Raw genomic sequence first — 230,663 nt, 5'->3', positions numbered from 1 at the left:
TCTCAGTTCTCGCGCATGCGCCCATAAGGAAGTAATAGAATAGTTGAATAAAGTCGTTATTTATGTTTTTTTCGCACAAAAAGTAGTCTCGCCGCTTGATAAACTTATAATTGAGCCGCTGTAGGCACATGGAATATTTAAACCTTTTCTTTAATGACTTTATGGGCCGTCAAGAGCCAGTCCCTTAGGCAGTCTATGTAGGACTGATCCAGCTCTCAGATTCAATCAAAAATATCTTTATTTGTGTTCCGAAGATGAACGAAGGTCTTACGGGGTTGGTACAGCATGGGGTGAGTAATAAATGACTTAATTTTCATTTTTGGGTGAACTAACCCTTTAAGATTAAGCCACTGTAGTCACTGGGACTATTTTAACGATGTCTTTAATGACTTTTCGATGCCAACAAAAGTCATTCCCTCAAGAAGCCTATGGACTAGTATGCAGGAGCGATCTTAATATCTTAAATATCTTAATTTGTGTTGCGAAGATGAACGAATGTCTTACAGGGTTGGAACAACATGAGGGTGAGTAAATACTGACAGAATTTTCATTTTTGGGTGAACCCTTTAAGCGGGTTTGTGGAAGTGTGAGCGAATTAGACCCTCAGGAGTCTGTGATTTGGGTTGTAATGGGTTAACAATGCAGATAAACAATGAGGAGCCAAGCCATGTAATGCCAGCATCATCATTTTAAAAGCGACACTGGACCTGAGCGAGAGCCACAACAGGAGTAATATGTTTGCATGTACTGGTCCAGATCCTGGCGGAGGAGAATTGAACTGCTTATTTAAAGTGGATTTAACACTTTGGCTAAAAGGGTGTTACAGTAATCTATCCGAGAGACAACAAATGAGTTCATCCGCTTTTCAGCTACAGAGAAATGTAGGCGCAATCTGGCTATATTTCTGAGATTAAAAATATGTACAAAAGAATCGAATGTAAAACTGTCATCAAAAATAGAGAAAATGGCATCACTAGAGAGAACATGTTTTACATTTCCTTATATAATAATTTTACACAGGCTTATTTTAATAGCTAATGCTTGTTTTTAATTCCTCTTTCTAACATATTCTGTTTTTATTACTGTTTTTCTTATGTCTATTTTTAACACGGTTTTACTGTAGCACTTTGAGATTTGGTGTCAAATGTAAAGTGCCTTACAAATAAAATGTATTATTATTATTATTATTAATATGAGTGCAGATAATGGAGTGCCGTTCTCTTTCAGTCAAGCATGAGCATAAGCATCACTCAGACTCATTTCTTCTGCGCTTTCTCTTCTGTCGTCTGTTTTCTTCGCTGCTCTCAGGGACCTTTGAACAGAAAACACAGTTTGAGGAATTATTCTTGGAAAATAAAAACCTTAATTTGAGCTCATGCTGTTGATGATTTACAGTTTTAAGATCACAATGAACCTGATCCTCACAAATAACTGAACTGAATCACTTAAAGCAGATCTATTTTTTACATGAAAGTGAAAATAGTCAGTTACTACACTGTACAAAATAAAACCGTAATTTTTACGGTAAAAAAAATGCCAGCTGTGGTTGCCAGAACATTACCGTTAAAAATACGGTAGGAACATAAATGGTTTTACAGACTTAACTTAAAATTTACAGTAATAAACTGTACTTCATTTTCTGAAATCTGTTGATTTACCAACCTTTTGAAAAATTGATATCTGTTTTGTGCCATTGTAATACACTGACAACCAACAATCATCACAGCAGTGATGAGAGATACATGAGCAATCAAAGCTCATCATTCTTCCATTAGAAGGTTTATACTTATTTGAAGAAGCTGAACAGTGTCATTCACACAAACATTAACACACATGAAATTAAAAAAAATGCAATAATCATTAATTTGACAACATTAAATGTACCATAAAACCCTAATGTACATAACTAATTAGAAAAAAAACCCCAAAACAATAAAACTATGAGGAACCATAGTTATTTCAACAAAATACATCAAATGTGAAGTGTGACGCAGGGAATTGTGGGAATACCAATTTACGGTTAAATTATACAATGAGTTTTTCTTTTTTAACTTTCAAAAACTGTAAATTTAATGGAATTTTACAGTAAAATGATATCACACACTGTAAAAAAAATATTGATGGTTTAACTTAAAAAAGTAAGTAACCTGGTTGCCTTAATATTTTAAGTTCATTGAACTGGAAAAAGTGAGTTAATACAATGAAGGAGATTAATTTAATCATCAGAAACTCAAAATTATATGTTATCTGAACTAAATAAATAAATTATTTAAGTTGATTTGACAAAAGAAAAATGTTGTGATTACTACACTGTAAAAAAAATATTGTGGGTTTAACTTAAAAAAGTAAGTAACCTGGTTGCCTTAATATTTTAAGTTGATTGAACTGGAAAAAGTGAGTTAATACAATGAAGGAGATTAATTTAATCATCAGAAACTCAAAATTATATGTTATCTGAACTAACTAAATAAATAAATTATTTAATTTGATTTGACAAAAGAAAAATGTTGTGATTACTACACTGTAAAAAAAATATTGTTGGTTTAACTTAAAAAAGTAAGTAACCTGGTTGCCTTAAAATTTTAAGTTGATTGAACTGGAAAAAGTGAGTTAATACAATGAAGTAGATTAATTTAACCATCAGAAACTCAAAATAATAAGTTATCTCAACTAAATAAATTGTTATAAAGTTGATTTGACAAAAGAAAATATGTTGTGATAACAAATCTTGAAAATATTTATCTACCGTATATAGTACGGAAACTTTCTGTTAACCAATTAACAGTTTTGCACTGTAGAATTTTTACCATTTTTACTGTTAAAATTACGATTATTTTTTACAGTGTATAAAATCCTTGTAACAAAATAAACTTACGTGTTTCATTGTTTTTGTGATCTTTCTTCCTTAAAACTTGAGCATAAGTTGCATCAGCGACTCCAGCATCCGCACCTGAAGAACACAAATGTTATCCGATTCCCACACTTCCTCAATAATCCTCATGACTTTATGAATCATTCTGATCTGTTGATGTTTAACTTTAACAGTGATGAAGCTTGACTGTTTGTCTCACCTCTATCCGCGTTGATCTTCACTTCAGAGTATAAAGTGTCTTCAGGCTTGCTGCTCTTCCCTGATATGAACAAGAGAAACAGAGAATAAACACACACTTTACATCTGTAACAATAATAACTGATGATCCATATATCAAGAGAGAACAGAACTTCTCAAACCACAATCAATGTTTATATACTTTATTTTCACATGATCTGTAACCTGTAGAAGAGAGCATCTCTTTATTACCTCTGTGTTTCTCCTTAGATTTCATTTCAATCAGAACATCAGCGAGTCCAGCGCCTGTCACATAAAACACCAGCTCGATTATCTGACTTATTCATTACAGGAAATATCTGATTGATGAAACTATTCTTATATTTCTAAAATAAAGGTGACTTTATCATTTCTGCTAATAATGGTTATCTTTTATGAATATACAAGCATTATATATTATATAATGTGATGATTCATTCAGACAGTGTTTAGATGCAGTTTGTTGAGTGTTTACCTTTACTCTTTTTGTCCTGTATATTGATCTGTGCGTAAGTCAAATCACTGGGTCCTGCAGTATTAATATCTAATACAGAACAGAAAACAAATCTGATTATTCAGAATATGCTGGACTAATAATATTGTTCTTCAGGAAAAACAGGATCTCACCTTTGCTTTTGCATTTCTTTCCTTTTGTTTTCACTTCGGAGTACATCACATTATCTGACTCTGCCACTGGTTCATCTGGGAAAATAGTGCATTCATGAAAATCTCTTTATTCATATTTTGTGCAATATAAATCAGACACCATCAATGTTATTGGTTAATGACTCTATTGATGAGGGTTTTTAACCTTTATCCACTGATATGTTTTTCTTAACAGTGACCTCTGAATATGTGACGTCTTCCAGCGGCTCTAAAACATACAAGTCAAGCCGACATGAATGATATTTGTTGATTTTAAATTATAAGTGTTTATATAAAGTTTAATACTCAACCTTTGTCTCTCTTATTCACTGAAACCACGTCATCATAAATGTGATCAGAATCTGCTGGATAGGAAACATTGAGGAGAAAAGGTAAAATCAGTATAGAACAACAACAAAAATAAAATAAAAAATACACATAAAGCTTAATGGGATATATAGTTAAAAAAAAAATAAAAAAAAAAAATATATATATATATATATATATGTATATTTATTTATTTTGAAGAATATTGTGTTCCAAGCAACATCAGACCACTTTAAATGCATGGAAAATATTTTTTAAAACATCATCTTTTGTGTTCAACAGCAGAAAGAAAGTCATACAGATTTATAATGACATGAGTGTAAATAAATGAGACTGAATTTATTTTTGTGTGAACTATCCCTTTAAATCATGTGTTAGTGCATCTGACCAGATTTTAGGCGAGAGTTTAACGGTAGAGATTCTCCGGATGGATTCGGGTCTGATGTCTGTTGAATGTTACACTGCTGATCTATAATAGAGACAAAGATCATTATGGTCACTGTAAGAGTTTGTCACTCATATTTTCTGATTATGCATAAACTGCTCATTTATTAATAAACACAGTCAGTGACTGTCTAGGCTTCAGAAACTTTATCTTCCATTTGTTGCTGTTCATGTGGTTTAATAATTCATAACCTGTGATGAACTGATCCAAACCTTTCTTGTGTTTGTGTCTGCACAGCAGAACCAGTGAGACGAAGAACAACAAGCAAACACTCAATCCTACACACACACCAACGGCCAGATAAAAAGATGAAGCTGTTGAGACTGAAGAACATGACAAACACACAGATCTGTCCGTGAGTGACGCGAGTGTGATAATATTACAATAATATCATCAGTGATTATTCAGAGACCTGTGACTGAGATCCAGCTGTGGAGAGACTGTCCTCTCTCTGTTTTACAGGAGTAGAAACCCTCATGTGACTTTGAGACAGTAGTGATGCTCATCTCTCCTGTCGTCTGATTCTGGATCAGTGATCCGTCTTTATAGAAATCAGCGCTGGAGATCGGGGAGTTTGTAGATCGATGTAAACAGTGTAGAGTCAGAGTCTCTCCCTCAATCACAGGATCAACAGAACTCTCCAGAATCACCTCACCGCCTACAAACACAAGATATGTGTGTTTAATAGAAGAATATAGCAAAACAATACATAAGAAAAATATTTAAATGATAATTTGTACCCTGGAGCTTTTGAAAGTGAGACAATGACTGGCCCTCTGATGCCATCAGCTGGTTATAATAGTCATTTTGTCATACTACTCACTAAAATTGGTCTACAATTCATATTAAGACATTATAAAATCACTATTATAACATTTATATACGTAACATTATATAATATGATGGCAACATTTCAGAAAGCCAATGACGATCAGTTACAGCAAAGCCAGTCTACGGAAAGCCTGTTCACTCCCTATTAACTCCTATTGTAACGAATTTTTTGCTTGTAGTTCCACCAAAATTCCACTGGGGGCAATAGTTGGAGTGCAAAATGAATGGGAGTCTATGTGGCTAAACGGCTAAATTTGTCTCTTTCACCCGATTGTCATTGAGAAATCTCAAATTTGAATGTAGGTTTTGCAAGTCCAACATGGGTTATAGGTCAAAAGTTGAATGAACGAGTACTTCTGTCATTTTGATTTCTTACAGGTTGAGTTGTTGTTGCCCATAACACGCTAGCATTCTGCTAATGGACGCTGATTGGTCAGTGAAGGACTGATTACGACCAGAGACACCACTTGATGGCATCGTGGCATAGCGGGACCAATGTTAAGGCGGACTGAACTCACACATGTATTTACCTTACAGTCTATAGAATTTACCTGTCAGTGGTGTTGTCGATGCCTTGAGAGAAAAGAAAGTGCAGAATGCAAAAGCATAGACATAATAAATACATACTATGGCCGCTTTGGAGCGTTGCTGCGATAGTTTTCTTGTTGTGGAAAAAGCATTTTCTGTGATAGACCCGATTGATTTCAGCAATAACAATGATAACTGATGGATCTTTTATCTATGGTAATACGATATGGTACAACTACAGTGCAGAGCAAACAGTAAATATATGATAAATTGAGAAGTAATAGTAAATAGTTTAGTCAATATATTAAACAAAACAGTATACAGCAACTATATTAAAAACAAAGGGTTTGACCATGGGCGCCGGACAAACTGAATCAAATATCCACGTCTGACACAAAATGAAACAAATTATTCTCCACTGGGCCCTCCTCCTGGGGAGGAAGAGGTGCGGTCACCATCTCCCGAAGAGAAGCTCTCTTCATGTCTGGGTCGCCCGTCATCCTGCGAAGGCTCCATGACACAGCAGAGCTGGCTGTGGCGGAGTTGTTGGTTTTTCGTAGGGGACTGACACCCTTGGCGACGAACAGACTGAGGGGCAGCCCACGAGTGACTCTGGTAGCATGTAAGGGCAAACTCTTAAATCCCTCAGCCTGCTTCTGAACTGCGGAGAACCGCTGGGAACAATCTCCAACAGTGTGGCGAAAGGCCACCTCGTGACATAGGAGCATTGAGAAAGCAAACTTTGACGATATCTCGCAGCCCTGCTGCAAGGTTTAGCTAGGGGGCGTTTCTGGGTGGACATCGTCTGGCACAGGGCTTGCGTTGGGACTTAAATCGCGAAGATAGTGAGAGAGAGAAAAAAAAATTCCTGCAGCTTTTGGCCTTCCATATTGGCGCCAACATGCTTCCATACTGCCAATTATTCATGTGCATCCGGGGAAAAAGGCATGGGGCGGGGCAAGGTGAGGGAACGCATGACTGTCAACTCTGAATCTGATTCAGCATGAGCACACACACCATTACAATGGGAAGCTCAGCATCACCTTACTTTTTCAAAGCATAACACAAAATCTGATCCTCTGCTGGAGCCCAGTATTATGGGGCCCCCATGAGAAAGACCAGCAATCCCATCCGGAGGCTGCCAGACAGTGTTGCAGTCGAGACCAGCTCACTCAAGTCCGAGTCGAGACCGAGACCAAAGAGAGTCTAGTCTGAGTCGAGACCGAGACCAAAGACAGTCGAGTCCAAGTCGAGAACGAAACCATAGAGGGTCAAGTCCGAGTCGAGACCGAAACCATAGAGGGTCGAGTCCGAGTCGAGACCGAGACCAAAGAGAGTCAAGTCCAAGTCGAGACCGAGACCATAGAGGGTCGAGTCCGAGTCGAGACCGAGACCAAAGACAGTCGAGTCCGAGTCGAGACCGAGACCAAAGAGAGTAGAGTCTAAGTCGAGACCGAGACCATAGAGGGTCGAGTCCGAGTGGAGGCCGAGACCAAAGAGAGTCGAGTCCGAGTGGAGACCAGAGACAGTCGAGTCCGAGTCGAGACCGAGACCAAAGAGAGTCGAGTCCGAGTCGAGACCGAGACCAGAGAGAGTCGAGTCCGAGTCAAGACCGAGACCAAAGAGAGTCGAGTCCGAGTCAAGACCGAGACCAAAGAGAGTCGAGTCCGAGTCAAGACCGAGACCAGAGAGAGTCGAGTCCGAGTCAAGACCGAGACCAAAGAGAGTCGAGTCCGAGTCGAGACCGAGACCAAAGAGAGTCAAGTCCAAGTTGAGACCGAGACCATAGAGGGTCGAGTCCGATTCGAGACCGAGACCAAAGAGAGTCGAGTCCGAGTCGAGACCAAAGACAGTCGAGTCCAAGTCGAGGCCGAGACCAAAGAGAGTCGAGTCCGAGTCGAGACCAAAGAGAGTCGAGTCCGAGTCGAGGTCGAGACCAAAGAGAGTCGAGTCCGAGTCGAGACCAAAGAGAGTCGAGTCCGAGTCGAGACCGAGACCAAAGAGAGTCGAGTCTGAGTCGAGACCGAGACCATAGAGGGTCGAGTCCGAGTCGAGACCGAGACCAAAGAGAGTCGAGTCCGAGTCGAGACCGAGACCATAGAGGGTCAAGTCCAAGTCGAGACCGATACCAAAGAGAGTCCAGTCCGAGTCGTGACTGAGACCAAAGACAGTCGAGTCCAAGTTGAGACCGAGACCATAGAGGGTCGAGTCCGATTCGAGACCGAGACCAAAGAGAGTCGAGTCCGAGTCGAGACCAAAGACAGTCGAGTCCAAGTCGAGACCGAGACCAAAGAGAGTCGAGTCCGAGTCGAGACCAAAGACAGTCGAGTCCAAGTCGAGGCCGAGACCAAAGAGAGTCGAGTCCGAGTCGAGACCAAAGAGAGTCGAGTCCGAGTCGAGGTCGAGACCAAAGAGAGTCGAGTCCGAGTCGAGACCGAGACCAAAGAGAGTCGAGTCTGAGTCGAGACCGAGACCATAGAGGGTCGAGTCCGAGTCGAGACCGAGACCAAAGAGAGTCGAGTCCGAGTCGAGACCGAGACCATAGAGGGTCAAGTCCAAGTCGAGACCGATACCAAAGAGAGTCCAGTCCGAGTCGTGACTGAGACCAAAGACAGTCGAGTCCGAGTCGAGACCGAGACCAGAGAGGTTGGATAACCTAAGGTTGAGTCTCAAACCAGACTTAAAGATATCTTCAAAATTATGTAAAATATTTGGTGGTAACAATAAAATTGGCACCATACTCCAACTGTAAACCAAATATACCATGGAATCATGTACACTGTACTGGTAAAAAGGCCACGTAGTGGTGTAGGGAATTTTATTATGATTATTACTTACAATTGTTACAATCAGTAAGTGCTCTTTCACAGAACATTACTGCACACGAATTCTGTGTGGCTCTTATATGCACACTGAATAATGGATGATAAGGCAGACATTTTCGATATATAGTTGAGCTAGAGGCTCCACATCACATCTGACCTGGGTCCTGCTGCATTTGCGTGCCGCGAACATTATAGTCTCAAGTCATGCGCAGTTGCGCACAAGAAAGTCAGCAATCATTGGACGTTTCAATCAAACAACAATTTAAAGAAATATTAACATACAGTAATAATCATGACATATTTTGAATAGGACTCGAGTGGACTCAGGAATAAGTCCGAGTCCCGGCTCCCAATATGTTCGAGTACGAGTCAATTCCGAGTCAAAATGCACACGAGTCCATGACAAGACCGAGTCCATTAAAATATGGACTCGAGACCGAGTCCGAGACCGAGTCTCGAGTGCACAACACTGCTGCCAGGCATATGAGACTGTAGCCTGGCAAGCCAGACCTATCAAGATGTTAGGTCTGGGAACTCACAATTGGCATACCTCAATCGGGGGGGCGAGATAGAAGGTTGTCTTTCAATATCCCTCTGCCACCATAGGATAGCGCTAACCAACCAGAGCAATGAATGGCTGTGGCTGAGTGAGTCCCATGCGTTTTCCCCATGGTTTTCCCTCCAGCGGAGCAAGTTGATATATTAAACTTTTGTCATATCCGGTCGTCAAAACTCTGAACACATCATCCTTTTTAAAGAATGACTTAAGTGACATTCTCTTGACTACAAGTCATCCGAGTCGCGGCCGAAGCCGAATCGAAAGACCGCTGTTCGCCAGCTGCATCTTGTTTGTTTTCAAGTATCAGGGAAATCACCTATGAAATTCACGGCGCAGAACCGTCACAACTCTGCCGCCCACTGCATAGTACGGTACGGTTCGGTTCGGTACGGCTCACTTGTGGTGCTTTTCCACTGCATGGTACGGTACAGTACGGTTCGCTTCGGGTCGCTTTAAATGGTACCTGGTCTGTTGAGGTTCCAAGCGTACCGTACCGGTACTAAAATGTGACGTGAAACACTGCAGATCACTGATTGGTCAGACAGAATCGTCACTACCAGCGTCACTACTAGCGTCATTGGATTTGCGACACGAGACACGAGACACTTTTTTAGCAGTATTTTTGTTTTGCTGCCATCAGCCTCATTTTAAACACATTTTTCCATCTAGCAGTTAAAAACAACCACATACCGAGAATCAGGAACACCATCCCCTCGATAGTCTCCATTGTTCCTGTGTTGTGGGTTTGAAAATGTGGCGCTTTTAAGATGATGTCATGGCAGTAGAGGCGCGCGCAAATAACGATCAGTCCCACACACTTTGAAGGGATACTACTGCAGTGGAAACGCAAAGCGAGCCGAACTGTTCCGCGCCGAGTCGAAGCGTACTGAGCTGAACCGTACCGTACTATGCAGTGGAAAAGCGCCTATAGTGTTAAGCCTGCCCACCAACTCTATACACGATTTGATTGGACGGACCAGAGTTTGGTTTTTCCACTTCGAAAGCCAACGGAGAGTTGCTAGACCACACTTTGCTGCAAAATAATTTTTGCTGCCGCTAGGGTGCGTCTAGATTTCTAGGCTAATGAGACTGTGATCCAGGCTGTCAAACTCGACGGTACATGACAAGCTGAACCCTCAAACTTTTATGAGAAAGGCAAGAAGAAAAACATGCCGACGTGGTCATGCTCTCATGAGAGAACATAAATCACCCAAAACGCAGTCTCAGCATGCTTGCGCTAGAGGAGTGAGCGAGCGACCCCAGGAGGTGGACTTGTCAGAGAAGCCCTCACTGTGATCCTCAGGTCACCAAGCCTTATTAGCCGAAGTGGCACCAGCAGAGGAACTGTAGATCGGGGAATAGGCGACGGGACTCCACCTCATTAGAGGTTCCCGAGTTTGTACCGCGCAACTAGACTAGAGCGCCGATTGACGTGCTGGGTTGCCATGACATTAATTCCTTGTTATTTCTTAGTGGTTATTCACTGTCACATGGAAAAAGCTGATCACTTCCACTCTCTTTAATATTTCCTATGGTGGATTGTTTAAGAGAGTGGAAAGAGGTGAATAGTGGGAGCAAACTTTCTGTTGACAGTATTTCATTGGTTTGAATGCCTTATGTCATCATATGCCTTACCGAAAGCAACCAATTAGCCACCAATTTACAACAAAGGTAAAATTGTCATGAGGGTTTGTTGGTTGTGTATCAGATGTTTAACCACTGGAATAAAATCAGGTCCATTTTGCAGCTTAATCTGTCTGATGAACGAGAATTACTTGATTGCTTTGTTTTTATGTGCTATTTAAGGGCAGGTTCATCTAACATCATAATAATAGATATGTCTGGGAAAACCCATTCAAATTGTACATATGTTTGGCAGCTGTACAGAAAATAAGAAAATGTATATAGACTTTTTGTTTTGAATTTAGATTATAAACCGGACTCACCGTGTACAGTGATGTTTCGAGGACGGCGTTTCTCTCCAGATTCAGACTCACACCAGTACACTCCAGAGTCAGATGTGCTGAGAGAGTCGATTACACATCGAGATCCTGTTTGTTTGGCACAGGTTCGTGTGTGTGTGTCTGTGTATCTTCTCACTGTCCATCCAGTAGAGTTACTCTGATCCACACAGCTCAGAGAGAGAGACTGAGATGAGAAGTGTTGACTTCTGCTGGGATCGATGACCAGAGACACTGAAGCAGAAACTCCTGAAAAGAGGAAAATCTCCATCAGAACTGACAGCACAGAGACTGCAGTGAAACACAGATGCGGATGAGCACAAGCAGAAACCCTCACCAGTGAGCCACAGTGTGTGTGAGCTGCTGTTGTGTGTGTAATAGGCTGGTCGTCCTCTCTCTGCTCTGCACGTATAAACTCCTGTGTGCTGTAGAGCAGCAGGACTGAGAGTGTAAGATCCTCCAGCTCCTCTGCTGCTGTCTGACAGATGATCATGATCTCTGAACCAGCTGAACGTCCAGCCTGTAGAGGAGCCTGAAACCTCACAGATCAGAGTCACTGATTCTCCTTCAGTCAGCCACGGCTGTGGAGACACTCGCAGTGATGCCTGAGCTTCAGCTGAACAAAACATCACGAGTTACAGAGCCGTAGAGGAACTGATGGAGAAGCTGATCACACACACACTCACACACACACTCACACACACACTTACCTGAGACATTCAGTGTAACTCCATCACTGATGCGTGATCTCTGTGAGTCTGATCTCTCTCCTCTACAACTGTAATTACCGCTGTGAAAGAGATCGACACTGCTGATGATCAACTCTTGTGTTGAGCACCGACTGACAGCATTTCTGTGTGTCTGTTTATCAGCTCCAGTGCAGCAGTGTTGTTCTGTACATCGACTGGCAGAGTTTCTATCCCAGTTGTTGGTTCCCTCTATTTCCCATCTGTATGTCCACTCAGTGTCTCCTGCCCACTTTATATCACATCTGAGAGTGACTGTTTCTCCTCTAAACACTCGTTCATCAGGTCGTACCGTCACCACAGCTTTAGGACTCACTGTACAAACACAGATTATTGCATTTATAGTTTCAGAAGTTGTGTAGATATTGTCTCTGATCTGTATTTGTTGCATCACACACTACAGTCTCTCTCACCTGTAACATTTACCCACAGTGCATCACTGTATTGTGTGTAATAGACTGGTTTCCCTCTTCCAGCTCTACACCAGTACTGGCCTCCATCAGACACTGAATCAATCTTCAGGCTGTAGGAGTGTGTTTGTGTCTTCTTTGTCTCAGGTTTCAGTGTGTGGTTGTACCAGTAAGAGTCCCAGTCTCCAGTGGACGGATCCATGCGACAGGTCAAAGTCACTGTGTTTCCAGTCAGTGCAGCTCCTGCAGGATCTGATGTGAGTTCAGGCTTCGGCTGTAGATCTGCAGGAGAACAACAACAGATTCAGATCCTCCAGAGTCAGAGTTCACCTGTGTTACACAAATCATTCAGTGTTTGTAGTTCATACAGAAGAGAATAAGTCCTGAAATATGGATTTTATAGTAGCATTAAACAGATATGAATATAACTACTTTAAACAAATGTTCAGTTTTGTTCTAATGAAGAAAAACACAGATTTTGAAAAAAAGAGGGTGTGTGAGATCAAATTATGACAATTTTCATTTTAAATCAAATGTTTAAGGAACTGTAAATTATAATCAGGTACAAAACGATGACAATAACTTCTGAAAAGCAAATTAAAGCAATGTATTTTACATATAATAGAATGTTTTATGATTATTAATGTATTTATCAGCCATTAACAGAACTATTTTTAGCTGTTTTTCAGATCTGTGTTCACATGCGTCAGACGGACGACTTTATCTGTTGTGTTTCTCTGTTTATCAGGACTCTTGTCATGAATGTTGTGTTTTACACTTCAAAAATACTTTAAAAAAAACATCTTCAGACCTCTGCATTCATTTTCATTCAGTTTTGCTCCTTCAAATAGTTTGTAACACAAGAACAGACAATAAAATAAAATCAAGCCTTTCTAAAGAGGAGTGACAACTATTTATCAGCAGTGTGAAGGAGAGTAAAAGTCTCTCGATTGGTTGTGTGATCATGTAGCCTGGATGCCAGCCCGAACCCCGCCCACAACATTTTTGGTCGGAAAGTTCGGTCTGGACTCGATCCATTGAGGAGTAATTATGATCAGTTCAGAAATCTTCGGGACAATCAGATTGCCAGGGCGGGCTTTATACGATGATGGACAGATGATCTGCAGTTACGTAATCATCACGTTATCAAAGAGCGCTTGGGTTGAACTGGTTTCCCTCAAAGATGGCCGCCGCTGGAGAATTGAGATGTTTATCCACAAGTCTCCTACGTCCCATGAGGCCTTGCGCCAAAAGTTGGCGTGTGGGTCCGGTTCGAAGTAAACAAGCGAGACGTCACACTCATTCATTCATTCGACTATCGATTAATCATTATTTATGTAAGGCAGTATATTGCGTTGTCCATAAGATGTCCCCATAACGCTATTCTATTAAAACAGATTCAAGCAAGATGGTCTTTAGCGAGATGGTCCTCACTACAGAACAGGAAATCCACGGGGAGGAGTCGGATCCAGATCCAGATCCAACTACTCCCACCTTAACCTACCCAACTCCACCCCTCAGATCTGGATCTGACTCCGCCCCCTGGATCTCGTGTACTGCAATGAGGTGCTACTGCCTTTAGCGCTGTTTGGGCCTCTTGATGTACCGTAGCGTTGGCTACATGAGAAGTGCGTCATCTTTTCCTCAGTTCATGTTGTCAACGTTATAGGTAAGCCATGTTAATGATAGTGGGGAAAAGCCACCTAAAATATATTTGTCGTTATCACACTTAAGTTCCGTGTGTTGGGATTTTTTGTGTTTTAAACTGATAAAGACCCAAATTCAGACAGAATCACGAGACTCACAGATATCCTTCCCGTCCAGATCCAAAATAGCTACCATAACTTTACTATATTTGAAATTAGCATTATAAAATACGTAGACCTATACCACAAAACTAATTGAGATTTATATAAATGATATAAAATTGGGCAATTCCAGCGTTACGGACGTGACAACAGTCAAAACCTGAAATATGAATTCTCAGAAAATGCATTTAATATAGGCTATTGAAACTTCTGTTTATATATCATACTCCATTAATAAAGGAGTCCAGACATTAGAAAAATATTACACATGCATTTTATATCTAATATGAGGGAAATACACATGCGGGACATAAATCTTTAACTTTTAGGTGCAAAACATTTTTTAGTAATTCTGTGAAATGTGTGAATTACACTGCGCAAACCTAAAGTAATACTAGCCACCGGATGAAGAAGGGTTGGCTCTCCACAGAACATAAAATATTAATTTTATTTTATTTTTCATGTTCGTATTTAGGAAAAATGTTACGTGACAGTTCCCTGAAAGCGGCACTAAAAGACTGCTTTAAAACTTTCACAGAGACCTTCAACAGAAAGCACTGAGCCTTTATTTAAAGTATTAATTATATCTAAATTTGAATCAAGGTTTCATCATCAAACGTGGATTTAATAAATAATAAGTAAATATAGCAGACAATAATCAAGACACAGAGCCTGAACTGCAGCTCATCTCATAATTGAACTTTAACTCAGCGTCTACTTGCCTCATAGACCTGATAAATTTAGGCTATATATATTAAAGCCTATATTATATCATATGTACTATGAAATGTTTACTGTGTGTCATTCATGTTCTGAATATGTTACTTCACAGTAGCTTTCACTTAAAATCTTTAGTCTAAGATTGTTGGAGACTAAAATTTGCCACTGAATTAGTCTAGTCGGGTTATATGTACAACCGCGAACAGCACATGAGCTTGTAACGACATCTCTCACAAAGGTTTGTGACTTAGTTTAATTAGTAAAACATTATCCGAAAAACACCTAGCCTCTTTGCTAAATCATGCAAAATACCATTGGTGTGCTACTTCTGCCGCCTGACCGGAAGATGCTCCCACTTTATTTTGTACAGGAAACAGGTGGATAGATATCACTATCAAGTCTCTTGTAAAAGCAATCGACAGCGCAATAATTTAAAAAGACAAACAGAGAAAATCAAGGCATTTGTCGATCGGAAAGATGTGTTTGCCATCCTTTCTACGGGATTCAGCAAAAGTTTAATTTGTCAGCTGGCTCCGATTGTCGCTAAGAAGATCAGGTTGAAGCTGATTCAGGCAGACTAACATGATGAGTCATGATGATTTTGTCTCATATTTCATAGTATTAATTGTGTTGTATTGCTGTTCTGTCATTAGTTTTATCATGTCAGTTGTTTTGAGGCTCTGACTCGCCACAGAAAGCAGAATGAAGCTCCTGAAGGAGAGATGAAGATCTCCAACTAAAGCTCATATGAGGAGATACTGAGTCTGAATCAACTTCATCAGAATATCTGAAGACTTCATCAACTCATTTCACATCAGTGTCTGTAAGTCACGTCATTCTCTCGGACAAATCTCATCTTTTCTATTATTAAATATCTCCTGTAACCAAACTAACAGTGACTAAAGTAAATCTCAAAGATGGAGACGTCTTTAACACTGGGAAATCACAATTTACATGATGTTTGAAAAAATATCCGGATAAAAATGTGCAACACACACACACACACACACACATACACACACAAGACACTTCATCTGAAGATAATCATGACTAAAAGTGAATTGCTTATAAGAACAGACGTGGCGGATACAGAAGATCATAAGTGTTGAAATATGGATATTAAATGATGATTAAACAGATGTGAATATGAAGACTCACCTGATACAGTCAGTGTAACTCCATCACTGAAGTCTGTGTGTGAGTCTGATCTCTCTCCTCTACAACTGTATTTACCCCTGCGAGACGCATCAGCTGTGAAACTGTAATCTGCTGTTGTTGTTGTATATGGATAGCCAGTGTTTCCATCTTTAATCCAGCTGTATCTCCACTGAATGTTTTCTCCTCCCTGTATGACACATGTGAGAGTGACTCTCTCTCCACTGAACACAGGCTGATCTGGCGTCACCTTCACTACAGGTTTTCCTGTATTAATACACAGATGAGTAAATATTGATTAAAACAGAATCACAGTATCATGATCAATGTTAGAGTTTATGAACTCAAAACCTCCTTATGAGAAAAACACTGTATTAAAATGAAATATCTAGTTTGTTGGAAGTTTGTATTGATTACATACATTTTTTTATTTGAAGAGTTCAGATGCAAAAGCCTCTAAATGCCATTTGAAATTTTCTTCTTTAATGATGATTTTTATCAATCTTGTATATTTAAGTTCAGTAATTTCACTTAAATAACAATTAATAGGTAATTATCATTGCCATTTAAGTGAAATCACTGAACTTAAATTTACAAGTTTGATAAAAATCATCATTAAAGAAGAAAATTTCAAATGGCATTTAGAGGCTTTTGCATCTGAACTCTTCATTTATTGATAGACTATATACAGATAAACTTTGTATAAACTAAAAGACTGGGTATAGAATGCCACACATGTAAACTGAGCCTATAATACGTATTACTTATACTTTTATTTTCTATGTACATGTCACAGAATTACAGCTTGTGCAATATTTATAAATCTTACATAATTTAAAGGTGCCATATGGAATAATTGAGGTACAAATATCCAAAAAATGAGCTACACACATCAAAAGAATGAGAAGAAATAAGTGCAATGATGTTATTAAAAAACTGGCAAGTTATAGTGCTGCCGAGATATAACCTAAATTAGCATGCTAAATTATTAGCCCCGGCCCGGCAGGTGCCGTAATACCAGTTTCGGCCATGGGAGGCGGTATGCGGGCGGGCAACGTTACCACCAGCCAAACTGCAGTAACACGAGTGAGTCGCGCCGGCTTGTGTGTACTTGAACCTGATGTCATGTCGTGTGGAAATACAGCCCGCTACTAAATTTCAGTTCAGGGATGAGTTAAATAAATGATTGGTCGATATTATGCATGAGGAATACATTTTGGTAAGTTGTAACATATCTTTCAACAGTGTTCGTGTTCGTTTACCATTATCTAGTAGAGATGATCGGTTCACGTGCGCTAGGGATCTGTCGTCTAACATTTACAAGCGCCAAAACTGCATTTATTGTTTGAATTGCGTAATCAAATGAACAGAATCTGAGAGCTGAGATCGGTCTCTGTGTCCTTTTCTGTGCATGACAAAATGGATGTGGCGTGAGTGTGTGAAAAGTTTTGTGTCTCACAGTGAATTTGTGAGAGTGGGCAGCTCTGAAAGGCGCTAGCTTGGTCCACATCAGAGAATGCTGTCTGTCAAATTAATTCAAACTAATGATAAAAATGTAACATGAACAAAACGAATACCATAAACTAAAAATGCCTGGGCTTTAATTTTCCCATATCGTCGAAATGCACCGGCTTGTCAATGAGACGGCCTTTATAATTTAGTATTGAGATGTTGTTCATTTTTAATCTCTGAAAATCTCCAAATGATCCACGTGAAACTGCGGTCCTCCAACCTTTTACTATTAGTTTTACTGATTAATATGCGCGAGGGAGACCCGCTCGCCCGTGTTGTTTGAAGACATGAGTGCGCGCGGCCGCGGAGGTATTTTTCTGGAGGTATACTGCCCCCATCTGGTATGGAATATGGTGTATGAATTGATTTTTTTTTCCCAGATGGCACCTTTAAGAGTGTAAAAATATTACTGACTTAAACATGCAATGTGATGAGGTCATGAGCCAAAGTAGCATAATACAGTTCAATAATATACTGTGGTAAAAACTGCTGGGTTAGAAACAACCCAGTTTAGCAGCAGATTGGGCTAAATGTTTTTTAATCTAATTATTGGAGTAAAATTCCTACATTTCTGGATTAAGATTAACTCAAAATAATTTGAAAATAAAACCAGAAATCTTGGACATTATTAAATCACTTTACACACACAGAATGACTATCAGAAGGTACAATTTGATTAAAAATGAGAATAAGGACAAACATAGTCAAAAGTAACAGTGTGCATGCGGGAAGAAAAGCAGAAAAAAAATGACAAATCAGATACACAGTTTAGTTATTAATCTGTCTGTCTGTACGAAAAACTTGAATGAAAACATTTATGCACAAATGTATGTAACAAAGGAAGCCCATTTGTGTGTTTTACGAGAAGGACATTCTGAATATGATCCCACTGTGAGATTAGCTGGACTGATGATTGTTGATGATCTCCCGGTGCTATTCATATTGGAATTGTGTAATCACAGATTATGAACAGATGTTTTACACAACAAGGATATATTCCCACTGGGTTGTTGGGTTTTCATGTTTTACGCGGGAACTTTAGACATAATGATTTTAACATAGTATTATATATACTTATAATTATATAATTATTTTTATTTCCACTTCCCTTTTATCCAAAACACTGAACTATTTGCACAGTATTTATCAATGCGAAATACATCATGCTAAAATAATCTGTCATATGTAGGCGTATGTGGCTCACATTAATGGAGTTACGTGACCAGCAACATATTTCTGCTTCAAATATTGTGCGTAGTTAACAGTGAGTGGTGGTTTCAGACATTATTTTATTAAAGTGCATTTGTCAATGCCGCACTCGTGACTCTTATTCTGCCGGACAGAAAGAAAAGCTCGTACTGAAGGCGGAGCGGTTTGACCAATCAGATGAAAGGGGCGTTTCAGCGTAAATGAAATATCGAACCCATAAACCGATTTGTAAACCACAAACGAAAAATGAAAAATCAACCCAAAATCAATTTTTTCTTTTTTTTAAACTCAAAGAAACAAATAAACAAACTGGTTTTCATTTCTCGTTATTCCATTCCAAACAGGAAATCAAATGACCAAAAGATACACGGACGGACCACACACACAAGTTACGAATTCCCTTTCGCTGTTTCACTTCCAGCTCTTGAATATTTACATTGGAAAGGCTGAAACGTTCGTGATGATGAAGCGCTGACACGTCAACTGTACAGAGTGTCATTCACTGTTGTTCACTTTGTGTAGAAACTGGCCGACTGACACCGTTCACACACTCGCTGATTTTTACTCACATTTGGCTTATGATGAGTGTTAATTATTGGCCCTGTTTACTGAATTTAATAAGACTGTAGTTCAGTCTGAACAGTGTCTCGATTTACTGTATCAGAGAGAGTTTATGATGTTGAACTCACCCTTCACAGAGAGAGAAACAGCAGAGCTTGATGTTGATGAGTTTGGTCTTCCATCTCTCTGTCCTTTACACCAGTACTGACCCTGATCAGACTCAGTAGCTCTTCTGATAGTGAGAGTGTCTCTGTTTACAGTGTAACGATCAGACGTCTGTAACTTTACACTGTCTTTATACCACTCATATCTCCAGTTACTGTGATCAGAGTTTATCACACACTTCAGTTTGACTGTTTCTCCAGTGAATACAGGACCGGCTGGTGTCACAGTCACTGTAGATGTGGGTAAATCTGAGAAGAAACACAGAAACACAAACTGACTCAAACATCTCTTTCAGTGCATTGTAACAGAATCATAGTTTAGTCCTCAAAGTAAATTGAGGATAACAATGAAACTGAAAGCCTTCCGTTCCCACATCATTGATATTGTTTGAGACGGGACTCCATGTGTCCTTCATGTATCTTCTGAACACAGGATTATTCTTGACATTCCTGCCGTTTCACACTAGAAGTGATCGAGTTTCACTCCGCTGATATTTACATACAGTATTAATGAGATCAGGAGGAATCGTCTCGATGATAATTAAGATCTTTTAGAGAAGAAACATGTTCTAATATATTCTAATATTGATGTTGAAGCTGATTCAGGCAGACTAACATGATGAGTCATGATGATTTTGTCTCATATTTCATAGTATTAGTTGTGTTTTGTTGCTGTTCTGTCATTAGTTTTATCATGTCAGTTGTTTTGAGGCTCTGACTCGCCACAGAAAGCAGAATGAAGTTCCTGAAGGAGAGATGAAGATCTCCAACTAAAGCTCATATGAGGAGATACTGAGACTGAATCAACTTCATCAGAATATCTGAAGACTTCATCAACTCATTTCACATCAGTGTCTGTAAGTCACGTCATTCTCTCGGACAAATCTCATCTTTTCTATTATTAAATATCTCCTGTAACCAAACTAACAGTGACTAAAGTAAATCTCAAAGATGGAGACGTCTTTAACACTGGAAAATCACAATTTACATGATTTTATAAAACTATCCTGATAAAAATGTGCAACACACACTCACACACACACACACACACACGACAAACATGTCATGCACTTCATCTGGAGACAATCATGACTAAAAGTGAATTTCTTATAAGAACAGACGTGGCTGATACAGAAGATCATAAGTGTTGAAATATGGATATTATATGATGATTAAACAGGTGTGAATGAAGAAGTTTCACTTCATCTGTACAGACGTCTTTAACACTGGAAAGTCACAATTTACATGATTTTATAAAAGTATCCTGATAAAAATGTGCAACACACACACACACACGCACGCACGCACGCACGCACGCACACACACACACACACACACACACACAAGACACTTCATCTGAAGACAATCATGACTAAAAGTGAATTTCTTATAAGAACAGACGTGGCGGATACAGAAGATCATAAGTGTTGAAATATGGATATTAAATGATGATTAAACAGATGTGAATATGAAGACTCACCTGATACAGTCAGTGTAACAGCAGCACTTTCTGTGTGTGAGTCTGATCTCTGTCCTCTACATCTGTATTCACCACTGAGAGACACATCAGCTGTGAAACTGTAATCTGCTGTTGTTGTTGTTGTTGTATATGAATTGACAGTGTGTCCATCTTTAATCCAGCTGTATCTCCACTGAATGTTTTCTCCTCCCTGTATGACACATATGAGAGTGACTGTCTCTCCTCTGAACACACGCTGATCTGGCTTCACCTTCAGTACAGGTTTTCCTGTATTAATACACATATGAGTAAATATTGATTAAAACAGAATCACAGTATCATGATCAATGTTAGTGTTTATGAACTCAAAACCTCCTTGAGACAAACACTGTATTAAAAAGGACATATCTAGTTTGTTGGAAGTTTGTATTGATTACATAAAAAATTGTATTTATTCATAGATTATATACAGATAAACCTTGTATAAACTAAAAGACTGGGTATAGAATGCCACACATGTAAACTGAGCCTATAATACGTATTACTTATACTTTTATTTTCTATGTACATGTCACAGAATTACAGCTTGTGCAATATTTATAAATCTTACATAATTTAAGAGTGTAAAAATATTACTGACTTAAACATGCAATGTGATGAGGTCATGAGCCAAAGTAGCATAATACAGTTCAATAATATACTGTGGTAAAAACTGCTGAGTTAGAAACAACCCAGTTTAGCAGCAGATTGGGCTAAATGTTTTTTAATCTAATTATTGGAGTAAAATTCCTACATTTCTGGATTAAGATTAACTCAAAATAATTTGAAAATAAAACCAGAAATCTTGGACATTATTAAATCACTTTACACACACAGAATGACTATCAGAAGGTACAATTTGATTAAAAATGAGAATAAGGACAAACATAGTCAAAAGTAACAGTGTGCATGCGGGAAGAAAAGCAGAAAAAAATGACAAATCAGATACACAGTTTAGTTATTAATCTGTCTGTCTGTACGAAAAACTTGAATGCAAACATTTATGCACAAATGTATGTTACAAAGGAAGCCCATTTGTGTGTTTTACGAGAAGGACATTCTGAATATGATCCCACTGTGAGATTAGCTGGACTGATGATTGTTGATGATCTCCCGGTGCTATTCGTATTGGAATTGTGTAATCACAGATTATGAACAGATGTTTTACACAACAAGGATATATTCCCACTGGGTTGTTGGGTTTTCATGTTTTATGCGGGAACTTTAGACATAATGATTTTAATACAGTATTTTTATACAGTGTTATCCCCTATTTCTAATGTAACCGAAGGTCGTCTATAGACATCTCATGTTACGGACATGGTACTGTTACCTCTAGTAGCCTATTGATTTTTTATTTCCATTTCCCTTTTATCCAAAAACACTGAACTATTTGCACAGTATTTATCAATGCGAAATACATCATGCTAAAATAATCTGTCATATGTAGGCGTATGTGGCTCACACTAATTGAGTTACGTGACCAGCAACATATTTCTGCTTCAAATATTGTGCGTAGTTAACAGTGAGTGGTGGTTTCAGACATTATTTTATTAAAGTGCATTTGTCAATGCCGCACTCGTGACTCTTATTCTGCCGGACAGAAAGAAAAGCTCGTACTGAAGGCGGAGCGGTTTGACCAATCAGATGAAAGGGGCGTTTGAGCGTAAATGAAAAAAATCGAACCAACCGATTTGTAAACCACAAACGAAGTGATCGAGTTTCACTCCGCTGATATTTTATATTCTACATTATATACATTATGTAGCTGCAATCAAAGGCAACTTATGCATTTCTGTTAAATATTGTTCACAATTAAAATATAAATATATGAGGTTAAAAATCATATGATTGAAATGTTTCATGGTCAATAAATAATAATTTCATGATTATTTCTTTTGTTAAAAACTGTGAGGAAAAGGGTGGAACTTATTTTTTGTTCCGTGCGAAAATCATAATTTGTTGCTATAGGGACGCTTTATGGGTACACTCGCAAAGATCTAGATAAGAGAAATGTGCTGCGGTTTTCTAAAAAGCCATGGAAGACTGTAAAGATTATTCATAAGTTTTGTTGTTGAGGATTGAAGACGAATACCCTTCTAAGTTTACCCTCTCGAGTGCATGTGGCCAATGAGGTATATTTTCTCTTTCTTTGTCATGTGTTACGTGACTGTGTTTGTAACAAAGCCAATTTACTTTACATTGCATAAATGTATACTTTATTTTTTAGTTTGTGATTTCTGTTTAGTATTGTCTGCAAATATGTCAAGAATTTAAGGTTAATTTACGTTTTCTGTGTTTTATATACCAGTTCTGACGGCAATTTGGAAATGCAACAAGTGAACATGTAAAGACATGTCCGTCATGAATAAATATGCCCGTGAAAATCCAGGAATGACTTGAGCCTTTATTAAACCTCGAGGGGAGTAACAGTCAGAACTCAGCCTGTTTCGGGTTGGAGGAGAAGAGAGCGGTGCCGGTTGCGACGGAGCCATAAACGAACAGCTCGTTACATCGTTAACTACGCTCACGAGCATCAAAGACAACTCGGACTGCATGAACGGAAACCCGACAAGTGGCAACCGGAGTCAGAAGTGTCGTGGATTCAAGCAACAAATAAGTAACACATTTAAACAAGTTAAATGTTAAGAAGTAGTTTGATTCTGCTAACTTTAAAGGGACTCTAAAGTGCTAAAAGGGGCTGAAGTGTATGTGTCTGAAATTAAGATTAAGTTTGCACATTGCAAATTGCACATTCTAACACTATATTGCAAAGTTAAAGGTGCACTAAGGCATAGTTAAGTCATATTGTTTTTCTTTGACATTGAAGGTCAATTTTCTTTATTTTCATACAAGGTGAAAACAGTTTATTATTTGCATTAAGGTGTTTACACATTTTTTTAGTTAATTCTAACAGAGTTCATATTTACAGTTTAAGAGTATTATATCCATAGTGCCTTAAACTAATCTAGGTAATTTTACAAACACAAGTAATCTGAATTTAAGTCAACACACATACATTAGCTCAAGTAGTGAAATGGCTGAGCCTGAAGTCCAAGGAAGTGAAGCTGTGAAGTTGCAGGATCAAGCAAGCCCCGTTGAAGAAACTGTAGACTCAAACCCACCAAAAGAGGCAAATTCAAGTCAAGTAGCTGAAGATGCTTTGAGAAAAAGCCAAAGAAACAGAAAGCTTACTGAAAAGGGCCAGGCTCTACACGAAGAAAGAGTGAATAAGCTTCAGTGTCGTTTTAAGACTAATTATGACAAATGGAAAGCTATTGTCAAACAAGCTAAGAGAGCACTCGATGCACCTAACACTGCAAGCTTACGGGATCACATTGTAAGCGTCCAAAATGCTGCTGGAGAAGTAAAGCAAACCTATCACGAGTTGCGCAGTCACAACACTCCTGACAGTGACACTCGTCGTCGAATAGACACATGTCATGCTGTTTCTGCAAAGATAATAGAACATGCATCAGAGATCCTTAAAGAAGAGGAGTGTGGTAAATACCCAGCTAAAAGGTCAACTCACTGGAGTGAGGCTGGCTCAGTGTTCCAATCTTCAGCATCTTACAGGTCCAAACATACAGGTAGTGCAACCACGCGTTCAAGCCATTCGAGTAATTCATCTGCAAAGAAACAAGAAGCAGCAGCAGAACTGGCTGCAATTGAAGCTACCTTGAAAGTGATGCAAGAAATGGAGCATGAGCAAAGGGAACTTGAAAATCTTGAAGCTGAAAACAGAAAAAGACTTGCAGAACAAGAAGCAGAAAATGCTGAAAAACAGAAGACATTAGAAGAAAAGCGAAGGCAGATAGAACGCTTAGAAACTGTCAAGAAAATGAAAGCCGCCGAAGCACGTCTGAAAGTCTACGAGCAAGAATCAACTTCAGATGAAGAAATATCAGAGCTTCTACACAGTAAGTCCAGGCCGAAAGAAGCCACACCTTACCTGGTTAGTTTGCCAGAATTTCACCCGCAACAACGCACTGTGCCACAAGAGGCCACAAGCTGGCAACGTGCAACCAATGCTACACAAGAAGACAGCACTACTGCATTAGCCAGGGCGTTAGCAGAGTCAATTAACATAAGCCGTTTACCAGTGCCAGAACCTTCAGTCTTCATTGGAGACCCACTCAAGTATAAGGATTGGAAAATGTCCTTTCAAACCCTGATAGACAGGAAGAACATCCCAGTAAATGAAAAGCTCTACTACCTCCGGAAATATGTTGGTGGGCCAGCAAGAAAAGCAATTGAGAGTTATTTCCTGTTAGGAACGGACACAGCATATCTTGCAGCATGGAACATTCTGGAGGAAAGGTATGGAAGCTCATTTGTAATCGCCAAAGCCTTCAGGGATAAGCTCACATCATGGCCAAGGATAGGACCAAAGGACAGTGCTGAACTACAAGAATTCTCAGACTTTCTCAGAGGCTGTGAAGCAGCAATGTTCCAGATTAAGAATCTTGAAGTTCTCAATGACTGCAGCGAAAATCAGAAAATACTCAGCAAGCTTCCTGATTGGTTAACGGCGAGCTGGAATAGAAAAGTCATTGACATACAAGAACAAAGTGGGTCATTTCCGACATTCAGCAACTTTGTCGACTTTGTTACAAGAGAGGCGAAGATAGCGTGCAATCCAATAACATCGCTTCATGCACTAAAGGCAAGTGACTTTGAAAAAACAAAGACCTCAAAGATCCGAAGTGTGGGTGCAAAAGTGTTAGCAAGCAGTTCTGAAGAGAAATCAGACACTAAGATGTGTATCTTTTGTGAAAGACCAAACCATGGAATTCATGTCTGCCGAAAGTTCATGGACAAGTCAATTGCTGATCGAGTCAAGTTTGTACAAACAAAGGGCTTGTGCTTTGGATGTCTCAACCCTGGTCACCATTCAAAAAAATGTGAAAGGAGAAGTGTTTGTAATACATGCAAAGGGAAACATCCAACATGCTTACATCAGGAACGTGACAGGGAAGTCAAAAGGACAAATGATCCTGACAAGGAACAAAAGGACACAAGGGAAACCAAACAACCAAGTTCAGAAACATCAAACAAGGCAATATCCAACCGTGTTGTCCAAAACACTAACAGTGATCTCACATCCACAATCGTTCCAGTTTGGTTGTCCACAACAAGCGATCCAGAACACGAGATTCTTGTCTATGCCCTTCTGGACAGTCAGAGCGACACCACTTTCGTTCTTCAAGAAAAGGCAGACGCTTTAATCACAGAAAGGAAACAAGTGCAGTTGAAACTTTCCACACTGTCATCCAGGGACACAGTCATTACAAGTCAAAAGCTATTTGGGCTACAAATCAGAGGCTTCTACACATCCAAGAGAATCCCTCTCCCAACTACATACACCAGAGACTTTATCCCTGCCAATCTAAGTCATCTTCCCACACCTAAGACGGCAAGAGCATGGCCTCACCTAGAGAACCTTGCTGAAGAGATCCCTCCCATGATAGAGTGCGATGTCGGCCTGCTTATAGGGTATAACTGTTCGCAAGCTCTGCTACCCAGAGAAGTGGTGTCAGGAAAGGACAATGAACCATTCGCTCAAAGAACAGATCTTGGCTGGACTATAGTCGGCGGTACTGATCCCTGTGTGGACTATGGTGACGCTATAGGAAGCAGCCACAGAGTCATAGTGAAAGAAGTGACACCTTCTGTTCAGTCATCAAACTCCTTACCAAATGAAGTCATGTACGTCCAGGGGCGTAGCACCAAATTCTGGGCCCTGTACACTCTCAATGTCAATGGGCCCCCTACACATGGCATTGTACGATGCGGGTTAGCAAAGTGAAAATTCAATTTTGAATGAAATGTATTTTTTTAATTATTTGAATATAAACAAATATAAACAGTGTTTAAATAATAAAATCAGATTATAGTAATGACTGGTTCTTTCATTCACCACCTGAATTGATGCATTTGGCCTACTTGTGCTCAAATACCTTTAAACCTTAGGCTACAACGGTTTTGTGTACTAACATTTTGATCCATGATACTGATGCAAGTTTTAAATGAAAAACATTTATTTTTAAATAGTAGAACACAAGAACACGAGAGACAACTGTATACCCTCAGAAACCAGGTTAAACTGATGCTACCAACTTTCTCAGCTGGTCGCATCAGCATTTGATTTCGTCGCGGTTATTTTTTATTTTTTTTTTTGCTACATGCCATGGGATTAATCAATGCATGCCGATGAATAGTGGTTTTAATGGACCAAAGCCAGCAAAGGCTTACCATAAATACCTGTAATATATTAATTATCATTGCCAAATTTCAGGATTTTCATGGATTTTGGACAGTAATTTTAATCTGTAATTTTAAGAATTTTACATTTGAATTACATTCAATCTATCTATTTACATTTGAATCATAATCTTCTGTGTCTGTAATTTTTCTATTAGCATCATATTTCTATCTTTTAAAAATCATTAAACATTCAAATGTACATTGCATTTGAGTATTACAACAAGCTAAAACAGATTTTTCGTTATCAAATTTTATAAGTTAGTTCAAAAATCAGAAATCTCACACTCCTTACCTCCTGCATTTTGTAATAATTTGTTTCCTGAGACATTTTCATTTTTATATTTTTATTCATGAATTCGTAATTGCCGTGTTCCACCATCAGTGTGCAATGCGCGCGTGACGTCTATGTGTCTTGCGGAAGAACACTGTTGCCGGAGCTACTTCTATCCATTAATGTCTATGGCGAGTCACGCAGTCACTGGGAAACTTCGCATCCGAGTCAACCCCGGGAATCCGGGATAAAAAAATAGTCCGAATATAAACACTTATAACAGGCGTAGTGATTCAGGATAAGTCAAAAACACAGTTTGGAAAATGGATTCATGATGTAGCCTACTCGTTCGTTTTGAACATAAGTTACGGACTGCAGTCTGCAGCAGCTGATACAACGGTCGGTGTTCTTTTGCGCGAGCGTCCACTCGTATATATGCGACGCGACCACATCACATACAATTTTAACTCGCACAATCAAATTCTCAAAAAAATGGTCGCATATGAGACCAATTTTGGTCGCAGTCTGGAACCCTGCATTAGCAGCAGCTGTCTGGAGTTGACTAAGTTACGTTAACTTTAATTGGATGTAACGTTAGGTGCATATAGCAAACTCAGTTCACCTTTTGGGAAGAAAGCAGTCATCAGCTGCTTCCCCGCATTTTTTTCTTTCCTCTCTTTCTTTTTTTTAAAGCCCGATTTGGGCTTTTTGCACAGCATGATCAGATCAGGCTCCCGTTACAGGCTCTAGACTCACTGCGTTATTACTTGTTTGCCGCCCGCTGCGTCTATGGGCGGTCGACGCGTTGCGGACTAAACCATTTGGAAGGGGGTCCAGAGTGTCTGGCACTGAGTTCATTTTGGTCAATTTTTTTTTAAAATTATTATTAATGACATCAATTGGAGGGCCCAATTAATTCTAATTAGGTTTAAAAAAAATTTTTTTAAAAAATTGGTGGGATTTCAAAGGGCCCTCTCCCTAGACGGGGCCCTGGGTAGTCAGGTCCACTTTTCCCCCCACTACCACGCCCCTGTGTACGTCTGTCGTACACAAGTCAAAGAGCTAGTCACACCTCTAGATGTGATAAAAGTACTGGAGTCTGATTTCAATGAACGCCGCGTGGAGGACGCTCACTTCTCCCAAGAGGATTTGCGTTTCATTTCCATAATGGAAGAAGGAGTGAAAATGAAAGCGAATGGTCACTGTGAGTTGCCCTTACCCTTTAAGAAGGACAGACCAAATCTGCCAGCTAACAAAATCTGTGCCGAACACAGACTCAAATGTCTAAAGAAAAGATTTGAGAAAGACACGCAATACCACAAAGACTACACAACATTCATGAATGAAACAATAACACGTGGAGATGCGGAAAAGGTTCCACCTGACGAACTGGACAAAAGCCCCTCCTGGTACATCCCTCATCATGGGGTCTATAACCCTTAGAAACCTGGAAAAATTAGAGTCGTGTTCGATTGCTCTGCGAGGTACGAAGGTGTGTCTTTAAATGACTTTCTACTCACTGGGCCTGAGTTGACCAACACCCTGGTTGGTGTTCTATGCCGGTTTCGTAAGGGTCAAGTAGCGGTGATGTGCGACATAGAACGCATGTTTCACCAATTCCACGTCAAGCCAGAAGATCAAGACTACTTCCGCTTTCTGTGGTGGGACAATGGAGACTTATACTCTAACCCCTCCGTCTACCGTATGTGTGTCCATCTGTTTGGAGCCGCTTCCTCACCCGGCAGCGCAAACTACGGCCTCAAGTACATCGCAGCTCAAGGGCAAGCTTCTTTCAGTGAAGCCACAATTCGTTTCATTGAGAGAAACTTCTATGTGGATGATGGCCTAATAAGTGTCCACACAGAAGAAGAGGCTATCCAGTTGGTAAACGAAGCAAAACAACTCTGCAATACAGGCAAGTTGCGACTTCATAAGTTCATTTCAAACAGCCAACAAGTATTAGCATCCCTCCCGAAGGAAGACTGTGCAGAGACGGTAATGAAACAAGACCTAGCTCTTGGCGAACAACAGATTGAAAGAGCTCTAGGCGTCAAATGGTGTGTCGCTTCAGACCATTTCCAGTTTCGAGTAGTTGTGAATGAGCACCCTCTCTCTCGAAGAGGAGTTTTGTCCACAGTAGCCTCAATCTTCGATCCACTTGGCTTTGTGGCACCTTTTGTCCTACTTGGGAAACAAATACTTCAACAAATGTGTCGTGAGAAGATCGACTGGGATGAGCCACTGTCAAATGAGCTGAGGTCACGGTGGGAGTCCTGGCTACTGGATCTACAGAACTTAGCCAATGTCAAGATTGAGCGATGCTATTTACCAGTAGATTTCAAGACCGTTCACAAGTATGAAGTCCATCATTTTTCAGACGCAAGTGTCACAGGGTATGGAGTCTGTACTTATCTAAGAGCAATCAGCATAACGGGACAGATACACTGCGTTCTAGTCATGGCCAAGGCCAGAGTTTCCCCCACAAAGGTAACCACGGTGCCAAGACTTGAGCTGTCCGCAGCAGTTGTAGCAGTACGCACAAGTGACATGCTCAGAGGAGAATTGGAGTTTGAAGACGCCCAAGAATTCTTCTGGACAGATTCAAACGTCGTCTTGGGATACATTAATAATGACGCAAAACGGTTTCACGTCTTCGTAGCTAACCGCATACAGCGCATCAAGGAAAGCACAAAACCAACCCAGTGGAAATACGTGACATCAGAAGACAATCCCGCTGATCATGCGTCGCGAGGGCTTAAGGCAAAAGAGTTCATTGCTTCCAATTGGTTTTGTGGTCCAGAGTTTCTCTGGCGGGAAGAGCTTCCAAGCGGTGATGTTGAGGTGAGAGAACTTGATGCCAAGGATCCAGAAGTTCGCAGAGTCATTGTGCACCAGACCTCAACAACAACAGATTTGCTCTCTAATAGCTTTCTTAAGTTTTCAAGTTGGACAAGACTAGTGAAAGCAATCGCCAGACTTCAAAGATTTCTCAAGGAGTTTAAGGGTACAATACAGAGAACCAATGAAGCCACAAGTCTTGAGGAAAGACAGGATGCGGAGCTTACCATCATGCTCATTGTACAAAGGGAAGTCTTCTCCAAAGAGATCAATGATCTTAAGTCACAAAAGGAGATGACCAAAGACAAAACCAGTAGGTTGTACCGTCTCAATCCCTTCTTAGGCCACAGGGGCATCCTTAGAGTGGGAGGTAGATTAGAACATGCTGCCATGCATCCGCACATCAAACATCCAGTCATATTACCAAAGAACAACCACATATCAAGGTTACTGATTGATCACTATCAGAGGCAAGTGCAACATCAGGGGCGTGGCATGACCATAAACGAGTTGAGATCAAATGGCATATGGATCCTCGGATGTAGTCAAGCTGTGTCAGTCATCTATCACTGCGTGAAGTGCAGAAGGTTTAGACGTCACACTGAAGTACAGAGAATGGCAGACCTGCCACGTGAGAGAATGGAGACAACTCCTCCCTTCACGTATTGCGGGATGGATTGTTTCGGTCCATTTTACATCAAAGAAGGTCGAAAAGAGCTGAAACGTTATGGACTATTGTTCACGTGCATGTGCTCTCGTGCAGTGCACATAGAGTTACTTGATGATCTATCAACCGATGCGTTCATCAACTCACTTCGTGCCTTCATTGCCATACGTGGAAATGTTCGCCAACTCCAATCAGATCAGGGTACCAATTTTGTTGGAGCGAGGCGTGAATTCCTGGAAGCAGTAAAGGAAATGGATCAAGAATGCCTTAAAAAACTAGGATGTGAGTTTGTCATGAATCCTCCCTCTGCTAGCCATATGGGCGGAGTTTGGGAAAGGCAGATCCGGACAATCAGAAGTGTGTTAACATCCATCCTGGATCAGTCATCTCGAACACTCGACAGTTAATCCTTACGGACCTATCTTTATGAAGTGATGGCAATCATAAACAGCCGACCTTTGACCGCACACTTACTCAGTGACCCAACAGGTCCTCAGCCTCTTGCGCCCAACTTACTTCTGACAATGAAGTCCTCAATAATCTTGCCTCCACCTGGAAACTTCGTAAAAGAAGACCTCTATCTCCGCAAGAGATGGCGTAGAGTCCAATACCTTGCCAATGAATTTTGGCACAGATGGAAAAAGGAGTACCTTTTGAGTTTACAGCAAAGACAGAAATGGCACAAGACAAAGAGAAATGCGAAAGTCAATGATATAGTAATTGTACAAGACGATACAGCATCCAGAAATGAATGGAAGCTGGCTAAAGTCACCACTGTGTATCCAGCTGAAGATGGATGTGTGAGAAAGGTCCAGTTACTCATCAGCAACTCATCATTAGATGACCAAGGAAAAAGACTCAGCAAACCAGTCTATCTGGAGAGACCTATCCACAAGACAGTCACATTACTTGAAGCTGACTAACATAACTTTAACTTACAGTAATCACTCACACATAGTTCATTGGTTGAAATCACAAGTGATTTGGTGGGAGTGTAGCTGCAATCAAAGGCAACTTATGCATTTCTGTTAAATATGGTTCACAATTAAAATATGGAGGTGGACACAGGCCAAGGATGTGGCTGGGAGTGTCTAACCAAACCATGCACACAGGCGGCAATGGAGTGATGGTCGTTAGGACTGCAGGATGGAGCAGTGCGTCTTTTCGGCAGCTTCCACTGTGACTGAGCAGCTCCACACTGCTCACCCCTGGAATGGGGAAGGACCTGGAAAAGGTGGTCCAAAAATTGTCTGCTCCTCATACTCCGGACGGTAAGCCGCAACCGTCGGAGCATCCCCCTTTGCGGTCGAAAACTCAAAGTGAAAAAAAAGTTAAGCATTGCTTCGTGGAACGTTCGCTCACTGCTGGACCTGACCGAAACTCCTGATAGGCCCCATCGCAGGACAGCACTGGTGGCCCTGGAGCTCGCAAGATATAACATCAACATAGCAGCGCTCAGTGAGACCAGACTACATGGGGAGGACTCCCTGACAGAGGTTGGTGCTGGGTATACCTTCTTCTGGAAGGGGGTCCCCGAAGGCACTCGCCGTAACCATGGAGTTGGCTTTGCTGTAAAGTCTAAACTGCTGCAGTGCATTCCGGAATCCCCCATCGGCATCAATGAAAGACTGATGACATGGCGCATTCCCCTGGCAAAGGAACGCTTCGCCACTCTCATCAGTGCATATGCTCCAACACTTGATGCTGAGCACAACCTCAAAGAGGATTTCTAAAGAGCTCTTGATGCCATCTTACAGAAAATACCGGCTACAGACAAGCTCATACTCATGGGAGATTTCAATGCTAGAGTGGGCACGGAGCACCTGGTATGGAGCAAAGTCATTGCCCAGCATGGTGTGGGAAAAATGAACCACAACGGGTTCAGACTCCTCTCCCTCTGTGCGGAGCACCAGCTAGTCATTACTAACACCATCTTCCAGATGAAGAACAGGCTTAAGACCACCTGGCAGCATCCCCGCTCAAAACACTGGCATCTTCTTGACTATGTGATTGTCCGTCAAAAGGACAGACAGAATGTCCTCATCACCCGTGTTATGCGCGGAGCTGAGTGCTGGACTGACCACCGCATGGTCAGATCCAAACTACTCATGAGCATTCACCCCCGTGGCCCAAGGACAGCTCCTAACAAGAAACTCAACTGCACAGCGCTGAATAGCCTCACCACCAAAGACAACCTCCGACGGCTCCTTGCTGAAAACCTCAACAAGATCCCTGAGGAATCAACCGACTGGCCAGCTATGTGCCAGGCTATTCACAGCGCAGCCTCAGAGGCACTAGGCCAATCAAGGAAACACCATCAGGACTGGTTTGACTGTAACTCAGCTGAGATACAATCACTCCTAAAAACCAAGCATGAGGCCCACAAAGCTCTCCTGTCCTGCCCCGGATCTCCCACCCTTAAAGCCACCTTCATTGCTGCAAGAACAGCAACCCAGCGAGCCCTCAGATCTATGGAGGACACCTGGTGGGTACAAAAGGCACAAGAAATCCAGAACCTGGCAGATTGCAATAATATTCAAGGCTTTTATGATGCCATCAAAGCACTGTACGGCCCCAGGAAGCGGGCAGTTGCCCCAGTCCGATCAGCTGATGGCGCCAAGCTCTTCAAGGACCGCCACGAGATCATTGCCCGTTGGGCAAATCATTTTGAAAATCTCCTCAACCACATCAACCCTGTTGACCTACATATTCTGGATAATCTTCCAGACCTGCCACCCACCATACACCTGGACACCCCACCACTCTACTCAGAACTCCGACAAGCCATTGCAGGGCTGAAGAACAACAAAAGCCCTGGACCCGATGGAATCCCTGCAGAGGTTTTCAAACACGGAGGATACATCCTCACGCGTCGCTTGTACCTCCTGATCCAAAACATCTGGGAACATGGGACCCTCCCACAAGACTGGAAGGATGCCAACATTGTGGTCATTTTCAAACAGAAAGGAGATCGAGCAGTCTGCGGCAACAGCCGCGGGATATCTCTTCTATCCATCGCAGGGAAAGTCCTGGCCAAGATCATGCTCAGCAGATTGGTTGAGCACATCTCGGAAACGGTGCTTCCGGAAACCCAGTGTGGCTTCCGGAAAACCAGATCCACAACAGACATGGTTTTTGTCTTGAGGCAGCTGATGGAAAAGAGCCGAGAACAGCACAAAGACCTTTACGTCGCCTTCATCGACCTCAGCAAAGCTTTTGATACCATCAACCGTGAACTGCTCTGGAAACACCTCTCCAAACTTGGGGTTCCACCCAAGTTTCTCACCATCCTAAAGCAGCTACATGATGGGATGCAAGCCAGAGTCCTTATGGGAGAACTCCAATCAGATTCTTTCGAGGTAAATGTTGGGGTGAAGCAAGGCTGTGTCTTGGCTCCAGTGCTCTTTAATATCCTCCTCTCTGCCATCACCTGCCTCTTCCACCGTGTAATGGGACATGAAGACGGTGTCCATATGGAATACAGACTTGACGGAAGCCTTTTCAACATCCGTCGGCTCCAGGCCCGTACAAAGACAACAACACGCAAAATCTGTGAGCTTCAGTATGCTGATGACTGTGCTGTCTTAGCTCACAGCCCGGACTCTATGCAGAATGCCCTTAACACAATATCTAGTCTGTACCAATCCTTTGGCCTACAGGTCAACACCCAAAAAACCGAGGTCATGTTCCATCTCACCACCCCCGCTTCCACATCCCCCAGTTTTCACATAAATGGTGTTCCACTTAAAACAGTGGACCACTTCACCTACCTTGGTTCCACTCTGTCCTCATGCTGCTCCCTTGATGTAGAAATACACACCCGGATAAATAAAGCCTCATCATCTTTTGGACGCCTACGCAGCAGGGTTTTTGAAAACCGTAACCTGAAGATTAGTACCAAGGTTGCAGTTTACAATGCGGTGTGTCTTACCACTCTGCTTTACGGGGCAGAGTCATGGGCCCCATACCGCTAGCACATCACCACCTTAGAGGCATTCCATATCCGTTGCCTGCAGAAGATTCTCAGCTTGTCCTGGGAAGATCGAATCCCCCATACAGTCATCCTAAGTAACACTGGCTCGATCTGTATGGAAGCAGCTGTGGCCAAAAACATCTGCGCTGGATCGGGCACACCATACGTATGCCTGAACATCGCTTGCCCCGCCAGGTCCTCTATGGTCAACTAATGGGTGCAAAGCGGACTGCTGGAGGGCAAAAGCGGCGCTATAAGGACTACACCAGGGACATCCTAAAGCGAGCGAACATCCCCCTTATGCAGCTTGAATCTTTGGCACTCGACAGATCTGCTTGGCAGGTCACCTGTGCCTCTGCAGTCTCACAAATACACCAAACCAACCAAGACCGACGATCCGAGAGGCGCATCAAGAGACATCAGTGGGTGGCTGGCACCCCCCTGGCATCTGGTTTCCCTTGCTCCATCTGCGGACGAGTGTGCGGCTCAAGGATCGGACTCAATGCCCACGAGAAGTGGCACCAGCGGCAAGGTCGCTGAACCCAACCCCCCCTCCTACCCCCACCCCTGGAGCAAGTGTCATCATCGAATGCGATGGACAGCTAAGAGTGTGTGTGTGTGAGTGGTTTTCTTTGTTTCTTTTTTAGGAGAATAGAGAGGACCCTTTGGGTTGAGTGACGTCGTCTCCAGGGCTGCCTAAGTTGAAGATCCTTGTTGGATGTGGTGTTGTCTTTTGAGATAGTTTGAGTCATTTTATAAAATAAAAGTGATTTCATTATTTGTACCTCACCATGTCTCCTGCCTGACTTCAACCGAAACGAATTAAACACTTTTAATTCCTTGTCACAATTATTCCATAGGTTTAGTCCTTTAACAGATATGCATCTATTTTTTTTTTTGTATTAGTTCTTGCTCTCACTTTTTTAAACACATTCCTCTTAGTTGATACTGACTTTCTCTTATTTCGAACAGCCTCTGAACACAGTTTGGAAGTAAATTCTTAAGCTTTAAATATGGTCTGTGCAGTATAAAGGTCAACTAAATCAACAAATTTTAAAGCTTGTAAATTAATAAATAATCTATTTGTTGGTTCATAATAGTCTGTCCGTTTAACAATTCTTATTGCTTTATATAATGAATAGAGGAATGAGAAGCAAGGATACATGATATACATGAAAGTCCAGGATGCAGCAATGCGGCCGGTTTGTAGCATTACAAGTGTTAGCTTTCAGCTTTATACTCGTCTTACTTCTTCTGTGCCTTTGTGGTGTGTATCGCATTACAATATAACCTGTGAATCGAGCAGTTCTGATCTGCTGTACACTAAATATGTGGACAAATACGAAGAGCGCTGGGTCACTGTGTGTGACTGTCATCTTGTATTTCTATCCTGATCTCAGTCTGACTGAGGACAGATGATCAAGTCTCAAGGCTTGTTTGCTACACAGACGGTTTCATTCATCTCAGATAATCTGAAGAGCAGAAGCTCATGGATGAACTGAACATGTCTGGAGGATAAAGATCATGAAGAAAAATAAATCTGAGCTAACTTTCTATATACAATGTCTTCAGGTTAAAGTGATGAACTGATGAACACACTCACCTGATACTGTCAGTGTAACTCCATCACTGATCTCTGAGTACTGTGGGGTTTCAGTCTGAGTTCCTCTACATCTGTACAGACCAGCATGAGACGAATCCACAGATGTGATTATATAGATCTGGTCTGTTCTTCTGCGGTTATCTTGATCTTTATACCAGCTGTACGTCCAGACTCCTGTCTCCTGTATGTCACATGTGAGAGTGACTCTCTCTCCTCTGAACACACGGACATCAGGCTCCACCTTCACTACAGGTTTGGGTCTCTCTGTGAAATGAGCAAACACACACTTCATGTTTCTTTCACTGAAAAATAAATAATAAATCTACAAAGTAAAAGAGCTCTTACCTCTCACTGTTATCTGTATTGCTTTACTGGGGTCTGTATATGAGTTTCCTCGCTCTGCTCTACACTCGTATGTTCCTCCATCAGAGACTCTCACAGAACTGATAGTTTTAGTTCCTGCATCATCACCGGATTCCCAGTTTGAGTCTTTCCTCCACTGAAACGTCCATCCAGTTGATCTTCCCACGTCACAGCTGAGAGTAACTGTGTCTCCAGTGAACACTGAACTCTGGGGCTTTACAGTCAGAGTCGGTTTATCTGGAAGTGAACAGTGATGCAGTGTTGAGCTCTTTTATATTTATCACTCAGTGCCCTCTCACACACCCGGTGCAATGCAGTTTTTTTGTGCCAGATTCAGCAATGATGCAGTAGATTATTCATTTTCACGTCCTGTGCCACATTGTTTAAATCGCAAATGCATGTTTGTCCATGTGTGTGCTGGTCTGAAAACGAGGTGTGTTCAGGCGCATTATTGGATCTGGCGCGATTTTGAGAAAACGTAGAACGTTGAGGATTTGCGCACCAATCGGTCGTTGTCAGACACGTGGGTTTGTTGTGTGTGACGTCAACGCGGCGCCATTTTTGAGGTATCTCTACTGCCTGTGAGCATTGAAGAGATTACGAGAGTAGAGATAACAAGTAAATAACTCGCAAAACTGCAGAAGCACAAGAAAACAATACACTGATGTGAATAAGTTTGGACACCCATGCTAAAGTTGCCTAAAAAGAGGAATTAAAAAAATCATCTTTTGGATATTGATTTTAATGCCTTAATTAGAAAAATGAGGAAAACTCCAACCTTTAAGGACACCAATTTTCTTTGTGAATGAATAATGTATCATAAATAAATAAATATTTTTCCTTAAAATACAGGGTGCATAAGTCAGGGCACCCCTATGTTAAATTCCCACAGATTTTTATTTTTAAAAGCCAGTTATTTCATGGATCCAGGATAATATGCATCCTGATAAAGTTCCCTTGGCCTTTGGGATTAAAATATCCCCACATCATCACACACCTAGAGATCGGCATGGTTTTACTTCAGTTAGCCTAATAGCTGGTTAGATTTGCACTGAAAGATGATCTTATGGAAAGTACCCCATGCCAATCTCTAGGTGTGGTGGAAGGTGTGTGATGATGTTTTTTTCTAGGACCTACCATTTTCGTACAGTTAGATTGAAAGTGACAGAAGTGCAAATGTTACAGCTTACCCCATATGCGGCAGGATCAATATCATGGATAGAGACATAGAAAAGGGCTGCACAGTTTTGCGATAAATAATAATAAATAAAATGATAAAATATTGTAATTGCAATTAAATTAGATTTGTGTGTGGCAGCTGCATGTACAATTATTATTATTAATAATGATAACAGTCATGATAATACAAATGAGCTTAAAATAAACATTTAAAGGGTTTATTGCATTAAAAACAGTCTGTCGCTAGAGCGCCTATTGAGATCGGGGAGTGAGTTTACTCGCACAGCAACTACCAGCTGGCCTCCGTTACACTCACCCCCCTAAACCTCTTAAAGCCCACGGACATTTCACCAAGTTACTGTATCCTTCACTAGGAATGTAAATAAATCCTGTAAAGTAAGTAACAGCAAATATAGGTTTGCTGTATTGATGATGATGATGATGATGATGATGATGATGATGATGATGATAGTGTCATGTTAAGGATGGTTTATTTTGAAAAAAAGAATGAAAAAAAACAACAGAATACCTTATGTCGATACCTTACAAATGGCGGCTACGCCCATAACGCACTTCGTGAATCGCGAGTGTGACGTCACCTGACAAAGACCGATTTCAGTTCCTCAAAATAACGAGCCAATAATGTGAATTGCTTATAAGAACAGATGTGGCTAATACAGAAGATCATAAGTGTTGAAATATGGATATTAAATGATGATTAAACAGATGTGAATATGAAGACTCACCTGATACAGTCAGTGTAACTCCATCACTGAAGTCTGTGTGTGAGTCTGATCTCTCTCCTCTACAACTGTATTTACCCCTGCGAGACGCATCAGCTGTGAAACTGTAATCTGCTGTTGTTGTTGTTGTATATTGATAGACAGTGTGTCCATCTTTAATCCAGCTGTATCTCCACTGAATGTTTCCTCCTCCCTGTATGTCACATGTGAGAGTGACTTTCTCTCCACTGAACACAGGCTGATCTGGCTTCACCTTCACTACAGGTTTTGGTCTCTCTGTATTAACACACACACATGAGTAAATATTGATTAAAACAGCATCACAGTTTCATGATCAATGTTACACTCAAAAAATGAAATGTTGACTTTAATTAACCTTTTTATGTAAACAGGTTCCACATAACTAGGTAACGTTTAACAAACTAGAATTTTAGGTCACCATTATGGAGATCAGTATCTGTTTTAGTTGGGCTCTTGACCCTCACAACATAAACTTTAAATTTTGTTTAGCAGCTGTATTTAAGTTATAACAGCCAGATGAACAGATAAATAAGGTGATTCAATGGTGCTGATTGTGTTTTAACATAATCATTATATCACAATCATTAACCCAGTTATGTGCAGCCTGTTGATATAACAAAGTTACTCAAAGCCAACTTATCATTTATTTGTCATGTTAAGGATGGTTTATTTTGAAAAAAAGAATGAAAAAACAATTCTCCAACAACAGAGCACCTCAGCATCGATACAGTACAAATGGTGGCTACGCCCATAATGCACTTTGTTAATCGCGAGTGTGACGTCACCTGACAAAGACCGATTTCAGTTCCTCAAAATAGTAACGAGCCAATAATGTGTCTGAACACACCTCGCTCTCAGTTTAGATAACGGTGCAGTATGTTTGCCCCTATAGCTGGGTTTAGACCATAGACCCTGACCTGTAACTCGGCGTAAATTCACATTACATGTTAACGCAGCCGTAGAGTTACTCATACTGAACTTGTGGCCGAATCCGACGAGCGTTGAGCGTTGAACTTGTTGGGTTGATGATGTTAGACAGTGGCCTCCAGTCACAGATGAAGGTACAAACAATTTTACAGATTATTTATGAAAATAGCTTGGCAAGCTAGGCTAACGTTAGCTAACGAGGAAACTATAAAAAGATCTGTACATTTGGCAACAATAAATAAATGAAGGACATCAAATAAACTCATTCATGTTTTTCATTTGTGTCCATTCTTTATATCATTTTCACATTGCAAAAGGCAAGGGTAAGGTACAGCTAGAAAGTATACATAATATTGACCAATTACTGTTTTTAAAACATGGAAAGAGGTCAATATAACAGCAGGAGAATTATTTCACATAACACATTTAGCTCAGGAAAGTCATTTAATGGCCATGTTAATTGAATAGAAAACAAATAGCTAGAGAGGAGATTTTGCTGAGCGCTAAGTGAATCCTCTTGAAACTCTTCACAAAGTGAATCCACCTCTTCTTGATATGATCATTTTTTGGAAATTTAAATAAAGACACCAATCTGTTTTGTAAGTGATGTCATCCAGGTAGTAGCCGACACATTTCCATGACAAAGGCATAGCTAGCTAGCAAACTGTAGGCTGTAGTTAGTTAGTTACTAATAGTCGCGATTATGCTCTAGTTCAGGGGAGGGCCAGCCTCAGGGGCTCCAGTAGGGGCATAAAGTGTTTTTAATAGGACAGATACTGTGTTATCAGCGATTTGGAAACTGAAAAAATGCATTTCATAACTTCAGTGACTTTATAGAGTTTATAACTCAAGACTCACATCTATATTTTAAAGTCCCCGTGAAATCAAAATTGAACCTATTTACTTTGTTAGCCCATATTACTAGTCTTGTGGTGAACAATTAATCCGTGCAAGTGAATATATATTAAAAAAATGTTTTACCTTAGTAATCTTTAATCAAAATCTGAAAAGTTACTTCCGGTCTGGAACGGTTTCTTTTTCTGATGACGTAGGTTTCACAGTTTGGGTGGGGAAACGCTTAACCACTCCCCTCAAACCGTTAGTTTGCTATGAGCGAGAGATGGAGAGGAGGAGCGCTAGAGTAAAACCCTGCCCTCTGTTCAATATTCCGTTTCACTTGGAAATACGTCACAGCACTGGAGAAAAATCGTTTGCAACTTCCGGTTCACGGGGACTTTAAAGTCACAATGAATGATGTATTCTGAAATGTGAATGTTGCACTCACGAACAGAGGACAATCTGAATGTGAGCTTGCAATCGATTGTAAGAAACATGCAGAGTTTAATTGCACTAAATAAATGATGATTAAACAGATGTGAATATGAAGACTCACCCAAAACAGTCAGTGTAACTCCATCACTGATGTCTGATCTCGTTGCTTCACAGCTGTATTGACCGCCATCAGACACAGATGTGATATTGTAGTCTCTCTCAGTGTGTGGGATGACTAAACCATCTTTAATCCAGCTGTATCTCCACTGAATGTTTCCTCCTCTCTGTATGTCACATGTGAGAGTGACTCTCTCTCCTCTGAACACAGGCTGATCTGGCGTCACCTTCACTACAGGTTTTCCTGAAAAACATAGAAGTGAATATTGAAAAAGTGTTGCAGAATAATGATCTGTCAGTAGCTCAAAATGTCCTTAGCTGAAAATCAGCATGTCTAATGTCTAAGGTAATCATTACAAATACACGGACGCCGCTGCGGGCGTTTCGGATCTGCCGCAAATGCTGTACAGTGAATGATCAGTCTGTCTCTATCTGCAGATCTGTAATAAACAACAATTTTTCATATTACGTATTATTGTTTCTTAATTACCTTGACTAATTATGGTCTTCAAAGTATGCGTTTTCACATTTTTATTTATGACAATTTTTTTTTTTTTTAAAGACAACCAATTTGTATGATTTACATGTAAAACTGACACAGCAACCTCCTGCACGAGTACACAAAGTGGCTCAAAGTGAGATATTCATCACAAGAATCACTAAATTCACTGTTGGGAATCTGAGCTACTGACATGATGACTCCTGAGTGCATCTTCAACAACAGTTTAGCGGCCAGGACTCGGGGCTTACGAACACCAGGCTAAAGCGTCCGTCCAAAATGTCACGGTTATCGTGCACACCGAGCTGCCCAGCACAAACTCCCAACCTTCCTGTATCCTTCACTTGCCTCTGTTAGTGCAACAAGAGGAGAGACGACAACAACTATCAGATTTGCATCCCTATCGTTCGCCTTAGCTAACTCATTCACCACTAGCGGAGTGAGCTGGAAAATCAAACTTTTCCCGAACCCCGCCACTCCCTCTATTCGCTGATTGGTCCTACAAAAAATTGATTTCTGGAAACCTAAGAATATACAGCAGTCCCAGACGTAGTACTGTAGCTAGAAAAGTTCGTCACCAGCACTAAATGAGACGTGTGTTAAATCCAATGTAGCCACTGCCATCTATCGGCACCTGTATATAACGATGAACTTGAACGCACATTATATGAAAGGCACGTAGGAGATTACGGTCCCTATCCACATTATTTTCCCCCGGCCTTAATTTGAGACCGGCCTTTATTTGTCCGTGTTGACCACGCCCCCAGCCACTATCAGAGCCCCGGCGTTTATTTGAATAGCGGTTTTATTTGAGGAAATACGGTATTCAGATTTCCACAGCTAGGGTCCTTACAAACATAAAGAAATCTTCCCACATTACTCCGATTTTACGCAGACTTCATTGGCTACCAGTGCGTTTTCTCATTAACTACAAGATTATCCTAATCACAATTAAAAGCACTTCATTTCAGTCCCACAATCCAGTCCAAAAATTCAATCCTTTCAGTCAGCAGAAGTGTCCAAAGTCATTAATATAGAAATATTAGAAGCAATAAGCTGTGAAAGAGAACTGAATCTGCTACTGACAGGATGATTTCTGTGTAAGCGCTTCGAGTGAAACACGGACGAGCAAAGTATCCTAAAATAGTCAATAGCTCTTTAGTCAAAAAGGATCCTGACCCCTGAACTAAAGTGTCAAATCAGACTATTTCTTTAGGAGACAATACCTTTATTTATGCACTTTGATCTTTAAAACTTTGCAGACCTTTACATTAAAAAAACATCCCTGCATGAAAGCTATTCGAAAAAGCTAAACGAGGCTTTAAAGAAATAAGCAGAAAACAGTTTATACTGAGTATATTCAATTATCAGTTCTCCATCTGAGGGAATGAAGACTAAAGGTGAATTGCTGTCGTAAGAACAGATGTGGCTGATAGAGGAGAGCATAAGAAAAGTGTTGAACCACAAATATGGATTTTAAATTATCATTAAAAACAGTTGAATATGAAGACTCACCTGATACAGTTACTTTAAAACCACCACTGTCCCATGATCTCGTTGCATTACAGCTGTATGGACCACCATCAGACACAGATTCGATATCGTAGTCTCTCTCAGTTCTGTGTGAGATGACTGAACCATCTTTAATCCAGCTGTATGTCCACTGAATGTCTTTTCCTCCCTGTATGTCACATGTGAGAGTGACTGTCTGAGACGGCTCTGGATACTCTGTCTCTGCTGGTGTTAAAATTGAAAAAAGTATTTCAGAATCAAGATCACTGTCATGAACTCAAAACTGTGAGAAATAGACTATTAAATTAAAGATTTAGTTTGCTTGTGTTGATTACATTGAAAATGTTTTCATTTATTGTTAAAATTAAATAGAACATTGACATATACTGTAGGTTAGCCCACATGTATGTTCCAATTGCTGCTTTATATACAGTATATATATATATATATACTGTAAAAAATATTGATGAACTTAAAAAGTAAGTAACCTGGTTGCCTTAAAATTTTAAGTTGATTGAACTGGAAAAGTGAGTTAATACAATGAAGGAGATTAATTTAATCATCAGAAACTCAAAATAATACGTTATCTCAACTAAATAAATTATTATAAAGTTGATTTGACAAAAGAAAATATGTTGTGTTATATATATATATATATATATTCACATGTATATATATATATATATATATATATATATATATATATATTCACATGTATATATATACATACGGTGGGTACGGAAAGTATTCAGAGTGTTCAAGTATTCAATAAAGTATTCAATATTTATTTATTTAAGTTTTATTCATTCGTTTTTTTTATCTTTCATTTTTTGGCGATAAAATAAAAACCGATGTCTTTACATAAATTTGTCAAATGTTAACATATTGTTTATGGCTTTTGATATGTTTTTTTTATTATTTTTTTATACAATGTTTGTAACCAAGGACAGCACTTGTGTAACTATTATGTTTAGATTGTTGTGATAACCTTTCTGATACATTTACTGTGTTAAACTCATTAACAGTAAAGGAGTTATAATGAACACGTGGTCCAAAACGGACCCAAGTAAGAAGTTAACACGGCTTGTGTCATTTTTAACACATCTTTTCTAGGAGTGTGTAAATAACATTAATAGGAAATTTCATATCATAAGATTGAAATGAATTTAACTTATAGAGTAAATATATATGATTACAACAGGTTAGCAACTATGGTTTTGGGAAACGCACCCTTGGCCGGTAGATGAGGCTGTTTACAGTCAGCAAGATTCAACTTCACACTAAATGAATAAAAGCTTAGCATTGGTGCACACGATCTTAATGACAGAGAGTCAATAATTTTGATCTTTGGAAATCATTGTCTGACTGAACTATACAACGGCAAGATTGTGTTTGCACTAAACTATACAACTGCAAGACAGCAGTTTCAGCAGCACGAGGAACTACACAAGAATGATGCCGTGTGGAAATGTGTGACTGCAATATTTGGAATAAACATCAGCAAAGAGACAAAATGTGGGTCCTGATCTGATCCATGTAGACAATAAACATAAAAAAATAATAAAAATAAAAACTAGGGCTGTGCAAAAGTTAATTGCGATTAATCGCATCCAAAATAAAAGTCTGTGTTTACATAGTATATTTGTGTGTGCTGTATATAATTATTTTGTATATATAAATACACACACATGCATGTATATGTTTAAGAAAATGTGTTATTCCTATATAAAATATTTATATTTATATAATATAGATTATGTATTTATATATATATACAGAATTTAAGCGCAAATAATTCTTAAATATATACATGCATTCATAGGTATTTATATATACAAAATAATTATATACAGCACACTCAAATATATTATGTAAACACAGACTTTTATTTTGGATGCGATTAATCGCAATTAACTTTTGCACAGCCCTAATAAAAACACAATCCACATTGGTTAAACACTGTAAATACAATTTAATCCGGGTACACACTTAAATGTAAGGCCAATTATGAATGTAATTTGATACTTATGACTGATCATGCCCAAACGGGCTGCGTCCGAGACTGAAGTTACTTTCAGTCGGTGTTTAAAATCTGCTGCAGTCTGTAAGTGTGTTTAGTTCAGTCTTAGATTATTTCAGCTAGTCGTTAAGTGTGTCCCCAGAGTTATTGTAATAATGCATATACAGTACCTTCAGCATCATCACCCATCTCATCTTCAGTGCGTCCAGAGAGAAGGAGGGACACCAGCACTAAAAGCAGAAGAAACACAGATGAAGCTTTTCCATTCATTCAACACAATGTAAATCACACACTGAAACATGTCTAGAGTTTATTCTACATGAACTGAAAGTGTTTTTCTGTTCTGATATTCATTCATTTGAGAACTGATGGATTATTCTCCAGCATTTAAAGGGTTAGTTCCCTCAAATCATCTTCATCTTCAGAAGACATATTACGATATTTTTGCTGAAATTTGAGAGCTTCTGACCCCACATAGCCAGAAACGTCATTTAAACTTTCAAGACCTAGAAAGGTAATAAAGACATCAATAAAATAGTCCACGTGGCCGATGCTGGTCACATGATCACCTCGACACATGCGTGTGATGCTGACGGAGGAGTTAGCCAATAATGAGCTGGCGTTCTGACGTCGAACCCGGAAGCGCTGCACTGTTTACACTACACCAACAGCAGAGGAGACTTACGTGGAAGACAAGAAATTGTTGAATAAAGTTCAAAACTGTTAATGGGGTAACAGCTTAAGACCCAGGACCAGATATGATGAAAGAAGACCTGGGGCCTGTACCATGATGGTAGTTGAACAAACTCAGGGTTGCAGGACTAGTTTCGAATTGACAAAACCAAACCAGTCCAACCAGGCTTTGTTGGTGCCATAATGCTGATCATCCACTTTCTCTGTCAACTCTGGCTTTGATCCTTAGTTTAGGAGTTTAGGTGTGACATCAGTAGCGAACAGCCAATCACATGCTGAGAAAGAGTGAAACTCATTCAAAACTCATTTAAATTAATTTCTCACGAGAGAAGCAGCGCAATTCACGTATTAAATAAAAGTATTAAAATATTAAGAATTTAAACAAATTTACACAGCAAGAAAAAAAATAGCTGTTTGTGAAAGAGGACAACTAAAAGAAAGTCTCGCTACTGTATATCAGTGCAAGAAAAAGTTGTGAAGTTAGTTTATGTTGATTAATTGAACATTTAAGCTCACATGTTGTCATTTTATAGCTTCATTTATTGATTCTAAAGCGTATTTATATTGCCTTTATATATATATATATATATATGAAGAGTTCAGATGCAAAAGCCTCTAAATGCCATTTGAAATTTTCTTCTAAAATGACCATTTTTATGAAGCTTGTATATATATGTTCAGTAATTTCACTTAAATGACAATTAATAGGTAATCTTCATTGCCATTTAAGTGAAATTACTGAACTTAAATATACAAGCTTGATAAAAATGATCATTTTAGAAGAAAATTTCAAATGGCATTTAGAGGCTTTTGCATCTGAACTCTTCATATATATATATATATATATATATATATATATATATATATATTCATTTAAAATCTGCGTAATAATAATTTATGAACTTAAATTAGATTGTTTTTGGATATAATAATTACAGAAATAATTTCTAAATCATACAAATTTATTGACTAAAAGCCATGATTTTGTCTTTTAAAATTATTTGCTGTGGAGTGACTTTATCGTGTCATACATGTGTCACTTTGCTCACAGCTGATTGGTCCAAGTTTGGTTTGCAACCTCTTACCTGGAACATTACCTGCCCTGAACCAGGTTAGCCGTGGAGTGTAAGTTACTATGGCGATGAACACTGTTAAAAGCCGAACCACTTTCATGGCACCTAAAACACAGGGTTGCCACAAACTAAACTGAAACATAGCTGGCTAGCCACCTAAACCGGCTTCATGGTACAGGCCCCAGGAGTCATGAGGATCTATCAAATAGATAAACATTTACTGAAGAATAGTTTCCAGTTTCATCGGTAAAGCCAGGCTTCAAAGTCTCACGAGGAGGTCGTAGGCCAGAGACTCCACATTACACAAAATCTCACACCAGTTACACCATTTCCAAGGGCAAGCATGACATCAGTACAGACATGTTGGACACTTCTGATTGGCTAAGAGAACATAAAGTCTAAGCAAGTCTGCACATATGGATAGATAGGAAGTCGACATTAATCAGGATAGTTGTCGTCCGAAAGCAAATGGTCAGATCATTGTTATTTTTGCCCGCATCGTGACCGAATCCCAAACGACGCCTAGAAAAGTGGTCTTCTGAGAAGGAGATAGTGCACTTTTCTTTGCGTTCAGCCTCAACCCCAACTTTCTGATATGCGCGAGGACGACATCTCGATGCCGAATCGCCATCTGCTCCGTCTGAGCTAAAATCAACCAATCGTCAATATAATTGAGAATGCGAATGCCCTGAAGCCTCAGAGGCACTAGTGCTGCATTCATGCATTTCGTGAAAGTGCGGGGAGATAAACTAGACCGAACGGATGAACCCTGTAATGGTGCGCCTCGGCCCCGAAGGCAAACCTCACGAACTTCCTGTGTTGTGGAAGGATGGAAATGTGATTCTAGACAGAATGATTGAGAATATCTTGTGTTTTTGCCGGGGACTCGAGGCTCCACAGGATCGACTCCTATGATCTGAATTCTTTTAGATTGTTGATAAACATGAAATATATATATATTTAAAGGAAGAACAGTTTTCACTCCAAACATTTCACAAAATATAGCATTCAAAATATTAAACTAAATGCTGTTCAAATGTTCAGACACTCCTGTGGTTATTCTGCCAGTTTGAACTGACTTCATACAACCAATAAAAAAATGACAGCGAGGCCAGCATGTTAGCAATAACTGTAAAGTGTCCCAGAAAAGAGAAGTTAGTTCTGAGAAAAGCGTCATTTGATGGAAGATCCCACTTGGTTTGATCAACTGTGTCAAATGCAGTGAAACTCAGACACATCTATGAGTGATTAAAGTGTCTAAATAGGTTTTGCAATTATTTCTTAAGACGGACAGAGAGAAAGAGAAATGATAGAGAAGCTGATTGTGTGTCAGGTCACTGTTCTCAAGCTCTCTGAGTCTCTGATGGAGAGTTTATTTAAAGGGCTGGTTGATTATGATTTCACTTTTCTAACTTTAGTTAGTGTGTAATGTTACTGTTTGAGCATTAAAAACATCTGCAAAGTTACAACTCTCAAAGTTCAGAGCAAAGGGAGATATCTGCTTTTAAAGAAATCATTTTTTAAGGACTACAACAATCGGCTGGTAGGAACTACACAACATTCCTCTAATTACTGCCCTACAATTTATATAAACCCCGCCCCCTGAACGCACAGTCCATTTTGAGAAGCGGACGAGCCGTTGTAGTCACTCTGTTTGCATCTCATTACAGTTCCTTCCTATACGAGCGATAGATCCTGACAGAATATGCTAAATGAAGATAGTTAACTCCACATCAGCAACATAAATTCATCAACTAACCATTCAGAGACGTCCTGTTGCTTCCTACATGTTGTAATGTATTAATATTACCCAGATTATATTCGTCTGAAGGAAGAAAGTAATATACACCTAGGTTGGCTTGAGAGTGAGTAAATCATGGGATAATTTTCACTTTAATGTGAACTACTCCTTTAATCATATGATTACCACTCTGACCAAAGTGCGCTTGTGTTCGGTTCTACACGGATACTGTGTGTTGCTCCCATAGACAGTATAAGAAGTGGACAAAGCATCTCATTGGAACTCCATTGATACAAGTGAAGCCCGTTTTTGACGATTTTTTAGCACTTCCGTTCTTGACGCGCAGACTCAAACAGCAGACTGATCTCATGAAGTAGCGTGTGTATGCCACGCCAATTCGTATTTCCATTTTTGGCGTGCTATCAAGACGCATAATCGCCTTTCAGCGTGTTTATGAACGCCGTTGACTTAACGTTATATAAATATATGACTTACCTCAACCCCGTCCCTAAACCTAACCGTCACTGGGGTTAATGGCATTTATGACTGGAGATTTGACTGCGTGTACAGACACGCGGAACTACGCGGACGTTAATGGCGTAGACATACACGCATACACGCGGATAGCTCAAAATGCACCACCTGACTCGAAAGTGGCGTGTATGTTTACGCAAAAGTCATGATGTCATGTTGCAAACAGAGCTTAACGACGTAGATGTGACGTGAGCAACCCGTTACCCGTCTGTCTTCTAGTGTTGTGGCATGAGAAATCTGAATCATTCTCTTCCGAAACACGCAGAGACGGAGAGTGTGAATAGGAGCTGTCCATGAGCGAGGAGAAGGAGACAATTCTGCTACGTATTCTGATTAATTATTTTGTCATTTTGCCTCCACGTTTCCCCGATTGCGCGTGAGCTTCTCCTCCTGTCCATACGGTAATCTCTCTACTGTGCGACAGAGAGTCGCTTGGTTTTGACGCAATCGTCGCAATAGCCTACTTTTACAAAAAACTGCTTCTACGGGGCCGTAACATAAGCTACAAGGTAATGGAGCATTTTATACATTGTCGTGTTTCTTATAGAAATAAATAATCGACAAATGGGGTCTTCAAACGCCTCAAATGTAAAGTTATTCGCTGTCAAAGTGACGCAAAAATGAATGGGAGTCAATGGAAATGCTAACGCAAGTGAAGTTCTGCTACAAGATGGTGGCTCCCGCGAGGCTTCAACTTCCGGTCGATGGATTACCCCAGCCCGTTCTCATCCTTTAACGTCATATAGAACGCTATATGCAAAAACGGCGCTATACTACGCACATGGCACCCTTTATCGTTAAAATAACACGTGAACCCAAGACGTTATAAATCCTTTAGCGTGAATATGACATGCACACCCTACCCCACACCTAAACTTAGCCCTCACAGCGCGTGTTATATTAACGATAACGGGTGCCATGTGCGTAGTATAGCGCCGTTTTGTCATATAGCGTTCTATATGACGTTAAAGGATGAGAATGCGTTGATTACCCCCTTGGTTGTTCCAGCCTGTTCTCATCCCAAGGCGTCATATACTGACGCTTTCACCAATGCGGATTCATCCAACGCACATGGCACCCTTTAGCGTCAACTTGAGATCCAAATATATATGCGCCAGAAGGCGCCTCCTAGTGGTCTAACCCTAACACCACCCCAGACCTAAACCTACCCATAACTGAAACGTGTTATATTGACAATAAAGGGTGCCATGTCCGTCTAATTATTATTAATCTAATCTAACCATTACTGGTGCACAAGCAAAACATAGTCATTGCCCCGTCGTCTGCATCAATAGCCTTGTGGGAAGCTCGGTTTATCGAAGTTTGAGTTCCAGCTTGTGAACCTTTCCCCATCACCCCCCACCCCAGAACTGTAAGAGTCTCACAATTATCTGAGTATATTAACAGTGAACCCCTAGCCTTTATTTTAAGATCTTTATTTGAACATGGGAACATGATACTTTGTTGGCTCGTTCTTACAATATGTATGTGGTTATATCACTGAGAGAGACCCCTCCCCCATTAGCCAATCACTGTGGTCATAGTTTCTAGCCAAGCGTGATGACATCATCCATAGCAACGAGGTCAATCCCGCCCTTTCTCTTCTCCTCTCTCTCTCTTCCTTTGTAAAAGTTGATCTCAGCAGGTTTGTGAATAGGTTTTAAGAGAAAACTATTAACTAAGAACTTTTACTGTTATTTAGGAGAACTCGTAGTCGTAAGAAAACATGTTTGGTGAATATGGCCCCTGATTTAGCTGAACTACTTTGAATAGGAAGAAACATCACAACTAAATAAGCAAAAATGCACGCACACATTGCCTCCATCTTTCACAAGCATTATCACAGAGATAAATGCATCATCAAACTGTTTGTCTGATCAACACACAACATATCATCACAATGAATTTGAACAATGAAGAATACAGTGAGGCTGATAGACTCTCCTACACAACAGTCATTATATTATCACATCTTCAGCTGAATACATTGCATAAGAAACAGAAAAAAAAGAAGATAGTAAAGAATATGATCAAATACTCACAGATGAGAGGCAGTGCACTGGAGCCCATACTGACACATTAATAGACTGATTTAACAGCGCTGTGTGATAAAACACACACACTTCCTGTGTTTAAACAGTACTTTCACACTTCAAGAAGAAAGGAGGAGGAGGAGTCAAAACTCTACACACATGAAAAAGAGAAAAAAGACAGATCCATTCTGAGATATTAGCTTGTGTTTTGGTGTATGCGAGTTGTTTCAGATCTGATCATCAAGCACTTGAAAAAGGTTTTCCAGTTATTGTTCTCGCACTTCACAATTCATACTTCACACAGCCACACATTACAGACAGTGAATACAGAGTGAAATCACCACGTGACAACTATAGGACTACGGGCTGTCAAGGCCCTCACACACAGAGCGAGTGTGACGCACACACACCGATAAACCGCATCGTCGTTTGGTGCTACAGTATTTACATGAATCTTTCAGCACAACATTGTTAACATTTGTTATCTCAGTTATTTACACGTTAATGAAGCTAAGTGACATGATGCACAATGCAGCTAGAAGCTAACGTTAACATTTTCTAATGTTAGGCTAATGTTTGCTTAAAGGGTTAGTTCACCCAAAAATGAAAATTAAGTCATTAATTACTCACCCCCATGCTGTACAAACCCCGTAAGACCTTCGTTCATCTTCGGAACACAAATGAAGATATTTTTGATTAAATTTGAGAGCTGTATAACTACCACATTGGCTCCTAAGGGACTGCCTCTTGACGGCCCAGAAAGTCAATGAAGAAAATGTTTAAATATCCCAAGTGACTACCGTGGCTCAACTATATGTTTATCAAGTGACACGAATACTTTTTGTGCGAAAAAACAAACAAAAATAACGAGTTTATTCGACTATTTCTTTTCTTCCTTGTAGGCCAGAAACGAGACTTCCTTAGATTTCCACGACGCATGCGCGAGATTTGCGATCTCCTTCAACTACTTCAGTTCAGTTCTCGCGCATGCGTCGTGGAAATCTAAGGAAGTCTCGTTTCTGGCCTACAAGGAAGAAAAGAAATAGTCGAATAAACTCGTTATTTTTGTTTGTTTTTTCGCACAAAAAGTATTCGCGTCGCTTGATAAACTTATAGTTGAGCCACGGTAGTCACTTGGGATATTTAAACATTTTCTTCATTGACTTTCTGGGCCGTCAAGAGGCAGTCCCTTAGGAGCCAATGTGGTAGTGAGACAGCTCTCAAATTTAATCAAAAATATCTTCATTTGTGTTCCGAAGACGAACGAAGGTCTTACGGGGTTGGTACAGCATGGGGGTGAGTAATTAATGACTTAATTTTCATTTTTGGGTGAACTAACCCTGTAATGTTACATTAGAGATTTTAAAAATAACGTTCAAATGCGTTGTTGACTTATATCTTAGAACAGATGTAGACATCTTTGTTTAATTTATCCACGTTTAGTTGGTGGTGTGGTCTACCACATAACTTAATCCAGAGCAGACACTTAGTTATCTCGGTTGAGATGTGGCTTCTGAAAGGGTAAAAAAATACACACCATCGCCCAGCCTTGGGTGTCGGAGTTGCATGTACCCCATGCACACAGTTTGACCATTTTAAACTTTAAATGACAAGAAAAAAACGAATGAAAACTGACTAACTGCAATGCATTTCAATGGACGTGGAAGCAGAGAATGTCCAAGTGTATTGGGTTAGCTGCGCACTGTGATTGGCTCATCGTGTTTGAGGGCATGGCTTAGGTCAATTAGCATCAAGCTAATCACATCGCAAGCAGATCGCAATGTTTGAGAATTTATAGAAATGCTATTCTGTATAAAGCTGTATTTAGTGAACGTGTTAGATTAAACCTGTGTCTGACCCCAATGATAACAAGCCATTGTAATTACAGTCATTTCAGAGACCAAAAGCCTCATCTTGAAAGCAGAAGAAAGAGTGTCTGAAATCAGGGAGAAAGGAGCTGTCGAGTCGAACACCTTTCACCTCTGTGTGACCAGCACTGATCTGCAAAGGCAAATAACGCTACCGATAGCTTGTTGCTAAAAAGTGGATGCATATGAAATATTGCTGCAATAACAGGTAGATTTATATAATTAACAAGTTATCCAATTTGTTTGCCGTTATTTCTGTAACATTATCATATAATAATCTTCTACCCCTTTGCTGTCATTATACGCATCATCATATTTCACACAGAAGACTTGCAGTGATTTGTCTACATTTCAAGTCCAGTGTGATTGTTGTGGCCGATCATCAGTCCATCTGACCTGAATCAAAATCTCTTTATCTGTGTCACTTTGTGTGACAGGATTCACTTTCATTTGTAGGCGGTGTTCATTGTGTTCTCTGATGTTTTGAAAGTAGCAAAATAATTGAAATATCTTAAATGTGTCTCTTTGTTTGCTTTAAACATGTTATTTTCTTCTCTAAAAGGAGACTATCACAATGAAAGTGAATACTTTTAGAAACGAGAAGTGCTTCATTCTGGCCTTCCTGAACACAGATGGATTTGATGGGGAAGTCAATGAAGAGGACAGGCACGTTATTTCACTGTGAATCTGTGCTCTTTTGATGATATTTTAAGGTTTATGAAACTAAAGATGCAAAAAAGGCATAAATATTTCCTCTACTGTGTTTAAACTCACAGGACAGAAACAGAGCAGAAGTCAAACCACGACTATGAGCTCAACTCTATTATTAGGCCTCTTAAACTTTAGCAGCCGATTGTAGAGAGAATATGAGAGAGTGTCTTTAGGTAACCATATCTACAGATGTTTAATAACTGTAAAAAATAATGATAAAAACATTGACAGCCCTTTGTATTATATAAATGGCCTTAATGTTCGCAAAGCGAGGTCTGCAGTCGTTTCTCTCTGATGGTGTGGTTTAGAGGTGTACCTTGTAGCGGAAGTCAAAGCATTTGTTTCTAAAATAGACGCTCTTGTAAAGTGGGACAACATTTTCGGAGGCCATTGGTGGTTTGAAAATGAAAATACAGAGTCACAGCAAATCACCTCATTGACAGAGGCTTCATTCAGCTCATCATTGAAGATGTAGTAGAGGACATGGCGAGTCCGGGATTTAGAGGGTTTTAAGCAGGAGCTCGAAAGGAGACGTCGAGCTTTGGGAAATTAGATCATGAATATATCACTTAGTAAATATGAACCAAAAGGAATTTTGGCTCATAAAGTTCACTCTTCCGGCGCCGCACGTAGTGGCAGCCTTTTACAGCAGCTTGAGCCTTTTTAGGGCCCGAGCACTAACAGTGCGAGGACCCTCTTGAAACTGTTAGGGTTTTTTTTTTAATTTTTTCTGCAAAGTAAGCGCCATTTTTGGGGCCGCAACATGCTCAAAAACTCACCAAATTTGGCACGCATGTCAGGACTGGTGAAAAATTTCGTATTTTGTGGGTTTCGCGGATGGGCGTGGCAAAATGGCACGCTAGCGCCACCTAGAAAATTGGAAAAAATTAGCCCCTCGTCCACGCTCAACCTACATGCACGAAATTTGGTGGGGACGTGTATCATATCAAGACGCACAAAAAAGCCTCAAGAACCCATACCCTAAACTCGACAGGAAGTCCGCCATTTTGAATTTGGCGGCCATTTTTGGACGATTTACACACTCCGTACTTTAACGAACTCCTCCTAGGGATTTAGTTGGATCTACTTTAAATTTGTGCTGTACCTTCTAAAGGCATTGACGATGTAAAGTTGTGCTATCTGCGCGTTTTCGTCGATGCCCGTGTCAGTGGCGTCGTTTATTCGCCATGAAACAGGAAGTTGTAGTAATTTGGCTGTAAATGCCCAGATCTGCACGAAATTTTACACATTTGACAAGAGTCCCGCCCTGAACAAATCTACATGCCGACATTCACCCACAGTCATAGCGCCACCTCGTGGCAACAGGAAGTGACCTTTAACGAAGCAGCCCCCGCCGCACGTTTGACCGACATGTACGAAATTTCTGTGGTACATCTACCATGTCCACACGCAAAGAAAAGTCTCCTGGACCGATGCCCTAAACTCAACAGGAAGTCAGCCATTTCTAATTTTACCACCATTTTTGGATGATTTACTCATTACGTATTTTAACTAACTCCTCCTAGTGATTTAGTCGGATCCACTTCACATTTCTGCTGTGCCTTCTAAAGGCATTGACGATGTAAAGTTGTGCTATCTGCGCATTTTCGTCGATGGGCGTGTCCGTGGCGTCAATGATTCGCCATGAAACAGGAAGTTGTTGTAACTTCAGTGTACATCCTCAGACCTGCACGAAAATTTATACGTTATACAATAGTCCCGCCCTGAACACATGTACATGCCGAAATTATCCCACAGTCATAGCGCCACCTGCTGGCAACAGGAAGTGACCTTTAAAGAAGCAGCCCCGGCCGCATGCACACAGCTGAGCTGCAGAATATGCAACGCGGCTGCCTCCAACCCCGATGCGCTACAGGTGCAAGGGCCCGCCCATCGCTGCTTGCAACTTTAATACCCCTTTTTTTCCTTTTTTTTTGAATTTTATAAACAAGTTGATTTTATTGAATCAAATCGATTTTTAATTTACTAATTATTCCCACTAGGTCATTAATACGGAGGTGGCAGCTAGCTACGGTCCCATTTTTTACACCAGGGATCAGCTGTTAGCATTCCGCAGCCCGGCGCTGCTACTGAGAGAAAGAGCTGGAATTCCCCGAGAGCTGAAGCGGAAAAGGAGAGGGTGCCGTGCTGGAGCAAGGAGACGAAACAGAAGAAGACGATACCATCCAGTTCTTCCTTCTATTGTTATGGGAAATGTAAGATCGACCTCTAACAAGATGGATGAGCTATGCGCTAGCGCGGCACCAGCGGGAGTACAGAGAGTGCAGCGTCATGGTGTTTACAGAAACATGGCTAATGGAGCAAACACCGGACACAAACATCGCGCTGGGTTGCTTCCAGATGAGACGGACGGACAGGACGAGGGAGAGCGGTAAGAGGAAGGGAGGAGGACTGATAGTGTTTGTGAACAGTAGATGGTGTAATCAAGGTCACATCACTGTTAAAGAACAATACAGCGACAAAAATATAGAGCTGTTATCAGTTAGCATGAGACCTGGTTATCTGCCGAGGGAGTTTACACATGTTATTGTATTAGCTGTGTATGTGCCTCCATCTGCAGATGCAAATGTTGCATGTGAATATATCCACAATGTTATCAGCAGATTGCAGACACAGCACCCAAATGCTTTCCTCCTCATCTCTGGTGACTTCAATCATGCCTCCCTGTCCTCTTTTCTGCCCACTTTTGAACAGTATATTACCTGCCACAAAAGGGACAATAAGACATTGGACTTATTGTATGCAAACACTAAGGATGCATACACTTCTGCTCCTCTCACACCCCTGGGAAGATCTGATCATAACCTGGTGCACCTCATGCCTGTGTACAAACCCTTATACACAGGCAGCCAGTAGTGACCCACCAGCCCGATCTCATGAAAGTTCGTATCTATGGCACGAATGTCATTTCTCGTGGCATTTATACGCCAAAAGCAGTTTTTGCGTGTATTTGGCACGCGATTTTCGCGTACATATTATACGCACTTTTTTGCGTATAATACACACGAACTCCCCACCCCCCTCCCCCCTAAACCTAACCCAGGGTTTTTTAGTGTGTACCATATACACGAAAAAAACACTTTTGGCATATAAATGCCACGAGAAATGACACTCGTGGTATAGATACGCATCTTCATGAGACTGTGTTGGACCCACACAGTGAGAAAATGGTCGGAGGAGGCTGAAGAAGCATTGAGGGACTGTTTTGAAAAGACCATGTGGGATGTTTTGATAAATGATCATGGGGAGGATATCAATAGTTTGACACACTGCATTACGGATTATTTTAACTTTTGTGTGCAAAACGCTGTACCCAGCCAAACCATACGGTGCTTTTCCAATAACAAGCCGTGGATTACTCCTGATATAAAGGTACTATTGAAGGAGAAGAAGAGGATCTTTCGGTCAGGTAATACGGAGGAACTGAAAATTGTGCAGAGGGAGCTAAAGAAGAGGATCAGGGAGGGTAAATGCAGCTGTAAGACTGGAAAACTAGAACTAGAGTCTCACCAATGTCCTCTGAACACAAATGGCATTGCTTGCAGATTAACATTTGACACCCTACCCCCTTTTCTCTGAGCATCTTATCTACATCTTCTCTCTCTCTCTCTCTCTCTCTCTGAGTCAGTAAATTGAAAACTCTCAAAAGAATATATATGTTTTTAATGTGAATGTGATCATCTTTAAGGAGTGTTCAGAATCATCTTGAAGGTCTCAGAGTGACTGGTAATAATGTCTCATTTCCAAAGAAGTAGAAGAAAAGGTATTAAGGTTTTTAAGAATATAGAAATATCTTGCACACAAAGAAGGATGTGCCTTTGACTTCACACGTCTGGCCCTTATGTCTGAATGCAATTTTCAACCAAGCAAATGGTCTGCGCCCAATAAGCATGTTGGGGGAGATTCAGTAATTTTCCATTGTAACCTGGTGATTTACATATCAGGTGAGGTCTGATTATAAATGGAGATGTAACAAGAGTTCGGGGCTGCCTTTCTGTATTCAGATCAGCCCATGATGTTGTGTCTTCTCAGCTCATGTAGCCTAATTTGTTGGGTAAAGTTTTTTTGTTCTAGAAACATTGATGGTTTGCATTGATTATCTTGTGGAATTGTAATAATACATTTACCTGACATAATAAATTGTTATATTTGGCTATTCTAACAGACTTTGACTTTATTTTCATTAGAGTTAAAACGAATAGTCAAGCATTAACGTATTAAATGATGCACAAATATCATTGATAAACCTTTTCACTTTATGGAGTCAGATGAAACGAGTTAATACATAAGATTAAATGTATTGCATTTGATTAAAATTCACTTAGCCATGGAAGAGACGGAACACGCTTGAAACCTTCACCACGAATCGAATTCCACCATTGGATTGATTTCGTGGCCCATTTTACACAGCTATAAGAGGAAGATGGAGGATCAGCAGCAAAATGATGATGTTAGAGGGGTCTGGAGGACCCTGAATACTATCTCTGGGTATAAAGTCACCACTCCTCAAATTGAGGTGGACCATCAGTGGCTGAATGATCTGAATATCTTCTTTAATAGATTTGACCATGCATCTGCCTCTCCCTCTGTCCAGACACTCATAACAAGCAAATTACCATCACTGACACAAGGTTCAGAGCCTTCTTACATCTCCAGCACATCTACTCCTTCAAATTCCATTCCTCCGACTATTGCTAATAAAGCTCTGAGCATCCAACTACTGAATTGTCTTTTACTGCTAACCAGGTGAGAAGAGAGCTGGGGAGGATGAGGATGAGGAAGGCAGCAGGACCAGATGGAATCAGCCCAAGGCTCCTTCGGTCCTGTGCCGACCAGCTGTGTGAGACTATACAGTACGTCTTCAATCTCAGTTTGAGGCTGGGGCAAGTACCCCAGCTATTCAAAACATCATGTCTGGTTCCAGTGCCTAAGACGCCACACCCCAAAGACATGAATGGCTACAGACCGGTGGCTCTGACATCTCATCTAATGAAAACATTTGAAAGACTTGTTCTAGGATATCTTCGTCCCCTGGTGGATCCGTCTATGGATCCGCTTCAGTTTGCCTACCGGCCTGGCGTGGATGACGCCCTCATCTACCTTCTCCACAGATCACTCTCTCATCTGGAAAAAGCTGGAAGCTCTGTGAGGATTTTTTTATGATTTCTCCAGTGCTTTTAACACCATCCAGCCTGCACTGTTGAGAGACAAGCTGGGGGATGCTGGGGTAGACCTTCACCTCTCAGCCTGGATCCTGGACTACCTCACCAACAGACCACAGTTCGTGAGGATTAAGGACTGTCAGTCTGACACAGTGGTCTGTAGCACGGGGGTACCACAAGGAACAGTATTGGCACCTTTCCTTTTTACCCTTTACACTGCTGACTTTACCTGTAACACCTCAGACTGCTACCTCCAGAAGTTCTCTGATGACTCTGCCATTGTTGGTCTAATTTTTGATGGGGATGACAGAGTGTACAGAGAACTGAATCAGGACACTGTGGACTGGTGCAATCTGAATCATGTTGTAATTAATGCAGCAAAGACTAAGTGTAACGGAGGCCAGCTAGTAGTTGCTGTGCGAGTAAACCTCACTCCCCGATCTCAATAGGCGCTCTAGCGACAGATGCTAGAGGCTGCAGTCTTTAGCCTCCTTGCTAGAGCGTCTGACTCTCATGCCGGAGACACGGGTTCGAGGCCCGCTCGGAGCGGGTCGAGTTGGACCCGGGTATGAGGGGTTACATTGGTGCCGTGACCCGGATGAGAGTGAGGTTTAGGGGGGTGAGTGTAACGGAGGCCAGCTAGTAGTTGCTGTGCGAGTAAACCTCACTCCCCGATCTCAATAGGCGCTCTAGCGACAGATGCTAGAGGCTGCAGTCTTTAGCCTCCTTGCTAGAGCGTCTGACTCTCATGCCGGAGACACGGGTTCGAGGCCCACTCGGAGCGGGTCGAGTTGGACCCGGGTGTGAGGGGTTACATAAGGAACTGGTGGTGGATTTCCACAGGATTAAGCATGTTTCCGCGGTTCCTGTAAATATTCAGGGGGTGGATATTGAGATTGTGGACTCCAACAGGTATCTTGGTTTCCAGGTTAATAATAAACTGGATTGTACTGACACTGTTAACACTCTGTATAAGAAGGGTCAGAAGAGGCTATTTCTGCTCAGGAGGCTAAGGTCTTTTGGAGTGCAGGGTTCACTCCTGAGGACCTTTTATGATTCTGTAGTGACGTCAACCATCTTCTTTGGTGTGGTATGTTGGAGTAGCTGCATCACAACGGTAGATAGGAAGAGGCTGAACAAACTGATTAAAAAGGCCGGTTCTGTCCTGGGTTGCTCACTTGAGCCAGTAGAGGTAGTGGGAGAGAGGAGGGTGAGAGCTAAGTTCCCATCCATGTTGGAGACCCCATCCCACCCCCTTTATGGAATACTCACATCACTGAGAAGCTCTTTTTCTGGCAGACTGATACATCCACGCTGTTCCGGCGGCTGTGAGATTTTATAATCAGTATTGTTAAGCATTATACAGAAACTATTATGCCATAAATCAATGCACAATGTCACTTTACATCGTTAATGGGATTTTGTTTTTATTGTTTCTATCTTGTTTTAAGCTTAAAGAGAAGCATGTTTTATACGTATATTTATCTTAACTTATTATTCTACTCTATACTATCCACTTTCTGCTGTAATGATGAAATTTCTCACTTGTGAGACAAATAAAGGCTGATCAAAGAATTGGATAAAAAAAATGGATACAGGAAACACAACAGGCAACTTCAACTTTATGAAATGCAATAAGTAGGAGTAGTGAGGATAGCTAAAAGAAGCACCAAAGAGGAAAATATTTTAACAAGATTAAGGGTTGGGCATACCAAGCTTAATAAAACTTTCAAACTACTAAATAAACATCCAAAAGGATGTTTAGTAGAGATGTTATGTGTCTCTCAAAAGTAGTCTAATGAACGAGAAACAGAGGGAACTTTGAAAGGTGGGAGTGGAAGAACAAAGAATATAATTACTTGTGGATTAAAGAGTGTATTTTGCAGCAAAAGCTGGATCCTTCTAAGGCCGATTGCATCACAGCATCTGATGAAGCCGGCAGCCGTATCACCCTTTAGCTCACGACTGGTTCCCACTGATGCTCAGCAGGGTTAAGTCTGGCCAGTCTCTGGATGGGAGACTCCTGGGTAATCTAGTGCTGGAAGAGATGTTAGTGAGGCCAGTAGGGGGCACTGCTCACCCTGTGGTCTGTGTGGGTCCCTAATGGCGCTTTTCCACTGCATAGTACGGTTCGGTTCGGTTCGTTACGGCTCACTTTAAATGGTACCTGGTCTGTTGAGGTTCCAAGCGTACCGTACCGGTACTAAAATGTGACGTGAAACACTGCAGATCACTGATTGGTCAGACAGAATCGTCACTACCAGCGTCACTACTAGCGTCATTGGATTTGCGACACGAGACACTTTTTTAGCAGTATTTTGTTTTGCTGCCATCAGCCTCATTTTAAACACATTTTTTCGTCTAGCAGTTAAAAACAACCACATACCGAGAATCAGGAACACCATCCCCTCGATAGTCTCCATTGTTCCTGTGTTGTGGGTTTGAAAATGTGGCGCTTTTAAGATGATGTCATGGCAGTAGAGGCGCGCACAAATAACGATCAGTCCCACACACTTTGAAGGGATACTACTGCAGTGGAAAAGCAACCGAGCTAAGCGAACCGAACCGATCCGTACCGAGTCGAGTCGTACCACGCAGTGGAAACGCGAAGCGAGCCGAACTGTTCCGCGCCGAGTCGAACCGTACTGAGCCGAACCGTACCGTACTATGCAGTGGAAAAGCGCCATAACAGTGAAGTGATCGGGCCACTACTGTCAAAAGAGCACCGTCCTTCACATGAGACGTTAAATCAAGATCCTGACTCTCTGTGGTCATGGCACTTCTCGTTAAGAGTAGAGGTTTAACCCTGGCCTCATTCCACCCATTGGCCCTTATCAGTCATGGCCTTCTAATAACCAAAAGTGGTTCAAACCCTCGAGTTATCAGTGCAGAAAACACAAAGATAAAGTTGGTTAAATTGGTAAAACTCATATACCACAGCGGAAGAAGAGTTGAAATCATATCGACTCGTTGGCAGTGACTGAAAAAAGAGGCGTCATTTTGAACTGAGTCATAAATACAGAATCTCTATACATCTAAAGCTGCTCAAAACTGGTGCCATTCCAGATGAATGCATCATGCATGAGTACATACATAAATATATATTAAATAACATATTCAAATATATTTAAATATATTTAAAAATATTTGGATAAATTATGGTTTACATGTAAAGTGTAAATGTTTATTTCCAGGCTTGTACTGGAGAAAGTGTTGAAATATCCATATAGGAGGTGGATGTACAGGAGATGATGAAGATACTGACCCCAAAGCGCAGAACCCTGTTACTGTACGTTAAACATGTGGTCACAATGTCCTGGAAACAAAACAAACAGCAAAGTGACAACACAACAGGCCTCGGACGTGTAAAACCACTTGTGATGAGGAACCAACAGCTTCAGCAGAGCTAAAACCTGCAGAAAACAGTTAAACAAGCGACTCAAACTCACTATTTAGTCTCTGTTTAGGGACAGAAAACATTCTAATTTACTTTAAAAAAGTTATTTTAACCATTTATTGTGTATGTATTAATAATTTAAAACATGAAGTATTCTGCCTGCGGATTATTGTGTGTTGGATCCATTAGTGAACTCTTGGTTTGTGAGCGGCCCCAGACCGATGGGGTCTGACTATAACTGATCGTCATTGGCTTTCGGAAATGTTGCCATGACAGCAGAATAATGTGTTGTTTATGTTACTGAGCAAATACATTTCTATGTTAATACTGATATTAAAATAAAAATAGTTTATTGATGAAATCCGAAATATCTGTCTGCATAGATGTTAACATGTTTATGCCAGAAACTAAGCTTGATTTTTTTAGATTTGTCACATATAATTATTTTTTAAAATATCCTAATGCAGAATAAATTAATGAAAATTAATTTAAAAATGAACATAAATATAAAACATTAAGACATAAAATAAATTAAAGTAAATTAAAATGTAATGCAACTCTACATTAAAATGACAGTAGTGTGAGGTGTCATTGGCAGAAAGTGGGTTTGGAGTTTGGAGGGAAGATCAGTGATTGGCTTGATGATGTGTTCAGACTTCAGCCAATAGGGGACTGGCACGCTTTCTTTTAAAAGTCATGATGCCAGCCCTCTGACATGTGTGAATGTGCATTTCCTTCAGCCTGAGGCGTATTATTTCACTTTTGGGGTGAAAGGATATTTACATTTTCCCAAAAAATATAACTTTTTTAGTTGTTGTTTTGACCCATCAGATTGGGTTAAATGTTTTTGTTTTTTTGTTGTTGTTTTTTTTTTACCTAACTTTTGGAGATTTCTGTACATTCTATAACTTTTATAAAATGTCTTGCTGGATTAATATGAACCTAAAATGGGTTTGAAATTAAACCCAGAAATTTTGAACATTATAAAAATCACTTTACACGCATAATAACTATTAAAAGTAACATTTTATTAAAAATGAGAATAAGGGCAACATCGTCAAAAGTAACAATATGCATGAGAGAAGGCAGAAAAAAAATAAATCAACAGCTACATGTTACTCAAAAAAGTGTTTTAACTGTAAATTTTCAATGAACATTGTTGAATATAAGATTATTTTAATTTTTTTTAAATTATTTATTTATTTATTTTTTTTGTATATTATCCGCCACCAACGAAAACACTACACTAAAAAAAAAAAAAATATTATGTAATTGTATCAAATATTGCACCAAACTAATCAAGCAAACAAAGATAACAAGTAAACTTCAAAATCATTGAACTTATTCACCTTTTTCCTCACTTCTTCGTGGGGGGCGCCATAGCGGCGAGTGACTTCCGGTAAGATGCTCTCAACTTCCGTTAAGTAATTGTCGTCAGCTAAACGCAGTTACGAGTGATGGCAAATAGTGGCGGCTCTGGTAGAATTTGTGCCGTTAAAGGCTGTCACAACAGCTACAGAAAACTAAAAAAACTTTTCTGTTCATGATTTCTTTTGGTCCCTGCATTCCATCTACGCTGTTCATCAGTGCAAGATATCCCTGTCACACCACTGGCCACTGCATTCTGCACCTTTCAAAAATCAGAATATAATATAAATAATATATTTATATTTTTAAATGTATTATTTTTTATAATTTACATTTATTATAGTTTAAATATTGCTTTGTAAAAATGTACTCATGTTGAATCATGCTGCACAGACTATTTAAATGTAACTTAGTTGCTGTTTGTTAAGCCAGGCTAGCAGTGTACGGTATTTATAAATACCCACCTTCCACAACACAGCAGCAGCATGGCTACAAGACCTACCAGGGCCAGCTACACAGGAGCATCCAGCTGTTTCCACTACTCCGTTAGTTTGTACCATAACCCACGCGATGTGATTGGGTTTATTTATTGTCTGACTGGGCTCTACCTCCGCTTTTAAGAAAGTGAACTGCTGATGATTATGGGACAGAATTCGACCAATTTTATTACTGTGTAAGTAATTGTATGCCTTCGTGCTTTTATAATTTCTAAGCTCCTCGCCGTCGACACCCTCAGACAAAACAAGATAATTAATTATGTCAACATATGTGACTGCTGGCCATTGACTCATATCATCAATCCAGGAGGTGGCGCTTGTTAGCTTCGTAGGATGAGGGACAGACAAAGTTATGTTGTTTACGGTCTTCGTTAAATAGTCTTGCCCGTGCTGCCACCGCGAACTAATGTTACCATTGCTTGTTGCCATTATGGATATTGCATATATATAAAACAGATTACAACCTTCGTTTCAGAGCTGTCCAATAACGCCTAAACTAAACGCGTCAACATGCGAACCGGAAGTTTCGAGCATCCTGCCAACGCGCACGCGCAAAGCAGGACGGGTAGTTTCGCGTCCCGTGAAAAAGGTGAATAATAACTATGAATCCATAATCTTAAATTGTTTAAGAAACTATATAGTTTATAACAATTATCTAAATCTATAAAGTTGCCTAAAACACAGTATAATAATTTGTATAACTTAACATGACTAAAGATGTTTGGTCAAACTAACACGACTAATCAATAACATAATGAATACTTCTTCACCCTGAACAACGGCCAGACGGAGCCTGAGGGTCCTGAGACTCATCTCTCCACAGTGGGAGCAGTCCGAACCAGCGCCGCCTCTGTGTGGGCACGACCCAGGAACAACACACACGACTCGTGGCCATCAGAAGGTTCGATTGGATCTGTTCAGGAGAGGCAATCGCGAGAGAACACACTTGTCTGAAGCTCACCGGCAGAGAAGGCTTTGTCCACTGCTGCGTGAGTCTTGATGATCGGCTTCTAGCTTCTTTCAGAAGATTGGCTGAAGGAAAAGATCTTGAATGGATGACGTCCAAACGCTGCGTTATAAATATAGGGAAGCCCCTCTCTTATTGTGCGTGCTGGAATGGCATGGGTTAAATGGCAATGGCAGTTTTACAGTCAGCGAGGGCAGTAGATTGACATAATGAAGTATGGTTATTGTATATGATGTTTTATTTACAACAATATACAATTAAAAACAAAATGGCAAGTCACTTTCATTTAGGGAACATTCTTGTTGGAAATAGGCTCATTTTACCAACAGTTAAACATTGAGTTTTACGGTTTTCAAATCCATTTAGCCAATCTCCAGGTCTGGCGTTAGCACTTTTAGCTTGTAGCTTAGCATAGATCATTGAATCTGATTAGACCTTTAGCATCTCTCTCTAAAAAATTACCAAAGAGTTTCAAAACATGAGGGCACCAATTGAGACGGTCAAAATACATCAAGTTACCTTTTCGTCCGAGTCCGAGGATGTGGTTTGGATTTCCATCGTGCTCATGGCATGCCACAGAGTTTGGGAGCGGACGACGGCACACACATCGAAATCAAGCTGCCATACCAACTCAATGGACTACATCAACAGGAAAGGCAAACATGCTCTTTATGTACAGGCGGTCTGTGATGCACAGATTTATTGATGTTGTGATGAAGTGGCCTGGGAGCATATACAATGCGAGCCCGTTCTCATCCCAAAGCGCCATATAGGACGCTTTTGCAAAAGCGTAAATATCCAACGCACATGGCACCCTTTAACGTGAAATGGGACGCAGATATATTTGGGCAGAAGGCGCCCCCTAGTGGTCTAACCCTTACCCTACACCTTACCTAAACTTAACCCTAACCGAAGCGTCTCATTAGACGTTAAAGGGTGCCATGTGCGTTGGATATTTACGCTTTTGCAAAAGCGTCCTATATGGCGCTTTGGGATGAGAACGCGTTGACAATGCTCAGGTTTTTGCTAATTCAAAGCTCTACTTGTACTTTAAAGGTGCCATCTGTAAAAATTGAAGTTAAAATATCCAAAATGAACCACACGCATCAAAAGAATGAGAAGAAATAAGGTCGATGATGTCATTAAAAAAATGACAAGTTAATCATACCAATTCCATTGCCCTTGGTCCACTGCTGTGAGGGAAACAACTAGAGCCAGACCAATATTATCGGCCGATATTAGGCATTTTCCAAACTATCGGTATCGGCAGTTATAATGGCAGATAAATGAATATTTCAAAAATAAAATAAAAACGGACGAAACACGCTTGAACCATTTCATGAGTGTTGGAGTTGTATAGTTTGTCCACCAGAGGGCACTCTACACCGTTCCTGTCGGCAACACTCGTTGAGTTGGTCACGATACATACATTGCTTGAAAAACAATTAAAAGATCATCCCCATCAGTTCTCTTAACTCAAAATTTGTAAGCATGACAAAATTTGTGATCATGTCCAGTTTAAAAAAAAATAAATAAAATAAAATATCGGCCGATATATCGGAATATCGGATTTTAAAACCCTAAAATATTTGTATCGGTACCGGCCTTCAAAATCCTTTATCGGTCGGGCTCTAGAAACAACAATTCCCTCATGAAGGAAAAACCGTCCTGGTGTTTGTGATGTTAGCAATGTGTGTATTGATCTGGAGCATGTTGTCAGACTTGCGTCTAGTGGAGTCCTCCATCAACTCCAACATCCTCCTCTTTATCTTTAGGTCCTCTCTGCCGGATCGGTTCTTCTTCAGCCTTACAACCGCAGGTGGAAGACAGTCGAGGGATTCAGTGGAGTTTGGAAAATCGGAAGGTAGCTTTACTGTCGATGTAGATAATCGGCGTCGATGGAGACTGTAGCAGGCGACCCACCCCAGATCTCCAAGCAAAGCTCAAAAAATATGAGCACTACCCGTCCTTGGCCACTTCCACACCCTGTGTCCACTGCATGCCTGTATTTGCTACATTTATTTTTGAACTACTTGGGCTTTTGAGACCATGCTAGGATAGTGAGGGAAATCCTTCTCGGTTAGCTTCCTCGGATACTGAGCCTGAAGCCCGTCCATTAAATCAGAATATATGTGACATGACTCCCAATCAACATTTTCTTTGAGGTTAGTGTACTTGTAGGCGAGTGCAACTCTGAGTAGAAGTTCGACTTCATCATCGGTACATGTGAACGACTCCACTTTTGCTCTTGATGTTGTTGCATTTGCATTCTTCATCTTTTTGCTTTTGTGTTCGTATACAGTGCGGGGACGCAGGGACAGTTCTAGTACAAAATCTTCCTCTGAAATCGTCTAGTGTCCTAAAAGTGGGCAGCATTACAAAAGGACACAAAAAAGGAATAAAGGCGAAAGAAAAAGACCCAACCTTACAAAAGACAAGGATAGAAATGCAATAAGACATCCCTTTCCAAAATATGCATCACTACAACAGTTAATCTGCAAATAGAGCAACTTTCAACATAGTTCACCACCTTTATGCAACATTAACTCATTGATATTTCATAAATGTGCAAATGACATTTCAAATAACGCAGGTAAGCCTCACCTGCCGGTATCACATGTGCGTCAGCATTAACTAGAAGCTCAATGTAAACAATTAAAACAGCACTTATAAACTCCTCAAAGTAGACGTAAACTCTAAAACATTAGTTATTTACCACATTCACATAATATTCTTCTCTATTTGGAACAGAAGATTCACTTTATGTTTCTAGCCTACAGCTGTATCCCCCAGCCAGACAATGGTGAAGCGTACTGATGTTTCCAGAAGCCTTTATTTATGTTCAGCCGTCAGCCTTGGTTACACAAATCTACTTTCCTTTCAACCTTTCTTCTTGAAACAACGTAAGAGCTACAGGACAGATAACATAAAATGAGCTCGTACAAACATAAACAATACCCGAAGGCCAAATTAACCGTACAAACAGTCATTTATAAAAGACATTTTCCGTGACATTACTTGTGTATTAACAATGCTAAAAAACTTGCGTTAGCTTGAGTTTACATGTCACGAGAGAAAATAATACATTTAAACACTTCTTCACAGATTAAATGGATTAACCTTCATATTACTGCACATAACCATTAAACAAGTTAAACACACAATACCTTGTTCCCGTTCCAGCTAGGTGCTTAAATTATCCTTTTAGAGCTTTATACAATTTCAGACCAAAATGTCCTTTTCCTTCTTACTTCCGTGGGTGCGTCTGACTAACTAGTCTCACCTTTTTTAGACGCGAAATTAACGTTCCACTAGGAAGCGCCAAAATAAAAGTCTCTTAATATTAACAGAGAAACTAATAAAATAAAGCTCTGAAATTATTATTTACACTTTCCTTAGAGTTCGTTACAGTATCAGCATTTAATATTTGAACACCATTTACCAACATTTACACACACAAAAAACTTCATTAACTGAGAACTTATTTACTTCACTTACCGAGAGTATTCGATTTTCAATTATAAAGTTTCCAGAAAGGCAAAACTCCAAACTATAAGAAATATTTTTCTCCTCTGTAGCATTTGCACTAACATTCACACGTGATCACCTTCAATCCACAATTTTACCTCAAAATATTGGTTTTGTCTAATAAAACTGTTAGTTTTGTTCATTCTAATTCTATTTTTTTCTTTTCTTTTTCAGGATCGTCTGGTCTAAAAAAACATTTATCCCCATCCCTCCTGACTCCACCCATTAGGCCGGGGCTAAACTTCTACTCATCTAATTGGGCCAATATTCTACTTATTTAATTAAATAACTAACCTGAATGAGTTTTATTTTTTTTTAATGTATGCATTTTCTTATTTTCTCTTCACAGGTAAAATAAAATAACTTTTACATATGGATGTTATAGTTCTCTTTTTTTCTTAATTTTTTTCTTTTCTTTTTTTTTTCTTCTTTCTCCCTTTTCAGCTTCAATAAGATTTTTAGTAACCTGGGTCCCATATAACACTTTAAAGAGAATTGATGTAACATAATAAACCAGTGAGCATCTCTGGCCCTCGAGATCCACTTTCCTACAGAGTTTAGCTCAAACCACAGAATGAAAAACACATGAACAAACTAATCAAAATCTTCAGGATTACTAGAAATATACAGGCATTTGAGTTTGATCATGGTTCTAACAATTGTTCAAAAAAGCAAATTCAAATAACTAAAAATCCACACTTATTTATTTAGTTATTCGTTTATACAGAACATTTGATACAGAATAAAGTTATGTACTGTCGTGGAAATTATTTGCCTAAATCTTAAATAATAATTGAAGAACAAATGAAGATCTGGAAATCCATAAGTGTATTTATTTCTTGCTAGAAAGGCAGTTCACACACAGACAAGACAAACGTCTTCTCATCTTACACAGTTTATATACTAAAAAGATCATCCTCCGAAATGTACACCTCCCCTCCTTATCTTCGGACTAAGGCCCCTTGCACATACACAGTTCTCAGTTCCCTATATTCTAACACTTCTCATGTATACCCACACATAAACACACACGTCATCTCAAATACAACTAAATACATGTTTTTCTCTTGGTGCAAGCAAACGTATCTATTTCTGAGAAGAACAGAACTTTCTGTCCTTTTACACACGTCCCATTTGCATAGGAGATAATGCATCTTGCAGTTTCTTTAACACATCTATATTTTAAAGAAGACACACAAACAAATATATGTTTCAAGAGATACATTTCAAATAAAAAAAATTCAATTACATTATGCATGTTTACTAATTACTCAGACGAGTGATCTAGAACAAGCAATGCCACACAATATCATTAAGCTATTGAAAGAACAAACACAACAACACACATACACAACATTTTTTTCTTTTACAGTTTAAGGTTATGACAAATATATAGTTTTCACAGGTTTATATGTGTGGAAGGGTTAACTACAATATTATTGATTTAGCTTAATATTCACAAAAATAAGGAAATGTGAAAATGCAATTGGCAAAACAGGATTTTTAAATAACGTATTTTATCAGTAAAATCCCGTTTACATTCATTGTGATCTGAGGGGGCGGAAGAGTCCCGTTGACTCGCGCCCCCCCCCCGTGGCGCCGGCCCTGCAAACAGGTTCATTTCAGAAACCGTCGTCCTCTGTTACGGCGTACTGACTTTGGTCTTCAGCAGTTGAAACTGTGAAATACACACACAAACATTTTCAACATTTAACCCTCAGGTGGTCTTCGGTCATTTCTGACAGAAAAAAATTCTGTTTTGAAATTTTAAAAATCACCGCTTCATCGTAACGTTACGAAACTTGGTGACTTTTATGGCATTATGTATGTGAACACACAAAAAATTGAGGTCATGATCTGAGCATGCTAAGTGGTCGTAAAAAAAAAAAATAGTCACACTTGTGGTCTTCGGTCAAAATGACCCCTATAGGAAATGAATGCGAAATTGACAAAAACACAAAAATTCACAAATTTTTATTTATTTTTATTTTTTACATTTTTTAAATAAAAATCGTTTTTTGAGATTGTTTCAACCATATATTAAAATCCACCAAAAAAATTCATCTGGGGAATTCACATGCTTCTCCATAGAGAGCTGTGCATGCCATCTAGTGGTTACACCAGGATTCTACGCTTTTTTTCTATACTGTAACCAGATGGTGCTAATTTTCATCAAAAATTATTTTATTTTTTTCTGAAGGTCTAGACTCTAAATTAAACTAAAATACTGCATTAATAATTTTTGAAAAAAATACAATATATATAGAAAAATATATATATATTTTCCATGGCAAAAATAGACCATAAATATTGCATAAATATTAATAAATTCAATCAAATTGTCTCAAAATACTAAATTAGAAAGATTAAATATTATAGAACAAAAATTAATTGCATTGGTTTTACTGGGATGGAGGACATTTAATTTTTAGGTGTCCGGTCACTTTTGACCGGGAAGATAACAAGTGTGACTCCGAAACGAAGAGCACCTGAGGGTTAAACGGACATGTCTTAAAGTAAAAAAATCACTTCTGTTATTGCTTTTGAGAGACAGAGAGTGTGTGTGTGTGTGTGTGTGTGAGTGTGTGTGTGTGACAGAAGTTTTACCTCTCGCTCTGTAACATTTGAAAAGCAGCACGACTGTCGCTAACAGATACGGAGAAGCTGCCAGAAGAAAACTGAGGATTTTGAGGACAGAAATCTGACCTGGAAAACAGAAACACAAGAACATTATTGACCAACATTACAGAGCTTTCATGTTGTTCAAACCTGTACGGACTTCTTTCTTGTGTGAAACATAAAATATATTTTGTTTTTTAAAATATATGTTGTTTTTTTCTTTTCTCTTTTAATTCTTCCAAATAACTGCTTATGTTCCACAGAAGAAAAAAAGGAATACATGTTTGGACTGCCATTAGGGTGAGTAAATGATGACATAATAGTGTATTAATAAATGAAGTTATTCATTTTAAAACATTCTCTTCTTCAGAACAAAACTGTATGTTTGACACTGAACACATATGATCAGATCACATCAGTTCCCTTTCGTAGTCACTCCGAGTTACGTCAGAAGTGACGGAGATTGGGGGTTTCGCATAGAAAGCCAATCCTCTTCGAGTATTTAAACACGAGCCAATGGCATGCAATGCCTTGGGGCTGCGGAAATTTGCATAGCGTACTCCGCCCTACTCCGTGAGTATAAAAGGAGGAAGTGAACGCAACCGCAGTATGTTTTCGCTTCGGAGCCAAGAGAACCTCTTCACTCCTGAAAGCACTGTTCAAGACTCTTCGAGACGAGCGTCCTCTTCAGTGTTGGTGTGACGGCGGTACCCAGCGAGATTCTGCATCGCCTGCGATCTGAGCAGTGGTCTGCCAGACTTTGCGCTTCTCCCTGGTCGCTTCAGCGCTGAAAGAGTGAATTTCCTCCTCTCATTGAAAGAGCTGCACGCGCACGTCTTTTTAAAGACGGTTCGCCCGTGTTCTTCTGGGTGTGGTTGATCTCTGTCGTCATCTGATGGTCACGATCGCTGCTTTGTATGCCTGGGCATTTCAGCATGCAGCAGCAGCGTTCGTGGATGACTCATGTTCCTTCTGTGGGAACATGACCATCTCTACACTGAGGTCGAGACTCAATGATCTCACTTGAGTGAGAGTCCCGGTCCCCCCCGCTCGATCGGTTTCCTCCATAGGGGGCCCGTCGACCCGGGGACCTGGTGATTTTACGGTGATGGTGTGGGATAAAGCCCCGACGATTCCTCGGGCCACACCTCCCGCCTCAGTGCGAGAGCCAGCGAGCGTTAGTTCGATTCAGTCGGTTGCTTCTTCGGTGGCACCGGCTGCTTCGGGCAGCGCTCCAGATGATGATGCGATGTCGATCACAGCATCACTAGGCGGGCTTGACTCCTCGGGAAGTGAGGATGCGGCCGCGTTGCCTCCCTCGGGAGCGTCAGCGCCTCCGTGTCTGATCCCGCGATGATGGCAGTGCTATCTCGGGCGTCCGTGAGCATCGGGTGGGGGTGGAACTCCGCCCCATCCCGATCTCTCGCGGCTGAATAATTGTTTTTTGGGTAACGCTGCCGCCTTACGGCCACGGCCAACCCCAATTTCCTTTTTTTCCCCGAGTTGCATGCGGAACTGACACGCACTAAAAAATAAATAAATAAATAATAATAAAAAAAAAAAAAAAAAGGCGTGCTTAGTTCCCCGCCCTTCCTCCCCTCGGCGATGCGGCTGTCTGTGGGTACGCTGGGGCTCCCCCGGTCAACCGGCGGTTGCTCTCAGATGCCCCTCCAAAGCCTATGGGTTCTCGTCGTCTATGGCGGCGCGATTCTGTAGAGCGGCGGGACAGGCAGCCTCCGCCCTGCATATGATGAGCACCTACAAAGCTAGCTGCTCAGGAATGTGCACGAGGAGGTGACGGACCAAGCGAGCTGCGAGCCTGCCGCCTACCTTGTCCTTAAACGGGTCACGGAGGCGGTCGCTCGCTCCCTTGGTCAGGTGATGCCCACCGCTGTGGTCCAGGAGCATCATAATGTTCGGCGGTGCGGTCCAGGACTTTGCCCAGCACTTCTCGACCGCCTAGGAGCAGACGAAGGCGGTTTCTCTGCCCCGACGGCCAGCTGCTGCCTCCAACCAGCCGTCGGCTCGGACGCCTCCGCCAGCTCGCCGCCGAGGACGCCCCCCTGCGGCTCCCTTCCCTCCCACGCGGCCCCAGCAGCAGCCTTCAGCCGGTTCGCGTCGCGGAGGAGGCCACAGGTAAGCGTCCCAAGAAAAGAGCCCCCCCCCCTCAGGCCGCGTGCCCCGCTAGACGCCAGGCGAAGCGATGTTCCTGAGGCGGGCCGCTCAGTGATAGTGTCATGGTTTTTCTCAGGAGGCGGTGGCAGGGCCCCTCCTTCCCCGGTGGAGGGCCGGTGGAGAATCTTTTGTTCTAGCTAGCTCCCTGAGCTGGTTGGGGAAGCTGACACTGTCATTGAGCACACAGACTGGAATGAGCGCGCACGACGTCCAGTGCGTCGCCCCGTTCATTCCTCTCTGTCTCGGAGGGCGCGGAAGGGTGCGTGTGTCAGCCCCGGGCTACGCCAATCCCTTCCCCCTCTGTCGCCAGACCCCCGGCAGAACAGACCCCCGTGGAACGCTCTGCCTTCCCTGGTCTCTTCTGTCGGGGAGCGGGTTTCGACGGTGCATCCGGAACGGGGTAACTCCTGCACGCATGCCGGTCGACCCGCCTCGCTGCCCCTCCGGGGGGACGTCTGTGGTTCGCATGACCCCGTTGGCTCACTTCCTGGAAGCCTGGCTAGCGCTTCCCGGGGTTCCCGCTGGGTCATCAGAACGATCAGATTCGGCTACGCGATTCAGTTCGCACGGTCTCTTCCCCGCTTCAGGGGAGTTCGCTCCACGATGGTTGGTGGCAATGCCCCAGTCTTAAGAGCGGAGATTGCGACCCTGCTGGCGAAGGGTGCAATCGAGACGGTCCCTCCAGCCGAGGTGAGGTCCGGGCTTTACAGCCCCTACTTCATTGTCCCCAAGAAAGACCGGTGGGTTACGACCGATCCTGGACCTGCGCATTTTGAACCGTTCTCTCCATCGACTACCGTTCAAAATGCTCACGGCCAAACGCATTTTCGAATGTGTTCGGTATCAGGATTGGTTTGCAGCGATCGACCTGAAGGACGCGTACTTCCATGTCTCCATTCTCCCTCGACACAGACCGTTTCTTCGGTTTGCCTTCGAGGGCCAGGCATACCAGTACGCCGTTCTCCCATTCGGGTTAGCTCTGTCCCCTCACGTCTTCACGAAGATCGTCGAGGCAGCCCTTGTTCCCCTTCGCGAACACGGGGTTCGCATCCTGAACTATCTCGACGACTGGCTGATACTAGCACACTCTCGAGCTCAGGTTTGCGAACACAGAGACCTGGTGCTACGGCACCTAGCCCGTCTGGGCCTTCGGGTCAACCGGGAAAAGAGCAAACTTTGCCCCGTGCAGAGGATCTCTTTTCTCGGCATGGAGATAGACTCGGTCGCCATGTCCGCGCAGCTCACGAACGAGCGCGCGCACTCACTGCTGGCTTGTCTTCGACAGTTCGAGGGCAAGAGTGCGGTTCCACTGAAACTATTTCAGAGGCTCCTGGGGCATATGGCATCCGCGGTACGCCGCTCGGTTTGCTTCATATGAGACCGCTTTAGCTGTGGCTTCGCGATCGAGTCCCGAGGTGGGCATGGCATCGCGGCTCGCTCCGAGTTCCAGTGACTCCGACGTGCCGCCGAACCTTCTTCCCGTGGTCGAACCTCAGCTTTTTACGGACAGGGTCCCTATTCAGCGAGTTTCCAGGCATCTCGTTGTCTCCACGGATGCGTCTACCACGGGTTAGGGCAGTGGTTCTCAAAGTGGGGTCCGCGGACCCCTGGTGGTCCGCGAGCTAAAGCCAGGGGGTCCGCGAAATAATTTACAACCTAACGTTTTTTTCCATGAGTCATGTTTTCTTTATCATCTGAAAACATGCTGTTTATTCCTAAGTAACTTATATAAAGCATTTAACATAAAACAATACAAAGTAGACACTTAAAGTTTTCTATAGATAGATAATCTATGTCTTTGTGTCAAGTAGACTATTCGCTGCTGTTGATTTTGCGGGACGTGCGCCAGAAAGGAGACAGAGAGACGGCATGAACCCGCATCCGGTTCTTTTCTGTATTTTTAAAAGGCATGACATTTTGTAGTCATTTATAATGTAGCCTATACACAAATAAAAAAAATGGACACTTTACCGTTTCGGATGATGCACTCTTGTCTTAACTATGACCATAAATAAGAGTATTCCTGTTTCCACTGCTGAGGAAAAATTCCCATGTAATTGCGCGCCGGCGTCTCGCGTGCGCGCACAATAGTCAGTTCTAGCACTGCTACTGTAGATTTGACATTAGAAGTCTGATCATTATCAAAATAAAAGTGCATAGTGACAGGGCCGTACCCACAACTGAGGTTGCAAGGATGCACATCGCGATGATACTGACCTTCTCGTCTGAGGTGCTTCAGCAGACTAACAACGATAGCTCGTCAATGTCAAAATGTTTGAGTCGGAGTGAACTCAAAGTTCCCCGCACGACGTTTCAGTCAACGGTCATAAAGTGCGAGATAAGATGTAGGCCTTAATTAACATAAACTAAACAGCTGTTTTAGATAAAAGTTTTAAAAAACGACTGAAACAATCAGTTTGCAAAGTATTAATCAAGCTCAACTTTAACAAAGGAAAAAGCAGGTCAATAGAAACATACTGTGCCCATGAGATTAACATTATGGATTCATATATTTAACATATACTGTATGTTTTTTTTAGCTAATTACAGTAGCTCAAATTAACAACGCACGCACCTATTAAACATAATGCCATTATCATTGTATTTATAGGCTTATGGGCTTTATTTGTGTGCAAAATAGGCCTAATTATTGAAACATTTCTCTTTTAAGGCCATTCCTGATTGGAATATGTGATTGTGTTTCGTGACATCTTGACAAAAAAAAAAAAAAATGTATGCCACTGACTGACATGCTTCTACTAAATCTATAGTTATCCAATTGTGGGGCCTTAAAACACCTTAAAATGCACATGTGTAGATCAAGAACATCAAAAATTCCTAAGTGAGGGATCCTAAGTGATTCCTAGCAAGATCACTTTCGTTACCTCAGTAGGCTATTTAGGAATTCCTGCATAATACCCTGGGTGGAGACCATTCATTTTGTGCAAAAATATTTCATTTGCCGCTCACACATTAACTTTGTGCTCAATAACTGTTATAAATATGAGGGGGGTCCTTGGAATTTTTTTTCCCCTGAAAGGGGTCCCTGGCACCAAAATGTTTGAGAACCCCTGGGTTAGGGTGCCATGTGCAATGGGCATGCAGCCGCCGGTTCCTGGACAGGAGCCCAGCGCCTCATGCACGTCAATTGCCTCGAGCTGTTGGCAGTACGGCTCGCCCGGCACCGCTTCCGAGCGTGCTCTAGGGCCAGCATGTGCTTGTCCGCTCAGACAACACTACGGCAGTAGCGTACATCAACCACCAGGGGGGGTCTACGCTCGCGCCGGTTGTCGCAGCTCGCCCGCCACCTCTTGATATGGAGTCAGAAGCACCTGAGGTCCCTTCGTGCAGTTACATTCCTGGAGACCGGAACCGGGCAGCCGACGAGCTGTCCCGGGCCCGTCCCATCTCCGGCGAATGGCGACTCCATCCCCAGTCGGTCCAGCTGATTTGGGACCAGTTCGGGGAGGCACAGATAGACCTGTTCGCCTCTCGGGACTCGTCCCACTGCGCCCAGTTTATTCTCTGACCCGCGGCTCTCTCGGCTCGGATGCGCTGGCGCACAGCTGGCCACGGGGCCCACGCAAGTGTGCGTTCCCCCAGTGAGCCTCCTTGCACGGGTGTTGTGCAAGATCAAGGAGGACGAGGAGCAGGTCTTGCTGGTAGCCCCCTACTGGCCCACCAAGACGTGGTTCTCCGAACTCATGCTCCTCGCGACAGCACCTCTTTGGCCTATTCCTCTGAGACCGGACCTACTCTCTCAGAGACGGGGCACTCTGTGGCACCCTCGTCCCGATCTTGGAGGCTGCACGTGTGGCTCCAGGACGGGACGAGGCAGGTTTGAGTTCGCTGCCACCTGCGGTGGCGGCAACCATCACTTCCGCAAGAGCGTCGTCCACGAGACACCTTTATGCGTTGAAGTGGAACCTATTCGTCAATTGGTGTTCTTCTCGCTGAAAAGACCCCCGGAGATGTTCGATCGGAGTCGTGCTTCCTTCCTGCAAGAGGGGTTGGAGCGTAGGCTGTCGCCCTCCACCCTTTGGATTTATGTCGCGGCCATTGCCGCGTCTCATGATGCAGTGAAAGGTAAGTCTATGGGAAGCATGACCTGGTCATCAGGTTCCTGAGGGGAGTGAGGGGGCTAAATCCACCTCCCTCCCCTCCTGCCCTCTGGGGACCTCTCAGTAGACCTGGGTGCTCTGCAGAGGCCTCCCCTGGAGCCTTTGCAGTCGGTAGAGTTTTTGCCCTGTCCTATGTGACAGCACTCCTGATTGCATTGGTCTCCATCAGGAGAGTAAGGGACCTGCACGCACTCTCTGTTGACGAAGTGTGCCTGGAGTTCGGGCCGGCTTACTCTCACGTATTCCTGAGACCCCGGCCTGGATATATGCCCAAGGTTCCTACCACTCCCCTCCGGGACCTGGTGGTGAACCTGCAAGCGCTGCCCCTGGAGGAGGCAGACCCAGCCTTGGCACTGCTCTGTCCGGTACGTGCTCTCCGCACCTATGTCGACAGAACGCAGTGTTTCAGGACCTCAGACCAGCTCTTTGTCTGTCATGGGGGAAGCCAGTAGGGTAGGGCTCTCTCAAAGCAACGGCTGTCCCACTGGATAGTGGATGCCATTGCTTTGTCTTACCAGCAGCAAGGCCTTCCGTGCCCCCTTGGTGTGACGGCCCATTCCACTCGGAGTGTAGCCTCCTCTTGGGCTTTAGCGCACGGCGCCTCGCTAACAGACATCTGCAGAGCTGCAAGCTGGGCGACACCCAACACCTTCGCCAGATTCTATAATCTGCGAATTGAGCCGGTATCCTCTCACGTACTCGTTTCGGCCAGTTCTGGATCCGCTCAGGTGTCTTCGCTTGCTCGCCACTCCACTCCCCGGACTGGATAAGTGCGATATTTCCTCAGTTCTTCCATTGAAGTCTTGAGTCCTCCAGCACCGACGATGCGGGCACCACTGCTGTTGCTCTGGATGCTGGCTAGGTGCCTCCATGCGCACGGTTCCCCTTGGTAACCGTCTCGTGTGTATTATCCACTGTAAGCCTCTCTGAGCATGTGTCTTCCCTTGGCAAGCCATCTGCCACCCCTGGAGTTGAAATTAGTAGCCACCTGCGGTTGGTACTCCAGTGTTCCATATGTGTTCCTATGTGGCCATATGTGTATTCGTAAGTCCTCCCTTCGGTAGGCAGCTGGTAGCATGTCCCTTCCGGGATATGTTTCCCAGTGTACCTTGGTAATCCTGTGTCAAAGTCGGATCCCCAAAAAAAAAATAAAAAAAGAGGTAAGGCTCGGGGGTCCAGACTTTCGCAGGGCACTGGAAGACAGCTTGAAGATGGCGTGATGGCACAGACCCCCAATCTCCGTCACTTCTGACGTAACTCGAAGTGACTACGAAAGGGAACGTCTCGGTTACGTATGTAACCCTCGTTCCCTGAGTAGGGAACGGAGACGTTACGTCTCCCTGCCACTTCTGCTGTATCGCTGGGTAGACGCCGAGTTCAGTCTTGGCTCCTCAGCGAAGACATACTGCGGTTGCGTTCACTTCCTCCTTTTATACTCACGGAGTAGGGCGGAGTACGCTATGCAAATTTCCGCAGCCCCAAGGCATTGCATGCCATTGGCTCGTGTTTAAATACTCGAAGAGGATTGGCTTTCTATGCGAAACCCCCAATCTCCGTCACTTCTGACGTAACGTCTCCGTTCCCTACTCAGGGAACGAGGGTTACATACGTAACCGAGACGATTTATTCCTTGCTGCTTTCAAATGAATAATGAATAAATAATTTATTCAAAGTCAGATGTTGATAGTAAAGAGGCGAACAAGTTTGATTTGATTTTATTATAATGCCGAAATACTCTAGACTTCATTGAATATTATTTATAAAGTGTTGTTTTCACAAAATGTCAGTATTGTCACGATCACCAGCTGGAGTGCCCTTGATAGCCACCAGAGGGCCTTCATTACCCATAATCCTTTGCCCGGACTCATCAGCGCTCATTGTTTTCAGCTGTGTCTCATTAACCCTGTTAGCTCACCTTTATAAGCCTGGACAATTCAGAATTTCATCACTAAATATTAAGTGTGTTTTATCTGCATTTCTGAGCCTCAGACCTGAACTCGGTTATTGTTTGTGTGTGTATGACCTTTTCCTATCTTTGGACTGCAATTGTGGATTGACCTTTCAATAAATACTGCATTTAAATCCTCAGCTTTTGTATCTCAAGCAAACATGACAAGTATATTTTGCCAGGGATGTGATGGTTATGCTTTCGTTCGTGTGAGTTATGTGAAACAATAAACACGGACGTCAATAACGGATTTTGTTCCAGCAGAAATAAGAGACAGACACTGAGTAATATATAATAGTATATAATAATGGTGTGGCGTTTCTCATTAAATCATCTCACCATTAAAGGCTTCAGTGACTGAGATCCAGCTGTGGAGAGACTGTCCTCTCTCTGTTTTACAGGAGTAGAAACCCTCATGTGACTTTGAGACAGTAGTGATGCTCATCTCTCCTGTCGTCTGATTCTGGATCAGTGATCCGTCTTTATAGAAATCAGCGCTGGAGATCGGGGAGTTTGTAGGTCGATGTAAACAGTGTAGAGTCAGAGTCTCTCCCTCAATCACAGGATCAACAGAACTCTCCAGAATCACCTCACCGTCTACAAACACGAGATATGTGCGTTTAATAGAAGAATATAGCAAAACAATACATAAGAAAATTCACGAGTTCACATTTACATCAATTAAACAGAGTAAAGATTATGCGTATTTGGCGTGCTGTCCAGGGGGAGGGCTCCGAGCTCGGAATTTTTACCCGAACCCAGAGTGCTCCCCCCCTCGTTGTTGTAAGAGTATTTAGGAGAAGAAGTGAGGAGATGGGGTGGTGGTGGGATGCTGTTAGACTGTCAATGAACTGAGTTAAGTTTGCTGTATATATACCTCTTACTTCATTGATTGGGAATGCGCTCCACTCGTGTCTAATTAGGCTTGATTACCTGAATGTGCTCCACCTGTGCTTAATTCTGAACATGCTCCTCCCGAACTTTGTTCGTAAAACATCATTTCACGAGTTCACATTTACATCAATTAAACAGAGTAAAGATTATGCGTATTTGGCGTGCTGTCCAGGGGGAGGGCTCCGAGCTCGGAATTTTTGCCCGAACCCAGAGTGCTCCCCCAAAAGCAAAAGGCAAAGGACAGCCGCCAGACTAAAGACCCCCCAAAACGCAGAATTTTGGCGGGCTGGGTCCGTTTGAATTGCACCGTTCTTAGCGAGCACATCTTACTGCGTCGAACGGGCAAGCCCTTACTGGCCTATGGATGAGGAACAGCTTGATTTATGCCGCCTGACCAGGAGGGCCCGTGTTGCCTCTGGCGGAAGCAGCTTACTGCGCTGGGCGGACGGGCCCTACTGGTTGACGAATGAGGGGTGACAAGATTTGGGGATGCCCAACCAGGAGGGCCCATGTAGCTTCCGACGGGAGCAGATCACGGCGTCGGGCTGATGGGCCCTACCGGCTGACGGTGGAGTGTTTTGGAAGCCCAGACTGGAGATTTCTTGCGGACCGCTGGGAAATTGATACCTGTTAGATGTAAAAGAGAAACATAGATGAATGCCATATCCGCTTGGAGACCAATGCTCGCTTGGCAGAAAAAGAGGAAACATAGATGCATGCAATGTCCGCTGGGAGACCAATGCTCACTGGACAGAAAAAGGAAACTTAGATGCTTGCAATGTCCGCTGGGAAACCAATGCTCGCTGGACAGAATCATGCAATGTCCGCTGGAGACCAATGCTCACTGGACAGAAAAGAGGAAACAGCTGCCTGCAATGTCCGCTGGGAGACCAATGCTCGCTGGACAGGATTATGCAATGTCCGCTGGGAGACCAATGCTCGCTGGACAGAAAAGAGGAAACATAGATGCATGCAATGTCCGCTGGGAGACCAATGCTCGCTGGACAGAAAAGAGGAAACATAGATGCATGCAATGTCCGCTGGAGACCAATGCTCACTGGACAGAAAGAGAGGAAACATAGATGCCTGCAATGTCCGCTGGAAGACCAATGCTCGCTGGACAGAATTAAGCAATGTCCGCTGGGAGACCAATGCTCGCTGGACAGAAAAGAGGAAACAGCTGCCTGCAATGTCCGCTGGGAGACCAATGCTCGCTGGACAGGATTATGCAATGTCCGCTGGGAGACCAATGCTCGCTGGACAGAAAAGAGGAAACATAGATGCATGCAATGTCCGCTGGGAGACCAATGCTCGCTGAACAGAAAAGAGGAAACATATGCATGCAATGTCCGCTGGGAGACCAATGCTCGCTGAACAGAAAAGAGGAAACATATGCATGCAATGTCCGCTGGGAGACCAATGCTCGCTGAACAGAAAAGAGGAAACATAGATGCATGCAATGTCCGCTGGAAGACCAATGCTCGCTGGACAGCAAATGCTTGCTGGACGGAGAAAAAGATAATATAAGTCTTCTACAGGGAGAGTTTTTGCTTCGTCTGCTGGGAACTAGATCACTGGATGAAGGAAGAGCACCCAGGTGGACGACCCGGAGGGTTTTATTCGATGAGGGTTTGGTGGGCTTTTTTAATGTGGAATCGGTTGGTCCTGATGTAGCTTTGGAAAGCGTCTGAGGATCATCTTCCGAGAGCTTGGATCTGCTGCTGGGAGAGGCCTTTTTGGGCTGCTGAGGTTGCTGCTCCGATGCGGAAAGAGTGACTGGAGAAATGTTTTGCTTGGATGCCTGACTGTTAAAGAACGAGTTTGAGATGTTTCTGGAACCAAAAGCGTGTCACAGGTTTGTTGAAGTCATCTAAAAATAGGGGATCAAGAGGGGATTTAGCCTGGGAGCTTCTCCACTGAAGATATGCCTGAATGGATTGGTATGGTTGGATTGGCGATGAGAGTTTGAAGATGTAGATGAAATGGCCTTTTTTGGATTGGTCTGTCTTGCTTTGCTTAATTAAGTATGAGATGGTTTCACTATCCAGTACTGCTAAGTCTGAGATGGTGGGGTGGACTCTTGGGTCGAATTTGGAAGTGATGGCGAGTTCCGAGCATCTAAGAAAGCCAAAAAAGGCATGAATAAACATAGCATCGAGTGTGCGGGCTGTCTCGAGAGGCTGGTAGACTGTGCGGAGGGCATGAATACATTTTGTGAGAATATCTAGTGTTATGGGTTGTCTGGTGTCAGGATGGGTGGGATGGGATCGTTGAATTCCTTTGACCAGAAGGGAGGTCTGTGAATTATTTATCTCTGGAGAGGGAGCGCCGTACATCAATTTATGGAAAAACTGGATGCCGCTCAGGTAACCTTTGATGGATCCAACTTGAAGGCCCTTAATGCTGTTAAGGTAGGAGATGAATGAGGTGATTGAAAGGAGAGAAAAATCAGGGAATGGCAAGTTGTATGAGAAGTGGAATTCTTTAAAACACCTCCAAGCTGTCACATAAGATTGGAGGGTCCTGGGAGAAACTGCTTGGAGGATGGTGTCCAGTGATGCGTCGAGGAGTTGTTTTAGAGGGTGGGTTACGGGAATATTAGTTCTGAATGGTGAGGTACTGGAGTTGGGAATTGGTCTGCCTCTGGAGACAGCGTCCTGAATTTCTGACAGGATCTGTGCTCGGATGTTGTGGGACACTGGGGGTGGCTCCGCAGCAACGGCGTTCGATGGGACGGGCATCTGGGTTGCTGTGAAGAGAGAGTGCTGAGATTTTGCCTGGAGAAGAGAGCTGAAAGGAACCAAAGCCGGGGCTGCAATTGTCAGCGGAGGCAGCCTCACGCTTGAATCGGCCTCTGGGGCTTGGGGAAGAGGGTTAAAAGTATGAGAAGGAAAGGAAGGTTGAAACTGGGAAGAGTGGGCTCGTGCTGCAAGCGGAGGCAGCCTCACGCTTGCTTGAGCTACTGGAGCTGCTGGCCACTGAAAAGAAGAGGGATTAGTAGCTGTTGCGAAAGCAGGTTGAAATGATTGGGCCTCCAATGCTAGCGGAGGCAGCCTCACGCTAGCATCTGGGACAGGTGCTGGAGGCCACTGAAAAGAAGAGGGATTAGTAGCTGTTGCAAAACTATGTTGAAATGATTGGGCTTCCATTTCTAGCGGAGGCAGCCTCACGCTAGCATCTGGGACCGGTGCTGGAGGCCACTGAAAAGAAAAAGGATTATTAGGAACAGCAGGAGCCATGTTCTGATATGCTGAGGGGAGGTCGGCGGGCCTGGTTTCAGCCAAAGCTGCAGCCTGCTGGCAAGTCTGACGGCAGAAGGAACTGGGGCGCGGCCCAAGCTTGCTGAAGGCCTTTCGCTGCGGTTTGATGCTGGAAGAGAACTAGATTTAGTACGCTGGGATGGTGGTGTTGTCCAGCGAGGTGAATCCTGAGCTTTACTTTGCCTGCTGGTCCTTTTCGGGGCCGGCATGGACTTCGGAGAGAGGTTAGTTGATTGCAAGGATACATAGAGGGCATATAGTTCCACTTTGTTCATCCTTCGCGAGAACTGAACATCCGAATATATCAGCGCTTGCCTCAATCCTAGAACTGTCCACTTTGCAATTGGTGGAATTGTTGGGACTGCCGAGCGATAGGAAGAAGCAGGGGAGGGATTGTGATGTCTCGCTGGTGGAGGCGAGGGCTGGCCTCTGCGTCTAGGCGAGCGTGTAGCTGTTCGGGTAGGCAGGCGGCCGCGTGGAGAAGCCTTGGGATCAGTTGAAATGTTGGGCGGAGAAGGAGTGGTCCTTGGGTCAGCTGATTCTGGCTGAGGATCCGGTGAGAAGTTGGATTCATCATCGGATGGGAAAAGCTGGAGTTGAGACATGGTAGCAAAAAGGTCGAACCAATATGCTGTTAGACTGTCAATGAACTGAGTTAAGTTTGCTGTATATATACTCTTACTTCATTGATTGGGAATGCGCTCCACTCGTGTCTAATTAGGCTTGATTACCTGAATGTGCTCCACCTGTGTTTAATTCTGAACATGCTCCTCCCGAACTTTGTTAGTAAAACATCATATATTGATGATGAATTGATTATACTTCGTACTTCCTTCCTGAGCTTTTTATATTAATGAAGAATAAAAATGTATTGTTTTTTTCTAGTTTTATATATCTTTATTAATCTCATAATGTATTTTGTGAAGTCAGAGATTGTTTGCTGTAAGCTAAGAAGAGATTTGGGATGAGATATATTTTGGTAAACAACATACAGTATGTTCAGTGAGCAAAGGTTTTCCACTGATGATGTACTTCAACTGTGTTCAGTTGGCCTTTTCTTTATAAGGAAATGAATGATTTTCAACTGATGCAAATGTACCACACATGTACACACCGATGGACCGTTTCTTAATATGGAAATTGGATCGTACCGTGTGTAAGCATGAGGTATACGTTACATTTTAAACATAAGCAACATGTTTTGCTGCCTTACGAGGAAGTTGTGAGTCCCTCAGTTGTGAATATAAGCTCAATCATTATTGTGTAACCCCAGAGAAACACATAAAGGCATAATGGGTTGAGAGATGGGGAGAAAGAACAGAGAAATGGAGAACTGAGAAATCTGGAATGAAGACGACCTCGCCTGTAACCTTCCTCTCAAAATAATAAAATAAAAAATTTTAAATTTTGTGTATAAATAATAAATAAGAGATCTCTTGGTAAAGTAACTGGTGTAGCTTCTGTGATTCAACCATAACGGGGAAAAGCATGATGTTCAAATCTAGGGTTGGGTATCGTTTGAATTTGAACGATTCTGATTCCGATTCCTTGTTTCGATTCCGGTTCCTAAAGATTCTCGATTCCGATTCTTTTAAGAGGCAGGGTCAAAAAAGTTTAGCTAACCTTGCTAACCAACGGCCTTTCTGAAGGAAATACTCCTTCTGTAAAAATACTCCTTTTGTCACAAATTTTGCATTTTGCCGAGATTTCATTATTTTTAGAAAAGTGAAGCCACACTTTGGATCGCCGACGTAAGGTACTCATGTTCGACTCGCGTGGTTATGCCAACACTTCCGGCAGACGCTTCTTCGTTGGTGTTGTTCAGCGGTTTCTTCTTCCGCTCGGCGGACTGTGAATATCGAAACTAGGAATCGAAATTTTTACTTTTGAACGATTCCGGGAAAAACGAAAAGTTAGCCTCGGTTCCAATCGATACTCGATTCTCGATACCCAACCCTATTCAAATCTACAAACCCGATCTCATGAGTAAAAGGATGTTGATTAAACCGGACTCACCGTGTACAGTGATGTTTCGAGGACGGCGTTTCTCTCCAGATTCAGACTCACACCAGTACACTCCAGAGTCAGATGTGCTGAGAGAGTCGATTACACATCCAGATCCTGTTTGTTTGGCACAGGTTTGTGTGTGTGTGTCTGTGTATCTTCTCACTGTCCATCCAGCAGAGTTACTCTGATCCACACAGCTCAGAGAGAGAGACTGAGATGAGAAGTGTTGACTTCTGCTGGGATCGATGACCAGAGACACTGAAGCAGAAACTCCTGAAAAGAGGAAAATCTCCATCAGAACTGACAGCACAGAGACTGCAGTGAAACACAGATGCGGATGAGCACAAGCAGAAACCCTCACCAGTGAGCCACAGTGTGTGTGAGCTGCTGTTGTGTGTGTAATAGGCTGGTCGTCCTCTCTCTGCTCTGCACGTATAAACTCCTGTGTGCTGTAGAGCAGCAGGACTGAGAGTGTAAGATCCTCCAGCTCCTCTGCTGCTGTCTGACAGATGATCATGATCTCTGAACCAGCTGAACGTCCAGCCTGTAGAGGAGCCTGAAACCTCACAGATCAGAGTCACTGATTCTCCTTCAGTCAGCCACGGCTGTGGAGACACTCGCAGTGATGCCTGAGCTTCAGCTGAACAAAACATCACGAGTTACAGAGCCGTAGAGGAACTGATCACAACACACACACACACACACACACACACACACTCACCTGAGACAGTCAGTGTAACAGCATCACTGATTTGTGATCTCTGTGAGTCTGATGATCTCTCTCCTCTACAACTGTATTTACCGCTGTGAAAGAGATCGACACTGCTGATGATCAACTCTTGTGTTGAGCACCGACTGACAGCATTTCTGTGTGTCTGTTTATCAGCTCCAGTGCAGCAGTGTTGTTCTGTACATCGACTGGCAGAGTTTATATCCCAGTTGTTGGTTCCCTCTATTTCCCATCTGTATGTCCACTCAGTGTCTCCTGCCCACTTTATATCACATCTGAGAGTGACTGTTTCTCCTCTAAACACTCGTTCATCAGGTCGTACCGTCACCACAGCTTTAGGACTCACTGTACAAACACAGATTATTGCATTTATAGTTTCAGAAGTTGTGTAGATATTGTCTCTGATCTGTATTTGTTGCATCACACACTACAGTCTCTCTCACCTGTAACATTTACCCACAGTGCATCACTGTATTGTGTGTAATAGACTGGTTTCCCTCTTCCAGCTCTACACCAGTACTGGCCTCCATCAGACACTGAATCAATCTTCAGGCTGTAGGAGTGTGTTTTCTTCTTCTCTGTCTCGGGGTTCAGTGTGTGTTTGTACCAGTAAGAGTCCCAGTCTCTGGTTAGATTCATGCGACAGGTCAAAGTCACTGTGTTTCCAGTCAGTGCAGCTCCTGCAGGATCTGATGTGAGTTCAGGCTTCGGCTGTAGATCTGCAGGAGAACAACAACAGATTCAGATCCTCCAGAGTCAGAGTTCACATGTGTTACACAAATCATTCAGTGTTTGTCTCCAACTACATAAATAAAATGGTTCAGTTTTGTTCTAATGAGAGGGTGTGTGAGATTAAATGATGACAATTTTCATTCTCAGGTGAGCTAATGTTGAAACTTTGGAGTGAGTGTCAGATAAAATACTTCTTAAATCTAAAGTTTCATGAACTGTAAATCATAATCAGATACAAAACGATGAAACTTCTGAAAACCAAAGCTGCATTTGTATAAAGAGTCACAAATTCTCAGAAAGTGCAAGCAGCAATAAATAAATAAATAAAAATACATATAGAAATGTTTTATGTTTATTAAAAAACTTGGAGGACAATGATGTTGAACTCACCCTTCACAGAGAGAGAAACAGCAGAGCTTGATGTTGATGAGTCTGGTTCTCCATATATCTGTCCTTTACACCAGTACTGACCCTGATCAGACCCAGTAGCTCCACTGATAGTAAGAGTGTCTCTGTTTACAGTGTAACGATCAGACTTCTGTAATATTACACTGTCTTTATACCACTCATATGTCCAGTTACTGTGATAAGGTTTTATCACACACTTCAGATTGACTGTTTCTCCAGTGAATACAGGACCGGCTGGTGTCACAGTCACTGTAGATGTGGGTAAACCTGAGAAGAAACACAGAAACACAAACTGACTCAAACATCTCTTTCAGTGCATTGTAACAGAATTATATTTTATAAATGTTTTGAGGAAGTTGAAGATCTCAATGATGAAGTGTTTTTGCAACAACAGTGACTGTAGCTGAAGCGCACAACTACTATAATTATATGCTGATTGAGGCGGCCAAATATGGACGGGAATCCCGGTCAGAGAATCAGGGAGCGGAGAGAAGATTCTTCACAGAGATGTTTTATTGTATAGTCATCTGGATTAGTTATTCATTGGCAATGAAGTCTGTATTAATGGTATCAAGTCATAAACGCATTAAACAAACATGAATAAGCGTGCTGAGGTGAACATTCCCAATGCAGTCTTCCTGTGTGTACCACTATAACCAGTCCGTGTAGCAACGACTTCTATTTCCAAGACAGGCTTTCGTACAAGTGACAAAAGTGCATTAAAGCTCCTGCGTTCATCAGAGTCAGAATAAACCCAGAATAATCTCTGCTCAAACATTATATACTGTATTACATTCTTCCTCCAGCTCTACATGTAAATGAAGTTTAGTCTTAAAAGTAAATTGAAGATAACAATGAAAGTAAAGCCTTCCGTTCCCACATCATTGATATTGTTTGAGACGGGACTCCATGTGTCCTTCATGTATCTTCTGAACACAGGATTATTCTTCACGTCCCGCTGCCGTTTCACACTAGAAGTGATCGAGTTTCACTCCGCTGATATTTACATTATATTCTAATATTGAGGTGGAAGCTGATTCGGGCAGACTAACATGATGAGTCATGATGATTTTGTCTCATATTTCATAGTATTAGTTGTGTTTTGTTGCTGTTCTGTCATTAGTTTGGTCATGTCAGTTGTTTTGAGGCTCTGACTCGCCACAGAAAGCAGAATGAAGCTCCTGAAGGAGAGATGAAGATCTCCAACTAAAGCTCATATGAGGAGATACTGAGACTGAATCAACTTCATCAGAATATCTGAAGACTTCATCAACTCATTTCACATCAGTGTCTGTAAGTCACGTCATTCTCTCGGACAAATCTCATCTTTTCTATTATTAAATATCTCCTGTAACCAAACTAACAGTGACTAAAGTAAATCTCAAAGATGGAGACGTCTTTAACACTGGAAAATCACAATTTACATGATTTTATAAAAGTATCCTGATAAAAATGTGCAACACACACTCACACACACACACACACACACGACAAACATGTCATGCACTTCATCTGAAGACAATCATGACTAAAAGTGAATTGCTTATAAGAACAGACGTGGCTGATACAGAAGATCATAAGTGTTGAAATATGGATATTAAATGATGATTAAACAGATGTGAATATGAAGACTCACCTGATACAGTCAGTGTAACAGCAGCACTCTCTGTGTATGAGTCTGATCTCTCTCCTCTACATCTGTATTCACCACTGAGAGACGCATCAGCTGTGAAACTGTAATCTGCTGTTGTTGTTGTATTTGGATAGCCAGTGTTTCCATCTTTAATCCAGCTGTATCTCCACTGAATGTTTCCTCCTCCCTGTATGACACATGTGAGAGTGACTCTCTCTCCTCTGAACACACGCTGATCTGGCTTCACCGTCACTACAGGTTTTCCTGTATTAATACAGATATGAGTAAATATTGATTAAAACTGAATCACAGTATCATGATCAATGTTAGTGTTTATAAACTCAAAACCTCCTTATGAGACAAAGACTGTGTTAAAAATGAAATATCTAGTTTGTTGGAAGTTTGTATTGATTACATACATTTTTTTATTTATTGATAGACTATATACAGATAAACTTTGTATAAACTAAAAGACTGGGTATAGAATACCACACATGTAAACCGAGTCTATAATACATATTACTTATACTTCTATTTGCATGTCACAGAATTACAGCTTGTGCAATATTTATAAATCTTACATAATTTAAGAGTATAAAAATTTTACTGACTTAAACATGCAATGTGATGAGGTCATGAGCCAATGTAGCATAATACAGTTCAATAATATACTGTGGTAAAAACTGCTGATTCAGAAACAACCCAGTTTAGCAGTTGATTGGGCTAAATGTTTTTTTAACCTAATTATTGGAGTAAAATTCCTACATTTCTGGATTAAGATTAACCCAAAATAATTTGAAAATAAAACCAGGAATCTTGGACATTATTAAATCACTTTACACACACAGAATGACTATCAGAAGGTACAATTTGATTAAAAATGAGAATAAGGACAAACATAGTCAAAAGTAACCAGTGTTGTTAACTGTGTGCTCTCAATATGCATTATTTATTTATTTATTTATTTTTCTTTTCTTTACTATTGATTGTTTACGTATAATGAATGAAATTGCACGTGATGAGTAATGGAGGTGTGAACATTTGTGATTGGTTGTTTAATGAATAAAATCACCTTGAGTGAGCACAGCTGTAGCTGTGTGTGTTGCAAACCAGATACGTTGTTGCGTTTTACTCTGTGAACAGGTTATGGGCCCAGTCTGTCAGGAAGTCAAGCGATTGTTTTAGTAGAGCCATGAGTAGGCCTAACGCCAGAAAAACGGAACATAGCGGTCGCTGGTCGCGGCTACTGTTCGACGGAGATGAAAAGAATTATGAACTTTGGGAAGTTAAGTTTTTGGGCCACCTCCGGTTGCAAGGCCTGAAAGAGATAATTACTACAGAATCAGCAGGTGTGGAGACACTGGAAGAAGCTGCTTCAAATGCCGAGGCATATGCAGAATTAATCCAGTTCTTGGACGATAAAAGTTTGTCGCTTGTAATGCGAGAAGCAGCCGACGATGGGCGCGCAGCGCTAAAGATTTTGAGAGACTACTACGCAGGTAAAGGAAAGCCACGAGTAATAAGCCTGTATACTGAGATAACCTCGCTTCAAAAATCAAGCAGCGAGAGTGTGACTGAATATGTTATCCGTGCTGAAACTGCTATCACGGCTTTACAAAATGCTGGAGAGACTTTGAGTGACGGGCTGCTGGTGGCTATGGTTCTAAAGGGGCTTCCTGAGACTTTCAAACAGTTTGCCATCCACATAACGCAATCGGATGACAAGATTACGTTTGCTGAATTTAAAACAAAGCTTCGGAGCTACGAGGACATCGAAAAGATGCGTGCTCCAGTTGGAGGATAATGTGATGACTGTGCAGACAAAACAGTGGCCTGCGAGACCCACCAGTGCTGGCTCAACTGAACGGGCTGCAGCGGATGTGATGTGCTACAGATGCGGTCTGAAGGGACACATTGCCCGCGCTTGCCGGCGCAAACTGTGGTGCAGCCACTGTAAGAGTAATACTCATCGCGACGTAAACTGCAGGAGGAGACGGCGCCATGACGCGACATGGAGGGCTACCGAGGAAGCCACTGATGAGTATGTTTTCAGGGTGACCGATGGAGAGGCAGGATTCCAGCCAAACAACAAGGGTGTCGACGTGAGGGGCTTGATGGTCGACTGCGGGGCAACCTCGCATATCGTCACCGACATCTCCAAGTTCAAAAAGTTTGATGATGAGTTCCAGGCAGCGACTCATTACATGGAGCTAGCTGATGGCACAAGGTGTAAGGGAGTAGCAGAGCGCAGAGGTGACGCTGAGGTATTCTTGGTGGACAATCGTGGACGCCACCTAAAGACAACGCTGAGACGTGCGCTGTACATTCCCTCATACCCACAGGACATATTTTCAGTGCAAGCAGCGGCTTCCAGTGGAGCAAGCGTGACGTTCAGGAAAGGTGAAGATATTCTGGTGCACAATGACGGTACAAAATTTCCCATTCATTTACATGAGAGATTATATTATTTGCAGACTGTATCTGATGGATGTGATGACCAAATGAATGGATGTTATGATTTAAAAACATGGCATGAGATACTGGGACACTGTAATTTTGATGATGTGCAAAGATTAGAAGGTGTTGTTGATGGTATGAAAATTGAAGGTTCATCAAACAAACCTATAACTTGTGAAGTGTGTACCCGAGGCAAGTTTACACAGTCCAGAAACAGAAAGCCTGATGTAAGAGCTAATAAGCCTCTAGAGCTAGTGCACGCAGATTTGGCCGGTCCAATTAACCCAGAGTCCAGAGAGGGATATAAATATGTTTTGTCATTTACTGATGATTATACTAGTGCCGTGTTTGTATATAGTCTTAAAAGTAAAAGTGACACACTACAAGCAACGGAAAGGTTTCTTGCTGATATGGCACCATATGGTAAAATTCAACGTCTTCGATCTGATAACGGCACTGAGTTTATTGCAAAGCAATTCAAAACTCTGCTGGTTAAGAATGGTGTAAGACACGAGACTTCTGCACCATATTCTCCCCACCAAAATGGTACAGCAGAGCGAAATTGGCGTACACTTTTTGACATGGCACGATGTATGCTGATAGAGAGTGAGTTACCTAAAAATGTATGGCCTTTTGCAGTGCAGACCGCAGCCATAATCAGGAACAGGTGCTTTAACAACCGCACCAAACTTACACCAGTTCAGATGCTAACAGGGAGACGACCCAATCTTGCTAAGATGCAAAAGTTTGGTTCAGAGTGTTTCGCTTATGAGCAAGACAAAAGAAAGCTAGATCCAAGAAGTCAAAAGGGTGTGTTTATTGGTTATGATAAAAGCAGTCCAGCATACATTGTCTATTTCCCTGAGAGCAGGAAAGTACAAAAGCACAGGTTAGTTAAGTTTCTTTCTAAGACCTGTGTTGAACAACAGACTCAGACTACCATTGATGATGATGATGATGATGATGATGTTTTGAAGCAGAGAACTAGGCAGGATGTAAATTCAAGTCTAGCAAATGACCAGGTTTCAGTCAAAGAGGAGGAGCGGAGTAGTCCTCAGACCCAATCAGTTGAAGCTATTCCTGAGCCTTCAAGATACCCTTCTAGAGTGAGGAAGAAGCCAAGCTATTTACGTGACTATGTTTCTCAACAGGCATCTGATGAGGAAACTGATCAGGTGCAGATCAACGTAGATTACTGTTATAGAGTGACATGTAATATACCTGTAACTTTTACAGAAGCTCTAAACTCAGACAGATCAAATGAGTGGGTCACTGCAATGGATGAGGAGATTCAATCACTTAGAGAAAATCACACATTTACCCTAAGTAGTTTGCCCGAGGGAAAGAAAGTAGTGGGGGGCAGATGGGTTTATGCGATTAAGAATAACATAGATGGATCTGAAAAGTGCAAAGCACGTTATGTAGCCAAGGGATACAGTCAGAAGAGAGGTGTTGATTATGAAGAGACTTTTTCCCCTACAGCTAACTTGACTAGTATCCGAGTGATAATACAAAAAGCAGTACAGGAAAACTTGATTCTGCACCATATGGATGTAAAAACTGCCTATCTGAACGCACCAATAGATCATGAAATTTACATAGAACAACCAGAAGGTTATGAAGTAAAATCTGACACAAATGAAAAATTGGTTTGTAGATTGGAGAGGTCATTGTATGGGTTAAAGCAGTCGGGCAGAAACTGGAACAAGGTACTACATGACTACTTGACCAGTAACCACTTTGTGCAAAATCAAGCTGACAATTGTGTGTATACATGGGAAACTGCTAAAGAAAAAGTGATCATTGTAATATGGGTTGACGATTTGTTGATTGTGGCAAGTGATGAAAATGTTCTGAGACGTGTGAAGGACATGCTTACCGAAAGATTCCAAATGAAAGACTTGGGCAAATTGAGGCATTTTTTAGGTGTTGATTTTGACCAGAGTGACAGCTGTGTGAGAATGTCACAAGCAAAATATGTGACAAAAATATTGCAAAGGTTTAACATGCAGGATTGCAAACCTAGACCTTGTGAACAAAAACTTGACTATAACAATGATGCTGAAAAGATTGATGTGAAAAAATATAGAGAGGCAGTGGGAAGCCTCATCTATTTGACCATCTGTACTAGAGTTGATCTAAGTTTTGTTGTAAGCAAACTGTCACAATATTTCACAGAACCAACTGTTGAACAATGGTCCACAGTTAAACAGGTACTAAGGTATCTTAAAGGCACAATTGACAAAGAACTGTGTTACAGAAAATGTAATGAGACACTGGGAATAAGAGCATACAGTGATGCAGACTGGGCAGCTAGTAATGACAGACGTAGTACAACTGGCTATTGTGTAAGTTTGACTAAAGGTGGTGCTTTGATTTCATGGAAAACAAAGAAACAGCCAACTGTCGCACTGTCCACCTGTGAGGCAGAGTATATAGCCCTAGCCACAACCATACAGGAATGTCTCTATCTTAAACAACTGTTGAAAGATCTTGATAAATGTCAGTACTCGCAACCTGAAATCTATGAGGATAACCAAGGTACAATCGCCTTAGCAAAAAATCCTGTGAGCAGGCAAAGATGCAAACATGTAGACGTCAAGTACCATTTTATTAGGTCTTCTGTAAATAATGGTGACATTGCATTAGTGTATTGTCTCACTAATGAGATGGTAGCAGATGTGTTGACAAAGCCTGTAACCAGGTGCAAGATGATGAAGTTTGATGAATTCATTTTTGGAAAATGATGCATTCAATGTTAACAATGTGAGAGCAAGTGGGGGTGTTAACTGTGTGCTCTCAATATGCATTATTTATTTATTTATTTTTCTTTTCTTTACTATTGATTGTTTATGTATAATGAATGAAATTGCACGTGATGAGTAATGGAGGTGTGAACATTTGTGATTGGTTGTTTAATGAATAAAATCACCTTGAGTGAGCACAGCTGTAGCTGTGTGTGTGTGTGTTGCAAACCAGATACGTTGTTGCGTTTTACTCTGTGAACAAGTGTGCATGCGGGAAGAAAAGCAGAAAAAAATGACAAATCAGATACACAGTTTAGTTATTAATCTGTCTGTCTGTATGAAAAACTTGAATGCAAACATTTATGCACAAATGTATGTAACAAAGGAAGCCCATTTGTGTGTTTTACGAGAAGGACATTCTGAATATGATCCCACTGTGAGATTAGCTGGACTGATGATTGTTGATGATCTCCCGGTGCTATTCGTATTGGAATTGTGTAACAGATTATGAACAGATGTTTTACACAACAAGGATATATTCCCACTGGGTTGTTGGGTTTTCATGTTTTATGTGGGAACTTTAGACATAATGATTTTTATACAGTATTTTTATACAGTGTTATCCCCTATTTCTAATGTAACCGAAGGTCGTCTACAGACATCTCATGATACGGACATATTTTATAATTGTACTGTTACGTTTAGTATTGTATTTTTATTTCCACTTCCCTTTTATCCAAAACACTGAACTAACACAGTATTTATCAATGCGAAATACATCATGCTAAAATAATCTGTCATATGTAGGCGTATGTGGCTCACATTAATGGAGTTACGTGACCAGCAACATATTTCTGCTTCAAATATTGTGCGTAGTTAACAGTGAGTGGTGGTTTCAGACATTATTTTATTAAAGTGCATTTGTCAATGTCGCACTCGTGACTCTTATTCTGCCGGACAGAAAGAAAAGCTCGTACTGAAGGCGGAGCGGTTTGACCAATCAGATGAAAGGGGCGTTTCAGCGTAAATGAAATATCGAACCCATAAACCGATTTGTAAACCACAAACGAAAAATGAAAAATCAACCCAAAATCAATTTTTTCTTTTTTTTAAACTCAAAGAAACAAATAAACAAGCTGGTTTTCATTTCTCGTTATTCCATTCCAAACAGGAAATCAAATGGCCAAAAGATACACGGACGGACCACACACACAAGTTACGAATTCCCTTTCGCTGTTTCACTTCCAGCTCTTGAATATTTACATTGGAAAGGCTGAAACGTTCGTGATGATGAAGCGCTGACACGTCAACTGTACAGAGTGTCATTCACTGTTGATCACTTTGTGTAGAAACTGGCCGACTGACACCGATTATAACAGTCATTGATTTTTACTCACATTTGGCTTATGATGAGTGTTAATTATTGGCCCTGTTTACTGAATTTAATAAGACAGTAGTTCAGTCTGAACAGTGTCTCGATTATATACTGTATCAGAGAGAGTTTATGATGTTGAACTCACCCTTCACAGAGAGAGAAACAGCAGATCTTGATGTTGATGAGTTTGGTCTTCCATATCTCTGTCCTTTACACCAGTACTGACCCTGATCAGACTCAGTAGCTCCTCTGATAGTGACAGTGTCTCTGTTTACAGTGTAACGATCAGACGTCTGTAACTTTACACTGTCTTTATACCACTCATATCTCCAGTTACTGTAATAAGAGTTTATCCCACACTTCAGATTGACTGTTTCTCCAGTGAATACAGGACCGGCTGGTGTCACAGTCACTGTAGATGTGGGTAAACCTGAGAAGAAACACAGAAACACAAACTGACTCAAACATCTCTTTCAGTGCATTGTAACAGAATTATATTTTATAAATGTTTCGAGGATGTTGAAGATCTCAATGATGAAGTGTTATTGCAGCAACAGTGACAAAGTGCATTAAAGCTCCTGTGTTCATCAGAGTCAGAATAAACCCAGAATAATCTCTGCTCAAACATTATATACTGTATTACATTCTTCCTCCAGCTCTACATGTAAATGAAGTTTAGTCTTAAAAGTAAATTGAGGAAAACAATGAAAGTAAAGCCTTCTGTCCCCACATCTTTAATATTGTTTGAGACGGGACTCCATGTGTCCTTCATGTATCTTCTGAACACAGGATTATTCTTGACGTCCCGCCGCCGTTTCACACTAGAAGTGATCAAGTTTCACTCCGCTGATATTTACATATTACTGACATCAGGAGGAATCATCTCTAATATTATATTCTAATATTGATGTTGAAGCTGATTCAGGCAGACTAAAATGATTAGTCATGATGATTTTGTCTCATATTTCATAGTATTAGTTGTGTTTTGTTGCTGTTCTGTCATTAGTTTTATCATGTCAGTTGTTTTGAGGCTCTGACTCGCCACAGAAAGCAGAATGAAGCTCCTGAAGGAGAGATGAAGATCTCCAACTAAAGCTCATATGAGGAGATACTGAGACTGAATCAACTTCATCAGAATATCTGAAGACTTTATCAACTCATTTCACATCAGTGTCTGTAAGTCACGTCATTCTCTCGGACAAATCTCATCTTTTCTATTATTAAATATCTCCTGTAACCAAACTAACAGTGACTAAAGTAAATCTCAAAGATGGAGACGTCTTTAACACTGGGAAATCACAATTTACATGATTTTATAAAAGTATCCTGATAAAAATGTGCAACACACACACACACACACACACACACACACACACACACACACACACACACACACACACACACACACACACGACAAACATGACATGCACTTCATCTGAAGACAATCATGACTAAAAGTGAATTGCTTATAAGAACAGACGTGGCTGATACAGAAGATCATAAGTGTTGAAATATGGATATTAAATGATGATTAAACAGATGTGAATATGAAGACTCACCTGATACGGTCAGTGTAACAGCAGCACTCTCTGTGTGTGAGTCTGATCTCACTCCTCTACAACTGTATTCACCCCTGCGAGACGCATCAGCTGTGAAACGGTAATCTGCTGTTGTTGTATATTGATAGTCAGTGTTTCCATCTCTAATCCATCTGTATGTCCACTGAATGTTTCCTCCTCCCTGTATGTCACATATGAGAGTGACTCTCTCTCCTATGAACACAGGCTGATCTGGCTTCACCTTCACTACAGGTTTTCCTGTATTAATACACAAATGAGTAAATATTGATTAAAACAGAATCACAGTATCATGATCAATGTTAGTGTTTATAAACTCAAAACCTCCTTATGAGAAAAACACTGTATTAAAAAGGAAATATCTAGTTTGTTGGAAGTTTGTATTGATTACATACATTTTTTTATTTATTGATAGATATATACAGATAAACTTTGTATAAACTAAAAGACTGGGTATAAAATGCCACACATGTAAACTGAGTCTATAATACGTAATACTTTTATTTTCTATTTACATGTCACAGAATTACAGCTTGTGCAATATTTATAAATCTTACATAATTTAAGAGTGTAAAAATATTACTGACTTAAACATGCAATGTGATGAGGTCATGAGCCAAAGTAACATAATACAGTTCAATAATATACTGTGGTAAAAACTGCTGAGTTAGAAACAACCCAGTTTAGCAGTTGATTGGGCTAAATGTTTTTTTAACCTAATTATTGGAGAAATATTCCTACATTTCTGGATTAAGATTAACCCAAAATAATTTGAAAATAAAACCAGGAATCTTGGACATTATTAAATCACTTTACACACACAGAATGACTATCAGAAGGTACAATTTGATTAAAAATGAGAATAAGGACAAACATAGTCAAAAGTAACATGTGCATGCGGGAAGAAAAGCAGAAAAAAATGACAAATCAGATACACAGTTTAGTTATTAATCTGTCTGTCTGTATGAAAAACTTGAATGCAAACATTTATGCACAAATGTATGTAACAAAGGAAGCCCATTTGTGTGTTTTACGAGAAGGACATTCTGAATATGATCCCACTGTGAGATTAGCTGGACTGATGATTGTTGATGATCTCCCGGTGCTATTCATATTGGAATTGTGTAACAGATTATGAACAGATGTTTTACACAACAAGGATATATTCCCATTGGGTTGTTGGGTTTTCATGTTTTATGCGGGAACTTTAGACATGATGATTTTTATACAGTATTTTTATACAGTGTTATCCCCTATTTCTAATGTAACTGAAGGTCGTCTACAGACATCTCATGTTACGGATATATTTTATAATGGTACTGTTACGTTAGTATTGTACTTTTATTTTTATTTTTATTTCCATTTCCCTTTTATCCAAAACACTGAACTATTTGCACAGTATTTATCAATGTGAAATACATCATGCTAAAATAATCTGTCATATGTAGGCGTATGTGGCTCACATTAATGGAGTTACGTGACCAGCAACATATTTCTGCTTCAAATATTGTGCGTAGTTAACAGTGAGTGGTGGTTTCAGACATTATTTTATTAAAGTGCATTTGTCAATGTCGCACTCGTGACTCTTATTCTGCCGGACAGAAAGAAAAGCTCGTACTGAAGGCGGAGCGGTTTGACCAATCAGATGAAAGGGGCGTTTCAGCGTAAATGAAATATCGAACCCATAAACCGATTTGTAAACCACAAACGAAAAATGAAAAATCAACCCAAAATCAATTTTTTCTTTTTTTTAAACTCAAAGAAACAAATAAACAAGCTGGTTTTCATTTCTCGTTATTCCATTCCAAACAGGAAATCAAATGGCCAAAAGATACACGGACGGACCACACACACAAGTTACGAACTCCCTTTCGCTGTTTCACTTCCAGCTCTTGAATATTTACATTGGAAAGGCTGAAACGTTCGTGATGATGAAGCGCTGACACGTCAACTGTACAGAGTGTCATTCACTGTTGCTCACTTTGTGTAGAAACTGGCCAACTGACACCGTTCACACACTCGCTGATTTTTACTCACATTTGGCTTATGATGAGTGTTAATTATTGGCCCTGTTTACTGAATTTAATAAGACAGTAGTTCAGTCTGAACAGTGTCTCGATTATATACTGTATCAGAGAGAGTTTATGATGTGTAACTCACCCTTCACAGAGAGAGAAACAGCAGATCTTGATGTTGATGAGTTTGGTCTTCCATCTCTCTGTCCTTTACACCAGTACTGACCCTGATCAGACTCAGTAGCTCCTCTGATAGTGACAGTGTCTCTGTTTACAGTGTAACGATCATACGTCTGTAACTTTACACTGTCTTTATACCACTCATATCTCCAGTTACTGTAATAAGAGTTTATCCCACACTTCAGATTGACTGTTTCTCCAGTGAATACAGGACCGGCTGGTGTCACAGTCACTGTAGATGTGGGTAAACCTGAGAACAAACACAGAAACACAAACTGACTCAAACATCTCTTTCAGTGCATTGTAACAGAATTATATTTTATAAATGTTTCGAGGATGTTGAAGATCTCAATGATGAAGTGTTATTGCAGCAACAGTGACAAAGTGCATTAAAGCTCCTGCGTTCATCAGAGTCAGAATAAACCCAGAATAATCTCTGCTCAAACATTATATACTGTATTACATTCTTCCTCCAGCTCTACATGTAAATGAAGTTTAGTCTTAAAAGTAAATTGAGGATAACAATGAAAGTAAAGCCTTCCGTCCATCTTTGATATTGTTTGAGACGGGACTCCATGTGTCCTTCATGTATCTTCTGAACACAGGATTATTCTTGACGTCCCGCTGCCGTTTCACACTAGAAGTGATCGAGTTTCACTCCGCTGATATTTACATATTACTGACATCAGGAGGAATCGTCTTTATGATAATTAAGATCTTTTAGAGAAGAAACATATTCTAATATATTCTAATATTGATGTTGAAGCTGATTCGGGCAGACTAACATGATGAGTCATGATGATTTTGTCTCATATTTCATAGTATTAGTTGTGTTTTGTTGCTGTTCTGTCATTAGTTTTATCATGTCAGTTGTTTTGAGGCTCTGACTCGCCACAGAAAGCAGAATGAAGCTCCTGAAGGAGAGATGAAGATCTCCAACTAAAGCTCATATGAGGAGATACTGAGTCTGAATCAACTTCATCAGAATATCTGAAGACTTCATCAACTCATTTCACATCAGTGTCTGTAAGTCACGTCATTCTCTCGGACAAATCTCATCTTTTCTATTATTAAATATCTCCTGTAACCAAACTAACAGTGACTAAAGTAAATCTCAAAGATGGAGACGTCTTTAACACTGGAAAAATCACAATTTACATGAAGTTTTAAAAAAAAAAATATCCAGATAAAAATGTGCAACACTTCAACACAATCATGACTAAAAGTGAATTTCTTATAAGATTAGACGTGGCTGATACAGAAGATCATAAGTGTTGAAATATGGATATTATATGATGATTAAACAGATGTGAATATGAAGACTCACCTGATACAGTCAGTGTAACTCCATCACTCTCTGTGTGTGAGTCTGATCTCTCTCCTCTACAACTGTATTCACCACTGTGAGACACATCAGCTGTGAAACTGTAATCTGCTGTTGTTGTTGTTGTATATGGATAGACAGTGTTTCCATCTTTAATCCAGCTGTATGTCCACTGAATGTTTCCTCCTCCCTGTATGACACATGTGAGAGTGACTCTCTCTCCTATGAACACACGCTGAGCTGGCTTCACCTTCACTACAGGTTTTCCTGTATTAATACACATATGAGTAAATATTGATTAAAACAGAATCACAGTATCATGATCCATGTTATGATAATAATAAACTTTACATTCTATAGTGCCTTTAAAAGCTACATCTCAAAGCGATTCACAAAATTAAGAAAATATAAAAGAGTAATACAACAATATAAAGAAAATCATTCATAAAAGAGAAATGCATTCAAATATACAATACAAATATAACATGTTATGAAAAGAGTTCCATGAGAAAATGGTACAGAAAAAAATAAATAAAGAAATGAAATAAATCAACTAAAATCTACCCTAAAAAAAGTCTGTTTTGAGGAAAGCTTTAAAACACTCAGAGAGTCCCATAGTTTTGGAGCAAATGAAGAGGAAGCCCCATCGCCCATCGATCCTAAATGAGTTGGCGGGACAGTTAAAAGACCAGCTTCAGTGGAGCAGAGATCACGAGTTTGTGATGTATGGGATTAAATGTTCTGACAAATATTGAGGAGTCAGGCCATGGAAACCCATATCAGTATAAGCATGATCATTTTAAAATCCACATGAAACCTGACACACTGAAAAAAATAATATGCTTTATCTAATCAATAAAATTGTGGCAACATATTACAAGCAATATTATTAATTAAATTGTACAAATTAGAATTAATTCGAATGTCAATTTGATTAACTATTACTCAATTCTAATTTGTTCAATTTAATGAATAATATTGCTTGTAATCTGTTGCCACAATTTTATTGATTAGATAAAGCATATTAATTTTTACAGTGCAGGGAGTCAGTGCGAAGACTACAATGCCTCCCAGGATGTGTGTTTATCATAGCAGAAGCAGAACAAAATAATGATTCACAAAAATAAAAGTGCAGATGATGAACGAATGACAAGGCTGAATAAAATGAATGTAATGTTTACACTATACACTTACCCCACCTATAAATAATTTATTGGTTTCAACTTTATAATTCTATTATATAGTGCATCAACTTAATCAAGCAAAAGGTTTAAACTCCAAAATTTAAACTTACAATCTTAAATTGTTTGAGAACTACATGACAATTATATAACTTGCAAAAAATATACATGCAAAAATATAGAGATTAATAACTCTTTATCACAAGTTAACAAACTAAAATGTATCAACACAATTAAACCACAACAATAACTATAACACTGCATAAGTTATTGAAAATTATGTCCAAGCCTGTATCTACTAGTTCGATCTTAGCGCTGCGTTCGACCACTGAAGGTAAATGAGTAGCTAAACTCGAGAGCACGTAGATGTGAATTTGAGAACTATTGGCGTAGTAGGAGCCATTATACGTGATCTAAGTTGATGGTCGATCGACCATGATCGCGGCATCGCGCACCGCTCGCGTATGCGCATCTAGGTGACACGGATAAATGTACGCATCAATATGTTCCTGGGAGATCTGTAGTTGCACGGGATGTGGAAGCGCGCAAAAGTTCTAAAAATGTACAAAAAGTGCCCTGGCCTTGAATGACAATGTAAGTAAAATAAGACTAAACCAAAATTAAGACTTGGACTTGGACAGACTTGGTTGGTATTTTTCTCAGGAGATGTTTTAAGCATTTTACTTCAGACACCGGATTATCAGCAAACTGCCAAGAGAGCTGCTAGCTGGCTAACGTTACTCAAAATAAACTAGCAATCTATTCAGTCAGCATTTGTGTTTGATCTGTGTGAAAAACTTGAAATATAATTGCTAGACCTACTTTTAGCTACCAAGCAACCTTTCCACAAGGGATAGATTGATTATATTTTTTTGTATTTTATAGTTGTACAAACTGGTTTGCGTGTGTTGCCCCTTTAAGACGTTGCCCCTTTAAGACATTGCCGCTTTAAGACTCGTTGCCCGTTTAATTGATGACGCAAAGTGTTCCTGTGAGGAAGAAATGCGAGCTGATCCAAGTTGGAGTGTTGTATGTGTGCGTGCATCCTATAAAGTGAGTTAATTCTTGTCATTATACACTTAGGAGAAAGTTCATATTGTAATCTTATAAGTGTTGTTTGTTGAAGCTATTGAAACTAAATTCGAGTGTTCTATGGTGCCTCTCTAACGATCGTTACATGCATGATCATATTCATATCTGCCGTCGAATTATGCGATCGTTGATCATCATACTGCTGTCATATTTTATGTTGAAATAGATTGTTTTCTTTATTTAATATGTTGGTAGTAAATTGCAAGTATAGGGTTGAGTTGATGGCGATTATAGTTAAATGGCCTATTCTGATGCTAATATTGCTAATCGTGGCACTATTGTATTTAACTCTTATTGCAAGTTATATTCCGCACAGATTGTATCATTGTTTATTGTATTGGATTGTTAGATAATTGGATCTGAAGTCTGTATTTACTTATTGTTATTTCTCTTTGTACAGACCACACACAAACATACTCCAGTAAAGATATGGAAAGAAATAACAGTGGTTGACTGAGTTCCTGGGTTCTGATAGGCCCATCCAGGGCGAGTGTTGCTTATCCTTCAGTCCTTAAGAGATAAAGTCAAATTACCAATTCCAAATCCAACAAATGGTCCTTCGAGCCGGATACACTTCCCTGGATTGAGATGTCAGCCAGTTCTACACCAGTAAACCCATCGGTTCGTCCAAAGCGCCGTCCAGCCTATTTACAAGATTATGAGGTGGATTTCCCACGTTTTCATAGATCAGCTTTACCAGTGAGTATAAGAGAAGCAGCAGTGGAGTCGTCTGATGATGATGATTACTCTCCATCACGTATTAGAGTATCTACAGCGAAACCTCAAAGAGCCCAGTTTACCGGCTTTTCTGGCCCTCCGAGGCTGACTGAGCATCATGACCTCCCAAACCCTCTACAGCAGCGAATTTCTACCTCTTCTCGCCAGTCATTACCACAATATCTGAATCGACAGCTACAGTTTGAATCCAATGCAGAGTCCCTTCCACATGGTGATGGATACCAGAGTGATCAGTCAACTGCTAGCTCTATAAAGTTGCAAAGGATCTCAGAGGAGAATGCTAGACTCCATGAAACACAGCAGGCCATTAAAGCTGACCTTGAACGATTTGAGACGGCCAAAGATGAGTTGATTGAGCTTTTAAACAGAGCTTGTAGTCTCCAAAGGCCCTTATCTACTCCTAAGACCCAGTCTAATTGTCCATCAGTTAAATTTCACCATGCCGAGCATTTGAGTGATGAAGACTGGCCAGAGCCTCCTCCACCAATCACGTATGAAGAGCCCGAAGCTATGAATAAGCACAACAAGCAAAGGCTTTACAGCAGTACAAGGGCAATACCAACTTTCAGTTCCCGACTCACTTCAATGGAGAAGTCTATGGATTTTCACCATCCAAGTCAGTATGATGAGCATCTGAGGTATGGTCAATACCCTCCCCAAACGACAAGTCCTCAGTATGTTTATGACCACCCATGGGAATCATTCACACGTCCAAATTCTGAACATCACAGAATGGCATCCTATAATATGGCACCTTCCATGGCATCTATGGAGCTGACTGAGAAATATTACAAAGGACCATGCCCCACCATTCCATTCTTCCGCAACAAAGATCCAAGTGAGTTTGCTCGATTAAAAATGGCCTTAGACAACCTCTTGCCACCTGACAGTACTGAAATGTTCAAATATCAAGTCCTGGTTGACCATCTGAAATTGGACGATGCATGTCTAATAGCAGACTCCTTCTTGCACTCCCCTACACCTTACAGAGACACCATGATGGCCCTCAATGAACGGTTTGGTCAGCCCCACCAGGTAGCATTAAAAAGGATTGCTACTATTCTTGATTCTCCTGATATAAGCCGCAATGACCCCTCAGCCTTTGAAAAGTTCTCCCTTCAAGTGCAGTCTTTAGTTGGTCTTCTAAAGACATTGGGCCAGGCGGGTAGCATTGAGTTGCAGTGTGGGTCGCATGTTGCACGCCTCCTCAGTAAGCTGCCACCTGAAAGACGGGCTGATTTTCGCCGCCACATGTTACACCGGCCTGGGGTGACATACTCATTGATGGATCTGGCCGACTGGCTAAAATATGAATCTTGGTGCCAAAGCTATGATGATCAGTCAGCAAGAGGAGAAAGCCGACCCAAACGAGAGTCTCGGGTAGCTCCATGGTCACGCCGAACCACTGCCACTGTTCTGACTGGGTCTGGGAACAGTGCTGAGGTAGCAAATGCTACATATTCTTCGGATAAGGCTGATGAGAAAGCTAAGAGTAGGCCCTCAGTATATTGTTCTTACTGTCAGAGCTCTGATCATGCATTCAGTCAATGCCCCAAATTTCCAAACCTCACCAGAGATCAGCTCTCAGAGTGGATACGTGCCAATAGGAGATGCTGGCGTTGTGGCCTTGCTCATCAGGCTATCCACTGTGGTCTAAAGAAACCATGTCCGCTTTGTCAGAGAAAGCATCTGCGAATCCTCCATGAGGTAAACGAGAGGCCTGTCATAAAGGTATCCAAAACAGAGGCTTGCCTAGTCAGCTCAGCGACACAAACGTTGTACCTGAACAAACCAGTCAGCAGTAATAAGGTTTTACTCAAAATTGTCAGAGTGTTCTTACACCATGGCAACTGCACACTGGACACATTCGCAATCCTTGATGATGGTTCTGAGCGTACGATGCTCCTGCCAGAGGCAGCACAGAAGCTTGGCTTAAGAGGGACACAAGAAAGCTTAGCTCTGAGAACCATCCGTCATGATGTGCAAACCCTTGATGGAGCTTCAGTCTCATTCTCCATTTCTCCATACTCCAATCCGAAGAAGCGATATCTCATATCCAGAGCCTTTACTGCCCCACAGCTTGACCTCGTTGATCATTCTTACCCCATTCCAAAGCTGCAGAAGCAATACAAACACTTGGTTGGACTACCACTGCAGTGTTTTGAAAAGGCGAAACCTCTTGTCCTTGTTGGTGCAGATCAAACACACATAATCTCACCAATTGAGCCAGTAAGACTTGGTCCACCTGGGGGTCCAGCTGCAATAAGAACCAAATTAGGATGGACACTCCAGGGCCCTACCAGCCTGTTGGAGCAGAAACTTGAGCCAAAACAGTGTCTCCACATATCCATTCCTCTCAGCACTACAGAACTGTTCAAGAATGTTGAAAAGCTGTGGCAAGTTGATGTTTTGCCATTTCAGAAGGAAAGAGAGTACACAAGATCCAAGCAGGACCAAAGGGCCATTGAGTTACTGGGAAGCAAGACAGTTCGTGTAGAGGTGGATGGAATACGTCGCTATGCAACACCCTTGTTGCGTAAGTGTGACATGCCATATCTTCATGCTACTATGGAAGCTGTCATGCCACGTCTACGAAGTACTGAGAGGAAACTTGCCAAAAACCCGCCACAAGCTGAAGCTTATTCCTTAGAGATCCAGAAATTGGTTCAGTCCGGAGCCATCAGAAAGCTCCTTCCAGAAGAAATGGAAAGTGATGGTGAATCCTGGTTCATCCCACACCATATGGTGTGCCACAATGGGAAAAATCGTGTGGTGTTTGATTGCTCCTTTCAGTTCAGTGGCCTCAGTTTAATTGATTCACTCCTCGCTGGCCCCACCTTGGGTTCATCACTTCTTGGGGTCTTGCTCAGATTCCGTGAACATGCAGTGGCCATCAGTGCAGACATCCGGGGCATGTTTCATCAGGTCCGCCTTCTTCCAGAAGATAGACCACTTCTTCGGTTTGTCTGGCGTGACTCAAAGGAAAAAGGTCCACCTGATGTCTTTGAATGGCAGGTTCTGCCATTTGGCACAACATGCAGCCCCTGTTGTGCTACGTTCGCTTTACAACAGCACGTGAGAGAACATAGCCAACCTAACGAAGATGTGAGGTTCTCAATCGAACGGTGCTTTTACGTTGACAATTGCTTGCAGAGTTTGTCATCACCAGAGGAGGCTAAGCAATTAGTTGACAAGTTGAGGGATCTGTTAGCTGAAGGAGGCTTCGAGTTGAGGCAATGGGCCAGCAATGTGCCATCTGTCATTCATCATCTTCCACGTGAAGCCAGATCGGATGGTCTGGAACTCTGGCTAGCTCATGAAAGGACAGATGTCCAGGAGTCCACGTTGGGTCTTAGCTGGAATTGCCCTGTAGATGTACTGACTTACCGTCACCGTCCCATAAACCATGGCGCTCCCACAATGAGGATTATTTATAAAGTTTTAGCAAGTCAGTACGACCCCTTGGGATATATCCTTCCATTTACTACCAGGGCTAAAGTTCTGGTCCAACAACTTTGGAGCAAGCAGCACAGCTGGGACGACACCCAACTTCCCCAGACTTTAGTCCAGAGCTGGAACGAATGGGAAGGTGAACTTCAGTTTCTTCACAAGATCAGTTTCCCAAGGGCATATGTACCAACTTCAGTAGATCAGACCAGATCTGTTACAGACCTTCATGTGTTTAGTGATGCCTCAGAGAGTTCATATGGAGCAGTCACTTACCTGCGCACCGAAGATCAGCTTGGTAAGATCCATTTGTCATTCATACTGGCACGTTCTAGGGTAGCGCCAAAAAGAGTCCTGTCAATGCCTCGTTTGGAGCTCTGTGCTGCTGTAATCGGTGCTCAATTGGCAAACCTGTTGGAGAAAGAGTTAACTTTGCCACTTCGCCACACAGTCCTTTGGACAGACTCCACCACTGTGCTGTCCTGGATTCAATCAGAGTCCTGCCATTTTAAAGTCTTCGTTGGGACAAGAGTGGCAGAAATCCACGAGCTCACCAACTTCACTGCCTGGCGATATGTGAATTCAAGTCAGAATCCTGCAGATGACCTCACAAGGGGAAAGACTCTGAAAGAACTTGCCAAGCCTAACAGATGGAGCCAAGGGCCCCCATTCCTGCTCCTTCCACCTGAAAGCTGGCCCACAAACCCTACAGAGCGCCCTGAGATTGACAAATCTGAGCTTAAGAAATCTGCATTCTGTGGAGTCGTAGCTGTAGAGGAACCAACTGGAAATAAGTACAGGACATGGGCAGAATTAGTAAAGGCTACTGCACAGGAGCTACATGGGGCGGCTGGACAGTCAGGAGAACCTACAGCAAGCATGTATCAAGCAGCAGAGACATGCATCCTCCAGAAGGTGCAAAATGAGAGTTTTCCGGAGGAATTACAACGACTGAAAGCAGGCAAGGCTCTTCAACATAATAGCCGCTTACTCACCCTAGCTGCAGAGTATGACCCGTCTACCAATCTAATACGGGTTGGTGGTAGGCTAAGACGTGCTGAAACATTAGATCCTGCCCTTAAACATCCCATTGTCTTAGAATCTAGACATCCAGCTGTGAAGTTACTCCTCCAGGATTATGATGAAAGACTCTGTCATCCAGGCCCTGATCGGGTATTTGCAGAACTAAGACGACAATTCTGGGTCCTAAGAGGAAGAGCAGCTATCCGCAGCTTACAACATGCCTGTATAAAATGCCAACGTCTGAGAGCCAAGCCTACAATTCCCAAAATGGCAGACCTTCCTTTAGCACGCTTGCGTCTCCACAAGCCAGCCTTTCATTCAACTGGGATGGATTGCTTTGGTCCCTTTCTTGTAAAGATTGGTCGACGAGTAGAAAAGAGGTGGGGAATCCTCTACAAATGTCTTACCACCCGGGCTGTACACATAGACCTTATGTACAGTTTGGACACTGATTCCTTTCTGATGTCACTTCGGAGGTTTATTGCACGTAGAGGCTCCCCAGTAGAATTACTGTCAGACCAAGGAACAAATTTCCGAGGTGGGGAAAGGGAACTCTGGGAAGCATTTCAGAGTATGTCACCTGAGCTTCAGCAAAGACTTGCACCATTGAAGATTGCATTCCATTTCAATCCTCCTGCAGCACCACACTTTGGGGGAGTTTGGGAGAGGGAGATAAAATCCATTAAATTGGCACTATCTGCGACCATTGGAGCACAAACTGTCTCAGAAGAAGTACTCAGGACTGTGTTAGTTGAAGTGGAGAACATCCTTAATTCAAAACCCCTTGGGTATGTATCTTCTAATGTGGCTGATCCTGATCCGGTAACGCCCAACCTTCTTCTCATGGGGCGGCTAGATAACTCCCTGCCTGCGGTCATATACCCTAAAGAAGAAGGCTTAAGTAGTCGTCGGTGGAGGCACTCCCAGGTGCTTGCTGACCACTTCTGGTCCTCCTTTATCCGCCATTACCTTCCGAACCTGCAGGTCAGACAGAAATGGCACCGCACCTACCCTAATATAACCACGGGCACGATAGTCATGATAGTGGATCCTCAACAGTCCAGAGCACATTGGCCTATTGGAAGAGTTGTTCAAGTGCACCCCAGCCAAGACTCGCAAGTGAGATCAGTGGACATACAAGTTCAAGGGAAGGTTTATACTAGACCCGTGGCTCGACTGGTGGCATTACCCTCCATCCCAGAAGATATGGAAGAGCCCGACACACCCCCTGCAGCATTTGGTAACTAACACGCAAGCATCTTGAATGTCAAATTGAACACAATTTGGGGGCGGCTGTACAAACTGGTTTGCGTGTGTTGCCCCTTTAAGACGTTGCCCCTTTAAGACATTGCCGCTTTAAGACTCGTTGCCCGTTTAATTGATGACGCAAAGTGTTCCTGTGAGGAAGAAATGCGAGCTGATCCAAGTTGGAGTGTTGTATGTGTGCGTGCATCCTATAAAGTGAGTTAATTCTTGTCATTATACACTTAGGAGAAAGTTCATATTGTAATCTTATAAGTGTTGTTTGTTGAAGCTATTGAAACTAAATTCGAGTGTTCTATGGTGCCTCTCTAACGATCGTTACATGCATGATCATATTCATATCTGCCGTCGAATTATGCGATCGTTGATCATCATACTGCTGTCATATTTTATGTTGAAATAGATTGTTTTCTTTATTTAATATGTTGGTAGTAAATTGCAAGTATAGGGTTGAGTTGATGGCGATTATAGTTAAATGGCCTATTCTGATGCTAATATTGCTAATCGTGGCACTATTGTATTTAACTCTTATTGCAAGTTATATTCCGCACAGATTGTATCATTGTTTATTGTATTGGATTGTTAGATAATTGGATCTGAAGTCTGTATTTACTTATTGTTATTTCTCTTTGTACAGACCACACACAAACATACTCCAGTAAAGATATGGAAAGAAATAACAGTGGTTGACTGAGTTCCTGGGTTCTGATAGGCCCATCCAGGGCGAGTGTTGCTTATCCTTCAGTCCTTAAGAGATAAAGTCAAATTACCAATTCCAAATCCAACAATAGTAAATGGAAATCAAATCAACCATTTATTTGAGTTAATCAGTACATGACTGATTAACAGTAATGTAAATGCTAAATGCCCTAATACATGTTGATACAAAAATGCAAAGTATATGTTCTTAACCTTGCAGTTTTTCACATATCATGTAAGACTCAATTTCTCCATTTTTTTTTTCGCACAAAACTCTCTAGAAAGTGTAATTTAATGGTTTATTTTCCAAAAAATTTTCCCGGGGCACCCCCTTGCGCAGGTTTCAAGTGTCATGCGCTTCGGTAGTGAATGGGCCAAGGGGGTAATCCATCGACCGGAAGTTGAAGCCTCGCGGGAGCTGCCATCTTGTAGCAGAACTTCACTTGCGTTAGCATTCCCATTGACTCCCATTCATTTTGGCGTCACTTATTTGCAACCCAGCATTCTTACCCAACAGTCTCAACCCAGCGAATGGGTTGAAAAAATTGCCCTGCATCTTTTAGAGTATAAAGTATTTTGTTGCAAATATATTAATAATGATAGTATAGAATACAGTATAGAAAATTTCACAAGATGTAAACACTGGTCCAGAAGCACTTCCTGTTTCAGTTTGTAACTGTTTTCTTTATTTCACATGTAAAGAAAACATCTTAAAGATGTTTGTTTAACTTTTTGATTCAGTTTTAAATGTTCTGTTGGTTGTATTTTATCGCAGCTTTTATGTAGTGTTAAAAAACTGAAACAGGAAGTGCTTCTGGACCAGTGTTGTTTACATCTTGTGAAATGGTCTATATAGAGAGTTCGGTCTGAACATTGTCTCGATTATATATACTGTATCAGAGAGAGTTTATGAGGACAATGATGTGTAACTCACCCTTCACAGAGAGAGAAACAGAGCTTGATGTTGATGAGTTTGGTCTTCCATCTCTCTGTCCTTTACACCAGTACTGACCCTGATCAGACCCAGTAGCTCCTCTGATAGTGACAGTGTCTCTGTTTACAGTGTAATGATCAGACGTCTGTAACTTAACACGGTCTTTGCCTTTTACTTTATACCACCACTCATATGTCCAGTCACTGTAATAAGAGTTTATCCCACACTTCAGATTGACTGTTTCTCCAGTGAATACAGGACCGGCTGGTGTCACAGTCACTGTAGATGTGGGTAAATCTGAGAACAAACACAGAAACACAAACTGACTCAAACATCTCTTTCAGGTGCAATTTGAAAGAATTACATTTTGTAAATGTTTTGAGGACATTGAAGATCTCAATTAAGTTTTATATATTATAACATCATTGCATTAAACATGACATGTCATGAGGTCATGTGATAAGGTTAAATAATATATCAGTGTATAATGTGTTCTGATGCACATGGGTGATAGTAGATCTAATACATATATAATGCAAAGCTGACAGGAGATCTGAGGACCCAGTGCAGAAAAAGCAAGGGGTGTCATTTATTGACAACAAGTACAAGATATGTGAGGTAGAAATGCAGTCTACACGATAGGGCAGGGAACGCAACTGGAGAACAGGTCGAAGCTGAGACAGAAAGACATGACAGCCAAAGATGGAGACACGGCAGCGGCTCAGGGAATCAGAGCATGACAGATGGAGATGAGACTGGACGTAACAACAGACCAGGAGAATCATCAACCAACAGACAAGACTGAACCGGCCAACACAACAAATAAAAGCAAAATAAAACTGATGATGAGACTGGAGAAAAATAAAGACAGCCCTATACTATAATAACAGGATCCAGCAAAATAAATAAAAGATCTAGACATAAATAACAGCAACTTGGATAAATAAAGAAAACCTTGGGAAATAGAGAGATATTAAATAAAACATTAGTTAATAATAAAAATAAAAATAAAAAATAAAACTTGTAAGAACTATCAAGATAGAGACTTGACTAGACTTTAGTGATGCTACATATGACACTGAAGCTTTAAAGCGTGTATCGAGTTCGCAGTGAAATTACTCATTTTGCTTTGTGTCGGAGTGCATATTGTTTTCAGAGAAACATGTGATCAATGAAACACGAAGCCTCACTTTCTGTCCAGTTACGTGAATGCTTCACATAGTTTGTGTGTCGGAACATTTGAACCCAGACCAGAGAATGTCTAATTGAAGAGAATTGGCACTGGCTGGTTACTTCCGGTTTCTGGACTGGCTGCAGTAACGCGTCTCTGTCCATGCGGGGGCGCTCGCGGTCGAGTGCAGAATGAATGGGAGTCAATGGGGTTTCACCCCCAGAAATCCAATTTTTTGTCAAGTAATTTGAAAGTTGCATTCAAAAGGGAGGGCTAAGAAAATACACTCAGCTGAAAATTGCATTTTTAAGTTCACTTATCTGTTCTAAAAATCCGTTCAAAAATGTGATGACGTCTCACAATAGCAGAATGCTAGCATGTTCTGGCCAACAACGGCCTAACCTGTAAGAAATCGAAAGGACATAAGTACTCATTCATTCGACTTTTGGCCTATAATTTATATTGAACTTGCGGAATCAACAATAAAATCTATTTTGATTTAACGACAAGCAGGTGAAAGAGACACATTTAGCCCCATTGACTCCCATTCATTCTGCACTCGCCCGCGATCACCTCCAGTGGAATTCTAATGGAACTGCAACCAAGATGATACACAACGGGGCTAATAGGAAGTGCCAAGGCTCTCCGTTAGACGGGCTCTGCCCAGACCACGACAGGGTTTCGGAAGTTTAAGTCAATTTTCAATTTTTTTTTTTATTATTTCATTTTATTTTATTTTATTTTATTTTTTTATCTAAATATGCCTATAGCCCATGTTACATGATCATATATCCTTTCATATTATAAACAGCATAGAGACCATAAAATAATAAGAGCACCATTTACTTGCATCAAGCAACTGTTGGTATTTTTACAGTTAGTATTAATTGTTACATTTAATTTATTGCCACACTTTAATATGTGAATTATATTATCAGAAAACTGAACATTTAGTTAAAACAACAGCGACGCGCACTCAGGTTTGTGGCTGCTATACATTTGTCCTGCCACAAGACGGCGCTGTTTCAACACTATTGATGCTTCACATCTTTTCCTGGAACAAGCAGGGGAAAGCCTCTGTGCTTCATAAGGCTTCATTTGCCCTTTCTTACTAGACTTAAAATCAGTAACAGAAAAAAAACTGGATAAAAATCTAATCAAAACAAAACAAACACAAAGCTAGAACTGACAGATAATCTAAATCTAGCACTGACTGTCAGAAGCGAGAATGCACACGATGAAGGAAAACAACACATCAATGAACCAGCAAACACATGAGGGACAATATAAAGGGACCAGAGCACATGAGGATCAGGTGAGCACGATTAGTAAAAACTACTGAGGCTGGTACCATGATGGCAACAAACTCAGGGTTGCAGGTTTACGTTCGTGTTGACAAAACCAAACCAGTCCAACCGGGCTTTGTTGGTACCATGATGCAGATCAGAAACTCATTCAAAACTCATTGAAATACATTTCTCGCAAGAGAAACAGTGCGATTCACTTCTCAAATAAAAGTATTACAATAATAATAATTTAAACAAATTTACACATCAAGAAGAAAATAGCTGTCAATGAAAGAGGACAACTAAAAAAAGTCTTGCTATCCTGTATATCAGTGCACGTTAAAGTTGTGAAGTTATATTATAGCTTTTATCTATTGATTCTAAGGTGTATTTATATTACCAACTTTATATATTTATTAATTTAAAATCTGCGTAATAGTAATTGATTAACAAAAAATGTACATATGTGATCGATTAAGGGTATAATATTTACATGAATAATTTATACATCATACAAATGTATTATTCTAAATAAGCATTACTAAAAGCCAGACGATTTTGTCTTTAATAATCATTTGCTGCAGTGACCTTTAATTTGGAGCAGAAACAGGTGGAGTGACTTTTATCACGTCAGACGTGTCACTTTGCTCACAGCTGATTGGTCAAAGTTCCGTTTGCAACCTTTCACCTGGAGCCTCACCTGCCCCGGACCAGGTTGGGATTCATAAATTGTGGGGCATCTCGCCCGGGGGGCGGGGTTACGTCCTACGTCACATCTCTCATGCGGGTTCTCGTCGACCAGGGTGAGCGGCGCGCGCACCATAGCGGCCAGGCAGTCACAGAACTAGCTACCGAATCTAGGTCTTAAATCTAATAAGTTATGTTTTTTACAACACGTTTATTGATGGGAAAGTGATGTTTAATTTCCATAGTCTTTGTTTAGTGAACGAAAGCGAAACCAGGAATTGCAGTCTTTCAGTTTGTTTATCGTTAAGTTACCTAGCTAACGTTACCATGGGTTTAAGTTGTACAGTAACAAGATGTGTAGCCTTAATGGCCAAGTCGCATTTCATATTACCAGATGAATAGGCTTCGCTCAGTTTATTAAATACATCCAACCTGAAAAGTCTCTGACTCTTACAAACTATGAAGGGACAATGAATCAATCAATACACTGACATGGCAATAGCCTACTTTGTTTTTGCACAGCCTTACCGTAATTTTGTCACTCTTCTCTTCACTCCTAGACCTACGTCTGGTGACAGCGGGGAAGCTTTTACCTCGATAAAGTTAGACCTACTTATTGTATTGTAGAAAAGTAAACTTCCAGTAAACTCCAGTTAACCAGTTCATGTTTCTTCTTTAGGTGATTCAAGCACTAGTAACGACTAATTTGACTCAATACTGCGATTGCAGGTTAAATTATGAAATAGAAACAGGCCTTAATGCAAGATTTTAATCATGTCAATACACAATACATCAAGGATGGTAGAGGACGACTCATAAATGGTAGTTAACGTTAACGTTATTAACCCCAGTGACGGGTAGGTTTAGGGGCTGGTTGGGGTAAGTCATATATTTATATAACTTAAACAGTTAAGTCAACGGCATTCATTAACACTATGCGTGGCACGCCAAAAATCGAAATATCATGAGATCTAACAGTCGAAATCTTAACTAAACAGGAAAACAATCTAACATGATTAAAAACGTACCCTCCATCGTGCAAAAAGATGTACAAATGCCGTTAAATTTAACTTCCCACTCAACAGACGAGTACAGAGTGTTGGAAAAACTTTTGGAAAACTTTTGGTTGGAAAAACTTTGACTGGAGCGAGCGCACCACTGCTGACCCTGGTCGACGAGAACCCGCATGAGAGATGTGACGTAGGACGTAACCCCGCCCCCCGGGCGAGATGCCCCAAAATGTATGAATCCCGGACCAGGTTAGCCGTGGAGTGTAAGTTACTATGGCGATGAACACTGTTAAAAGCAAAACCACTTCCATGGTGCCTAAAACCCAGGATTGCCGCAAAACATAGCTGACTAGCCACCTAAACCGGATTCATGGTACAGGCCCCTGGACCAGGACTAAACAAGGGGGCGGGACATGAAGAGCACATGACAAACACAAACATAAACAGAGCCATGTGCTCAAACACAAGACACACAGAAACATGACACAAAGACAACACAGACAAGGCTGCCAGGGCAGAACACTGACACAAAGCTGTGATAAGTAAGACAGTAGTTCAATCTGAACAGTTTCTTGATTGTGTGTGTGATCATAGAATGAGTTTATGAGGACAATGATGTTGAACTCACCCTTCACAGAGAGAGAAACAGCAGAGCTTGATGTTGAGGAGTTTGGTCTTCCATCTCTCTGTCCTTTACACCCGTACTGACCCTGATCAGACCCAGTAGCTCCTCTGATAGTGACAGTGTCTCTGTTTACAGTGTAACGATCAGACGTCTGTAACTTTACACTGTCTTTATACCACTCATATCTCCAGTCACTGTGATCAGAGTTTATCACACACTTCAGATTGACTGTTTCTCCAGTGAATACAGGACCGTCTGGTGTCACAGTCACTGTAGATGTGGGTAAACCTGAGAAGAAACACAGAAACACAAACTGACTCAAACATCTCTTTCAGTGCATTGTAACAGAATTATATTTTATAAATGTTTCGAGGAAGTTGAAGATCTCAATGATGAAGTGTTATTGCAGCAACAGTGACAAAGTGCATTAAAGCTCCTGCGTTCATCAGAGTCAGAATAAACCCAGAATAATCTCTGCTCAAACATTATATACTGTATTACATTCTTCCTCCAGCTCTACATGTAAATGAAGTTTAGTCTTAAAAGTAAATTGAGGATAACAATGAAAGTAAAGCCTTCCGTTCCCACATCTTTGATATTGTTTGAGACGGGACTCCATGTGTCCTTCATGTATCTTCTGAACATTATTCTTGACGACTCCCCGCAACTCCCAATCTACAGTAGAAGTGATAGAGTTTCACTCTATGAATATGCAAAGACCATATTCTAATCCATATCTTGAAGTGGAAGCTGAGTCAGGACAGACTATAATTTCTTACACTATTACATACTTTTGGCATGAATCTATGAACGGTGCAGACTGATAGGTCTTTAAAGTCCCGGTAAAGTCAAAATTAAGTATGTGTTCTGAGTTTGCCACACCACAGAAAATGTGTTATTAGCCACCCAGCCAAATCTGAATGATAAAAATCTGGCAAGTAAGCTATCAAAATCTTGAAAAAATTAGCAGTATTCTCTGATCAAGCGCTGGGGGCGTGTCCGCTGTGGGGGCGTGTCTGCTGGTTGCACTGAAACCACGCCCACTCGTGGGAAAGCTGTAGAGGGTAAAACTGCTTCGGGACGGGAGGATGAACGTTGAGGCGGGAGATGGTCGGCTCCATTCACGAGTAACAGCGGATTATCAGTGAATCACAGTTGTTTTCGACGAAGGTTTATAAAACTATCCTGTGTAAAATCATCACTACAGAGGCGGGTGTTGGTGATGACCTTCAGCTCTCCGTCAAGGTTGGCTCTTCACAAAGTGAATCTACCTCTTCTTGGTCATTTTTTTTGGAAATTTAAATAAAGACACCGATCTGTTTTGGAAGTGATGTAGTAGCCTACCCATTAGTAAAGATTCAAACTGCACACTCACTCTAATATTTTGTTTTACAAACATAATACATACAAACATAATGCATTATAAAGCCCACATTAAAAACTTTGGCCCATATGGTTTATATATATATATAAATGAGACGATCTAATTTTCTAATGTATATCATACAGTTTTCTTAAAATAGCTTACTGATCTGGACTAAAATGTATGTGCACTTAATGTGTGTTTTATCATACTCTGTCTTTAGTTCTTTTTAACTAGTATCTCATTAAGGTGTGTATCTGATTTAGTTACTTAAGAAAATTAAAATCTCTGTCTCTAAACTTTAAGCACCCATCTTTTGAACCCCCAAAAAATGTTCAACCATGACATTGTGCCATTATTTTATAATAACCATTGTTTCTACCACTATTCAACTTTAGCTTAGCTGTCATATTATAAACAGTATAGAGACCATAAAATAATAAGACCACCATTTACTTGCATCAAGCAACTGTTGGTATTTTTACAGTTAGTATTAATTGTTACATTTAATTTATTGCCACACTTTAATATGTAAATTATATTAGGCCTAAAAAAAAAAATTTTGGTTCCGGTTGGTTGTCAGTTGAGGTCATGGGTCGGTAGGGATTTTTTTTTTTTTTTTTTTTTTTTTTTTTCAGTGGCAGCAAGGGATGGGTAGGAAATTATTCAGGGCTCGACATTAAAGGGACAGTCAAACCTAAAAATATCAAAATTGAAACTACTGTGGAAACAAAGACACCTACATCTTGAGTTAAGCTAAAACATATCAAAAATTAATTTCAAAGTGAACTATCCCCCTAAGCATTTTCACGTGCTTGTCCTCCGGACAAGTAAGTAAATCTGTCAATCACTTGTCCGAGTAAAAAAGTTGCTTGTCCGGATTTTTAAAATTTATTTATTTTTTATTCTGAAGCAATATTCTCATCAGTGTTCAATCAGCTTTGATATTTTAAAAGGCAAATTGTAATATCTGCACCTGTAAGGGCATCCCCTCCACCAATATTATTAAATGCCCTATAGTGTCTTATTATTCTCTAAATAATTGAATTTATTGATCAAATTTAGGAATTTAAAATGAAAGATGAAGCATACTGTTACCCTAGGTAGGGCTGATGAAATTAAATCATTTACACTGAAAAATTACAATTTCATTAAATAATGTTATGAAATTGATTTAAATGTGCAAATAAGAAATATTGGAAAGAATTATACTAGGCTACTTATAAACATAACACTAAACTGCCAATAGGTGGCGGCAGGCGGCCGTATAAATGAGTGAGTTATTGATTCATTAATTCAAACGATTCGTTCAAACGGTTGATTCATTCAAGATTGAGACGGATGTTGATGTTTATGAATGGGTCATTGAATCCTTGACTCAACCGATTCGTTCAAAATGCTGAATCATTCAGTAATGAAAACAGGATGAGTTCCTGTGAGATGCGTCGTGGTTCTGCTGTGACTTTTCTTTGGAACTATTTTCGCTGCTGAAATGGAACAAAAACACCCAATATTGCTTATAAACAGTAAGTGACTTATAATCTTAACTGTTTATTGAACTGTTGTAGGAAATCAATGTCACTTTTTCAATCGTGATGGTATTCAGGAAAAATAATTGAGGCTGCTTAGTGCTTAACATATGTTAAAATATAAAAACTCCACATTTAGATTTTTTATAGGCAGAATATGTTGTTAACTGTGTGTGTGTGCTCCGCTCATGTGTGTAGATTTCTCTGCGCGAGCGTCAACAGCGCAACCTTACCATCAGTAATACAGTAGGCCTGCTACATTTATTATCCACAATCGATCGCAACTTGCAATAAATGTAATAAAATAAGAATCATTCTCTCGGTTTAGTGATTCCCTAGTTATTTTTTTTTGTTTGTTATTGATGTTCTAATCAGGCTACTTGTCCGTTGGGGCGAGTAAAATTCTCTTTTTACTTTCCATTTGTCCCGGAAAAGCGGACAAGTTAGACGGGCTCTAGAGATACGAACCGCGGCAGGTTAGAGTGTTTTGGATTGCATAAAATAATGAAAGAAACGAACAAATACATGGCGAAAGAAGTGCTAGACAGCAGAAGATGGGATTGGGATCATGATTGGATCATGATAGGATGATTTTTTAATAAAACTAGGCGGATGGAGGTATTAGTATGCGGTGTGTGCATGCCTATGAATGCATGTATTTGTATGTGTGCGAATATGAATAAAAATATCCTAAATTACAAAAAAAGACTTGTATAATATGTATTATAGTTCAGTTTGACGAACGATATCTGCCTCGTTTGTTAATAGATTGCTGGAGGACAAGATGCATCTTACGTCGCGTGCTATAAAAAGACGGAGCTGTACAAAAACGTAAATTAATAGTTCGCCTCAGAGTTTTTTATTTGTGTATTTATTTAATTTTTATTATTTCTTCCCCAAGCTCATAAAATAATTTTGGGTCGCACATAAATTGACAGGGTCGGTCGGAAACCGGAAACAAACAATTTTTTTTTTTACGCCTTATCAGAAAACTGAACATTTAGCGTTGTCAGGCTTTTATTTGTGCTTAATAGCTAAAACAACAGCGCTCGGGTTTGTGGCTGCTATACATTTGTCCTGCCACAAGACGGCGCTGTTTCAACACTATTGATGCTTCACATCTTTTCCTGGAACAAGCAGGGGAAAGCCTCTGTGCTTCATAAGGCTTCATTTGCCCTTTCTTACTAGACTTAAAATCAGTAACACAGAAAAAAAACTGGATAAAAATCTAATCAAAACAAAACAAACACAAAGCTAGAACTGACAGATAATCTAAATCTAGCACTGACTGTCAGAAGCGAGAATGCATGCATACAATGAAGGAAAACAACACATAAATGAACCAGCAAACACATGAGGGACAATATAAAGGGACCAGAGCACATGAGGATCAGGTGAGCACGATTAGTAAAAACTACTGAGGCTGGTACCATGATGGCAACAAACTCAGGGTTGCAGGTTTACGTTCGAGTTGACAAAACCAAACCAGTCCAACCAGGCTTAGTTGGTACCATGATGCAAATCATCAACTTTCTCTGTCAACTCAGGATAGTTTAGGAGTTTAGGTGTGACATCAGTAGCGAACAACCAATCACATGCTGAGAAAGACTGAAACTCATTCAAAACTCATTGAAAGACATTTCTCGCAAGAGAAACAGTGTGATTCACTTCTCAAATAAAAGTATTAAAATATTAATAATTTAAACAAATTTACACATCAAGAAGAAAATAGCTGTCAATGAAAGAGGACAACTAAAAAACAAAAAAAAAGTCTTGATATCCTGTATATCAGTGCACGTTAAAGTTGTGAAGTTATATTATAGCTTTTATCTATTGATTCTAAAGTGTATTTATATTACCAACTTTATATATTTATTCATTTGTAAAAAAATGTAGATGTGTGATCGATTAAGGGTATAAAAATTACATAAATAATTTATACATCATACAAATGTATTATTCTAAATAAGCATTACTAAAAGCCAGACGATTTTGTCTTTAATAATCATTTGCTGCAGTGACCTTTAATTTGGAGCAGAAACAGGTGGAGTGACTTTTATCACGTCAGACGTGTCACTTTGCTCACAGCTGATTGGTCAAAGTTCCGTTTGCAACCTTTCACCTGGAGCCTCACCTGCCCCGGACCAGGTTAGCCGTAGAGTGTAAGTTACTATGGAGATGAACACTGTTAAAAGCCAAACCACTTCCATGGTGCCTAAAACCCAGGGTTGCCGCAAACTAAACTGAAACACAGCTGGCTAGCCACCTAAACCGGATTCATGATACAGGCCCCTGGACCAGGACTAAACAAGGGGGCGGGACATGAGGAGCACATGACAAACACAAACATAAACAGAGCCATGTGCTCAAACACAAGACACACAGAAACATGACACAAAGACAACACAGACAAGGCTGCCAGGGCAGAACACTGACACAAAGCTGTGATAAGTAAGACAGTAGTTCAATCTGAACAGTCTCTTGATTGTGTGTGTGATCATAGAATGAGTTTATGAGGACAATGATGTTGAACTCACCCTTCACAGAGAGATAAACAGAGCTTGATGTTGATGAGTTTGGTCTTCCATATATCTGTCCTTTACACCCGTACTGACCCTGATCAGACCCAGTAGCTCCTCTGATAGTGACAGTGTCTCTGTTTACAGTGTAACGACCAGCCGTCTGTAACTTTTTACTGCCTTTATACCACTCATATGTAAAGTTACTGTAATAAGGTTGTATCCCACACTTCAGATTGACTGTTTCTCCAGTGAATACAGGACCGGCTGGTGTCACAGTCACTGTAGATGTGGGTAAACCTGAGAAGAAACACAGAAACACAAACTGACTCAAACATCTCTTTCAGTGCATTGTAACAGAATTATATTTTATAAATGTTTCGAGGATGTTGAAGATCTCAATGATGAAGTGTTATTGCAGCAACAGTGACAAAGTGTATTAAGGCTCCTGCGTTCATCAGAGTCAGAATAAACCCAGAATAATCTCTGCTCAAACATTATATACTGTATTACATTCTTCCTCCAGCTCTACATGTAAATGAAGTTTAGTCTTAAAAGTACATTGAGGATAACAATGAAACTGAAAGCCTTCCGTTCCCACATCTTTGATATTGTTTGAGACGGGACTCCATGTGTCCTTCATGTATCTTCTGAACACAGGATTATTCTTGACGTCCCGCTGCCGTTTCACACTAGAAGTGATCGAGTTTCACTCCGCTGACATTTACATATTACTGACATCAGGAGGAATCATCTTTATGATAATTTATTCTAATATTGAGGTGGAAGCTGATTCGGGCAGACTAACATGATGAGTCATGATGATTTTGTCTCATATTTCATAGTATTAGTTGTGTTTTGTTGCTGTTCTGTCATTAGTTTTATCATGTCAGTTGTTTTGAGGCTCTGACTCGCCACAGAAAGCAGAATGAAGCTCCTGAAGGAGAGATGAAGATCTCCAACTAAAGCTCATATGAGGAGATACTGAGTCTGAATCAACTTCATCAGAATATCTGAAGACTTCATCAACTCATTTCACATCAGTGTCTGTAAGTCACGTCATTCTCTCGGACAAATCTCATCTTTTCTATTATTAAAGGACAACTCCGGCGCAAAATTAACCTTTGTTCTAATTACACATTGTTACCTAGTCAACCGTTATCTGAGATTTGTTTTCATGATTGCTGAATGTAAATAGTTTTATCTCTAAAAACAGTTTAGCCTATAACGCTAGTATAATGCAAGTATATAGGGCATAGAGTTATGACAAATAAAAATCGCTTGTTATTACCACTAACAAGGCTCAAAATAGCCCCACACCAACACGACAGCATAACAAGGGTCCCTACATTCAAACCGAAGCATTGAGAACTTTGTCAGTGTCCAAACAGTTTAATAAGAAGATATTTTATACATACAGTCAACTTCACGAATACAGGAAGAAGCCATCTTTGAAAAATAGTCTCTACCAGTCGATCTACGAACGCCGATCCAAGTGCGCTGAACCGTGCAGAATCTCATATGGTCCGTTGTTTCCAGAAGAAACACAAACCGTTTACTTCTCTTCAACATGTACACGTAGCCTACTGTTCGCGCTCACTTTATCACCTTATTCACATCTCACCAGCGCATTTGGATCGGCGTTCGTAGATCGACTGGTAGAGACTATTTTTCAAAGATGGCTTCTTCCTGTATTCGTGAAGTTGACTGTGTGTATAAAGTATCTTCTTATTAAACTGTTTGGACACTGACAAAGTTCTCAATGCTTCGGTTTGAATGTAGGGACCCTTGTTATGCTGTCGTGTTGGTGTGGGGCTATTTTGAGCCTTTTTAGTGGTAATAACAAGCGATTTTTATTTGTCATAACTCTATGCTCTATATACTTGCATTATACTAGCGTTATAGGCTAAACTGTTTTTAGAGATAAAACTATTTACATTCGGCAATCATGAAAACAAATCTCAGATAACGGTTGACTAGGTAACAATGTGTAATTTGACTAAAGGTTCATTTTGCGCCGGAGTTCTCCTTTAAATATCTCCTGTAACCAAACTAACAGTGACTAAAGTAAATCTCAAAGATGGAGACGTCTTTAACACTGGGAAATCACAATTTACATGATGTTATAATCCTGATTAAAATGTGTCCTTCTACATGTGAAGAGAATATGTTTGTTATTGAACTGTTCTGAGATGAACACTGTGCATTTGGACCTAACAATTGTGTTTGTGTAGTTTTCTCTTTCTTATTTTTTTAAGGTGTCCTCTGTGTATATATTAATGTTCAAGTTGTGTTTATTGTGGTGAAAAAGTCTTGTGTGTGTGTGTTCTTTATTTGTAGGCCTGGGCAGCGAGGAAAATAAGAGCGGCAGCCCTCCTCATCTTGGTTTTGGAGTGTTTTCTGTGGCACACGGAGATGTTCAACCGAGTGCAGTGTGTACACGTGTGTGTGTGTGTGTGTGTGTGTGTGTGTGTGTGTGGTTTTCTTTGTTTCTTTTTTAGGAGAATAGAGAGGACCCTTTGGGTTGAGTGACGTCGTCTCCAGGGCTGCCTAAGTTGAAGATCCTTGTTGGATGTGGTGTTGTCTTTTGAGATAGTTTGAGTCATTTTATAAAATAAAAGTGATTTAATTATTTGTACCTCACCATGTCTCCTGCCTGACTTCAACCGAAACGAATTACACACTTTTAATTCCTCATCACAATTATTCCAGGTTTACTCCTTTAACAGATATGCATCTATTTTTTTTATTAGTTCTTGCTCTTACTTTTTTAAACACATTCCTCTTAGTTGATACTGACTTTCTCTGATTTCGAACAGCCTCTGAACACAGTTTGGAAGTAAATTCTTAAGCTTTATACATGGTCTGTGCAGTATAAAGGTCAACTAAATCAACACATTTTAAAGCTTATAAATTAATAAATAATCTATTTGTTGGTTTATAAGTCTGCCCGTTTAACAATCCTTATTGCTTTATATAATGAATGGAGGAATGAGAAGCACGGATACATGATATACATGAAAGTCCAGGATGCAGGAATGCGGCCGGTTTGTAGCATTACAAGTGTTATCTTTCAGCTTTATACTCGTCTTACTTCTTCTGTGCCTTTGTGGTATGTATCGCATTACAATATAGCCTGTGAATCGAGCAGTTCTGATCTGCTGTACACTAAATATGTGGACAAATACGAAGAGCGCTGGGTCACTGTGTGTGACTGTCATCTTGTATTTCTATCCTGATCTCGGTCTGACTGAGGACAGATGATCAAGTCTCAAGGCTTGTTTGCTACACTGACGGTTTCATTCATCTCAGATAATCTGAAGAGCAGAAGCTCATGGATGAACTGAACATGTCTGGAGGATAAAGATCATGAAGAAAAATAAACCTGAGCTAACTTTCAATATACAATGTCTTCAGGTTAAAGTGATGAAATGATGAACACACTCACCTGATACTGTCAGTGTAACTCCATCACTGATCTCTGAGTACTGTGGGGTTTCAGTCTGAGTTCCTCTACAACTGTACAGACCAGCATGAGACGAATCCACAGATGTGATTATATAGATCTGGTCTTGTCCTGTGCTGTGATAGATCTGGTCTGTTCTTCTGCTGTTATCTTGATCTTTATACCAGCTGTACGTCCAGACTCCTGTCTCCTGTATGTCACATGTGAGAGTGACTTTCTCTCCTCTGAACACACGCTGATCTGGCGTCACCTTCACTACAGGTTTTGGTCTCTCTGTATTAATACACACACATGAGTAAATATTGATTAAAACAGCATCACAGTTTCATGATCAATGTTACACTCAAAAAATGAAATGTTGACTTTAATTAACCTTTTATATGTAAACAGGTTCCATATAACTAGGTAACGTTTAACAAACTAGAATTTTAGGTCACCATTATGGAGATCAGTATCTGTTTTAGTTGGGCTCTTGACCCTCACAACATAAACTTTAAATTTTGTTTAGCAGCTGTATCTGAGTTATAACAGCCAGATGAACAGATAAATAAGGTGATTCAATGGTGCTGATTGTGTTTTAACATAATCATTATATCACAATCATTAACCCAGTTATGTGCAGCCTGTTGATATAACAAAGTTACTCAAAGCCAACTTATCATTTCTTTGTCATGTTAAGGATGGTTTATTTTGAAAAAATGAATGAAAAAAAAATTCTCCAAAAACAGAATACCTCAGCATCGATACAGTACAAATGGTGGCTACGCCCATAATGCACTTTGTTAATCGCGAGTGTGACGTCACCTGACAAAGACCGATTTCAGTTCCTCAAAATAGTAACGAGCCAATAATGTGTCTGAACACACCTCGCTCTCAGTTTAGATAACGGTGCAGTATGTTTGCCCCTATAGCTGGGTTTAGACCATAGACCCTGACCGTAACCTGTAACTCGGCGTAAATTCACATTACATGTTAACGCAGCCGTAGAGTTACTCATACTGAACTTGTGGCCGAATCCGACGAGCGTTGAGCGTTGAACTTGTTGGGTTGATGATGTTAGACAGTGGCCTCCAGTCACAGATGAAGGTACAAACAATTTTACAGATTATTTATGAAAATAGCTTGGCAAGCTAGGCTAACGTTAGCTAACGAGGAAACTATAAAAAGATCTGTACATTTGGCAACAATAAATAAATGAAGAACATCAAATAAACTAATTCATGTTTTTCATTTGTGTCCATTCTTTATATCATTTTCACATTGCAAAAGGCAAGGGTAAGGTACAGCTAGAAAGTATACATAATATTGACCAAAATAGTGTTTTTAAACCATGGAAAGAGGTCAATATAACAGCAGGAGAACAATTATTTCACATAACACATTTAGCTCAGGAAAGTCATTTAATGGCCATAGCATGTTAATTGAATAGAAAAAAAATAGCTAGAGAGGAGATTTTGCTGAGCGCTAAGTGAATCCTCTTGAAACTCTTCACAAAGTGAATCCACCTCTTCTTGATATGATCATTTTTTGGAAATTTAAATAAAGACACCAATCTGTTTTGTAAGTGATGTCATCCAGGTAGTAGCCGACACATTTCCGTGACAAAGGCATAGCTAGCTAGCAAACTGTAGGCTGTAGTAATAGTTAGTAACTAATAGTCGCGATTGTGCTCTAGTTCAGGGGAGGGCCAGCCTCAGGGGCTCCAGTAGGGGCATAAAGTGTTTTTAATAGGACAGATACTGTGTTATCAGCGATTTGGAAACTGAAAAAATGCATTTCATAACTTCAGTGACTTTATAGAGTTTATAACTCAAGACTCACATCTATATTTTAAAGTCACAATGAATGATGTATTCTGAAATGTGAATGTTGCACTCACGAACAGAGGACAATCTGAATGTGAGCTTGCAATCGATTGTAAGAAACATGCAGAGTTTAATTGCACTAAATAAATGATGATTAAACAGATGTGAATATGAAGACTCACCCGATACAGTCAGTGTAACTCCATCACTGATGTCTGATCTTGTTGCTTCACAGCTGTATTGACCGCCATCAGACACAGATGTGATATTGTAGTCTCTCTCAGTGTGTGGGATGACTGAACCATCTTTAATCCAGCTGTATCTCCACTGAATGTTTCCTCCTCCATGTATGTCACATGTGAGAGTGACTCTCTCTCCTCTGAACACAGGCTGATCTGGCTTCACCTTCACTACAGGTTTTCCTGAAAAACATAGAAGTGAATATTGAAAAAGTGTTGCAGAATAATGATCTGTCAGTAGCTCAAAATGTCCTTAGCTGAAAATCAGCATGTCTAAGGTAATCATTACAAATACACGGACGCCGCTGCGGGCGTTTCGGATCTGCTGCAAATGCTGTACACTGAATGATCTGTCTATCTGCAGATCTGTAATAAACAACAATTTTTCATATTACGTATTATTGTTTCTTAATTACCTTGATTAATTATGGTCTTCAAAGTATGCGTTTTCACATTTTTATTTATGACAATTTTTTTTTTTTATAATGACAACCAATTTGTATGATTTACATGTAAAACTGACACAGCAACCATGCTCCTGCACGAGTACACAAAGGGGCTCAAAGTGAGATATTCATCAAAAGAATCACTAAATTCACTGTTGGGAATCTGAGCTACTGACATGATGACTCCTGAGTGCATCTTCAACAACAGTTTAGCGGCCAGGACTCGGGGCTTACGAACACCATGAAGCGTCCGTCCAAAATGTCACGGTTATCGTGCACACCGAGCTGCCCAGCACAAACTCCCAACCTTCCTGTATCCTTCACTTGGTCCTCCATTAATGCAACAAGAGGGGAGACGACAACAACCATCAGCTATGCATCCCTATCGTTCGCCTTATCTAACTCATTCACCACTAGCGGAGTGAGCTGGAAAATTAAACTTTTCCCGAACCCCGCCACTCCCTCTATTCGCTGATTGGTCCAACAAAAAATTGATTTCTGGAAACCTAAGAATATACAGCAGTCCCAGACGTAGTACTGTAGCTAGAAAAGTTCGTCACCAGCAATGAGACCCGTGTTAAATCCAATGTAGCCACTGCCATCTATCGGCACCTGTATAACGATGAACTTGAACACACGTTGACCACGCCCCCAGCCGCTATCAGAGGCCCGGCGTTTATTTGAATAGCGGTTTTATTTGAGGAAATACGGTATTCAGATTTCCACATCTAGGGTCCTTACAAACATAAAGAAATCTTCCCACATTACTCCGATTTTACACAGACTTCATTGGCTACCAGTGCGTTTTCTTATTAACTACAAGATTATCCTCATCACAATTAAAAGCACTCCATTTCAGTCCCACAATCCAGTCCAAAAATTCAATCCTTTCAGTCAGCAGAAGTGTCCAAAGTCATTAATATAGAAATATTAGAAGCAATAAGCTGTGAAAGAGAACTGAATCTGCTACTGACAGGATGATTTCTGTGTTGCGCTTCGAGTGAAACACGGACGAGCAAAGTATCCTAAAATAGTCAATAGCTCTTTAGTCAAAAAGGATCCTGACCCATGAACTAAAGTGTTTGAGTGTCAAATCAGACTATTTCTTTAGGAGACAATACCTTTATTTATGCACTTTGATCTTTAAAACTTCGCAGACCTTTTACATTAAAAAACAGCTCCATCCGTGCATGAAAGGTAATATTCGAAAAAGCAAAATGGGGCTTTAAAAGAAATAAGCAGAAAACAGTTTATACTGAGCATATTCAGTTATCAGTTCTCCATCTGAGGGAATGAAGACTAAAGCTGAATTTCTGTCGTAAGAACAGATGTGGCTGATACAGAAGAGCATAAGAAAAGTGTTGAACCACAAATATGGATTTTAAATGATCATTAAAAACAGTTGAATATGAAGACTCACCTGATTCAGTTACTTTAACACCACCACTGTCCCATGATCTCGTTGCATTACAGCTGTATGGACCACCATCAGACACAGATTCGATATCGTAGTCTCTCTCAGTGCTGTGTGGGATGACTGAACCATCTTTAATCCAGCTGTATCTCCACTGAATGTCTCCTCCTCTCTGTATGTCACATGTGAGAGTGACTGTCTGAGACGGCTCTGAATACTCTGTCTCTGCTGGTGTTAAAACTGAAAAAGTATGCAGAATCAAGATCACTGTCATGAACTCAAAACTGTGAGAAATAGACTATTAAATTAAAGATTTAGTTTGCTTGTGTTGATTACATTGAAAATGTTTGCATTTATTGTTAAAATTAAATAGAACATTGACATTTATGTTAGCCCACATGTTTGTTCCAATTGCTGCTTTATATACAGTATATATACATACAGTGGGTACGGAAAGTATTCAGAGTAAATCAATAAAGTATTCAATATTTATTTATTTAAGTTTTATTAACTCGTTTTTTTTTTATCTTTCATTTTGACGATAAAATAAAAACCAATGTCTTTACATAAATTTGTCAAATGTTAACATATTGTTTAGGGCTTTTGATATGTTTTTTTATATATACAATGTTTGTAACCAAGGACAGCACTTGTGTAACTATTATGTTTACATTGTTGTGATAACCTTTCTGACACATTTACTGTGTTAAACTCATTAACAGTAAAGGAGTTAAAATGAACACGTGGTGCAAAACGGACCCAAGTAAGAAGTTAACACGGCTTGTGTCATTTTTAACACATCTTTTGTGTGTAAATAACATTAATAGGAAATTTCATATCATAAGATTGAAATGAATTTAACTTGTCTTATAGAGTAAATATATATGGTTACAACAGGTTAGCAACTATGGTTTTGGGAAACGCACCCTTGGCCGGTAGATGAGGCTGTTTACAGTCAGCAAGATTCAACCACACTAAATGAATAAAAGCTTAGCATTGGTGCACACGATCTTAATGACAGAGAGTCAATAATTTTGATCTTTGGAAATCATTGTCTGACTGAACTATACAACGGCAAGATTGTGTTTGCACTAAACTATACAACTGCAAGACAGCAGTTTCAGCAGCACGAGGAACTACAAGAATGATGCCGTGTGGAAATGTGTGACTGCAATATTAGGAATAAACATCAGCAAAGAGACAAAATGTGGGTCCTGATCTGATCCATGTAGACAATTAACATAAAAAAACACAATCCACATTGGTTAAATACTGTAAATTCAATGTAATCCGGGGACACACTTAAATGTAAGGCCAATGATGAATGTAATTTTATACTCATGACTGATCATGCCCAAACGGGCTGCGTCCAAGACTGAAGTTACTTTCAGTCTGTGTTTAAAATCTGCTGCAGTCTGTAAGTGTGTTCAGTTCAGTCTTAGATTATTTCAGCTATAGTTGTTAAGTGTGTCCCCAGAGATACTGTAATAATGCAAATATAGTACCTTCAGAATCAGCATCCGTCTCATTTTCAGTGTGTCCAGAGAGAACGAGGGACATCAGCACTAAAAGCAGAAGAAACACAGATGAAGCTTTTCCATTCATTCAACACAATGTAAATCACACACTGAAACATGTCTAGAGTTTATTCTACATAAACTGAAAGTATTTTTCTGTTCTGATATTCATTCAGATGAGAACTGATGGATTATTCTCCAGCATTTAAAGGGTTAGTTCCCTCAAAAATCAACTTCATCTTCGGAAGACATATTAAGATATTTTTGCTGAAATTTGAGAGCTTCTGACCCCACATAGCCAGAAACGTCATTTAAACTTTCAAGGCCTAGAAAGGTAATAAAGACATCAATAAAATAGTCCACGTGGCCGACGCTGGTCACGTGATCACCTCGACACATGCGTGTGATGCTGACGCAGGAGTTAGCCAATAATGAGCCGTCGTTCTGACGTCGAACCCGGAAGCGCTGCACTGTTTACACTACACCAACAGCTGAGGAGACTTACGTGGAAGAGAAGAAATTGTTGAATAAAGTTCAAAACTGTTAATGGGGTAACAGCTTAAGACCCAGGACCAGATATGATGAAAGAAGACCAGGAGTCATGAGGATCTATCAAATAGATAAACATTTACTGAAGAATAGTTTCCAGTTTCATCGGTAAAGCCAGGCTTCAAAGTCTCACGAGGAGGTCGTAGGCCAGAGACTCCACATTACACAAAATCTCACACCAGTTACACCATTTCCAAGGGCAAGCATGACATCAGTACAGACATGTTGGACACTTCTGATTGGCTAAGAGAACATAAAGTCTAAGAAAGTCTGCACATATGGATAGATAGGAAGGTCAAGTCGACATTAATCAGGATAGTTGTCGTCCGAAAGCAAATGGTCAGATCGTTGTTATTTTTGCCCGCATCGTGACCGAATCCCAAACGACGCCTAGAAAAGTGGTCTTCTGAGAAGGAGATAGTACACTTTTCTTTGCGTTCAGCCTCAACCCCAACTTTCTGATATGCGCGAGGAAGACATCTCGATGCCGAATCGCCATCTGCTCTTTCATGCATTTCGTGAAAGTGCGGGGAGATAAACTAGACCGAACGGATGAACCCTGTAATGGTGCGCCTCGGCCCCGAAGGCAAACCTCAGGAACTTCCTGTGTTGTGGAAGGATGGAAATGTGATTCTAGACAGAATGAATGGAGAATATCTTGTGTTTTTTCCGGGGACTCGAGGCTCCACAGGATCGGCTCCTATGATCTGAGATCATTTAGGTTGTTCATGCGCTTCCTGGGTTGACTTGCACCCCATTTCCCATCATGCACCTCCCTGGACTGAATACACCAAACACACCTGCACTGCGCTGATTACACACACCTTCATCTCATTCACACACACACACACAAACCACTTCTACGCACCACGCCAGTGCATAGTCTTTACTTTCCTAGATATAATTTCTGAGCGTTTTTTTTTTCTCTCTCGAGTTTGATTCCTGTGTTTGAACTTTGGACTGTTTATTGTTGCATGTTTTGGTGAATATGGCCTATGACTTAGCTGAACTACTTGAAATCGGAAAAAAACATTACAAATAAAAATAAGAAAAAATGCATGCGCACATTGCCTCCATCTTTCACAAGCATTATCAGAGAGATAAATGCATCATCACACTGTTTGTCTGATCATCACACAACATATCATCACAATGAAGAATACAGTGAGGCTGTGAACTCATAGACTCTACTCAACAATCATTATATTATCACATCTTCAGCTGAATACATTGAATAATAAATAGTAAAGATAGTAAAGAATATGATCAAATACTCACAGATGAGCGGCAGTGCACTGGAGCCCATACTGACACATTAATAGACTGATTTAACAGCGCTGTGTGATAAAACACACACACTTCCTGTGTTTAAACAGTACTTTCACACTTCAAGTAGAAAGGAGGAGTCAAAACTCTACACACATGAAAAAGAGAAAAAAGACAGATCCATTCGGAGATATTAGCTTGTGTTTTGGTGTATGCGAGTTGTTTCAGATCTGATCATCAAGCACTTGAAAAAGTTTTTCCAGTTATTGTTCTCACTTCACAATTCATACTTCACACAGCCACACACTACAGGCAGTGAATACAGAGTGAAATCACCACGTGACAACTATAGGACTACGGCTGTCAAGGCCCTTTCACACACAGAGCGAGTGTGACGCACACACACCGATAAACCGCATCAGCGTTTGGTGCTACAGAATTTACATGAATCTTTCAGCACAACATTGTTAACATTTGTTATCTCAGTTATTTAAACGTTAATGAAGCTAAGTGACATGATGCACAATGCAGCTAAAAGCTAACGTTAACATTTTCTAATGTTAGGCTAATGTTAGCTTAATGTTACATTAGAGATTTTAAAAATAACATTCAAATGCGTTGTTGACTTATCTTAGAACAGATGTAGACATCTTTGTTTAATTTATCCACATTTAGTTGTTGTTGTGGTCTGCCACATAACTTAATCCAGAGCAGACACTTAGTTATCTCGGTTGAGATGTGGCTTGGGAAAGAGTAAAAAATACACACCATCGGCCAGCCTTGGGTGTCGGAGTTGCATGTACCCCATGCACACAGTTTGACCATTTTAAACTTTAAATGACAAGAAAAAAACGAATGAAAACTGACTAACTGCAATGTATTTCAATGGACGTGGAAGCAGAGAATCTCCAAGTGTATTGAGTTAGCTGCGCACTGTGATTGGCTCATCGTGTTTGAGGGCGTGGCTTATCCATAGGTCAATTAGCATCAAGCTAATCACATCACAATGTTTGAGAATTTATAGAAATGCTATTCTGTATAAAGCTGTATTTAGTGAACGTGTTAGATTAAACCTGTGTCTGACCCCAATGATAACAAGCCATTGTAATTACAGTCATTTCAGAGACCAAAAGCCTCATCTTGAAAGCAGAAGAAAGAGTGTCTGAAATCAGGGAGAAAGGAGCTGTCGAGTCGAACACTTTCACCTCTGTGTGACCAGCACTGATCTGCAAAGGCAAATAACGCTACCGATAGCTTGTTGCTAAAAAGTGGATGCATTTGAAATATTGCTGCAATAACAGGTAGATTTATATAATTAACAAGTTATCCAATTTGTTTGCCGTTATGTCTGTAACATTATCATATAATAATCTTCTACCCCTTTGCTGTCATTATACGCGTCATCATATTTCACACAGAAGACTTGCAGTGATTTATCTACATTTCAAGTCCAGTGTGATTGTTGTGGCCGATCATCAGTCCATCTGACCTGAATCAAAATCTCTTTATCTGTGTCACTTTGTGTGACAGGATTCACTTTCATTTGTAGGCGGTGTTCATCGTGTTCTCTGATGTTTTAAAGTAGCAAAATAATTGAAATATCTTAAATGTGTCTCTTTGTTTGCTTTAAACATGTTATTTTCTTCTCTAAAAGGAGACTATCAGAATGAAAGTGAATACTTTTAGAAACGAGAAGTGCTTCATTCTGGCCTTCCTGAACACAGATGGATTTGATGGGGAAGTCAATGAAGAGGACAGGCACGTTATTTCACTGTGAATCTGTGCTCTTTTGATGATATTTTAAGGTTTATGAAACTAAAGATGCAAAAAAGGCATAAATATTTCCTCTACTGTGTTTAAACTCACAGGACAGAAACAGAGCAGAAGTCAAACCACGACTATGAGCTCAACTCTATTATTAGGCCTCTTAAACTATAGCAGCCGATTGTAGAGGGAATATGAGAGAGTGTCTTTAGGTAACCATATCTACAGATGTTTAATGACTGTAAAAAATAATGATAAAAACATTGACAGCCCTTTGTATTATATAAATGGCCTTAATGTTCGCAAAGCGAGGTCTGCAGTCGTTTCTCTCTGATGGTGTGGTTTAGAGGTGTACCTTGTAGCGGAAGTCAAAGCATTTATTTCTAAAATAGACGCTCTTGTAAAGTAGGACTACATTTTCGGAGGCCATTGGTGGTTGAAAATGAAAATACAGAGTCACAGCAAATCACCTGATTGACAGAGGCTTCATTCAGCTCATCATTGAAGATGTATTGCTAACAGTAGAGGACATGGCCAGTCCGGGATTTAAAGGGTTTTAAGCAGGAGCTCGAAAGGAGACGTCGAGATAGGCTTTGGGAAATTAGATCATGAATATATCACTTAGTAAATATAAAGCAAAAGGAATTAAAACTTAAACCACCAAAAAGTTACAAAAAAATGGATACAGGAAACACAATTAACAGGCAACTTCAACTTTATGAAATGCAATAAGAACGAAGTCGGAGTAGTCAGGACAGCTAAAAGAAGCACCAAAGAGGAAAATATTTTAACAAGATTAAGGGGTTGGGCAAACCAAGCTTAATAAAACTTTAAAACTACTAAATAAACATCTAAAAGGATTATGTGAGCACTGCAGAATGGAAGAGTCAGTAGAGCTGTTATTTGTCTCTTAAAAGTAGTCTAATGAACGAGAAACAGAGGGAACTTTGAAAGGTGGGAGTGGAAGAACAAAGAATATAATTACTTGTGGATTAGAGAGTGTATTTTGCAGTAAAAGCTGGATCCTTCTAAGGCCGATTGCATCACAGCATCTGATGAAGCCGGCAGCCGTATCACCCTTTAGCTCAAGACTGGTTCCCACTGAAGCTCAGCAGGGTTGAGTCTGGCCAGTCTCTGGATGGGAGACTTCTGGGTAGGGTTGGGTATCGAGAATCGAGTATCGATTGGAACCGAGACTAACTTTTCGTTTTTCCCGGAATCGTTCAAAAGTTAAAATTTCGATTCCTAGTTTCGATATTCACAGTCCGCCGAGCGGAAGAAGAAACCGCTGAACAACACCAACGAAGAAGCGTCTACCGGAAGTGTTGGCATAACCACCGCGAGTCGAACATGAGTACCTTACGTCGGCGATCCAAAGTGTGGCTTCACTTTTCTAAAAATAACGAAATCTCAGCAAAATGCAAAATTTGTGACAAAAGGAGTATTTTTACAGAAGGATTATTTCCTTCAGAAAGGCCGTTGGTTAGCAAGGTTAGCTAAACTTTTTTGACCCTGCCTCTTAAAAGAATCAGAATCGAGAATCGTTAGGAACCGGAATCGAAACAAGGAATCGGAATCAGAATCAGAATCGTTCAAATTCAAACGATACCCAACCCTACTCCTGGGTAAACTAGTCTTCTGCTGGAAGAGGTGTTAGTGAGGCCGGTAGGGGGCGCTGCTCACCCTGTGGTCTGTGTGGGTCCATAACAGTAAAGTGATCGGGACACTACTGTCAAAAGAGCACCGTCCTTCACATGAGACGTTAAATCAAGATCCTGACTCTCTGTGGTCATGGCACTTCTCGTAAAGAGTAGAGGTTTAACCCTGGCCTCATTCCACCCATTGGCCCTTATCAGTCATGGCCTTCTAATAACCAAAAGTGGTAAAAACCCTCGAGTTGTCAGTGCAGAAAACACAAAGATAAAGTTGGTTAAATTGGTAACTCATATACCACAGCAGAAGAGTTGAAATCATATCGACTCGTTGGCAGTGACTGAAAAAGAGGCGTCATTTTGAACTGAGTCATAAATATCTCTATACATCTAAAGCTGCTCAAAACTGGTGCCATTCCAGATGAATGCATCATGCATGAGTACATACATAAATATATATTAAATAACATATTCAAATATATTTAAAAATATTTAAATAAATTATGGTTTACATGTAAAGTGTAAATGTTTATTTCCAGGCTTGTACTGGAGAAAGTGTTGAAATGTCCATATAGGAGGTGGATGTACAGGAGATGATGAAGATACTGACCCCAAACTGTAGTTACTGTACGTTAAACATGTGGTCACAATGTCCTGGAAACAAAACAAACAGCAAAGTGACAACACAACAGGCCTCGGACGTGTAAAACCACTTGTGATGAGGAACCAACAGCTTCAGCAGAGCTAAAACCTGCAGAAAACAGTTAAACAAGCGACTCAAACTCACTATTTAGTCTCTGTTTAGGGACAGAAAACATTCTAATTTACTTTAAAAAGTTATTTAACTATTTATTGTGTATGTATTAATAATTTAATACATGACGTATTCTGCCTGCAGATTATTGTGTGTTGGACCCATTAGTGAACTCTTGGTTTGTGAGCGGCCCCAGACCGATGGGGTCTGACTATAACTGATCGTCATTGGCTTTCGGAAATGTTGCCATGACAGCAGAATAATGTGTTGTTTATGTTACTGAGCAAATACATTTCTATGTTAATACTGATATTAAAATAAAAATAGTTTATTGATGAAATCCGAAGTATCTGTCTGCAGATGTTAACATGTTTATGCCAGTAATCTATGAAACTAAGCTTGATTTGTTTATATTTGTCACATATAATTATTTTTAAAATGAGTATCCTAATGCAGAATAAATTAATGAAAATTAATTTAAAAATGAACATAAATATAAAACATTAAGACATAAAATAAAGTAAATTAAAACGTAATGTAACTCTACATTAAAATGACAGTAGTGTGAGGTGTCATTGGCAGAAAGTGGGTTTGGAGTTTGGAGGGAAGATCAGTGATTGGCTTGATGATGTGTTCAGACTTCAGCCAATAGGGGACTGGCACGCTTTCTTTTAGAAGTCATGATGCCAGCCCTCTGACACGTGTGAATGTGCATTTCCTTCAGCCTGAGGCGTATTATTTCACTTTTGGTGCGAAAGGATATTTACATTTTCCCAAAAATATAACTTTTTTTGTTGTTGTTTTGACCCATCAGATTGGGTTGGAAAAAAAAAAAATTTGGAGATTTCTGAACATTCTATAAATTTTTATAAAATGTCTTGCTGGATTAATATGAACCCAAAATGGGTTTGAAATTAAACCCAGAAATTTTGAACATTATAAAATCACTTTACACACGTAATAACTATTAAAAGTAACATTTTATAAAAAATGAGAATAAGGGCAACATCGTCAAAAGTAACAATATGCATGTGAGAAGAAAGGCAGAAAAAAATAATCAACAGCTACATGTTACTCAAAAAAGTGATTTAACTGTAAACTTTCAATGAACATTGTTGAATATAAGATCTTTATTATTATTATTATTATTTATTTATTTTTTGTATATTATCCGCCACCAACGAAAACACTACACTAAAAAAATTATTATGTAATTGTAACAAATATTGCACCAAACCAATCAAGCAAACAAAGATAACAAGTAAACTTCAAATTCATTGAACTTATAATAACTATGAATCCATTATCTTAAATTGTTTAAGAAACTATATAGTTTATAACAATTATGTAAATCTATAATGTTGCCTAAAACACAGTATAATAATTTTATAACTTAACATGACTAAAGATGTTTGGTCAAACTAACACGACTAATCAATAACATAATGAATACTTCTTCACCCTGAACAATGGCCAGACGGAGCCCGAGGGTCCTGAGACTCATCTCTCCACAGTGGGAGCAGTCCGAACCAGCGCCGCCTCTGTGTGGGCACGACCCAGGAACAACACACACGACTCGTGGCCATCAGAAGTTTCGATTGGATCTGTTCAGGAGAGGCAATCGCGAGAGAACACACTTGTCTGAAGCTCACCGGAAGAGAAGGCTTTGTCCACTGCTGCGCGAGTCTTGATGATCGGCTTCTAGCTTCTTTCAGAAGATTGGCTGAAGGAAAAGATCTTGAATGGATGACGTCCAAACGCTGCGTTATAAATATAGGGAAGCCCCTCTCTTATTGTGCGTGCTGGAATGGCATGGGATAAATGGCAATGGCAGTTTTACAGTCAGCGAGGGCAGTTGATTGACATAATGAAGTATGGTTATTGTATATGATGTTTTATTTACAACAATATACAATTAAAAACAAAATGGCAAGTCACTTTCATTAAAGGAACACTCTCGTTGGAAATAGGCTCATTTTACCAACAGTTAAACATTGAGTTTTACGGTTTTCAAATCCATTTAGCCAATCTCCAGGTCTGGCGTTAGCACTTTTAGCTTGTAGCTTAGCATAGATCATTGAATCTGATTAGACCTTTAGCATCTCTCTCTAAAAAATGACCAAAGTGTTTCAAAACATGAGGGCACCAATTGAGACGGTCAAAATACATCAAGTCACCTTTTAGTCCGAGTCCGAGGATGTGGTTTGGTTTTCCATCGTGCTCATGGCATGCCACAGAGTTCGGGAGTGGACGACGGCACACACATCGAAATCAAGCTGCCATACCAACTCAATGGACTACATCAACAGGAAAGGCAAACATGCTCTTTATGTACAGGCGGTCTGTGATGCACAGATTTATTGATGTTGTGATGAAGTGGCCTGGGAGCATATACAATGCTCAGGTTTTTGCTAATTCAAAGCTCTACTTGTACTTTAAAGGTGCCATCTGTAAAAATTGAAGCTAAAATATCCAAAATGAACCACACGCATCAAAAGAATGAGAAGAAATAAGGTTGATGATGTCATTAAAAAAATGACAAGTTAATCATACCAATTCCATTGCCCTTGGTCCACTGCTGTGAGGGAAACAACTGGAGCCAGACCGATATATCGGTAGACCGATATTAGGCATTTTCCAAACTATCGGTATCAGCAGTTATAATGGCCGATAAATTAATATTTCAAAAATAAAATAAAAACGGACGAAACACGCTTGAACCATTTCATGAGTGTTGGAGTTGTATAGTTTGTCCACCAGAGGGCACTCTACACCGTTCCTGTCGGCAACACTCGTTGAGTTGGTCACGATACATACATTGCTTGAAAAACAATTAAAAGATCATCCCCATCAGTTCTCTTAACTCAAAATTTGTAAGCATGACAAAACTTGTGATTATCATGTCCAGTTTAAAAAAAAAATAATAAAATAAAATAAAATATCGGCCGATATATCGGAATATCGGATTTTAAAACCCCAAAATATTTGTATCGGTATCGGCCTTCAGAATCCTTTATCGGTCGGGCTCTAGAAACAACAATTCCCTCATGAAGGAAAAACCGTCCTGGTGTTTGTGACGTTAGCAATGCGTGTATTGATCTGGAGAATGTTGTCAGACTTGCGTCTAGCGGAGAACTCCATCAACTCCAACATCCTCCTCTTTATCTTTAGGTCCTCCTCTGCCGGATCGGTTCTTCTTCAGCCTTACAACCGCAGGTGGAAGACAGTCGAGGGATTCAGTGGAGTTTGGAAAATCGGAAGGCAGCTCCACTGTCGATGTAGATAATCGGCGTCGATGGAGACTGTAGCAGGCGACCCACCCCCGATCTCCAAGCAAAGCTCAAAAAATATGAGCACTACCCGTCCTTGGCCACTTCCACACCCTGTGTCCACTGCATGCCTGTATTTGCTGCATTTATTTTTGAACTACTTGGGCTTTTGAGACCATGCTAGGATAGTGAGGGAAATCCTTCTCGGTTAGCTCCCTCGGATACTGCGCATGAAGCCCGTCCATTAAATCAGAATATATGTGACACGACTCCCAATCAACATTTTCTTGGAGTTTAGTGTACTTGTAGGCGAGTCCAACTCTGAGTAGAAGTTCGACTTAATCATCGGTCCATGTGAACGACTCCACTCTTGCTCTTGATGTTGTTGCATTTGCATTCTTCATCTTTTTGCTTTTGTGTTCGTATACAGCACGGGGGCGCAAGGACATTTCAAGTTCAAAATCTTTCTCTGAAATCGTCTAGTGTCCTAAAAGTGGGCAGCATTACAAAAGGACACAAAAAAGGAATAAAGGCGAAAGTAAAAGACCCAACCTTACAAAAGACAAGGATAGAAATGCAATTAGACATCCCTTTCCAAAATATGCATCACTACAACAGTTAATCTGCAAATAAAGCAACTTTCAACATATTTCACCACCTTTATCCAACATTAACTCATTGATATTTCATAAATGTGCAAATGACATTTCAAATAACGCAGGTAAGCCTCACCTGCCGGTATCACATGTGCGTCAGCATTAACTAGAAGCTCAATGTAAACAATTAAAACAGCACTTATAAACTCCTCAAAGTAGACGTAAACTCTAAAACATTAGTTATTTACCACATTCACATAATATTCTTCTCTATTTGGAACAGAAGATTCACTTTATGTTTCTAGCCTACAGCTGTATCCCCCAGCCAGACAATGGTGAAGCGTACTGATGTTTCCAGAAGCCTTTATTTATGTTCAGCCGTCAGCCTTGGTTACACAAATCTACTTTCCTTTCAACCTTTCTTCTTGAAACAACGTAAGAGCTACAGGACAGATAACATAAAATGAGCTCGTACAAACATAAACAATACCCGAAGGCCAAATTAACCGTACAAACAGTCATTTATAAAAGACATTTTCCGTGACATTACTTGTGTATTAACAATGCTAAAAAACTCGCGTTAGCTTGAGTTTACATGTCACGAGAGAAAATAATACATTTAAACACTTCTTCACAGATTAAATGGATTAACCTTCATATTACTGCACATAACCATTAAACAAGTTAAACACACAATACCTTGTTCCCGTTCCAGCTAGGTGCTTAAATTATCCTTTTAGAGCTTTATACAATTTCAGACCGAAATGTGCTTTTCCTTCTTACTTCCGTGGGTGCGTCTGACTAACTAGTCTCACCTTTTTAGACGCGAAATTAACGTTCCACTAGGAAGCGCCAAAATAAAAGTCTCTTAATATTAACAGAGAAACTAATAAAATAAAGCTCTGAAATTATTATGTACACTTTCCTTAGAGTTCGTTACAGTATCAGCATTTAATATTTGAACACCATTTACCAACATTTACACACACAAAAAACTTCATTAACTGAGAACTTATTTACTTCACTTACCGAGAGTATTCGATTTTCAATTATAAAGTTTCCAGAAAGGCAAAACTCCAAACTATAAGAAATATTTTTCTCCTCTGTAGCATTTGCACTAACATTCACACGTGATCACCTTCAATCCACAATTTTACCTCAAAATATTGGTTTTGTCTAATAAAACTGTTAGTTTTGTTCATTCTAATTCTATTTTTTTCTTTTCTTTTTCAGGATCGTCTGGTCTAAAAAAACATTTATTCCCATCCCTCCTGACTCCACCCATTAGGCCGGGGCTAAACTTCTACTCATCTAATTGGGCCAATATTCTACTTATTTAATTAAATAACTAACCTGAATGAGTTTTATTTTTTTTTTTAATGTATGCATTTTCTTATTTTCTCTTCACAGGTAAAATAAAATAACTTTTACATATGGATGTTATAGTTCTCTTTTTTTCTTAATTTTTTTCTTTTCTTTTTTTTTTCTTCTTTCTCCCTTTTCAGCTTCAATAAGATTTTTAGTAACCTGGGTCCCATATAACACTTTAAAGAGAATTGATGTAACATAATAAACCGGTGAGCATCTCTGGCCCTCGAGATCCACTTTCCTACAGAGTTTAGCTCAAACCACAGAATGAAAAACACATGAACAAACTAATCAAAATCTTCAGGATTATTAGAAATATACAGGCATTTGAGTTTGATCATGGTTCTAACAATTGTTCAAAAAAGCAAATTCAAATAACTAAAAATCCACACTTATTTATTTAGTTATTCGTTTATACAGAACATTTGATACAGAATAAAGCTATGTACTGTTGTGGAAATTATTTGCCTAAATCTTAAATAATAATTGAAGAACAAATGAAGATCTGGAAATCCATAAGTGTATTTATTTCTTGCTAGAAAGGCAGTTCACACACAGACAAGACAAACGTCTTCTCATCTTACACAGTTTATATACTAAAAAGATCATCCTCCGAAATGTACACCTCCCCTCCTTATCTTCGGACTAAGGCCCCTTGCACATACACAGTTCTCAGTTCCCTATATTCTAACACTTCTCATGTATACCCACACATAAACACACACGTCATCTCAAATACAACTAAATACATGTTTTGCTCTTGGTGCAAGCAAACGTATCTATTTCTGAGAAGAACAGAACTTTCTGTCCTTTTACACACGTCCCATTTGCATAGGAGATAATGCATCTTGCAGTTTCTTTAACACATCTATATTTTAAAGAAGACACACAAACAAATATATGTTTCAAGAGATACATTTCAAATAAAAAAAATTCAATTACATTATGCATGTTTACTAATTACTCAGACGAGTGATCTAGAACAAGCAATGCCACACAATATTATTAAGCTATTGAAAGAACAAACACAACAACACACATACACAACATTTTTTTCTTTTACAGTTTAAGGTTATGACAAATATATAGTTCCCTTTCGAGGGAACTCTACACTGCGTCGAGAATCGACACTTTGGGGACGCTCCCTAAGCGTGCGCCTCTGAAGTATGAATGAAACTAATCCAATCCTGATTGGTGTTGCGTCGTGACGTAACATGTGACGGCATACCCGGAAGTATAAAAGTGACGTTGTCACAACACACACTAGCTTTCGCTCTTCAGCAAGCGCTTTATGTTGAAACTGTCTGTCTTATTTGGTGTTGTTTGTCACTCAGTTTGAACTGGAAATGGCCAGCGAGCAATTTAAAAAGATGTGTGCATCTCTGCCCTCGTTATGTCACAGGTGGGGACGCACATGCTTTGTGTGTAAATTGTTTGGGAGCGCAGCATGACTTGTGCAGACTGTAAAGCACTTCCTATTAGAGTGCTGCGCTCCCGGCTGGCGTGCTTTGATGAGCACGGTCAGGCTTGCGTTCCCTACGTTTCTGGTCCCGCGTCCGTTGAGGCGGCGCGGCGATTGAGATCGTGGGGTTCACAGCGGGATCTTGCAGACGAGAATGAGACTGCTGAGGCACTTTCTCATTCATCGTCTGATGATCCCGTAGCCCCTGTGAGTGGCGCAGAAGTCCGCGCCGCGGCTTCTTCTGACCACGATCAGGTTCCGATACTCAGGCTCTCTGCTTCCAAGGAAGTAGACGTGCTCAGTATCGATACGGATGACCGTGAGTTAGGCGTGCCAGTTCACGGCCAAGCATATGAGGAACTGGTGAGGTTGTGACTCGTGCTGTGGCCAGACTGAACTTCAGCTGGCCACAAAATGAGGAGGGAACGCAAGTTTAAATAAATTGCGTTTCATGCGGCGCGGGTCACAGCCTCAGCGCCGGAGTTTGCCGTTTTTCCCCGATCTCCACTAAAAGATCATGAGATCGGGGGATGAACCGCATTCGTCCCGTGTTTCCAAACCCAGTGTCCTAAATTCTTGCGTTTGCCGAGGCAGCGTGTAGATTACGAGTCTACTCTGCAATAAAGATTCTGTGACTGCAGCGCGTAGATTTAAGGTCTGCATTGCAATACGGAAACTTTGACTCGGATCTCTCGTTTGTCCAGGCAAATTTTCTCTCGTGAAAATTACGAGTCTACTTTCCAATAAGGGAAACTGGCCTGTTCTCCGGCGCTGTAACTTCAATCGTCGACAGGTTTAGGAATAAATAAATTATATATATATATATATATATATATATAGTAAATAAATAAATATATATAAGATATATATATAAAATATATATGTTGTCCCGCCGTTTTGAACGTTTCGGGCTACATCGATTTCCAGCGAACGCACACTGTGGCGTTCACCCCGACTGTGGTCACAAAAAATTTTCTCGACTTTTTCCTGCCGGTCATCCGCTTCAGGGACTCGAAAGACACCCGAAGTCGGTCTCAAGGGGCTGGTTCCCTTAGTAGATTTTGCAGAATGGCTACACCTTCCAATATATCTATATGGGGCCTGAATATTTTTAAACAGGAAACGATGTATGTTGCCCGCCGTCAGCGACGCTTCGGGCCACATCGGTTTCCAGCGAAAATATTATAACGAAGCATCGTTTATGGTCAAAACATCCATATCGACTACAGCCTGCCGGTATTCCGCTTCAGGAAGTCGAGAAAGATGCTCTCGAAAGACAAAAAAAAAAAAAAAAAAAAAAAAAACCAGAGGCCAGTCTCCAGAGGCTGGTACCCCTAGTATATTTTGTAGAGGCATGGTATCATCTTCCCAACATATCTGCATGGGTCCTACATATAATAGAATCAGGGTACAGACTGCAGTTTGCACACCGCCCCCCAAGTTCTCTGGGGTGGTACAGACTACAGTGGTCCCAGAGCAGGCTCAGGTGATGGAACAAGAAGTTCAAACTCTGCTGCTAAAGGAAGCCATAGAACGTGTTCTTCCTTCAGACAGGGGGTCCGCGTTTTACACCCGGTACTTTATAGTTCCAAAGAAGGATTGGGGGTTAAGGCCAATTCTAGATCTCGGGGTTTTGTACCGATCTCTGAATAGGGAGGTGCAGGTTCGAACGGTTAACTCCAGTAATCGTGAGTCAGATCAGAGGACTGATTTGTCACGATAGATCTAAAAGACGCCTATTTTCACTCCATCCTTCCATGTCACAGGAGATACCTGAGGTTCGCTTTCGAAGCTTACCAATATCGGGTTCTTCCGTTCGGCCTAGCACGCTCTCCCTGCACATTCACCAAATTTATGGATGTAGCCCTTGCTCCACTGAGACTTCAAGACATCCATATATTGATTTATCTCGACGACTGGCTCATTCTGGCTCAGTCTCGGGAAATGGCAGTTCGGCATCGAAATGTCGTCCTTGGCCACATTCTGAAATTGGGGTTGAGACTCAATGCAAAGAGGAGTGTGCTAGAACCATCCCAGTGTACGACATTTTTGGGAGTCATATGGAACTCGATTACGATGTAGGCACGCATGTCTCCCGCACGTATCGAGTCAATTTTGACGATGGTATCCAGGGTAAAGCTAGGCCAGGCCATCACTGTGAAGTAATTTCAAAGAATGCTGGGCCTCATGGCAGTGACATCCAACATCATTCCTTTGGGGCCTGCTACACATGAGGCCCCTTCAGTGGTGGTTAAAAACCAAGGGGTTTTCTCCCGAGGGGAATCCGCTTCGTATGATCAGAGTAACGCGCAGATGCCTTTGTTCTCTGAGAATATGGAAGAGACCTTGGGCCAGTGTTGGGAGTGTCATGTCGCCGGGAAACCGTTTCGACAGACGCCTCCCTCACTGGCTGGGGCGCGGTCATGGACGACCGTTTGCCAGGGGTCTATGGCAGGACCATCATCTTTCTTGGCATATAAACTGCCTAGAGATGATGGCTGTGTTCAGGGCTTTGAGGAGCTTCCTCCCAGACATCAAAGGTCACCACGTCCTAGTACGGTCAGTGGTAGCCTATCTGAACCGACAAGGGGGAATCAGATCGCGCCCTCTGTGCAGACTGACGCATCAGATTATCCTTTGGTCCCAAGGGAAAATACTCTCTATCAGAGCAATGTATATTCCGGGGGTTCAGAATCAGGGGGCAGACATCCTGTTGAGAAAACCATACTTAGCTCTTGGGCTCCATCCACCAGGAGATTATATGACCTCAAGTGGAATGTGTTTGTCACTTGGTGTAGAGAACTTGGGTTAAATCCAGTAAACTGCCCGGTGGCTTCAGTTCTGGGATTTCTCCAAGATCGTTTCTCTAAGGGTCTCTCCCCGTCCACGCTTAGGGTGTACGTGGCTGCCATTGCGGTTTTCCACGCACCGTTAAGTGATGGGCCTCTGGGGAGGCACCAGTTGGTCATTCGGTTTCTCCTTGGTACTTGGAGGATGAGGCCGGCAGCCAGGTCCAGGGTTCCTGCCTAGGACCTGGCAATAGTTCTGGAGGGGTTATCCCTGCCCCCTTCGAACCTTTAGAGTCGGCTTCGCCTAAGGACTTAACACTGAAAATGGCTTTTCGCTTAGCAATTACCTCACTTAAGAGGGTGGGAGATTTCCAAGCCCTGGCAGTAATGCCAGCTTGCTTGGAGTTTGCCCCTGGCAGAGTGAAGGCCTTTTTACACCCGAGTCCGGGCTACGTGCCTAAAGTTCCATCGAATACGGCTCATTCTATAGTCCCTCAGGCATTCCATCCTCCACCTCATGTGTCGGCGGAAGTGGAGAGGCTTCACTTGCTCTGCCCAGTCAGAGCTTGAGCTTGTACCTTGAGGGGTCCTCTTCTTGGAGAAGGTTGGAACAATTGGACTAGTATGTTCTGGGTCACCTAAGAGGGGGCTCCCGGCAACCAAACAAACTATTAGCAACTGGATCGTCCAGGCTATTACTGAGGCTTACAAGGTGCGCGGTTTGCCTTCACCTTTTACCTTGTGGGCACAGTCAACTAGAGGCATGGCTTCCTCTAGGGCCCTTCTTTCGGGAGTACCTCTTCAGGAGATCTGCGAGGCAGCCGGCTGGGCTACCCCACATATTTTCATAAAATTTTACAGTCTCCACCTTCCCAGTACACCCGGTGCACAGGTGCTCAGTCCTTGCTGAGTGCCTAAACAGTTTCACTCCAGGACAGGCCTATTCGGTGCGTGGCCTAGTGGGCACTCGTTCCCCAAAGTGTCGATTCTCGACGCAGTGTAGAGTTCCCTCGAAAGGGAACGTCTCGGGTTATGACTATAACCCTTGTTCCCTGAGAAGGGAACGAGACACTGCGTCGTTCTGCCACGCCCCGTTTAGGCCTTAGAGCGTCTTGCTTCATCGCGAGGCTAGTGTGTGTTGTGACAACGTCACTTTTATACTTCCGGGTATGCCGTCACATGTTACGTCACGACGCAACACCAATCAGGATTGGATTAGTTTCATTCATACTTCAGAGGCGCACGCTTAGGGAGCGTCCCCAAAGTGTCGATTCTCGACGCAGTGTCTCGTTCCCTTCTCAGGGAACAAGGGTTATAGTCATAACCCGAGACGTTTTCACAGGTTTATATGTGTGGAAGGGTTAACTGCAATATTAATGATTTAGCTTAATATTCACAAAAATAAGGAAATGTGAAAATGTAATTGGCAAAACAGGATTTTTAAATAACGTATTTTATCAGTAAAATCCCGTTAACATTCATTGTGATCTGAGGGGGCGGGAGAGTCCCGTTGACTCACGCCCCCCAGTGGCGCTGGCCCTGCAAACAGGTTCATTTCAGAAACCGTCGTCCTCTGTTACGGCGTACTGACTTTGGTCTTCAGCAGTTGAAACTGTGAAATACACACACAAACATTTTCAACATTTAACCATCAGGTGGTCTTCGGTCATTTCTGACAGAAAAAAATTCTGTTTTGAAATTTTAAAAATCACCGCTTCATCGTAACGTTACGAAACTTGGTGACTTTTATGGCATTATGTATGTGAACACACAAAAAATTGAGGTCATGATCTGAGCATGCTAAGTGGTCGTAAAAAAAAAAATAGTCACACTTGTGGTCTTCGGTCAAAATGACCCCTATAGGAAATGAATGCGAAATTGACATAAACACAAAAATTCACAAATTTTTATTTATTTTTATTTTTTACATTTTTTAAATAAAAATCGTTTTTGAGATTGTTTCAACCATATATTAAAATCCACCAAAAAAATTAATCTGGGGAATTCACATGCTTCTCCATAGAGAGCTGTGCATGCCATCTAGTGGTTACACCATGATTCTACGCTTTTTTTCTATACTGTAACCAGATGGTGCTAATTTTCATCAAAAATTATTTTTTTTTTCTGAAGGTCTAGACTCTAAATTAAACTAAAATACTGCATTAATAATTTTTGAAAAAAATACAATATATATAGAAAAATATATATATATTTTCCATGGCAAAAATAGACCATAAATATTGCATAAATATTAATAAATTCAATCAAATTGTCTCAAAATACTAAATTAGAAAGATTAAATATTATAGAACAAAAATTAATTGCATTGGTTTTACTGGGATGGAGGACATTTAATTTTTAGGTGTCCGGTCACTTTTGACCGGGAAGATAACAAGTGTGACTCCGAAACGAAGAGCACCTGAGGGTTAAACGGACATGTCTTAAAGTAAAAAAATCACTTCTGTTATTGCTTTTGAGAGACAGAGAGTGTGTGTGTGTGTGTGTGTGTGTGTGTGTGTGTGTGTGTGTGTGTGTGTGTGTGTGTGAGTGTGTGACAGAAGTTTTACCTCTCGCTCTGTAACATTTGAAAAGCAGCACGACTGTCGCTAGCAGATACGGAGAAGCTGCCAGAAGAAAACTGAGGATTTTGAAGACAGAAATCTGACCTGGAAAACAGAAACACAAGAACATTATTGACCATCATTACAGAGCTTTCATGTTGTTCAAACCTGTACAGACTTCTTTCTTGTGTGAAACATAAAATATATTTTGTTTTTTAAAATATATGTTGTATTTTTCTTTTCTCTTTTAATTCTTCCAAATAACTGCTTATGTTCCACGGAAGAAAAAAAGGAATACATGTTTGGACTGCCATTAGGGTGTGTAAATGATGACATAATAGTGTATTAATAAATGAAGTTATTCATTTTAAAACATTCTCTTCTTCAGAACAAAACTGTATGTTTGACACTGAACATGATCAGATCACATCAGATTTATTCCTTGCTGCTTTCAAATGAATAATGAATAAATCATTTATTCAAAGTCAGATGTTGATAGTAAAGAGGCGAACAAGTTTGATTTGATTTTATTATAATGCCGAAATACTCTAGACTTCATTGAATATTATTTATAAAGTGTTGTTTTCACAAAATGTCAGTATTGTCACGATCACCAGCTGGAGTGCCCTTGATAGCCACCAGAGGGCCTTCATTACCCATAATCCTTTGCCCGGACTCATCAGCGCTCATTGTTTTCAGCTGTGTCTCATTAACCCTGTTAGCTCACCCTTTATAAGCCTGGACAATTCAGAATTTCATCACTAAATATTAAGTGTGTTTTATCTGCATTTCTGAGCCTCAGACCTGAACTCGGTTATTGTTTGTGTGTATGACCTTTTCCTATCTTTGGACTGCAATTGTGGATTGACATTTCAATAAATACTGCATTTAAATCCTCAGCCTTTGTATCTCAAGCAAACATGACAAGTATATTTTGCCAGCATGTGATGGTTATGCTTTCGTTCGTGTGAGTTATGTGAAACAATAAACACGGACGTCAATAACGGATTTTGTTCCAGCAGAAATAAGAGACAGACACTGAGTAATATATAATAGTGTATAATAATGGTGTGGCGTTTCTCATTAAATCATCTCACCATTAAAGGCTTCAGTAACTGAGATCCAGCTGTGGAGAGACTGTCCTCTCTCTGTTTTACAGGAGTAGAAACCCTCATGTGACTTTGAGACAGTAGTGATGCTCATCTCTCCTGTCGTCTGATTCTGGATCAGTGATCCGTCTTTATAGAAATCAGCGCTGGAGATCGAGGAGTTTGTAGATCGATGTAAACAGTGTAGAGTCAGAGTCTCTCCCTCAATCACAGGATCAACAGAACTCTCCAGAATCACCTCACCGTCTACAAACACGAGATATGTGAGTTTAATAGAAGAATATAGCAAAACAATACATAAGAAAATTCACGAGTTCACATTTACATCAATTAAACAGAGTAAAGATTATGCGTATTTGGCGTGCTGTCCAGGGGGAGGGCTCCGAGCTCGGAATTTTTGCCCGAACCCAGAGTGCTCCCCCCCCTCGTTGTTGTAAGAGTATTTAGGAGAAGAAGTGAGGAGATGGGGTGGTGGTGGGATGCTGTTAGACTGTCAATGAACTGAGTTAAGTTTGCTGTATATATACACCTCTTACTTCATTGATTGGGAATGCGCTCCACTCGTGTCTAATTAGGCTTGATTACCTGAATGTGCTCCACCTGTGTTTAATTCTGAACATGCTCCTCCCGAACTTTGTTAGTAAAACATCATTTCACGAGTTCACATTTACATCAATTAAACAGAGTAAAGATTATGAGTATTTGGCGTGCTGTCCAGGGGGAGGGCTCCGAGCTCGGAATTTTTGCCCGAACCCAGAGTGCTCCCCCAAAAGCAAAAGGCAAAGGACAGCCGCCAGACTAAAGACCCCCCAAAACGCAGAATTTTGGCGGGCTGGGTCCGTTTGAATTGCACCGTTCTTAGCGAGCGCATCTTACTGCGTCGAACGGGCAAGCCCTTACTGGCCTATGGATGAGGAACAGCTTGATTTATGCCGCCTGACCAGGAGGGCCCGTGTTGCCTCTGGCGGAAGCAGCTTACTGCGCTGGGCGGACGGGCCCTACTGGTTGACGAATGAGGGGTGACAAGATTTGGGGATGCCCAACCAGGAGGGCCCATGTAGCTTCCGACGGGAGCAGCTCACGGCGTCGGGCTGATGGGCCCTACCGGCTGACGGTGGAGTGTTTTGGAAGCCCAGACTGGAGATTTCTTGCGGACCGCTGGGAAATTGATACCTGTTAGATGTAAAAGAGAAACATAGATGAATGCCATATCCGCTTGGAGACCAATGCTCGCTTGGCAGAAAAAGAGGAAACATAGATGCATGCAATGTCCGCTGGGAGACCAATGCTCGCTGGACAGGATTATGCAATGTCCGCTGGGAGACCAATGCTCGCTGGACAGAAAAGAGGAAACAGCTGCCTGCAATGTCCGCTGGGAGACCAATGCTCGCTGGACAGGATTATGCAATGTCCGCTGGGAGACCAATGCTCGCTGGACAGAAAAAGAGGAAACATAGATGCATGCAATGTCCGCTGGAAGACCAATGCTCGCTGGACAGCAAATGCTTGCTGGACGGAGAAAAAGATAATATAAGTCTTCTACAGGGAGAGTTTTTGCTTCGTCTGCTGGGAACTAGATCACTGGATGAAGGAAGAGCACCCAGGTGGACGACCCGGAGGGTTTTATTCGATGAGGGTTTGGTGGGCTTTTTTATGTGGAACCGGTTGGTCCTGATGTAGCTTTGGAAAGCGTCTGAGGATCATCTTCCGAGAGCTTGGATCTGCTGCTGGGAGAGGCCTTTTTGGGCTGCTGAGGTTGCTGCTCCGATGCGGAAAGAGTGACTGGAGAAATGTTTTGCTTGGATGCCTGACTGTTGAAGAACGAGTTTGAGATGTTTCTGGAACCAAAAGCGTGTCACAGGTTTGTTGAAGTCATCTAAAAATAGGGGATCAAGAGGGGATTTAGCCTGGGAGCTTCTCCACTGAAGATATGCCTGAATGGATTGGTATGGTTGGATTGGCGATGAGAGTTTGAAGATGTAGATGAAATGGCCTTTTTTGGATTGGTCTGTCTTGCTTTGCTTAATTAAGTATGAGATGGTTTCACTATCCAGTACTGCTAAGTCTGAGATGGTGGGGTGGACTCTTGGGTCGAATTTGGAAGTGATGGCGAGTTCCGAGCATCTAAGAAAGCCAAAAAAGGCTAGAATAAACATAGCATCGAGTGTGCGGGCTGTCTCGAGAGGCTGGTAGACTGTGCGGAGGGCATGAATACATTTTGTGAGAATATCTAGTGTTATGGGTTGTCTGGTGTCAGGATGGGTGGGATGGGATCGTTGAATTCCTTTGACCAGAAGGGAGGTCTGTGAATTATTTATCTCTGGAGAGGGAGCGCCGTACATCAATTTATGGAAAAACTGGATGCCGCTCAGGTAACCTTTGATGGATCCAACTTGAAGGCCCTTAATGCTGTTAAGGTAGGAGATGAATGAGGTGATTGAAAGGAGAGAAAAATCAGGGAATGGCAAGTTGTATGAGAAGTGGAATGCTTTAAAACACCTCCAAGCTGTCACATAAGATTGGAGGGTCCTGGGAGAAACTGCTTGGAGGATGGTGTCCAGTGATGCGTCGAGGAGTTGTTTTAGAGGGTGGGTTACGGGAATATGAGTTCTGAATAGTGAGGTACTGGAGTTGGGAATTGGTCTGCCTCTGGAGACAGCGTCCTGAATTTCTGACAGGATCTGTGCTCGGATGTTGTGGGACACTGGGGGTGGCTCCGCAGCAACGGCGTTCGATGGGACGGGCATCTGGGTTGCTGTGAAGAGAGAGTGCTGAGATTTTGCCTGGAGAAGAGAGCTGAAAGGAACCAAAGCCGGGGCTGCAATTGTCAGCGGAGGCAGCCTCACGCTTGAATCGGCCTCTGGGGCTTGGGGAAGAGGGTTAAAAGTATGAGAAGGAAAGGAAGGTTGAAACTGGGAAGAGTGGGCTCGTGCTGCAAGCGGAGGCAGCCTCACGCTTGCTTGAGCTACTGGAGCTGCTGGCCACTGAAAAGAAGAGGGATTAGTAGCTGTTGCGAAAGCAGGTTGAAATGATTGGGCCTCCAATGCTAGCGGAGGCAGCCTCACGCTAGCATCTGGGACAGGTGCTGGAGGCCACTGAAAAGAAGAGGGATTAGTAGCTGTTGCAAAACTATGTTGAAATGATTGGGCTTCCATTTCTAGCGGAGGCAGCCTCACGCTAGCATCTGGGACCGGTGCTGGAGGCCACTGAAAAGAAAAAGGATTATTAGGAACAGCAGGAGCCATGTTCTGATATGCTGAGGGGAGGTCGGCGGGCCTGGTTTCAGCCAAAGCTGCAGCCTGCTGGCGAGGTCTGACGGCAGAAGGAACTGGGGCGCGGCCCAAGCTTGCTGAAGGCCTTTCGCTGCGGTTTGATGCTGGAAGAGAACTAGATTTAGTACGCTGGGATGGTGGTGTTGTCCAGCGAGGTGAATCCTGAGCTTTACTTTGCCTGCTGGTCCTTTTCGGGGCCGGCATGGACTTCGGAGAGAGGTTAGTTGATTGCAAGGATACATAGAGGGCATATAGTTCCGCTTTGTTAATCCTTCGCGAGAACTGAACATCCGAATTTATCAGCGCTTGCCTCAATCTAAGAACTGTCCACTTTGCAATTGGTGGAATTGTTGGGACTGCCGAGCGATAGGAAGAAGCAGGGGAGGGATTGTGATGTCTCGCTGGTGGAGGCGAGGGCTGGCCTCTGCGTCTAGGCGAGCGTGTAGCTGTTCGGGTAGGCAGGCGGCCGCGTGGAGAAGCCTTGGGATCAGTTGAAATGTTGGGCGGAGAAGGAGTGGTCCTTGGGTCAGCTAATTCTGGCTGAGGATCCGGTGAGAAGTTGGATTCATCATCGGTTGGGAAAAGCTGGAGTTGAGACATGGTAGCAAAAAGGTCGAACCAATATGCTGTTAGACTGTCAATGAACTGAGTTAAGTTTGCTGTATATATACCTCTTACTTCATTGATTGGGAATGCGCTCCACTCGTGTCTAATTAGGCTTGATTACCTGAATGTGCTCCACCTGTGTTTAATTCTGAACATGCTCCTCCCGAACTTTGTTAGTAAAACATCATATATTGATGATGAATTGATTATACTTCGTACTTCCTTCCTGAGCTTTTTATATTAATGAAGAATAAAAATGTATTGTTTTTTTCTAGTTTTATATATCTTTATTAATCTCATAATGTATTTTGTGAAGTCAGAGATTGTTTGCTGTAAGCTAAGAAGAGATTTGGGATGAGATATATTTTGGTAAACAACATACAGTATTCACTGAGCAAAGGTTTTCCACTGATGATGTACTTTACTGTGTTCAGTTGGCCTTTTCTTTATAAGGAAATGAATGATTTTTAACTGATGCAAATGTACCACACATGTACACACCGATAGACCGTTTCTTAATATGGAAATTGGATCATACCGTGTGTAAGCATGAGGCATACGTTACATTTTAAACATAAGCAACATGTTTTGCTACCTTACGAGGAAGTTGTAAGTCCCTCAGTTGTGAATATAAGCTCAATCATTATTGTGTAACCCCAGAGAAACACATAAAGGCATAATGGGTTGAGAGATGGGGAGAAAGAACAGAGAAATGGAGAACTGAGAAATCTGGGATGAAGACGACCTCGCCTGTAACCTTCCTCTCAAAATAATAAAATAATTTTTTTTTTTTTTTTTTTGTGTAAAAATAATAAATAAGAGATCTCTTGGTAAAGTAACTGGTGTAGCTTCTGTGATTCAACCATAACGGGGAAAAGCATGATGTTCAAATCTACAAACCCGATCTCATGATTAAACCGGACTCACCGTGTACAGTGATGTTTCGAGGACGGCGTTTCTCTCCAGATTCAGACTCACACCAGTACACTCCAGAGTCAGATGTGCTGAGAGAGTCGATTACACATCCAGATCCTGTTTGTTTGGCACAGGTTTGTGTGTGTGTGTCTGTGTATCTTCTCACTGTCCATCCAGCAGAGTTACTCTGATCCACACAGCTCAGCGAGAGAGACTGAGATGAGAAGTGTTGACTTCTGCTGGGATCGATGACCAGAGACACTGAAGCAGAAACTCCTGAAAAGAGGAAAATCTCCATCAGAACTGACAGCACAGAGACTGCAGTGAAACACAGATGCGGATGAGCACAAGCCGTAGAGAAACTGATGGAGAAGCTGATCACACACACACACACACACTCACCTGATACTGTCAGTGTAACTCCATCACTGATGCGTGATCGTGAGTCTGATCTCTCTCCTCTACAACTGTATTGACCGCTGTGAAAGAGATCGACACTGCTGATGATCAACTCTTGTGTTGAGCACCGACTGACAGCATTTCTGTGTGTCTGTTTATCAGCTCCAGTGCAGCAGTGTTGTTCTGTACATCGACTGGTAGAGTTTCTATCCCAGTTGTTGGTTCCCTCTATTTCCCATCTGTATGTCCACTCAGTGTCTCCTGCCCACTTTATATCACATCTGAGAGTGACTGTTTTTCCTCTAAACACTCGTTCATCAGGTCGTACCGTCACCACAGCTTTAGGACTCACTGTACAAACACAGATTATTGCATTTATAGTTTCAGAAGTTGTGTAGATATTGTCTCTGATCTGTATTTGTTGCATCACACACTACAGTCTCTCTCACCTGTAACATTTACCCACAGTGCATCACTGTATTGTGTGTAATAGACTGGTTTCCCTCTTCCAGCTCTACACCAGTACTGGCCTCCATCAGACACTGAATCAATCTTCAGGCTGTAGGAGTGTGTTTGTGTCTTCTCTGTCTCGGGGTTCAGTGTGTGTTTGTACCAGTAAGAGTCCCAGTGTCCAGTGGAAGGATTCATGCGACAGGTCAAAGTCACTGTGTTTCCAGTCAGTGCAGCTCCTGCAGGATCTGATGTGAGTTCAGGCTTCGGCTGTAGATCTGCAGGAGAACAACAACAGATTCAGATCCTCCAGAGTCAGAGTTCACATGTGTTACACAAATCATTGTTTGTCTCCAACTACATTAAAAAAATGGTTCAGTTTTGTTCTAATGAGAGGGTGTGTGAGATTAAATGATGACAGTTTTCATTCTCAGGTGAGCTAATGTTGAAACTTTGGAGTGAGTGTCAGATAAAATACTTCTTAAATCTAATGTTTCATGAACTGTAAATCATAATCAGATTCAAAACGATGAAACTTCTGAAAACCAAAGCTGCATTTGTATAAAAACTCAGAAATTCTCAGAAAGTGCAAGCAGCAATAAATACATAAAAATACATATAAAAATGTTTTATGTTTATTAAAAAACTTGGAGGACAATGATGTTGAACTCACCCTTCACAGAGAGATAAACAGCAGATCTTGATGTTGATGAGTTTGGTCTTCCATATATCTGTGCTTTACACTCGTACCAACCCTGATCAGACTCAGTAGCTCCTCTGATAGTGACAGTGTCTCTGTTTACAGTGTAACGATCAGACGTCTGTAACTTTACACTGTCTTTATACCACTCATATCTCCAGTTACTGTAATAATTTATCACACACTTCAGTTTGACTGTTTCTCCAGTGAATACAGGACCGGCTGGTGTCACAGTCACTGTAGATGTGGGTAAACCTGAGAAGAAACACAGAAACACAAACTGACTCAAACATCTCTTTCAGTGCAATGTAACAGAATTATATTTTATAAATGTTTCGAGGATGTTGAAGATCTCAATGATGAAGTGTTATTGCAGCAACAGTGACAAAGTGCATTAAAGCTCCTGAGTTCATCAGAGTCAGAATAAACCCAGAATAATCTCTGCTCAAACATTATATACTGTATTACATTCTTCCTCCAGCTCTACATGGAAATGAAGTTTAGTCTTAAAAGTAAATTGAGGATAACAATGAAAGTAAAGCCTTCTGTTCCCACATCTTTGATATTGTTTGAGACGGGACTCCATGTGTCCTTCATGTATCTTCTGAACACAGGATTATTCTTGACGTCTCGCTGCCGTTTCACACTAGAAGTGATCGAGTTTCACTCCTCTGATATTTACATATTACTGACATCAGGAGGAATCGTCTTTTCCTTTAAATTAAGATCTTTTAGAGAAGAAACATATTCTAATATATTCTAATATTGATGTTGAAGCTGATTCAGGCAGACTAACATGATGAGTCATGATGATTTTGTCTCATATTTCATAGTATTAGTTGTGTTTTGTTGCTGTTCTGTCATTAGTTTTATCATGTCAGTTGTTTTGAGGCTCTGACTCGCCACAGAAAGCAGAATGAAGCTCCTGAAGGAGAGATGAAGATCTCCAACTAAAGCTCATATGAGGAGATACTGAGTCTGAATCAACTTCATCAGAATATCTGAAGACTTCATCAACTCATTTCACATCAGTGTCTGTAAGTCACGTCATTCTCTCGGACAAATCTCATCTTTTCTATTATTAAATATCTCCTGTAACCAAACTAACAGTGACTAAAGTAAATCTCAAAGATGGAGACGTCTTTAACAATGGAAAGTCACAATTTACATGATTTTATAAAAGTATCCTGATATAAATGTGCAACACACACACACACACACGACAAACACGACATGCACTTCATCTGAAGACAATCATGACTAAAAGTGAATTGCTTATAAGAACAGATGTGGCTGATACAGAAGATCATAAGTGTTGAAATATGGATATTAAATGATGATTAAACAGATGTGAATTATATGAAGATTCACCTGATACAGTCAGTGTAACTCCATCACTGAAGTCTGTGTGTGAGTCTGATCTCTGTCCTCTACATCTGTATTTACCGCTGTGAGACACATCAGCTGTGAAACGGTAATCTGCTGTTGTTATATATGGATAGACAGTGTTTCCATCTCTAATCCATCTGTATCTCCACTGAATGTTTCCTCCTCCCTGTATGTCACATGTGAGAGTGACTCTCTCTCCTCTGAACACACTCTGATCTGGCTTCACCGTCACTACAGGTTTTCCTGTATTAATACACATATGAGTAAATATTGATTAAAACAGAATCATGGTATCATGATCAATGTTAGTGTTTATGAACTCAAAACCTCCTTATGAGACAAACACTGTATTAAAAATGAAATATCTAGTTTGTTGGAAGTTTGTATTGATTACAAACATTTTTTTATGTATTGATAGACTATATACAGATAAACTTTGTATAAACTAAAAGACTGGGTATAGAATGCCACACATGTAAACTGAGTCTATAATACGTATTACTTATACTTTTATTTTCTATGTACATGTCACAGAATTACAGCTTGTGCAATATTTATAAATCTTACATAATTTAAGAGTGTAAAAATATTACTGACTTAAACATGCAATTTGATGAGGTCATGAGCCAAAGTAGCATAATACAGTTCAATAATATACTGTGGTAAAAACTGCTGGGTTAGAAACAACCCAGTTTAGCAGCTGATTGGGCTAAATGTTTTTTTAACCTAAAATAGTCCTGATAGGACTCCTTCTTCAGCTTGACGGCATCCTTTACTTCCGGTGTCCACCACCGGGTTCGGGGATTGCCGCCTCGACAGGCACCGGAGACCTTACGGCCACAGCTCCGAGCAGCCGCTTCGACAATGGAGGTGGAGAACATGGTCCACTCAGACTCAATATCTCCAGCCTCCCTCGGGATCTGGTCGTAGCTCTGCCGGAGGTGAGAGTTGAAGATCTTTCTGACAGGAGATTCCCAGCAAACCCTTACAGTACGCTTGGGTCTGCCAAGTCTGTCCAGCCTCCTCCCCCGCCATCGGATCCAACTCACCACCAGGTGGTGATCAGTTGACAGCTCCGCCCCTCTCTTCACCCGAGTGTCCAAGACATACGGCCGCAGGTCAGATGAAATTACCACAAAGTCAATCATCTACCTACGACCTAGGGTGTCCTGGTGCCACGTGCACTGGTGGACACCCTTATGCTTGAACATGGTGTTCGTTATGGACAAACGAATCGGTTACCTAACGTAACCTCGGTTCTCTCTAGATGAGGGAACGAGTATTGCGTAAGCTAGCTTACGCTACGGGAAAGATTCATCTTTGCTGAGAAGTTGAAGCCAAAAAATTATTCCATAATTTTGTAATCATTGTCAACGCAGTCTCTTCTGAGGCAGACCGTGAGCGGGCTAGCTAGCGGCTCATTGGTTCGCTCAGAGAGAATGCACGAACCTATGGGAGAGCGGCGCTGAGTCCGCGCCCAATAAGCGGAAGGCGCTCGCTCACTGCGTCACAGCCCGCCAAAAGGGGTGTGGCTACAGTGTATAAAGGTAGCTCTCCCAGACTAGTTCGTCGATTCTGTAGCATGAAGCGAAACGCTGGTGGCGCAAGCACGGCCGGGAACGCAATACTCGTTCCCTCATCTAGAGAGAACCGAAGTTACGTTAGGTAACCGATTCGTTCTCTTACGAGAGGTTCTCTCGTATTGCGTAAGCTAGCTTACGCTACGGGAACACCTGGTCAACGCCGTGCACGCTAAGTAACCACTAAGCATCCCAGGGGGGAAACACCGGGGGAATCTTTAAGTGGATGAAGATAATAAGGCGGCCAGCATGGCGGCCGTTATCATCTAGTGCAAAAACGCCCTAAGGCGGCCGGCATAGCGGGCCGTGAACGTGTAATGCATAAGCACATAGGGGAACACAAGGGGTGAGCCGGTTGTGATGGAACTCCTGATAGTGCGGCTTTCTATAGGAGAGCTGTAAGTACTAGACCGCCAGAATTTTAGCCTGTAGGGCTGGAACTTCCAAGTTATAAAATCTGACAAAAGTGGAGGGGGAGGCCCATCCCGCAGCCACACAAATGTCGTGAATGGAAATTCCGCAGGACCATGCCCACAATGAGGCCATGCCTCTGGTGGAATGAGCCCTGATGCCCAGAGGGCAAGGCAGGTCTTTAGCGGCGTAAGCAGAGGCAATCGCGTCTACTATCCACCTGGATAGGGTCTGTTTCGAGGTGGCTAACCCCTTGGTGCGGCCACCGAACGACACAAACAAGCTGCTCTGAGCGTCTGAACGCGGCAACGCGTGTAGTGTACACTCTGAGAGCCCGAACCGGGCAGAGGCGGTCAGCGGCACGTTCGCTATCGGATGCAGGCAGCGCCGATAGAGAGATCACTTGCGCCCTGAAAGGGGTACCAATCGCTTTCGGAACATAACCGTGTCTAGGTTTCAGAATGACTATGGAGTCATTCGGTCCAAACTCCAGGCACGCGGCGCTCGAAGACAGCGCGTGAATGTCCCCCACTCGTTTTACTGAGGCAAGTGCCGTCAGAAGAACGGTTTTTAGCCAGAGGTATTTTAGCTCCACGGACTCGAGTGGTTCAAACGGTGGGGCTTTCAGAGCTTCTAGAACTATAGAAAGATCCCAGACCGGCACCGTAGGGGGGCGAGGGGGGTTCATCCTTCTGGCTCCCCTGAGGAAGCGGATGATTAGCTCGTCTTTGCCCAGAGACTGGGCGCGCCGGGGTTCAACGAACGCCGCGACGGCTGCCACGTAAACCTTAAGAGTGGATGGGGACCTGCCCTTATCCAGCATCTCCTGAAGGAACACGAGCAAAGACGAAACCTCGCACGTCCGTGGGTCCAAGTTTTTGTCGGTGCACCATTTGGAGAACACAGACCATTTTGCAGCATAGAGCTTTCTGGTAGAATCCGCTCTGGCGTGTTTGATCGTGTTCAGAACCCCTTCTGGCAATTCGACGCGTAGTCGTTGGTCACCCATGCATGAAGCGCCCAGCGCTGTGGATGGGGATGCCAGATCGAGCTCGTGGGCGTGCTTATGTTCTCTGCTACTGGAGCGGATAGTGCTCGCTCCGCGAGAATGGGCTCTGTGAGAGACCCGGGGCATATGGTGCTTGTGTGTATACGTGAGCACATGCTTGTGGGCACATTTTTTACACTTAAGGCTTTTATGCTCTTTTTGTAAACTCTCTGGGTAGCCATGAAAACGGCTTTTGGTCGCTCGCAAGCGGGCAGGGAAACCGACTTGGTTGTGGCGGTGAACTCTACTGTAGTCAGCGGTGAGACAGGGACTAACAGTGGGCGAAGCTTTTACGGCGGTCCGGCCGCAGCGGGAGAGAGCCGTCTTTTTCTCAGCTGTGCTAGGCAGACTTCTGTTGATCGGGCTTCAGCGCGATCTTGGGTCGAGGCCCCCGGGGAGGAGGCTGTCTGCGGCGGCTGTCAGAGCGAGAGCGAGGGTGGCCGCCCTGTCTTCGCTGGGGTTGCTGAGCTTGCTGAGGCGGGCGCTGCTGTGGGGTTCTGGTAGGTGGCTTGTGAGAGCGGCCTGCCGAAGAGCTAGAGCGGCGGGGCAGGAACAAGTTCATGGCCTGAGTCGCTTTCTGTACCTCGGAGAAGCGGTCAACGATGCCCGTGACGGCAGATCCGAAGAGCCCGGTCAGAGATATAGGCGCGTTGAGGAACACGGCGCGTTCTGAATCTCCCATGTCGGTAAGCGTGAGCCATAAGTGTCTCTCAGCGACACAGAGGGCGGCCATGCATTTCCCCAGGGCTTGTGCGGCGGCTTTAGTGGCGCGAAGGGAAAGGTCCGTAGCGCTTCTCATATCCGAAAGGATGGGCGGGTTCCTACCGCTGTTCGCCATTTCGCACAAGATGTCGCTCTGGAGCACCTGGAGGACTGACATGGCATGCAGCGCTGAAGCGGCCTGTCCGGCGGCGGCATAGCCGCGGGTGTAAAAAAGCCCATGTTCAGTTTTTGTTCACTTATTATAAAGGCTGTGCAGCTGTCATGTTGGTCATTGATTTGAATATGAGGGGGTGTGGTTTAATCTGAGTTCGCGCGAAAGCAGATCATATTTCTTCGGTTCGGATCCTGAGGGAAAGTTTAGGTCCTGCAATCTTACCTGTAAAGCAGTGAAATAAGATAGATTAACATCACTTTCTGCAGCGCCTTCACTTTGTGAACTGCAGAATAGAATATTTGTGCTCTTGATCGGCAGTGGACGATATTAAACTTTGCACTGAAGTTTCCATGGTGACGATTCCTGAATGTGCGTCATTGAAGATTGTGAGTTACATTTATATTATTATTTAATGGTCACTTATTCACTGTTTGCCTTTATGTACGGCTGCTACATTATATTTTATGTTAAATGAGAGTGCAGTTACCTGATTGTGGGAAATATTATGTTAATAGTGACAGATGTGATCATCCATTATATAGAGCTGTAATGTTTCAGCATTTCTGTCGTGTTAATTGCACATCTATACAGTTTATGTTGCTGATTACATTATTTGTTTATTGTAGAACCACGTTTGAGAGTCATACATCAGCGAGATAAATATTCAGTAACATCTTAGATTATACACTGGAATTTATCGTCGCTGAGGATTTACCATACTTCAGGGCATGAGACTGCATCTCAACATCAACGTCACAAAGCCTTTTGGACACTTTAAAGAACTGTAGAGACCACACGGACTGTTGCAATCTTTGTTTCACTGCCTAATCACAGGACCAACTGTCATCTGTATCCTTGAATCTGTTGAAACAATTCATTGTTTATTTCTGTTGATTATTTTGCGTAGGCCTACGTTTTATTTTCATATGTACATTTTCTTTACATTTGAATACCTTTTGATGGTGAATATGTACACAGTGTATTTTATTGTTCAACAATATTCAGAGTAAAAGGTACAATTTAGTTCAACTGCTTTATCTTCATTACTCTCATAGTCATTGGACATCGAAATGTGGTGATCGACCCTCTGAAACGATTAGCATCGTAAAAGTAATTAGCGCAGTACAGTTCCATTTGTACATTTAATGGTCCTTCGAGCCGGATGCTTTAACCGTTTCAGCGATGATGTCCAGACCCAGAGAGGGAATGATAGAAGATGAGGTGGTTCGGCCACGCAGAATTACTCGCCAGCCTTTGTATCTTCAAGACTATGAGGTCTTGCTAGTTCTCCTGTGTTAGCTCCACTACAGGTTTCATCACCTTCACGACAATCACTTAGCGTAGAAGAGGGGGTATCTTCTACAGCGATGGCTACAAGTATGCTGGCCTCACATCAGGATGATCGAAATCCAGGTCAATCTGAGCATGTGCCATTGGTGCCTCCCAGGGATGATTCTCTGCACGCACGTCGTGATGGTCATCAAGATCTTATTGAAGATCTTACTAATCGTCTAAAGGAAGTAAATGGACTGAATGGTAGCCAATTACACTCAGGCCAGTCAACACCTCAGTATACTGAACCTCCTCATAATGTGAATGACTTACCGCAACATGTTCCTGATCGAGCTGCTTATGTTCGTGACCAGCAGCAGAGTCAGTCCAATCCGCCTTATTGGCAGTACGATGATACCATGTTGTTGCAGCCCAATTCGCCAAACCCCCCCCCCTCGAGTTTTCAGTCGCTCTCCTGCAGAGGCACATGCTTGTCATTCGCATTCAGAGTATCGGCCCATTCGAAATCTTCAGGATCCATACTATGGGGGCCGAGTGCACACTTTGCAAGAAACTGCCTTAGCTGACCGTTCTAGTCTTCAATTTCAACGTGATCCTAGAACTGAACACTATCATAGCAACGGACGGCTGTATCCGCCTGATCGTTCATATCCAATTTTGGATCAAGATCTTAACCGTCCCTTGTACCCGCTGCCAGTGCAATATCGTGGACCTACACCAACAATCCCAAATTTCATTCATGATGATCCACGGGAATTCGCCAGACTTAAGCTCGCTTTAGACAATGTACTGCCAGCCGACGCTTCTGAATCTTTTAAGTTTCAAATACTAATGGATCATTTGAAATTGGAAGATGCTTTACTTGTCGCAGATTCTTACAGTCACAGTCGTTCTCCCTTTAGTGACACTATGCGAGCCCTAACGGACATGTATGGTCAACCGCATCAGCTGGCATTGCAGCGGATCACTACTTTGATGGATGGACCCACAATAAAGAGTGGTGATGTGAAGGCATTCAAAGGATTCGCTCTTCGTGTGCGGGCATTAGTGGGAATGTTGAATCAGTTGGGTAGCCCAGGTTGGACCGAGTTGAAGTGCGGTTCTCATGTATCCCGCCTCTTAGCTAAGTTACCATATGACCTAAGAGCCAACTTTAAGAGATTTGTTAACCCTCTTCAGACTCCGATTCCTACTCTGCTTGACTTGGCTGATTGGCTTGAATATGAGGTTCGAGTGCAGGTGGATGGAACCCAGTACGGTACTTACCCTGATTATGAGAAGCATGGCCCCCGCAAAGATAAGAAGCATGGTTTCTCACCTCGAAAGCTGACTACTGTTCTGCATGGAGGAGAGCATAAGGGAGAGTCAGTAGATAACTCAAACACAGGGTCAGTGTTCTCAGATAGGATGCAGGAGAAGCCTAAGAAATATTGTCCGTTTTGCAATACCATCCAGCATTACATGAATCAGTGCTCAAACTTTAAGCTCTTGACTAAGGAGCAGGTTGAGAATTGGATCAAAACTGGCCGTAGATGCTGAAGATGTGGCCGAAATCATCAGACCTCAAAGTGTACGTTGAAAGCGAAGTGCAAGAAATGTGATAGGAAACATCTTGAAGTTCTCCATGATGTTAATGCCAGCTCAGATTCAGGTGGGAAAGACAACAGCAGACAGTCAGAGAGCACAGGTCCCATGAGCTCCACTTCCCAGACCTTGTATCTGGACCGTCCCACAAGCGGAAAGCAAGTGTTACTTAAACTGAGTCGAGTTGTGATTCAGAATGGAGACAAGTCGTTAGAGACCTACGCGGTACTGGACGATGGCTCCGAGCGAACGATTCTGCTCCATGAGGCTGCTCAACGTTTAGGTCTTCAAGGTACAGTTGAAGATCTAGCCCTTCGTACTGTGAGGCATGAGGTTCACACCATACGAGGAAGTTCGGTGTCCTTCTCTATAGCTCCAGCTTCGCAACCAGACAGATCATTCCAAATTCATGGAGCTTTTACAGCCAAGGACCTAGGTCTTGTTCAGCATACTTACCCCATTACTGACCTGCAGCGAAAGTATCGCTATCTTAGAGATCTGCCCTTGGACGAAATCAACCAAGCACAACCATTAGTGCTTATCGGTTCAGACTATCCACATTTGATCACACCTGTAGAGCCAGTGATATTGGGACCCAAAGGAGGACCAGCCGCTGTGCATACAAGGCTTGGGTGGACATTGCAAGGTCCATCAAGGTTCTTTCGTCCTCGCCTTCAGCCGCAAGAATGTCTCTTTGTTTCTTGTGTGACACCTGATTCTGAGCTTTTTAACCAGGTTGAAAGACTGTGGAAACTGGACATTTTACCTTATCGATCAGATAAGGTAGTCACACGCTCGCGTCAAGATTCAGAAGCCCTCCGTATTCTGGAAGAAAAGACCATTAGGATTAATGTGGATGGAGTCAACCGATATGCTACACCATTACTCTGGAAAGAGTCACTTCCCCCGTTGAATGCGCCAAAGGAAGCTGTCCTGGCTCTTCTATGTAGTACGGAGAGACGGTTGTCCAGAGAGCCACAAAGGGCAGTCACTTATGATGCTGAAATCCAGAAGTTGCTGCAGGCAGGCTATGTCACCCCGCTATCATCCAAGGAGTGTGAATTGAGTCCTCATTCGTGGTACATACCACATCATATGGTCCATCATAATGAGAAGGATCGTATCGTATTCAATTGCTCCTTCGAGTTCCAAGGCCAGTCTCTGAATGAGTATCTCTTACCCGGGCCTACTCTCGGTGAAAGCTTGTTGGGAGTTCTCCTCCGTTTCAGGGAACACCCTGTAGCTGTTTGCAGTGATGTGCGGGGCATGTTTCATCAAGTCCGCCTCCTTGATGAAGACAAGCCATTCCTCAGATTTCTGTGGCGTAATGGCAATACTGCTGAGCCTCCAACAATCTATCAGTGGGAAGTTTTGCCCTTTGGAACCACTTGTAGCCCCTGTTGCGCTACATTTGCCCTTCAGTCGCAAGTAAGGAACTACCTTGGACCAACAGATGATGTGCGTCAAACTGTTGAACACAGTTTCTATGTAGACAACTGTCTAAAGAGTGTACCAACCGAAGAACAGGCCGAGAAACTAGTACACAGACTACAGCATCAACTAATGGAGGGTGGATTCGAGTTGCGTCAGTGGGCCAGTAATGTTCCTACAGTCATTAAACACATTCCGTCTGAGCTAAAATCAAAGAGCAGTGAGATCTGGATTAACCAAGAAACAGCCAATCCTCAAGAGCGAACCCTCGGACTGATATGGCACTGCAAATCTGATACTTTGGCATACAAACCATACCAGAAAGAGGAAGGTGAAACCACCATGCGTAAGATCTATCGCACACTTGCAAAGCAATACGATCCCCTTGGGTATCTGATCCCTTTCACCACAAGGGCTAAGATCATTGTGCAATTGCTCTGGGGCAAGAAACGAGGCTGGGATGACCCTTGCCTCCCTGCTGAATTACTGGGTGCTTGGCAACAGTGGGAGAATGAGCTCCATCAGTTATCAGAGATCTCTCAGCCCAGATGTTACAGCTCCAACAGTCAGGATGCAATCAAAAGTCGCAGCATTCATGTATTCTGCGATGCGTCTGAGAGAGCCTATGGCTCTGTTGCCTACTTGAGGACTGAAGACGATCAGAACAACATTACGGTAGCCTTTTTGGCCGCAAGATCCAGAGTCGCTCCAAAGAAGCAGCTCTCAATCGCACGCTTAGAACTTTGTGCTGCAATGACAGGAGCACAGCTGGGTGCTGTTTTGAAGAAAGAGCTGACTTTAGACATCCACAACTTTGTGTATTGGTCAGATTCTACCACAGTCCTCGCATGGCTGCAATCTGATTCTTGCAGGTACAAAGTATTTGTTGGAGTTAGAGTCTGTGAAATACAAGAGTTGTCTGACCCAGAATCCTGGCGGTATGTCGATTCTTCGAATAATCCTGCTGATGACATCACACGAGGTTTGGCACTGACTCAACTGGCTCAAGACACTCGCTGGAGCCAGGGTCCAGCCTTCTTGATGCAACCCAGCTGCAATTGGCCAAAGGCACCCGAGGGTCAAATCCTTGACGATAGTCAAGAGCTCAAGAAACCTGTATTCAGTGGGTTGCTTAAAGAGACTGCAATACCTGCCATTCCAGATTCCCATCAGTTCAATAGTTATCAAGAGCTTCTAGAAGCCACAGTGCAGTCCCTGCATGGGGCGGCTGGCAGTAAAGAACCACCAGATGCAGATGGATTTCATGATGCAGAATTGACTCTTCTGAGGCATTGTCAAATGCAAGACTTCCCTGAAGAATTTGCCTCGCTTAAGGAAGGAAAGACTCTCTCAACCAGCAGTCGGCTGGTAGGACTTACACCTGAGTATGACAAAGATTCCAATCTGATTAGAGTGGGTGGTAGACTTAGAAGATGTGACAGCCTGGCCAAAGAAGTTCTACATCCTGTGGTTTTATCCCCGACTCACCCAGTGGTGAAACTCCTTATTAAGCACTATGACGCCAAACTACTTCACCCTGGACCTGGACGGGTGTTTGCCGAGCTACGGCGAAAGTTTTGGATTCTAAGAGGGAGAGAGGCAGTTAAGAAACATCAGCGTAGCTGCCCTGAGTGCCAGAAGTGGAGGGGTCGACCAGAAATTCCAAGGATGGCAGACATTCCACCTTCCAGCCTTAGGTTATTCAAACCTCCCTTTTATTCCACTGGGGTTGATTGCTTTGGTCCCTTTACAATTAAAGTAGGCCGTCGTACAGAGAAAAGGTGGGGTATCCTCTATAAATGTCTCACCACTCGAGCGGTTCACCTCGATCTACTGGATCATATGGACACTGATTCATTCTTGATGTCCCTTAGACGCTTTATTTCACGTAGGGGAAAGCCATACGAGCTTCTATCTGATCAGGGAACCAATTTCAGAGGGGGGAGTCGTGAATTGGAAGAAGTCTTCAGTCAAATACAACCCACTCTCAGAGAACAACTCTCCAAAGAACAGATCAGGTTCCGTCTTAATCCTCCCAGTGCTCCTCACTTTGGGGGATCCTGGGAAAGAGAGGTGAGGTCTGTGAAAACAGCCCTACGGACCACACTGGGTGCTCAGGTTGTCACTGAAGAGGTATTGAGGACGGTCTTAGTAGAGATTGAAGGCCTTTGGGTTATGTCTCCAGTGATGTGACTCCGAATTCATTGCTGATGGGGCGGCCTGACTCCTCGTTACCTCAGGTGGTCTATCCTGAGTCTGACCTGCTCAGTCGGAAGAGGTGGAGACACAGCCAGATTCTCAGTGATCACTTCTGGAAGCATTTTGTGCATGATTTTCTGCCTACTTTACAGACACGTCAGAAATGGAATCAAGAGAGAGAGAACATTACAGTTGGAACTGTAGTCCTTATAGCTGATGAGCAATTACCGAGAGCGCTCTGGCGAGTGGGTACTGTTTCCTCCATCATTCCTAGCTCTGATGGTAGAGTTAGAACTGCTGTTGTTAAAGTGAAAGATCATACTTACACCCGACCAGTTGCTCGATTGATTAGATTACCCGCTTTACCGCAGGGCTCAGATGATATGCAGTAGTAGATTTTACTACAGACAAATTTGTCTACCAAATTTGGGGGCGGCTGTAAAAAAGCCCATGTTCAGTTTTTGTTCACTTATTATAAAGGCTGTGCAGCTGTCATGTTGGTCATTGATTTGAATATGAGGGGGTGTGGTTTAATCTGAGTTCGCGCGAAAGCAGATCATATTTCTTCGGTTCGGATCCTGAGGGAAAGTTTAGGTCCTGCAATCTTACCTGTAAAGCAGTGAAATAAGATAGATTAACATCACTTTCTGCAGCGCCTTCACTTTGTGAACTGCAGAATAGGATATTTGTGCTCTTGATCGGCAGTGGACGATATTAAACTTTGCACTGAAGTTTCCATGGTGACGATTCCTGAATGTGCGTCATTGAAGATTGTGAGTTACATTTATATTATTATTTAATGGTCACTTATTCACTGTTTGCCTTTATGTACGGCTGCTACATTATATTTTATGTTAAATGAGAGTGCAGTTACCTGATTGTGGGAAATATTATGTTAATAGTGACAGATGTGATCATCCATTATATAGAGCTGTAATGTTTCAGCATTTCTGTCGTGTTAATTGCACATCTATACAGTTTATGTTGCTGATTACATTATTTGTTTATTGTAGAACCACGTTTGAGAGTCATACATCAGCGAGATAAATATTCAGTAACATCTTAGATTATACACTGGAATTTATCGTCGCTGAGGATTTACCATACTTCAGGGCATGAGACTGCATCTCAACATCAACGTCACAAAGCCTTTTGGACACTTTAAAGAACTGTAGAGACCACACGGACTGTTGCAATCTTTGTTTCACTGCCTAATCACAGGACCAACTGTCATCTGTATCCTTGAATCTGTTGAAACAATTCATTGTTTATTTCTGTTGATTATTTTGCGTAGGCCTACGTTTTATTTTCATATGTACATTTTCTTTACATTTGAATACCTTTTGATGGTGAATATGTACACAGTGTATTTTATTGTTCAACAATATTCAGAGTAAAAGGTACAATTTAGTTCAACTGCTTTATCTTCATTACTCTCATAGTCATTGGACACCGAAATGTGGTGATCGACCCTCTGAAACGATTAGCATCGTAAAAGTAATTAGCGCAGTACAGTTCCATTTGTACAGCGGGCATGGAAGTTGGAGGTCGCTCTGCACGCTTTTGAAGGAAGCGTATGGGAAGAACGCCATCTAGCAGAGGGCGGGCAAAGATGAGCGGCGACCGAGTCCTCGACGGGCGGCATGGCAGTATAACCCTTCTTGGCGGCTCCGTCCACTGAGCGCAGCGAAGCGGACACATCGGAGCGGTTACGAGCCGAAAGAGGGGCATTCCAGGATTTCGTGAGCTCGTTGTGTAGCTCAGGCAGGAATGGTGCAGCCCGGCTGCAGGCGGGGGCCGGGCGCTGGTGCAGGAACTTCCCATCCATGCGGTTCGGTGGTTGCTCGGGGGGAGGAGACCACTCGAGACCCAGGCGGTTGACGGCCTGTGAAAGGAGGCGCGTTAGTTCCTCCTCGATGCCGGCGCGGGTCCCCGCAGACTCTCTCGTCGATGAGCTGATCGACGACCAATCCTCGCTGTCAGAAGCATGCAGCGAACAAGAGTCCTTCTCATCCGCGGTGTCGTCGGAGGCGACAGAGCGGCCACTCGACAGCAACTGTAAGTCCGGCAGGGGCGGAGAGGGAGAGCGGTCAGTGGGCGGCGGCGGCGGCCCACATGGATCCGCAGGGGGCTCCGGCGGCCTCTGGGAGCGGCGTTTCTTTTTCCGCGGCGAAGTGAGAGGCGGCGCGGGAGCGGTTTTGACCGCCTGCAGTCGAGCCCGCAGGGAGGACAGAGGCAGGTCCTCGCAGTGGTCGCATCCTCCGTTGGCGAGGGCGAGCTCTGCGTGTTCCACTCCGAGACAGAGAACGCAGATGGGGTGGCGGTCTCCTTCCTCGAGTGGAGAGCGGCATGAGCCGCAGGAAATTCGAGGCATCTTTAAAAAGACGCTCGGCTCTTTTAGGGAAATGAAATAAAAGGATACGCGTCGGATGGCGCTAGCTTGCTGGGCGGCTGAAGGTGGCAGACGGCCGGCTTCTTCAGACTCCGGAGCTCGCTAGAAGGTGCCCTCTCGACGACGGCGGCTTCTTCCCAGGACAGCGGATGCGTGTAGCTCGCTGAATGAAAAAGAATCGACGAACTAGTCTGGGAGAGCTACCTTTATACACTGTAGCCACGCCCCTTTTGGCGGGCTGTGACGCAGTGAGCTAGCGCCGTCCGCTCAATGGGCGCGGACTCAGCGCCGCTCTCCCATAGGTTCGTGCATTCTCTCTGAGCGAACCAATGAGCCGCTAGCTAGCCCGCTCACGGTCTGCCTCAGAAGAGACTGCGTTGACAATGATTACAAAATTATGTAATAATTTTTTGGCTTCAACTTCTCAGCAAAGATGAATCTTTCCCGTAGCGTAAGCTAGCTTACGCAATACGAGAGAACCTCTCGTAAGAGAACTGTAATTAGCACAGAAGTCCAATAACTGAACACCACTCGGGTTCAGGTCGGGGGGGCCGTTTCTCCCAATCACGCCCCTCCAGGTGTCACTGTCGTTGCCCACGTGAGCGTTGAAGTCCCCCAGTAGAACGACGGAGTCCCCAGTTGGAGCACTTTCCAGCACTCCTCCCAGAGACCCCAAGAAGGCCGGGTACTCTGCACTGCCATTTGGCCCATAGGCACACACGACAGTGAGAGACCTATCCCCGACCCGTAGGCGCAGGGAAACGACCCTCTCGTTCACCGGGGTAAACTCCAACACATGGCGGCTGAGCTGGGGGGCTATTAACAAACCCACACCAGCCCATCGCCTCTCACCATGGGCAACTCCAGAGTGGTGAAGAGTCCATCCTCTCTAAAGGAATGAGGTTCCAGAGCCCAAGCCATGCGTAGAGGTGATCCCGACTATCTCTAGTCAGAACCTCTCAACCTCACGCACAATCTCAGGCTCCTTCCCCGCCAGCAAGGCCCCTGCCTTCGACTGCCGCCCGATCCTCTTTTCACCGGCCCCTTATGGCTCCTCCTGCAGGTGGTGAGCCCACGGGAAGGCGGTCCCACGTCGCTCCTTCGGGCTGAGCCCGGCCGGACCCCGTGGGGAGAGGCCCGGCCACCAGGCGCTCGCATACGAGCCACAACCCCGGGCCTGGCTCCAGGGTGGGGCCCCGGCTGCGCCATACCAGGCAACGTCACGGTCCTTAAATGTATTGTTCTCATAAGGGGTTTTTGAACCGCTCTTAGTCTGACCCGTCACCTAGGACCTGTTTGCCTTGGGAGACCCTAGCAGGGGCATATAGCCCCAGACAACATAGCTCCTAGGGTCATTTGGGTACTCAAACCCCTCCACCACGTTAAGGTGGCAGTTCAAGGAGGGGCATGTTTGGAAATGTTTGAGGAAATGTTTGAATGCAAACATTAATGCACAAATGTATGTAACAAAGGAAGCCCATTTGTGTGTTATACGAGAAGGACATTCTGAATATGATCCCACTGTGAGATTAGCTGGACTGATGATTGTTGATGATCTCCCGGTGCTATTCGTATTGGAATTGTGTAACAGATTATGAACAGATGTTTTACACAACAAGGATATATTCCCACTGGGTTGTTGGGTTTTCATGTTTTATGCGGGAACTTTAGACATAATTTTTATACAGTATTTTTATACAGTGTTATCCCCTAATTCTAATGTAACCGAAGCAGTGTTTCCTCTACATTCATTCTCCCGTGGCGGGCCGCCACACTTAAAATCCTCCCGCCACGGCTGCAGCTTCTCAGTGACGTCCGATATTCTGCATAGTATTATGTTATTTTGTTAAGCCCCACTAAAGGCATAAAAAACATTGTAAAGCACAATCAAGTTTTCACCCTATATTCCAAGACTTCTAAAAAAAATTGCATAATGTGTAATTTTAGTCGCTAAGTTAAAGTTAACGGAAAGTCATCTCGCCTCAGTCATTCTCCATTCAGAATTCACACAGCTCGTCGCGTTCGTTTGCGACACGACGACACTCTCTTCAAGGTCAATATTCCCATTATTATACTTCATTTGTAGATAAAGCATAAAGGTCTATGGTTTTCATAAAATGACTTTATCTTGCTGGAGTGGAGTTTATTGCCCATACCTTTCACATTCCCTTTATGTAAGATTACAGCATGGAGTCGAGAGAGTGCTATTGTTCTTCATGCGCACTGAAATTTAAAACTGTTAAAAGAAAAGGCTCAAAAAACTGTTGCATATAGAATACACTAAGCATTAGTGCTGCACGATTAATCATATCGCAATCGTAATAGCGATCTCAAACCTATGCAATTATATAACGCAAAATGCCGCGATTTTATATGAAATAAACAAATTAGGGCTATTAACGCAGCATCTCTTCTTTTTTGTCATCCTTTGACTAGTGTTACACGATCCTGTTCTTATTCGTGCAAATGCCTTTTCGCATTTTGCACGACAAGAACTGAAAAGCTGCCTGTGAATGCCCTAAATGAGACTCGCAGAAAGACGCGCGCCATAATGCGCATGCACTGACGCGTGCCAGATTACAGTTCTCTTTCGAGCTTGAACGAACAATAACACACATAATTATGCCAAAATGTCGTTTTGTCGAGTATCTTCATAACGTAAGAAAAGGAGTTGTGCTATGAGGCGCATGTGAGATCCGCGTCTCGGCAACGGGTGCTCTTAAAGGGCCAGCAGCGAATAAAGCGTTCTGTCAGTCAAGTTAAAAGAATAAAGGGAAATTAGAAAATTACTCACTGATCTTGACTAAAGAACTTTTGTAGCTTTAATAAGGATTATTCTATATATAATTTATAATTCATGCAGCACATACTGTTTGATAACTTTATTCAATTTCTGTATCCTACCTGTTAAGACAGGAAGGGCACAGGTAAATATGGTTTTTATTATGGGTTTATGTGGGGATTGTTTGAAGTTCACTTAATTTAAAATTTGTTACATTTTTTTTTTTAGCCTAATAATTTTTTTAAAAAAAGTTGATAGCTTTCACTGTAATGATGGTTTGGTTGATGGTTTATTGATCATTATAGGTGTTATCAATCATTTAGTTGTTGTCTGTAGTTTGAGTTGAGAAATAAACATTAATACACAGAATGATCACTAATCTGTGTGTGCATTTTACTTTAGAACCAAGCAAGTTGGACTCATGAAACCATTTTATTATATCGGAATCGCACATCACAATTGCAATATTGACCTCAGTAATTGCAATGGCAATATGACATTTTCCCCAAATCGTCCAGCCCTACTAAGCATATTATAGATATAATCCCTTCGCTATGTTCTTTTCAATGTGAAGCATTGCTTGCTGTGACTTGGTGTTGCTTCAAGTGCATCATTCTGCACACGGGATGCGCATGATCGATTATAATACTTTGGGGAGACAAGGCCCCCCCACCGGGGAAATGGGCCTGCCCCCACAGCTTGGAAAAATCCTAGAGGAAACACTGCGAAGGTCGTCTACAGACATCTCATGTTACGGACATATTTTATAATGGTACTGTTACGTTTAGTATTGTATTTTTATTTCCATTTCCCTTTTATCCAAAACACTGAACTATTTGCACAGTATTTATCAATGCGAAATACATCATGCTAAAATAATCTGTCATATGTAGGCGTATGTGGCTCACATTCCTGGAGTTACGTGACCAGCAACATATTTCTGCTTCAAATATTATGCGTAGTTAACAGTGAGTGGTGGTTTCAGACATTATTTTATTAAAGTGCATTTGTCAATGCCGCACTCGTGACTCTTATTCTGCCGGACAGAAAGAAAAGCTCGTACTGAAGGCGGAACGGTTTGACCAATCAGATGAAAGGGGCGTTTCAGCGTAAATGAAATATCGAACCCATAAACCGATTTGTAAACCACAAACGGAAAATGAAAAATCAAGCCAAAATCAATTTTTTCTTTTTTTTAAACTCAACAAAGAAACAAATAAACAAGCTGGTTTTCATTTCTCGTTATTCCATTCCAAACAGGAAATCAAATGACCAAAAGATACACGGACGGACCACACACACAAGTTACGAATTCCCTTTCGCTGTTTCACTTCCAGCTCTTGAATATTTACATTGGAAAGGCAGAAACTTTCGTGATGATGAAGCGCTGACACGTCAACTGTACTGAGTGTCATTCGCTGTTGTTCACTTTGTGTAGAAACTGGCCGACTGACACCGTTCACACACTCGCTGATTTTTACTCACATTTGGCTTATGATGAGTGTTAATTATAGGCCCTGTTTACTGAATTTAATAAGACAGTAGTTCAGTCTGAACAGTGTCTCAGTTATATATACTGTATCAGAGAGAGTTTATGATGTTGAACTCACCCTTCACAGAGAGAGAAACAGCAGAGCTTGATGTTGATGAGTTTGGTCTTCCATCTCTCTGTCCTTTACACTCGTACCAACCCTGATCAGACTCAGTAGCTCCTCTGATAGTGACAGTGTCTCTGTTTACAGTGTAACGATCAGACGTCTGTAACTTTACACTGCCTTTATACCACTCATATCTCCAGTCACTGTGATCAGAGTTTATCACACACTTCAGATTGACTGTTTCTCCAGTGAATACAGGACCGGCTGGTGTCACAGTCACTGTAGATGTGGGTAAACCTGAGAAGAAACACAGAAACACAAACTGACTCAAACATCTCTTTCAGTGCAATGTAACAGAATTATATTTTATAAATGTTTCGAGGATGTTGAAGATCTCAATGATGAAGTGTTATTGCAGCAACAGTGACAAAGTGCATTAAAGCTCCTGCGTTCATCAGAGTCAGAATAAACCCAGAATAATCTCTGCTCAAACATTATATACTGTATTACATTCTTCCTCCAGCTCTACATGGAAATGAAGTTTAGTCTTAAAAGTAAATTGAGGATAACAATGAAAGTAAAGCCTTCCGTTCCCACATCTTTAATATTGTTTGAGACGGGACTCCATGTGTCCTTCATGTATCTTCTGAACACAGGATTATTCTTGACGTCCCGCTGCCGTTTCACACTAGAAGTGATCAAGTTTCACTCCGCTGACATTTACATATTACTGACATCAGGAGGAATCGTCTCTAATATTATATTCTAATATTGATGTTGAAGCTGATTCAGGCAGACTAAAATGATTAGTCATGATGATTTTGTCTCATATTTTAATAGTATTAGTTGTGTTTTGTTGCTGTTCTGTCATTAGTTTTATCATGTCAGTTGTTTTGAGGCTCTGACTCGCCACAGAAAGCAGAATGAAGCTCCTGAAGGAGAGATGAAGATCTCCAACTAAAGCTCATATGAGGAGATACTGAGTCTGAATCAACTTCATCAGAATATCTGAAGACTTCATCAACTCATTTCACATCAGTGTCTGTAAGTCACGTCATTCTCTCGGACAAATCTCATCTTTTCTATTATTAAATATCTCCTGTAACCAAACTAACAGTGACTAAAGTAAATCTCAAAGATGGAGACGTCTTTAACACTGGAAAGTCACAATTTACATGATGTTACAAAAGTTTACTGATACAAATTTGCAACACACACACAAGCCACTTAATCTGCAGACAATCATGAATAAAAGTGAATTGCTTATAAGAACAGACGTGGCTGATACAGAAGATCATAAGTGTTGAAATATGGATATTAAATGATGATTAAACAGAAGTGAATATGAAGACTCACCTGATACAGTCAGTGTAACTCCATCACTGAAGTCTGTGTGTGAGTCTGATCTCTGTCCTCTACAACTGTATTTACCACTGAGAGACACATCAGCTGTGAAACTGTAATCTGCTGTTGTTGTAAATATATCCTCATTGAGAACTACTTGTGAACTAAGAATTAATAACCAATTAATTATTAAATCACAAAAGTAACATGTCTAAAAAGTGAACAATTGTGGGGGTTTTATACTCTTAACATGATCATAACATTTCAGAAGCATGTGCCTCAAATGGGTTCTTTGTGGAAACCAGTTTATGAAGTTTATATAAGTCAAGTCAAGTCAAGTCACATTTATTTATATAGCGCTTTTCACAATACAGATTGTATCAAAGCAGCTTCACACTGATTACATGAAAGTAGCACAACACAGGATCAACAACATTGCTAAACACTAAATAATCCCAACTGAGCAAGCTCAAAGCAAGCCAAAAGCAAGGCGACAGTGGCAAGGAACCAAAACTCCATCAGATTGGATGGAGAAAAAACCTTGGGAGAACCCAGGCTCAAGTCGGGGGCCAGTTCTCCTCTGGCTTACATTCATATTGTTTAAATATAAATATTAAATATAAATATTGTTTATGAATAAAACGGCGCCATAACATATCGCAGGCGTTGAGTCGTCTCTTCACAGGCGTATATCCCCCCAAATACATTAGCTAGGTGGAGATTGTGACCACTACTCTTGCCAGGATGGACGCATGTTCTCTGTTTATTTAAAACTTAAACATAAAATAATCCTAATATAAAAATTTTAAAATAAACCTTAAATAATTAGGAAGTGATGCTGACACTCTCATGTTTGGATTAGTTCACTATTATGAGCTCTATTGAATGTCAGTCACATATACTGTAGCTCAGACTCCAAAAACCTATAACTTTATGTTACAGTAGCTGCCTGAGGAGGACTTCTCTTTAGGACATGAAAATAAACATTGATGTTCACTTGTCAAAAACAATTTGTATCTTTAATAAGAAATTGGCTGCATTTATGTTACGATAAGCGCAAAACCACATCTTCCAGATTACAGTGTTTGTTAGAATATTAGTGCCTCACAGAACCTGTACAGTATGTGTCAAATATAAAATTAAATAACTTGTTTCATTTGTGAAAAACATGTTAACTCCTCAATAACTACTTAAGCGTTACCTTGTCATCCCGCAGGAACTGATGTGGCCCATTATTTTAAAGTGAAAAACATGTTAACTCCTAACTAACTACAAGCGTTACCTTGTCATCCCGCAATGTTTACACAAGGTAACGCTTGTAGTTAGTTATTTAATTTTATATTTGACACATACTGTACAGATTCTGTGAGGCACTAATGTGGCACCTCAGGCAGCTACTGTAACATAAAGTTATAGGTCTTTGGAGTCTGAGATATACTGTATGTGACTGACATTCAATAGAGCTCATAATAGTGAACTAATCCAATCATCAGAGTGTCAGCATCACTTCTTAATTATATAAGGTTTATTTTTAAAAACTGTCATTATTAGTATTATTTTGTGTTTAAGTTTTAAATAAACAGAGAACATGCGTCCATCCTGGCAAGAGTAGTGGTCACAATCTCCACCTAGCTAATGTATTTGGGGGGATGTAATATTCATAAACTTGTTTCCACAAAGAACCCATTTGAGGCACATGCTTCTGAAATGTTATGATCATGTTAAGAGTATAAAACCCCCACAATTGTTCACTTTTTAGATATGTTACTTTTGTGATTAGTAATTAATTGGTTATTAATTAGTAGTTCTCAATGAGGATATATTTCTTTAGTAATAATCAAATACCTACCAAGGAACTACCTTTGTACTAAATTACCTATTACTTACTGCTTAGTTAATATTGCTTCCATATTAGTTAATAGTATTAAGTTCGGTGTTAATGCAGTAGTACCTATTACTTCCTGCATAGCTAGTTGTTAACTACGGACCATTATTTTAAAGTGTTACCAGAAATTTCATATCATAAGATTGAAAATGAATTCAAACTTATAGAGTAAATATATTTACAACAGGTTAGCAACTATGGTTTTGGGAAACGCACCCCTGGCCGGTAGATGAGGCTGTTTACAGTCAGCAAGATTCAACCACACTAAATGAATAAAAGCTTAGCATTGGTGCACACGATCTTAATGACAGAGAGTCAATAATTTTGATCTTTGGAAATCATTGTCTGACTGAACGGCAAGATTGTGTTTGCACTAAACTATACAACTGCAAGACAGCAGTTTCAGCAGCACGAGGAACTACAAGAATGATGCCGTGTGGAAATGTGTGACTGCAATATTAGCAATAAACATCAGCAAAGAGACAAAATATGGGTCCTGATCTGATCCATGTAGACAATAAACATAAAAAAAACACAGTCCACATTGGTTAAATACTGTAAATACAATGTAATCCGGGGACACACTTAAATGTAAGGCCAATTATGAATGTAATTTTACACTCTAAAAAATGCTGGGTTGTTTTAACCCAATTTTGGGTCAAATATGGACAAACCTGAAATTTTGGGTTAAAAATGTAATGTAAAAATTTAACCCAACGGCTGGGTTAGTCCATATTTGACCCAAAGTTGGGTTAAAACAACCCAGCATTTTTTAGAGTGTATACTCATGACTGATCATGCCCAAACGGGCTGCGTCCGAGACTGAAGTTACTTTCAGTCAGTGTTTAAAATCTGTAAGTGTGTTTAGTTCAGTCTTAGATTATTTCAGCTAGTCATTAAGTGTGTCCCCAGAGTTATTGTAATAATGCATATACAGTACCTTCAGCATCATCACCCATCTCATCTTCAGTGCGTCCAGAGAGAAGGAGGGACATCAGCACTAAAAGCAGAAGAAACACAGATGAAGCTTTTCCATTCATTCAACACGATGTAAATCACACACTGAAACATGTCTAGAGTTTATTCTACATGAACTGAAAGTGTTTTTCTGTTCTGATATTCATTCATTTGAGAACTGATGGATTATTCTCTAGCATTTAAAGGGTTAGTTCCCTCAAAAATCAACTTCATCTTCGGAAGACATATTAATATATTTTTGCTGAAATTTGAGAGCTTCTGACCCCACATAGCCAGAAAGAGTTAGCCAATAATGAGCTGGCGTTCTGACGTCGAACCCGGAAGCGCTGCACTGTTTACACTACACCAACAGCTGAGGAGACTTACGTGCAAGAGAAGAAATTGTTGAATAAAGTTCAAAACTGTTAATGGGGTAACAGCTTATAGACCCAGGACCAGATATGATGAAAGAAGACCTGGGGCCTGTACCATGATGGTAGTTGAACAAACTCAGGGTTGCAGGACTAGTTTCGAGTTGACAAAACCAAACCAATCCAACCAGGCTTTGTTGGTGCCATAATGCTGATCATCCACTTTCTCTGTCAACTCTGGCATTGATCCTTAGTTTAGGAGTTTAGGTGTGACATCAGTAGCGAACAGCCAATCAATATATCAATATCAATATCAATTTTATTTGTATAGCACACTTAAAACAACCAAGGCTGACCAAGGTGCTTCACAGATATAAAATACAACAAGGCACACAGTAAAACTACAACAATAAAACATTATAATAGACAGTTTATGATATATTAAATTAAATTAAAAAATTGACCAGGAAAGATGACAAACTTAACTGGGAGGAAATGCCAGAGAAAAGAAGTGTGTTTTTAACAGTGATTTAAAACGTTCAAGAGTTGGGGCAGTTCTGATCTGTAGTGGCAGGTTGTTCCACAAGTTTGGGGCAGCCACTGAAGGCTCTATCGCCTCTTCAGTCTTTCTCATCACATGCTGAGAAAGAGTGAAACTCATTCAAAACTCATTTAAATTAATTTCTCGCGAGAGAAGCAGCGCAATTCACGTATTAAATAAAGTATTAAAATATTAAGAATTTAAACAAATTTACACAGCAAGAAAAAAATTAGCTGTCTATGAAAGAGGACAACTAAAAGAAAGTCTCGCTACTGTATATCAGGGCAAGAAAAAATTGGGAAGTTAGTTTATGTTGATAAAGGTATCACATGTTGTCATTTTATAGCTTCATTTATTGATTCTAAAGCGTATTTATATTGCCTTTATATATATATATATATATATATATATATTCATTTAAAATCTGCGTAATAATAATTGATGAACTTAAATTAGATTGTTTTAGGATATAATTACAGAAATAATTTCTAAATCATACAAATTTATTCACTAAAAGCCATGAATTTGTCTTTTAAAATTATTTGCTGTTGAGTGACTTTATCGTGTCATACATGTCATTTGTCACTTTGCTCACAGCTGATTGGTCCAAGTTCGGTTTGCAACCTCTTACCTGGAACATAACCTGCCCTGGACCAGGTTAGCCATGGTGTGTAAGTTACTATGGCGATGAACACTGCTAAAAGCCAAACCACTTTCATGGTGCCTAAAACCCAGGGTTGCCAAAAACTAAACTGAAACATATCGGGCTAGCCACCACTGTTATGGGGGGGGGTGTTTTTTGTTTTGTTTTTATTTTTTGTTTGGTAGGTCGTGGTGGAGATGAGGAACATCTGATTCAAATTAGGAGGTGGAGATATAGGTTCCGGTGTCATGCACGGAGAGAAGGCGCATACGGGGAAATGACATCATCCACTGTTCGTCTCTTGTGCTCTTGGTGACAGCTGGATTTGGACGACTGTCGGCATTTCGGAAGACTCCTAATGGCTTAACAGCCTTTATTGCACTTTGTGAAACTCCTAGTTTTATTCAATAAACTACGTTGGTTATGTTGATCGCTCGTGTTGGTTTCCTATATTGTTGCGGCCACGAGTCGGCAGTAACAAATGGGGGCTCGTCCGGGATCTGAACCCGGGACCTCTCGCACCCGAAGCGAGAATCATACCCCTAACCATGGTACAGGCCCCAGGAGTCATGAGATTATATCAAATAGATAAACATTTACTGAAGAAGAGTTTCCAGTTTCATCGGTAAAGCCAGGCTTCAAAGTCTCACGAGGAGGTCGTAGGCCAGAGACTCCACCGTACACAAAATCTCACACCAGTTACACCATTTCCAAGGGCAAGCATGACATCAGTACAGACATGTTGGACACTTCTGATTGGCTAAGAGAACATAAAGTCTAAGCAAGTCTGCACATATGGATAGATAGGAAGGTAAGTCGACATTAATCAGGATAGTTGTCGTCTGAAAACAAATGGTCAGATTGTTGTTATTTTTGCCCGCATCGTGACCGAATCCCAAACGACGCCTAGAAAAGTGGTCTTCTGAGAAGGAGATGGTACACTTTTCTTTGCGTTCAGCCTCAACCCCAACCTTCTGATATGCGCGAGGACGACATCTCGATGCCGAATCGCCATCTGCTCTTTCATGCACTTTGTGAAAGTGCGGCGAGATAAACTAGACCGAACGGATGAACCTTGTAATGGTGCGCCTCGGCCCCGAAGGCAAACCTCAGGAACTTCCTGTGTTGTGGAAGGATGGAAATGTGATTCTAGACAGAATGAATGGAGAATATCTTGTGTTTTTGCCGGGGACTCGAGGCTCCACAGGATCGGCTCCTATGATCTGAGATCATTTAGGTTGTTCATGCGCTTCCTGGGTTGACTTGCACCCCATTTCCCATCATGCACCTCCCTGGACTGAATACACCAAACACACCTGCACTGCGCTGATTACACACACCTTCATCTCATTCACACACACACACACAAACCACTTCTACGCACCACACCAGTGCATAGTCTTGACTTTCCAGGATATAATTTCTGAGCGTTTTTTTTTTTTTTTTTCTAGTTTGATTCCTGTGTTTGACCTTTGGACTGTTTATTGTTGCTTACACCATGGTCTGGGTGAATACTCGATTCTGATTGGCTGCAGGGTGTCCGTTAAAAAGTGATAGAGGACACCTAGTAAAGTAGTTCTGGTGAAACTGCCTGTTTACCATTCGAAATTAATAAATAAATGCGCTGCCTACAACGGCTGTGAGTAACCATAGCAACAGGCACTCACATGCTCTATCATCTAACGTTAGATATTATAGCCTAATACAATGAGCGACTTCGTGCTATTTCTTTTAACATTTATGGAGAATATGGCAACTTTGACGACTGGTATGCTGCTGAAGAAAGAAAAAATGTAAATAAAACGGAGAAAATTACACCGCTGCTCTATTGAACTCTATTGGTAACGACGTAACTTGCGACCATAGTTGGATAACGATGCTTTCGGGAAACGCACCCCTGAATGAGACCCTGCGGGAGTTTTACGCAGCTGTCCAGACAACCAAGGCAGGAGAAGGCTGAACGTTACAGCGTTTCAAGCCTAAGGAGCCTGAGGCAAATTACCCTCTCTTTGATCTGATTAATTTATTGCCCTCTATAACGTTAAGCGCAAATCGCTGGAGATCAGAGCTAATTGTTTTTTTTATTGTTGTTTGATTAATTGTTTTATGAGTAATAAAAAAAAAAAAACTATGCCTACCTTTGTGTTTCATGAAAAAAAAAATGAATTTGTGAACCTGAAGGGATACGAGCTAAGCGGACTATATATCTCCGGTTGCTAAATAAACAGTCAGGCAGGCAAGGCAAGGAAGTTATTATTTGTAAAAACTAGATTTAGCCTAATTAAAATATAAACTAATGTTTTATTTGGCAAGTGACCATGGTATAAGCGGGTTAATGCCCTCCGAGGTGTCCATTGTCAGGTTTTAATGGACTTCGGCGGAGGCAACCGTCCTCCGCTGCGCGTCGGCCGGTTTACGCCTCGCCGCCGTCCATTAAAACCTGACAATGGACACCTCGTCGGGCATTAACCCTTACATGTTTTGGTGAATATGGCCCATGACTTAGCTGAACTACTTGAAATCGAAAAAAAAACATTACAAATAAAAATAAGCAAAAATGCATGCGCACATTGCCTCCATCTTTCACAAGCATTATCACAGAGATAAATACATCATCAAACTGTTTGTCTGATCAACACACAACATATCATCACAATGAAGAAAACAGGCAGGCTGTGAACTCATAGACTCTACTCAATTATAGAGTCAATTATGTATATTATCACATCTTCGCTGAATACATTGAATAATAAATAGTAAAGAGTAAAGAATATGATCAAATACTCACAGATGAGCGGCAGTGCACTGGAGCCCATACTGACACATTAATAGACACTAATAAAAACACTTCCTGTGTTTAAACAGTACTTTCACACTTCAAGAAGAAAGGAGGGAGGAGGAGTCAAAACTCTACACACATGAAAAAGAGAAAAAAGACAGATCCATTCGGAGATATTAGCTTGTGTTTTGGTGTATGCGAGTTGTTTCAGATCTGATCATCAAGAACTTGAAAAAGTTTTTCCAGTTATTGTTCTCACTTCACAATTCATACTTCACACAGCCACACACTAGGCAGTGAATACAGAGTGAAATCACCACGTGACAACTATAGGACTACGGCTGTCAAGGCCCTCACACACAGAGCGAGTGTGACGCACACACACCGATAAACCGCATCAGCGTTTGGTGCTACAGTATTTACATTAAATTTCAGCACAACATTGTTAACATTTGTTATCTCAGTTATTTACACGTTAATGAAGCTAAGTGACATAATGCACAATGCAGCTAGAAGCTAATGTTAACGTTTTCTAATGTTAGGCTAATGTTAGCTTAATGTTACATTAGATTTTTTTTTAAAATGTTCAAATGCGTTGTTGAACAAATGTAGACATCTTTGTTTAATTTATCCACGTTTAGTTGGTGGTGTGGTCTACCACATAACTTAATCCAGAGCAGACACTTAGTTATCTCGGTTGAGATGTGGCTTGGGAAAGAGTAAAAAATACACACCATCGCCCAGCCTTGGGTGTCGGAGTTGCATGTACCCCATGCACACAGTTTGACCATTTTAAACTTTAAATGACAAGAAAAAATGAATGAAAACTGACTAACTGCAATGCATTTCAATGGACGTGGAAGCAGAGAATGTCCGAGTGTATTGGGTTAGCTGCGCACTGTGATTGGCTCATCGCGTTTGAGGGCGTGGCTTAGCCATAGGTCAATTAGCATCAAGCTAATCACATCGCAAGCAGATCGCAATGTTTGAGAATTTATAGAAATGCTATTCTGTATAAAGCTGTATTTAGTGAACGTGTTAGATTAAACCTGTGTCTGACCCCAATGATAACAAGCCATTGTAATTACAGTCATTTCAGAGACCAAAAGCCTCATCTTGAAAGCAGAAGAAAGAGTGTCTGAAATCAGGGAGAAAGGAGCTGTCGAGTCGAACACCTTTCACCTCTGTGTGACCAGCACTGATCTGCAAAGGCAAATAACGCTACCGATAGCTTGTTGCTAAAAAGTGGATGCATTTGAAATATTGCTGCAATAACAGGAAGATTTATATAATTAACAAGTTATCCAATTTGTCAGCCGTTATTTCTGTAACATTATCAGATAAAAATCTACTACCCCTTTGCTGTCATTATACGCATCATCATATTTCACACAGAAGACTTGCAGTGATTTGTCTACATTTCAAGTCCAGTGTGATTGTTGTGGCCGATCATCAGTCCATCCGACCTGAATCAAAATCTCTTTATCTGAGTCACTTTGTGTGACAGGATTCACTTTCATTTGTAGGCGGTGTTGATTGTGTTCTCTGATATTTAAACCCACAGGACAGAAACAAAGCAGAAGTCAAACCACAACTATGAGATCAACTCTATTATTAGGCCTCTTAAACTAAAAACACTCTCTGTGATATTCTCTCCACAATCTCAAACAATTTAACGTTAGCAATACATCTTCAATGATGAGCTGAATGAAGCCTCTGTCAATGGGGTGATTTGCTGTGACTCTGTATTTTCATTTTCAACCACCAATGGCCTCCGAAAATGTAGTCCCACTTTACAAGAGCGTCTATTTTAGAAACAAATGCTTTGACTTCCGCTACAAGGTACACCTCTAAACCACACCATCAGAGAGAAACGACTGCAGACCTCGCTTTGTGAACATTAAGGCCATCTATATAATACAAAGGGCTGTCAATGTTGTTATCATTATTTTTTAGTCATTAAACACATCTGTAGAAATATATATAGCCAGTGAGGTGGTTAACAGTAGAGGACATGGCGATTTAGAGGGTTTTAAGCAGGAGCTCGAAAGGAGACGTCGAGATAGGCTTTGGGAAATTAGATAATGCATATATCACTTAGTAAATATGAACCAAAAGGAATTACTAAAACTTAAACCACTAAAGAGTGACAAAAAAAATGGATTCAGGAAACAAAACAGGCAACTTCAACTTTATGAAATGCAATAAGAACGTAGTCGGAGTAGTCAGGATAGCTAAAAGAAGCACCAAAGAGGAAAATATTTTAACAAACAAACCAAGGCAAACCAAGCTTAATAAAACTTTAAAACTACTATTTGTCATATTACGTCTTATTGTTTCTTAATTACCTTAATCAATTATGGTCTTCAAAGTATTTGTTTGTACTTTTTTATTTATGACATTTAGGGCTTTTTTATTAAAAAAAGTTAACCATCGACATCTAAAACCAGGACTCGGGGCTTACGAACACCAGGCTAAAGCGTCCGTCCAAAATGTCACGGTCATCGTGCACACCGAGCTGCCCAGCACAAACTCCCAACCGTCCAGCATCCTTCACTTGGTCCTCCGTTAATGCAACAAGAGGGGAGACGACAACAACTATCAGCTTTGCATTCCCATCGTTCGCCTTAGCTAACTCATTCACCACTAGCGGAGTGAGCTGGAAAATCAAACTTTTCCCGAACCCCATGGGGAGGAGGGCCACAACATCATGGCCACCAACAAAACTTAGCAAACATTGTTCTTGCTCCAGCTTTAAATTCTGTATATTCGGCAGTTTTCCAACAACGGACCGAATAGCTTTTCTCACGTCTTTCTCTGCTGCCATAACTCAAACTACATCAACGTCATCGCTCTCAGCCACTCCCTCTATTCGCTGATTGGTCCTACAAAAAAAAAAAAAAAAAAGATTTCTGGAAACCTAAGAATATACAGAATTGTCATGACTTCCTATCTCCACAGCGCTTGTTAGCTTAGCTTCCAAACAAGATGGCGGATATTGATTCAGTATCTGCAAGTGAAGTCCCACCCTCTGATCTGTAATAGGCCTGTAGGGTGAGTGGGTCCCACACCCTTGAATAATAATGAGCTAATGTTTGTAGTCTCTACACTTCTTAATTAAATGTGACTTCCTGCTTATTATGACGCAAAATGACGATTTTTACGTCATAAAAAGCAGGAAGTATAACACTTGAATCCTTATTTCTCCCATCTCAAGGGAAAATAAGGGGATAAACCATGACCATTCAAAAATATGACGGGGTTTCTAAAGATACAAGGCTTAATGCAAATGGGTGAAGTGTCCCTTTAAGTCAACACACACACAAACACACGATATTCAGATGAACAGCAAGCTCATGTTAGCCTGGATGCCAGACAGAACCCCGCCCACAACATTTTTTGGTCGGGAAGTTCGGTCTGGACTCGATCCATTGAGAAGTAATTATGATCAGGAAAGAAGTGTTCAGGCCAATCAAATAGCCAGGGCGGGCTTTATACGATGATGGACAGATGATCTGCAAAGACGTAATCATCACGTTATCAAACTGGTTTCCCTCAGAGAGATGTATAGATTCCGCTGTCGCGTCTGTTGCGAAATAAATCGACTGCGCATTCATTTTAATAGACAAACAGAAAACTGCAATCAAGGCATTTGACGATCGGAAAGATATTTTTGCCGTCCTTCCTACATGATTCGGGAAAAGTGTAACTTATCAGCTGGCTCTGACGGTCGTTAAAGGGTTAGTTCACCCAAAAATGAAAAACGTTCTCCTTCGACTACTTTTTGTTACCGGCTGCTCACCGCTTAGGAGTTTTACCGCCACCTACCATATAAAATGATGATCCATATATAAGGCGCTCCGGATTATAAGGAACACTGTCGTTTTTTGAGAAGATTAAAGGCTTTTAAGTGCACCTTATATTGCGGAAAATACCCTAATTGAAAAGCGTATGTACAGCGCGCATCTTACTCTGCTTGTAAACAGAAAGTTTTGCTCTTCCAGCTATATCAGGACATCATCTTATACGGTAGGGGGCGGTAAAACTCCTAAGCGGTGAGCAGCCGGTAACAAGAAGTAGTCGAAGGAGAACGTCCTCGTCTCAGTTCTCGCGCATGTGCCCATAAGGAAGTAATGGAATAGTCGAATAAAGTCGTTATTTATGTTTTTTTCGCACAAAAAGTAGTCTCGTCGCTTGATAAACTTATAATTGAACCACTGTAGGCACATGGAATATTTAAACCTTTTTTTTAATGACTTTCTGGGCCGTCAAGAGCCAGTCCCTTAGGCAGTCTATGTAGGACTGATCCAGCTCTCAGATTCAATCAAAAATATCTTAATTTGTGTCCCGAAGATGAACGAAGGTCTTACGGGGTTGGTACAGCATGGGGGTGAGTAATTAATGACTTAATTTTCATTTTTGGGTGAACTAACCCTTTAAGAAGATGGGATGTAATGAAAAGCCTGTAGTCGTTGTGGTTTCTTCTTTGGTCGCACTCATGGAGGAGTAAGTAAAAGAAGCAATACTCGTTATTTAACTTCTAAAATAAATAAGTTCTGTAGTTGACAACTATATGCAAAGTAGTTGACTTACTGCGTTGCTCTGATTGGTTGTAGGTTTACCGACTATCCAATTGAGTGCAGAGTTTTTATTTTTTCCTGGTTCGGTTAAGACACGCCTCATAATCAAAGCCCTATGGAGCGGTTTCAGAGTCACATTCTGACAAGAATATATGTATTAAGTGGTACAAACCCTCGAGTTATCAGTGCAGAAAACACAAAGATAAAGTTGGTTAAATTGGTAAAACTCATATACCACAGCGGAAGAAGAGTTGAAATCATATCGACTCGTTGGCAGTGACTGAAAAAAAGAGGCGTCATTTTGAACTGAGTCATAAATATCTCTATACATCTAAAGCTGCTCAAAACTGGTGCCATTCCAGATGAATGCATCATGCATGAGACATCTGAATACACAAACATAAATATATATTAAATAACATTTAAACAGACTTTAAAATAAAAATGAAAATATTTGGATAAATTATGGTCTACATGTAGGCTTGTACTGGAGAAAGTGTTGAAATATCTATATAGGAGGTGGATATACAGGAGATGATGAAGATACTGACCCCAAACTGTAGTTACTGTACGTTAAACATGTGGTCACAATGTCCTGGAAACAAAACAAACAGCAAAGTGACAACACAACAGGCCTCGGACGTGTAAAACCACTTGTGATGAGGAACCAACAGCTTCAGCAGAGCTAAAACCTGCAGAAAACAGTTAAACAAGAGACTCAAACTCACTATTTAGTCTCTGTTTAGGGACAGAAAACATTCTAATTTACTTTAAAAAGTTATTTAACTATTTATTGTGTATGTATTAATAATTTAATACATGAAGTATTCTGCCTGCGGATTATTGTGTGTTGGACCCATTAGTGAACTCTTGGTTTGTGAGCGGCCCCAGACCGATGGGGTCTGACTATAACTGATCATCATTGGCTTTCTGAAATGTTGCCATGACACCATAATAATGTGTTGTTTATGTTACTGAGCAAATACATTTCTATGTTAATACTGATATTAAAATGAGAATATTTTATTGATGAAATCTGAAGTATCTGTCTGCATAGATGTTAAAATGTTTGTTCCAGTAATCTATGAAACTTTTCTGCTGTAAGCTTGGTTTGTTTAGATTTTAGTCACACATCATTATTAATAATATTAGTAGCCTGTAATGTAGAATAAATTAATGAAAAGTTAGTTTATTTCTATAGCAAAGTATATACACAATGGTAATTCAAAGCATTCTGTGTTAAAAAGGAACATAAATATAAAACATTACAAAGTAAAATAAATTAAAGTAAATTAAAACGTAAACTATATACATTACGTGTGTGGTGTCAATAGCAGAAAGTTCAGTCTTCAGCCAATAGGGTGCTGGCATCCTTTATTTTAAAAGTCATGTCGACAGCCCTCTGGTGTAATCATCATCATGTCTAGTGGTGGCAGATTGAGGCTTCGTGAAACAATGAAACAGTTGAAGCAAATGTGCCATATTGTGTCGAGGCTTCGTCGAAATAGTCCGACACCCGTCTCAGCGGTGAGACGTAGTGGTCACATACAGGTGTTGATCTGAAACCACATTGACAAGAAGACATTAAAAATTGTTTTTTTTTTATTATTGTATTTTTCTAATGTGTGAAGCTTGTAACTGTGCTCCTCTCTGTGCATAATGTTATTTAGGTCATAAAAAATAATAACATTAATAAAATAAATCAAGCCACAATGTCTCACTTATTTATAGATTTTTATTCAAAAATATTAATTTCTCCGCTGTCGAAGGACTTTTTTTGTTACTGATAATTTCTCATATGTAGACCTATAAAATGTATATTCACAAAATATTATATTATGTTGACAACATATAAGCTGTTTTTAACTTTATTGGTAGTTGTGATTGGGAGGTTGACACAGGCCTATGAACTTTCTAAACAGTGCCCCAACATTTTGATATTATATTTCAATTATAATTATTTCACACAATGCATACCTTGCTTAGATGCAGCAGTGTCAGTAGCAGGCCGAGGAACAGGGGGAATGCTGTCCTCTGCAGAATGGCAGGATGAGTGCTCCTCAAATGGAGCATCCTGGATGATTTATTGCAGTAGGGTATAGCTGCCAATCACAATATTTTACTTTATTTGGGGTTTCCAAATGGACATGCTCCTACACCACAGATGTGCAGCATGTCTTCTGTGCAGCCTCCATTTTTATCTATCTGTGTGTGACTTTTGGATTCTTGTTACTGATCTGCCCCACTCTTAATCAACACAGGAACTCAAAATGTGGATGAAAAGCTTTATTTCCTGCACACAGAGCATTAAGAGAGAGAAAATGGCGAATCGTTAGGTTCACAGCTCCACCCACAGCAGTTCTCTCTTACTCTGCTCTACTCAATATCATTATGAACATTTCTTGTTCACAGTACATTTGTATCAAAAACAATAAACAAAAATAAAATAATAATGAAATGTAATTAACTCTCCAGTCAATTACATACATACTGTTAACCTTTTTCTGGTTTTGTGATCGTATAACACTTATATCATCCTTATATAACTCTATTTCGTTTCAGAAAATAACATCTGATAGATTCAGTGAAACCATGAATTACATACATTATAAAACACAGTTTATCCCAAATAATTCCCAACAACACAGAAAATACAACTTTATGAAAAGTAAAATTACAAAAAACTATAAAATAAAACATTTACCTGCACACAGAGCATTAAGAGAGAAAATGGCGAATCGTTAGGTTCACAGCTCCACCTGGTTAGAAAGCACATGGCAAATATGACGCAGTTAAAAATCGCAGACATAAAACACTCAAAACACTCATAAATACAGACGGAAAACACTCTTACAAGCTAATCTGTGTCTCTTATGAACAATCCATCAAATAATCATAAATCATTTAAGATTAAATTATACAGTTTTCCACTTTTAGTGCGGAGCTTACAGGAAACCGACGCACCCACAGCAGTTCTCTCTTACTCTGCTGCAGATCGTGCGTGCGACTGCGAACGTTAGCCTATAGCGCCACCCGCGTATCCTATAGGAAGTGCAATCCCATTGTTGCAGGATTTCTTGAACTCACAACTATATTATTTATCCCGTCAGATATGCATATATATATATATATATATATATATATATATATATATATATATATATTGTGTATCTATTGTTAGGGGTTAACAGTCAAAAGACCCAGAACCAGATATGAAGAATGAAGACCCGGAGTCAGAATTATCCAAAATTAAAGAAAAGTTTACTGAACATAGTTTGCAGTTTCATCAGTAGAAGTCGGCTCCAAGACTCACTCAGGAGTTCGTAGGCCGCCCCCTTACAGTTACTAAGATCACAGCAGTTATACCATTTTCAAGGTCTAAGCTACGTCATTGCTTACACGTTGAATGATTCTCATTGGCTAAGAAATAGATAAACACAGTAATTTTCCATATACAGATAGACGAAGCATATCTCCATCAATGATGCATCTGACACTCGGAGGCACGTCATGACCTTCCAGGTCACAGATTTGGGTTGCTGGCGCCAGTGTGTCCAGAACAACAACTCAGTCAACCTCCAATAATGGCAGTGGTTCCTTAACCTGCAACCAAGAAGACTAACACTAAACTTTAGTCTAACTGGAGATTTAACAAAGAAATGGTGCCTTAAACTGTTGGCTTCAATGACCCCTTTATGTTTTAACAATCAAACATAAACCAAATCCCTATTATTTTCACTGTTACCGCATTCAAATAAGAGCTCCCATCAAGTCTGAGCGGCTTATTAGCGTAGTATAAGTGTACCAAAACACAATGGTAAAACATTCACTCGTTTGGGAGAAAAACAGATAACATTTGCTCCTCAGAAAGCAAATATAATTGAAAGAATACATTTTAATACAACAATTAAAGTTCAATATAGCAATGCTCAATATAGCTTGACCGTCTGTACAGAGAAGTATCATATGTGTTGGACATATGTGTTCACGAGTCGATAGATCAATAAGTGTTGAATTATTTGCAGATGACGGCGTTATGTGGAAAAAGGAAAGAAATGTAGAATATGAGGAAAATGTGAGAGGCAATAGGGAAGGTGGAGTGATGGGAGATGGTTTTAGATTTTCAGTGGCAAAAAAAAGGCAGTCTTTTTTTCACAAAGGAAAATATTTCAAGAACATATTCAACCTAAAAATTATGAAAGAAACTTAGAGAGAGTGGACTGTTTTAAGTATCTCGGGATATGGTTTGACAAAAACTTAAGTGAAAAAAACATCAAGAGAATGTTGTTGAAAAATGTTAAATAATACTAAATGTAACAAGATGTTTGAGATGGCAGATTTGCACCTTTTGGAGTGAAAAAAAGAGAGAAGTATTGACAGAATTCAGGGATTTAGAGGACAATTATACAATGTTTATTAAGTTGCATCAAAAGCAGATGAAAATAGAAGCTGCGTTCATTATACCAGAAATAAATGTTACGTTAAATAAAAGAGTTAATGATAAATTGTCTGTGTTTACAGTAGAAATTTTGGCTATTATTTTAGTTTGGCTATTAAATAGTAAAGCAAGGCAAACAAAGTGTTAATAGGATCAGATTCAAGTAGTGTGCTAACCAGTTTCAAGAACATGCAGTCAGAAGCAAGACAGTATGTTGGAAATAGCCCAAACTGCATACCGGATCATTAAAGCCTGAGTAATAGTAACATTTATCTGGATTCCAGCCCATATAGTAGTCGGAAATTAATGAGCAGACAAAAAAACATAAACAGTGGTTGATGTGGAAGTTAAAAGCGTAATCACAGCAGAAATGGAAAAGGCAGGAGGAGTGGAATATGGAAAACTAAAGCAAGAATGTTAGTATCCAGAAGAAGGTAGGAGAAATGAGAGAAAATAGAAATAAAAAGGAAGAGGGCATTATTTGGAGAATGATGTTGGGCATACTGGATTAAATAGTACCTCTAAAATAACATGAAACTGGGTTGTGTGTAGAATAAGAAAGTGAAACATTAGAACATGTAATTAGTAATTGTTATAAGTAGAATCAGGAAAGGATGTTTCTGAAATATAGGGTAAGTAACAGTTCATTTTGACTTTTTTCATGAACTGAATTACATTTTTACGCACTTATTTTAAATATTGATAAGAATCAGAAAGCTGATCCACACTTAAAAAAAAAAACTTAATAAGAAAATCATCTCTCATTGAGTTATTGAGGTGGCTCTTAAAAGAGCCTTTGGGTTTGACTTCTGCGGTGGATTTAAGCGCGCTCTCCGCGGATGCGGCGGGCCAGCTGGATGTCTTTCGGCATGATGGTGACCCTCTTGGCGTGGATGGCGCACAGATTGGTGTCCTCAAACAGACCCACTAAATAAGCCTCGCTCGCCTCCTGCAGGGCCATGACAGCCGAGCTCTGGAAGCGCAGATCTGTCTTGAAATCTTGAGCGATTTCTCTCACCAGACGCTGGAAGGGCAGTTTGCGGATCAGCAGTTCAGTGGATTTCTGGTAACGGCGAATCTCTCTCAGCGCCACGGTACCGGGCCTGTAACGGTGAGGCTTCTTAACTCCACCGGTAGCGGGTGCGCTCTTGCGGGCCGCTTTAGTGGCCAACTGCTTCCTTGGAGCTTTTCCTCCGGTAGACTTACGAGCGGTCTGCTTAGTTCTTGCCATTGTTTCAGAGAAGGTTTGTGTTGACGGCTTTGTTCAGTAGAAAACACCAACGAATGACTTGTTGTCCAAACCACAGCGCGTATTTATCCCTGGGGCTGCTATGCGCTCATTGGATGGCTTTGCTGCAGAGATATTCGATTGGTTATTGTCTGGCGTCTGTAAATGACAATTGGCCAATGGCTGTGCACCTCCTGTTTTCAAACGAGACACGACAGTTTGTGGTTCCCGCCCAAACATCCTTTGTTTCTCTGTGTACATGAAAATTAAATCAGGTCTATATTTGTACAGCAAACTTACTTTAGTTGGACTTGTGGCACTAACAGTAAAAACTGAGAGGAGTACCGTAAATACTTAATCACCACGTTGTGTTTATATTTTTGTATTTATATTATTGTGTATCAATATTAATATATTACTTTAAATATTTTTAGCCATGCTGACAAAACTATTTGCACTTCCATTATACTTGATCAAATCCTTACAAATAGTTTAGTGAGAGGGAATAACGATTAAATAGATCACTTAATTGGAATTGGGCATGAATTTCTAGTCAGATTTAAAAATATATATATGCGCACACACTTAAAGGTTAGGGGTCACAATACATTTCGGGGTTCTTTTCCCCTTAACAATCAGCATTGTACAGTACATTTTATTGTTTTATTATTTATCAAAGGGGACTTGAAAAGTAATTGAAATAAAAGAGACAAATGAAAGTACTCTCTCGTGGAGAAGTTGGGTGGCTCTTAAAAGAGCCTTTGGTTAGAAGAGAAACTTCCGTGAGTTTACTTTCCCTTCGCGGGCTTCTCGGTCTTCTTGGGCAGCAGCACGGCCTGGATGTTGGGCAACACACCACCCTGAGCGATGGTCACGCCACCCAGAAGCTTGTTCAGCTCCTCGTCATTGCGCACCGCCAGCTGCAGGTGTCGAGGGATGATACGGGTCTTCTTGTTGTCCCGAGCGGCGTTTCCAGCCAACTCCAGGATCTCAGCGGTCAGATACTCGAGCACAGCGGCCAAATACACCGGAGCTCCGGCACCGACGCGCTGGGCATAGTTGCCTTTGCGGAGAAGCCTGTGAACACGGCCGACGGGGAACTGCAGTCCCGCCCTGGAAGAGCGAGTCTTGGCCTTGGCACGAGCCTTTCCACCGGTTTTACCTCTTCCGCTCATTATTACAATCAGTTACTGCTGCTGACTAAATAAAATAGTTCCACGTTGCTCCCGTATCCAGTTTTTATACGAGAGTGCCAGACGCCTATTGGTTTCGACTATGATAAGATTCAAACCAATCACTGAACGTCTCTCCAAAGCCCAGCCCCCCCTTTTGCTGGAATGAAAACAAGACGGAAGAGATGAAATCACTGACATGTTTGATAGAAAATTCAAAGTACAATTTATAATATACGCTGTTCCTACCAAAAGTGCTACACATTTCATACGCTATATTCTGTGCATATTGACCAGATCTGATCCTGTACAGTATTATTATTATCCTAAATGTAATATTGTAACTGTATCACTGCTATTGTTGTGTGTGTGTGTGTGTGTGTGTGTGTGTGTGTGTGTGTGTGTGTGTGTGTGTGTGTGTGTGGTTCTTTGTATTGCCACATTTCTCCATCATATTTTGTGTATATATTCTTTGCTGTTACATAACATAATATTTGGACTGTGATTATACTGTGTGAATCCTTATACAGTTTTTGGACATTTCCAATCAATTTCTTATGAATAAAAATGTTTTACCTTTAACCTAAACTTGGATGACTTATTTGATTGCATTAGTCTGAGTGGTCTTACGTCACATTGGCTATTTGATTCCAGAATTATCAAATCATTCAAATTCACGAGTTTTGCTCTTTACTCAGAGTTAGTGGTTGGCTCTTAAAAGAGCCGTTGAGGAATAAACAGTAAAGTTATTTCTTTTTTGGAGCTGCCTTCTTAGGCTTGGCTGCTTTAGGCTTGGCTGCTTTAGGTTTCGCCGTTTTGGGTTTGGCTGCCTTTGCCTTTTTCGGGCTCTTGGCTGCTTTCTTAGGAGTCGCTGGTTTCTTTGCCTTCTTGGGGCTCTTCGTTGCTTTCTTAGCGGCGGGCTTCTTCACCTTCTTCGGAGATTTCTTAGCGGCGGGCTTCTTTGCTGCTGCAGTTTTGGGCTTTTTAGCGGCTGCGGGTTTCTTGGCTTTAGGAGCCGCTTTCTTGACGGGCTTCTTCTTGGTCTCGGCTTGCTGCTTGTTGAGCTTGAATGAGCCCGAGGCGCCGGTCCCTTTAACCTGCACCAGGGTGCCTTTAGTCACCAGGCTCTTGATGGCGGTCTTGACGCGGGAGTTGTTCTTCTCCACATCGTATCCACCGGCGGCGAGCGCTTTCTTCAGGGCGGCGAGGGACACACCGCTCCTCTCTTTAGATGCGGACACAGTCTTGACGATCAGCTCGCCGACGCCTGGACCCGCTTTCTTGGCTTTAACAGCGGACTTCTTCTTGGGCGATTTTGCCGGAGCGGTAGCGGCTGGGGCTGGGGCGGTTTCTGCCATTTTCTCTCTCTCTCACTCTATATTCGGATATCAAAGTAACTCTGTCTGGTTTCAGCAATGAACGAACAACGTGCGAGAGGCGCTGCGGTCTTAAATAACACATGAGAACCTCGTAGACTCAACCTGCCCCGCTCGGTGTCTATGCCTCGCTGACGCTTGTGTTTTCTTCTCTTACATTTGGGGCAAAACTGGAGCTGTTGAACAGTTTGTCACAGTCAAAACTAAGTGAACACCAAGCAGAGGATCTGGGCTTTCATTAGACACTAAAAAACTCGAAGAGGAAACGTTACGTTTGCCTTCGTCAGACCAAATCCAAGGCGATCATCGGCCGCGGGGAAAAATCGCGTGCAAATCTGATGGATAGTTTTAATGGAATAGTTGATTAAAGCCTGCACGCGTCCTTTGTGTGCTCAGTTAACAGTCTGAAAGAGACTTTAATGAAATCAGCATCAGTGATGAGCGTTATGAGGCTTTCATAAGCTGTTATTTTGGGCAGCTGGAAGCACATGAACGTCATCCGGAGTCTCCGACTGTCTATGACTCTGTTTGGCCCCATCTTGGGTCAGCAGATCCATCCATATGTTATCTCATTAAAAACTTCAAATACATCGTTGATGCAGGCTAACATTACATGCTAATTCATGTATGTACAATGGGCAAATATTTTTGATATATTTAGATAGATAGATAGATAGATAGATAGATAGATAGATAGATAGATAGATAGATAGATAGATAGATAGATAGATAGATAGATAGATAGATAGTTTTTCTATTTAAATGATGGTGTGAACTGAAATGATGGGGATAGATTAGTGTAGAATTTAGGTCTCTAGACTGGTCTTGTCTGACTTGTTACGGTTTCAGCCTCACTGCCAATGGTTCCCCACTCGGATATGCTCAAACTATTACAGAAAACATTTAATGAAGTTAAAACAGTTTAAATATTTTGTTTTTTTTTCTGCAGGTCTCAGGGCTTTTCTTTCCTATTTCAAAACATCAGGGACTGAGACTGAGGATTAATCTTTTTATATGCTGTTAAAAAAATGTAGAAGTGAAATAAATTAAGAAAGTGAAACAGGAAAGAAAAAAGTTTTTCAAAACTTTTTCACTTGACAACCAGACTCCATTCCTGCCCATGTAAGGGCACCTCCATTTCCATATGTGGTTTGAGTGATCTGAACCATTTTTTTTTTTTTTTTTTTTTTACAATTCATGAAGTAGACATCATATTTAGAAGTAGAATTATAAGTTTGGCAGACATTTATATGAATTCAATCTCTAAGAAACACATAAAAAGAACACCCATGTGCATTATAGCTCTCTGCCACATCACAAATGGTGAATATCTTTCTTTTTTATATATATATATCTAAAACATTTTTTTTATATATAAAATAATTGAATGGATACTATCTTTTGAACTCTCGGCATGAAAACAAACTGAGTCTTCTACCATTCTTTCATGGTTTTTCATGTTTATTGATGTTTCAAAATAAACATCTGAAAACGCCTTAGGAGTATGAAAGTATTCTTGTTGCAAATTGATAAGTTATGGTTCCTCTGTAATCAAGATTAATTTAGGTTTAGTATAGGATATTACTGTTTTAGAAACCCACCGTTTTGTTACCCACTGTTTTATTACAGTTCTTTGGGCCCACCGGTGGGCCGGTGACACTTAAACAAGCCTTGTATTTATAGTAGTAATCTAGCCAGTATATCTGCTTCCTGACCTGACCTGAGCCCCATATTGTCATGTTTGAGCTATAAGACTATGCGCCATATTACTAAAGAGAAGAATAGCACCATCCCAGGAGAGATGAATACCATCTCTTTTCAAAAGGTCAGGTCTGCCCCAAAATCTTTTTCAATTGCCTATGAATTCTATAGTATTTTGTGGACACCACTTAGACAACCAGCCATTCAGTGAGGACAGTCTACTCATCACTCCTGCAAACAGGAAGGGGGCCAGAGCAAATTACAGTGCCTGACTTGCAAGTTCACACAACTCTTCAACGTTAATTTGATGTCAGGCACTCTGGCTTCCACCAATGTGAATATGGTGGCTGGTGTCTCTATTTTCACGTTCCTTATAATATAATCACCAGTAAGTGATCCTGTTAAATGTGCCACCACTTCTCAGTGGGTGTTTCACTGAGTGAAGAGATCCATATAAATTAGTATTGTAATATGAGTAGCGTAATATAAGTGAGTAATTTTTATATAAGTGAGTAGTATAATATAAGTGAGCAATGTGATGTGAGTAATGTAATATAAGTGCGTAGTGTAATATAAGTGAGTAATTTAATATAAGTGAGTAGTGTAATATAAGTGAGTAATGTGATGAAAGTGAGATAAAGTTTTTATAACAGACCCATATCAATGAGAAATGTTTTTTTTTCCACTGATGCAATTTCAGCACATATGTTTCTACTCACATCCAACTTGAAACATAGCAGCAAAAGCTGTAAATAGTAAAAGCTGAGACATATATGCATCTATTTTATATATTGAGATTGAATGTGTGAAACTCCAGTTTTATTATATTTCAAGCTAACAGATCTCCATCGACATCATTCTACAAATTTAGAGATGGAACTCTGGATTGTTCAGATAGGCCTTAAAGACTGGTGACTCCGGTGAGAGAGTAAGGGCTCGGAGAGTTACATCCAAAACTTTAATATGCTGGGCACATAAATAACATGTATATGGATGTTTGTATATGTGTGTGTGGTCTGAAACAAAGGATAATAGTACAAATTAGACAAAATTATATTACAGTCATTGTTAAATTGCAACAGATATTTTCATACTGAACAGAAGATCAACAATCAACAATTTACAAGCAATTCCACAATTCTAATAGTGTATCATGTCAAATAACTGTAAAATGGCAACAGAGTAACATTTTAAATGTTAATATGACAACACATTATAACATTGTCTGAGGAACTAGCACGTTAGCTTTCTGACATCGAATAACATTTCTGACAGAGTATCGAATAACATTATCTTGTGCACATACAACTTGCAAGATTAATATACCATTATAATAATATAAACAACATTATTATAGTGCACATTTCTACAGGAAATAAGAAATACTCACTTTTCTGCACGAACGCACAAAGCTTTGAAGTTTACATGCTCATCGTGACCAAGCGCGTGCGGTGTATGAAGTGCATGATCTTAATGAAGTGCCCTCTAGTGCTGAAACATGAAAGTGCAGTTAAAGGGATAGACTTTCCTACAACAAAACAACACAATTGGTCAACTTTTTATTTTAAAAGAATAGTACTAATGAAATATAAAAAATGCCAATAGGACCATTTGCTTATGATGCTTCTTTCAGATGGAATATCTTTTATAAGACAAACCAGATCAAGCATTGACATTTTCCAAACCGTTGCGTCTAAAATGGTAAATGTTTATGATAGTGTCTGTATTCATATTATTTATTTTATTAATAATTCTTCATTATTATGTTACATGTATTTTAGAGATTTTATCATTTATATTTTTTACTGTATGCTATGGCTGATGATTTCAAAATGTAAGATTGTTGGTGTCTCTTTGTGCTGTCAGATTAAAACTGTTATTATAATGCTGTTATTGCATTTTACAAATCTGAAGAAAAAAAAAATACATTACTGCTTCAGATACATACACGTATATTTTTATTCTAACAGTTGAGCCTATTAAAATGAATTAGAAAATAAACAGCTTAATTTAATTTACATTAAAATCAGGAAGATCACTTATTAATTTCCAAAACTAATGTACCCAGAATAGTGTAGAGAACTGTAGCTCTTTTCACAGATAGTATGGGTGGCTCTTAAAAGAGCCTTTGTGTTGTTGAGCGGACTCGCTCTACTTTGAGCTGGTGTATTTGGTCACGGCCTTTGTGCCCTCAGACACGGCGTGTTTGGCCAGTTCTCCGGGCAGCAGCAGACGCACGGCGGTCTGGATCTCTCTCGATGTGATGGTGGAGCGCTTGTTGTAGTGAGCGAGACGAGACGATTCACCGGCGATGCGCTCGAAGATGTCGTTGACGAAAGAGTTCATGATCCCCATCGCCTTGGAGGAGATCCCGGTGTCAGGGTGAACCTGCTTCAGGACTTTGTACACGTAGATCGCATAGCTCTCCTTCCTGGACTTTCTGCGCTTCTTTCCGCCCTTGCCGGCGGTTTTAGTGACGGCCTTCTTCGAGCCCTTCTTGGGCGCAGACTTCGCTGGTTCAGGCATGATATTTCAGTCAGTGAAACTCAATGAACTGTAGCTCTGTGTCACTGCAGGCGGCTTTTATGCACTGCTCTATGCTAATTTAAAAAGGCAGGAACGATACTCTGTGATTGGTAGGCTTCCTGGACCAAAACATATAACGATTTCATTGGTCACATAAAACATTCCCTGAATTGTAGGCGTTCCAATCAGAAGCTTTGAAATGTTAATCACGCCCATCGACAACTACCATCCCCCGTGACTTCATTTCTTTGTTTCATTTTCCCGCATTTTTCAGGAATGAATAAATGGATTATTCTGAATCATTTCAGATTTTATTTTCGTACGTAGAGTATTGTATATATAATTTAAACAGTAAATTAAAAGCAGAATTAGCCTTGTATTATGTATACGGTAATCTACATAAAAATAGTATATACATATAAAACAACATGACCACTAACTTTCGAGAGTCTTTATAACGACGTTAAATTAACTACAAATCAGAACTGTGAATATAGCACAGTAAAAATACAAATCACTCAACCCTCTATGCTTGGAATGGTGTTGCCTCCAGGTAACATAGTCTAATATAGTCGGTAGGTTTGTTTCTTTGTTTGTTTGATAAAATGAGACCTAACCTATCTCATGATAGAAGAACTCAAATACCAATCATAAACGTGCAAAATAGTGGTCACATGACCCCCCAGGTGAAAAGGAAATATATTTAAATTGTACTTATTTTGATATACTTAATGTATTTTAAATGTACCGTATTAAATATGTATTAAATGTGCTAAATTGAAACAACTTCAAGTATATTAAGTGTATTTTAATATGTATTTAAGTTCAATTTTAAGGTAATAGTAATATATTTTATTATACTAAAATGTGCTAAAATGGAACCATTTTAAGTACATTTAATGTAATATAATAGCACTTATTTAAAGTGTATTTTAATACACTTTAAATCGACTTTAGAAATACAGCATTAGTATACTTTTAGCTTCACATTAATGCGTTCTAAGTATATTTTAAATATAATTTCAGCTTATTAATAATGTATTAGTAGAACACTGTAGGACCCACTATTAACATATTAAAAATATATTTTTTCCAAAAACCATTTAATATAAAAATAATATATTTTAATGTATTAAAAATACAGTTAAACATTTTAATTCAACAAAACAAATATTTCTACAAAACACACAAACACTTTTTGAAAGATAAACTTTAATGCACTACATCAGTAAAGCATTATGAAAACTCAATAAAATACATTAACATAAAATGCATTGATTTGCAGAGGTATTAAACAGAACAATAAATAAATAAACTAACTGAAAGGAGTAGTTCACTTTTAAAAAAAAAACTTTTGCTGATAATTTACTCACCCCCATGTCTTCCAAGATGTCCATGTCTTTCTTTCTTCAGTCGAAAAGAAATTAAGGTTTTTGATGAAAACATTCCAGGATTTTCTCCATATAATGGACTTCACTGGGAACCAAACGGTTCAAGGTCCAATGGCTAACAGTCAATTTGTCATGAAAGCATGAGAATTGGCTCAATTGCGAGAGTCTCGTGCTGAATGCTTGAGAGTTGGCAGCCCTGACAAATCTTTTTTCGAGTCAATTCATTCATTTCGTTCGTTGAATGAACCTAATGACTCGGAAAAAGATTTGTTAATTTTGATGAACGAGTTCGAATAGGAGAGTTATGAACATGCATAACAGAACAGAGCAAGGCGACCATTTGAGCTTATAAAACTTAAACGTTGTTTTTTTTTTTTTAAATAACCGATCGTTTCGCTTGATAAGACCCTTGTTCATCGTCTGGAATCGTTTAAAGCCCTTTGAACAGTTTGCACAGAAACTGTCTTTTGGACCTTGAACCGTTTGGTTCCCAATGAAGTCCATTATATGGAGAAAATCCTGGAATGTTTTCATCAAAAACCTTAATTTCTTTTCAACTGAAGAAAGAATGACCTGGATATCTTGGCATGGGGGTGAGTAAATTATCAGCAAAAGTTTTTTTTTTTTTAAGTGAACTAATCCTTTAAGTCAAACAAAGTGAAATGCAATAGCAAAAAGTAAAGTGGCCAAGTCGTGAGTAAAAAGAGAAGTTCGTGACTTGTTCAGTCTGCCATAGACTCTTTTGGGGACATCAGAACCACCGAGAGAAATCTGGAAAGAATAAATAAAACAAGCATTAGTATAAACTTGTTCATTTATAATTCTAATAAAAAGCTGTCACTTTGTTACTTAATTCAGAACACTTACTGAAGTATTAGTGCACAAAAAGTCAGATATAATTATTATAACAAATAGGATTTTTCTTTATCATAAAGAATTTTCTAACCATTTCTGAGGTTTCAGGAAGACACAGCTCAGATGCCAGATCTTGGGCTTGAGCTGAATGAACCTCGTTTCATGGACTCCAGGGCCTCTTTGGGAGATGCTAATATCCCTGGAAGCTCTACAAGAAAAAAATAAAGTTGCATGTTATACAAAGTTAGGGCAGAACAAACACTAGTTTGTGTTCTTCATATATAATTTGTATTTTGTTTAAATGATTTAACGAACCATTACTGTAACTTCCACGCTATTATTAAAGTAATTATTCATTATTAATAAAGACAGAACATTCTATTGAAAGTTACAAGTTGGTGACAGCTGATAACGACTTGATTAAATGTAAAAAAGCTGAATACCACACATAAAATCATATAAATCAGTCCCTCGAGAAAAACACGATTATGCGATTGCATAATTCAATGCATAATCAGGCAAAATACATATTCATGCGGGGGACGCAATTTTTCAAATACGTGTTAATATATAATAGGTCACTTAACTAGCTGCTACATGACACACTATATTGACTGTTTTTGTTGTTTTTCACCAACAAAAAGTTACAAATCAAGAGGATCAACTACTACTTACTCCTCATCTACTCACAGGTTTAATAAAAAAATGTCTTTGCAATGTGCAAATTCCTTGGCTAGGCTAAATATTAAATATAAAATCTCTCATTTCATTATTTAACATCGTTTTAATTTCTCAGTGCAAGATATTTAATAATTGGTTTTGTGAAAGCTTATAGTTGGTGATTACAACTTAATTTATTTATCGAATTGACATGAAAACTGACAGCCTACTAATAATGAATTAGATTTTACTATGAATTAAATATCACAAATGTGTAAGTTTTATTAGAGCTTTAAATATATTATAATATTTAAAACACAAGACGTTACTTAGGGACAATCAAGCCTGTCGTGTAATCACCATTAATAACCTTTTTTTCTGCAAACACAGTGTGCAATGTTTTTATAGTTGTTTTATGTCACTGTCTAGATCTATAACATTAAGTTGATAGACGTCAATGGATAGACGATAACTCGCTTTAGTGTCAAATCAACAGAAACGCAGTAATCCACAGAACATCGACATCAACTTCTGAAAATATTTTCTAAACCCAAAGTGAGAATAAAGCCAATTATACTAATCACTTAAACTAATAAACTTACCACCAAGAAGTAAGATCTTTTCTGGCAGTATCTTGCTCTGTCCATGTCGTGGCGGCGCAGCTCTGCGTTGTCCTCTTCACTGCTAAATTGTTCGCGGGAGCTGACGACCTGGTAATCTGCTCGTGTGTTCTCTTAATATTAGATCGGTGCTATCCACATTCACTAGGTCCGAGTCAGTGAAATAAAAAAGCAAAATTTGGAAAATACATGATTTCTGTTGAAATATCCGAAGCTATAATGGAATACCACAGACAGTCAGTATCCGCTGTCCGCGCCCCGCCCAACATGTAAGTTCAAATAGCAGTGTGTGATTGGACAATTGCCGGCAAGCTTGTTTTGAAAAGATTGGCTCTGATTGGTCCAAATGAATGCAGCTGGAAATACTAACTAACTAATGGCCACAAAAAAAGAAACAACTCTGTTAATATAAACATAACATGCTTTATAAACAGGTTTTTTATTCATTTTGGCTGAACAAATGTAAGAGTCAAGCTTTAACAAATTTATTTTGTTTTTCTAGTATGTACACCTGATCTTTTATGTTGATGTGTGCAAGTACTGGTATTCAGTTTTGTGGAAAAGACTATTTGATTAATTAATGCAGAAGTATAGAAGTGCATTACTTGTAATTTTTAAACTTTATAAATATATATATATATATAACGTTATTTATATATATATATATATATATATATATATATATATATATATGTCTCATTTGTTTTTCACAATATTTTTTTAAAGCAGGGCTGAAGCACATGCTACAGTATAACATAAATATTAAAAATATATTGCTCTAGTCCTATACAAGGTTAAATAAGTTATAAGGTTACAAATTGCTATACACACAAAGTAAACACAAAAATTACTTTAATTTAGCAACAAGTATGCTTTCTGTAAATACACTAAAATTTCACTAAAACTATGTTTGTTTTTAGCATATTTCTAAAAGTGTAATTAAGTGTATATTTATTAGCATTGCGTTTCTAGTAAAACATTTTTAAATACAATTAAAATATGTTTGTATTTAGCATATTTCTTAAAAATGTAATTAAATACCAATGTACTTCTAGTACACTTTTTAGAAACATATTTAAAGCATGATTGTCATTAGCATATTTATTAAAAATATAATTAAGCATACATTTATTACCAATGTACTAATAATATACTTTTTTAGAAATACATTAAAAGTATGCTTTTCTATAGTGTATTTCTTAAAAGTGTATTTAAACATATATTTATTACCAATGTAGTTCTAATATACTTTTTAGAAATACATTTAAAGTATAATTATCATTAGCATATTTATTAAAAATATAATAAAGCATACATTTATTACCAATATATTACTAATATACTTTTTATAAATACATTAAAAGTATGCTTTTCTATAGTATATTTCTTAAAAGTGTAATTAAATATATATTTATTACCAATGTACTTCTAGTATACTTTTTAGAAATATACTAAAATGCAATAAAATACATTTTTAGTACACTTTAAATAAGCATGTTGTAAATACAAATGTATTATAAACACACTATTTGTATTTCAAATATATTTTTAATACATTTAATACAACGTCTTTTTCACCTGGGCCACAGGGGGCCATTTTGTGTTTTACTTCAGCACATGTGCACGTCTTCATATTTTCCCCAAAGAAAAGTTCATTTTAAATAATTTGCGTAGTTAATCACCCACAAAAATAAGTATTTTCAAGCACTTAACATTATATATCATCTTTATATATCAGGAAATAACAAAAATCTGTGTTGCCTCAATGCAACATAACACCACAGTGGAAGGACAATCCAGATTGGAATACAAATGTATTATATTTGTTAGGGTGACCATATTTTGATTACCAAAAACCAGGACACTCGGCCCAGCAAACACATGGGCCAACTCAAATGATACTCTAAGTTTAGTCAAAGATACCTTATTAATTTCAATACATTTAAAGCAGGTTATGCCTCCTCTGTATGGATAGAAAATTGTTATATGAAAACAGGACAGTTGGTCACCCTATATTTGCAAGGAGTTAGAATTAAATAAATATTCAATCTGTAATGAACAGTAATTCACATACTATATCTACACACTGCCTGTAGCATCTATAAAAGGTATAGAACACAGCTGGCTGTTGATGAGGGTGAAGAGGTGGATCATACGATGTGGAAGATGAGATTATAGTGAATCCAGCACGGAGAGTGAAGATGGATATGGTAACTTGATTTGTTCCACTGTGGTACAATGTTGCCTGAGAACAGCTTTAAAAAAAAAAAAAAAAAAAAAAGACATTAAAAACTCAATCCTGTGGTTAAATAAATTGACTTTCTATATTAAAATGTCCAACGTTTCAGTTTGTCCGTTAATTATCCAATTCTCTTTTCTCATTTAAATCCGTTTTTTTTTTTTTTTTGTTAACATTTAACATTAATCGTTAATTTATTACGTCTCTACACACTTCAACAACTAGAAACTCGTTCTTTGTGTGTAAATGTGGGTGGCTCTTAAAAGAGCCGTTGGATTTTTTCTTCTTCGTGGGTCTCTTAACCGCCGAACCCGTACAGAGTGCGTCCCTGTCGCTTCAGCGCGTACACAACATCCATGGCGGTGACGGTCTTTCTCTTGGCGTGTTCAGTGTAAGTCACAGCATCACGGATGACGTTCTCCAGAAACACCTTCAACACACCGCGGGTCTCTTCATAGATCAGGCCAGAAATACGCTTGACGCCCCCACGGCGAGCAAGACGACGAATAGCGGGTTTAGTGATTCCCTGGATATTATCGCGAAGAACCTTTCGGTGACGCTTAGCGCCTCCTTTCCCGAGTCCTTTCCCGCCTTTTCCTCTTCCAGACATGACAACAATTATTCTTCAACTCAAAGAAACTGAATACAGACTACGCAATCGGAACCAGGGGTTTATAGTCAGCCAGCGGACCTAGTTGAAACCACATTCATGGGCGGTTCTAGTAAACTTCATCAGTTACGCATTTCCATATCCATGTCTTTTGATGCCTTATAGTAGTGGAAATAAGTCGAATATAAGTAATATTTGTACTATGTTATTTAACTATATATATATATATATATATATATATATATCCTTTAATGCATTAAAAATAGAAAAATCAACGTGCTATATAAATGTTCATATTTCAAAATACCATAATATGGAAATCTTTCTTAGAGTTATTGAGATGACTCTTTAAAGAGCCTTTGGGTTTGTGTGAGTTGTGGATTTAAGCGCGCTCTCCGCGGGCCAGCTGGATGTCTTTGGGCATGATGGCGACTCTCATGGCGTGGATGGCGCACAAGTTGCTGTCCTGGAGCTGTCCTACTGGCTAATGGCTGTGCTGAGCGCCTTTGCTTTCAAGCTCAGTGTTTTTACGGGTAACAGTTACATAAAGGCAAAGCTGGAGCATAGATTAGATCAGTCGTATATTTGTGCATCATATCCCATAATTGTTCAAAAAATAAAAAATAAAATAAAAATTTACTTATGCCAACTAATTTTAAAAATTGAGACGTCTATATGAATTTAACAACCGCAGTGTGTATTATAAAATGCAGCAAATGCTTAGGAATCACATATTTTTGTTTGTTACATTTTCACATGCTACAAAGCAACTGATTTTGCTGGGCTGATCCAAACTTAAACAATGATAAAATTTATGAAATCACTCTCGGGGAGAAAATGTGTGGCTCTTAAAAGAGCCTTTGGTTTGTAGAGAAGCTTCCGTCAGTTTACTTTCCCTTCGTGGGCTTCTCGGTCTTCTTGGGCAGCAGCACGGCCTGGATGTTGGGCAAGAAATGTATTTCAAATTATCATAAAATGGCCCTGATATGTCACTAGACATTAAGAAATAATGTTAATTTCAAATACTTATATCACCGACAACTGTAGTACAGTCAGGATATTGTCATTTAAAAAGTGAAGTTTTAGCCTTCAACTGATGTTGATGTTGTCATGTTGTGTTTTGGTCTGATGCTCCTCCCTCCACCGATCTACCAATCACGGAGTCAGTAGTGTTGCAGCATCCCGGTTGCCAGCTCGAAAAAAAATAAATAAAGTTGGCAACCTCGCGTCAAGCGGGATACACCACTCTACAGTAATTTGAAAGTGATTGCAGTACCAGTTTTGGCCACAATCTTACATACAGTAAGATACTTACATACTTACATACATTTATGCTCTCACAGCCAACTAATTTCCTCAGGCCTAATAATAGAGTTGGTTTGACTTCTGCTCTGTTTCTGTGGTTTTAACCCGAGTAAAGGAAACATATATGCCTTTTCTGCATCTTCAGTTTAATAAACCTCAAAATTTCACAAGAGCAAAGATTCGCAGAATGTCTGTGTAATTTTCATTGACTTCCCTATTTTAGAAATGTTAATTTCTTCTCTAAAAGGAGGGCCGTGAGAAAGGGTTGTTTAGTGATGAAAGATGTCACTTCTAAACCTTTCCCACTTCTTTCCTTTTAGAGAATAAATGAACATGGTTTTAACCCTATAATGGCTTTATTTTTTTATTTTTTAGTTTGGAAATCCCTGCTAATATATTCATCATAAGATTTGTCCAACCAATCACAAACATCAAACAATCAAACTAATACTAATTACATCTAATACCTTGTGTATAAATATATAAACCAGATACACATACACATACTTTACTTTACTGACTGACCCCTGTCCCCCTAACTGACCTCTGACCTCCCGACTGTCTCTCAAGCCTGATTCAGGGATCCTCTCCTCAAGCTCACGGTCAGAGGGAATGACCCGATCATGTTCCTTCCGCCCATAACATGTTGTTGTGTCCATTTCCTGTGAGTGTCAGTAGATTGTAGAAACATTGACTATTGGTGCGTTCAAGTCTTGTCAGAAAGATGATATTTACGAGTTGAACACATGAACTCCACCACAAAGTCGTAATTACGAGTGGGAAGCAATGGCAGAAGTAAATGTTTTTATTCATAAATGTATTTCTGACTATTACTGACAGTATAAAATGCAGTTTGTTCGCATTATGTGTTTTGTTAATGAAGAAGAGAGATAAACTTTACCAGAAAACACTCGTTCAGACATGAGCTGAAGGTCTTGAGTGACCAAACTACATTTCCCATCATTGACATTGGATTGTTTATTATATCAATCCTTATGTAAATCAATTGCTTTATTAAACAAACACGCTATTTCAAATGCATCACTTTATTAACAGCGGGGATTGTGATGTTGATGCGGATCGCTGGTCCACAGCTCGTGTGTCGTGTTTAATTAGCCGCTGTCAATCCAGTAGATCTCTGCGCTCAAATGATCAATTGCTTCTCATGGTTCCGCGGTCCCGTTTGAAAGGTAAAGGTGATCGGGCCTTCTCTGTTGCGGCTCCTAGGCTCTGGAATGATCTTCCCCTGTCTGTGAAATCTTGTCCTTCTTTGGGTGTTTTTCAGAGTGCGCTTAAAACTTATTTGTTTTCTTTAGCATTTGATAATCCTTTGTAAGGTTTTTTTTTTTTATGTCATGTGTTTGTATTGTTTTTTATTTCTTTATTTTACTTTCTATTTTATTCATTTTGTACAGCACTTTGGTTCCACTTGTGGTCTTGAAAGTGCTCTATAAATAAAGTTGAGTTGAGTGTGTTTCAGGGTCTGTTAACACACATTAAGGAAACTTTTTAAAGGTCAGGACTCATTTTCCAAAGGCCCTTTAACTTTATTAACTTACTACTAACCCTAACCGAATAAAAACTTAATGATAAAAAGGCTGTATATTTCATTCACTGATGTTGTAGAGTTACATTATTAGATACATTAGACGTCACATGGTGATTTCACTTTAATCACGGTCTGTCTTCTGTACGTGTGTGTGTGTGTGTGTGTGTGTGTGACTGTGTGAACGAACACAATAACAGTGAGAACAATCAATCTCCATCAACTAAATTTTCTATGAACAACTGAATAACAACTTGAATAAATTAGCATCTAAATATCTTAGACTGGATCTCTGTCTTCTTTGTGTATTTCCGTGTAGAGTTTTGTCTCCTCCTCCCTCATCTCTTCTCTCAAACACAGGAAGTGTGTGTGTTTTATCACACAGCGCTGTTAAATCAGTCTATTAATGTGTCAGTATGGGCTCCAGTGCACTGCCTCTCATCTGTGAGTGTTTGATCATATTCTATAATCTTCTTTTTTCTGTTCCTAATGCGATGTATTCAGCTGAAGATGTGATAATATAATGAGCGTTGTGTCTCACTGCTTATTGTATTATTTATGGATCAGATTGATGTGATGTTGTTATGTTGATCAGATGAAGAGTTTGATGATGTATTTATCTGTGTGATAATGGATATAGAATATCATTGAGGCCTGAGATGACGGAATGTATTTTATAAAACGTTCTTGTAATGTGGCGTGTTAAAGCAAGAATGTTATCAACACAGCAAAAACTCCCGTGTTAAATCAACTCTCCTGGGAGTTTGTTTGACTCCACACTCAAAGAGTTAAAGTGTTCAAATATGAGTGATAAATGAACACTAAAGAGTGTTAAAATTAATTAGATAATTATGTTATTAATTGTGTGATGATTGACCATTATTGAAGACACCTGATTTTAACAAGCAGAATCACTAACGGAGAAAATCACATTTTTATCCATTATGGTGATCAGTGTTTGTTTTAGTTGGGTTCTTGCCCCTTAAATTATTAACTTTAGATTTTGTTTTTGCTGTTATAACCGATTTTTCATTGCCATATGAACAAAGAGAATGGTGTTCAGGTGGTGATGGTTGTGTTTAGCCGTAATCATCATTTGACTTGAATCACTAAACACCATTTACATTTAATAGATGCTTTTAACCAAAGTGACTTACAACAGAAGATTATAATTTAATTAATTAGGTTTACCTGGTGATTCTACACCATACAATTTGTAGCATTTTCTATAGAATCCTAAATATTATCAACATTTCTGTTCAAAATATTTAGATTTTTTTTTATTAAGACACAGGCATCAAGATTCAGCCTGTGAATCTCAACAGTGGTGACCATGTTGCAGTGTATTCTGGGTGCCACCAATCAAAACTCATTCATGGCTCCCATCATGGTCCCATCTTTTCCTAATTAAATATTTCATTTGTCACCATTGTTGAGATTCATACACTCATGCTTGATATGTGTTAGTACCTACTCACGTTTTTAAAATTATTTTATCAGAACAAGTTTTAAGAATTTTTTTGGAATATATTGAAAATTCTTTGTGGTAGAATCACTGTGATGCTGCAATCGACAACATAAATGTAAGTCAGAGATTAGGCTCTAAATTAGTTTTGTGATACAGGGAAAATTATAATGATGTCAAAATATAACCAATAAATTCATATCACCTTTTTTCCTTGTTTTAACATCAGGGGTCTTCCATAATGCTCAATCATCACTCAATTAATAATTTAATTATTTCATTAACTTTAACACTGGAGTTTGTGCTGTGTTCCTTTTAGGAAAACATTCTGAGAACCAAAATAAAACTACCCGCTGAAAACATTATTAAAACTTCATGGTAATGTTCCCAGAACGTTTTTAGAACAAAACATTTCTATATCTTTCTTCCTACTTCAGGTAGTTCAGATAAATCAGATGTATTTGTGTTGATATAAGTTTTTGTTGAATGATGATTACACACATAATGCACATTCTTTGAGTTTTCTGAGCTCGTAAATGCACAAACTAACACACAATCAGCTTCTCTATCACTTATGTTTCTCTCTGAGTCTCTGACTCTCTTACTGAGAAATAATTGCAAAAATGATTTGGAAACTCAAATTTCATTGTCATTTAATGGACAAACAGTTTATCAAACTAAGTAGAGCTTTCCTCATATAACTTTTCTGAGACACTTTTCAGTTATTTTTAACCAGTTCGCCTGAACTTCATATTTAGTTGTTGAATGATGTCAGTTCACATGTGTGTCACAATAACCACAGGTTTCCAGAATAACTTCATTATGTCGACATATGAACATGTTCCACCAATGACAATCAGGAAGTATCTCAGACTTCTGTTGTCCTATACACATATTTATTTATTCATGTTCTGCAAAACATTTTTTTTTTTGTGAGAAATGTCTTGATTGAAAACTGAGATCATTCAGTCCTGAGATAGCCTATGTATTATTTCTGACGAGGCAAGAGCTCTTGAAGTGCTGAAGCAAACGAGGTGTGAAATTGCTCTTAGAGGTCACTTGCAGAAGGTTTTCTTTCTTTTCTTTCTGGTTTTGGTCATTTCAGCTATAGGCTACTATATATACTATACTATGTCCACATTATTTGAATATAAAGTCACAATTAGGGGTGTGCACGAATATTCAAAACAAATTCGAAAAAGAAAATAATGCATGCAAAACAACCAAGTAAAATCCAAAGTGAATCCATGACAAATCCCAAGCACCGACTCACAGTTACAATGAAATGGACTGGGTGGCGCTGTGGAGCATATTAACACATGGATTGGATTTGATCACGTCAGTGAATCTATCAGTGAATCAGTGAATCGACTCTCGAATCAGTTCACGAGTCTTGTGACGTCAGTGTGATGGTGTTAATGTCGGAGAATAATCCATCAGAATAATCCACATTTATGAGCATCAGAACAGAAAAACACTTTCAGTTCATGTAGAATAAACTCTAGACATGTTTCAGTGTGTGATTTACATCGTGTTGAATGAATGGAAAAGCTTCATCTGTGTTTCTTTTGCTTTTAGTGCTGATGTCCCTCGTTCACTCTGGACTCAGTCAAGGTACTGTCCATTACTGCAGGAAATTATAATTGTACACTGTAAAAAAAATATATATATATATTGTTGGTTTAACTTAAAATTTTAAGGCAACCAGGTTACTTATTTTTTAAGTTCATTGAAATGGAAAAATTGAGTTACAGTTTTTCTCAATCGATTTGGTATATTTCTCCAAACTCAGGTCACTGCTCTCAAAACATTTAACACAGTGATCTGTACACTTCGTAATGGTCCTAAACAGATAGTAAATTCTCCTTCATTTCATACAAATTACAAATCAAAAGCATAATTTTCTCAAAACACTGTGCACAAAATTCCCTAATGTTATCACAGCAGTTCATACACCCAACCGAATCTTTAATATATCAGGAAAAACTTTTGCAACTTTTTCATTGGTCTTCACAAAGATCACAAACATTTTTGTACCATTTTCAAAACTCAACAAACAAAACTCTATGAATTGTAAAATAGTCAGTTGCACACCTTATGTCCTCAATTAACCCCGAATTGATATCTGACGAGTTAATAATCCCCTCAACACAGAAAAAGCCAATTTCCCAATTGTTCACACAGCTGTCTTAATTATAACAACTACAAAAGGGGAAGAGAAGAAGAACAAACATGAATGAGGAGAAAATACAATAAAAAGAAGGGAATGAGCAGTGGAAAAGGAAGAGGTGTAAGAGCGAGAGGTGGTGGACAAGGTAGAGGGAAAAGAAGAGGAAGAGGAGATGGAGAAGGAGCTGAGGATGTAGGAGAAAGAAGAGCTGAGGATGTATGAGAAAGAAGAGCTGAGGATGTAGAAGAAAGAAGAGCTGAGGATGTATGAGAAAGAAAAAGAAGAGCTGAGGATGTCGGAGAAAAAAGAGCTGAGGATGTAGAAGAAAGAAGAGCTGAGGATGTATGAGAAAGAAGAGCTGAGGATGTAGAAGAAAGAAGAGCTGAGGATGTATGAGAAAGAAAAAGAAGAGCTGAGGATGTCGGAGAAAAAAGAGCTGAGGATGTAGAAGAAAGAAGAGCTGAGGATGTATGAGAAAGAAAAAGAAGAGCTGAGGATGTCGGAGAAAGAAGAGCTGAGGATGTATGAGAAAGAAGAGCTGAGGATGTAGAAGAAAGAAGAGCTGAGGATGTATGAGAAAGAAAAAGAAGAGCTGAGGATGTCGGAGAAAAAAGAGCTGAGGATGTAGAAGAAAGAAGAGCTGAGGATGTATGAGAAAGAAAAAGAAGAGCTGAGGATGTCGGAGAAAGAAGAGCTGAGGATGTCGGAGAAAGAAGAGCTGAGGATGTAGGAGAAAGAAGAGCTGAGGATGTAGGAGAAAGAAAAAGAAGAGCTGAGGATGTCGGCAGTGGTGTAGTGCAGGGTATACACAGGTATACGGCGTATACCCACTTCCTTTTCAGTCGGCATTGCGTATACCCACTTCTAAATCCCCTCTGATGCGCATCATTTAGTTGCTACTCCAATTTCGTTAATAAAAAAAAACACCCAGTTAGAGTCGTACCCGTAATATTAACTCTAATTTGTTGCTGCAATGATTCTCCCATCGCGACGATAACTGACCTTCTCATCTGATCTGCTTCAGCACTCAAACACCTGCTCGTCAATGTCAAAATGTTCGTGGGACCAATCAAAGAATGCAGGATTTTTGTTCATAGAAGCGCGAGCCGAGCGCGAATCCCAACGCGACGCTTTACTTCAGTTAACGATCATACAGTATTTAAGATCCAAGTAGGCAGCTCAAATTTACGGCTGATTTTACAATACGTTTTAAATGACCGACAGAAATAATCAGTTTGATTAAAGACAATGAAAATTATAAGCTCAATTTAACAACACAAGCACCCTATTAAATATATTGCCATTATTATTGTATAAATATATTTGTATAACGTTTTTTCGAATGTGTTTGACTTTTCACTGTTTGCAGGCTATAACTCCGCTTGTCTGCGTTTGCGCCACTTGCATCATTAAGCCAGAGGGTGGCGACAAGTGACTGTCTTTTTGAGTGAGCAATTGAACCATTAATTAAATTAACAGATTAGTCCAAAAAAACATTGATTAATTTAGGAAAGAAAAGTCGCTGAAACTGGAACCGATTCTCATGTTTAAGAATCTGATCAAATAGGCTAGCCTACTTCATGCTTTTAAAGCTACTGTTGTCAATTTTTTTGGCCATCAAAACACCTTAAAATGCTCATTTCGATGTCAGGAAAATCAAAATTTTCTCGGCGGGGCATGCCCCCGAACCCCCCTAACAATATCATTTATGGGACCTGGGTATTTAGAAAACTATATGTGTGGCCCTGATATGTAAGAATACTAGCTTATTGATTCTATGTGTTCTATTCTATTCATTATACTTTATTCTATAGTCTTGCATATTGAATACTAATGCAAGACTACATGTAGTAGTCTTATGTCACTGTTTATAACACAGAGCGTTCATCCTTTGCTGGGACGCTTAAAAAAATATTGGGGGCAAAAATTAAGAGTATACCCACTTCTCCAGGCACCACTACATCACTGGATGTCGGAGAAAGAAGAGCTGAGGATGTAGGAGAAATAAAAGCTGAGGATGTAGGAGAAAGAAAAGCTGAGGATGTAGGAGAAAGAAAAAGAAGAGCTGAGGATGTCGGAGAAAGAGAAAGAAGGACTGAGGATGTAGGAAGAGGAGAAGAGGGAGAAATGTGATCGGCCATCATGCTACAGTCAATGTCCCTGGACAACGAGGAGGCAACATCACTCTCTGTGCCACAATTTCTGCAACTGGTGTAAAACAACTTTTTTAAAAATGTAGGAGCCTTGCTGTGTTGAATGGTCAAAAGAGAGCATCTCTTTTGACCATTCAACACAGCAAGGCTCCTACATTTTTAAAATCTCCTCAATGAAATCCTCTTTCCGCAGGGTGATCAGGAGCAAATGGTGTGGTGTGAATCAAATTGAGGAAATCTTACCAACAAGAATACAACTAAGTCTTCTTCAAGTGATGGAAGAGGCCTGTGGAGATATTGGGGCACAAACGTGTCTAGGATGGCTACTGCATTCAAGGCATTTTTTTCCTGCGATGCATGACTCGCAGGAAAAAAAACAAAACATTTGCTGTGATGTTGATGAAATTCTCTGGCCAGATGTAATTGAGAGGCATGATAAATAAATTGATTCAATGAATGCATTTTTTTAAACCTATGTATTTATTTGCATAATTCATTTTATTTATTTATTTATTTATTTTGTGGGGTGACAACTCATTGTAATACACATGGACTCATCATTAAAGAACTTAATGAAAAACATGTATTTCCATTTATTTCTTTGTGTATCTTCAGCTGAATTTGTTATCAAATCAACAGAGAACAGACTTTTAGTTTTGATGTTAATATTGATTTTTAATAAATGCATTACTAGAATAAAATGCTGTGTTTCATTGTGCAGTGAATACTTAGCTGTTTCGCCAACATAAGAGTGTGTTTAGTTTGCTGTGCTAACTGTTTTGAGAGCAGTTACCTGAGTTTGGAGAAATGTACCAAATCGATTGAGAAAAACTGTAATACAATTAAGGAGATTGATTTAATCATCAGAAACTCAAAATATTATGTTATATGAACTACATAAATTATTTAAGTTGATTTGACAAAAGAAATAAATGTGATTACAAATAATGAAAAAAAAGTGAATTAACTAATGTGAATTGTGTTGATGTATTTATTTGTCTACATGGATACTGTACATCAGGATCCCACATTTGTCTCTTTGCTGATGTTTTATGTTTGCATAAATTTCACAGAATCAACTGACTGTAGTTCATTATGTTGCAAAACATTAAATCTGCTATTTATTTAGTCAATCAAACAGTCTTGCATTGTACAATAGTTCAGTCGACTGTAAGCATACGCAGACACATCTGGAGACAGTTGAGTGGACCTCGACATACCCTGGCTCTGGCTATGCCCAATGCACATACGTAATACGATTGTGCACCGTTTGCCCATGTTAACAACTTCAAGTAATTCACGTAGGCTAATTTTCATGATGATATTTAAAGGTTAACATTTTTACCCTATTATTTGGGTCTTTCTAATATTATTCTTCAGGGATTTTTTTCCTAACTCAGGACTCAGGAGGATAGACAATCAGTTGAGTTTGCTTTGTTGCGATTTGTTCTAGGTTGACCCCCATTTTAGTTTAAAATTACTGGAATATTTATGACGAGAATATATGCATAATGCCCGTGCGTATAGTCAATCACTGTATCGAGTAAAAGAGAAACAGACAGCGAGGAAGCGTTTATCTTGAGTTTACTGAACACTGGGATAAGCATGACATAACTACACTGCCACTTAGAGGACAATTTATAATAATATAATAATGGTGTCTATTCAGGTAGATCATTAAAATTGTTTATTTAAATGTACCCATAGACTGTAAAAAAATAGAAGTAGGCGACATAATACATATTTTTGCTCACGCAAGTTGATCATTTGTATTTACATACTGTAATAGCTATATTATTATCATTGATACTGACCTTCATTTATAAAAAAAAATGCCAATAAACAAGTATTTAAAATATACTTTAAAATACACCTTTATGTTGTCTACATTAATTTGGAGATTATTTATTGTTCTATTTATTTCATAGAATTGCACTTTTGAGACAATAACATGTTTGCAGTAACTCAAAAATATCCTTATTTAATTAAAAAAAAAGATATTATTTTAATTTGGAAACACTGCATTTTTACACTGTGCTGTTGTAGTTTCAGTTGAGAAATACACATTTCAGCATTTCACTAATCTGTGTCGGCATTATCCTTGAGAACCATTCAAGATGACTTATGAAACCATTTGTTTATTATATATCTCAATTGCAATATTGACTTCAACAAATCGCAATATGACATTTTCTTCAAATCGTGCAATTCATCCCGTAGAAGGTAATTAGTTCAGTCAGACATTTGATAGAAATGAGTTCTGCACAGTGAGAGTTTTATTTGCATGTTTCTGAGATTTGCTGAAATTGTAATTATTGATGGTGTGTCATTAAGATCTTGAGCACCAGTGCTAAGCTTTATTCATTCAGTGGTTTGGTTGGAAGAGCTGGAAGAGAAAAGTGTTAGAGAAGAGACAGACAGAAGTTAGTTAGTGAGTTCCCAGTTCAGATCTTTAAAAAAAAAAAAAAAAAAAAAAAAAAAATCAGATCTTTAAACACTCTGACAGTAAACAGCACCATCTACTGGTCAGAACAGGTAGAACAATAATACAATAAAGACATTCAGACTGGATACATAGCCTACATATATCACTTCCATTTAGTTTTTACCAATACATGCATTTTTTATGCAAGTTACAAGCAAACTAGATTTTTCAAATTTAAGTGTTTTTCTCCTGAGGAACTTTTGAGTTTATGAAGTGATCTTGATCCTGCAATGCTTTTCAATATTTCTATGTTTCTCAGTGAAACCTGTATTGACGGTGACGCCAGATCAGCGTGTGTTCAGTGGAGAGAGAGTCACTCTCATATGTGACATACCAACAAACATTCCGTGGATATACAGATGGTTTAGAGATGGACACATCAATCCATTTATAACAACACCATATTGCAGTTTCACAGCTGATGCGTCTCACAGGGGTGAATACAGTTGTAGAGGAGAGAGTTTATACTTATACACAGACTTCAGTGATGGAGTTACACTGACTGTATCAGGTGAGTCTTCATATTCACATCTGTTTAATCATCATTTAATATCCATATTTCAATACTTATTATCTTCAGCCAAGAGACTTTAACATTATTCTTTGAACACTCTCTTCCCAACATATATATTTTTTTAATTCTGTTTGGTGCCCGGAAGCAGAAAAGACAAACACTCTTTTAAATCAAAATAAATTAGATAGTTTACCGTTTAAAATAATGATAAAAACAGAAGACTAGTTAAAATATGAGCAATAACTGTATAAAAGAGCTCCACACTGGCTGCATATCAATTACCAGGGTTTCCGCAGGGTCTTAAAAGGTCTAAAATTCTGAACCTTAAATCATGTAAGGCCAGACTTAAAAACGGCCAAGTCTTAAATTTGAATTAGTCAGGTCTAAAAATGTATTTTTCTCTCGTTCATTTCCCAAAACTCTGGCCGCAGAAAGTTATTACAAAGTTGCAAAAAAAGTATTGGGTCGTAGCAGCTTCATATTGGTTCAAACCGGTTCAAACACGCCGTTCGCGTTAGCTCGTTGCTTGCTTTAGCTGGCCAAGAGGCAGTTCACACCGGTTCACACACCGGGTTTGCGCGCTCAAGTTCGTTCAAATATAGGCCATCCCCAGCGAGATTGAAAAAATCTCACCATTTCAGGTTCAGAATTCCGCAAACGAAACGAATAACCAACAAATCAGCCCCTTCCGTATCAACACTGAAAGCTCAGTCAACATGAAGGATCGGGGTGCACCAAAACACTACGGGAGTTTTTCTCTTCTCCATGAATAAATATTGTAGCAGACCTACAGCAAGCGTTTCTTGTTGTGGAAATCCATTAGCTATTAAAACTTCTTTGTCGTTGTGGAGAGCGCAGTGCTTGGTTGCATAGAGAAGACAGACGCAACAGGAAAATCGGCCCGAAGTCCCGCCCATCCGTGAAACTCCAAGTGGACCTCTAGGTAGAAAAGGCGTCAATGCAAGTGAATGAGAGAAAATAATTATTTTCCCTCCACAAATCCTGGTGCGATAATCTAAGGAATTAGATCGAGATTCCAGTGTGTTTTGTACCCAAATGTCACCATTCAAACAATGGTTTGTTATTAGCTTTACAATGGTTTGTAAATAGGTTGTTAATGGTTTGAAAGCAGGAACAGTCGTAGTCCACAAAGTCTCTAACCGTAAGAAAATTCTACCCGCTAAATTGTAGCATTCTTTACACGAAAAATTATATTAAAAATTCACAGACAACATATGTTCACATTCACTGCAAAATTCAAACGGGATTAGAAAATAATTATTTTCTCTCATTCACTTGCATTGACGATTTTTCAACCTAGAGGTCCAGCGGGGTTAGCGGAAGGGGATAAAGGTCTCAGGTTACGACTGTAACCTATGTTCCCTGAGAACAGGGAACGAGACAATACGTCGAATGACGCTATGGGGAACGCCATAGCGTCATTCGACGTATTGTTGAGTTCCCTTCGAAAGGGAACTATTTTTGTGAAGACATTATTTTAACTTGTACATGTTAGTAGATAACCTGTTGTAAGACGCTCCTTCAAAATCTGGCCATAATTTTTAATGGTATTTTAATGTTTATGTAAACAAAAAGTGCATATTGATGCTAAGTGTATTTATTTGCTGGGGTTTGACATACATTTGGCAAATTGATTTCATAATAATCAAGAAATGAAATGTTCATGCCATTTCATCTCTAATCGCCTAAAATCAACTATACCTGTTTTCGCAGTATAAAATGCCACGTACAAATTTCTATACTTTCTGTAAATGTTATTTTCTCTGACTCTTTGACACACACACACACACACACATCTCTACTAGACTATTAATATGCTGTTTTGTAATGTAAATAAGTATGAAATGAAAACTATTCTATTTGAGGGCAAGTTTATTTGAAGCTATTATCATTTTAGGCCAAACGTTTTGGGCATTCGGCATGTTGTTTGATTGTGGAAGGTTACTAATGTGATTGCTTTACCTGTAAATTTAATTAATGCTTTTTCAATTACTGCAATTCATTGAAATATATATATATATTTTTCAAATATGTTTTTAATTTTAATATTTTTTTGGTACTGTGTCGTATAGATCTTAAATTTAAATCTTTATGGTCTTAAAATGTCTTAAAAAGGTCTTAAATTTGACTTACTGAAAACTGCAGAAACCCTGACTTACAGATAAACCGACTCTGACTGTAAAGCCCCAGAGTTCAGTGTTCACTGGAGACACAGTTACTCTCAGCTGTGACGTGGGAAGATCAACTGGATGGACTTTTCTCTGGTGGAAAGACTCACACTGGGAATCCAGTTATTATACAAGAACTAAAACTATCAGTTCTGTGAGAGTCTCTGATGGAGGACCATACTGGTGTAGAGCAGAGCGAGGAAACTACTATACAGAGAACAGTAATGCAATACAGATAACAGTGAGAGGTAAGAGCTCTTTTATTTATTTTATTTTTTTTGTGAAATCTAATTTTGTTTTTAAAAATGATTTTAAAAATTCAAATATTAAGATTGTGTTTGCTCATTTCACAGAGAGACCCAAACCTGTAGTGAAGGTGAAGCCTGATGTCCGTGTGTTCAGAGGAGAGAGAGTCACTCTCACATGTGACCTACAGGAGACAGGAGTCTGGACGTACAGCTGGTATAAAGATCAAGATAACAGCAGAAGAACAGACCAGATCTATCACAGCACAGGACAACACCAGATCTATATAATCACATCTGTGGATTCGTCTCATGCTGGTCTGTACAGATGTAGAGGAACTCAGACTGAAACCCAACAGCACTCAGAGATCAGTGATGGAGTTACACTGACAGTATCAGGCGAGTGTGTTCATCATTTCATCACTTTAACCTGAAGACATTGTATATAGAAAGTTATATAGACATGTTATATAACATATAGACATGTTCAGTTCATCCATGAGCTTCTGCTCTTCAGATTATCTGAGATGAATGAAACCGTCAGTGTAGCAAACAAGCCTTGAGACTTGATCATCTGTCCTCAGTCAGACCGAGATCAGGATAGAAATGGTGTTACAGTAACTTACAGAGCCTCAGTGTGTCTGTTCTCATGGTCTGAGAGTGTCAGTAGTTATAAGACTAAATTTGAAAACTGAAATCAGAAAACTGATGCCAGATCAGCGTGTGTTCAGAGGAGAAAGCGTCACTCTCACATGTGACACACAGAGAGGAGGAAACATTCAGTGGAGATACAGCTGGATTAGAAATGGATACAATCATATATGAACAGCTCATGTTTCTGATCAGTGTTTGTCTGAGATTGTGACGGAGCCGAAGCCTCAAAACACATGAGAAAACGTCTCGGGTTACGACTGTCTGTAACCTATGACTATGTTCCCTCAGAACAAGGAACGAGACACTGCATTGATTGACATTGTTGGGGAATGCAATAATCATTTCTCCTCTAATTAGTCAGTTTTTGTTTCTGTGTTTCTTCTCAGGTTTACCCACATCTACAGTGACTGTGACACCAGCCGGTCCTGTATTCACTGGAGAATCAGTCAATCTGAAGTGTGGGATAAACTCTGATCACAGTAACTGGAGATATGAGTGGTATAAAGACAGTGTAATATTACAGACATATGATCATTACACTGTAAACAGAGACACTGTCACTATCAGAGGAGCTACTGAGTCTGATCAGGGTCAGTACGGGTGTAAAGGACAGAGAGATGGAAGACCAAACTCATCAACATCAAGCTCTGCTGTTTCTCTCTCTGTGAAGGGTGAGTTCAACATCATTGTCCTCATAAACTCTCTCTACTATAATCACACATATAATCAAGAGACTGCGGGGGAATGGAAAACTGACTGACTTCAGCACAGTATTGCCACCTGTTTATAATAGTACGAGACAGATCATATTATGCAACGGAAAAATTATTCAAACTGTCAAATGAACTCATTAAATCACAAGTTTTATTTAGGACTTGTTTAGAAGGATTTGACTGTCTGCATCTGATTGTAATTAGATGAGTGAACCCCTCTGGGTGCCTGTCAGAGCACAGTTCAATATAAGGATGAGGAGACAGTTGAGCAGGTTTAGATGATATATATATGGATGGAAAACAAAAACTACCATAAAAAGATAGTGAATAACAAGGTAAAACTGGGCATATACAATATTACACATACATTGGTGCATAAAGGCAGCCAAAGCAGACTAAATCCTCATCGGTAAGATTTTCCATAGAATACAATTCAATAAAGGAAAAATAAGGCATGATCTCATGAATTATAGACCATAAGCAACCATTTAACATGATAAACATAGCTCCATATATGAATACGAGTGCTCAAGTTTACATCACTCATCTAACAGCTCAGAATCTTAAACTACCACTACAAAGGAATGATAAATCCCCCTAAAACCCAAAACAGTGATACACATCTGAATAAAGAAGCATAATCACACATACAACCGCATTACTGAGCTAAACGAGAAACAATAGCTGAGAGGGCATGTCTGGACAATGATAAATACCTAAACATTTCGATCTCTATAAACTATACAAACTCTAAACTGAAACATAAGGCAATCATGCTTACTTGTAGGTCAATGACTAACACCTCAATGAAACGTAAGCAGCAAAAATCACAGATAACAATGTCCCCTCAGCGATCGACGCAACTGCAACATAACCGTTCAGCAGACAGCAGCTATTTTCACTCACGAGCGCTCAGTCCGAGAATGATTTCCGATGTCAGAATAAAAGTCCTCTCTTAAAGGAGCCTTTACAACAGGACTCTTTTCAAACTATTATTCAAATATTGTAGAAACTATAATTGTGTGGTGTTTGGATTCAAAAGATATATACTCACACACATACAGACAAATGAATGTGAATGTTGGCTTTACCAATAAACACAGACATTTGATGTAATTAACACAAATTACGAGCAGATTAGATTAATTTAAAAGGGTGGTATAATGCCCTTTTCACAAAATGTAAAATACATCTAAAATACAAATGTAAAATCACGTCCCCAGAGTGTGTGTATGTGAAGTTTTAGCACAAAATACCCCACAGATATTTTTATATAGCATGTTAAAGTTGTCACTTTTTGAGGGTTAGCAAAAACGCACCCTTTTGTGTCTGGCTTCAAGAGTCAAGTCACATTTATTTATATAGCGCTTTTTACAATACAGATTGTATCAAAGCAGCTTCACAGTGATAACATGAAAGTAGTACAACACAGATCAATAATATTGTTAAATATTAAATAACCCCAACTGAGCAAGCTAAAAGCAAGGCGACAGTGGCAAGGAACCAAAACTCCATCAGATTGGATGGAGAAAAAACCTTGGGAGAACCCAGGCTCAGTCGGGGGCCAGTTCTCCTCTGGCTTACATTCATATTGTTTATATATAAATATTAAATATAAATATTGTTTATGTATTAAACGGCGCCATAACATATCGCAGGCGTTGAGTCGTCTCTTGCAACACAGTCCCATGAAGATGCGTATCTATACCAGTGTTTTTTTCGTGTATATGGTACGCACTAAAAAACCCTGGGTTAGGTTTAGGGGGGAGGGGGGTGGGGAGTTCGTGCGTATTATACGCAAAAAAGTGCGTATCATATGTACGCGAAAATCGCGTGCCATATACACGCAAAAACTGTTTTTGGCGTATAAATGCCACGAGAAATGACATTCGTGCCATAGATACGAACTTTCATGAGATCGGCCTGACTAAGAAGAAGTGACAACATGTAGGATACAACAGGACGTCTCTGAATGGTTAGTTGCTGAATTTATGTTGCTGATGTGGAGTTAACAATCTTCAATTAGCATATTCTGTCAGGATAATCTATAAATCGCTCGTATATATAGGTACTGTTGTGAGATGCACACAGAATAGTGATGGGAACGAGACCGCCTATGCCGAGTCCGAGTCAAGACCGAGTCTTTGAAGGGTCGAGTCCGAGTCGAGACCGAGTCCGTTGGTTTTTAAAGTCCCCGTGAAATCAAAATTGAACCTATTTACTTTGTTAGCGCATATTACTAGTCTTGTGGTGAACAATTAATCCGTGCAAGTGAATATATTAAAAAAATGTTTTACCTTAGTAATCTTTAATCAAAATCTGAAAAGTTACTTACGGTCTGGAACGGTTTCTTTTTCTGATGACGTAGGTTTCACAGTTTGGGTGGGGAAACGCTTAACCACTCCCCTCAAACCGTTAGTTTGCTATGGGCGAGAGATGGAGAGGAGGAGCGCTAGAGTAAAACCCTGCCCTCTGTTCAATATTCCGTTTCACTTGGAAATACGTCACAGCACTGGAGAAAAATCGTTTGCAACTTCCGGTTCACGGGGACTTTAAATACAGTCGAGTCCGAGTCAAGACCGAGTCTTTGAGGAAGCAAAAAGAAATATCGAGGACTCGGTCTGAAAATGACGAGTCCTTCTCCTCCCACTGTGGTCTGAGTCAAGACCAAGTCTTTGAAGGAACAAGTCCGAAACGAGTCCCGAGAAAGCAGAAATCGGTCTCGAGACCGGACTCGAGTACTACATCACTAACGCAGAGTGACTACAAAAGCTCTTCCTCTTCTCAACATGGAGTGCGTTTTCAGGGGGCGGGGTTTATGTAAATGTTAGGGTTAGTGATGTCACTATCCAGGGGGGAAGCTTGTGTAGTTCCTACCAGCCGTTTGTTGTAGTCCTTAAAAAATATTTCTTTGCTTTGAACTTTGAGAGTTGTAACTTTGCAGATGTTGTTTATGCTCAAACAACAACATTATACACTATCTAAAGTTAGAAAAGTGAAATCATAATCAACCAACGCTTTAATGTATTATTTTGGAGGTTTGGGGTTGATAACAGTGATCATGATACTGTAATGCTGTTTAGATCAATATTTACTCATTTGTGTATTAATACAGGAAAACTTTTAGTGACGGTGAAGCCAGATCAGAGTGTGTTCAGAGGAGAGAGAGTCACTCTCACATGTGACATAAAGGGAGGAGGAAACATTCAGTGGAGATACAGATGGATTAAAGATGGAAACACTGTCAATCCATATACAACAACAACAGCAGATTACAGTTTCACAGCTGATGTGTCTCACAGTGGTGAATACAGTTGTAGAGGAGAGAGATCAGACTCACACACAGAGAGTGATGGAGTTACACTGACTGTATCAGGTGAGTCTTCATATTCACATCTGTTTAATCATCATATATGTGGTCAAAACACTTTTCTTATGCTCTTCAGCTACATCTCTTAAATAAGGACTGGAGCAATTCTTTTTTTCTGTTCAAACAATCAACTGAATATTAAATTTAATTTAATTTTAGTATTTTGTGCATATTATGCACAAACAACCTGTTGTAGAGCCAATCTTTACAATAAATGCTCTGATACAATAGTCAATCTTTTTGGGGCAAAGACTCAGAATCATGCCAGAATGATTTTTCTGATGCAGACAATTGCTAATTTATTTGACTCTGGAGGATCTGAATCTGTTGTTGTTCTCCTGCAGATCTACAGCCAAAGCCTGAACTCACATCAGATCCTGCAGGAGCTGCACTGACTGGAAACACAGTGACTTTGACCTGTCACATGGATCTAACCAGAGACTGGGACTCTTACTGGTACAAACACACACTGAACCCCGAGACAGAGAAGACACAAACACACTCCTACAGGCTGAAGATTGATTCAGTGTCTGATGGAGGCCAGTACTGGTGTAGAGCTGGAAGAGGGAAACCAGTCTATTACACACAATACAGTGATGCACTGTGGGTAAATGTTACAGGTGAGAGAGACTGTAGTGTGTGATGCAACAAATACAGATCAGAGACAATATCTACACAACTTCTGAAACTATAAATGCAATAATCTGTGTTTGTACAGTGAGTCCTAAAGCTGTGGTGACGGTACGACCTGATGAACGAGTGTTTAGAGGAGAAACAGTCACTCTCAGATGTGATATAAAGTGGGCAGGAGACACTGAGTGGACATACAGATGGGAAATAGAGGGAACCAACAACTGGGATAGAAACACTGTCAGCCGAACCTCAACACAAGAGTTGATCATCAGCAGTGTCGATCTCTTTCACAGCGGTGAATACACCTGTACAGGACTGATACACACTCTCAGCTCTCAGCGCAGTGATGCTGTTACACTGACTGTCTCAGGTGAGTGTGTGTGAGTGTGTGTGTGTGTGTGTGTGATCAGCTTCTCCGTCAGTTTCTCCACGGCTCTGTAACTCGTGATGTTTTGTTCAGCTGAAGCTCAGGCATCACTGCGAGTGTCTCCACAGCCGTGGCTGACTGAAGGAGAATCAGTGACTCTGATCTGTGAGGTTTCAGGCTCCTCTACAGGCTGGACGTTCAGCTGGTTCAGAGATCATGATCATCTGTCAGACAGCAGCAGAGGAGCTGGAGGATCTTACACTCTCAGTCCTGCTGCTCTACAGCACACAGGAGTTTATACGTGCAGAGCAGAGAGAGGACGACCAGCCTATTACACACACAACAGCAGCTCACACACACTGTGGCTCACTGGTGAGGGTTTCTGCTTGTGCTCATCCGCATCTGTGTTTCACTGCAGTCTCTGTGCTGTCAGTTCTGATGGAGATTTTCCTCTTTTCAGGAGTTTCTGCTTCAGTGTCTCTGGTCATCGATCCCAGCAGAAGTCAACACTTCTCATCTCAGTCTCTCTCTCTGAGCTGTGTGGATCAGAGTAACTCTGCTGGATGGACAGTGAGAAGATACACAGACACACACACACAAACCTGTGCCAAACAAACAGGATCTCGATGTGTAATCGACTCTCTCAGCACATCTGACTCTGGAGTGTACTGGTGTGAGTCTGAATCTGGAGAGAAACGCCGTCCTCGAAACATCACTGTACACGGTGAGTCCAACCACTCACAACTATATAACAATGAACAACAATCTGTTTAAGATTACAAAATATTATAATAATATCAAGATTTTAACTCTATAATATAATAAAATAAAATACACTACATTATAATTAAGTGTATGATTATATATATACTGTATATATATATAGTAACACTTATGTTACAATAACCCTTTTGAACATGTGAATATAATGTCATTTATTCCTGTGATCAAAGCTGAATTTTCAGCATCATTACTCCAGTCTTCAGTGTCACATGATCCTTCAGAAATCAGTATAATATGATGATTTGATGCTTAAGAAACATTTCTGATTATTACCAATGTTGAAAACAGTTTAATATTTACTGAATTATTTACTGAATTATTTATTATTTCAATATTTACTGAATTCAATTACTGATTAAATGAAACAGTTTAACACTTTTCCTGGAATTTTTTTTTTTTTTTTTTGATGAATAGAAAGTTTGAAGTACATAATTTATTTGAAATTTAAACATTTTTTAACATTATAAATGTCTTTTTTGATCAATGCGTCACATTTGATAGTGAATCCCTGCTGAATAAAAGTGTCAGTTTCTCAGATTAATGAAAGTGAACCTTTTGGCCCTCCACATCTTATTAATAATTGAAGTATGGGTCTGATTAATACGTTAATACAGTATCATCACTAGCAGCTGTTGATGTCTGTCTCGTGTTTGTAGACGGTGAGGTGATTCTGGAGAGTTCTGTTGATCCTGTGATTGAGGGAGAGACTCTGACTCTACACTGTTTACATCGATCTACAAACTCCTCGATCTCCAGCGCTGATTTCTATAAAGACGGATCACTGATCCAGAATCAGACGACAGGAGAGATGAGCATCACTACTGTCTCAAAGTCACATGAGGGTTTCTACTCCTGTAAAACAGAGAGAGGACAGTCTCTCCACAGCTGGATCTCAGTTACTGAAGTCTTTAATGGTGAGATGATTTAATGAGAAACGCCACAGCATTATTATATACTATTATATAGTCTCTAGCTCTTATTTCTGTCAATAAGTTTATTCTTCTTCTGTGTAGAATTATTATAAATACCAGTTTATGCAGTTTAATTATGGCGTCTAAGATCGCAGTCGGACACTATCAGCCCGGCTGGCCGTTTCTAGCCCTCGCTCGCACTGGCTCCACAGTGGAAATGCGGATAATGATTTCTGACTGGCATAAAACTGTACAAATCAAAACAAAATAAACGGGTAAAGGTAGAGACCACTTAAAGGAGCTGTATGTAAGAAATTTATTTCAAATAATCATAAAATGGCCCTGATATGTCACTAGACATTAAGACATAATGTTCATTTCAAATACTTATATCACCGACAACTGTAGTCCGGCCAGGATATTGTCATTTAAAAAGTGAAGTTTTAGCCTTCAACTGATGTTGATGATGTCATGTTGTGTTTTGATGTGATGCTCCTCCCTCCACTGATCTACCAATCACAGAGTCAGTAGTGTTGCAGCATTCGCGCACAAAACTTTGTTGGTCAATAATGTTCTTGTGTTTCTGTTTTCCAGGTCAGATTTCTGTCCTCAAAATCCTCAGTTTTCTTCTGGCAGCTTCTCCGTATCTGTTAGCGACAGTCGTGCTGCTTTTCAAATGTTACAGAGCGAGAGGTAAAACTTCTCTCTCTCTCTCTCTCTCTCTCTCTCTCTCTCTCTCTCTCTCTCTCTCTCTCTCTCTCTCTCTTACACACACACACACACACACACTCACACAAATTATTCACATTATGCCTTTACTGCCTGTCTTGTATATATTATTTAGATCTATATTTTGAACGGATGATGGTCATTCATGAAAGCAATAACTGCAGTGGGGAAATAAATAAATAAATAAATAAAAATAAGACATGTCCGTTTAAATGTTGAAAATGTTTTTTGTGTGTATTTCACAGTTTCATCTGCTGAAGACCAAAGTCAGTACGCCGTAACAGAGGAATAAAATATTTGACAGAACAAAGTGATTCCTGCAATTGTAATTTAATGTGGAATGTACATTTGTGATACAAACAAAGGCTATTGGGGTATTTTTGCAGAGAATAAACGAGCCTGACGAAAGACTTTTTATGTCTTTGTAAACGAGACCCTTATCATCTCCCTGTAAATACAAAAATGCTCATTTGAAAATGGTGACGACATGCGTATGACGTGTTCATTCTTTTGGCTTTTTGAAATGAAAGGTTCATTTCAATAGACTCAAGGATGATAGATTTTTTCGAAGCCCTTGTGTTCAAAGGTTTTGACAATTTCTTAAAGGAAGTAAAAGTGACTTTATATCAGAGGAGATCATTCTAAGATTGGGATTACTGTGAATGTTTCTGGCTTTATGAAGAGGAAATTTACCCAGAAGACAAAGTAATATTACAGTATTATCAAGATGAACATCCTTAGAATGGAAATCAGACAAAAACATGATAGATTCTGTAATTTGTGTCTTTAGGCCTGTGTGCTCAGCTGCAGTGAACTACAGTAAAATAATGTGTGTGTGCAGTGCCATATCTTCATTTACAAAGTCACATCGCCAATATACATGCTTACGTATCGCCAATATGCTTAGAAAAACAGCACTCTTGCTCATTACTCTTATTTCTTAACTTTATCATTATAAATATACAAATCAGGAACTCATTAGTGAGGCGCTCACCCAATTGATTTTGTTATAAAAACTGTATTGTGTTTATAAACCTTTAAAAACTATATATTTCATAACCATAATCCGTAATAAAAAATAATAATAATAATGTTGTGTGGTGTTTTTCATTATAGGGTTCGAGCTGAACTCTGCAGGAAAGTAGATCTCGAGGGTCAGAGTTGCTCACTAGTTTATAATGTAACATCAATGCTATTTTTTTTTTTTTTTTTTTTGGCTAAAACTAAAATAATAAAGATTATAAATAAAAGATAAGATGTTAAAAGAGTCTTTGTGTTCTCTGATTAGACAGCCGTGCTGCTAAACACATTAATGCTTGAGTGAGGGATGATATTTTAACTGGATACTGGAACAGGCCGAAAGCACTAAAGCATTTTTACATAATGAATAATGCAACAAAAAATTTACAAAAAAAATATGGAAAAAATTGTATTCGTGCTGAGAGTTGCTTCAAATCAATTTGTTTATCTTTGTTCATATCCTTGAATATATTTGAATATGATAAGCATATATAGCCTACTGCTAATTTGATATCTGCTATTCTGGATAATAAAATGGTAAAATGTAAATAATTTGTTGATAAAAAATACTTTTATATTACAGCAAAAACATCAAAAATTTAAGTCGATTGTACATTATAGCATGAATTTTAGTCTGGGAGTTTAAAGGGTTAGTTCACCCAAAAATGAAAATTAAGTCATTAATTACTCACCCCCATGCTGTACCAACCCCGTAAGACCTTCGTTCGTCTTCGGAACACAAATGAAGATATTTTTGATTCAATTTGAGAGCTGTCTCACTACCACATTGGCTTCCTAAGGGACAGGCTCTTGACGGCCCAGAAAGTCAATGAAGAAAATGTTTAAATATCCCAGGTGACTACCGTGGCTCAACTATAAGTTTATCAAGCGACGAGAATACTTTTTGTACGAAAAAA

The 230,663-nt window shown here is 40.4% G+C and overlaps 8 protein-coding genes, 1 long non-coding RNA gene and 1 pseudogene across 9 annotated transcripts; 1 reads left to right on the top strand and 9 right to left on the bottom strand.

Annotated features, from left to right (window-relative positions):
• Positions 1-394: 394 nt before the first annotated feature.
• Positions 395-183,230, bottom strand: LOC120461294 (basement membrane-specific heparan sulfate proteoglycan core protein). Its single transcript, XM_089131319.1, has 31 exons — positions 183,108-183,230; positions 178,748-178,807; positions 157,366-157,626; positions 155,968-156,249; positions 127,080-127,319; positions 125,075-125,365; positions 121,645-121,926; positions 116,219-116,503; positions 111,437-111,733; positions 101,063-101,326; positions 99,701-99,985; positions 97,523-97,780; positions 96,109-96,393; positions 89,388-89,648; positions 87,734-88,018; positions 19,459-19,743; positions 12,369-12,647; positions 11,920-12,270; positions 11,547-11,825; positions 11,195-11,458; positions 4,918-5,163; positions 4,718-4,828; positions 4,449-4,529; positions 4,045-4,095; positions 3,900-3,962; positions 3,716-3,790; positions 3,564-3,632; positions 3,302-3,355; positions 3,072-3,131; positions 2,876-2,950; positions 395-1,312 (listed from the first exon to the last, which is right to left on the bottom strand). Exons 1-31 carry the CDS (start codon positions 183,133-183,135, stop codon positions 1,305-1,307), a joined length of 6,015 nt encoding a protein of 2,004 aa, XP_088987445.1. The 5' UTR covers positions 183,136-183,230; the 3' UTR covers positions 395-1,304.
• On the bottom strand, positions 36,467-44,547 carry LOC148998533 (B-cell receptor CD22-like). The gene is made up of 7 exons (XM_089131855.1): positions 44,475-44,547; positions 43,248-43,469; positions 41,238-41,477; positions 38,900-39,172; positions 36,957-37,211; positions 36,612-36,875; positions 36,467-36,516 (listed from the first exon to the last, which is right to left on the bottom strand). Exons 1-7 carry the CDS (start codon positions 44,545-44,547, stop codon positions 36,467-36,469), a joined length of 1,377 nt encoding a protein of 458 aa, XP_088987981.1.
• On the bottom strand, positions 147,321-155,492 carry LOC120459868 (Fc receptor-like protein 5). Its single transcript, XM_089131854.1, has 6 exons — positions 155,294-155,492; positions 154,848-155,195; positions 154,458-154,763; positions 149,641-149,898; positions 148,550-148,648; positions 147,321-147,594 (listed from the first exon to the last, which is right to left on the bottom strand). The coding sequence occupies exons 1-6, from the start codon at positions 155,490-155,492 to the stop codon at positions 147,539-147,541; spliced, it is 1,266 nt and encodes a 421-aa protein (XP_088987980.1). The 3' UTR covers positions 147,321-147,538.
• Positions 183,231-192,864: 9,634 nt separating the features above from the next.
• Positions 192,865-193,386, bottom strand: LOC148998532 (histone H3). The gene has a single exon (XM_089131370.1). It carries the CDS (start codon positions 193,345-193,347, stop codon positions 192,937-192,939), a length of 411 nt encoding a protein of 136 aa, XP_088987496.1. The 5' UTR covers positions 193,348-193,386; the 3' UTR covers positions 192,865-192,936.
• A 4-nt stretch (positions 193,387-193,390) lies between these two features.
• On the bottom strand, positions 193,391-194,558 carry LOC120470018 (histone H2A-like). Its single transcript, XM_039659398.2, has one exon. It carries the CDS (start codon positions 194,517-194,519, stop codon positions 194,133-194,135), a length of 387 nt encoding a protein of 128 aa, XP_039515332.1. The 5' UTR covers positions 194,520-194,558; the 3' UTR covers positions 193,391-194,132.
• A 704-nt stretch (positions 194,559-195,262) lies between these two features.
• On the bottom strand, positions 195,263-195,936 carry LOC120470027 (histone H1 pseudogene; annotated as a pseudogene).
• A 3,601-nt stretch (positions 195,937-199,537) lies between these two features.
• On the bottom strand, positions 199,538-200,152 carry LOC120470023 (histone H2B). Its single transcript, XM_039659402.2, has one exon. The coding sequence runs from the start codon at positions 200,117-200,119 to the stop codon at positions 199,745-199,747; it is 375 nt and encodes a 124-aa protein (XP_039515336.2). The 5' UTR covers positions 200,120-200,152; the 3' UTR covers positions 199,538-199,744.
• Positions 200,153-201,830: 1,678 nt separating this feature from the next.
• Positions 201,831-204,080, bottom strand: LOC148998531 (uncharacterized). Its single transcript, XR_016168595.1, has 3 exons — positions 203,628-204,080; positions 202,457-202,573; positions 201,831-202,281 (listed from the first exon to the last, which is right to left on the bottom strand). It is a non-coding gene; the product is annotated as an uncharacterized LOC148998531 (long non-coding RNA).
• Positions 204,081-205,941: 1,861 nt separating this feature from the next.
• On the bottom strand, positions 205,942-206,508 carry LOC120470028 (histone H4). The gene has a single exon (XM_089131474.1). It carries the CDS (start codon positions 206,492-206,494, stop codon positions 206,183-206,185), a length of 312 nt encoding a protein of 103 aa, XP_088987600.1. The 5' UTR covers positions 206,495-206,508; the 3' UTR covers positions 205,942-206,182.
• A 5,809-nt stretch (positions 206,509-212,317) lies between these two features.
• On the top strand, positions 212,318-229,870 carry LOC120470008 (Fc receptor-like protein 5). The gene is given in 12 exon segments (XM_089131527.1): positions 212,318-212,364; positions 212,366-212,424; positions 217,878-218,129; positions 220,315-220,569; positions 220,675-220,884; positions 225,648-225,923; positions 226,022-226,306; positions 226,397-226,675; positions 226,764-227,027; positions 227,743-228,000; positions 228,592-228,690; positions 228,972-229,870. Coding segments are annotated over 12 exon segments (2,331 nt in total). The 3' UTR covers positions 229,019-229,870.
• Positions 229,871-230,663: the final 793 nt, after the last annotated feature.

Source organism: Pimephales promelas, chromosome 1 (assembly GCF_988280905.1).
Source record: "Pimephales promelas chromosome 1, fPimPro1.hap1.1, whole genome shotgun sequence".
NCBI classification, from domain to species: domain Eukaryota; kingdom Metazoa; phylum Chordata; class Actinopteri; order Cypriniformes; family Leuciscidae; genus Pimephales; species Pimephales promelas.
The sequence above is the reverse complement of the archived record's forward strand: the minus strand, read 5'-3'. Positions and strand labels throughout refer to the sequence as shown.

Coding starts and splice junctions, on each gene's coding strand:
- LOC148998533 (XM_089131855.1), bottom strand. CDS start 44,547: ATGCTAAGCTTTTATTCATTTAGTGTGAAGTTGAATCTTGCTGACTGT. Junction 37,212..38,899: donor AGTTACACTGACTGTATCAG/GTGAGTCTTCAT, acceptor GTTCACTTCCAG/ATAAACCGACTCTGACTGTA. Junction 36,876..36,956: donor AATACAGATAACAGTGAGAG/GTAAGAGCTCTT, acceptor CTCATTTCACAG/AGAGACCCAAACCTGTAGTG.
- LOC120459868 (XM_089131854.1), bottom strand. CDS start 155,492: ATGAATCCTTCCACTGGACACTGGGACTCTTACTGGTACAAACACACA. Junction 155,196..155,293: donor ACTGTGGGTAAATGTTACAG/GTGAGAGAGACT, acceptor GTGTTTGTACAG/TGAGTCCTAAAGCTGTGGTG. Junction 148,649..149,640: donor AGTTACTGAAGCCTTTAATG/GTGAGATGATTT, acceptor TCTGTTTTCCAG/GTCAGATTTCTGTCTTCAAA.
- LOC120461294 (XM_089131319.1), bottom strand. CDS start 183,135: ATGGGCTCCAGTGCACTGCCGCTCATCT. Junction 4,096..4,448: donor AAACTCTCGCCTAAAATCTG/GTCAGATGCACT, acceptor CCTATCCAGCAG/ATTCTGATCACATTTATGAT. Junction 3,791..3,899: donor AAACATATCAGTGGATAAAG/GTTAAAAACCCT, acceptor CTATTTTCCCAG/ATGAACCAGTGGCAGAGTCA.
- LOC148998532 (XM_089131370.1), bottom strand. CDS start 193,347: ATGGCAAGAACTAAGCAGACCGCTCGTAAGTCTACCGGAGGAAAAGCT.
- LOC120470018 (XM_039659398.2), bottom strand. CDS start 194,519: ATGAGCGGAAGAGGTAAAACCGGTGGAAAGGCTCGTGCCAAGGCCAAG.
- LOC120470023 (XM_039659402.2), bottom strand. CDS start 200,119: ATGCCTGAACCAGCGAAGTCTGCGCCCAAGAAGGGCTCGAAGAAGGCC.
- LOC120470028 (XM_089131474.1), bottom strand. CDS start 206,494: ATGTCTGGAAGAGGAAAAGGCGGGAAAGGACTCGGGAAAGGAGGCGCT.